This window comes from Mustela lutreola, chromosome X (genome assembly GCF_030435805.1).
Source record: "Mustela lutreola isolate mMusLut2 chromosome X, mMusLut2.pri, whole genome shotgun sequence".
NCBI classification, from domain to species: Eukaryota; Metazoa; Chordata; class Mammalia; order Carnivora; family Mustelidae; genus Mustela; species Mustela lutreola.
Window position 1 is genome coordinate 1,398,857 of NC_081308.1, and position 288,358 is coordinate 1,687,214.

A 288,358-nucleotide genomic window follows, 5' to 3' on the forward strand; every position below is an offset into this window, starting at 1 on the left:
TCTTTTTAAAAAATCCTTTAAAAAAAGGAAATTTCTGTAGGGCTAGCGGGAGACCAGAACCCAGTTAGAGGGTTTAAAGCTCGGTCCGAATGCGTTTAGCCAACCAGCGTGAGCTGGGTACGGGTTGTCGGCCTCAGGAAAACGTGGACATTGAACATTTGTGCAAACGTGTGTGCATTTATTTATTATTGTCTGAGGTCAGCTTTGTTAGGGTGTGTGTGTGTGTGTGTGTGTGTGTTTACCCTAAATGCACGAAGATTGGGCAGACATTACAGGCCTTGCCAACCTGTTGAAAACACGGCATCGAATCCCTGGTTTGACGTTACATTTCTATCAACACAGGCAGGGTTGGGGAATGTGTGGGAAAATCCATTTGCCGGCCATTTATGGGGGAGACACTTGAAGACACCGTTTGCCCATTTTTACACATGTTTCTCCCCACCACCCCCCCAGTGGATCGAAGCTTTTGTTCCCGAGAATGAATGTGGAAACCCACGTGGGTTCTCAGAGTTGAAGGTACACAGGACGCGATTGTGGAATCCTCCTGGTCTATGTGTCCTGTATGGGAGCTGTTTGGGCTGAGACCAGTGCAGGAGACCGGGGTCCTGTGGCTAGGGGACAGATGACGTGGCCGTCCTGCACCCGTGACACATGGGGGTCCAACGACCACGTGCATCCCAGGACCACACGACCCACATCCCAGAACCCCAATGCAGTCTGCCGTCTGAGTGGTTTTGATGACTCTGCATCATTTTATTATTTTTAACCTATTTTTTATAAAGACTTTATTTATTGAGAGAGAGAGCAGGAGGCAGAAAGTGAGAGAGAAGCAGACTCCGCACTGAGCATAGAGCCCGATGCAGGGCTCGATCCCAGGACCCCGGGATCCTGAACTGAGCCGAAAGCAGACGCTTCAACAGCTGAGCCACCCACAGGCGCCCAACTCTGTGTGGTTTTAAAATTCCGCAAGAAAAGGCATATTTGGGGATGTATGAATATTTTGTAGACTTTGAAACTTTGTGTCCACGCATCACGTTTCGTGGTCATCCAGATCTCTCGTTTTCAGAAAGCGTGTGGCTACCCCCGCCTGTATCGGCCAAATAGGGTGCTTTCCCCAGATCCCGCGTGCCTTGCAGAGAGACACCCAGTGACCCTCTGGTCCTTGACAGGGCACAGCTGGGGAGGCCTGTAAGGATTTCCGACCTCGGCCGTGGCCAGTTCCCGGGAGCGTCTCCGGCCAGGAATGCCTGACAAGGGAACAGCGTGTCTCATTCCGCTGCTCCGGGGATGGCCCCATATGGCCAGACGCGGCTTGTGCACCCAGCCCAGTTTCGCAGAAGCCGGCTTCCCTGGAGGCCGGCTTCTCCTTCGTGCACCTGCCTGTCCTGTACCTGGGAGCTGCCCGGACTCACCGGACTGGGATAGGGGTCGTTCTACCCCATCGTGGGGTGCAGACGGACAAAGACGTCAGCAAAAAGACTCCTATCCATCGTGCATGTAGCAGCTCGTACCACGGGTGGGAAGCCCTTAAACCATAGAAGCATGTTGTGTCCTTGTTCTGGAAACCCGAAGTCCAGGACTGTGCTGGGCTCCGCGCCGGTTCCCGGTAGAGCCTCCCAGGGACAGTCTGCTCCCTGTCTGTGTCCCCGCTCCCCAGGGCAGCTGGAGGGCCTGGGCCTCCCTTGGCTGACCCCACGCTGCCTCCGTATGCCCATCTGTGTGCAAACATTCCCACTGGTCTGGAAACACAGCACACCGGTCATGTCCCACCTGAGTCCGGCGTGACCCCGTCCTAACCAATTTCACGGACCCTTCCCCGATGTCCAGCAAAGCTCCCATTCTGCAGGATTTCCAGGAATGGCTCCAATATGGGATTTGGGGGGCAGGAACAGAGTGGGGGACGGACACAGTTCAACTGCGTCCTTGGGAAACCACTCATCTGCCTCTGGTTCCCATTGTGAATGCTTCGGGGATGCGGACTCACCCAGATGTGGCCTTCGGTGTCTGTTTCCTGGCACGGACTGTGCGGTTTTGCAAGTTTGCCCACAGGGCGGTGTCTCTGTTCCTATTCCTGCTCGGGGAAATGAGGAGAAAACATCTTTGCGAGCACGTCCCCTGCTGCACTCGACGGTCCCGTGGGGAGTTTGGGATCGGACATGCAGGTTTCCTGAAGGCATCACACACACACACACACACACACACACACACACACACACACACACACCCTGTGTGTGCCCCAGCATGCCCTGTGTCCCTCACCTCACTGTCGGATGGCCTCGGGTGGACAGAACCAGATCCGGATCTCCAGACGCTCTAGCCACACGTGCCTCTCCAGGTGCCGGGGGGAAAAAATGCAGAAAACCTCAGGGTTCGTTGCTCTTTTCACATCTGTTTAGGCTAAATCCAGCTCTTGTGTGTGTCGGGGAAGGTGGTTTAGAAAGCGCCTTCACAACCAGGATGTATTTGTGTGTGTGTGTCTTGGGCACGAATGCCGTGGCCCAGACGAGTTCCGAGCCTTTTGGAAATGGTGGGTTTGTACGTCTCCCCGACGCGTGGAGGGAGGCGGCCGGCAAGCGTCGGTCAGCCTGTGTCGGTGGGTCAGGACGCGTCCTCACAGGGTCCCATGGACACGCGGCCGTAAAGTCTGGGAAAACGGAGAAAACATCCCCGGATTGGCAGACGGATTCCACACTGAGGATGTAAAGCATCTGGATGTTCTGTAAAAGGCCTGCAGCGTCGATAGTGCGGGTTTCTCTGGTTTGGTTTTTGTTTTTGTTTAGTCTTTTGTGCGGAACGAGGGAAGGAAGGAACGAAGAAGACAGGACACAGGGTGCAGACTCAAGACGGATTCCGTCCCAGCTGGCACCGCGGGTCCCGGAGGGCACAGAGCACTGAATGACGGCACGTGACCCCTCGAACCCTCTTCCCCAGAACTGAGTGCTTCCCCGGCCGTGGCGACGGTGGCCGGTCACCGGGTGCCCTACGCAGCCTTTTTTCTGCCGCACATTCTCCACCTCGGGGCAGCCACGGGAAAGCCGGGCTCTGGGTCCCCGAAAGTGCTCTTACGTAAGGCGAGTGCCTGCGCTTTTCCACGTGGGCCCGCGTATCAGGGAGGACAAACGGGCATGTGGGAAGGGCATTCGGTTCGGCTCCCACCCGTGTTCGAGAGCAGTACTGTTGTGTTCGAGTCCTAGTGCTGATATGAGGGAAGGAAAAACCTATAACGTCATGAAGGACATGCATATGTGACAGGTGCATGTGCGACGGTGCTGATGAACACGACGGAGCTTTCCCAGCGTGACCGTGGTGGTGGTCCGCCGATACGTAGCACGGTGGTCTTGGGGGGTTATTTCTGCACGAAAAGAAAAAGGCTTATGCATAGTCAGTACCTTTCTGGTCTTTTGTTTCAAAGAAAGGAACATCTACGAATGTCTCGTTGTTGCTGTGACAAAGAATTACCAATCAGGCAGCTTAAAACCACAGGAATTCATCAAGTCTCCCAGGTCTGGAGACCAGATGTCTGAGATCCAGGCAGGGCAGGGATGCTGAGATCCAGGCGGGGCAGGACCACTGGGATCCAGGTGGGGCACAGTCGTGCTCCCTCCTGAACCTCTTGGAGAAGCTGCCTCTTCCAGCTACTGGAGCTCCAGACATTCCTGGGCTCGTGGCCATGTGCCTTCCATCTCTGCCTCCATCTTCACGTGGCGTCTCCTCTGTGTCCCTGTCTCTCCGCGTCTACGTCTTACAATGTCATTGGATTTAGGTCCCACCTGGATCACCATGCGAAGGTCCACTTCTCTGGGCCCACCCGGGTCCTCCTAACTAACTACATTGGCAAGAACCCTCTTTCCAAACAAGGCCCCATTTTGAGCTCCTGGTGGTGAGGACCATGACATGACTTTCTGAGGAGACACAGCACAGCCCAAAACACTGATCTGTCCATCTCTTGAGGGCACGGTGCCTGTTGAGTTAGCTCAATGTCACACGCCCCTCTGTGCTTGACACCAAGCAGGTAATTGCCAAGTAGTTGATGGGTGACAGACGTGAGACTTTGAGACGTAAAGAATACTCAGGAAACCAGAAAAAACAGACGCCCTCTTCACTCAACAAAAAGCCAACTGGTCCTCAGCCAGAGTTCTCTCTTCACTCCAAGCGCCGGACATCACTCTTGACTTGGCTCTCTCATTTTAGGGTCAACCCAGCGCACGCTGGGCCAAAGACAGATGGCTGGATGGTCACCTCCATTCCCTTCACCAGCCGCCTTCACCCAACTTCCTCTCAGTTTAACGTAACAGGTGGTGTTTGAACCCATGCTTCGGGCCAGCCTTCAACAGGACGCATGAGTCTGGGACTCAGGTTGTCTGGATTTAGATGGTTTTTAAAGATTTATTTATTTATTTGAGAGGGAGAGAGAGAGCGGGCGGAACTGTAGAAGGAGAGAAAGAATCTCCAGCAGACTCTGCATTGAGCAGGAAGCCCCACGCACGCAGAGCTTGACCTCACGACTCTGAGATCATGACCTGAGCCAAAATCAAGAGTCAGATACTTAACCGACTGAGCCCCCCAGGTGCCCCCTGGCTGCCTGGCTTTGAATCCTAGCTCTGCCATATGCTAGGGACTGCAATTTCTCCAGATTTGCAGAAGGGTCCTCTTGCGGTAGGATACGGGTGCCATATTTCCATTGGTTCTCTTTCCAAAGAATGCTTGAAAGCACCCCACCCCGTGACTGTTGGGTTTGCCCACCTCTGCCTGATGTCACCTTCCCCAGCATGACATCAAAGGCTTTTGTGACCTCCTTGCATCAAACTCAGCCCCCTCTGTAACTAACTCATCTCCTGGGCACTGGTGGGCTTCTCTTCCCAAGAGGACCCCATCTCCATCCTCCTCTGACTACGGGTGCGATGTGGTTCCCACCATCCTGCAGAACCGAGATCTTCATACAGCAACCAGGACTAGCAAAGTCAAGACCTGGCCTGTCGTTATTTTAATCCTCAAGGGACCCGGCTCAGACCTTATTATCAGAGATGGGACTCAAGAGGTCCACACCTCCTGTTTGTTCTCCCTTCCCTTTCTCTCCATCAAATTTGTACTTGTGCTTGAAGGCCCAACTCAGAGGCTTCATGACCCTGATTTTGGTGGGGTGGGTCAGGAGGAAGGAACAGGTGTAAGAGTACTTTCAGTAGGTCCTGCCCTTTCATTTCACATGGTCATTAGCTGCGTTTTCTACAGGACAAAAGGAGGCACAAAATACAATGGACCTTGGGCCTCTTTCAACGTTGGCTGTGATACATTTCAATTTGAAATATGGACTATCTGTAAACGTAGAGTCAGACAAAGTCCATAAATATCAGGGCAAAGTCTCTATTCTCTGTTCTGATGGCCCACAAAGCAATGAATGGGCCCCAGTATCAACGGTGCAACCCCACTGACCTCCACAGGCCTCACCCCCATCCCTACAAGGACAAGGAATGGTTTAGCAGACAAATTATCCCCCCCAGATGTACAGAATATCATGGGTGCTCTATCAGATGCTGTCACATGACATGAGCTAAGTCACACTCTACGTCGAAGAGGAACGAGGCAAATTATGGCTACTCTTCGCCTCGGGGGCACTTGTCCTACTTGGCACAGTTGTCCATTTGGACTGGTATGACAAGATCCCAAGAACTGGGCGGCTCAAACAATAGACACTTATTTCTCACTGTCCTGGAGGCTGAGAGTCTGAGATCCAGGCGGGGCTCAAGCTGGGAGTCTGAGATCCAGGCGGGGCCAAGGCTGGTTCCTCCTGAGGCTGCTCTCCGTGGGACATAGAACCCAAGTCTTCCCGTGTCCTCATGTGGTGAACTGAGAGGTCTCTGGTGCCTCTTCTTCTTCTCATCAGGACACAATCTCATCATGGTGCCCAGCTTCAGGACCTAATCTCAGTGTAGTCATTTCCAAGGGGGCTATGTCCAATGCCATCCCATTGCACGATGGGGCTGCGATATATGAATCTTGGGGGGACGCAGACCTCCAGTCGATAACCATTGGCGGTGGGCATGGCGCCCCCTAGAGTTGTCCCACATGGCGGCCCTGGGCTTCTTGTTTTGTACTGAGGGCTTCAGCCTACAACTTCTTGGCCCAAACGCTCTGTCCGTCCCATCTTGTGTCCTTCCTTCTCAGCTTTTACAGTCCTTTTGAGGCCACTGCCCTCCCCAGAAGAGTTTTCCGACACCCAGCAGAGTCCAGCACCTGCCAGTCCTCCCCACCCCGCCCCCAAGGCCTCGATGTGTGTCCCTGCCTGATGCAATGCCCCCCGGCCACCGTCGGGCTGAACCTTCGATGTCTCCTCCTCTTTGTCCACAACGATGCCTTCCTCACCGCCGCAAACCCGGTACCCAATGTGGGCCTGGCTCAGAAGATGTTTGTGTCCCCCGTGTTTGTGGGAGGAATGCATGAGCTCGTCCTGAAATCCCCCTGTGGGGAAGCGGGGAGCTTGGAATGCACAGATCTGTGGACAGGGAGCGTCCTCGCCAGGCTCGGGGATGGCAACGCTTTGATCTCAGGGGCGCCTCCCACGCAGGCAGGGAGCAGAGCTGCCGAGCAGGTGTGCCAGCTTCCCCAAGCGAGGAAGGCCACTTGCTGTCGGGTGGTGCCTGTTTCCCTGCCGTGCAGAGCATCGGCCAGCCAGCCCTGCTCTGGGGAGGCCCGGGGCGACCTCCGGCGTGCACACACGGGCCTCACCCGCCCAGGCTGTGGGGTTTTTCATCTGAGCACGGGCCCCATTAGCTTTTGGCAAAGGGATTGCAAGTGGGTTCAGACTTTCCGCTTGGAACTTGCCCTCCCTTCCTTCCAAGCTGGGAGACAGGAAGTCAACACACACACGGAGGGTGGGGTTCGGAGGCCGGATCTCACGCGCGCCGCTGGGCTGCGGCCGTCCAGGAGGCTCCTTCCTGCTGCCGCCAAGGATGGAGAGCCGCTGGGGCCTCCTCTGGGTCTCGGTGCTGGGCTTCCTGGCGCACGTGCAAGGTAAGAGCCGACTCGGCCCCGAGGGAGAGCGGCCGTGGGTGCTGTCTGGTTCCTTCTCAAAACTCCTTCCTGAGCTGCTTCTGCTGAAAAACCGGGAGAAGCTGCCAGACGCGATTAGAGGATACGGGACTGGTGGATTTTGAGAGAGCAGAGGGGACAGCGGGTCACTCTGGAGTCAGGAACCCGGACCCAGAACAGCAGAACACGGGCCCACAGTGCTGGGAAGCAAGCGGCGCTCTCGGCCGTTCCGCTCTGCCTTTCCAACACGGCCCTCCTCCTCCGTGATTTAAGCTCAATGCGGGGGGCAAAGGGTCTTTTCAAGTCCTGGGTCCCGATGGAAAAAATCAGTTCGGCCGATTTTCATCGGGTAAACCCAGAGCTGGCACGCGGGTTTGGATTCTGCGGCTTCTTGGAAAAAGGAGAGCTTTCTTGGTTGCAAAAGAAAAGCCGTGGGAGTTGTTTACGCCCGGAGCTGCCACTGGAGATCGCGGCTGCTGCGTCTCAGATGCAGGGAGGGGTGGGGAGGGGGTGTTTGTTTGTAGGAGGGTGTGGCAGGAGGCTCTTTGGGAACGGTTGGGAACCCAGGAGCTACGGGACTGAAACAGCCCCTCTGGTCATTTTCGTGGTGTCCTTGCAAGCAAGGGGACGGGGCACGAGGGTGGGTTGGCACATGCTGTAGGTTAGGAAGGCAGAATTATGTTCCCACGTCCCCGTCGTGGTGCGTCCTGTTTTTCCTGTTCGGGGTGTGTTCAGGGACGGGGGCGTAGGTTGTCTGGGGGCCGGTGGGAAGGTGAGGGTCAGCTGGCGATCTCCGCCGGGATGCGACACATTCCGGAGCTCCTGGGTGCAGGGACAGGCCCGTCCCCACATTCATCCTAGCAGGGGCTGGAGGGCAGATGCTGGTTTTAACACGGAGCTGCCCAGCGGCAGACCCAGCCTGACCTCCAGGAAAGCACGTCCCAGGGTTGATGTCGTCACCGTGCGGGGACAGCGGGAGGCTCAGCAAACCCCTTGGGACAGTGAGACCTGCACGGTGCCGTGCATCTGATGCTTCAGGGACGAGAGGCCAAATTCCTTCAGGAGCCACTCAGTTCCTCAGGCATTGGTGGGAACGTTCGCTGGGTTAGGCTGTGGCCCATGAGCACCAAATTCCTTCCGTGACGGCCTCGTGTCCTGTACCCCAGGCACGCATCAGCCTCCCAGCCCCATGATGGGGCCCTGCTTGCCGCCGCCTTAGAGACGGCTACACTGAGGCACGGGGTGGGGTTCGACCACGGGCCTGAGGTTCTGCCGTCGGGAAGCAGAAGCAGAAATGAAACTTGCCAAGGCCAGCTTGCGGTTTGTTTCTCTTCTGTCGAGAAAGAAGGAAGGTCCTATCTTTATGCATGTTTCCCCCCTGAACGTACCGTGTCTTGTACATATGTTACTATAACGTCTTATTATCTTACGGTGCTGCATCCAGCTCTGTGGGGCGTTGTGGTTGGCTGATACGTGGAGAGTGGGATCCGTGCCCGAGGCAACAGGCCAGGCCACGCTGGGCTACGGGACTGTAGCCCACGCTGACCGCACCCCAGAACCAACCAACCAAGAGTCTCCCTTAATTCTGTCTCGTTCCTCGTGGACCCTCAATGACGTTTGATCTAGCTGATCTCTGGGTGTGAAGGCCAAGCCCTAGATGAGGCGTTTAAGCCTGTCTCCTTTCAGCCAAACCTGCCCAGCTATGTAGGGCAGTGGTTCTCCGCCGTGTTGTGCAGAGTCATCTGGGAGGGAGCTGGATTAAAGATGCCATGTAAGGTGCTGCCCCCTTGATAGGCTTCTTTGGTATGTGGGTGGGGCTTGGGACCTGTAGGTTCAGAAGCACCCAGAGTCATGCTGTGCAGAGTCAGGGCTCCCTGGGACGGATGATGAGTAAGCACCAGGCTATCTGGTTTACCCTTGGGTGGAGACCCATGGATCCGTGGCACAAGGGGCCAGCTGCTCTGGGGTTCCCCGTTCAACCGTGCATCCACAGCCAGCACAGCCAGGCCGGAAGGGACATCCCTCAGGCAGACACGCTGCAGCCCGCCATTCTCAATGGGGGCTGCTTTGTCCCCAGGGGACACTGGATAATATCTAGAGTCGTGTTTGGTGGTCACACCTGTGAGTGGGTCAGGTGGTGTCCTCAAACGGGTGGAGGCCAAGGAGGCCACCCCATGTCTGCTGCATATGTCAGAAAGGGATCCAGCCCCAAATGTTGCTGGAGCCCAGGTTGGGAAATCTTATGTTAGCAGGAGAGTCTCCATCAGCCTGAGTCTGACCTATGGATCTAGGTATTATCCACCTGATGTCTGTCCACCAATACATATGTACATCTATCTGTCCATCCATCCATCCATCCATGATTTATGTATCCATCCATCCATTGACCTATCCATCCATCCATCATTTATGTTTCTATCCATCCGTCCATCCATCCATCCATCATCCATCCATCCATCCATCCAATCATCATCCATCCATCCATAGTCCATCCATTCATCCATCCATCCATCATCCATCCATCTATCCAACCATCCGTCTATCCATCCATCCACCCAACCATCCAACCATCCATCCATCCATCCATCCATCTACCCATTGCACCATTTATCTAACTATCCATCCATCCACCTATCTATCTACGATCATTGTCCTTATCATCATCATAAATCTATAGACTCCAATCTATTTTAAGGAATTGCCTCACAGGACTGTGGAGCTGGCAAGTCCAAAACCTTCAGGGCAGTCTAGCAACTCAGCTAGGATATAACACTGCCGTGTGGAGTCTGACTCCCTTCTTCTCCAGGAAACCTCAATCATTGCATTTAAGGCCTTCAACAGATGGAGGAGACCCACACATTACCGACGGTGATGGGCTTTCCCAGTATGCGACTGCAGATGTCAGTCCCATTGACAGCATACCAGCACAGTGACATCTACACTAGCGTTTGACCCAATATCCGGGCACTGAAGCCTGTCCACATTGACACAAAATATGAAACTTTAGGGATGTTTTCATGTTTCTACTTCCACTGCTTGAGACACCAAGTCTGCAGGTTTTCTGGAGGGTTCCAATGTGCCTGTCCTCAGCCCTCGGGGTCTCCTGCAGCTCTGTCGTCAGAAATAACTCCTGTGTTTGTTTTTGGTGCTAGAGTGGAGCGGAGCCAGGTCTGTTAAATCTTGTAGCATACCCACTTTCCCTATGACCTTGAGCTACACCCTTGAAGAAGGTGTCCCTCTGGTGAGGACAGCTGCTGTAGAAATTGCTACATTCTTGAGAACGGAGGTGGCAAAGCTCGCAAAGCATTGTGCCTTCTGCTGTGAGTGTTTGGACGGGTTTCCCAGGCGACCCTGGAGCAAACCATTCGCAAGAGTTCTCCCAAAACTTTTTCTACTGGTAGTTGGGTTTTATCCTTGTGGATCCCAATAAAATATGGTCTGGACAGATGGTGATCCCCAGGGGAGGTAGTTGGAGAACTTTGCTTGGTGGTGGTCATCAGAATTGGAGGGGGTAGGGTCAAGACGCAGTCTCCCACCGCACCATCCATTCCTGGAGCCCCACTCTGGATGCATTCCTGGATTTGTAGGTGGTCTTCCTGTGTCGGGAATTCAGTGAGCTCCTGCCGCTTACCCAGGTCACGAGGAAAGCATCTAGTGTCCCCACCCCGATGACGTCTCTTGTTTTCAAGGCTCCCAAAGCTAACTTCCCTCCTACTCATGGGAAGAAACAGCCTAGGGCTCTTCTTTGGCTCTTCTTTTCTTGAAGAGGGTGACAATCTCTCAGATCCTGGGAGGGTCCGTGACCTGGACAGAGCTGAGAGGAAGGATGTCTGCAGAGTAGGGTCCCCAGGGCCAACAACTCCAACACCCCCTGGGACCTAATGAGAAAGATAGTCTCAGCCTCACCCAGACCTGCTGAACCAGAATCTGTTCCTAAGAGGATTATGGGCTGATACGCATGCCCTTGAGGGGCTGAAAGGCGTGGAGACTGAAGTTCTGAGGCTGAGGAATGTACGTGGCCTGTCCTTGTGCAGCTCCGCTGAAAATCTCCTTTCTTTCCCTGCTAGGACTGGGGCCACGTGAGGGCCTCCCGTCCATCCTAGCAGAATGTCTGTGGTGATTCCATGGTTTAAGTCTGTTACAGGCTGAACTGTGTCCCCTCAAAATTCATAGGATGCAGCCTTAAGCCCAAGATCTCAGAATGGGGTTGTATTTGAAGGTGGGGGTTTTGAGAGATGGAATTACAGTAAAATGAGATCACTAGGGTGGCCCCCATCCCATAGGACTGGGGTCCCTCTAAGAAGAGGGGATGAAGACAGGCGCAGAGGGGTGGCCATGTGAGCACACAGGGTCTACACGCCCAGGAGGGAGGCCTCAGGAGGCATCAGCCTCCACCCGCCAGGACTGGGTGGGAAGCCCACAGCCCGCAGCCTCAGTCTCTCCGAGAAGCTGGAGAGAAATGCCTTTCTCAGGCACACCCAGAGCTGTGGTAGCACAGGCTGTGTGTTACCCACGTCCTCGGAGGTCTTTGTGCACATGTCCCTCTGGGAAGGTCTAGGACACAGCCTCCGATATTGCCTTGTCGGACAGTCTGCATTTCACGACGTATGTCTTGCCTTTCATCACCAATGACCATCCCTTAGTCTCTTGTGACCAAGTACTTTCCCTTCCTGGGACTGTGCATGTTGTTAGAGTGGTGGGGTTTCATCCAGAGGGCACCTGGGGATGTTAGGAACCAGGACAACTGGTTGACCTTGCACGAGATGTTCCACTGCCCTGAGCTGCAGGATCAGGAGGGTGGCATGGGGCTCCAGGGACCACCATCTCATCTCCATAGAGGGTCTGCACTGGTGTCCCTGGACAGAGAGTCCCTCCTGGTGTCCCTGCACGGGCACGCAGCTGTGCAGCCTGAGAACCTAGCACTCTTGCGTAACCCTTGCTGCTGCAGGAAAACAGAAACCTTGGAAGCACCCCAAAACTCTTACAGATTTAGGCACAGCTGTTCCAGAGGAAGCGGAGCCCGGAGCGGCGATGCACCCCCCACCCACCTGCGGACCGCACCCCGGGCTCCTTATCACTGTCCATGCAAACCTAATACACGCGCTGTTAATTTTCCCTATCCTGGAGAAGAGCTCCGAAAATAAGCATTCTGTACATTTATATATATATTTTTAAGAACAATGGAGCCGATTGAAAGGATTGGCCTGGGGAAAGTCAGGACGGGAGCCCTGGGGAGGCAAGCGTTGGGCCGCAACTGACCCCGAAGTTTGCTTTTAGTTAGCCCCGCAACTCGGGGAAATCAGTCAAACCCTACGTGAAGAAGCAACGCATACATTCCCAGACCGGATGTGGATACAGTAGAGAGTCAGGATTTCCGTGGTTGCAGGGGGAGCTCGGGCGTGGGCTTGGGCGTGGCTCCTGGCTCCCGGGGAGGTCCGTCGTGACCCGTGGGCAAGGGGGCATCGGGGTGCCATGATGATTCTTGCAAGTGCGGTCCTGCTGTTTGAGGATTCCGTGGGTTATATGGCCTCAAGGGTCCATGTCATAGCTGAGAAATTCAGGGCATGCAGACAGCACTAGGGAACAGCGGGAGTCTCAGGGTCGACGGGGGTTGGCGTTTCAACTTTGGTTCCTGGGTCCTGGAGACAACCATTCTTCTCCAATAGCTACTCAAAGACCCCAAATAGCTTTTTTTTTTTTTTTTTTTTTTGGTGGAGGGAGGGGGACCATCAGCCTCCCGACCAGCGTGAGCCACCGTAAGCCCACATCCCCGGGATCCCAGCGGGATCGCCAGCATCACAACCCCAGGACACATGATGCTGCTCCTCCCCAACCCCAGCTCCCGGATCCAGCACATGTGGGTTTGATTAAAAGTCCCCGAGCTCGCTCAGCAAAAGGAGAAAACAGATGAGAAACAGGTCTTGGGACATGAGCCGCGTCATGTGCTCCGAGTGGAAAATAATGCCGACGGCCTCGTGAGCACCGTCCCTCCCTCCCTGGGTGTCTCCCCAGGAGTGGCCTCGTCAGCCCGAGTGAGCTCCCAGCCCAGCTAGGATCTGAACTGCATGGGGACCCTTGCCACGCCTTGGCCACAGCCCCTCCGGAGAGCGCTGGGTGCCTGGCCAGTTCCCCCTGCCTCGCAGGAGTGGACGGTCCCTCCATGGGCGCCTGATGCTGACCAGAGTCCACAGCTGATGCAAGAGGTCCCGGGGACCCTCCCCTGCATGCATGCATGAGTTCTGTTTACACATCAGCCTTGGCAGGGCAATGCTCACATTTGCAGATGTGGCTGCCTCATGCCCCTTTCCACCTGCCAGAGCTCGGGATGCACGTGCATCTGGGCCAAGGTGCTGCTGAGAAGGGAGGAGGCACAGAGCTGGGGAGGTTTGCAAAGGCATCGACGGGGCTCCCTGGCCATCAATGCATGCAGAGGTGGCTGTCAGGGATCCTACATCCCACGCATGGGGTTCCCACCCTCTGGGCTCAGGCATTCAGAGAGGCGGGTCCGCGGTTGGGCTGGGCGATCCGGGCAGATAACATAGAGGCCTTTGCTTATCTGGGACAACAGGCGTGGTCGAGGCCTTGGGAGCAGCTTGCTGGGTGTGCGGTCATGGTGGGGGTTCCTGGAACTTTGGGAGGAGGCCCCGGTACAGCAGCGCCATGGTCGTTCCTGAACAGCAGTGCCTGCCCCAGGGATTTGCGCACGGGAGCCGCACGGAAGGGGGTGTACGTCCCCAGCCGCCCTGCAAAGGGGTTGATGCGCAGCCCTGTGCGTCCACCCTGGATGAAGGCGGCCAGAGAGAGCCCCGGAGGCAGCAGACAGGGCCAGCCTGTTCCTGCGCGAGCAACAGGCAGCGGCTGCTGCGAAGCGGACCCTGGTCAGGAGGACGCAAGCGTGGAGGCACCTGCACCTCCCACAGTGGGAAGCGGCTCCGTGCGATTGGCTCTGCCAGGGGGGCGGGGCACGTCCCCCCCCCCCCGGGCCTCCTGTGTGGACCCCGGGGGCCTGCTGCTGGGTGCACCCCGGCCTCCAGGCCCCTCAGAGGCATATGCTTGGCCAGCAAAGCTTGCTGCACAGGGAGGCCACCCAGCGTGCAGGGGTCACCCTGTCCCCGATGCCTGGTCTCCTTTGTGGAGCACGCGGCTGCGGCGGAGGCTGCCCGAGGGTCCAGCGTGATTCCGATCTACCCATTAGGCCCCTGGAAACCAGCTCCTGGTCTGTGGTCACCCGGGGTCTGGGAACGGGGCTGCAGAGCGGCTGCCGGTGGGTCTCCTGTGCAGACAGTGCAATGTTCTGGACCTGGAGGCAGGTGGTCACTCCTTCCCCGCACCCTGGAGGAACGCGCTCTGTGCCGCCCAAGTGTGCGCGTTTAATGGGCAAATTCTCTCCGTGTAGCTGTTTGCTTGCCAAAAAAAAAAAAAAAAAAAAATTGCCCAAAAAGGGGACTCAAATGGGCCCCAAGTGGGAACATCCTCTGATCACGTTCTTATAATTTTGGGAGCAGCAAAAGGGGCAAAGCCAAGCGAGAAGGAGAGTCTCCGTGAGCAGGAGAGGAGTTTGGGGCAGCCGGGGGCCACCCTCTGTGGATTTGAAAGATCTGGGGTTTTCTTTAGAGAAAATGCACATGGATAAGGGTCGCCGGGTGAAGGAACACACACGGTGAATTCCAGAGAGTTTTGCCTGACATGGTGCCCAGCACCAGTACTCCTCCCGCAGGGACCTAGTAAGTCCCCACACCTGGAGACCCCACACTCCCTGCCTGTCCTATGCACAATGATGCACCCAGAGCGTCTCCAAGGTGAACCAGCGAAAAAGCAGAAATAGGGTCTTAGTTCCTGCCCAGATCCCAGATTTCCTTCCCCGTTTCCCCCGCAAACCAGAAAGCCTCAGAACTGTCTGAGCTCCAGGAGGAGGAGGGCCCGGTTCAGAGAGCTTTGCAAAGGGAAGGTCCTGGAGAGCGAGGGGTTGCTTTGTGGCCGGGCCGGGCGTGCACACCCGTGTGTCAGAGCACAGAAAGGAAAAGACCCCAGAAATCTGCCCATGCGTGTCCCGGACAACCCAGAAATGGGGCTCGGGACCAGCTCCTGGGGTCGGTGTCTCGCCAAATGCCAGCAGCGCCTCCCGGCAGAGGTCAGGGAAGGCTTTGTTGTCAGGCCCAGTTTGCAAAGTGAAAGTAACACCGGAGCTGTCTCGCTCGGCAGGGGGAGGCTTGAGCTCGGGGTTAAATAGCAGAAACAGCTGGTTTTTGTGTCCCTTTCACAGTTGAGGCAGGGACGTGTCCCAAACGGTGGCTTCGGGAGCAGAGGGACGAGCACGGTGAAGCTGGCTAGTCCCGGTGGTGGCCGTTTTGGGCTGTTGTAAAGCTCTTTGTGCGGCTCTGACGGCCTTGTGTGCGAGCTGGGCTAACTGCTTTTGTTCTCTGCCTGGAGGGGAGGTTACTTAACTTTGCCTCATATGTGCTGCTGTCTGACTACGGGGGTGTTTCATTCTCCTACGGCTCCTACGTCAATAGCACCTTTGAAACAGCTCCCCCACCCCCTCCTCCGGGAAGACCTCCAGGTATGCTCACCTAAGAAGTGCATGGCCCGCTGCCTCTCTTTTTCTCCCTTTCAGGGTGCTCACGCACCTTGTCCTCCTGAAACAGCGGGGAGGCAGGGCTGATCAGGTTCACTGGCGCCTGCCCAGCGCCCAGCGGTGTTTGCAGAGTGCACGGGAGCTCGGCGTGTTGGAAACACTCCCGAGGTCCACTCGGGAGCTGGAAGGAGTTGAGATCCTGGGACGATGCCTTCCTCCTTGAAGACAGAGACAGCGTCAGGGTCTCCCAGAAGATGCATCTTGGGTGAAGGGCCTCAGCTGCTGGGAAAGACAAGATACTCCTTGGACAACCCCACGGGGAGGTGGAGACGCTCCGACCGTCCGCTGAGCTCTCGCCGTGGGCTGACCTCTGCACCGAGGCTCCTGTCTGATTAGCGTGGACGCACGGGGCAAGGGGACCCACCAGCAGCCAGGAGCCCGGGCCCCTGACGCCTCCCGTCTGTGCCACTTAACGCCCTCTGTGTCCCCCACAGGTCAGCGTGACTTCGATTTGGCCGATGCTCTCGACGACCCTGGTGAGTGACCCTACTTCTTGGGGGCTTTACTTCTGCAGCAGCTTGGCGGTTGCTTGGGGGGTCTGGGGACCCTTCCCCAGTGGATTTCGCATCTGCCTCCATTGACAGGGCTGCTTGCTTTCCCCGGAAAGGGGGCATGGGGTTGCAGAGACCCCCACGCCCTGTCTTCACCACCTTTGAGCCCACCTGCCCGTTCTTGCTGCCAGAAAGCTGACTATTTGGCTCCTGGACCATGTAGGAGGGTCTGGATTCGGGTGTAGCTGGGCAGCAGGGGTGTGCCAAGGTGGGGACTCTGTTTCCCCCGTGAGGCTGCACTGGGGTCCTCAGGCTTTAGTGCCTCCGGTCTGCACTGCTGGGAGGTCAGGGTAGCCCCCAGGGTGGATGGTTGCCGCCCCCGGTGAGGGCATCGGGTGGCATCTTCCAAAGGTCAGCCTGAGCGGCAGATACGAGGGGAAGGAAAACTCGGAGCAGGGGCACGTGGCTGTGGGAAGGGGCCAGGCTGCGGGTCACTGGAAGCAGTGCTGGCAGAGGACCCTGCCATTCTCGTCCTGGGGAGATGCTTATGACAGGGACACGCAGGGACTCAAATGTCCACACGTGCGTGCTCGTGGACAGCCGTGCACGGGGGCAGCAGAGCCATTCACAGTGGCTGGAAGGTGTGCGACCACGGTCCGTGCACGGAGGGAGTCTGGTGCAGCCCTGGCAAGGGAGGACCGCTGGCTCCTGCCTGCTGGTGGGTGGACCGTGAGGACATGGGATGCAAACTGCAGGGGGCAGTTCGAGCACGTGGCCTCGTCTGCTTGAAAGCAGCCCGGCCACTGTGCACCGCAGCGGTCCCTCCGTGCTTGCTCAGCTCTGTCCTCCCTCCTCTGAGCTCCTGTCCCCGCCGTCTGCACATGCAGACCTCACACCCTCACAGTCTGCTCACCCAGACTGTGCTTTGCACCGCTGAGCACGGCTCGCCCGATGTCCAGGTCCCCAAAGGCTGGCCTCGAGGTCATGCAATCGCCTGGGGAGCTGTACGCATCTCCGTTCCACTCTCCCGGACACGTGGGCACTCGGCGTTTGTTGAATGAATAAACACGCACGTGATAGGAAGAGACAGAAGCAGGGTTGTGGGAGCAGAAGGCGTCTCCGTCTGCCTGTCTTTGCATCCCCTGCCTCTGCCCACCATAGACATGGCCACGTTCCTGGTGGAAGGCGGCCACGGGCCCTGGAGGCTCTCGGCTCAGTCGGCCTTTGTGCAAAGCGTCTGTCCCTCACCTCCGGAAAGGCTTTGCTCTAAGTTGTGTGCTTAAGAGCCGAGCGGACCCCCTCAGATTTCCTCCCACGATGCCAGCCTGGCACAGCCCCTGGGGAAGACGGGGAGGTACGGACCCTGAGCGGCATTCTGTCTGCACCCCCTTCCCCAAATGCACGTGTTCCAACACGTCCTGTTCCCTGCCTTCCAGTTTTCACCTCTTGGGAGGGTGTGCACGGTTCCTTGTGGGGACTCGGGCCCATCCTCCGGGCTCACCGGTTTGCTTCCCCTCTGTGTCCGCAGAGCCCACCAAGAAGCCGAACTCAGGTGAGTCGGAACCCACGGCGTCCAGGTGTCTCCGACGAGGCGGGCCGGCCAGCAGGAGCAGCGCGGCGCATCGTGCCGACCCGCGTGTCCGATGGCTGCTGGGGCGCCGGTCTGGAACGTTCTCCCCATAAGAAAGAAAGAACGTCTGGTAGCCGGGACCTTGGGGGTTGGGGGCTAACTAGATTCCGACGTGGGCACAGGGACCCGGTCGGGTGTGTCGATTATGCCTCCGTAATACACACGGGATGTGTTTCAGACATTTTAATAATGTGATATATAATTAGATAGCACATAAGGAGGTCACATAGATTATTAAATTATATATGATGGGCTCCTGGGAGCCTGAGTCGGTTAACCTTCGACTCTTTGTTTCGGCTCAGGTCATGATCTCAAGGTCATGGGGTCGAGCCCCACATTGGGCTGGATGCTCAGGGTGGAGACTGCTTCAGATTCTTTTCTGTCCCCCGTCTTCACCCTCCCCTGCCCCCCCTCTAAAATAAATAAAATCCTTTAAAACACAAATAAATAAATTGTACATAAAATAACTAATATATTTATGTACCATATAATGAAATATAATAAATAATTATGCATATTATGTAGCACGTAATGTAGCATATATGACATACATGCAAATTAACGTATTTATATAATATATATGTAATTATACATAATATATGTTATATATCATATAGCATATATCCTATATGTAAAGCAAACAGTATATTTAAATTATATAGCATGTAATTGTATATTATATACTATATATACGACACACAATATATATGTATTATATACATTATTAAATCATGCATAGAGTAATATATTTAGTATATTTATATAACAAAAATTTAACATACATTTGTATATAATATAGCACATATCATAATTTCATATTTATTACCTATAAGTAATTACTATAGTTAAAATTAAAGAAAAATAGAGAGAGATAACCAACAACCAGGAGAAGACCATGTTTAATAAGAAGCATTGACATCAATTTAAAAATACCCCAGGAGAATTTCTCTGCCTTTTTTTGGCTTTTTTTTTTTTTGCCGCACACTGATCCTTACCATTAAGCCTGCACCTGTCGGCAACCTAGAACTCTGGTACCATCTTCACCATGGAAGCTAGCTTCTAGGAACAGCGTGTGTCCGTGCGCGTGCATGTGTGTGTGTGTGTGTGCACGTGTGTGTGTACACGCACCCTCGTGTGGTTTTCCCTTTAAGTTGCAGTTTTCAGATTTTACGTCTGTCGACTCAGTCATGTCCAGGGGTCCGTGGCCATCTGTGACACCGTGAGCCGCAAACGTGAATAAGACAGAAAATCGGGACTTGCACGACGTCCGTGTTGTATAGGCCGCTGGTGACAGGAGGCTGTTTCTCTGCACTGAAAATGCAATGTCGTTTCCCCGCAGATCTCTACCCAAAGCCGAAACCGCCGTATCACCCGCAGCCCGGGATGCCGGACGACAGTGGAAGTAAGTGTTCTCAGCCCTCAGGCTCCCTTGCAGCCTGCTTCCGTGACGCCTGCCTTGTCTTAACGGCGACGGGGGTCATCAGGCTGGTTTTGGAATAAGGAGCAGCTCAGTTTGCAGAAAACGGAGTTGAATTCCTAATCGGGAGGGGGCCGGAAGGTTAAATAATTTTATTTCCCCTTGCTCTGAGCTCTGGAAAATACCGCATGCTCAGATGGTCTTGTATGTTCTCGGGAAGCATTTTTTTGATGCTGAGGACAAGTTCCTTTCCCACGTGTTTGCGGGGCTGCAAATTATGTCCTGTTCAACCCCCCCCCCCCCGAGTGTGTCGTGCATTACAAGTCATTTTTACCCTCCCTGTCTCCTTGGCTTTCAAAACCTGACAGACCCAGTTCCTGCAGATTTCCTAAAAATAAATAAGTAGATAAAATTAAGGGAAACATTGTCAGTAAAGTCCTTAATAATTGCGTAATGCCAAAAACCTAAAACCTGCCCAGAGTTTGAAAGAATTGTGATCCTTCTTTTATGTCCCTTTGTCATCTTTGTCTGAGGAGAGCCTTGTTGTATTTTAAGTAATTTCATGATGAATTCAAGAGCTTGGACTTGGCAATAAGCTCTCTCTACCTGTGAGCTCCCTTCGTCTCTCCCCATCTCCCCATCAGAGCTAAACATAATACTGAATTTTATATAGAGTATTTCCTTCACTTTGCTTCATTTTGGTTTCTGCCGGATGTGTACACCTAAACGACCTATTTTGGGGGGATGATTTCCCTCTGATCACCTTCAGACATTCTGGCCTCCCTGACTTCCCATCTCTGCAACGACCAGTCTGTTTTCTGTGTCTACGACCTTCTCATTGCTTTGTTTTTCTTTGTGTTTAAATTCCACATATAGTGAGATGTATGGTCTTTGTCTTGCTCTGTCTGACTTAGGTCATTCAGCATAATGCGCTCAGGTTCTAGCCATATGGTCACAGGTGGCAGGCTTTCCTTCTTTTCATGGCCAAGTAATATTTCATTATATCCATATCTGTATCTGTTGTGATACATACATTACTTTGTGAAATATATATTACATATGGATACCATAGTTCTGTATCTGTATATGTTACTATATATTACATTGCAATGTACGTATTACATATAGATACAATATATCTCTATCTGTATATATGGTAATAGATACATTACATTGCAATATACATATTTCACATAGATACCATGTATCTCTACCTGTATGTGTGATAATAGATACATTGCAATATACATATTACACATAGATACAATATATCTCTATTTGTATATGTGGTAATAGTTACATTATATTGTAGTAGGCATATTACATATAGATACAATGTATCTCTATCTGTATATGTGATAATATATACATTACATTGTACTATTCATATTGCACATAGATATAATGTATCTTTATCTGTATATATAGTAATAGATACATTACATTGGAATATCCATATTACATATGGATACAATGTATCTCTATCTATATATGGTAATATACATATTACATTGCAATAGACACATTACATATAGATACAATGTATCTCTATATATGGTAATAGATATGTTACATTGCAATATACATAGTACAAATAGACACAATATATCTCTATCTGTATATGTGGTAATGGATACATTACATTGCAATATACATGTTACATATAGATACAATATATCTCTGTATATATGGTAACAGATACATTACATTGCAATATACATGTTACATATAGATACAATGTATCTCTATCTGTATATGTGGTAACAGGTACACTACATTGCAATATACATGTTACATATAGATACAATGTATCTCTGTCTGTATATGTGGTAACAGATACATTACATTGCAATATACATGTTACATATAGATACAATGTAATCTTTATGTTACATTGCAACATATAAAAATTCTCTTTCAAACATACTACATATAGATACAATATATCTCTCTGTATACATTACATTGTAACATACATTACATTCTCTTTATCTGCTCGTCTATCAGTGGACATTGGAGGGTGCTTCCTTCTGTTGCCTATTGTGAATAATGCTTCAGGGAACATGGGGGTGCAGATATCTTTTCAAGACAGTAATTGTTTCCTGTAGATAAACAATCAGTACTGGAATTACTGGATCTCAGGGTATTTCTACTTTTAATATTTTGGAGGAACCTCCGTGCCGTTTTCCAGAGTGGCTGTACCAGCTTGCATTCCCACCATCAGTGCAGGAGGGTTCCCCTTTCTCCACATCCTCGCCAACAGCTGTCGTTTCTTGTGTTTTGCATAGTAGCCAACAGGTGTTATATAATCTCCAGTTTTTATTACGTTTGCACAGTCTGGATCAGAAGTAGACACTTGCATAGCATGGGATGATTTAGGAAAAAGGGCCGTCTGTGACTTCTGCAGGGATGGGCACATTTTTGACCAGGGGTCTGGACAAGAAACCCCAGACACAGACCCCGGGGAGGGTGGGAAGCTGAGGTTTGACCAGGGTTAGGTTGGAGCTCAGGGACCAAATTATGTCTCAGTACCTGAGAGAGGTCAGAGCCAGAGAACAGAGGGAAGGGAGCACACCACACAAGCAGGCCCGGGCGACCGGCTGTTCTCCTGGATAATAGCTAGTTCACTCACAGCGTCCTGCAGTATTTATAAAAATAAGGTCCAAGTGTGCAAAGAAACACTTTACAAGTGTTGGGAAAATAGATGGATGTGGCTTATGAGCTCAGGGTGCAAAGGATCCTTAGTTGAGCTACAAAACAACACCTATGTGTCCATCAGTGACATGGTGTGGGAGGCGGACCACGGAGCCCAGCGTCTCAACGCACAGCGTCCACGTGCATCACCATGAAGATGGCTCGCCAACGTGAGCAGAGTGGTGAAAAATGCTGAAGTGCATGTTGGAAGGTTGCTCAGATTGTAGATCCGAGATGTTCTCCCCACAAGAAAAAAGGTTCTGTAGCTGGTGTCTGTGGTGATGGGTGTTAACCAGATTCTGAAATGCAGAGAAATACCCCGTCGTCATGTTGTTCCCCTGAAACTGGTATAGTCTTGTACGTCGATTAAACCTCAGTAATACAAGTATGATTTATAGGACATATGTGTTATAATATAATATAATATATAATTATAGAGCATATAGGTAGCTCACATGCAATATACATTCTTAAATTATATGAAATCAGTAACATATTTATATACCATATAACAAAAGACAATGTATATTATATACATTGGAGAGCATATATAATATGGCATATGTAATAAACATGTAAAGTAAATAATATATAATTTATATATTTATATATAAGATATATAATCTATATATAATATAAATATTTATATATATTTATATAATACAATTTATATAAGATATAGTATATATAATTTATATTCATAATTTTATATAATAATTTATATAAATAATGTATATAATGTTTATATAATGTATATGTTATAATGCATATGTATATATACATATATACATGAATATGTATATATAATGTATAACATATAATGTATATGTTTATATAATGTATATGTTATATATAAAAATTTATATATTATATAATAGGCAATTATATATAATATTAATATAATATAATTACTAACAAATATAATACACATAATTATAATATAATGGAAATATATAATAGCATATAATATATTATGTAGCATAGATGCTACCTATAAAATAAATGATACATGCTGTATATTTATATATCATAGTACATATATAACACATAATATATATTATATGTATCATATACATTACTAAATTATATATAAAATAAATGTTATATTACATAATAAAATTTAGTACATGTTATTCAATAACACATATGTATTGTATTATATGGTATTTTATATATTATTTGATATGTCATATATATGAGATGTATATGTGATATGATATATATGATGCACGATATGTGATATATAAATAAATATTATAGTTAAAATTAAAGAAAAAGAGAGAGAGATAACCAACAACCAGGAGAGGACTGTATTTAGTAAGAAAGCATTGAGGTCAATTTAAAAATAAACCAGGAGAATTTCTCTGCCTTTTTTGACTTTTTTTTTTTGGCTGCACACTGATCCTTACCATAAAGCCAGCCCCTCTCGGCAACCTGGAGCTCTGGCACCGTCTTTGCCATGGAAGCTAGCTTCTAGGAACAGCGTGTGTGTGTGTGTGTGTGCACGTGTGTGTGTGTGTGTGTGTGTGTGTGTGTGTGTGTGTACACGCACCCTTGTGTGGTTTTCCCTTTAAGTTGCAGTTTTCAGATTTTACGTCTGTCGACTCAGTCATGTCCAGCGGGTCCATGGCCATCTGTGACGCCGTGAGCCGCAAACATGAATAAGACAGAAAATCGGGACTTGCACGACATCCGTGTTGTATAGGCCGCTGGTGACAGGAGGCTGTTTCTCTGTGCTAAAATGCAATGTCGTTTCCCCGCAGATCTCTACCCAAGACCCAAACCTCCGTATCACCCGCAGCCCGGGATGCCGGACGACAGTGGAAGTAAGTGTTCTCAGCCCTCGGGCTCCCTTCCAGTCTGGTTTCGTGACACCTGCCTTGTCTTTACGGGGATGGGGGTCATCAGGCTGCTTTCGGAATAATGAGCAGCTCAGTCTGCAGGAAACAAGAGTCGCACTCCTTAGCGGGAGGGGGCCGAAAGGTCGAACCGACATCACTCATTTTATTTCCCCTTGCTCTGAGCTCTGGAAAATACCGTGTGCTCAGTCTTGTACGTTCTCCTGATGGTTTTTAATGATGCTGAGGACGGGTTCCTTTTCCGCTCGTTTGCAGGGCTCCAAATTATCTCCTGCTCATAAATGCCCCCTGTGTGCACCGTGCATTACAACTCATTGACTCTCTGTGTCTCCTTGGCCTCAAAAACCTGGTAGACCCAGTTCCCATAGATTTCCTAAAAATAAATAAGTAGATAAAATAGAAGGAAACATTGTCAGTAAAGTCCAGGGGTGATCCAATAGCACCCAAAACCTAAAACCCAACCACGTAGAATCACGTGAGCCTGGGCTACGTCAAGGGCTTCCAGAAGCGTTCCTCACGTCCCCGTGCTTCTTTCCGACAGATATCTACCCAAGGCCGAGGCCACACCCTCGCCCCCAGCCCGGCGGTTCTGATGGTGGCGGAGGTAAGTGTATTAATCCTGAATTCAGAAACGTTGGGAATGGATACACCATCCATACTGACCCACTTGAAATTCTGTCCACGATGAAGTGACAATGGTTTTCAAATGCCCAGCAGCTGCCTTACTAGCAGCCCGCTCCCATGTTGGGGACAGAAGACCCAGCCCCCTAAATCTCCCCATCAGAGTGCACATGCTCAACTCTGTTGGCTGGAATGGTCTACACAGTCCCCCATACCCTCCCCAAATCCCTGGCCATGGCATTCTGTCTCCTCCATGATGTTCATGAGGGGTCATGGTGGACACTGGTCTCAGCTCATGGATGTTTCTGGAGATGCCCACTGGAAGCAAAATTAATAGGAAATCATGAGCTCTCCAGAGCCTCATGACAGCCTCTTAAAGATGCCGCCATGTCTTTGGTGGCTGGCCCTTATTGGATGGCAGGACAGGTTTCTGGAAGCTTCTTTCCCGGCGGTCCCCACAGCTCTGGGCAGGTGTCCCTGATGGAGCAACTCTTGTTGAGAGAAATTGGACAATTTTATCCAACCCCAGGATGGACAGCTGGGCTTCTCTATGGGAGTTTCTAAGAGACAAGACAGAGACCAACTATGGTCTCATTAATACAGGGAAGGAGAAAGAGATACAGGGTGACTACAGATGGTTTCCCAAACCCTGAGTAGATCCCCTTGGAGGTCATCTGGGCTCCAAGTAGCTCAGTCCGGTATGCACGCCTTGGGAGGGCAGGGGGCATTGGAATTCTGTTGGGGAGAGAAGGTTGTTTGGAGAGATGGGGGGGTTCATGCAGACAGATTTTGCTAAAGGATGCTTAGGGCATCCCAAACCCCTTTACGTGCATCTCAGGGGCCATGTCTTGGCTCTTGGGGACAAAACATGCAGGATTCAGCCACTTGGGTGCAGTGAACAGGCGTACGCCTTCTGTGAGGGTTTCCAAGCAGGCGGACGCCTTCTGTGGGTTTTGCCAAGCAGGTAGACTCCTTCTGTAGGGTTCTCCAAGCAGGTAGATGCCTTCCGTGCTGTTTTCCAAGCAGGTGGATGCCTTCTGTAGAGTTTTTCAAGAAGGTGGATGCCTTCTTTTGGGCTTTCCAAGCAGGCAGATGCCTTCTGTGGGGTTTGCCAAGCAGGCAGACTCCTGTAGGGCTTTCCAAGCAGGTAGATGCCTTCTGTTGGGTTTTGCAAGCAGATAGATGCCTTCTGTTGGGTTCTCCAATCAGGTGGATTCCTTCTGTGGGGTTTTCCAAGCAGGTGGATGCCTTCTGTAGAGTTTTCCAAGTAGGTGGATTCCTTCTGTTGAGTTTTCCGAGCAGGTGGACACCTTCTGTGGGGTTTTCTGAGCAGATGAACTCCTTTTTTAGGGTTTTCCAAGCAGGTAGATGCCTTCTGTGTTGTTTTTCAAGAAGGTGGATGCCTTCTGTAGGGTTTTCCAAGCAGGCAGACACTTTCTGTAGGATTTTCTAGCATTGAACTGAGCAGTGCATGTTTTCATGGCATTAGCAACTGGCCAGCTCAGATGTGAGGTCTGGGGTCTCCACTGGGACCTGCGTCCCTGTGGGTGCACAGGAGGCAGCTGGAAGGTGGGCAGGCTGTGGCTTGTGGCCAGAGCCGTTAGACAAAATACACAGTTTCCTATCTGGATGGTGATCACTGGCCATGGGAACTGCTGCTGCCTCCTGACACCCCCTTAGCACCCTGCCACCCTAGGGCAACTCCCATCCTGCAGGTGGGCTCTGCAGATAGGTTGGCCCCCATCTCTCAGGGCCCTGAGGTTTCTTCTGATTGCAAACACAGACGTCCCCGCAATGGCCCCAGTGGACAGGTCAGGCCCCCTCACCAGCCTTTATGTATCAGCATCCCCAGAAAAGGGTCGGGACTTTTGGTGCCTGGAAAATGTTAACAAAGGGAATCACTGAACACAAGAGGGACCTTTGGAGACCCCAGTGCACATTAAATTTCTTTCTATTTTGACCAAAAAATTCCTTAAAAATGCTGGTTCTGGATATAAGCAAGTTTATTCAGAAGAGGGCAGGGAAATTCTGGGGACCACACATCACCATGCTCCTGTTTCCCAAAAATAGCACCAGATCCCACAGGGTAAGGACTCAGTCCAAGGACACTGTCCCCAGTTGAGACGATGCTTGGCAAATGCAGGTTGAGCTTCTGAACATCTGGCTGTAGATGGAGGTTCCTAGGACCCTCTCTCTGGGTTCCGTTAATTTGCTAGAGCGGTTTAGACAGGTGTTGGTTTACCTTATGGGATTTGATGAAAGATATGCACAAGCTTTTGGGTTAACAGGTTCATGGAGTGAGGTCTGGAGGGGTCCAGACAGGAGCTTGTGTCCCCATGGAGTGACGGTGCATTCCTCACTTCAGTACGACCTCGACTCCCACTGAACCCAGTCCTTTTGGGTGTTAGGCAGGCTTCAATCACGTGAGCACGATTGATGATGGATTAAATCATGGGTCATTGGGATTAACTCATCCTGTGGTGTCTTTCCCATCCCCAGGGGTCACACGTGGCTTGATGGCCACGTGTGACCCGCTCATCATGGGGGCACTTGGTTCCCCTGGCAACCAGCACCCATCTTTAGGGGATTTTCAGAAACACCTTCATTGACGTCAGCTCAGGTGTGTTTGGAAATTCCAAGTTTTTCAGTAGCTTCCGCTTGCAAGGAGGAGTTCCATAGTGTTTACGTGAGCACGTGCCGTGTGCGGAGGCTGGTTCTGCAGCAGTCACCCAGCGGCATGGTGGAGGGGCAGGAATGAATGGATGGGACCGTGTGGAAGCTCCGGGGTACCAGCCAGGGTCAAGGTGGTCTTAGCACGGGGGCTGAGACTGGAACGGAAACCTAAATTCAACACAGAGGGCATGTGCAAAGGCCCTGGGGTCACGGTCTTCCTCTGCATTCTGCACCTCCCTTCGGCTCTCAGATCATAAGGGGCCCATCCATGCACTTACCCTCCCCAGGCTGCTGGACCACCCATACGCTGTTCCCACAGGAAGGATGTCATCCCACCTGGATGGCACTGGGGACACCTGCACTTTGGTCCCAGTATCCTGGCTTCATGGAAGGGGATGGCCACGCTCTCCATAAGCTGCCGGTGGGCTGGGGTTGACTGAGCGCGCTGTCTGCACGGGGTCTGAGGGTTGGTCTGTGTTCCACTCCACAGGTTACTTCGGCAACACCGACCGGGATGATGGCCGCTACCCGCCCAGACCCAAGCCGCCCGCAGGTATGCCCATGACTTCTCTCACTAGACTGGGGCATGGCACAGAGGCCTGGGGGCAGAGCTGGCCCCGAGCGGAGGACAGGGTGCACAGGGCGTCCACATCCCGTGCCTTATTGGATGGCGTGCTCCGTGCACCTGTCCCTTCTGGAGGTTGGTGCTGTGGGCGACACTGGCCGCGGGGCCGATTGCACTTCCAAGTGGTGGTCGTATCTGTGTACACCTGTGTGCGTGCGTACGTCTGTGTGTACCCACGTGTGCATTCCTTTATAGTCTGCACACACCTGTGCACGTGCCTTTCTGCCGACACGTCTGTCCATATGGATACCCTGCAAGGCGTAGGGGTTTACAGACACGTAGCTTTGTAAGGATCTCCACATTCACGCACGATCTCTTTATAGACATTTACAAGTGCATCTGTCTGTATGCATGTCTCTGTGCAAATTTACTTATGTTGTATCTTTTATATACATTTATAGAAACATCTTTGCATGTGTATGGCTCTGTATATCTTCACTTAGGTATATATCCCTTATATGTGCGTGCACATATCTACGTCTCTCCATATTCGCGTACGATACCCTTATCAACATTTGCACATGCACTTGTCTATATACAGGTCTCTCTCTAGATTTACTTACCCACGTATCCATTATATACACGTACAGAAACATCTCTGCATACAATGTTTCTGTATATCTTATATACAGATGCCTCTATATACAATTATATAAAGACGTTTGTATACATACGTCTGTATATATCCGAATGCACATATCCGTTGTATATGCGAGTGCGTATTTATGTCTTTAGATTCATGTACAGATCCCTTTATAGACATTTCCAAATCGCCTGTCTGTACATGTCTCTGCACATCGTGGCTTATGCACGTATCCCTTAGTCACATGCATAGAAACATCTTTGTATGCACCTGTCTCTCTCTGTCTTGTCGTAGGAATATATCCCTTATATATGCATGTACATATTCATGTACAGATTGCTTTATAGACATTACACATGGTCCTTTATATACGCATATCTCTATATATCTTTTTAAAAAGATTTTATTTATTTATTTGATAGAGAGAGATCACAAGCAGGCAGAGAGGCAGGCAGAGAGAGAGGGGGAAGCAGGCTCCCTGCAGAGCAGAGAGCCCGATGCGGGGCTCGATCCCAGGACCCTGAGATCATGACCTGAGCCGAAGGCAGAGGTTTAACCCACTGAGCCAGCCAGGTGCGCCTGTTCTCCTTCTGCATATGTATGCGGGTATATACATCTTCATGTGTATTCATATACTTGGATAGGCACGTGTGTATATTTTTATGAGTGTTTCTATGATTATTGCTGTACTTTTATGTACTTAAATACACATTTATGGTGCACATGTGTGTATAGAGTCACGTTTCCAGCTTTATGCTGATGCACACGTTCACAGGTGTATGTAAAGGTTTAGTGGGGCGGATGTTCTCTCTATCACGGGACTGGGGATGCCTGCAGAGAATTTTTCATACGTAAACCAAAGCGCAGATAGTCAGGACGGAGCCCTCTGCAGGCCTAGGCTCCAGGCTGGACTGCGTGAGGCTCTGTGTCAGGTACACGGGGTTTCTCCTCTGTTCTGTCACGCGTGACGTGTTTCAGAAGAGGTGAGGACTTGGCCCCGATACTTGGCCAAGGGGCACCCATGTGGTCTGGACATGCGGGGTATGTGTTCCCCTTCTCTCTGCCATGCTCAGCACTGGGAATAAACAGCTTTGCCTTCGAGGTTGTGACCAGCCAACCGTAAGAATGTCTGGTTCCTAAGAAAGGACGTATGTAATAGGGTTTGCCTGCCCAGTGTGCCCGTGTCATACACGTACTTCTGTGTCAAGTTGACCGGTCCTGCTTGGATCTCTGTGCAGGAGAAGGACACACCTGCATTCCCATAAGGCTCTCAGCGTTCACGTGTGCCCTCACCGAGCTTGCCATACAGGTCTGTCTTGGCATGCATTGTCCTTCCAGAAAGCTGTGACTTGAGGGAGGCAGCCTTGGTGGCACCCACTCTTTGCCACCCTGTGGGGCTCTCTTTGGGCTGAGTCGTGAGCATGGCTTTGGGGCCATCACCAGGAACCCCATGGTTCCCAGCAGAGTGTCCCTGACGCGAACCTTCTCTCCTGCAGGAGGCGGTGGGAGCTACTACCCCAGCAACGACGGGTCCGGAAACACGCACGGTACGCCCGGCCCCCAGCCCCCCGGTGCATGGTGGGGTGGGGGTCGTCTCTGCAGGGCTCCCCCTTCCATACCCATCTCAGCCTCTTCCTGGGGTCTCAGGCATTGGCGCTCTGTCTGCTGGCGTCCACCTCTCCGAGCTGACCCTCTGACTTGGCCGCGTCCTGCTGTCCAGGGGCACCAGCGTCCGGGTAGTGGGAAACAGAGTGACAGGCAGCGGCAGTCGCTGGGGGAACAACATTCAACACATCAGGGACTTTTTGTGGCGGCCGACTTACCCACAACGGGAAACATTTCACGAGGGCTGACTGTGCCCAAAAGGAAAAGCCTACAGGAGTGATTCTTGGGTTTTTACTGCATTGAGTTCTTTGCCATCATAACGGCAAATCTTGAAGCCCTCGGACGCTCCCTGCTTCCGTCAGGGACGACTGAGAACCAAACGTCATCGCTGGGAAAATGAAAAGCCATGGATTGATTTATTTTTTAATTGAGATACAACAGACAGGAAACATTGTATCCAAGTCTAGGTGTACATAGTAGCGACTTGACATTAATTCTATGCCGCGGCTCTAAGTCTGGGGAACCTCTGTCCGCACACATAGTTACAAGTTTTATGTTTTGTGTCTATCGCTACACATGGTTACAAATTTTATTATTTGTGGGTCCGTGGGCACACACAGTTACAAATTTTATTGTTGTTTAATTTTTAACATATTTATTTATTTGAGAGAAAACAAGAGAGCACAAGCAGGGGAAGCAGCAGAGGAGGAAGCAGGCTCCCGGCTGAGCAAGGAGCCTGATGCGGGACTCGATCCCGGGACCCTGAGATCATGACCTGAGCTGAAGGCAGAGGCTTCACCCGCTGAGCCGGCCAGGTGCTCTGCACATTTTATTTTTTTACTGTAAAAGGAGAACCTTAAAGATTGACTCCCTTAGCAACTTCTAAATACAGGATACGGGATGGTTAACCCATAACCGAGGTCCCCAGGCTCTCCGTGATGTCCCAGACGTCATTCATCCTAAAACCACACATTCATCCTCTAACACTCCTCTTGGCCCAACAGTCAATTTATGGATTAATTTCAAAGCATGAGGTTTTTTTCTATTTGGCATCAGCTAAGGGTTTTGAGAATCGTATGTGAATGGAGTGATTTTATCTTTTCCATTGATACTAATATCTGTATGGGACACTGGCCTTTGGAGATGTGGTCCCATGAACCTTCCTAATTTCTGAAGGACACGTATCTATGTGACATCCTATGTTCCAGAGTGAAGGTGAAGCACGTTGCTCCAACAGTCTGCTTTAAGGGGCAGATCCCTGTCACCCTATGGATGGCCCCATCCCCATAAGGCTGTCCCTACAATGTGCACACGCTTCTATGGGACAGGGGATGTGTGAAGGGTCCTAGTTGCATGGGGTCAAGAGGTGTCTGTTTTAAACTCAGTGTGCCAACGTGATGCCCCCATCATCCTCTTTCTGTGCAAATGCTGGGACTAAAGCTTATCCAGTATTTTGATAAGCAGGCATGGGGAACACTGTAGGGTCAGAGGATGCCCCACATCCCTCCAGGGCAGGGAGGTGTCCTGATCCGGGAATGTGTTTACCCCATGCACGCATCTCTGGAGTTTCTCCCTCCTGGAGGGTCCTTTCTAGAGCCTGCTGTTTTGTTCTTTGCTGGATTCATAAGCAGGAAACCTAGGACTTGTCTAGCAGTGCTCCTGGGAGCCCTAAGGATACCTACATTTCCTCCCTAGGAAATGAATCAGGACTCTGATCCCATGTCAGTATTTCTTGGGGAACTATCTCTCCCCGAGTGCAGAAAAACCATGCAGCCCTGTCTGTGCCTGGACCCCTGTCCTGGGGGCGCTGAGATGCACCAGGCTGAGTCAGCTCTCAGATGAGTACCGAGGACTAGGTTCATGGAGCAGGTGACCACGTCCACCAGCGTCTCCCTGGAGGTGGCGGAATGCACTGGGCACACCCCTTCCTCTTGCACAAAGGGCACCAAGCCTAACAGACTCGTGACCTCATCCTAGTGACCTCGTTTTACCTTAAAGACCCCACCTCCAAGCACAGTCCCCCCCTGAGGTCCCGGGGAGCTAGGCGTTCAACATATGAATTTTGGGGAGGGAGACACGGCTTAACGTGTTACCCGTATCATCCATTCGGAAGAGGCAGTCCCTCGGCACCTGCAAAAACACTCCCACTTCCAAGTTAACAAAATTGGCATCATGCATTTCGTTTGTCCTCTGATACCTTGGTTGAGAAATGGGTCTCCAGACGTGAGAAGAAGGTGCTAGAAATCTTTCTGTTTCAGTGGCCGGATGTCTATGGTCTGTCCCCACGGCACGCCCCGGGCTGGCCTCTTGGAAAGCGTGTTTGCACGGGAGCTCAGGCCAGCCCCCGGTCTTGGGGCGCGAGCATGGTGTGTGCCCTTGGCCACAGGCTCCAGAGGGTGTCCGGGGAAGCCTTGGCGTCCCGCAGGTCTTGTAGGCTGACCTCAGCTCCTGCTCCCTGGGTGTCAGTGGCCACCTCGTGGTGACTGCGCTCCTTCCCTCTGCACGGGGAGGCTGGCCTGGAAGTTCCGCTTGTGCTGGTTTTCTGAACCTTGTCGCCCAATGTTCTGGAGGGTTCTCTTCTGTTTCACGTGCTCTTTCTGTCCTGCAGGAGGAGGGCGCTCTAGACCCAAATCTTACGGAAATAATTATGGTAAAGGAATTATTTCTTGTGAGCTGTGTGCGGAGAAACTGTCCTTGGGGAGAACTAACACCCCGTCTGGGCGCTGGCGGGAAGCTTCTGCTATTGTCTCCGGCGTGGAAACGAATGGCCCCGCAGGGTCTGATTCGCGTCCACACCTTTGCATGCCGTGACACCTTACTTTCTTGCCAGGAAGTAAGTAAGCCCTGCTTGCAACTGAAATATGTGTGTGTGTGCACGCGTGCATTCGTGCTCCCCTGTGCGCAAACGTGTGTGTCAGTGTGTGTGTGGGTGCAAATAGGTGCGTGCCAGGCAGGGCAGACGTTCATGGACGAATGTGTGCATACATCTGTCCATGCGTGTGTGTACCTTCCTGTGCATGTGGCTGCACACACGTGTCTACTTGCTAATGCACACGGGCATGTGTCCTCGTGTGCACATGTGTGTGTCTGTGTGCGTCTGTGCATAGGGATTTGCACGTAGATGTTTGTGTGTCTCTCTGTGTGCACCGTGTGTGTGCGTGCAGGTGGATGTGCGCATGTGTGTATATGTGGGGCTTGTGTGTGCCTGCAGGTGTGTTCGCATGTGATCTGCCTGCGTGGAGGTGTGCACGCCCCCGGGGGTGGAGGTGTCCGTGCGGGTAGTGCCGTGTGCATGAGTGATGGTGTGCGTACACGTTATGATTCCATGTGTGCACAAGCATGAATGCTCATGCGTGCTCGTGCGCGTGGGTGGAGGGGCGCGCATGGATGTACCCGTTCGCAGCGCGCACGAGCATGAGTGTGGCTGCGCGCACGTGCGCCCGCAAACGTGTGCGCATATCCAGTGCCCCCACCAGGAGTGAAAAATGCATTGCCTCGTCCCTCCCTTGCCCCCTGGCACTGCTCACCATGTATGTAGCCCCTCGGACAACCCTTCCTGTGGCTGTGTCCGCCCCCTCCTCCGGGAGAAGGTAAGCTCCCCGCAGGCACTCGGAGATCCGCGTCCGTCCGCGGCGCTTCCCGCTGCTTCTAGCTGCCTGCCCAGCGTCCCCGCGGCTCCTGGCGGTGGAAACTCTGCTGGGCAAACCCATGACCCTGTGCCTTCCCCTTTACAGGCGGAGACGGATACTCGACCTACGGGAACCCACAGGGTAATGGCTCCGTGCAGTCCCGTCTTTAATAAAAACATGCTTTGGGCGGGCCCGCGAGGGTTTTCATGGACCAGTGGCTCTTCGGTTGGGAAGTCCTGAGCAACGCGGTTTGCCTCTCTGGGTGGCTCAGTTCCCTGGGGGCTTGGAGCAGGAGGGAGGAGGGAGGGTTTCGGGCTGGAGGATGCCTCAAGGTTCTGAGCGCAGCGTGGAATTCGTGGACCTTGTCCAAGTGCTACCCAGGGCTTCTTGGACTTTGAGAAAACGCACAGGCAGGAAGCCAAGAAGGGGAATGGGCCGTTGGTGTGGACATTCCAACCTCAGGAAGCGCCCTAGAAATGCACCGCCCGCTCCAGAGCAGGTCAGACAAGGCACGGGTGGAGGCCAGAAGGCCTACGCTGGTCACCCCTTGCTTGCAGAATGTAGCCTCTGAGCCATCCAGGGTTCCCGTTGAAGCTGAATGCGCTTCCCCCTGCCCCACGCGGGGATTCTGTGCGTCACGGATCCTCGGGGAGAAGTACGCGTGCGCTTTCCAGCCCCCAAGCCTCGGTGCGCGTGCACGGCCTCGGGGTAGCTCCTTGCTGCCTGGCTGTGTTGGTGTTGGGAGGACATCCCGCCCTTCTGTTCTCCTCTGGCACCCAAGCTGGGGCTCTGGAGGGACAAATCCCAAGACAGAAATCAAGGCGGCGCACAGGCTGTTGCATGGAACGTGTAGGGTCCTGCGTCCAGACAGACGGACCGATGCCAGCCTGGGGTGGGGAGGGGGCAAGCTGTCCCTCCTGCAGGCGGCAGTGTCCAAGCCGAGGTCCGATGGCAGCCCCATATGCAGCCCAACAGCACACCCGCTGCTTGACCCACTCTGATACACAACACAGGTCACTCTCGCCAAGGGAAGCTGTGATTTCCTCTTTCTCAGAAGCGTGGGCTTTTGTCAGGCCAGGTCCCGGGGCAGAAACACCAAAGTGTAGGCTGTAAGCCTGTCTCAGGGGTGTCAGGTTTGGTGCGTGCCTCTGTGGAGAGCTTGGAAGGCCCCTCTATCAGGCCACGTGTGTGTTGAATATTTATTTTTTTATTTTTTATTTTTTATTGCAAAAATATAAGCATTGTACTTCCAAAAAGGTTCAACTGCACCCCATTCAACAAATCCACAAAAAAAGCAATCGCATGACTCTTAGTTCCAATGCTCTGGCTTGAACGTCCGGAAGGGGTAAAAGACACCGTCCATAATCTCCACATGGGGTAAAAGCAGATTCCTTTCCTCAGGACTCCTTGTTCCTTCTTTGTCTTTATTTTTATTTTTCATTATTTTTTTTAAGATTTTACTTTTCTATTTGACAGACAGAGATCACAAGTAGGCAGAGAGGCAGGCAGAGACAGAGCAGGAAGCAGGCTCCCCGCTGAGCAGAGAGCCCGATGCGGGACTCGATCCCAGGACCCTGAGATCATGACCTGAGCCAAAGGCGTAGGCTTTAACCCCCTGAGCCACCCAAGTACCCCTCTTTTTCTTTATTTTTATACTTATATTCTCCTCTCCCTACTCCCCCCCCACTCCGTGCATTTAAGGTTGGGAAGTCCCCGAGCGGAGATGATGGGATAATTTGCACCACTCGCCGCCCTCGCCGGCCGTGCTGTTTCCTGAGCCCCTCTTTGGTGTCTCCATCCCGCAGGTAACACGGTAGCGAAAATCGTGTCTCCGGTCGTGTCCGTGCTGGTGGTCACGCTGGTGGGTGCCGCGGCCGGTTACTGCCAACGCAACCGCATGAGGAACTGTTTGAGGACGAACGGCAAGTTTGGGGCTCTGTGCAGACACCTCCTGGAGCCTGTCGCTGGGCTGGGTTCTTTCTGGGTTCGCCCCATAGAGGAGCGTCGCCTCAGGATGTGGTGTTAAGTTGGGTCTTCAAGGGGGAATGCTTTTTCTTTTATTATTATTTCAGCAGCTTTGGGATTGGCAAGAGTAGGTGTTTCTGCCAGTCACGCATGTAGACTGAAATGCTATTGGGGTTGCCATCAGGTGGGCTGACACCGTTTCTGTAGATCCTAAGGGACTCGGGAACTGGTTCGGTGGAACCTGCCGTGTTTGTTTTTCTCTCCAAAAACAAAATTATGGACGGACAGACTTGGAAGGCTTTCTGTTGAATTCCTGCAAATTTTCCCCCCTGGGAAATGGGTGGCGGGCCACTGTGGCTTCCTAGTTCAGGATTTTTTTTTTTTAGGGGTGGGGAATCCAGGATCCTAGGTTTGGAGAATCACACCTCCTTAGGGGGCGAAGGTGGCAGGTGTTGGGCTGAGGACCTGTTTGCAGGGAGGGTCCAGGGACAGAGAGGGCTGTAGGGGACAGAGGTCAGCTGAGGGAGTGTTGACATGTGGTCCCGACAGCAGACAGCCTGGAAGGACTCCATCTGGGGTGTGTGGGGTGCACTCACCCCGTCTCCTTTGTGTCCCTACGGAAGGGTGTTTGAGGGAGGCTTGCAAAAATCCCAAAACCTGCCCGGGGCCTCCCTCTGCTGGCGGACGGGCAGTACTGACCAAATCCAGACCCTGGGGAGCTCGGGTCTACACCACACCCGCCCCTCCTACTCCTCACCCTACTCCCCACCCCCCAAAAAGCCTGGGGGGAAACTGAGCCTCTGGAAAACCCCTCAGATGTCTGGGCATTCGTGGATCATCACAGACACATGGCGTGACTTTGGGTTCCTCCTTCCACATGGATACGCGGGCGTTTCGGAACCCATCAGTGTAGACCTGAATTGGGTTTTTATGGTTTTTGTTTTTAGTTTTTTATTTTTTATTTTATTTTATTTTTTTTTACAGTTAAAGGGTTTTTTGTTTTGTTTTTGTTTTCATTTTTTTGTTTGTTTGTTTGGTTTGCTTTGCGTTGTTTTTCAGTACGGATCACGGTCTCCCTGTGTATCGGAGATGGTGGCCTTTTTTGTTTGATTTTTCTTGTTGTTTTGTTTCTTCCCATCTGGACGCTCTCTTTGCTTCTTTGGAGACTAGAGAAACATCCCGACTAGTTTTTCAGTGACTCTTTTATTTATTTATTTATTTATTTTAAGAGTTTACTTATTTATTTGAGAGAGGACAAGAGAGGGCCAGCAGGAGCCGGGGGACGTGCAGGGGGAGAGGGAGAAGCAGTTTCCCCGCCGAGCAAGGCGCCCTGTGCGATGTGGGACTCAGTCCCCGGACCTTAAGATGGTGGCCTGAGGGTTCACCGACTGAGCCCTCAGACGTCCCCTCCACTACCTCTTCTTCAGGGATGACGTCCCTGGGTCCCATGGACACCACGTTTGTCTTCCTGTCTGTAAAACTAGGGTCCTTAGACCCCAGTCAGGCACACCTCCTGTCACGGGAGTAGGGGACCCTCCGAAGATGAGCAGGACTCGTGCCGGAGCTACCTGGTCATGCCGGCTGCCAGACCTGCAAACCGTCTAGCACGTATGACCACGGTGGTTCCATCTAGGCTTTCATCCGAGACGTGGCTGTGGGGGAGGGTCTCAGCATTACAGAGAGCTTGGCTCTACCCCCTCACACCGACTTTGCCCAGCTGTAAGGTTGGGTCCGGGAGGTCTCCTATCAGCAGAAGGACTTGTGACATTCTGTCTTGGCAAATTGAAGGGGGATGTGTTGCAGTGCACAACCTGTGGAACTGGACGTGTGCAACAGCCCCCCCCCTTTGAAGTTGCCACACCTTCTGGGGACACACTTCTGGGGCCACATACAGAACAACAGGTGGACTGTTTGAGCATGGCGCTTTGGCTTTATTTGCTCGACTGCAAGTAATAAAAGCTCCCGTTTCTGAGGTTCTGAAGGTTAATGGAGCCACATCCATAAAGGGGGTTGTGCCAAAATTAGCTGTGACCCCAAAAGACATAGTGGGTCAGTTCACCCTCGGTGTGACATGCTGTTCCCTGTCTTCCCTTCCAGAACCAGCACACGTGTGAGGGTTGGGAGATCCAGCGGTCGCTTGGGGAGACGCTCGGTGTAGACAGGAATGCCGTTGGCGGCTCCTGGGACGCTTCCTTTCATCGTCGACGTCACCCGCCGCCCTGACGTGGCTTCAGTTTGGCCCAGAAAGCATCCCCAGTCCGCGGGACACGGTGCATTCCTGAGCTTGACCGGGTTCCTCCTCGGGTTGAACAACGATTCTTCCTTCCTCTGATGGTTCGATCGCGCACGTGGACAGATGCCGACTCTGGATTGGGTTCCCAGCGCTACCTCGGCCTGCAGGACGTGCATGTGGGTGACCCCTGCGTGTCTCCCCAAAGCACAGTGCAGGGTCCCAGGACATGGGTGCTGTCTTCTTCAGGGGTATCGGGAACACCACTGGGGGTGGGGGATGGTTTCCAGGAAGCTCTGGGCGGAAGTTTGGTGCAGGGTGAATCTCCATCCAAGGGCCAGTGCCCTCCAGTGCCCTCCAGTGCCCGCTAGTTTGGCTCTTGTGGGATGCGGGATTGTTACCCCTGGGGACGGCTTGGATCAGCCCTCTCTGCCCTGTCCGTGACCTGCACGTGCCGAGGCTGGCTTTCGGGATTGTGCATGCACAGTTGCTCGAGTGCAAGCCGTCTCGGGGGCGGGAGGTGGGGGGCAGGGGTGGGGGAAGCGGCCTTAGGATGCTTTTCCTTTTCCTGTGAAATCTTAAGGTTTCGGGATTGCTGGGAAAACAGGGGACAGCGATCGCGATGTGTGTCTCTTGACGGTCCTCTCGTATCAGTTTCCATGTGATGCCCTGTAGGTTTCTGTCCTTTGTGCGAGGCCATCATTTTTCTTAGTGTGGGGCTTATGGGTATAGGTTCCTTCGACTTAGGTACATGCTTAGAGCACTTTTGGGCTTTGCCCTAAATATCAGAATAAAAACAATTAATGCCCTCTGCATCTCGTGGAGAGGACCCAGAAAAATCCCAAATATGCAGGCTTACAGACCTAGTCCACAGGAGGGGTGCCGATTGCAGAAAGCCCTAAAGAAAGCGTTCCAGAAACCCAAAGGGATTTGCAGCCCAGAATCTCGATGTGGGGTCTCGCGTCCGGGATGCATGGGTGACTAGAGTCGTTTCAAGACGGCCGCCCGACATTCCTCCCAGGACGGGAATGTCCTCGCGCGCGAGGTTTCGTGGATGTGAGTTTCGGTGCTGGGTTTCTCGTGACGGGGGTTGAAGGCGTGTGTGAATGCGTGTGGGCGTGCACGGACACACGCGTTTGCACCTTTGCAATCAGACCGACATGCTATGGACGCATTTATAAGGACGTACATCCATCTAGTTTGTATTTTTTTCCTGTACCTGTCATACATAAATTTTCATCACTCTAAATAAACGTAAAAGAAAAAAAGAAAAAAAAAAAAAACAAACCCGGTTGGCTTGCCGTGTCCTTGCTCTCTGTAACCCCCAGCACAGGGGACAGCACAGGGCAGGTCCAGACTCACAAAGCTGTCTACGCAGCTTAGCAGGCATCGCATCAGTGGGATCCTGAGCGGGGTTGGGTGTCCGTTATGGGGTGTGTTTGCGTCCGCTGCGGTGTCTGCTCTGTTCCGAGGGTCACGGCAGGTGTTTGGGCCCCTGTGGCCTTCCCAAGGAGGACGCGCTGTCATCAGCGCCATTTGGAATAGGACGGATGGTAGACACGTGAATGTAGTTACGGGTTTGGGGGATGAAAATCACCCAGGTGTAGGGCATCTGGGTGGCTCCGTGGGTGAAGCGTCTGCCTTTGGCTCGGGTCATGTTCCCAGGGTCCCGGAATGGAGTCCGTGCTCAGTGGGAAGCCTGCTGCTTTGTCTCCCACAGCCTGCTTCTCCCCTTGCTTCTGCTCTCTCGGTCTCCAATAAACAAATGAAATCTTTAAAGAAAGAAAAGAAAATCACCCAAGTGAGAAGCGGAAATGGGTTAATGTTCAATCCAGTTAGAATAAGCATGTTGGAATCATCCGCCCTTGGAGGCCTGTCTTTTGCAGGGGGAAGGGTAGGTCTGATAGAGCAGAAGCATTTGATGGATGGATTGATTGATGACTGAGGTATGACTGACCCAGAGTGTCAGATTAGTTCCAAGCGGGGAGCATATGCCCTTAAGGAACCCCCCAGGCCACCAGGAAGGCATGCTTCCCTGCTAGAAAGAAGAGACAAATGACCCTACGGTCCAGTCTACGTGCCTGTGAAGCGTGGAACAGATAGTCCGGACCCTGTTTTAACAAGCAACACACCCCTGCTCCTCCTGGGCACTCGAGTGTGCCTCGGGGGGCCAGGCTGGAACGGAGCAAAGCCTGGAATCAGATTTCAGGCAGGGCAAGAGGACGGTGACCACTACGGGATGTGTGCTTTTATTTCCATGTTCCTGCAAGCACTTAGAAAGCACTTCTGCTCCCTCCTCCCCAGCCGAGTATCCGTGACCCCATGCACGGCTTTCCAGGGGCGGAGGGGGGGAGGCGTGGTCCCAGCCGCTGCTATGTGGCCTGTAAAGCGGGAAGACCAAATCACACACACACACATGTATGCACGTCCGAGTTAACATGTTGGAGTGGTAGCCTGCAGCGGCTCAGAATGCGACCTTATTTGGAAGGAGAGTCTGCAGAAATCACCAGCTGAGGTCGTCTCGGACGACGGTGGGCCCTCGCCCTGTGGGGCTGGTGTGTCTGAAGGGAGATTTGGACGCAGACATGCACGCGGGGAGAATATGCTGCAGAGCTCACAGCGGAGCTGCCACCAGCCGAGCTGCCACCAGCGGAGTGCCGGCCAGAAGCTGGGCAGGGGACTGGAGGAGACCATCCCCTACCATCTTCTGCCGGAGTGCATCCCTGCTCTGCCCGCACCCCGGGCTTCTTGTCTCCAGGACTGAGAGACAGAGAGACTCCGAGTCTGTGGTCACAGCCACTGCGTTTGCAGAACTTGTCACAGCCGCCCAAAGACATTCGTGAGCCCGTGACTTACATGCCGGGTACGTGGGTCCCCAGTTTACAGGAAAGGACGGGGGACTCGTGGAGCTTCCCGAGGGACGTAGCCTTGAGACGGGTCGGCATTGGTTTCCGGACGCTGAGGCTCCGTTCACCAGTTCACGGGCTGCCGCCTGCATTCCGAGCTGTGCAACCTGAAGCAGGTTCAACGACCTCTCTGGGCGTCCAGTTGCGCCACCTGGAGAACGGGCATCCTGGTGGGCTCCGCGTCCCCCAAGCGGTGCAGGTCCGTGAGCTGATGCGTGACAAGCATTCCCGGTCGGGCCTGGTGCATAGTGAGGGCTGCAGGGGCCATGAGAGGGAAAAGATACAAATAAGCCTTTTTGGTTAATATTAGTACAATCAGGCTTATTGCAACATTTAGGATCTCTCTTAGACTCAGGTGAAAAGTTGACATCAGGAAGTCAAAACTGCCGATACTAGCTCAAAACACAGAGTATTCGAGAATGCAGGTTCCCCCCCAAAAATACCCTGTTCTGTTTTCAGAATCCACAGGGCTGTAGCTACGCACAAGCCTTCCCAGATGAACTACATTTCCCAGCAACCTTTGCAAGTCCTCATGGTCATGTGTCAGCTCTGGGCCAATGGCGTCTCCCCTCGGTTTCTGGGGCAGCAGGACCGTCCTGTGCCCTCAAGCTCAGCACCGGTCAGCAGGACCAGCATCAGGAGGGGATGTGGGTTTGGGGAAGGAGCTGCTGCGTCACCACCGGGTTGTCCTGATGGAGGGACCCTTCTCTGGAGGGTCCTCATACCCTACCCATAAAAGGGCACCAGCTTCCAGGATGAAGGCCACAGGGTCCTTGAGAACCAGCATGGTGCGTTAGTTCCCTGGTCTGCACCATGCTGGCCAAGGTCCCCGAAACACGGCACCTTCACTGTCCTCGCCATCAGGAAAGAAAGAGTTAACTGTGTGCAGGGGAGGGAGGTGTTCGCTACCGTGATGGTGGACCTCTAGCTACAATGTCAGCCTGTCACATCGTCATAGTGCACACCTGACCCTCCCATCACGGTGCACACCTGGCCCTTAACAGAAGGCTCTACGTCGTCGAGGCTCTGAAACCCTCAAGCTGGAAAACAAAAACAAAGAAACCAAAAAATCCATTTTCTGATTTCCCTGCAAGCATTTTGCTTGGAGCGTGGGGGCATCTCGTGCACAGACGATGTTGGCGTTGTCTTTGCAAAGACGCTCCTGTTTCTTTCCGTGATACATTCACTAAAAGTGCAACATCCTGCGATAATTCATTACAAGTAAGAATTACATATTCGCGGTATACAATATATATACAATGTATCTCTATACAGACACATGAAATACTGTAGGAATAAAAAGACAGAAAACCCCTCTACAAACACAGGCACATTATCTATAATTGTATATACATATGGATGTGGTTTGCTGATGGCTTTACGTGCGCCCTGAGCTTTTGAGATGCATGATAGCGATATGGAATCCGACGTTCAAATCGCGTTTTTGCTTTTTGTTTTGTTTTTCCTGATTGCAGTGAAGCTGGTCCGTTTTGGAGACCTCTTAACAGGGGACGTCTGGGCAGCATGATTGTGTTTTCTATCTGATAATGCAGTGTAGATCGGGTGGCTTGTTGTTCCCGAGAATCCAAGCGTGTATGTGACCACATTCATCATTTTCTTGAATTTCTTCCTTGTGAGTCGTCACCGGGTCTCATGCATTTGTCCCCAGTTTCAAGGACACAGCGTCCGTAGCCGCGGGACGTCTATCTGGAGCAGGGATTTACAGACATTGTGTTTGCTTATTGAATTTACTCATTTCTTATTGGCATCTGTGGGGTTCTTAAAAAAGCAGCTTTAGGAACCATTGAAGATGGGAATTTTCACTCACACCATTAATTTTCTGGTACATGTGAATCTCCGCTCAGTTGGGCCTTGATTTTTTGTTGTTGTTGTTGTTTGTTTGTATAAATCCTAGTCAGGTCCTCAGAATCATAGCAAATAATAATAATAATAATAAACTTTTAAAAATACCCAGAAACATCATCAAACAAATCATTGGAAGGGATTAATAACCTGTGAAAATTGGGGGCTTTAGTATTATTTAAAAAAATTTAGTTCTTTTTGCTCAGGAGCTAGCAGTGGCACCCTAGTTTTGGAAAGGTTTAGGAAAAACATACATCTATATTCTGACCCCGGTTCCTCCTGTGACATTTTCAAGGACAGGAGTGCAGACCCAAGGCGAACTTTTCACAGGAGACCTGCTTTCTCTGTTAAACACAGTTTTTCTGGAGTGTCTGGGCTTCGGGGCACACTCTCTTATACACAACGCTTCCACACCCCATAGCCTTCCCCTTGGCACCAAATGTAGGTGGTTCTTTGAAAATACCTGAATCCCTTTGGTGGGTTTCGCGGCCGCGATCCCCAGCATCTTCCAATCCCAATGCATGATTTTCCATGTCCTTTCTGCTCTTTTATAGGGGGCCAAGGGCAGGTCACCCCAACATGCAGCACTTTGACATATAGATTATTTATCTTTCTAAATTTCTTTTTTCTTAATTCCAGCACAATTACCATACAGGCTTGCATTTGTTTCAGGTGTACAATATAGTGAGCTGACAATTCCATACATCATCCAATGTTCCGCACAACAGGTGTTCTCCTTAAGGCCTATCTCCGGTTTCATTCACCCCCCTCCCCACGGTAACCATAGCTGTGTTCTGAGTATTTAAGCGGGTTCCTGTGTTTGTATGTTTTTCTCGTTGTTCATAGATAAAGAAGATGTGAGGGGACACCTGGGTGGCTCAGTGGGTTTAAGCCTCTGCTTTTGGCTCAGGTCATGATCTCAGGGTCCTGGGATCGAGCCCCGCATCGGGCTCCCTGCTCAGCGGGGAGCCTGCTTCCTCCTCTCTCTCTGCCTGCCTCTCTGCCTACTTGTGATCTCTCTCTGTCAAATAAACATGAAATATATTTAAAAAAATAAAGAAGATGTGATGTATATATTTAAAACACATTATTTAAATAGAAGTTACTAAAGACACAGCCAAGACAAGGACACTCAGACCCTCCTCTGTGCCCCTGAGAACAGGAAATAGATCTCCCGTATACAGAATACCCTCCCTGTACTAAGACGTAAAAAGACATCCTGATCACCAGAAACTGAGGTTTTAAAGATGAGAAAGTTGTGCAAATAAATAATTTTTTTCTCCTCTGCCTCAGCCCAAATTCTGCTCAGAATTCCTGACTCATTCCAGCTCCCAAAAGCTTGTTTTGTTTTCATGCTGTCCACATATTGTCTCTTCATGGAAAATGCAGAAAAACTGCCTCCCTGGGTCTCAAATTTCAATGTTGGGCCTCTGTGCACACATAATAATGCTCTGTGGGATTTTTGGTTGTTGCTCTCTTGCGAATCTGTCTCATGTTGATTTAATTCCTAAGCCAGCTGGAGGACCCTGCGAGGTAGAGGAAGAATTTTCTCCTCCCGACCCCGTGAAGGACTTTTCTTTGGGGATTGTGACGGGGACCAGGGACCGTCCTTGAATGCAAGTGCGTTGATGCTGACGCTGAAGAACCATGTGTGGGTTCTGTCTCAGGGTGTGCCCGACATACACCGATCAAGAACACTGTGCAAACGTGATACCTGTCCCATGTCCTCGGCCTCACTGGTACAAAGCATAGTGTGGACAGCTTCTCTGCGGACGGCGAAGTGAGAGATTCGACAGCTGTGTGAGGCATTTGGGTGCAGGTGGTCATTGGTTTTCCGTCCCCAGCCTGCTCGGAGGGTGGTGTATTAATTACGCTGCTCCCTCAGACTCGTGAAAGAATGCGGAGCTCTGTCGTGGGTGGAAGGCGTATGGCGGGTTGCAGGGCCGCGCACTTCGTGTCTGGCTTGTACTTCCCTTGCACACGCGACCTTGGGGCTGAGGGCAGAAGTTGGGGTGCAGAATTTCAAATGGACATCGGGCAGGTTAGCTGACGACGGCTGCTGTGTTGTCTTGTGAGTGGAATGCATTAGGGTAAAGGGAAAAAGACATACATTGTGTATCAAGATGATTATAAACGTCTTATAAGTTACCTATTTTCATTTAATAATTAATATTAAATAAATATAATAATATTCATTAAATATCATTTAATAATATATGAAAATAAAATTAAAATAAATAATAAATTAAATATACAATTAATTATATATTTTATACATATTATATACTTTTTAATATGTTATATATAAATATATATAATACCTGTAAATATATAAATATATATATTTATAGAAATATATTTATAAATAAAAATATATAAATATACCTACATTTTACATATTTATCTATTTGTGTATATATCTTATTTACAAATTTTATTTACAAATTATATGTACAATTGTATATGTACATTTGTATAATTATATTAATTATAAATTATATTTGTAAATGTATATTATCTATATATTTATATATAAATACAATAAAATATATATCTGTATTACGATAGATACCTATATATTTATAGAGATATTTACATAGATAAATATATTGACTTATATTGATCTACATGTTGATTTATATAGAAATATATATAGATATTGATTTATATAGATATCTATATATTTATATATGTTAAAAGATTCATATAGATACATTTATAGGCTATAAACTGATATTTATATATGTTACATCTATGTATTTAGTTTTGTATCTATGTATCTATGTATCTAGTTTAGTATCTATGTATTTATAATAAGTTTGTATTATATATTTATATATACATATATTATTTATTTACTATATAATAATATAACTGTGATATGTATTTACATACATATAGTCTACATAAATTATACATTTATATGTAACTATATATTATAAATAAATAACATCTATTGTTTAAAAATCAATTAATATGATATACAGGATATGTAATATGTAGACAACAATATATTATGCAATATATTATTATATACTGTTATATTATGTAATATATTGTTATTATATTATATAGATAAATACAGAATGCATATAATACATGAACCCCAGTACTTACATGATAATAGCAGCAGTAACATGCATATATATGTTCTATCTCACTAGGATCTGTGTGAAAAATAAACTGTTAAATTAGATTTTGCACAAGTGCACACGATAGTGGGTGTCCTTGGTAGCAAATGGGCAGTAGCGATCTGATGAAGAGGGGCAGGGGACGGGGAAGGTGTGCGGTCTTACAGAACCCACCACACGCCCTGTGGGGTTCATGTGCCAAGCCCAGAATTCGGCAGGTGTGTTTAAAGGTGTATTAAAGTGCTTGGTTATCCGCTGAGCCTCGTGAGTTTGTGGGTGGCTTGAACGTTCGGGGTCCACATGTGCCAGCCTCCACAGCCCGTCGAAGAGCACAGCCCCCGTGCCCCACCCAACGTGCGAGGCATCCCCTGGGAATCTCGGAATTATTTGGATAAGCACCATTGCCTTTTTTAAACACAAAAGTTAGTTTTGGTGTCTCTTCTCCGTGATGTCCTTCCCTACGCCCTGCTCAGGCGTTGTGCACAAAACACACAGACAAGAGCCTGTGTTTGTTGATGGACCTGTTGTGAGATCTTGTGATGAAGACCCAGAAGATGCCTGGCGTTGAGGGGGGGATTGAGAGAGGGGAGCCCGTCCTCTTGCATGAACACTCATCTGAAGGTCAGACACAGAAGGATGGATTTGCTTGACCTGCTTGTCTCGTGTCACATGGGCTGCTATTCTGGTTCCTAAGGTTAACGCTCTTGGGGGAGGGGTCCGAGTTGACTTCCCCCATCCCTGTCCACACCATGGACCTTGACCCAAATCCATATGCATCAGAGTCCTGCTCTATGGATAGCTCAGGATGCAGAAAGAGTCCACCGAAGGACAGACGGTGTCTGGACATTCCTTCGACTGAAAGCACCCGACAAAGCACGAGACATTTACCCACAGAGGGCAGTGAAATGGGCTGGTCGGGGGCTGCAGGCAAAACCCAGCACTGTCACCTTTAACTGGAGACCAAAGAGGAAGCAGGGATGGGACCATTGCAATCCCAGCCACTTCCTCCAGTGTGGGCACACCGTCTCCCTCGCTCCGGCTCAAACCTTGGGTTGACAGCTCATATCCACATCCAGCATGCTGAGAAGATGCTTTTACCCTGTCTTGTCTGGCTTTCCCCCCATAGTGGAAGGTAAAGCCTGCAAAGATAAGGGGTGTGTCCCCAGTGCTTGCAACAGTGACACATACGAGGAAGTCAGTAGGTATTTCTTAGTTGCACACATGCTAAAATGAATGAATGAATGTGTTTGGTTCTGCCCAAACTGCCTGCCCACACCCTAGCAGGGGGCATGGGCTTAAACACATAAACAGTTGTAGGTTTTTAAAAATATCCATGATAGGGACGCTTAAGTAGCTCCGTCAGTTAGGCATCTGCCTTCAACTCTGGTCATGATCTCAGGGTTCTGGGATCGAGTCCCGCGTTGGGCTCCCTGCACAGTGGAGAGTCTGCTTCTCCCTCTCCATCTGCTGTTCCCCCGCCTGTGCTCTCTCTCACTCTGTCAAATAAATGCATAAAATCTTTTTTAAAAAATTAAGAATATACATGATATACTGAAATATTAGAAATTGTAATGTGCCCATATTTGGAAGACCTTGGTGCAACAACGTGTAAGCAAAAACGAGAAAGCCATCTTCTTAATTTAGGAAGCCAGGTATTGTAGAGTTATGCAAATGTGGAAAATAAGGCCATTCTTCCCCGCCCCCCAATTTTTGTTCAGGAACATATATTTATTTCCACTAAAAATGTGCGATTCGGGTAAAGCATAATGGGCTTTTTGTAATTATCTTCAACGTATTATTAAGTAAAGAAACATCTAAAAATTTTCAGTTACTATTTCTAAGATGGAAAATACAGACGTCGATAACCCACGTAAACAAATGTCTTGGGGTTCCTCGATCATTTTTAGGAGTCTTGAGGAGTCTTATGGCCAGAATGTTTGAGAACTTCTGCTAGGTTGTATGAGTCAGGATGTTGAAGTCACTGAAAGCCCATTTCAAAATGGGTCAGTCCATAAAGAAAGGATCACCTAACAAGACCGACTGAGGTTTGAGCCTCTGTGGTGTAGTGATTAGAGAGTTCCATAATTTCCTCCAAGTGTCCAGCTTTGCTGGTTTTGGACCTCACTGTTGCAAAGCATTAGCTAGTTTTACTCCTGGCCACAGACGGCTGCTGTAGCACCAGCCATCACAGCCTCGTCCATTAATATTCAGGGCCCTAATTAAGAGCATTTCCTTTCGCTTCCTTCTTTTAAGGATAGAGATTTCCTTGCAGAAGCCACCAGCCAACTTCTGAGTCCTGAGAGACCCACGATGTTCCACAGCATCCCTCACCCAAATCGATCAGATCAGCTTGCGTGAATTCTGGAGGAGAATCCTAGCTCTGTCTCTCCCAGTTATCACAATGCTACAAAGAAAAAAAAAAAAAATGCACGGCTTCATCTTAGGTATTTAGCTCATTCTAAGTAATCTCCGCACCTACCGTGAGACTCGAACTCCCCACCCTGAGATTAAGAGCCATGAGCTCCCCCAGCTGAGCCAGCCAGGTGTCCCTCCACGGGTTCATCTTCAACTTCAGCAGGTCTTTCTTCCATGTATGATGTTGAGTCGCGGCAAAGGAGGGACTGGAAGTAAACCAGTAGCCTAAGGGACAAACATTTTGTCTATGTCTTGTATCAAGTGGTTTGCAACTGTAGCTCTTCATACATCACGTTTACAAGTGGGTACAATGTGGATACATTGTTGCAATCAGGATATCCTGATTGCAAATACTCTCTCTCCATCTCCTGCTTGTCCTTTTCAGATGAATTCATCAGGCTTTGATCACACACACACACACAAAATTGTGTTGCGCAATCAAATCAGTTGGTGTCTTTTTTGTAGGTTCTGGGTTTGAAATCTATCCCAACAGATGGCTATTATCGTTTAAAAAAAAGAAAAGAAAAGAAAAGAAAAGAAAAGAAAGTTGTATCCTGGACCAAGGCTGTGGCCGGGGACTGGGAAGGCTTGCCTGCGGCTTACTGCCTTCTGCCCTGGTTTCGGAGCACAAATTCTGAGTAGTAAGGGTCCCACGGGGCAGGCGGGTGTGTGGGGCAGGGGTGGGGTCACGATGGAAGTGTGTGTTGGGACACAAGGCAGCCTGAAACTTCCTGTTTGAACATCTCTGCAGTTTCCCCGATTCCCTCCGGCTGCTATGCATCTTTCTCCACCTTCTCCTGCCACACCCCTACCTCGTCCGTCAATCAGAACAAAGTGTGTTGCTTGAGCGTGCATCACGGAGCCCCAGCCCTCGCCGCGCACCCCCCCCCCCCCCCGCCCGCCACACCGGTCTCCAGACTCCGTTTTCTGATCCCAGGGTGCCCATAGGGAAGCCAGAGGATGTGTGTCGTTCAGAGTTTCCCCAGAGGGCTGCTAATATTGCCTGCTCGGGGCTGACCCAGGGCTGGTGAGTGGGTGGGAGGCTCGGAGGCTGAGTCCTGGGCAATGTTTCCTTCTGTCAACTCCACCATGCACCTGCCATTGTTTCCTGTTCTGCCGAGAGCTGCTAGAACCTACACCTTCTGGAGACCATACGGGGGTAACAGGATACAGAGGGTTGTTGGAGGGACAGTAGAGCCATGGGGTTTCTTCCCCAAGCCAGCAGGGAAGAGCCATTCACCCCAACCTTCCTACGCTCTCATGGAAAGGGCATCCACTTCTGCTCTCAGGTCCTGTCTTTGTTTTTGGAGGCTGGGGAGGAAGTGCTCCCAGCAGCTGGGGGTGGAAACCAGGGAAGCAGTCTGGACCCTATGGTGAACAGGATGGCCCACCCCAGCTAGGCTGAGAGGCAGAGCCCTGCAGGGAGCTGGGGTAACCTGACTTTTGCTCCTGATAATTCGCCCAGATGCCCAGGATGTGAATGTGTCCAAGAGCCGAAGCCTTGTGCTCTACTTGGAGAGAGATGTGCCCACTCCGTGGAGAGGAGGGAGGCTGCCCTCTGCACAGTCCATCAGCTAGCAGGAACTCCCATCGGCATGCAGACCCCAGATGGTGCCCCCTGCCTTTTGTCTTGATTGTCCCACACAGACCCCCGAGACATATGTCAAGGAACCTGTGGGGGAGACCAGGGAAGGGAAAACACCCCCATTTCTTCCCTCAGGGCAGAGGGTTCTGCTTGGCTCAACTCCCAGCTGGCTTCCACCCAGAAGGTTCTCTTGCTAAAGGACAGAGTTTCTCAATGAGGCTCAATGTCAGGAAACATTTTCAGTTGTTACAAGTGGGGGTTTCGGTGTTCCCGGCACTTGAATGTGGAGACCAGGGGTGATGCTCAGAATCCTACAAGATGCACAAGACGTCCCACCTCAAAGAATGGTGCAACCTCAGATGTCAGTCCTGCTGATGCCAAGAAACAATGCTTTAAAACAAGGGACTCTATCCAGTCACCCAACCATCCATCCATCCATCTGTCCATCCAAGCACACATCTGTCCATCCATTCATCCATCTACGCATCCATCCATCCAACCATCCATCTGTCCATCCAACCACACATCTGTCCATCCATCCATCGGTCCATCCATCCAACCACACACCCGTCTATCTGTCTGTCCATCCATCCATCCATCCATCCATCCATCCATCCATCCGAGTGGTTAGCACCCCAGGGATGATTCTGCTTCTTAGGGGATCATTGACAATGTCTGGAGTTGTTTCTGGGTGTCACAACTGATGGGGGAAACAGCATGCTTCTGGCACCTGGTGGGTGGAAATCAGGGACACTGCTCCATACCCTACAGTGCATGGGATGCCCCACATCATAAAGTGACCTACACCACATGTCACTAGACCTACACCACTAGTCACTAGGTGGAAGTCCTGCTGCTGGGTAACTTCTAAGCCGTAAAAAGGGAACACTTTGGGAATCCACGTAGTAAAGGAGTCAGGAGCTGCCTGGGACATTTGGAAACAGGTCTCTGATTGTTGGAGGTCTGTCCAGGAGCCATTCCTCACCAGAGGGCCTTTGCACACAGTACTCCACAGTTTGCTCACTTGAGGCCAGAATGCCATGGATGTCGGGGGACACTTGGCAAATATTGGAGCCAACAGCGAGACCAGCACAGAGCCCAGGAAACCTCCACCTTCCCCTGGAAGCAAGAGGCCTGTTGGGGGCTGAGCAGGACTCATGTGGGACCTGACTCTTCCCCTGTATGTCCAGCTTCATGAGAATGTTTCTCCTCTTCCAGGCTGGTGGGCCAGGGATAGACAACAGGGGTACTGACACCAGCGGGGGCTTGCCCCAGATATTTCTCAGTTCCCGATCCTACCACCGACCATCCAGGGGCTGCAGGGAGTTCGAGGAACCTTCTAGAGGCTCCATAGCCCTGCAGATACCTGTCCAGACCCCAGAAGGAATGAAGCATGCGCACACAGCCCATGGTGGGGACAGAGAGCTCCATGCGTCTTCTCCGTTTGGACAGACCAGCAATACCTTAATGGTACAGCAGATGTGCATCCCGGAGTCCCCTAGGGTAGAAATGGTCAGCGTGATGAGGTGAGTCCTACACTCTTGGTTTCCAGGTGGCTCTACCCAGTGCTTGACCTGCTTTCAATTTCTTAACAGCTCTGGTCCTATCTGTGATGTGCGGTGAAACCCCCGACCCGTGCCTATCCCCTGAGGCTGGCGGTTATAGATCGAGATGCCGTCTTTATGGACGGTGGCTTCTAGAACTAGGGGACCTTCCTTTCTCTGTCTCTGCCCCTTCTTTTCCGAGGCCAGGGAACCTCCTTGACTTTGGAGCATGCCAAGTTCCTGGTCCCTGTGGGGTCGCGAGTGGGTGCGCACGGACGCATCCACCCGCTCGCGGCGACCTGCGGGCCCGCACAGCCGCCCTCCTGCACGCGCACGCGCGCCCTTGCTCACGCACACACTCACTGGAGCCTCCGCCCATGCGCGCACGGATTCAACTGCTGAGGCGCCAAGGCTTCATTTATCTTGCGATCCTCTCCCGCGTCCGGGCGTGCGCCGCCGGTGCCTGACTCTTTCCTTCGCCCACCCCGGGAGGCTGTACGATCCAGTGCGCCGCGGTCCCTGCGGGTAGGTTTCCCAGCGTGGCCTCTCCAGCGCAGCCGGCTGGCCTTGGGCCCAGACTACGGGGCCACTGCAAACATTTACTCTGGAACGGGCTGGGTAAAGGTTAAATGTCCCAACCTCGACACCTCGGGCTCTCGGATTCCGCGGGGAGGGGGCCGCGGGGGGCAGGGGCGGGGCGCGGGATCGGAAGGCGGCCGCCGGCCCAGTACGGCTCTCTCCCGGCCGCCGGACCCGCGGCAGGCGGCGCGCGGGGGAGGCGGGCTGGGGCTGCGGCTCCTCGGTGGGGGACCCGCGCCCGGGAGACTGAGCGGGGGTGGGGCCGGGCTTCCGGCGAGCGGCCAATCGCGGGGCGCGGGCCGCGGAGCCCTCCCAGCGCCGACCGGGCCAGAGGCCGCGGGAGCGCGCAGGAGATGTGGGGGGCGAGGGGTTGCGGGGGGCTCGGGAGCAATTTGGGGAGGGCGCCCCGGGAGGTGCGGGAGCGCTAGGGAGGCGCGGGACGGTGGGCGTGGCGAGGGCTGGGGCTGCGGGAGCGCGCAGGGGGTGCGGGGGCGTGGAGGCCTCTTGGTGGTGCTGGGGGCCCCGGGGGCGCAGGGCTGCCCGAGCGCCCACGGCCGAGGTGTGCAGAGTGGGGAGCGCACTGGGGTCCTCGCGAGAAAGGAGGTGACGGGGCCGCGGGGCCGGGGGAGCTCGGGACCCCAGGAGCGCGGAGGAGGGGCGGGTCGCAGCCGGGTCGCAGGTGACTCCGTAGCAGTCGGGAAGTCGAGGCTCGCGGAGCTGGAGCCCAGGACGAACCAGAGCCGGGAGAAAGTCGGGGGCGCAGCGGGGACGCTTCTGAAACCCGGGCAGGCAAGGGCCTGAGGGTGTCCCAGGGCAGGGAGGACAAGCGGGGCGCAGAGGGTTGCAGGGGACTCTGGGGCAAGGACCGGGCGTCGCGGGGAGCCTGGCTGTAAGGCAGAGGCTGCCCAGGAGCACGGAGGGCGAGGTGCAGGGCGTGGGGGTCGTGGCTGTGGCTTCCGTTCAGTGGCGCACAGCTGACCCGGGGCGGATAAGGGGGCTGTGGGTTGGGGTACAGCTATGGGTGTCTGGAATGCTGAGCTGTCGCCTGCAGGCCTGGAAATCTGCGAGGGTCCCCTGGAGACCACGCCTCCGCTGGGCCCTGCCTCAGGCGGCAGAGTTCACCCACCACGCCCAAGAGAGCCCAGGCGCACGGCGGCCCCACTGTGCCTAAACCATGCCGGGTGAGTCTGCAAACGCCTTCTGTCCAGCCTCCCTGTTCCGACTGGTCCCTGTGAGATACATCTGCCCTGGGGAGAACCCCCCCCCCCCGCCTTTGCCTGCACAATCACCCCCAAGCCCCTCGTCTCCCCAGGGCCTCCCCAGCGTGTCCCTGGGTTTGCAGAGACTGGCCCTGCCAGGCGCAGATGGAGAAGGGCTGAGTCTCACCCGCCTGGAGGGGTCCATTTATAGCCTGGTCGGGGGGGCCTCCAGATTCCTGAATTTCCCTTCTGTAAAACACAGCTCTAGGACTTTAAATGGGCTTGTTTCTGGAGCACAAAATTTCACTGAGTGCTTTTCTGACCTCCTGGTAGACAGATAGGAAGCTCATGTCCCTAAAAGTTTAGGAACACAGTGCCTTTGGGGTTTCCCAAGTTCAGACCACAGGCACACTTCGTTATTCCAGTAAAATGGAGATAACTCCCCTCACCCCACCCCGCCAGCAGGGCAGCGGGCTAGGGCTGGCCACACGGCTGGGGCTTACGGCAAGGGCAGGCCCCCACCAAGGATCAGATTTACTGCTAGGCACCTGCCTTTCCAGGGGGCTTGTGGACATCCGATGTGGACAGTTCAGAGGGTTAGAAATTACATAATGGGATTGTGGCCTTAACCCGTAAGAGAGAGACATCTTCTGTTTTTATCAAGAAGACCTCCACCTTGCCTCAGACCACACATGACCATCCATGAGCCCCCTCACACACACACACTTTTTTCTTAAACAACAGGTAACTTTGTCTCAGAGGAGCAATCTGGTAAAATCACGGAGCAGTTTCCAGACTGCCCTCTCCCTGTCTGGCCTCAGAGAGGAAAATGGTTGAGGCGGGCCCCGAGGCATGGTTTCCTGTGGTTCCCGCTGTAGGAATCTAGCCGGAGGAGAAGCAGAACGGGTTTCTCTGTTCCCGGGAGCCGTTTGCAGGTCCCCAGAACGAAAACCACTTCCCCCCCCCAAACCCGCAAGGGTCTGTATAATGGCAGCATTCAATGAGCAACCTTTGGACGCATCTCCATCAGCCTTGGAATGTGCTGGAAGACCTGACATGGGTATTTGGGGAACAAAAACCACCTTTGAGTAAAAGGGCAGGGACGGAGGGGGAAGCTGGCCGTGTTATTTTGGGGAGGGTGGAGGGTGGATAGAAAATGGAGTGAGTGGAAGATGCACAAGGACCAGAAATGGATAAAAATGAACCTTTCTCTCAGATTTGTTTGAAACTCTCAGTCACCACATTCTTTGGGTGGAACTTCATGTTGAGAGAATATTAATTTTTTTTTTTCTTAAATCATTGCTTGGAGTACAGCCACTCGTGTTTTGTGTTTCCCCGAGTCCCCACCCTGGCGCCATGTTGGGGGACAGCGGACTCTAATTACGTCTTGGGACAGTCACGGAGGTTCTTTGATGCCACCATGAGACTTGGTCATTGGTAACTTCTTAAAAGCAAGACCATGTGGCCCCTGGAGACCTGTTAATGAATTTCCATCCTGTTACCTTAAAATCCACTGGTCTGTCTTTGTGCCTCTAACGATGGCTCTTCTCCTTGAGGGATCTCACAACATCAGGCGTGGGGCCCTGATGGCCAGCCTTCAGATGGGCACGTCTTCCTTGCAGAGCGTGATTTTGCGTGTTGGGGTCGCTGAAGAGAGGGGGTCTGCTCTCCCAGGGTGCTCTGGTGTCACCCTGTTGACAGGACCATGAATCCTTCTATCCTAAGGACAGAGTTTATGCCTTCTGTAGACCCAGCACTATCTCTGTCTATCCTGCAAATCACGGGGCCCACAGGAGATATAGCTGAAGGATTCTCATTGAATCAGGAAGCTGCAGGACAAATACCAGTCCTCCGTGTGTCACTTGGGGTCCCCAAAGCCCTCCCAGATGATGTGCTCCCCTCCATGAACCATGGAGCAGCTCTGCTCCCAGGACCTCCCAGCTTCCCCCTGCCTCACACGTGACTCTGTCTCATGTGGAAGCAGCTGATGTGTTCAAACAAAGTAGGTCTGAAACTTGAGATGGTTGGAAATCTAATTGTTCTGGTGTCTGGTTTGATAACTCTCCCGGGAAGGAGGCCCATATTTATCAACCATGGTTGAGTCAAAACAGACCCCGACAATTGGATTGCGGTTTCCTTAGTGATCCTTGAGAGGATTAAGGAGGAGGAATAATCTAGTTGGGTACTTTTCATGTCTTCCTATTACCTTCCATTCAGAAGGACCTCGATGTTCTCTTTAGAAATATCCAACCAAGATGGGTTGTGAATTTTATTTTTCTTTGAGGAGGATCCAGTTTAAATTGTTGACATAAGAAATATGTAGCCAAGTTACAGTGATAGAAATGGAGCCTGAAAGGGTAACTAGGTGATTGCTCTGCTATTTTCTCTAGTGTGGGTGTGGCATTACCGGGTCTGCTTCCCGAGTTTAATGCCCCAATTTATTAGGGTCCTAGGGCTGCCGTAACAAATCCCCCAGATAGGATGCCTTAAAGAGTATATATTATTTTCCTCCCAGTCCTAGAAGCTGGGAATCTGAGATCCATGTGGGGCTGAGGTTGGGAGTCCTAGATCCAGGTGGGGCTGAGGCGGGTTCCCCCTGAGGTTTTTTTGCTTCGTGTGTAGACACCACGTTCTCCCCATGTCCTCACGTGGTCATCCCTTTGTGTGTATGTCTGTGTTCCCTCTTCCTGTAAGGACCCCAATCTTGGCAGATCAGGACTCACGCCAATGACCTCAGTTTACCTCTTTCAAGACCCCATCTCCAGATATACCCATATTTTGAGGTCCTGGGAGTGAGGACTTCCTACGAATTTGGCCAGGGGAGGGGGAACATATTTTAGCTCATAATATGCACTGATTACAGCAGTTACATTTATGTCCTTACCAAAATGCAGCAAAACCAGTGTATGCATTAACCAATTTTGGTGACTTTGCTCTTTGTGTTATATTCTGTCTAGTACTTTCCCTTGAGCTAGTGCAGCTGCACCTTCCTCTTGTCTGTTCAATCATCCCGACATAGGGTGGTCTGTTCTGGACATGGGACTCTGTTGTCACCCTGAGGTCTCTAGAGGACCCCAGTCTTTGTTCCCATGTCTCAGATATGTCCATAGGGGGTGTCTCCTGCCCCTCGAACATCTCATAGATACAGGTGGATAGATATATGATAGATAAGATGGATAGATGGATGGATGGATGGATAGATAGCTATGATAGATGGATAGATTGATGACAGATAGATATGATGAACGGATGGGTAGATAGATGGATGGATGTATTGATGGATAGATAGACATATGAATGGATAGATGGATAGATGAATGATGGATGGATAGATGGAAAGATGGATGGATGGATGGATGGATGGATGGTTGGATGGATGGATGGATGGATGGTTGGATGGATGGATGGATGGTTGGATGGATGGGTGGTTGGATAGATGGATGGATAGATGGATGGATGCATGGATGGTTGGATGGATGGTTGGATGGATGATAGATACATAGACAGACATAGGAATGGATGGATAGATGGATGGATACTTGGATAGATAGACATGATGGATGGATGGATGGTTGGATGGATGGATGGATAGATGGATAGATATATGGATGATGGATAGATAGACACAGGGATGGATGGATAGATGGAAAGATGGATGGATGGATGGATGATAGATACATAGAAGGACACAGGGATGGATGGATGGATGGATGATGGATGGATACGTGGATGGATAGATAGACATGATGGATGGATAGATGGATGATAAATTGTAGATAGATGAATGGATGGATGGACTGATGGATGGGTGAATGGCAAATAGGCAGACATAAGAATGGATAGATGGATGGATAAATGGTTGGATAGGTAATAGATATGATGGATGGATAGATGGGTAGACAGGCAGATACATATATACATACATACTCTGGGGAGCTGCAAAGTTGAGTTTGGAACTTTACTCTCTGAGAATAACCCACAACTCACGGTGGAGAGGCCAGGAGTTCACAGACCCTTCTTAATTTGGGAAAGCAGCAGCAGCAGGAGCAGCAAGAACAGGCAGACAGGAGCCTGTTGTAACAGGCGCATTTTGGAATTTACCCCCATGGAATGTAGAAGGTCAAGGAGGTGGCCCCCCATTCTGGAAAGGGGGCCCCAGAAGTTTGCGTTTGTCACGTTATATTTAGTGAGAACGCCAGTCCTCTGGGCCCTGCTTGGGGAGCTGCTGGCCCGGGGAGGGGAGGACGCTCCGCTCTTTGAGAAGCGAGGTCTGTGTGTTCTCGCCCCGCGGTGCGTGCTGCGAATTTTAATTTCTGCACACAGCACGGGAGCCTGCACCAGATTTCTTTAAACTGCTGTCTCTCTCCCGGCAACACGCTCCCAGAGGAGCAGGAATTAAGCCGGTTGGAAGTCCCCATGAAAGCTGCCACCACCGCAAGGATGCACTTAGACTGGAAATTGCGGTCAATTGGATCCTCTGTTTGCATTTTGTCCCCTCCGAGTGAGACCCTGTGAAACTGGGCATCGTTTTGTGTTGCTGTTTCGTTTTGTTCTGAGTTGGGCAGGCGTCTAGATCCTACTTCAGATACTTGGGCAGTTGCTTACAGGTTTTGATTTGTTTGTGTCTCAGATGCAGGTGTTTGGGGTGAGTTGTTTTTTTTTTTGTTGTTTTTTTTTTTTACACTCGAATGCAGAGAAAAATAAGGCATCACTCGCAGGCTCCTTACGCCGTCGGTGTGTTTCTGTGTGTGTTTGTGTGTTTTCAAAGTGAAAGATGTGGGGGGTGCCTGGGTGGCTCAGAGTCTTGATCTCAGAGTCATGAGTTCAAGCCCTATGTTGGGCAGAGAGATTACTAAAAATGGAAGGAAGAAAGGAAGGGAAGAAGGGAGGGAGAGGGACAGGGGGGTAGGGAGGGGGCAGGAAGGACATCAGTAAAGTGTTCCCAGAAACATTGGTAAACTATAGAGCAGTTACTTGATTCAGCTGGTGAAGCTTCAGAACCTGCCACCTCCCGATTTCCACCAGGCTCGTGACTGTGGTGTCTTTGTCCACATCCGCAGTGTCTGACCAGGCGTTCGTGACTCTGGCCACCAATGACGTCTACTGCCAGGGCGCGCTGGTCCTGGGACAGTCCCTGAGGAACCAGCGTGCGACCAGGAAACTGGTGGTGCTCATCACCCCACAGGTGTCCAGTCTGCTCAGGTAAGTCGGGGAGATGCTCCGGTGCCTGACTGGTTCCTGTGGCTCTCGGAGGTCCCCAGAAGCGTCGGTGGGTCTGGAATTCCCGCTGACTCAGTGGGCATTTGATGCTAAGTCCACTCAGTTCATCACCAAAGGAAGCAAGTGTTGTAGAGGAGGTGAGAGTTTTAAGGTTGAAAGTTGGAGCAGGTCACATGGGGTTCTGCAGAATCTTGCATGTGCAGAATGGGTTTCTGTGTCCTTGTGCATCTCCGTCCCCGTGTGCAGTGTTCCCTGGGAAGATGAGTGGACGTTCCTGCACGGGGCTGTGCCATGTGCAAAGCTGTTCTGTGGTGCTGAGCACATGCCCTGAGTTTCTCACAATGGCTGAATGCCATGTCTTGAGATGGCCATGCAGGGCTTGAGATGGGAGGTCACGGATGAGTCCACGGTTAGGTTGACGGGTGGATGCCTATAGGTCCTTGAGCACGTGCTTGCAAGTGTGGACACCTGATCCTGTTGGCACCCTAGTTCTGTAGAGTGGGTTGTGCATTCCAGCCCGAGTGTGGGTTTGTTCCCATCTGTAGACACATGGATGGTGGTGTCCCCACAGTATCCTAAGTGGCACTAGTTCACTAGGGAGACCATTTGTTCCTTCTGGATGCTCCTAGGTGACGGACGTCATCTGGATGGAGCATGTGCATGGAGACTTCTTTTGAAGGGAGCTGCTGTAGGAACAGAGTTTCATGAATTTGGGGCATGGTCCAGATGCCTGCAATATGGAAGAACTTGCTCTTGGCCAAGGGCAAACATAAAGAATGATGAAAGTGTTTAGTGATAGACGCGTGGGCATGAGGTTCTTCCAGTTTGTCTTGGCTGTGGGCGGTGTGCACAGGGCCGCGGTTTTCATGGGTGGGGTGAGTCTTGAAGGCAGGAGAGGAAGGTTAGAGGACACCTTCGTGAAGTTGGGTTGGCAGATGAGTCAGGCTCTGCATGAGCAGCATTTGAGGGCATGGGGAGGCCCAGAGTTTGCAGAAGCCTGGAAAAGTGTGCATGGGCTCATCTCTGGTATGAGCTCATCGCTGGCATGGCCCGCTCTGGGAAGGGGTTGTCCCACTTAGCAGGGGACACCAGGAAAGGGAGCTGGGGCCGGTGCTGGAATTCAGTCTGGTTGTAGTAGTCACAGAGGATTCATTCCTCAGTGCAAGGACATGGGCCGTGGAGGGGTTTCCTGCTCTGTCCCTCCCTACATCATTAAATAAGTGATGTCAGGTTTGCTTGTCCAGCACTCAGGGCTGAGATCTGAAAGGCCAGTTCTGATTCGGATTAGGTAGTCTGAAGCAATGAGAACCCACCCGCTCCTTGACGAAGCATCAGCCCACTTTTTGTCAAGGTGAAGGCGGAGAAGAATTTAAATCAAGGCCGAGCAGACAAAATGTTTCTCCAGGTGAAGGCGGGGACATCATACTCCAGTTAACAGCAAATAAAAATTGCTAAAAATCTAGACTTTTTAGAGACCCCATTCCATGCCACCTTCCCTGCAGACTGTGAGAGTCATTGATGTGGAAAATGTCAGAGGCTTCCCACTATTTGAGCAGAAGTGTGTAGAGTAGGAAGCTTTAAAACAGAGGGGAGTCTGCTCCCAAGCTGAGAGCAAATGAAACTGGCTTGGAAACAAGGACCTATATGAAAAAAATTCCCCATGGTGAAGAAACACCAGAAAAAAAATGGGTATCACCAGAGGGGAGCAAAGCAAATAAAGACCGTAAATGTAGATGTGTGTGTACTGACGACTTTCTAAGGTTGCGGTGATAAGGATTTCTGGATACATCCAATAAGCCATCTGGGCAAGTTTATCTGTTATTAGCAGTTGATCAGAAGTGATTCTCAAGCATGTAGGTGTTTACGGATTTTGCTACTAAAAGAAAAAAAAAATTGTCGTCTGCTGGGTGAACATTGTATCCAAAACCACAACTTAATGAGAAAGATCTTTCTGAAAGGACAGGAGGCGAGTAAGAAAACCTGGTATTGAGGGTGAATAATCATCCTAAATACATTTACTAAGCTATGCACATTTAACAAGGACCCATGTTATCTGATGTATGTATTTTCGATCAAGTTTTTTTTATATTTCTTTTAAATTTATTTATTTGACAGAGATCACAAGTAGGCAGAGAGGCAGGCAGAGAGAGCGGAGGAGGAAGCAGGCTCCCTGCTGAGCACAGAGCCTGATGCGGGACTCAATCCCAGGACCCTGAGATCATGACCTGAGCCGAAGGCAGAGGCTTAACCCACTGAGTCACCCAGGCACCCCTTAAGTTTTGATTTAAATTCCAGTTAGTTAACTTACAGTCCAATATTGGTTTCAAGCGCACAATATAGTGATTCAGGATTTCGAAACATCACCCGGTGTTCATCATGACAAGTGACCCACCCCCACCTTATCCCCATCACTTCCTTAACCCACCCCCCACCCATGGCCTCTATCTGGTATAGTTCTCCAATAAACGATGGACAGAGTTATCAGGTCACACATAGAAGAAAGGAAAAGCAGAAACAGTCATACAGTTTTCTAAGCGTAACAACCCAGACAAGGAACCCTACATAATAAAGAGTAGAATTCACATTTCGGATACACTGCTCAAGATCCTTGGTGCGCCGACAATCACCAAATAAAGCATATTTAAAAATGCTATTTGATAACAAGCAAACACAAAGAACGGAAGAGGGAGAGTATTTTTATAGTTTTCCTAGTGTTTAACTCACAAATGAGGCAGACACGTGAGTAAATTGATCTAATGAATAATGCATGAGGTATCTCTTAAATATTATGCATTATGTAAGTGGTAATCTTTGTTCTCACCAGCATGGACCACTTACAAAAATTGATTTTCTACTCTCAGTACGAGGAGGCATTTAATGTGTCACTTGGAGGAGGGATTGAATGTTATAGTCTTTGACTTTACTGTAAAAAAACTAGACATTAATGGCAAGCTGAATTTAAAACCAGCATTACCCTTGGACATTTTAAATCAGAAATTGCTAAACACTTCATAAGTGAACAAATCAAACCTTGACTTCTATGGTGCTTTAAAAAAAAAAAAAATATTCGCAATATGAATGCTACCTCTAGAAACCAAAGGGGAAAACTAGAAGCATTCCAGAGAGAAACTTTAAAATCAGTGAAGAAATAAATTATCGAGGTCAAAAAAATCTTACACTAAAACAAACAAAAAATACAGAAGGCAAACAATACAAAAATTAAAATCAGTAAAGAAATTATCCAGTCGGAAAAAAAGATTAAATTAAACAAAAAATACATAAGAGAGAAGAGATTCATAAAAACTGAAAACGGGGAACAGGAAACAAGTCCAAATATTGGATTATCTAAGAGTAAATTAAGATGACAGAAAACACAAGTATCCAGAATTAAAGTGAAAAAGTAGTAATTTGCAAGCAACTTCGATTTTAAAAGCAAATAGGACACAGAGCACTTTGCTGGTGAGATTGATGAAATACTCGATTCTTGTAGGGAAACTCAGATCACCCTGCATTGATACTAGAAGGCATAGAAAAGACTGCTCACCAGTACCCCAGGGTAGAAAGCAGAGAATGCTATCAAAGGCTTATCTAGTAGAAGGTTCTGAGCCGGGGCAAGTTATAAAGAACGTTCTGTTAGGTTGGGTCCAATGAATGGATTTCCATGAGATAGGAGCTATCTCAGAGCCAAGGGGGGGGGGGGAGAATGTGTTCATTTATTTTAAGAAACCATCCTAATCTTGATACCCAAACTTGATTTACAGGTTTGGTTGTGTTTTACATGTAGATGAGAAAAGCCTTGACATACATAAGAGTAGGAAGACCATGCGAAGTATATCATAGAAAAATAAATGGTGCCCTAAGGAAGACAGTTCATGACCTCTGTATAATTCAGCACATCCATGTGTACCAAGATGAATTCAGGTAGATGATGAGCGTAAAGGTAAAAATTTTTTAAGGATAGAAAAATCTTAGAAGTCAGTAAATCAGGGTGAATCAGCCTGGGCAGTATTGACATGTGGGTTTGGATGGCTCTCTGAGTTGGGACATCCTGGGCACTGGAGGGTATGGAGCAGTGTCCCTGGTCTCCACCCATCTTATATTGGTAGGATCACCATCCACAACCAGTGTCTCCAGACCTTGCCATAAATGGGTCATTCATCTCAATGATGGATTCATTCATCTGAATGTGGGGAAACTGTCTTAAATGAAAGCAGAAGAGGCCACCAGGACCTCTATAGGTCAGAAATACTATGTGTAAAAGTAAAAGATCAAACAAATCAACTAAGGGACACATTTACAAAATCTATCATGGGGAGGAGGCTTGTTGGTTTATGTAATAGCCAAAGAAGTCTTAAAACCGAGTGTCACAAATGGACGATGGATCTCACAATGGTGGAGGGTATGAACCTCTATGGGGGATATGTATGACCAGCTAGGTTGTCAGCTGTCTTTGTAAATGTTGGTGTTTTGGAGGACAGACCTTTGTCTTTGACATCGAATGACTTCATTAGACTAGAGGCAAATTGGCTAAAACCCATTCTCTCCAAAGTGTTTCAACTTAATCAATCTGTACGGTATATTTCCTCTTGCCAAAGATGAGCTCTTTGGTCCCTAGAGAGAAACGCATCCCTTTGTCCAGATGCCTGACCTTCAGAATCAGACCGGAGGCTCCAGCAGACGTAGAGCAGGGGATGCTGTCCTGAGGGACCAAGATGGGAAACACGGGGTCTTTCTTGGTTGCCTGCTGGCCCGTCAGTCCTCCTGGTGATTGGAGGAAGTCATACTTTTTTCATAGAACGGTCCTGATAAAACCAAAAGGACTCCAGAAGAACACACGACTTTCCTCCATTCCTGTCTCCTCAGGGTCCATAAAAGCTCTCCACACCGACTTTCTTCAGTCTCCTGGTCCACTCAAGATGAACTGTAAAATATTCAGAAACACCCAGGAATCTTGGGAAGGTTCAGGATTACAGAACGAGTTAGCATTTATAGGACCCATTACATACTTTGTAATCACTGGGAGAGCTGAGGAACAGTGCCCTGTGGTCCAGTGACAAATAGTGACTGGTGACCGAAAGTGACCAAGGGTGTGGGTATGAGGACCACCACTCTGTTCTTCCAGGCTGTGTGGCCCAAGGGCAGAGTGGGGTAATCTTTCTGCAAAAAGCTTCAAATTATAGTCTTGAGATTTCATTCCCTGCCCAGGCACTTATTTTGAGAAAATGGGCAGAGCTAAACAAAGGGATTTGGGGACATACATCATAGTCTATTTGTAGCAACATGGAGTGATATTTCTTTTGCCTTTCACCCTCCCCGCCCCCGCTCCAGGATCTTTATACAACCCTAAGGATGCCATAAATTCCATAAATAACTGGGTTAAAAGCAAGGGAACCTTGGCGATGAGATAGTGCTTTCTCAGAGATGTAGGTACTTTTAATAGCATTTGATGAAAAAGCATCAAAAAAAATATAAGATACAAGCTGGTACAGGATATAACAGATAGATCCCGGAAGCACCAACATCTGCTTCCTAATGGAAGTTTCAAAAGGAGTGAAAGAGAGAGAACAAATTGTAGGAATTAACTCCTCTCCTATTTCGGCTCTGAGAATGCTGTCCCTTGAGTGTCGAGCAGAATGAGCGGACACACATGTCGATACCCAGAGGTGGTGTTAACAGAGCACCAAGAGCAGAGGAAGGTGCTAAAAGCATTTCAGCGTTGGTCAGGTTGAGAGAGTGGATGTCTCGCATTTTCTGGGCAAAGGAATTTCATGTGTCTGTCTACAGAAGTATAGTTGATGTAGCGTAGTACATTAGTTTCCAGTGTGTGGCACAGTGATTTGATGTTCTGTGCATTATAGAATGCTCACCAAAATAAGTAGGGTCACTGTACAGAATTTTGACGGTATTATTTCTACATCCCCTGGGCTGTACTCTTCACCTCTGTGACTTACTCCCTTTACACTGGGAAGTTTGTACCTCTTAATCCCTCTCACCTGTTTTACACCCCCCCCCCACCCTCCCAGGCGGCAAAATAATTTTGCAATGAGTTTTCCATATCTAGCCAAATCTGTGCAATTCAAAAGCAAATTAAATATGTTCCACATACATAAAAGCTTGAAGATTTTACCCCTGGATGTTGTTTGGGAGCAGAATTACTTGAGGATATCCTCAAGCACACTGAATTGTAAATCGAAGGAAGAAAAACTTACAATAAAGACCTAACACTAAGCCAATGATATGAGTCAAACTCAAAGTTAATTCTAACTGTGTTGAGGCACAGTTATGAAAATAATCTGGAATTTGCTCTCCGTGCAGAGGTGAATGAGGGGGGCCGAGGGGCAGACGTGAACATAGGCTGATGTTCCTGTCTCATCTGGAATGAGGGTAGAGATGCTGTCTTGGCATTCAGTAGAGAATATAAGCTCTAAATAATGTGTGTCGAAATACGAGGGTGGTAACCATTAGAAGACTAGAAAGGATATGTACAACTTCCCAAGCATTCATGGAAAATGCATGGAATGTGGGAAAAAATGTTATCCCTGCAGTGGATGGTGGGAAAGGATTAGAAAGAAGAAGAGACTCTGATACACATTTAAAAAAAAAGGAGGGGACTCCGCTCGAATATATCAATGATCATACTAAAGGTAAACGGGTTTAAAACCCCATTTAAAGGAGAGAGAAGTAGACATAAAATCCAGCCGTATCCTAGACATGTACAGGAGGCAACTTCAATCACAACACAAAGTGTTGAAAATAAAGGATGCCTTTGAGAGTATATGATTCTGTTCCTAACCAGGACTTAGTTAGTATACCTGCCCTTGTGATTTTCCATCTATGACTTTTTCTCCTTCTTTCCTCATGTGTCACGACCTTGACATTTTCAAGGAGTACTAGTCATTTGTTTTACAGAATTTGGGGGGCTTGCATTTGTCCATTATTTTTTCAGTAGTATACTGAGGTTATGGGATGTTTTTGTGTTCTGTTACTGGCGATTTAAACCTTGATCATAGCATTAAGGTATTATCGGTGGGGTTATGATTTTTGTCTTCATAATGGATGGACACCTTGGAGGAGATACTTTCAACATATGAAAATATGCTGTTTCTTTCAAAACCTTTAGCCATTCATTTTAGCATCCATTGGTGAACCTTGTCAGCAATCATTATTACGGTGGTGTTAGCCTCATGGTGATTTTCTGTTTCCCTCATTTCTAATTCATTTTGTATTTGGAATTTTTCTTTAAAAAATTGCTGCTCCTTCTTTTCCATTTACTTATTTATTCAATTATGTTATTATTATGGACCCATGAATATCCATTTTATATTATGTTTGTTTGTTTTTTGTTTTGTTATTCAAATTCCCGATTGACTCCCTGTATCCTTTTGACATGCCCTCATCTTTTTTTGGCTCCTTCTTAATTTTTCGGCATCACAAGACATTCCAATCTATAATGAAGTAGAATTTAAGTCAAAAAAAAAAAAAAAGAGAGAGAGAGAAAGGAAAAAGGAATAGAGGAAAGTTTCATTTTGATAAAAAGTACAGTCTTTCAAAAAACTTGAGTCTTGAACTTGTATGCAACTAACAATGTAGGTTTTAAATACATAAAGTAAAAACTGGTGGAGATTGTAGTGGCCATCTGTCAGTTTCTGCCTGCTCAGCATTCATTCCCATGTCCCATGCCGTTTTCAAAGAGAATTACCTTCCTAAGGGATGACTGGAGTCAGTCTACCTAAGACAGTTGGGTACAGTTGTCAAGATGTTCAAGTGTGTGTAACGTTTAAGTATGAGTGAAAAGTATGAAAACTCCATTGGAAAAATAAAGCCTGAACATGAAGACTGCGGTGATTTTGATGGGGTTTGGGATCCATGCTTCAGATGTGTGTGAGTATCAAAGGGATGTCATCTTGAAGGGATAGGATGTCCTGTGTTGAATGCTCCCTTGCTCTCCTAGTACCTAGTGTGTGTCTTTCCAGGGTTATCCTCTCGAAGGTGTTTGATGAGGTAATTGAGGTGAACCTGATCGACAGTGCAGACTACATCCACCTGGCCTTTCTGAAGAGGCCTGAGCTTGGGGTCACCCTCACCAAGCTTCACTGTTGGACCCTCACCCATTATAGCAAGTGTGTCTTCCTGGATGCAGATACTCTGGTGAGTACATGGGTATGATGAGGACGAGATGCTCCACTTGATAAGAAACCCCTCAGAGATAATGCCTTTTCCTTTTTAAAGAGGCTGTTAGTGTTTATGTGTGGATTCCCAGCCAATAACATGCACTGGTGTCACCAGCCTTGACATTCAGTGCATCAAAATCAGCTATAACGCAATGCTAGCCCGGCTCTGACCCTGCCCAGGACACCAACGGATTTGAAGGCATGCTCCTTCCCTAGGAGGGCTTTATAATCCCATGGTCTTATCTACACAAAATAGAACAATTAGAAAAAATATTTGGCCTTGATTGCATCTTGACTTACATAGTTTGGATTGGACTGGGACACCGGGCTTCTGAGGCTGAGGTATCCTCCTCTAGTCGGTTGGGGTAGTGGCCTGCAGTGTAGGAGCTTGGGATGGCTGCTTTCCAAAACAGCCATTGGAACGTTGAAATGTAACATGGAGTCAGGGTGTTGGCATGCATTCTGGTTGGGTTTGGTTGTGCCAAAGGGGCTCTGTAGGAAGATGGACAGGTGCAGACTGTCCATCACAACACAATTGGAGTCATGTTTCCTTTTTTCCAGACAGCACAGTTTGGAAAGTCAGTGGGTGCTGGAGGGGTCTGTAATCAGTAGGCAAGTTCTAGAAGGCAGCCGATGTATTACATTGACTTGCGAACCTCTCCCTTCATGTGTTTTCCGAGCTTCGTTGGTCACATTTGGTAGACTAAAGAGCATACGCAGTCAGGCGAGTTCCGTGGAGAATCTTAAGAACCTTGAGAAAATAATTTACTTTCAGAAGTTGTGTTCCATCAATCACTTGAAATAAGCCAGAGAGCCGTCTTACACACCCTTCTCTTTCGAATATAAGCGGAAAAGGAGAGTCAGTCCAAAAACTGGGTCACCTGGGTAGCTCAGTCTGTTAAGCATCTGCTTTTGGCTCACGTCGTGATCTCAGGGTCCTGGGATCAAGGCCCACATTGGGCTCCTTGCTCAGCGGGGAGCCTGCTTCTCCCTCTCCCACTCCTCTCTGTCAAGTAAATACATAAAATTGAAAAACAGAAAGAAAGAAAGAGAGAGAGAGAGAAAGAAAGAAAGAAAAAAAGAAAGAAAGAAAGAAAAGTGGGCACAGGTTTCCAATCACTAGACGTTGACCATCCTCAAGTTTCTGCTGCATTTGTTACCTGCATCCTGGAGGTAAGAGAAGGGTGCTACAGGTTCCCCCATGCTCTGCTTTGCCAGGTGCTAGCCAATATCGATGAGCTGTTTGATAGGACAGAGTTCTCTGCAGCCCCCGATCCCGGATGGCCGGACTGCTTCAACAGTGGCGTTTTTGTCTTCCAACCGTCTCTGGAGACGCACGGCCTCTTGCTGCAACATGCCACAGACCACGGCAGCTTTGATGGTGAGTGATGGGAAGCTGGAAATGGGTGGAAGACGATGGGGCTGTTTCTGGTCCCATACCCCTTTCCTACCCTCACTTCCCCCAGATACAACAGCATAAGTCAGGCAAGGGTATGGTTGAAAAATGTGGCCAGACAGGGTAACAGGAATAAGTGAAGTTAGTGAGCAAATACACAGCAGAGAAAAACCACAGAAGAAAATATCTTCAGTGAGTAGGAAGCACGGTTCCCCAATCCTGATCAAACAGAAAAGGGTAGGCAAACCTCTCTCTGAAGACCAGATAATAGATTTTTTTTTTCCCCCAGCATCATGGATCCTCTGAAATCTGCTGCAAATATTTAACCGTGCAGGTGTAGAGTGAAAGTGGCCATTGACAATACGTACATGAGCATGGCTGTGTTCCAATAAAACTTTATTTACAAAAGTGGATGCAAGGCTCAGTTGGGCAGAGCCCTGGTAGAGAATAAAGGTAACAACTCTGGGAAGCAAAGATAGATGGGGACAATGCTAGGATTGTCGTCCCGTAGAAGAAAATAGAGGACTGATGAAGAATTATCTGTGGGCAAGGACCAGGATTTGCCCATACAGCACTGTGGCCCCTGGATAGAATTCATTGCGAGAGTTGAGAATTCGAGGGACACTACGAGGGTTCATTATCCATGGCTTGGGTTATGGGTGGAAAGTTTTGGAGAGAATATGCATGTTAAAATGAATGGTTTGGGTGATCCATCCTTTTTGAGACAAACGGTCATATTGTAGCAGACAGAGAGAAGAAATAAAATGGGACCCCGCGTGCAGGTGGGTTAAGCCCTTCAAACACATCTTGAATTCTTTGAAGTGCTCTACCATCCGTGATGGGCCTCCTTGGGTGTGTGTTCGCCATTTAGGGGCAGATCAAGGCTTACTGAACAGCTTCTTCAGTAGCTGGTCAACGGCAGACATCAACAAGCACTTGCCGTTTATCTATAACTTGAGCAGTAACACGGCGTACACCTACAGCCCTGCTTTCAAACGGTAAGTTCTCCACTTTCTATAACCGTCCAGGCCTGCTGCCTTCAAGCAGCCCTGTCTCTAGACTCTTTACAAGTGTTTGGAATTGGGGTTGGAAAATACTAGATCATCCCTCTGCTTGCTTATTGCTTTAAATTGTAGGTAGTCAAGACCGTAAGTCTTAATGGGAGTGGTTCCCAAAGGGTGGTCTCAGGAACCTCCATGGTTCTTTCGAATCTCTGCCATCAAAATGACTTAAAAAATAAGTCTTCTAAGATGTTATGTTTTCTTCTCTCTTTTTTAAAATAAGCGTACAGCAGGATTTTACAGAAACTCCATGATATGACTAAACAAGGCGCTAAAAAAAAATAAAATGAAACAATGCACTGAATGGAGACCCAGAGAGGAGAAAGCAGCTGTCTCCTCTCAAGATGGTCAAACTCATTCTTTTGACAACTGTATTTTAAAAATACAGTTATTTTTCATGAAAAAGTGTCACAAGAACATCTGCATCTCATGGGTCGATTGATTTCTAATGAATTGATTAAATCGGTTTTCAGATTTCTCAGTTTTGTTGTCCGTTGTGGTAAATACAGACAGGTAGGATGCATATGAACAAAGTGAAAGTCTTGGTCCTCTGTGTGTTTTAAGACCATCAAGGTGTCCCAGGACCAAAATGTTTGAGATTCGCTGCTGTAAGAATGATGTTGTTGTAAACAAAAGTGAAAAATCTGAGCACAATATAGGAAAAGATAATTGGAGAGCACACATTTTTAAGAGAGAACGTATTGCCTCTGAGAAGGAGAAGTGGGTCTTCGGGGAGTGAAAGCATCCTATTCTTTCTCATGTATAAAGCAGATTTGTACATACAGAACGTGGATATTTGGTGTGAATGTAGTGTTAAAATTTCATGGGAAGATGATTATACAGAAAAATATTTAGGAAGGTTGAGAGGAGAAAATTCAGAATCTTGTAAGAGAAGTCAGTTTTCTTGTTTGCAGCTTGGGTCATCTACTATAAAAGTGATTTTTTTTGGGGGGGTCCCTATTGTTTTAAGGAGATGAGGTTTTGGGCTATCTACCATATTGTCCATCTTTATAAGACTCTTGGTTTATTTTTCTAGTGTGAGGGAATTCCCCACTGGGTGATGATTATGTGTCTCTGTAGGTAGAAAACGAAATACTTGCAGTGTTGATTGTTTAAAAAAAAATTATCTCTAAGCAAAAAAGTGCAGATCTACATAGTAGGGTTGAGACAAGCATTCATGGGCTGCTGTCTTTGACATGCTTTGGGGTTTGGGGGCAATTTCCGTGTGTGTAGAATCACTTCCAAGTGGAAAGTAGAATGTTTTGTGTTTCTTCCTTAGATTTGGTTCAAGCGTGAAGGTAGTCCACTTTTTGGGGCCCACAAAGCCATGGAACTACAAGTATAACCCCCAGACGGGGTCGGTGTTGGAGGAGGGCTCCGGGTTGGCCAACCAGCACCAGACGTCCTTCCTTAACCTCTGGTGGAAAATCTACCAGCACAGCATCCTGCCTCTTTACGGAAGCTTCCGGGTTGAGGAAGAACATGCATCTCCAGGACACTCCGTAAGCGGGTGACACCCTCTAAAAGCCGCGGTTGAGAAAGGGCATACACTCTGCATGATCAAATCGATACCTGGTGTACTTTCTTGAAGTGCTCCCTCCTGTTTCTACGTGCTGTATTTCATAAAGGATGACAGATACCCTGGTTTGTTGTTTTTCTGGCTCAAAATCATGAATGTTTAATGAGCCAAAATGTGGCTGTGATTGAGAGGGTTGGTGCATAAATAGATTATTTCAGTTAGCCGCCTTCATCAGGGAAAAAGCCACTTGTAGCTAAGTGCCTGCAGATGATTGATTACTATGTTGTTCGAGGAGACACTTGCTAATGTTCATCATCAACTCAAGTAGCTGTTGGAGGGCATTGCTGAAGAGGATTTTGGAAACTCTTGATTGATACCAATTTGATTTTTTAAGAAATGAAATGGTAACCCTTCCTGCCCTACATAGGCGTGTTTGTGCAGCTAGTTTACTGTGGATAAACCTGTCGTGCAAAAGACCTCTTGAAGTTTGTTTCTAGGAAACTTTATTACCTAATCATTGCTATGATCAGGATGTGTATTAGTACCACACAGTTAACCACCCGCCATCGCACTGATGGGAAAAGGAAGAGAATCCATACTTCAGTCCTGTTTTTGTTGGGTGGAACTAGGTGCTGCTTCTCTTTGGAAGGACTCTGTTTCTTCCAACGTTTCATGCAAGGGAATAGGAGTTTATCTGTGTTTGTGTTGCCTCTTATTTTCTGCTGGGTGGTTTGCTCGACATCAGGTTGTATGGACAGGAAATTAAGACGTGGAGTCAGGCAGTTCTGGGAAATATGGCCAGTTGAGAACAGTTCTAGGAGCTGTGTGCTGTGTGGTTGTTCTCGCCAGGACAGTGGCAGCTTCCTGAAGGAGCACCTGTCACCTGTTTTATCACAGCCCACCTTGTGAGTTGTCACATGGCTGGGAGCCCCATGGGCTTGGGGGATCTCTGTGTCCACCCAGGGGTGTGCGAGCACTTGCTTTTGCTTCCAGAGAATTAGGCTCTGTGCATGGCCAGCTCAGAACATGGATAGGTTGTTTATATGCTCTCGGGGCCCAGCTTCCTAAGTCTGTGTCCATTCCTTGGGCAAGCTTATATTTACTGAGTGCAGATGATTAGGTAGGAGAGCACTGGCCACAAAGAGGATGGGACAGGTCTTAGGGTCCCCAGGGCAGCCAAAGAGTTAAAAGATGTAAGGAGAACTTACCAAGTGCATCCCTCTTTGTCTAGGCTGGCATCAGGGAGCTGTGTACAAAACCAGCAGCAGGGTCCAGCCAGCCTTGGCCTGCTGAGGGTCCTTCAGAACAGACTGTGGTCACGGATGACACCCCACCCTCACCCAAGGGATGCCATTCAGAAGACGTAAGTAAACCCAACCTCCACACAGGTGTGCCTGGAGAATCAGAGAATCAGATGCTGGCTCCCCAAGGAGACAGAGCTGAGAGCCTGCTCCTGGGGCTCCCAGGGAGGGAGGGAACATGGCCCCATCTGCAGACTGCTCTAGATTTGAGGGGCTCCTGTGTTCATGTAGATTATTGCACCGTGACCCGGGGGGTACATTGAATAATGCTCCCCCATGGACATGTGCGTGTCCTAATCTTGGGAACTTAAACATGCTACTTATCAGGAAGAGGGTCTTGGCAGGTGTGGTCAGGTTGAGGACCTCCAGAGAATGATTCTGTTTTCCAGGTGGGCCCTGTATCATCATGAGGGTCCTCATACAGGGAGGCAGAGGGAGATTCACAGATAGAACATGTTATAGAAGAAGCAGAGGCCATAGAGAAATGAGAAGACACTTTTCTGCTGGCATTAGGGGAATACAGCCCCCAGGGCTGCAGGGGCCTTGAGGAATGGGAAAAAGCCAGGAGATGGACAGTCTGCAGGAGCCACCAGAAGGATCTCACCTTGGCCCACACGTTGACATCAGCCCTGTGACACCCATGTTAAACTTCTGAGATCCAGAACTGCAAGGTGGTCAGTCTGCATTGTTTTATGCCTCCCAAATAGGCAACAAATGTGGACATTTGTTATAGCAGCCACAGGAAGCTAATATGCACCCTGACGATAGGTGTTGGGTCTCATCCCGATATTGTGGGGTCCCCAAGTTTTCAGGTTCGAAAGGCACTGCTTGTATCTCCCTTGAACCCAGCTGCCAGGCCACATGGTTCTACATCTGGAGAGCTTTTACCAAACCACCAATGCAAATATGGAGATTAATGTTGACCTATGTGCTCATTTCTACTGTGGCTGGGTTTGCTGAATGCCTGTCCTCGGATGGATCTGGGGCATGATGTCAAGGGACATCATATTTTTCTATGCGCTTCACATAGGTTTGGGAAAACTGTGTCTCATTGATTTGGAATAATCACTATTTAAATTTTAGCAAATGTGTCTGTAGATGTCACTCTATTCTTGATTATAAAATGGAACAAATCGCATTGTCAAGTTGTTGATAGCCTTTGAGTTTGGATTTTACATCAACCCAGACAAATTGAGAAGACCCTCAGCTTTGTACAGTAAAGAGAGAAATAGGAGAAAAGGAGTGTTTTCTGGTTTCTCATTCCTCCTGATGGTACAGGAAGCCCCCTCACAGTCCAGATGTGGCCCCAGGATGTGTCACATGTGAGTTCAAGACAAGGCGTCTGCTTGTTGTAGGAATGTGAAGAATCGATCTGTTAAGCTCTTATAGTATGTGTACAACTCCTTGTTCTGTAATGGGATCAATAAGAAAATTCAGCATTCCCACGAAATGTTTAGTGGACATGTGGACTCAATTAAGTATTGCTCAGAAAACCCTTTTGCACCTTGATGGTTGATTTTATCCATCAGCTTCACTGGGCTAAGGGACGCCTAGATGGATGGTAGCATGTCATTTCTGGGGGTTTCCTTGAGGGTGTTTCTGGAAGACATGAGCTATTGAATGCGTACGTGGAATAAAGAAGACCACCCCACACCAACTCTCAAGGTGGTTGGACCTCATCCCAACCCACGGAGGGCTTGAATCGAACAAAAAGCAGAGGAAGGGCAGACTTGCTATGTGGCAGCTGGGATTTGCATGTTCTCCTGCCCTCAAGCATTAGTGCTCCCGATTTTTGGGTCTTTGGACCCAACGGAGTATCACCACTGGCTTTCCTCAGCTTCCATCTTACAGAAGGCAGATTGGGACCCTGCCAGCCTCCATCACTGTATGAGCCAGTCTCTCAGAATACCTCCCTGTAAATCTGTAAGTCTTATCACTTCTGTTTCTCTGGAGACCACTGACTCATTCATCAACCCTCTTTCTAATTCCCAATGATCCCGTTTTCATCACGTTCTATCATTTGGTCTTATGTATTAGCTGTTTTCTAACTTTGTCTAGAAGCTTTGTCTGAATAAGAATCACTTGAAACAATGATCTCTACGTGATTGATAAAACCTGTTCTTGATCACATGGACGCCACCCCATTCCCAAGGACCGCCACCCTGTTTCAGAAGCAAGTGTGGGTTCTGGATCTTTTGGCCGCTTGTGGGACCCCATGGGTTGTCACCAGTCCTGAAAATCAAGGAAGCCCAGTGTAGACAGAGATTTTGCAGAAACTCTAGGAGACTTGAATCCCATGGCCCATGCTGTACCCATCTCAGAAGAACCAGAAACATATTCACAGTGCGAACAGACCTTTGGTTCCACTAAAACCGTCTTCTCCACATTTGGTTCTTTAAGTTTGATTTCCTTGATTGCTGTGGCTTTTCTTGGTGTTTGCTTCATGACCTTAGTTCTGGCTTCATAATTGTTGGTGAACCTTTGACGTCCACAACAGATGTCCTTGTGTCTGTGTGTTTACAAGCAGCATTTTGACCCAAGCTGGCTGAGCCAGGCCAAGGAGAGATTTTCCTGCAAAAGGGAACAGGGCTTCAGGGCAAAGCCAACAGAAAGAATCTCCATCTCAGCACGGGGTTCCCTCAATGCTTGCTGAGCTGGACCGTGGCAATCCAAGCACACAAGTCCACCACAGCTGCCCAGACATGGGGTCAGCTGATTCTATCCATAGCAGAAGATTGCGGTGCCCCTTGGACAAGTTTGCTGTGGTCCTGAACCCAACCCCATCCTTACGGAGGGTGATGAGAAAAGATCCTAAGAAGTGAAGAAAAGTGGGTTCAGAACAATCCTCATACAAGAGAACGAATGGCATTGAAAATGAAAACCCTTCTGTGTCTCTGCAGGAAGTGGGGTCTGTAGATGGGACCTGGGGCTGCCATCCTGCTCTGCTCAGGGCAGTCTGAGCCCAAGGCCAGCGGTGGGTACAGGAGAGATGACGCCCTGGGTGGGTTGAGTGTGCTCAGTTCAGGATAATCAACTAGTCTTCACAGGTAACTGTGGAACTCCAGTCTCTCGTCTTGGCAGCCCTAGTGGGCTGGCCCTGCTGCAGCTCAGGAGCTCCACTCCCACACCCCAGCCCTTGCAAACATTTCCAGACAGCAGGCCCCTGCAGTGAAGGACCTGTGTCTGCAGATTGCAGCGGAAGCAGCCGGAGGAAGGAGTATAGGATGACCCACCTGGATGCGTAACTTTGATTTGTATTAAAGAGCTCAGAGGAAGAAGCAATCCTCCAAGCATGAAGAGGCAGAAGAGGAAGGCATTCTTGTCTGTTGAAATGTGTAATTATGACCAGAGGGGTGCTGTCTTTGATGATCCAAGGGTAAAAAGGCAGTTGTGGGGGCAGGTACTCAGGTGTCTGAGACTCTGTCAAGTTCACTTCTCCATGTCCTGGACACTCAGAGGGGAAGAGGCTCTGGGCAGAGTACTCTGAGCACCCCTCATGTGAGTCCTATTTCCCAGGAAGGAGGACACAGATCCAGAAAAGAGCTCAGGAATGGGCAGCTGCTGGAGAAAGGGCTGGAGATGGAAACAAAACCACTTGGATATGTAAATACAGACTCAACCCTAAACAGCTGTGGGGGTTACGCTGGCCGTCCACAGCACATTGCACACTTTGCTGGAATAAAAGGAATATACACAGGAAGAGTGTTTCGGGGTATCTGGTTCATCCTTCGATCTCCTATTCCTGCGCCATCTGTTTCCGCCTTTCGTTCCTACCACCTGTGAATGATGCGTTGTGGTGATGGACTCTTGAAGACATCCCAGGGCTTGACTGATGAGAAGCATGTGTCTCTAAAAGCAATAAAGGGCTCACACTTTTAAAAGGAAGGGATGGGGCGCCTGGGTGGCTCAATGAGTTAAGCCTCTGCCTTCAGCTCAGGTCATGATGTCAGGGTCCTGGGATCGAGCCCCGCATCGGGCTCTCTGCTCAGCAAGGAGTCTGCTTCCCTCCCTTTCTCTGCCTGTCTCTCTGCCTCCTTGTGATCTCTCTCTGTCAAATAAATAAATAAAATCTTTAGAAAAAAATAAATAAGTCAAAGGAAGGGATGCGGCCCTAAATTCAACTCCAGAAACCGATATTACACTATATGTTAACTAACTAGAATTTAAATTAAAACTTCAAACAAAAAAGAAAAAAACAAATATAAATAAAAAGGAAGGAATGCTTTCACAGTCTCTGGGGTGAGTACCCCTGGGCAGAGGGCCTTATTTGGTATTAATTATGAAACGTCACTGCCACCTACCGGTCTTATTGATTATTGACTAATTGATTCTGGATCTTTAATTTGGAGACCTGGAACCCAGTCTAAAAAAAAAAAAAAAAAGATTATTTTCATAAATGCCTATCAATATACAGAGCTAGGTCCTGAATTGGGGATCCTTATTGAAGACCGCAGCCTTCGAATCATGGCAACAGCGTTGACAAGATAGTCTCGGTTTTTAAAATTAAAGCTGAATGTCTAATTTCCTTCCCATATATAAATGAATGTATCAGAGAAAAAAATATTTGCCATTTACTGTCTTCATAGCCAAGTGTTATGTGCTCCAGTCTCGTGAGTGAGGAAATGAAGTTAATGAAAACGCCCTTTAGTTTTTTGAAGTTTGAAAGGAATTTAAAAGTTGATTAAAAGTTTTTGAAGTTTTAAAGGAACTTTAAAACTTTTTTTGTTTTTTGAAGTTCTCGGTTGTTTTTACTGTGGATTCTTAGAACATCTTTGTGTTTTCATAAAACTTTTTGTTGAGGGATGACATACATGAAAAAAGGGGGTGCCTGTGATACGTGATAAGTATACATCTTGATGCATTTTAGGAGTGAAAAAAAAAATCCTAAATCCTAATCCAGATCCAGAAACTCACCCCCCAAAGACCTCTCATACCCGCCCAGTCACTAGGAAAGGCTATCCTGACCTTGACCCACACCACTCACTTGTGAGGGCTTTTGAGGTCCTTATGAACGGGATCCAACACTATGTACTTTTAGGTCTGGTGTCTTTGACTTGACATCTTTAGGAGATCCATTCATCTTATTGAGGGATTTGACAGTTCATTGATTCCATAGGCTGCATATTATCAAAGTGTAGGAAGGTATAATATATTGTTTAATTCTAGAGGACACATTGCCATATTGGGTAACACGGATAGCCCTGCTAGGAAGCCCTTATACATGCATCTTGTTGCGCTTGCTAAGCATTTTTGGAGAGGTTCTCCTTAATGGTGGGGTTGTTCGATCAGAGGGCACGCATGTGTATCCTTTTGCATTAATAGATTCAGCCAACGATTTTGCAAATGGTTGCTCCCCTAGTGGAGTCGGGGAGTCCTGATGGCTTGAGGTCTTCAGCTCTCTTCCAAAGTGCCAATGAGCACATGGGGCATCTCCTCATGGTTTTACTTGGCATGTATGAGATGGCGTTGAGTTGACTTAAGCCAATTCTTAGGTAGGTGCTTATCAAGATTTGACTCTTTGGGAAATGCTCGTTCAAATATTTTGAACGTTGTCTTTCTGCGGCGTTTCCTTTTTTTTTTTTTTTTTTTTTTTAAGTTTGTCTTCACAATTTATATATATTTCAGATACAAGCTCTTCTCAGTAGTACAGTATAAATACGTTCTCCTACTCTGTTCCCTTCGGAATCCTCACACGGCATCCTTCAATGAATAGAAGTTCATAGTTTAGCCAGGATTTCATATTTCCTTGATGAGGACTATGTATTGTTTCCTCTTTAGGAAATCTGTCCCTAAACGAAGGTCCTGGAGATAATCACTTTGGTTGTCTCACAGAATTTTTATTGTTTCTCTCTTTTATAGGTAAGTGTATAATCCGTGGGAATGGATGTTAGGGAGTGAATGAGTTCGGGGTCAACATTCACAACTGTTACGTGGGGGTCTGTCATTAACAGATTACCCCATTAACAGCATGGGGTAATCAGCAACACCATTATTCCTCCGACACCCCTGCTTTGTCATGTTTCCTTTTCCATATGTGGATGGATCCATTTCCAAATTTTCGATTCTTTCATTTTTGTTCCCTTTCTTGCACCAGTCACATACTGCCACAATTACCGAGGCTTTAAAGTCTCACTATATCATACAAGCCCTTCAACGTTTTTCTTTTTTCCCTACGTCTTCTACATTTCCTTTAAATTTCTGTACGAATATTAGGATCAGCTTTGCAGTGTCTTGGAAAACAAACAATCTTCTGGAATTTCGACTGGGATTGCGTTGAATCTATAGATGGGTTTTAGAAAGACTAATATCACTAAAGTTTTTAAGTTTTACACTCAGTGGACTTCATGTATTTCTACTTTTGGATAATTATTAATTTCTCCCAATATGTTAATTTTTTAAGTAAAGTCCTTTGGTGCATTTTGCTAGACTTATTCCTGGTTTTTGGTGGGCTGTGAGGCTATGATATGATATGTTATGATCTGTCATTGTGAACACTAAGCTTCCATCTGGATTCTTCTGGTGATTCTATACATACCATTAGATCAACTGCAAGTCAGACACTGCCCAGTAATTTCTTAAAATGTTCATCACGCATGTAGTGTGTGATCTGGCCATTCCACGCCTACGTATTTTCTCAAGAGAAGTGAATGCTGATGTTCATATGAAAATAGCAGATTGATTTGCTTTTGGTTTTGTTTTTAAAGATTTTATTTATTTGAGAGAAAGAAAGCACGCACAAGCAGGGTGAGTGGCAGGCAGAGGGAGAAGCAGGCTCCCGCACTGAGGAGGGAGCCTAACCCAGGGCTCGATCGTGGGACCCTGGGATCACAACCTGAGCCGAAGGCAGATGCTCAACTCACTGATCCCCCCAGGTGCCCTACAGATTGATTGATCTGTAATAGCTCAAAATGGGACATAACTCAACTGTCCATCCAGAGGTCAAAGTATGAACAAAGTGTGGTCCATCCATACACTGGAAAACTACTCAGTAATGAAGATGAAAGAGCTTTTTAAAAAAATTTTTAAATTACTTTTCAGTGTACTAGAATTCATTGTTTATGCAGCACACCCAGTGCTCCATGCAATATGTGCCTTCCATAATAGCCACCACCAGGCTCACCCAACCTCCCACCCCCCCACCCCTTCAAAACCCTCAGATTGTTTTTCAGAGTCCACAGTCTCTCATGGTTCATCTCCCCTTCCAATTTCCCCCAACTCCCTTCTCTCTATCTCCCCATGTCCTCCATGCTATTTGTTATGCTCCACAAGTAAGTGAAACCATGTGATAATGGACTCTCTCTGCTTGACTGATTTCACTCAGCATTATGTCTTCCAGTCCTGTCCATGTTGCTACAAAAGTTGGGTATTCATCCTTTGATGGAGGCATCATACTCCATAGTGTATATGGACCACATCTTCCTTATCCATTCATCCATTGAAGGGCATCTTGGTTCTTTCCACAGTTTGGCGATCGTGGCCATTGCTGCTATAAACACTGGAGTACAGACGGCCTTTCTTTTCACGACATCTGTATCCTTGGGGTAAATACCCAGGAGTGCAATGGCAGGGTCATAGGGAAGCTCTATTTTTAATTTCTTGAGGAATCGCCACACTGTTCTCCAAAGAGGCTGCACCAACTTGCATTCCCACCAACAGTGAAAGAGGATTCCCCTTTCTCCACATCCCCTCCAACACACGTTGTTTCCTGTCTTGCTAATTTTGGCCATTCTAACTGGTGTAAGGTGGTATCTCAGTGTGGTTTTAATTTGAATCTTCCTGACGGCTAGTGATGACGAACATTTTCTCATGTGTCTGATAGCCATTTGTATGTCTTCATTGGAGATGTGTCTGTTCATGTCTTCTGCCCATTTTTTGATATGATTATGTGTTTTGTGTGTGTTGAGTTTGAGGAGTTCTTTATAGATCCTGGATATCAGCCTTTGGTCTGTCCTGTCATTTGCAAATATCTTCTCCCATTTGGTGGGTTGACTCTTTGATAAAAGAACTTTTGATCCAGGCAGCAAAGTTGCAAAGGATAACTATACCGAGTTGAAGAAGCCAGACAAAAGATAAAACATACCATGTGGTTCCATTCTGTAAAATTCTAAAAAATGTAAAATAATGTACAGGGACCATTCTCTGGGGATGGTGGAGGAAGGAGAGAGAGATTATTGTGGAAACTTTTGGGGATGATAGGTGTTTACTCTCTTTGATTGTGTCAAAAATTTGCCAACAGGTACAGGTTAGTCCAATTGATAGTGTGGGAATGACACTGCAAAAAAGCTGTGAACAAAGCAAAACATTTAAAGTTACTATATATTCTTGGCCTCTCTTCCTGTTGTTATGAGATATTTCTACGTAAATTTATTGACTTAAAGCTTTGTTTTGGTTACTACTGACATGGTATGTCTTCTGCATGTTTCCCGCCCCCCTTTCTGTGTTCTTATGTTTAAAATGTAACTCTTCAAGATGTTCAGAATGAGGTTTTTGTCTTCTTTTTATCTGAATACTTTTTTGCCTTTTACCTGGGGGTAGTTTGTTGACATTTAATGTAATTACTAGTACATTTCTGTTTAAATCTGTTCCTTGGTTTGCTTTTCATGATCACCAATTTGAAAGATATTTCTCTCGCTTTTTAATCTTTCTTTGGATTGGTTAGTGTGTATTTACTTTTCCATTGTAACCTCTATTTCCATGTCAGTTTTGCATTATTTTGATTATTTTTTAAGTGATTACTTGGAGATTTCAAATTTCATTCCTAACTTGGACATAATGTAATATACTTAGGACTTTTCTGCTTTGGGGAATAGAAGAACCCCAGAAGGCTTTCAAACTGTCCATTTCCCTCCACATTTTGTTCTCTTGTTGTCTATTTTCATTGTATACCTGTTTTATAAAGTTCAAGTTCCCTTAGCTATATCATTTTATTTTCATTCCCTATTTCATTCTATCAGTAATCACTGTCTTCTCCCCAAAGAACTTCCTTTATCATTTATTTTAACTCAAGTTTCCTGCTGAAAATCTCCCTCCTCCATTTGTATATCCAACAATTCCTTTATTTAACCTTCATGTGGGGCCATATTTTCCTGGAGGTAGAATTCTCACTTGGTAGTACTTTTTAAGAGGGCACTCGGATGATGTTTCTTAATCTTCTGACTGCCATTATTGCTCTGCAAATTAATCTTCCAGGCTCATGTGAATGTGTTTGAGGGTCATTTGTCTCTTTGCTCTGGCTGCTCTTAAGATTTCTGTCTTGGGCTTTGGTCATCTGTTTTATAATTATGGCTCTGGGTTTTTGATTCTTTATATTCTTTCTACGGGGAGATTGTAGCTTGACCCTGTTTTCCTTCTGCCTGTTCTCTCTCTCTCTCTCTCTCTCTCTCTCTCTCTCTCTCTCTCTCCTCTCTCCCTCTTTCTCTCCTTCCCTCTCCGCACTCTCCTACCCTCTGTAATCCCAATTACATCTTCCGTATGACTTGTTACCACGTTTGCTCTATCCATGACTCCCTTCTCTATAGTCTCCTCCTACCTGTCTTTCCATGCTTCTTTCTACTGGCCTACTTTCCAGTTAACCGACCTTCTCTTTAATGGCGTTTAATCAGTTGTTAAACACACATCCTGAACACTTAATTTCATTTATTGAGTTTTTGACCCCAATAAACATCAAATACTTAATAGGGCAGTTTCCATACTTCATTGAAATTCTCCAACTTGTCCCTTTAAAGTGTTTCTTGTACTTGGTGATAGTCCATGTCTGATCAATCTTATATCTGGATTTCATGTGGATCTGTTCTTATGGTTTGATTTTGTTTTTCCTCTTGATCTTCATTCATTTGGTCTCATGTGGCTCTGTGCTAGTTGATTTTTGATACCACACAACACACTGCATATGGAAAAATTACAGAGATCACGGGGAGTTCTGTCATATTACCATCATCATCCAGAAAGCATTGCTTTTTCCCCCTGTTTTCTTTTTTCTTTTCTCCCCACTCCTCCCGGCAGGAAGTTTTCATAGAGGTGGTTTGCCCACACCCGGTCAGAAGTTGAGCTGGTGTGAAATTGGGCTTCTGTGTCTGTAAGAGCTGCACTATTTCCAGTCTTCCTTTTTAAGTGCATTCCGTCCTGAAAGCCTGTGGTGTTCCGAGGGTCCCTCCTGAATCCCTCATCATTTATAGGTTCCTCAGCTTCATTGTGTGGCTAAACTGTCTGCTCATAATCTTCCTACAGCTTCTTGGTTGCCTCAAAGAGGACTGGGCTGCCAGATGCATTTACTATTTTCCTATCACACGTGCAACCCACCCCGCCCACATGATTTTGCAGTGTGTTTGCAGGGACAGCTGGGAAGTGTCTCAGTATTTTCTAGCCTCTGTGACAGACAGTCTTGCAGAAGCCTTTGAACCATTTATGGCCCCCAGCTGTGGGCACAAACTTGCTTCCTGACCATGAATTGCTTAGGCTTGCTGTATAACAAATAGCCGCAAATAGGTAAAAGTCTATGTCTGGGTCCCAATCAGCTGTGGTGCCAAAGGCATGTTGGGCTCCAGGCAGTCACCAGGGGGTCCAGGATCCTCCTGGAGTTCTGGTCCAGCTTCTTCTAGGGAATTCCTTGTCCACTGTGGCTCCCTGAAAGAAAGTTAGGCCTTCCTGCTGAAGCCAGTCATTGCACACCATGCATTATATTGTCTCCTTTGCTCCTGGCATGATCTTAGCTGTGGACCATCCTTAGAGGCACTGGGAAAACAGTCAGTCGAGTTGCTTTCTGGAAGGGTTTGTTTTCTTGTGGAACCCCAGTTGAAAGAGGTTGGATGGAACTTGTTCTTCACCTGACCTGTGAGTAAAGAAGGTAATAAAAGTATCCTGCGTCAGTGGACGTGACTCACATGGCATCCCAGTGGTGTGGGTGAGAAGTCATCGTGTGGCTCCACTTTGGTACAAGGAAGATGGGGACAGAAGAGCAGACGCAGGAATTGGTGAACCTGGCATCACTGGTTCCTTGTCACGCTGCTTTGTATCGCGGAGGCAAACAAAATAGATTGGGTGTTTTCAGATATTTGCAAGACGTTTGTCCTAATTTCCTTTTCTTTCTTTCTTTATGACAGACGATAGGGTGGCCTGAACTTGAGACATCCGCTGGAGTGAGGTGTGACCCATTGTCGCCACCCTCCCCCCAATGTGCAGACTCCTCAGAGACCCAGACCTCCTCGGTACACCTCATTTACACTCCTTACACACATCTGTGTCTCCTCCTGTTGTTCTCTTGGTGTGTCTTTGTCCATCGAATACCAAAGAAGACACCCCATGTTTTTTCTTCTTCATCCTTGATCTTTCTGAATGGTTTTCTGAGCCTTGAACACATTTTGTGATTAATCAGTCTATATAGGACCTGGGTATCTGTTTCAATTTCTGTTGGTCATTTGGTTAGTCCATTTTCCTTTAGGAAGAGTTAGAAATGACAAAGGTGTAACATCACCAGGACATATATTCTTCCTTAAAAATAATTTTTTTTTTTGGTAGGATTTTGGACCCATGTTTAATAGTAGTGTTGAAGGATTATGAGTCCTACCCCTGTTTTTGCTAAATTTTCCCTCAGGATTCTGGACTTTTCTTACTGTGCCTCATAAGAAGTTTGAACTCAGACTCTGCTGTGCTCATTGAGACACGAGCTTAGTAAAATGCTTCCATGGACCTTTGGTATAAATGATATAGTTTATAACCCTTGAGCAACACAGGGTTGAACTGCATGGGTCCACTTATACACCCATTTTTTTCAATAAATACAGTACGGTCCTATAAATGTGTTTTCACATCTTATGATTGACTCGATCACATTTTCTTTTCTCTAGCTTACGTTATTGTAAGAATACAGGCTATAATATATAGATTATGCAAATATATAGAATATGCAAAATATCTGTTGACTGACTTTTTAATGTTATTGGTAAGGCTTTTGGTCAACACTAGGCTATTTATGGTTTAGTTTCGGGAGAGTCAACAATTATATGTGGATTTTCGACCGTGTGTGGGTCAATACACTTAACCCCACATTATTCAGGGGTGAATTGCCATTGAATCCTTGGCTGAAAAATTACCTTTGGTGCATCCCATAAAAACTTCCAGCCTCTCATCTTGTGTGAGAAATGGTGGGTGTGAGGGGAGAAGGTGGGAGGGGGGAACTCCCCTTTCTAGTCTTTGTGGAAAGGGCCATTCGACAAGACACGTTCCTTTGATCTCATTTCTCCCTGGTGGAATTCTCAGTCCTTGTGGTTAAAACTGTAGTCGCCTGAAGCCGTCTGCAGACTAACGATGGAATGGTTATGTTTCTAGCAGCCCGCGGATAAAGCAGAAGGTGGCCCATCTGTGGAAATCTTGGAACCAAGCCAGGAGCCCCCTGTGGATGTCACCGGGGACCCCATTCCTCAGGATTCTTTGGAGGTGGTACCCTAATTATCTTGCCAGGCCCTCCTGCTGGATGCTGCCCACCATCACTGGGGTCGGCAGTCCTCACGCACCAACTGTTACCTCAAGGCCCAGCCTGGCATTGTTGAACTAAGCCTGCCTGCTTCTCTCATTGCCTCTGATTCATCTGTTTCTCCTTTCCAGCATTTGCCTGGGGTGCTTGGTCACTTTCTTTGCCGTCCTGAATCATCACGGCCTTTGTCTCTTTAAACACTGTTCTGCAACAGTTAATTGACGGTCTGGGGCTTTGCTGTTCTTCCGTATGGTGGGCGAGCATTGGAATGATTGCTTAGTGAGCCAATGTCTCAAATGAAGAGGATAATGATGAAAAATCTGAGGGCGAACATTTGGACTCAAATGGTGCATGCCATGCTTTCCCACCTCTTACAGATGTCTCCGTCTTAAGTTTTCTTCTTTCCATGCATACATTGAATGAAAGCAATTGAAAAAAAAACAAATCCTTTTCGAACAGTGATTGAATGACACCTTTTGGTCTTTACGCAATACTTAATATGGCTCTAGAGCTGGGCATTGGGTTCTGATGAAAGCTAGTATTGAATATGGGTCTGTTTGAGTGGCTATTAGCTGACTACTATAGCCTGAGGTGTTTATGCTCATGGTACATTTATGTCTCACAGTTCTGGGGGCCTGAAGTCCAAGGTCAAGCTGAGACCTGCTTCGTGGTTCACAGACCTTCATCTTGTTGCTGTGTCCTCACACAGAGCAAGGGTCGAGGGAGCTCTCTGGGGTCCCTTTTATAAGGACACTAATCCCATTCATGGGGTCTCTACCCTCATGACCCAAAGGCCCCTCTCCTCATACCATCTTGTTGGGGATCGGTATGAATTTTGGGGGGATACAGATATTTAGTTTATAGCAATATTTGCAAGATGGCCCACTATATAATACATATTTTAGTTTGCACGACACCTTGAGTAGAAGGTACTGCCGGAGAAAAGCAGTACTTCTGGTATTGCTAGAAAGTGGAGAAAATACTTTGTCTCCCTTTTCTTTTGTCCATGTAGTAAAGGCCAAATGCAGTATTTTGAACTTATCTCAGAGGTGTCCATGATAGGGTTTCCTCTGAAATGCTGCTGGTGGCATGGTGAACATATCCAGCTCCTACGGTAGGACTTTGAGACTCTGTGGTTAGAGGGTAACATGGTATGGATGTGCTACTGGGCAGATGTCGTTTAACAGCTCAGCCATGTGGTGTGGTGGCTTTGGGATGGTTGGTGAGCTCATTACCTTCCCTAATCCATGAGGTGGAGATGGGGATGCCCACCTGGGAAGGCAGGAAGTGAGGGTAGGGTTAGACCCAGCACTGGTTTGGAAGAATCCATGATTGTGCCTGGCTTGTATAGGTTAGTGCCAGCCCTACTGTCAGGGCGGCTCCCAGCAAAATGGCACCGGTAACACTCCCACCTTCTGGGGTGATGAGTCTGCAGGGGATGCCTCCTGGTGAGGGAACCTTGTAAGCACCCAGGAGGCTGGCACTCCGTGACTTGTACATGTAACGGGGGCGAGTTGATGTTTCCTCTGTTGCGTGTCTCCACTCTACCGTGGATGACCCTCGCTATTTTGTATAATATCGTGTGTCAAAACATCAAAGGAGTTTATGGGTCCTGTTGATTCCAGAAAGTTTTAGTTCCTAGACGTACCCTGAGCCTGAATCCAAGGGCTCTTAGAGGAAAGAAGGACTAAGGTCTAATGGAAGACATTTTTTTTTAAACTCTTTTCTTTTAAACTCAATGTTTTTTAAACATTTTTTTTTAACTCTAAATTTTTTTTTTTTTTAAACTCTTGCTATTTCCTTGGCCAATGGGACGGCTGTGTTTGAACACAACGTAATGGGAACAAGGGTAGAAAATTACTCGTACAGACTCTTCAAACACACTGTTGCAAATAATCAGAGTAGAAAGTCCCATATTCCCAGTGGCATCGAAATTCCGATGTAACCATCAGGCACGTGGTATCATCCCACCAACACACACAGCATCTGGGGAACACCGAGAGTGTCACCTGTAGCATCTGTGTGTGTGAGTGTGTGTGTGTGTGTATTTGCACATGTGTGTGTTTATATATGCTCTCATATTTTGGCTTTAAGAAGATTAAAATCTCTGCCATTCATAACCAGAAAACCACGGGTTATTATTTAAATGGCTTGGGCAGGCTGTCCAAACTACTGTAGGTTTTATTCTTATATGGTGAACGTTTTCCTGATGTCATGTAATTTGATTGTATATGGTGATACAGAACATTGAGATTTCAGGCGTGTCAAAGCATTAAATGGGTACAGGTGTGTGTGTAAAATGGATACACTGGTATTTTATAAGATTTCACAAAACGTGGCTGGGGAAAGCATCTTCTAAGAGTATGAATCTCAGTATGTATTGTGTTCCAAAGAACTGGGATTCCTTTGTAGAACCGCTTGCTAAGCCGGATGTTCTGTTATCCTGTGATGGCCCCAGAAACCATCTTCTGTCTGCTTGTCCTCCCTAGGTTGACCTGGCCATGTCTGTTTTCGAGATTTCCATCGAAGAGAAGGTCAAGGAGCTGAGTCCCGAGGAAGAAAGGAGAAAATGGGAGGAGGGACGCATCGATTACATGGGGAAGGATGCGTTCGCCCGCATCCAGGAGAAGTTGGACCGGTTTCTGCAGTAACTCCAGGGGTCATGTTGTGCTGTGTGTGGTTAGGCAGTGTTCTGTTGCATGGTCCCGCGAGCACAGACACCTCCAGGCCCTTTGGAGGGAACAGGTGTTCAACCATGTGCCTCTATTTATGGCTGACCAACTTGAGTGCCTCACAAAATAATGTAGACCATAAAAATCCAAGCTTAAAGCCCCCCCTACCCTCCTGCTCTGCTGATCCAAGCTATCCATGCCTTCTTGGCTTCCCTGAGATGTCATTCCTTCTCTGCAAATGGGATAAACTTCTGGTAGACCCTTATTCATGCTCTCTGGTCTTGCTTCAAGGAGTTCCAAGATGGTGCCTTGGGCAGTGCTACCATCTCTATCCCACATAAGGTTGGACATCCCTGCAGATTCTCTTCTGCCCCTCAGCTAGTGACACCAGTATATGTATTCAGGACCTCAGGAAGCCTTGATGATGGAAAGTCCTTTCCCTGGGGACTAGGTAGACGTTCAGACATCTTGAGGGTGACTCTCGTGTAGACTTTGTGGAGCATGTCTGAGCAACACACAGCTGTTGTTTCTCTTCTGCAAAACCTGGTGTGACTGCCAAGTGCTGTTGGCGGATGCCCGACTTGAGAAATGCTGGTTGGAACATGGAAGGGAGTTTCTGGCCACCATGGCAGATGGGGTGCCTTCTTGGTTGGAGAGAACCAACGGCTTACTCTGGGTGGTTCCGATGACACCTCACTCACATGACCAGGATCTGGAGAGGGTATTTGTGTAGAGGCGGATCTGTTTGCCGTCCATCACAATTGACTGTGCTCTGCTGGATATCACTACCTCAGTCCTAAATAACGAGTCAAGTCACCGTGTTCCTCAGACCATTTCAACGCTGCTGTTTGGGAGAGAATTCTCAGTTTTATGAGACTGGATGCTTTATTCTATAGGAAATCCTCATCTTCAGAAGTATCCTAATTTTGTGAATTTATGCAGTGTGTTGGAACAGTTCTCAGTGTCACAGCTCGTGGCCACCTCCTAAAAGTGGGAACCACCATGCTGAAGAAAGGGAAATGTGATTTTTGTTTTTTCAAGTTAGAATGGTTTGTCTATCATGCACATACTGTGGAACATCAAAGGGTTTCCTACAGACAGGTTGGGACCACCTCGTGGTGGCTATGCTCTAACGTGGTGGGTGTGTTTGACTACTTTGACATCATGTCAAGCAGGTGAGCCCTTGGGTAGGGGAATCTGGAGGAGTGCATGATGGTAGTTGTGGTGTGAGCTTTTTTGTAAGACGGGAGTTACAGAGGGGTTGTTTCCTTTATGTCTGGGTGGCTAATGGTCTGCTGTCATGGTTGGGATCACACATATGATACTTCTGGGGCTAAGTGAAGATACAGCCTTTATAGGGATTGAGTTGGGATAGTAGTCAACCATTAGAGTAACACTATGAACTTGTTCTGGGGAAAGACCAGGGGTGCTGGGTGCTGTGGTGTTGGGTTACGAAAAGCGGGAGCCCGAGTCTGACATACTTGAGGAGGAGGAGTCCAGGTGATGAATATTTGAGTCTGGTTCAGCTTCTGTGGGGGAAGAGAACTCCTGTTTCTGGACAGTAGTTCAATGGCTTAAGGTGTCTGTTCAACACAGACTTCTGTTATGCATTCTGGTCTATATCTTCTGATTTCAATGGATGCTAATGCACTTCAATTAAAATTATAAAACAGCAGCATGGTGTCCCTTCTGGTGTGTGTTTGCATGCATTCTGAGCCATCAGAATAATATTTTATATGTAGCAGAGGAAAGGGACATGGGTGTTTGTCCTATGGTAAATTAAAATCACCAACCCTTTTTTCAGAATTGCTAGTAGCTGTAAAATATGTAGAACTGTTTACTTCTCACTGTGTGAAATTCTCTAAGGTCTCTCCAGGGAAGCTACCCATTTCCTAGTATTGTTTTACAATGTTTCATATTCATTCATTCCATCCATCCGTCCATCCATCAGCCCATCCTTTCATCCAAGCACTCACCCACCCATCCTTCATCCACTTCTTCACCTATCATACCACTTTTCATCCATCTATCCAGCTGTCCACTCTTACATCCATCCATCCGTCCATCATCCACACATCCATCCATCTGTCCATCTACACATCCATCCATCCATCCTCCATCCATCCATATATCCATCTATCTGTCCCTCCACACATCCATCCATCCATCCATCCATCCATCCATCTATCCCACAGTATTGAGTTCTCTGTAGGGCAGGCCCTGTGACATGTCCTTATGCAATGAGAGTTAAAACATTCTGCGAGTTTCTAAGTAACATCTGCCTAAGAGTAATAATAAGATGTTGTTCCCTAAACAGAGGCCAGTGCCAGAAACTGCTATGTAAGGTCAGGACTACACAGTTGTATAACTTGAGACCCCAAGAGATGTGATTTGAGGTGTACTATCACTAATATTTTGGTACATAAAAGGTGGTGTGTGTGTGTGTGTGTGTTTACATTTTATTGCTCTGGAAATATTTACCAATTATTTTGGGGCAGGAGGAAAGAAGCACCTGTAGAAGTAGTGACTGTTCTGAGTGGGTGACGTGTGTAGATGCAGAGGGACACAGTATAGTAGTATCACTTGATCCTATCTTGCTGAGGCCATTGTGCAGTATGGATGCACTTGAACAGCGGGGTGCTGATAAGCTTTCCGTGGGATTGCAAACAAGTTGAAGCAGAACCGGGCTCCTTCCCCGTGGGATTGCAAACAAGTTGAAGCAGAACCGGGCTCCTTCCCCGGGGCCACTCCTGAGTAAAGAAACGCAGACCAATTACCCTTATACGTGCTTATTAGTGGTTCATATCTGCTTTAGTAAAATGACTGTACATCTTTTGCGCACTTCTTAGATGGCTTCTCTCCTTATTATGGAGTGGTAGTCATTTGGAAATACTTTTCTCCAGATCTGTGGCTTCTCTTTTCCTTTTCTTTAAGGTCCTCTTTGAAGCACACAAGTTTTGCATTTTGATAAACTCTCACTTACCGAGTTTCATAAAGTAGGTCAGGCTTTGACTGTCTTATCTTTAAAAATGTCTTCCTAACCCAAGAGGACAAAGATTTTGCAGAGTTTTTTTTTTTTTTTTCACATTTTACTTTTCTTTCTCTTCTTTCCTTTTCTTTTTTTGCTTTTCTTTTCTTTCTTTTTTAACATTTACATCTCTGGTGGATTTGGCATTCCATTTAAGTCCTGGTCGATTTAGCATTCATTCTTTAGCATGGTGTGAGAGGTTAAGGGTCTCACTGTGTGCTTTTCCTGTGAACAGCCCACTGTGCCCGTGAATGCTCCGTCCGATGTTTAACTGGCTGATCTATGGGGCCAGCCAAAGCTGACCGTTTTCTTCAAAAATTTCCCTAGTTTGGATATTCAGGTGGACCCCTATGCCCCTCAAAGCCTGGTCATGCTCACGCAGAGCATGCAGTAGTAGGAGAGGACGGCAGCCAGACACGGGAGCTGGCAGGCAGCCCTGGGGGTTCCGCGGTTGCCCCAAGCTCCCCATTTGGTGTGTCTGCCGACCCAGCACCAACCTCTTGTGGGAGGAAACTCCTGTTTCCAGCTGGCTTGGAGCAGACACTGAAGGGGAGAGGTCTGTCTTGCCTCCGGGCACTTAGTTAAGCTACGGTGGGTCTAACTGGTTAGACCAGTTGTCAAGGTTTCACACAAGTAAAGACAAAGAGCCCTGGAGATTAAGTAAGACTTGTTCAGTCTGGTTGTAAATCAGCCGGGCCATGCCCCAACCCCTGGAATGCATTCCGTTTATCATCGTCCTGGGGCTCTGTGCAGCTGCCTCCCACAGTGTTATCTGCAGGCAGCACCCCTGCTGGCCCAGCGTCTCCCCCCTCCCTGCTGCAGGTCTGATTTTCTGACTCAGTTTTGCATTGAAATGTATATATGTAAAGTCGCATGTTTGCAGTGTCTTGTGAGCTGGGAAAAAAAAGTTTCACTCAAAAAGACTCTGACTCAGAGAAGCAGACAAGAGAGTCATAAAGGATGAAAGAACAAAGAGGAAGAAAGTTAAAAGAAAAAAGAAAAGAAAAAAAAGCGCCCAAGAGGTTTCTTGCAGAAATTCCAGAGCCTTATAAGCCAGCTGGAACCTTTCCGTTTGCTAAATAAGCAATTTAGTTTGGCAATGGTGTATCATTTAATTTGGCAACAATGTATCATTTAATTTGGCAATGATGTATCCTTTAATTTGGAAATTATGTATCATTTAATTTGGCAATGATGGTTCATTTAATTTGGAAATGATGTATCAAAAACCTTAGACAAGTCATTATAAAGGCCCGTCTCACCTTTAGGCTGATGAGACCAACCCTGCCCCCTGAGGTGTATGCTCACTTCAAAGAGTCCATTTCTCAATTCCCAGGTGTTTCTATGGATGGAAACAGGAGTCCTGAAGTAAGGACATCTGCAGAATCCCCTTAATAGGGGCTGACTCAGCTGGGAAGAAGGCCCTTCTTCCCACAGCCTGGAATGGAAAGCCCTTCTTCCCACAGCCTGGAGCTGCTACAGCCATCCTGAGGCCATGAGGCAAAGGACAGTAGAACTTGGAGTTGCAAGGAGGCTGCCAGCCTAGGGTCCCTCCGACAGAGAACACCCCCTTCCCCTGTTTATGGGATTAATTCCCAATGTCTGCTACTGGAAGCCCAAAGTAATTTCCAAGTAACAAGATGAGGACACAGGAACAGTGAATGTCATGTGTGGGGTTGAATTAGCCACTTGGGATCAGTGAATCCTCAAGACCAGCACAGAAATGTTTATCCCCATATGTCTGTCTGCCCTTTTGTAAGGCTGTTCACAGACCCAGTGAAACCCCAAGTAGGCTTCGAGATGAATGGGTACAAAAACTGGACCTTGGCACTGTGATAACCCCTAGCTTTAGAAGATCAGGACCGTGGGCATTATTGGGTGTCCATTGGGATGGTCTTATGTTATGGATGAGAAAGTTGAGACGCACTCCCCGCCCAGGACATGCTTCTGGAGAAAGGGAAACACAACCTTACCTTCTCCGTGTGCTCGCTCTCCTGGGTACCCCATCGTAGTCCCGACATTTGGGGGAGCTGTGCCTCTCCCCCTTAAAGATCCATTTCCCAGCTTTGTGGGGGTATAATAGACAAATACAATTGTATGTATTTATGGTTTACAGCATGATGATTTGATATAGATACACATCATGAAACGACCACCCCAGTGAAGTGAACTAACACGCCCATCACCTTCGGTAGCGATCGGTTTTGGTGTGCACCGTGAAAACACCTAACATCTACTCTCTCCGCAGATGTGAAGGGTATGAGACAGTATTAGGAACTAGAATACTAGAATCACCGAGCTGAGACGTGTCCACAACACAGTCCTCTCCTAACCGGAAGCTCATGCCCTCTGGGCACCCTCTCCCCAGCTCCCCCAACGCCACGGTACCCACTCTTCCAAACTCTGCTGGTACCAGTTTTAATTTTTTTATTGTTAAGATTCCCTGAATCAGTGAGATCGTGCGGTCTTTTTCAATCTATGTCTGGCTGATTGCTCTTGGCATAACGTCCTCCAGGTCCGTCTGCGTTGTCACAAGGGGAAGGATCTCCTTGCTCCTCTTGGCCAAGTCATGTTGCATTGTGTGGATGGGTCACCTGTTCTTTCTCCCTCCGTCCATTGATGGGCGCCTGGGCTGTTTGCATGTCTTGGCCGCTGAGACAACTGCTGCTATGAACATGGTGTGGAGGTTTCTTTGAGATCTTGTGTTCATTTGCTGTGGGGAAACACCCAGGAGGGGAATCCCTAGGTCCTAGGGTAGGTCTGTTTTTCATTTTTTTGAGGAGCCTGCCTACGGTTTTCCAGAGTGCTACGACAGTGCAAGAGGGTTCCCCTTTCTCCACATCCTTGTCAACGTGTTTCACCCCACCTGCCCCGTGTGAGGTCCCGTCTCACTGGGGATCTCTGTCCTGCCCGCACGTGCACAGGGGGAAGGTTCCACAGCACGGCTGCAGCCACGGCTTCCAGATGATGTTGCTCAGGGAAAACTGGGGAGGCACCGGACTCAGGGTTCTCCTGTGCTGCTCCACGGCCTCACCCACCCGTGCGACCACCGCGTGGTACCGGGGTTCGGAGCTGGGGGCCAGGGGCCATGCCTCGGAAGGGTCCCTGGAGAGGTCGAAGAGCAGAGGTGGGCTGTGCTGGGTCACGCCGTCCCCGGAGCAGGGGCACACACCTTGGCCGTAGCAGGCCCCCGTCCCCTTGGGGTGGAACTGTGGCGTCATGTAGTGGACCTTCCAGAGTCTTCCACCTGAAGACAAACAGAGTGGTGAACACCTGACCTAAAAGTACCAGCCCTGGGGAAAATCATCAACATCCCATCCAAATAAAGAGAGAGGAGAGGAGAAAACCAGGTGGTTCTTGCCAAGTGTGTCTATATGGTGTGCTCCAGGCACGCAGAGGCAAAGGGACTCATCCCAAAGTGCTCAGTGAGGCTGCCTGCAGGGATGACGGCCACAAGTGCCGTGCTTTCTTCATTCTTACCCTTCCTGCTATTTTGCAATTGTTCCACATCCCCGTCCTAGTTTGGGTAACAGAAGCAAATAGGACCCACCAACACGGTGATTGGCAAAAGAGCTTGCTGTGTACTCAGGGGGTGCATTTGGGTACAGGCCAGATAAAAAAGCCAGTCAGAGGGGGACATGGGGTGCAGCCCTCAGATTCCCTTCCCCTGGACATGTGCCCACCACCAGCTATCATTCTCCATGAGATATGGATTCTTCTCAACTTCTCAGAAAGAGATTTGCTCTGTGATGCTGCATTTCATTCATAATCACGGCCAGACTATGGTGCCAGATGCTCAGTTGAAGACTCATCTGCATGTCGCCATGGCAGGTTCCCCCCCCCCCCCAGTGAAATCAACATTTACATGAGTAGACTGCCCTCCATACCATGGGTGGGCCTTACCCAATCAGTTGAAGATGTAAGAGAGCACAGAATGAGGTCCTCTCAAGAGGAAGGAATTCTGCTTGCAGAGCACAACCCGTGTGTTCTGCCTGACTTTCTACCCTTCGGACTCCAGATGGCAGCATCCACTCCTGCATGACTGTGGGCCGGCCCTGAAGATTTCAGACGTGACCGTCCCCACAGCCACACACGACACAATTCTTGAAAATCGCTCTCTCTGTTTCTGTCCACCCGTTCGTCTACATCTGTCTTTACCTTCCATCTCTATCATCCATTATCTGCCAAGCGACCTCTCTGTCAACTCTGTCATCATCTCTTAATCAGCCTATTCTATGATCCATCCATCCATCCTTGATCTGTCATCTGTTTATCCATACGTCCGTCTATCCATCCTTCTGTCCATCCATCCATCAATGCATCCATCCATATCTCCACTCATCCATCCATCCATCATCTATCCATCCATCTGTCCATCCATCCATCCATCCATCCATCCATCATCTATCCATCCATCTGTCCATCCATCCATCAATGCATCCATCCATATCTCCACTCATCCATCCATCCATCCATCCATCCATCCATCCATCATCTATCCAGCCATTCCACTCGTGGTTCTGTTTCTTGGGGGTGACCCGTCCCCCCGAAACAGGAAAAGACATGTACTCACTGTCCTTCTCATGCCAGCGTGCTGCGTGGAGGTACTTCCCACAGTAATGAAAGAGGAACTCGTGTGCTGAGTGCTCAGCAGTCCCTTGAAGCAAGGGCACCAGGCTACGGCCATCGATCACCCTGATTCGGTGAAGAGACAGAAGGATGAGTCAGACCAAGGCCACTCAGCCTACTGGCACCTGAAAGTGAAACTCCAAGCTCATAAGGGTCTTGCTCATAAGGGCCTTGCTCGTAAGGGCCCTCATAAGGGCAAGAGGAACAGAGATGAGTTGTCTCCCCAACTCTGTCCAGACTGCAAGTTGCTAAGCAAGAGACATGTCGCTCTTTCTAAAGAAAAAGTCACTAAGTTGTGGGGTCATTTGTTACACAGAATGGCATACACAGTGTGCACACAGACATACACACACCATTCCAGCCTTGCCCGTCATGGCCACAGGACCATATTTTTAAAAAGTCCTCAATCTGAACTTAATGTACAAAAGTTACACTTTTCCTTACACTTGTAAAGCACTTCTATTTTAATTATACCCTAATTATGACGGTTCCATATCCTGTGTCTACTTGGCTGGGTCACGGGTGCTCAGGGATGTGGTGAAACGCCAGACTGAGGATTGCTATGAAGGCATTTTTTAGACACAGTTAACATCCACGGTCAGTGGACTCTGAGCAAAGCAGCGCACCCTTCACAAGGAAGGTGGGCCTCGCAGAATCAGTTGACGGCTGCCAAGAGCAAAGACTGAGGTTTCCCAGAGAAGACAGAATTCTGCCTCAAGAGCATAACAGGGAAATTCTGCCTGAGTTTGCAGCCTGCTGGCCTGGCATAAGGATTTCAACTTCTTAGCCTCCACAATGTCAGGAGCCAACGCCTTAAATGCCTTATTTTATAAACACACAGACACCCGAACATACACTGTTGGTTTTGTCTCTCTCATACAGGACTATTTATTTGTCCCCTTAAGTGGAGGAATATCAGACGATTATCAAAATACTTACTGCTTTGTTTTATCTTGGATTAGGAACAGTCTTTGGTCCTGCCCTAATATCGAAGTGATAAGTCATTTTTAATGCATGCTGTGATAGCCCCATCAACCCATGGGCAAGAGTGCACCTTAGGAAATCAGGGGAAGGTGTTTCAACGGAACGACTTCTAATGCTTTCATCTCGCCATTGTTGTGCTGAGTTATAAAATCTTACCAAAACGGCAAAATGGGTAGATGGACCCGATACTTCCTTTAATCACGTTTTACTGAGCATGATTAGTTTGCAGTAGGCTGTCCCTTCCCTTTGAGAATGTGAGAACTTTCTAAATGTCCCCATATCATGGTAGGATTTCTCCCCTACGTGTGAAATAGTCAAAGGACAACTTTCAGCAACTGGGGAGGGAGGGAGTCTCATGACACGTGTACCTGTCCTGGGGCACATGGCCGCCCCCCAGCTGGACCACGGTGGGGAAGACATCCATCAGGCTGGTGGGCTCGTGGATCACTCGGCCGGCCGGCAGCACCCCAGGCCACCGGAAGATCCCCGGCACGCGGATGCCGCCTTCCCAGCCCCCCATCCCTTTGCCTCCTGTAAGGAAGTGTCGTTAGAATTCTCCAGGAGATGGTCCCATCCACATGCACACCTGGGCACACCTGTCTGTCTCTGTACGTGCCTGGTTACCCCACACATAAACAGACATGATGGCAGCCTGCATTTCCCAAAAATGTTTGCAACAATAAATTCCAGAACCTCGTCACTGCCCTGTGGGCAGGTGGAGTCTACATGCTCTTCTTTTAAGATCTGGCAGGTCTCTGTGACCACGGGAACACACAGGGTGTGCAATGCATGGCTTCAGAATTATAATGGGGGCTTAAATTTTACACCATGTACGGCTGGTGGCTCCTGTCTTCCTCCATCCTTTTTCCTTCTGGAAGGACCAGGAATTGGTCTGGCAGCCCATGAAAAGGACCCATGTCTATGTCTGAGAGATGAAATGTAGGCACAGGGTTACCGCACCCAACCATGGTTGAGAACATGCATGGCGGGCGACTGATATTCTTATTGCTGTTCAAACGAGTGCAAAGGCATCGCAAGTATTGATTTTGGTGTTGCAGATAAATTTTAGCAAGTAGCTGACATCATAAATACGGAATCCATGAATCATGGAGAAAATGACTGTATCAGACTTTTAAAAATACGGCAATATAAAGGTGCCATGCCCTAAATCTCACAAGATAGAGTGGAATACAGAGACGCACGTAACTAAGGTTATAGTTACAGTGCGATGTTTGATTTACGATGGCATTTCTTTTAATTTTATCTTGATTATTTATTTGCAGATCTCCCTCTCCTACTAAAATATAAGCCCTTTAAGGGAAGGGCATGTGTCTTTTTTTTCTCTCTTGGTACGCGTATAGGATTTGGTGTAGAGCGGTTGTTCAAGAAATCCCCCTTTGAACGTGCACGCTCTTTCCCCCTTCTGCTTGCTCTCCAGGCTGTAACACTGAGAATCATTTGGTGGTTCCCACATCTGCCTCTTAACCGCCAATATCCAATGGTCTCACCTCGGAATATCCCATTCCATCCCCCCAGCTGGCTGTGTCCGTCTCTTGCCTCCAAATGTCCTCCGTGATCAGAGGTGAAATACGTGACTGTCGTGTTTTTCAAACCGTGGACTTCGAGTGCTTTAAGGATCTCACCTATAAGAGAAACCGAACAATTCAGGGCAGAGCGAATGAATCACCACCAGCAAATCCAACTCAAATTTGCCCTTTCTTGCTAGAAAGTCCCATAAGGGGACTGTGTAGTCACCGTCATTACGAATGTGGTCACACAGTGTGAACCCTTTCTGATGTTCCCAATTCCACAGGATTCAGAATCTTGTTTACAAAGGTATCACTAATACAGAAAACAAAATAAATGGCTTAAAGCCAATATGTTGTTGGCATATGTGTCCATAATGACTGCATGGGGTTGGAGTGTGGTAAGAAAGAGTCCTGATGGGAAAATCCCATCAAGATAGGAGGAAGCCAGAGCTGTGAGCCTCCATCTGCATGTGGAGGGGGGCAAGGCTCAGGAGAGCAGCACGGTCTACCAGCCATGCACTCGCTTTATCCATGGAGACCAAGTGCACACATCTACAGCCCTGAAGGAAAGATTTTACACCACATGGGGACTGTGCAGCACTGGAAATGCATGTTTCTAGAGCACGATGTAATCCACTCTCCCGTTTTGGGGTTGTCTGCCTCTCTACTTGATGCATCGTAGCACTACAGCTTTTCCAGGATAAGCCCTTGCACCCTGCAAGGATTTAGATGTCTGCATTCTCTTAACAATCTCTATACACTTGAAGGGAAGGTAACAGTGTATCAACTATACGTCAAAGTAAAAACAAACAGAATGTACCATCTCATCGGCTCTCTCTGGGCTTTCTCAAGGCCACGGGAGGAATGCATTGTTGGTCTGTTGCCCTGAATGATAGAGCATCCTTGCTTCACATTCTGTAATATGTCATGATGGCTTTATTATTTTTTTTAAGGTTTCATGTATTTATTTGAGAAAGAGAGAGCATAAAGATGGCGGAGAAGTAGACAGAGAGGGAGAAGCGGACTCCCCGCTGAGCAGGGAGTTCTGACATAGGGCTTGATCCCAGGACCTGGGGACCATGACCTCAACTGAAGGTAGACACTTAGCCAACTGAGGCACCCAGGTGCTCCTCATGATGGCTTTAAATAATGCGCTTTGTAAAAGGATGATTTTGTGCAGAAGTAGGTTGAAGGAGCACGTGAATGATATGGGGAACTTTCTCCCAATTCTTTGCCTTTTCTCTTCTTCTTTATTGCAACTTGGTTCATACTGAGGTGGCCCATCTGTTACCAGAGTGGAGCGGTGAGGCCAAGCCGAATGATGCATGGCCGTGCCTTGACTCACCTACAAGCCAGTCCATCTCCTCCACATTGTCGCCATATAAGCCGTGCTGGCTTTTCCCGAGAAAGCGTTTTGTGGTCACCAGGGGAATGTGAACATGTAGCAAAGACACGAAGAGGAGGAATGGCCGGTGCTTATTCCTGAAAGAAGAAAAACATGCTTCAGACACGATGGCACCTGTTTCAACACTATCTGAGCCACCTGGGTCCCTGAAACCCATCTCCCCATCGGGACTCAGGTACTATGAGAACTCATCTCCTCTTTAAAAACGGGATTACCGGGGCGCCTGGGTGGCTCAGTGGATTAAGCTGCTGCCTTCGGCTCAGGTCATGATCTCAGTGTCCTGGGATCGAGCCCCACATCAGGCTCTCTGCTCAGCAGGGAGCCTGTTTCCCACTCTGTCTCTGCCTGCCTCTCTGCCTACTTGTGATCTCTCTCTCTGTCAAATAAAATAAATAAAATCTTTAAAAAAAAAAAAATAAAAATAAAAATAAAAACGGGATTACCTTTCAATATAGGAAACGGCTTCGCGCAGCATGTGACCTGCCATACTTTCCAAAACCATGGGCTGCTCTATGACGTCATGGTCTCTCATCAGGATACAGTTCCAACGACGCACAAACCCAAAGCTGGCATACCAGGAGACGAAGAAGAGGAAGACGAGGCTGGCTGCCCCCAGGATTCCCTTCCAGGACACAGAGATGAACCCGCAAGTCTTGCCAACCGCAATGGTCAGGACCCCTAGAGCCGCCATCTGGGTGTACTGCCACAGTCTGGATCTAGTCATGGCGTCCACTTCTGGGGGCCTGCCTGGCTGACAGTCATTCACAAGCGTGAAAGGCATGCCGTAAAAATAGTCAAATCCGTGGTTCAGTGGATGGTGGCAGTGGTCATTGCGGGATTCACAATTGACACCCTGGTGCCATTTTCCTGAAGATAAGAGCAAGAAGTTAGACAAGAACACACATGGAGGTGCTCTGTTTGACCCCAGTCATCTTCTCAAAAATTTGGATTATATAGTTACCCTGCTGTTTGCAAATACCGAACAAACGTATGGCGGTCGTGAGATTAAAGGTTCAAGATATTCTGGGCTGTTAGGAATTAAAATTTGCAACCCTAGACTGCTATTAAATAACTATAAAAAATTTGCAATTTTTAATTAAAATTATTAAATTATTAATTATATAGTATATATAGTATATATACTATATGTATAGTATATATAAAATACTATATATAGTATTTTAAATATTAATAAGTTATTTTAAAATTATTTAAAATATTAAATTATTTTAAAATTTAATAAATTAAATAACTACTAAAAATTTGCAATTTAAATAACTATTAAAAATTTGCAACCCTAGACTGCTATTAAATAACTATTCTGCTATTAAATAACTCAGAAAATATCATTTATGGATATTTCTTACTTAAAAGACAGCCCCTTGATAAAAGGAGTTGGTTCTAGCATAATCTTACCACAGAGTAGAAGTAACCAAGTAAGCAAGAAATGCTTCTAAGAGATTTTTTTCCCAAAGGCTGTAATTTTATAATACCATTGAGATGGAACATGAGAAAGCCCATATATCAGATTCTAGAAGGATACACAAGAATTGGGTTCTCTCCAGATGCTTAGCCAGCTTACATTTAGCTACAAAATAGGACAGAAAAGGGTCCAATGTACCAGTCACCATAATTTCCAAGTACAGAGGTTAAACGCGGTCCCCACCCTGTTCTTCTCTCCCATGGTTCACACAGGGTCTTCAGAACCTGTAGGATCGGTTCTAGTTCCAAGCCTGGAGACCTCCCTTTCTATCCCTGCTTACATTTAAGGAGGTGAGAAGGTCGGGATGGGGTGGAACAGGTGGAGAAGGAAAGTATACAGGATGGTCTCCATCTTGTCCACTGTCTACCACTTGGAAGGTGGAGAACACCCTTGTCTAAGTCCAGATGGGGTGTGTGCACCAGAAGAATAAAGATTCACAGAAGGAACCGAAATGCAGGTCTGCAAGTCCAGTAAACACAAAATGAATCCACTTACCTAGTTTTAAACATAATTCCCCACCCCCAAAGAGTATGAGATACCTGGTGGCGGTGGGCTCAAGGACATTGGGTCGTTGACCCAACGGTGGTGAGTTGGTAATGGAAAGTTCCAGTCAATTTGAGTGAGTAAGAAACTTTACTCTACTTCTCAGGATTGAGAAGAGAAATACAGGTGACAGAGCAGATGCATACAAAGTCCTTGAAAATGCCCTTGAAAATGGGTTATGCGATATGCTGAGTATCTGTGTCTCCCTAAAATTCCTATGTTGAGACCTGACCATAAGGGTGATGGTATTTGGAGTTGGGACCTTGGATAGGAAATTAGGTCCTCAGGATGGAGCCCCCATGAATGGGATTAGTGCCCCCAAAGAGACCTTCATGCCTTCTTACATGTGAGGGCACGGAGAGAAGACGGTCATCTCTGAAGCAGGGTGAGGTCCTCACCAGACGTGGAGTCTGGATCTTGGATGTCTCAGCCTCCAGAACTCTGGGAAGTAAGTCTACATAATCTCTACTTCTAAAGTAGCAGGACATTTTAAAAGGGAGGGTGGAAGAGGTGACTACCCCATGTCCAACCCAATCACCACGTTGAACTCAACAGTGACTCTGAGTGTGGAAGAGCTGGTGAGGAATTGAATGGGACCCCCTGCATGCAGACTGGATTGAATCTTCCCTTGATCCCCCTGCACACAGAGCTGATCGAGTCTTCCCTTGACCAAGGGTTTGGGGAAGACGACCTCATCATCTGGCCTCGGAGATTCCTGTTAAGACACTACTTCTAGGAGCGCTTGGGTGGCTCATGGGTTAAGCCGCTGCCTTCGGCTCAGGTCATGATCTCAGGGTCCTGGGATCGAGTCCCGTGTCGGGCTCTCTGCTCAGCAGGGAGCCTGCTTCCTCCTTTCTCTCTCTGCCTGGCTCTCTGCCTACTTGTGATCTCTCTCTGTCAAATAAATAAATAAAATCTTTTTTTTTTTTTTTAAAAAAAGACACTACTTCTAAACACACAGGCTGAGCAAGGAATGAAAGTGTTCCCAAGCATCTGGTCCATGACAGGTGGGTGCCCATCTGTAAGGAAGCCACCTAGCAGGTGTCGGAGTGCCGTTCTCAGACAGGGGGTCTTACGAGGTTGGCCCTGCCTAACGATGTGCGAGCAATAGGCTCTCCAGAGGATTTCCATCATTCCCTAAATAATAAGTGTGGCTCTGTGTCTAAAATGTTTGCAAGACGTGGTTTTGCTGAACGTCTGCTTTCCTTCTGGAGGCTGGGGTTTTGGGGCGGGTGCCAGGCAGCAGGTGTCTAGGAGACCAGCCCCTAATACAAAGCCTGGGAATGGAAAGAAAGAGGCAAATCCCCCAAGAGGTTGAATTCAAACGGCTTGTCAATGACAGAAGTTCCAATGGTGTGACCGATCCAAGAGAGGTCATATAGGGCCAGCACCCAGTTTTGGTTCTGACATGTAACTTTTTCCCCTGGTAGGGAAACAGGCTGATCCTCCTGCTCCCTGAATGCTATGAGTACCTATAAGGCCGGTTGCATAACCTTGCTGCTGCAGGACTCTTGCAAACGTGGTTTCGTTCGTGGGGAGTCCGCCCGATCCCGCGTTCCACTGGAGGGCACGGTACCCATCATCGGCTTCCATGCCTGCGGAGCAGAGCAGAGAGCAAGGACTCACTCTCCCTTGACTACAGCAAGGGTTCTTGCCTGGGGAGGAAGCTGACCCTTCAACCTGTCTGGCATTGGTCTGGGTTTCACAATTGCAGGAGGGGCGCTGCTGGCCTCAGCTGGGGGAAACACCCTACAGTGCCCAGGTTGCCCCCACCATAGAGACTCATCCAGCCCAAATGTCAGCAGTGCTGAGGGTGAGAAACCCTGCCTTGGCATGAGAGAGTCTGTCTGTTTCTCTCTATCATCTAACTCTATCCATCCATCCATCATCTCTTCACCCATCTATTCATGTATCATCTATCAATCGTCAACTGCTTACCTACTTACCTATTCATCCATCCCTATCTCTCTCTCTCTATCATCTATCTGTCTATCGTCTAACTCTATCCATCCATCCATATATCCACCCACCCATCCACTCACCCGCCCATCTAGCCACCTATTCACCTACCCATCCATCAATCTACTAATTATCACCTATCAATCTATTATCTATCTATCATCTAACTCTATTCGTCCATCTATCAATCTACTCATCTATCATCTATCATCTATCATCTAATTCTATCCATCCATCCATATATCCACTCACCCATCCACTCATACAGCCATCTGGTCATCTATGCACCTAGCCATCCATCAATCTGTTATGTACTTATTATCTATAATCTATCTATCTAATCTATCATCTATCTATCATCTATCTATCATCTAACTCTATCCATCCATCCACATATCCACCCACCCAGTCATCTATGCACCTAGCTATCCATCAATCTGTTATGTACCTATTATCTATAATCTATCTATCTAATCTATCATCTATCTATCTATCATCTAACTCTATCCATCCATCCATATATCCACTCACCCATCCACTCATACACCCATCTAGTCATCTATGCACCTAGCCATCCATCAATCTGTTATGTACCTATTATCTATAATCTATCTATCTATCTAATCTAGCTATCATCTATTTATCTATCATCTATCTATCTCTATCTTCTATCTCTGTATCTTCTGTACATTATCTATCTATGGCAATGGTTCCCAACCAAAGGTAATTCTGCCCCCCAGGGAACACGTGGCAAATGCCCAGTGACACTTTTGGTTGTCACAACTTGGTGGGGAGAGTTGGCTCTCCCCAGTAGTAGTGGCTGCTACTAACATCTTGCACATAGAGACCTGACCCCCAGCATCTCAGAATGTGACCGTGTTTGAAGATAAGGTCTTTAAAAGAGATCAGGTCTTTTAAAGAGGTAAAAAAAAAAAAAAGAAGTCGTTGGAGTAGGCTCTGTTCCCATAGGAATGGGGTCTTTATAAGAAGAGGAGCTACAGACAGATGGCCACGTGAGGACAGGGAGAGAAGGCAGAGTCTATACGCCAAGGAGAGAGGCCTCAGGGGAACTAGCCCTACCCTGGATCTCAGACTCCCAGCCTCCAAGATGGTCAAAAAAGTAATCTGTGTTGTTTAGGCTGGTCCTTCTGTGGTATTCCGTACAGCAGCTCGGACAAACAAAACCTCAATATTCCAATATGTAAATGTACTCGCTTATTAACCCCCTCTTCCACTGATGAACTGTGTCTGTGTTTGCAACGTACAGATGTACAGACAACGTTCAGTGCTGCTGTGAAGTTCTCATTCCATCTTTTGTAGAACTTGCATGTGTGCACATGTTGGGCTCCTCCTTAGGAATTCCTGGGTCATGGGAGTGCCTGCTTTCAGCTTAAGCAGACAGACAACCTTGAGGATCTCACCAACCTTGTCCCTTTCTGACTCTGACCCTCCTACTTTTCCCTTAGAAGGATGTTGGTGATGACACTGGGCCACCTGCATAATCTAGGGTAATGTTCCCATCTGAAGATCCTTCACCTAACCCCAGCTTCAAAGTCCCTTTTGCCATATAAGGATTTAGGATGTGGGATCTTTGAGAACCATCCTTTAGTTTCCTATATGCTCACCCAAAGCCTATCTGAAATCATGACTACACACCCAGATGGACTAAAATATTTAAACAAATAAACACAATGTCAACCATAACCAGCTACCCTTGCAGAGTTTCCGTCTCTGAATTCCCAATCAACCCAATCATCGCATGACTACCTAAAACACACCAGTCTTCATGTCATTTGAGGGGATACCATTGCCCATTAAATGTGCACTGTTCTACGTGGATCTTGACCATCGCTGATCACATTGAGGACAAGTAATGAGTAGACGCAGGCTTGCCCCCTTCTCAGTCGTCCCGGCAACACTGACCTGATCTGAAGGAGTGCCTCCCCGTGAGGAAGGAAGATCTGCTGGGGGTGCAGAGGGGGGCGGCCGCCAGGTGCTGGGTGAGCCTCACGCCTTCCTCTGCAAGCTGGTCAATATTGGGCGTCCTGAGTAAACCACACACAAACATCCCTGTCAAGACAGCCCTTACAGGGATCCCTGCACCAAAGGGCATGGCATGGAGTACATCAGTGTTTCCTGAGGGTTTTATGATTAGTTGCATATGGTGTCTTGCAAAGGCAGATGGACCCATCCCCAAAACAACCAGCATGAGCACATGGATTGAGGACCTCTCGCTGCAAAAGGGGCTGAGCCCTTGTCCCGGGGTCTGGGGCTGCAGCCCAGCCCACTGCATGCATAGCCACCGTCTGAGCCCATCGCATCACCCGGAGGAGGTCTTGTGGGCCAGGAACAAGCTTCTCTGGATGCTGTTGCTGTGTGTAGGGATAAGAGTTGCACAACGTCTTGGTCTTACGGTCTACTCCTGTCTGCCAGGAGGTTGTGACCACACCAACCTACTGGCTTGCAAAGGTGGGTCCCTTACAGCTCGCTACCCTTTGCTCCTCTGTGAGCACGCTCTAGTTCACAAATGGGAAACGGTCTTCCCAATCCAATGGGGGGAAGGAACACCATGCCTTTCCTGTTTGTACCACCAAGTTTCCATGTGGATGGGTTAAATGGCAGAGGGCAAGTGGATTAAAGAGACACGGGAAGACATGAAGAGTGAAGCCACTGGCCAGAATAAAATCTGTGAGAGATGATACCTAAAATTTCCTTACTGGGCAAGTGTTCTAATGGCCCAAGTTCAAAGGCATCTTTGGAGACGAATTGAGGCATGGCTGGAGGCCTTTCTTGTTGAGTATGAGTGTTGGCGGAGGGTGCTGAGGGAGTTGACAATGGTCCACAACCATTATTTATGGGGAGGAGCCTCAGGGTCCCTGTTCTCCCAGTGCCCTGGGAGAAGCATGCAGACGTGACCATGGCTTTTCTGAAGGTCTGGGCAGGCTCAGGCTGAGTCCTATACTAGTAGATGCTGTTTTCTTGGACACAAGTCTCTTCCAAAGCCTTGTGACCCAGAGGATCCCCGTCCATAAGTTTTGTGGATAGAGGACAGAAATATGATGACTCCTGAAGGACTTTGGGATGCCTACCGGCTCCCAAAGGACTTCTGGGAGCCGGTGGGCCTCCCAAAGTCCTAATGTGGGTTTTTGGATTCAAGAACTTCAGACGCATCAAAACCATCACCAAGACCATCCTCCAAATGTTGAGGTAAATACCTTTCTTACTAACTCAGATGGGTGTTGCCAGTTTTGAAGAACACATTTTTCGTTTTAATTGTTGCTTTTGTTTGGGGGTGAACACAGTACTTGTGGTCTAAAAAATATGAAAAATTACAACTGTATCCTTCAAAATCCTCAAAGGTGGAGAAGCACAGAGGTGAGGGGCAGAAGGACAGTGTTCAAAGGATGTTTGGTGTAAATGCATAGGAGGCCAGTAAATAACTTCTAAGTTAGTGTAGTAATACAATAGTGTAACATCTTTGGAGATTATTAAAGTGAAAAGCTGCATTTCTGGAATCCCTGTGTTATCTTTAGACCCAACGACTTCTTAGTCAGCAGAGTGATCTCCACGTTTGCAAGGAGACAAGCAAAGTTGGGAGCCTGAGTCACTCGTCCCTGGTCACGGAGCTAGAGAGTGCCAAGGAGGGTTTAACACCTCCATTAAATTACACCTTATCTGCGTGACTTAAAAAATCCACCGAGGGTACCGTTCTGGAGGTTGTGGGACAAGTATGTCCATCCTCAGGCTCATATCTTCCATTAAGCATGGATTTTATGATAGTTCACAACCACCCGTCCACTTTGGGACCACTAAAGCTTTTTTCCTGATGGCTTTGTTTCTATTTAAAGACAGTCCCCCTTGCCCTCTTGTGTGCAAGCTGTTGTCTGTACTCATTCAGCTGTGGCTTCCAGGCTCGTCCTGCATGCCCAGAAACCACAGCTGAGGTCAGTATTTCAGACACCTGCTGCTCTGGGCAGCTGCTGGGGCCCTGCCATGCCTCTGTTTTCAGGGAACAGCTGTGTCAGTCAAGACCGTTCTGGCCACTTTGCTCATCTTGAACTTTTTAAAAAATTGCAACCAACCCAAATATAAATGCTGTTATTAAAAAAAAAATCACCCATTCTGTACTCATGCTGGTTGTTTTCAATAATCCAACTGTAAAAATTTATTTTTAACTAAACTATGAACACGAATTACAAGGGCTTATAGGATTCTACCAATTAAGTATAGTTATATTAGCTTTGACCTATTTTCTCAGGCTACAAAAGTTCTATCTCTAGCTTGATATCTAATCTATTATGTACCAGTAAATAACCATCTGTCTACCCATCCTTCCACCCCTTTCCATCCAACCATCCATCATCCATCTTTCCATCCATCCAACCATCCAACCATCCATCCATCCATCCAACCATCCATCCAACCATCCATCCATCCAACCATCCATCCATCCAACCATCCATCCATGCATCCATCCAACCATCCATCCATCCAACCATCCAACCATCCAACCATCCATCCATCCATCCATCCATCCAATCATCCAACCATCCATCCAACCATCCATCCATCCATCCATCCATCCATCCTTTCTTCCATCCATCCATCCAACCATGCAACCATCCATCCATCCATCCATCCATCCTTTCTTCCATCCATCCATCCAACCATGCAACCATCCATCCATCCAACCATCCATCCATCCAATCATCCAACCATCCATCCAACCAACCATCCATCCATCCATCCAACCATCCATCCATCCATCCAACCATCCATCCATCCATCCATCCAACCATCCAACCATCCATCCATCCATCCAACCATCCATCCATCATCCATCCATCCATCCATCCATCCAACCATCCATCCATCCATCCATCCAACCATCCATTCATCCATCCAATCATCCATCCATCCATCCATCCAACCATCCATCCATCCATCCATCCATCCAACTGTTGTCTGTCTAGCTATCTCTCTTCTATCAAGTATTTATGTCCAACACATGTCTTCATGATTATCTACACTGGGGAACAGAATGAAAAATACCACAGGTTTCAACCTCGCACAGAAATCTTCTGCAGAATCTCATTCCTCCACTTGTGAAAAGATACCCTAAGACAGGAAAAATGCTCCTGATTTTTAAATTCTGTGCTTCTCAATCAATTTATGTCATCTCCTTCTTTCCCTAACCAAGCTGACTGGCAAAGATAATCCTAAAATATTACTCTCAAGTGCCTTTCATTTTTTTATGCATTCTTTCTCTTTTAAATAACCCTCTGGCCTGTGGGATCGGATATTTTTATTCTAAAAACAGAGGGAAAGTATGGGAGTGTCTGAAAGTGATACCAATATGCTGAGAAACCACCCAGTGACTCTCAAAAAAGGAATGGATGGGCAGGGCATGTATGACATTTTCCTGAAAGAAGACATATCTTTTCTTCCTATTATGCTAATAAAACAAGCAGGTTACACATGTATTTGCAGATTGGTTTCTGTCATTAACACATGTCTGGGGCGGGGGTTCACTTCCACGTTTTGCATCATGGTCCCAGAAGGAAAGGTGGAGATTATCCAAAGGCCTATGTGAACAGGGGAAACTGAGGCTGGACGTATGACTGATGGCACAGATACAGAGAAGCAGGATTAGGGCCACAGAGCCAATCCTAGGGCTCCCTCTTCTGTCCTGACCTCCTGTTCCCCCAAACCTTGGTGACTACACATTCATTACACACCTCGTGGGTTCTCGACTTCCCTTTCTTACAAGGCAAGATATGAAACACAGACCCGGTGTGTCCCACATGAGCCAGTGGAGTGACTGTAAACAAGGGTGTCTGACATTTTCTAGGATATCTAGGCACAGCAGATCCCCTGATTCCTGGAGAGAATTCTATGGGACGTACTTACTAGTGAAGAACGGTTTATGTGCTGGAGGAGTCGGAATGATTTCACAGCACATCTCCAAAGGATGAAGGCACAGATGCGTTAGAGCATGTGCAGTCAATTCCCCCTCGAAAGCCAAGACAGGGTGTACCTTTCCCTAAACTGGGTGGTTTTTACATCTTCTACCTGTCAGCCTTGATGGCTTGCTTGGGCAAAACTGTTAAAAGGATGTGCCCTGCTCGTGTTGGGGTGGCTGGATGTGCTGTGGAGACAACAATATGAAGACCATGGAAGCGCAGTAGGTTTGGGCAGAAAGCCCACATTCCTCATAGGCTGACTGCAAGGGGCATGGGCTCGACATGGGTAAGGGTCGCTCTGCAACCCATGGGGCCAGCTGGCTCAATGTCTTCATCAGTGAGTCAATGCACTAAATTAAGAGAACATTTTCGCCGCCTTTAGGATGTCCCCAAACACCGTCCTTGCGCTCGGCCTATATTTTAGTTGGAAGGAGAAACACTAGACATGAACAACACCACCATCACCACCCCCCCACACATATATCATGGGTGCTGCCCCCTAGCGTTGGTATTGGGTATGCAATCCCAGTTTCTCCATTAATTTCTTGGCTTAAGTTTTCTTAACACACACCGGCAGGCTGCAGGAGGTCCTGAAGGGTTAGGAATTCGTCCTAGGAATCCTGGGGTACACGATCCAGTCCATTACATAGAGTGATGGCTGAGAGAGGGCAAGGCGTGCTCTTGGGCTGTGAAAATGTTCTAAAATGCATCGTGGTGACTTTTCGGAAGCTACCAGAAACCAATGGATTGTCCAGTTTTGTTGGGGGAATGGTCTGTCCCGGCAGGTATAACTGGGCAGGCTCAGCGTTGGGGGGAGGAAGGTCCCTGCATACACAGGGCAGTGTCTGCCGCTGTTGGAAAGGTCGCGACCAAAGGGGGTGGGCCTGGGTCTATCCTGGGCAGTCCCAACATGGGCTGCTAAGGCTAAGACAGATCGTGTGATGCTGCCCTGGTGGTCTTTCTAAAAGAAATGGAATGAGGGGCTTCTTGTCTCCTGTTGCACAGATTATGCAAACACCATCGTGCACATATTTGCCAGGAGGGAAGACGCAGGAGCCTGCGTATTGTGAATATGGAGGTCCACCGAGGTCCGCTGAGGTCCCCACAGCGAGTGAGTAGCAGCCTCAGGGGCACAGCTGTCCTGTCCTAATCCCCAGTATTTGTGAATGGGACCTGACTTGTAAACGGGTCTTTATAGGTGTCATTAGTTAAGGATCAAGGAATGAGCTCATCCTAGATCAGGGTGGCCCTAAAGTCAATGACAGGTGTCCTTGTAAGAGACAAAAGACAAGATACAGACACAGAGGAGAAGCCACGGGAAGACGGAAGGCAGAGATGGGAGGGATGTGGCCACCAGCGTAGGGACGCCTGGAGCTCCAGAAGCTGGAAGAGTCAGGAAGGACCCTGTCCTGGTGCCTCTGGAGGGGGCTCGGCCCTGCCCCGCCTGGATCTCAGGTTTCTGGTCTCCAGGACTGGGAAGAGAAGAAATTCCTGCGTCTCAAATTACTCCATTTGTTCTCTTTTGTTCCAGCAACACTAAGAAAGGAATACACCCAACCACCCGAGTGCCATGGTGTTTGAACATTTCAGTTTCAGACCCAGCTTCCCGGTCAAAAAATAATTTCTTGGGGGTTCACGTCGGATGACCTGAGGGCTTTCCCACTACGGGCAGCTTTCAAAGACATCATAACCCACATGCGTTCTCCCACACAGACACCCACGACCCCTAGAACCACCAGCATCACCAGCCCGTTATACCTGAGCGTACGGTTCCCATAGCAACCAAGATCCCCAATGCCAAGATCGTCTGCCATTATCAGTAGAATATTGGGTTGAAGGGCATTTGCGGCTTTTAACTCGGACGTCCTCAGGAGCAAACACAGAAGGAGCGGACCCCACAAAAAGTCCCTGGAGAGACAACCAACAAGGCCCAAATTAACGTCCAGGATTTGTCATGTTCAGTGGGCATTTCCCAAGCGGCTTGCCGGGAAGGCACGTGCGTTCGCCCTGCATCAGGATTTAACCTCCTCACCCCGTTGGTCCTTAATTCTGCTACTTCGGCGGGGGCGCTCCTTAAAGGGCTGAGCGCTTGTCTTCCAGGGGCGCCTTTCCTGGTGCAAAGGCGGCCAGAGCACACCTTCGGTCCCTGGAGCCACCCGACAGGAGGTAGGCGGACCCAGAGGGTCGGAGCAGCGGGACACAGGCATTTTAAAAGGAAGAATGTGGGATTCAGGGCACCCCGGCCACGACAGGGAGACAAGGCACTGCTGGTGCGACCCAGTAGAGACAACACGGTCTTGGAGCCGCGTGGCCACCAAGGCCCCCGCGGGGCGCGCTAGGGACCGCGCGGGAAAGGGATTTGGGGCGTCCCGGACGCGGATCTCCGACCCTGCCCGCCCCCTAACCCGGCTGAACGCAGGGCCTGGGGCGCCCAGGTCCTCCTGCCTGGCTGGCAGCTCGAGCGTGCCTCGGGGCCGGCCTGCAGAGCCCCCAGTGCTGTCCTGTGCCCTGATTGCGCCCCCGTGCGCCAGCCGTCCGGGGCAGGGAAGGTCCCGGAGGCACAGGGCGGAGGCGGAGCGTCCAGCGGATTGTGGAGAGGGGGAGGCGGGGGCACGGCCGCTCTCCGGCGACGGGGTCTTCGGGAACTGGGCAAGTCTTAGCGCTGGGGGCCAGGGCTCCGCTCCGGATGTGGGGGTGGGCAAGGCTCCGCTTGGGCTAGGGGAGGCCGGGCCGGGGGCCGGAGGCCGGAGCGGGGCGGGGCGGTGCCAGAAGGAGGAAGCCGCGCGCTTTGGGAGGCGGGGAAGCGGGTGCTGGACCGGACGTGTCTCAGAGTGGGGGAGGGTGCGGCCGTGCTGGGATGGGGGGGGGCGGAACAAAGCGGGGATGCCCCCACTTTGGAGCAAGGGTGGGGTTGAGGGGACGTCGCGGTGCTGTCAGGGTGCGGAACCAAGGGGGGGGACCGGGTGTGTCCTAGAGAGTGGGGATTGGGGACACGGCCGCACTCCGGGGGTTAGGCGCCAGGGAGCGGGAGGGGGCGTGTGCTGGACGAGGGGGCACGCGGCAGCGCTCGGGGGGGGGGGGGGGGGGGAAGAGGGTGTTTTGGGGGCCTGGTGCTGGCGCTGCTGGAGGAGAGGGTACTCGGGATCAAGGAAGCGCGTCCTACGTAGTGGGGGATGGGGACCAGGCCTCGCTCTGCCGGGGCGTGGCCTCTGCGCACCAGCCCGGCGGTTCCCCTTCCTGCCGAGGGCCCTCCCTCCCTCTCCTGGGTCCAGCCGCCCCTCTCCTCCCGTCCGGCTCCAGCTCCCCGGCTCCGCGTCCCTGCGACTGCGGGGCGGACGTCGAGCTGCGTTTTGGTGACTCCAAGGCGCACGCACCGCCCGCCCGTCCCGGGGGCCACTGTCGCCCAGTGTGCGCCTCCCCCAGCCCTCATGCCCGCCCCGAGTGGGGGCCGCGTCCTCGGGCCCCGCGCACCTGGCAGCGGGCGCGGCGCGTCCCCTCGGAGCCCTGAGAGCCATGGCGGCGCGCGGGCCGGGCGCGCAGGACCTTGCCCCCAGCGCGCGGACCCGGACCCGCCCACGCAGCGGAGTCCTCCGGGCGGTAGGGCCCCGTCCCGCCCAATCCGTTTAATCTCCTGTCGCCCAGGTCTTTCCGGGAATTGATCTTGGAAACCGGTTTTCCCGAATCTCGGTGGCCTCCGGGCGGACACTCCTGGGAGACAATGAGATACCCGGGCTGGATCTGGGCTCGGGGAACCCCAGCAGTTTCCAGAAAGTTCTGGGGACTGCCCCCGTGCGGTCAGGCAGCCTGGATGTGAATTCTGTTTCACTGGGGTCCGTGAGGCAATCCCCCTTCTCTATGGCCAAAGTGGGGGGCAGGGGTCAGGCGTGAGCTAGGCTAGTTAGACCCTCACCCACAGGACTTGACACCAGGGGGTCTACCTGGTGGTCACTTCCCCCTCCTGGTCCCCATTAGCTGCCCGGGAGTTCTCTTTGTCCCTTTCCAACTCCGTTCTGCGTTTTGCAGAGATAGTCATTGGGAATTAAGACTTGCCAAAAGCTTGAGGGTGGGGGCAGTTTGCTGAGGGATCTCTTCGGAGAAAAGATGATTTTGCCTTAGAACTGGCGGCCCTAGTTAGCTCATATTTCCTGAGAGGTCTCTGGAGAAGCCCACCCTGTCCACACCTTGACCTCAGGACTTCCCAGCTCTACAGCTTGGAGAGGATGAAGTTAGGGGGTTAAAGCTGTGGTCTTGCAAAGTGATGGTGGTGGGGCGCGGGGCCTGCGTGTGTGTGCAGGGAGAGGGGCTTGGGTGCAGGGTCCGGAACAAAGTCCCCATCCTGCTGGTGTCCGGTCCTGGGCATGTCCAGTGCAAAGGCTGCGGGCCCAGGGGGGCATCGTGGTAGTTCAGGGACCTCCCACAAGCCCCCCACCAAGTTCTGGGTTTCCCTAAATTTCTAGGGCATCTGTTTGTGGAGAATAATTGCTTGAAAAGTGTTAATAAACCCAGACTCTTTAAACTCTTTAAAGGTTAAATAAACCCAAACTTTAAACTCTTTAAAGTCACGCCTTTTCTGGGCTATGTTTGGTGCTCCGCTGGCCTTGGTCGGCAAACCCATCTAGTACGGAAGTATCTTCCACTGGGACTGTGAGTCTGGATGGGGTCAGAGCAGCCTCCTCTGGGTGGGGCTGGGGTTGGGGAATGGAAATCCCCATGGCAGGAGGGGCTTTGCTCCTCACTCTTTGGGGGTCCAAGGGGGCTTAACAAGCCCAATGTGGTTCGGTTGACTTAAGGGTGATGGTACACTGCTGTGTCTTCCTTATACCTTTTGGGTTTCGGGGTGCAGAACTGTTCCAGCCACATAAAAGGATGACATAATCACAGGGGAGTTGTATTTGGACCAAGAAGTACCGGGACGAGGGAGAGAGCTAGCTCTCTCCGACAGGGGACAGTGATTCAGGGTCACCTTCCCGATCACACCAGCAGAGGGGGAACCGGCCACAACAGGGCTGGAGCCAGGGTTTCCAGGTGTTGCCCTGCATGTCCAGCTGCAGAGGAACCAGGCTGAGGGTCCGGCGATGCTCCTCCACGGCCCGTGCGACAGTGTCCATCACCTGATGGAACAAGGGCTCCGTGTCCGGGGTGAGGGCGTGGGCTTCGGAGGGGTCTCTGGACAGGTCGAAGAGCAAAGGTGGGTCGTGATGGGCCACTCGGTCTCCAGAGCACGGGCAGACCCCTCTCCCGTAGCAGGCACCGGCGCCCTCTGGGTGGAACACTGGGGTTGTGTAGTGGACTTTCCATAGTCTTCCTCCTGAGGGAAAGACGAGAATCTCAGGGGGTTGACGTGGAGAAGCAGAACGATGGCTGGAGAGACGCTGAAGTGAATGGTTGAGCAGATGGGGACCATCCATGCCATGGGATGGAATCAGCCATAAAAATAAATGAAGCTCTGAGATCTGTTACCTTGTGCATAAACTCGAAAACACGCTGCTCCGTGAGAGAAGCCAGATACCCAGGGACACAGAGTGTGGGATCTCCTTGGTAGGAGACGTCCGAAACAGGGAAAGAACAGTAGATGCCCAAGGCTGGGGAGGAGAATGGAGAGTGAGTGCTAACAGGGACGGGGTGTCTTCAGGGGAATGGAATGTTCTGGTACGAGACACAGGTGCTGTTTGCACAACACGGTCAATGTATCAAATGCCCCTGAGTTGTACCGTTTAAAAGAGTGAATTTTTCAGCGTCATGGGCTGAAATCGTGTCCCTCCAAAATTCATATATTGCAGCCCAGACCCCCAAAAGGATGGAATCAGGAAGTGGAGGCTCTGGGGGATTAACAGATGACAAGGACAGAGCCCTCAAGAACGGGATGAGTGCCCTGACAAGGGCCAGGACAGAGCTTGTGTCCCTTGTCTCTCCACCACGTGAGGACACAGCGAGAAGGTGGCAGTCAACCGGCCAGCAGAAGCCTGTCTCGGTTGTCCAGCCCCTAGAACTGGGAGAAGTAAGTCTGTGGTTTGTAGGCCACCAGTCCGTGGCCTTCTGCTGAGACTGAACTACAGCTCGGTAAAGCTGTTTGCAAAGGAGTGAATAACTCGTGCGTGGTTCCAGGCAAGATGCTCAGAGGCTTAAAATGGCAACAGCTGTTCTCTTGAAGCTTGCTCCCAGGCTCTCCCCACCCCCACAGCTAGGCAGGCCCCGACAGGAAAAGGAAGGGAGTGAGGAGGAAAGGACAGAGATAGGGAGGACAAGCTACAGCAAACCACCTCCAGCCTCTGGGAGGGCACCAGACCGAACTCCGCCTCAGGAAGGGACTTTGAAAGAATGGAAGGGAGGTCCATCAGGGCTCCTGCACCAGCCTCCTGCCAGGAGGTGGGTCATACCAACATCACTGCCTGTCCTCCCCGGCTTCCTGCTTTTGGGAGGGAGGCCCCCACAACCATGCTTTGTATCCCCCACAGGGCAGTGAGTCTGGGGGAGTCACGTGGGTAACCAGAGTGTAGAGAGCAGGGTTTTGGTGGGTCTGCCTCCTCCAGGAGCAGCTCCAGGGGCAGAAAGACCAGGAAGCAGGGACAGATAAGGGTCAGGATCAGGGCTCCTCCTGGGCTCTGGGAAGGAAGTCACAGAGTTTGGCCCTATGGGCCCAGCAAGGTCACTCACGGCTGTGATAATTCAGCAAACGTGTTGAGCACAAGGAGAAGATGGGCAAGTCTTAGGGAGGCAAAAAAGGCCAGACAATGGTAAACTCACAAAAATAAAATTATAAAGGGTGGAAAATAATGGTGGATGTGTGAGTGTGGGGGGGGAGGGGGGAGGATGGGTGCACCATGGCAGCATTCTTTGGGTCAAGAAACCCTCGCTGAAAAGTTAATATGGCATTTAAACATCGAGAATGAGCCAGTCACGTGGAGATCCAGCCCTCTTTGAGGGGGATTCTCAGAGACGGGGAGGGGATAGGTCCTCGTACAAGGAGGAATTTGTTCTGATGTGTGTGCCGTGGGTGGTCTTGGGATGGCTTTCAGCAGGGGGGCTAAGTGCATTATTCATGCAGGATGAACGGTGGATCTGTGAAAGCCAGTTCGGGTGCCCTTGAAGAGGCTTGGGCACTGGGAATACACTCCCCATCTGCTGTCTTTGAAAAAATATAGAAGCATTTGCCCAATGACTGAGAGATGAGAGGTCCATAGTGGGGTAGCCAGAGTGTCCAAGAACAGATCGGATCACGGGACGCACTCATTTGTGGTCTCAGGCATGCATAGATGTAGACTGCGATGTAAAATGGAATGACGGTTTTTTAGGAAACCCTCAAAAATGGAAGGAGATGGGCAATACATCCTTTTTAAGAAATGAAATGTAGCACTAAAAGCCATGCTAGATTATAATAATATTGAAGAGAATGGGTGAAAAGGGAGGGACGTTTAAGGAAAAAAATTAAAAATCTATGGTAATTTCCTCAAATAAGGGAAATCCAAAGGGGTGTTCCTTGTCTCCGGATTCAGACAGTTAGAGACTTGTAGAGAATGGTTTTGAGGCATGGAAAGATGAGTTAAAGCACTAGGAGCATAGAGCCCTTCCCAAACACTGATGAGAAAAAAAAAAAAAAAAGAATCAGAAAACCTATGCAATCACAAAGTCACGAATCTGATCAATTCATAGGGCAAATCCAACCGAGGAGAAAATGTCAGGAAACGTTAGAGTAATAGGGAAATAAAAATGAAGAAAAGTCACTCAAATAGGTGAAACTCTGTTATTAGAAGACAAAGGTAGCAGCAGAAATTAACTGTGTCTAAAATTAACAAATAATAGTTCTCCAGTCAATGCAAGAACTGAGTTTTTGAAAGAAAGATGATCCCTAAAAACAGAAAACTTCTAGGAATGCCAGTTAGGTGAGGATGAACAGTAGATCCTTCTACACATGAAGGCAATTAAAATGCAATGACATCACATGGGACATGAATAGTAGGCTTGATGAAATGCATACTTTTTAAGTAAGAAGAGTAAGGGGAGGGACAGAACAGGTTTCAGTTGCGAAAATCTGATACTGGAAAGATAACCAAACGTCTCCCTGAGTTAATGGACGCATGGGATGCCAAGACAATTCAGATTCCCAAGGGATTAAAAAAAAAATAATCTTGCAAATGATCTTAGAGTTCTTTGAAAAGGCCAGTTGGGCCAAAATAGCCCAGGAAATTTCGAAATGCAAAAATTGTTCAGTATGGACACGGCGGCTTCTATCACAAAGTTATGGTTATTACAAGGGTGAAACCGTGATGTGGAGTTAAGGTGGTTGAGACAAGTGGAAACTGATGTAGACTAAGAGTAGGGGCTTCGAGGGCGAGAGGCAGACCGCAACACTTGTGGGCAGGAAAGCCATATGAAAACCCCGTAAACAATGATAATATGGTGATACGGTAAATGACTGCTTGCATCAGGAAGGATGTTGCTGTGTCTGGGGAAAATACTGCCCAGAAAGCAAGAAAAGGGCCAGTTGTGAAGCAAAGCCACGGGAACAGAAGCCAAGATGGGACTTGATCACCCAGAGTACTCACCGTGCCGTTGGTGCCAACGGACTGCGTGCAGGAAATTCTCACAGTAATGCATCAGGAACTCGTGGTCCGAGTGCTGTGCTGTCCCCAGCAGCAAGGGCAGCAGGTCCCGGCCATCGATCACCCTGCGGACAGGAGCACAGGGACTCAGGGGGGCACGGAAGGCATTCTTGAGCCTTCCCAAGCTTAGGGAAACATTGCAAGAGACACCTCCATTATTCGTCTACAAACATCACCTTTGGCTAAAAGATCACCCAGGATCCCACATGCTCAACTGAACTTACTATTTGCCCAACCTTATTGCGAATGCAAGAATAAGTGGAAAATTCAGGGAAATGCCTTTTTGGTTTTATACTTTATTGGGCTCTAAGCCATGGCAGCATATGCTGTCTTCTTAAACCAACATGGTGCCATTTCCTTGTCTGCAGAGTGCCCTGCCTCTCCTCCCCTCCGCCAGCCCTGCCTTCCTCATCTTCCTCCCCCTCCCCTTCCCTGTCTTCTTCAGTTTCCAAGATGGAGCTCCATTCCCATTCAGGATGGAGGTTCTTGGGATTCCACTTCCCTTTCCTCCACACTTCTTAGGAGAAAACCTATATCGAGCAATGTGATGTGCAAGGGTGCTGCCTCGGGCATTTTTATGTCCCAGGGACCTGGTCAATTTTCAGAAACCTTTGTGTCCAGATGAAAACCATCAATACCAAGGACAGATTTTTACAGATACCATGAACTTTGAAAAGCCATAAAAAAGGGGATCTTTTTCTCTAATTTGACGAGTGTTCTTCGTCAAGGTAGAGAATTCAAAACCCCAAGGAGATTTTACTTAGAGTTACTAATTACCATGAAAAATGAAACAAAAGAATCTATCTACAACATATATATGTGTGAATGTGTAAATATAATTACACCTCCAAAAATATATTCATTTACACATAGACACATGTATACGATTCTGTGTCTGTGTGTATACCTAAATCAGACACTACATGGCTATATTTATTTTACCTTCTCATGCAGCAACACATTCGCAATATACGTGTCAGACAAATTTAGTTTTTCAAGCAAGTGATATAAATTAATTTAAAAATTAGCGCCCAATTAGGAAAAATAATCAACTAGAGATATGATATTCACTGTAAGAAAAGAGACAACAAGGTGTGAAATATTCAGCCTGTAAGGATAAAACAGTGAAAATTATAACACACACATTGATGTATACTTGTATAGACACATATGCGTAATTTATATATATAAACGACATGTACAGAATTGACATCGATTTTAGTTCTGTTATGTTTTAAAATGGCTATGTCACTGACTGCTAGTGATTCCTGATGAAAAGTTTGACAAAATATATCAAGAGATTTACCTATAAACAGTCCTACTCTTTGACTCAGGAATTCACTTTCTAAAGGATTCTTATTTAGGAGGCAATTATGACTGGCAATAATGTGACCGGACAGTATTTTTTTTTTTTTTTAAAGCAAGGCTAACGTCCACATATAAGGCGATGGTTGAAAGAAAATAACATGAAGTCATTAAATTTTGTTGTCTATGAACAAAAATTTCTAGAAATGTATATATTTCTATAAATTATATATATACATATATATAAAACATGGAAAATATATCTAAATGATATCTTAATCTACATATCTAGACAGATCTAGATAGATCTAGATAGATGATATACATCATACAATTATAACTATGAGAATCCTTTATTATCCTATGATTGGACAATTATGATTATATGATTGTATACATAATTCACTATCCGATTCTGAAATAATTTTATTTTCTATTTCCCCCCCAAGTTTTCTGTAATTTTTGAGATGAAGGAAAATTGAAATCTATGCAAAATCTCTACCACGGAAAGGAATTTCCTGTGACAAACTGTGAGATTGTTCAGTAACCACCATGATAAAATGCCTCCACTCGAGCATCAGGAGAAGGAAAATGGGCGTTCTCTGTATATATGGAAAACTGACTAGCTTGGGTTTCCTGGAGCTGTTCTGTACCTGTCCTGGGGCACCTCACCGCCCCCCAGCTGGACCACGGTGGGGAAAACATCCATCAGGCTGGTGGGCTCGTGGATCACTCGGCCGGCCGGCAGCACCCCAGGCCACCGGAAGATCCCTGGGACGCGGATCCCACCTTCCCAGCCCCCCATACCTTTGCCACCTGTGTGTAAACATGAACAGAAAAGAATGTGATTGTTCCATGTTTTTTTGGCAGTGTGTTTTGTCGTCTTTGGGAGGATGGCATCTTTGGGGGGTACACCCAATAAGGATGTGTCTGTAGTTGGTAAAATTCCAGTTTGAATATGATGTGGCCACCACGGTCCTTGGATGCATTGTGTAAATCCTGAGTCCATCACTTGAATGGATGACCAAAGTGTGGTCCCTCCCAACAATGGAAGATGACTCAGCCATGAAAAGGAGTGAAACACTAACACATGGCATAATGTGAATGAGTCTAGAAAACTTCATGCTCGGTGAATGCAAGCCAGTGGCCAAAGACCACATAACTGCATGATTCCATGGAACGGTTACACTAGGGAAATACACAGAGATTGAACTCAACTGGTGGTTGTCAGGGGCTGGGCACAGAGAGAATCAGGGAATGATTGCAAATACATGCTGAGGTTCTTTCTGAGGGGATGACCATGTTCTGCCATTAAGTGATGGTGATGGTTGCACAATTCTGTGAATAGACCAAAAACCATGGCATTGGGCAAAAGAAAAAAAAAAAAATCACAGATTATAATTTCCACCTCAAACAGAAAAACAGTATTCCGTGGTGACTCTCTTGAGGTGGGTGGCCCCATTCCATGGGAAGAGTTGGGAACTGTAGGGTAGGGATAGAGACCATGAACAAGAAGCCCATCATCTCTCTACCTTTGTAGATTCCATTCCAGCCGCCATATTGGTTGTTTCTGAGTTGAGCCTCTAAAGATCCCCCGTGATCCGACGTAAAATAAACAAGAGTGCTATTGGTCAAACCTTCCATATCCAAAGTATCAAGGATCTGCCCTGTGAAGAATATGTGCATTTGAGCAGGTCAAAATGGAGCCTATCTTAAACCAAGATGTTCAGTTGTATGGCTCAGCATTTTGGACATCTCCATGAGGAGGAGCCTTGAGTATTCACATATAATGGGAGTGGGTAGCAATAAAATCATGAATCCCGAATATCACTGACTCAAGATGCATATACACCCTTAGATATACCCCATTCTGTTTCTAAAAAGTTTTAGGCAAGCTACAGAGTATAGATTACATAGGAAAAAATAGCAAACGCTTAGAAAGGAGGCAAAAAAGAAAAAAGAGTATAGAGTCAATTATATTTCAACTAAACAAAGGGAAAGAGGGGGAAAAAGGAGAGATCAACAGGGTCTAGGAACAAGGCTGACAATGGCATTGGCGATATATGTCCATCTGTGAAGAATGATTTACAACGGTGGCTCCAAGTCTCTTATAATCACCTCAAAGGGAAATCTTATGGTTGACGCAATTCACCGTGTCTATGAGATTTTATTTTTTTTTTATTTGGATGGGAAGAACCATATTATTTTATTTCCCACAGGAGACAGAACTTACAATCTAATTTTTCATGAGGACCTGCTGTTGTGAAAGTTGACTATGGTCTCAAGTAGATCCTGTTACTGGGTAGGTTTTACTTCTACCTTATCTGTGTCTTTATATTTAAACAGTATATCTTTTGAGCTGGGTCTTGCTTTTTTCTCCAGTCTGGTGACACTGCATTTTCATGGGTTTAACTGAGCACACTGAAGACCATTTTCCATCCCTTTAGCTTGAAATTAGCCATGTCCCTATTATTTTTCTCTTTCTTTGTTCCATCTGTAGTTAAGACATTTCTTTGTCTTCAATTGCTGAAGACTTAAAATCTATGGTTCTAGGAAATCCCCCTCCTTCAATTAATAGATTTTATTTTTTTAAAACAGCTTTCGGTTTTAGAGATAAGCTGAGTCATAATGTCATCTATGAGCCAATACCAATAAACTATTATTAACTAAAGTCTGTAGTTTCTATGGTGGTTCACTCTTGGTGGTGTACATTCTAAGGGTTTTGATAAATGCATAATACCATGTACCTAGTGTTCTAGTACCAGACAAAATAGTTTCTCTTTCCTAAAAATCCCCTGTCCTCCACCTATTTACACTTGGACCATGATTTTCATTAAAAAAGTTGTCAGTATTGTGGCTGGACTGAGTTTGAAACTCAATCAAGAGCCATCAATCTGGGATGCCTGGGTGGCTCAGTTGGTTGAACGACTGCCTTCGGCTCAGGTCATGATCCCGGAGTCCTGGGATCGAGTCCCGCATCAGGCTCCCAGCTCCGTGGGGAGTCTGCTTCTCCCTCTGACCTTCTCCTCGCTCATGCTCTCTCTCACTGTCTCTCTCTCAAATAAATAAATAAAATCTTTTTAAAAAAAAAAAGAGCCATCAATCTCAATCAAGGAGCACAGAGACACTGAAGCCATAGAGAAGATTCTTGACCTAAGTCTTAAGAATTCCTTATCTTGATGGACTTAGGAGTTCTTAACTACGCACTGGAGAATTTCATAGTTTATCATTCGATATGTATTGGATTACATATATCTGTACGTCTTTCATTTAAAGGATTATCCCTCAAGTTGTAGCATGGTGAATTCTATTTTAAACACGCAGTATTTGGCATCATATAAAAATAGCGTGTATTTTCCACTGATCCTTAATCTTTTCCACACAAGGACCATAGTGGCAGTGATGAGTCAGTCTGTCCTGAAGCTGCACTGGGGACGTGATGTGACATCGATCTTTGCCTACCTATCTCCCAACCACCAGCATTTTTGCCAACAATTTCCTCCAAGGTAATGTTTTCAATGGATTATATAAATCATGTTTTCTCCTAAAATCTCTAATTCCCATTATGTTGCAGCTCCTAGCCCTCTATGTCCACCAGCATGTCAACCCTAGGTCATCCAAGTCCTTGCTTGAGCCTCAAGGGAGTCACTGTGTTTATATCCGATGTACCCACTGAAGAAATGGGCACTCTGTGTCATACCAGGCATTATTCCAAACCCAGGGGATACACAGGGAGAACAAAGCAAGACAATCCTACCCACGGGGATTTTAATCTCTGTTCTCCTGGGGAAAAATAATAAATCAATCCACCTAAAACAGTGTGATGAGCAGAAAGAAAGCAAACACAGTTAATCTCATCTCATTCTGTATGTCCTTTCCTCCTGCTGTTTTGGGAGGGACACGTGTCCTATTTTCACCAGGAAAAGGCACTTACCCACCATCCAGTCCATCTCTTCTGTGTTATCCCCATACAGCCCATGCACGCTCTTCCCACGGAACATCTCTGTAGTGATCAGAGGGGTGTGCACATGTAGAAAGGAGACAAAGAGGAGGAAAGGTCTGTGCTTGTTCCTGAAAATAAATAATGGCAACTGGAGTTATTTCTACTTAAGGATAGATTGAGGTCCTAGAGACACAAGATAGAGATCTAGTTTGTCACTTCCTTCAACAAGTATATCTGCTACTCTTTAATGGGATGACTTTACTCTTCTAAAGTCTGTTGAAAAATTCACACTGATACCATACACGTTTTTCCCCCTGAATTTTATCAATTTATAACTCTACATACTTCTGGCAAATGAACGTAAGATGGAACCCCAGGCAACTGTCTGATCTGATGTTTATTTCGATTAGTTCAGTATATGTTCCCATTTAGAACCTTAGCATACAGAATAAAGTGATTATTTTACCTTTGGTTTTCTTTTTAATTGCTCTCAAGCAATAAAGTTTAGGATATATGACATAGTTATTTTAAAATACACTTGAAAAATGGCAAGTATTAGGTTATTAATTTCAATTTAATTGTCCCCCATCTTGGTGGTGCCTCATCTGTTCCTCTCTCTGTCTTTGACAGTAATTATCAGTATCATTTCTCACCCATGTTAGGCAAGCCCACAAAAAGAATGTTCTGGAACATGATCACAACCTCATCTCCACCAGGTGAATTGGGGTTCTTTGCTGTCCCCCTCTTTACAGAAACACTTGGGGAGCATGGAACTGGCTCTGTGTGATGTAGCTTTATATCTTGCCCCTCTTAACTGTGACATAGTAAGTGCCTTTGTTATTCAAATTTACATTTAAGATAGAGTTAACAACAGGACAACTTAGTTCCAATGATAGAGCTTTAAAAATATTTATATTTATTGTAAATCTTCAGGTAATTCAGTTTGTTGTGTGAGTTAAATATGGCCCGTGGTGATCAGTGGGTGCTTACACAATGGTACTAGCTCCAAGGATTGGGGGACAACAGCAAATTTCATGTGCCCTGTCACCTGTTTCAATTGTCACCATCAACTTGGGCTCAACAGAGCATTTCTGACACATTTTATCAAAAATATCTTCCCGGGCCAGAATGAGTTCACCATTCCTATCTCCATTACAGAAAGAAAGTGGAAGACTTTTCAAGATTCATTTTCATCATGGACCAGAGACTAGGATAAAGGTAACTCTTTGATGCTCACCTTTGGACAAAGGATGAGACCTCTTTGAGAACAAGAGGTGTCGTCCTTTGAAAGTGCATGGGCTGCTCCGTGATGGTGTGGTTTCTCATCAGAAAGCAGTCTGCATGAACAATCAAGACCCCTATGAAACAGGAGGTCACAGAGAGCAAGATGGCGGCAATGGTCAACCAGATGACTGGCGTCCATGAGCCCGATGTCAGATGGGTGAGTTTCCCAGCGGTGAGTGTGAGGGCAGCAAAGACCATGATTTGGAAGCAGACGTGGAGTTTGTACTCCATGCCTGCACGCTTCTCCGACAGTTCCCAGTGGATGCAATCTCCCATCATGGAAAATGGCATTCCGTAGAAATGGTCAAATCCGTGGCTGATGGGATGGTGGCAGTGATCATCGGAAGAGTCACAGTTGAGGCCCAGATGCCATTTTCCTGAAAGGCAAAGAGGATTCCCATGTCACCACCGGCTGATCATTGGTTAGTAAGTATTGCAGGCTGGCCCTCTTCTAGCTGTTCTGCCGCATGCACGAACGGGGTGGGGAGGTACAAAGATGTGGGTGGTGTTCACGGCTATTTCAACCACAACCTGGCTTAGCACTGTTACAGAGCAATGAGACACCTGTGTGGCAGCATTATGTGGCACGTTGTTTCCCGTGCTACTGAAACAAATTACTATTAACTTGTGATTGCTTGAAACAATAGGAATTTATGCTCCAACAGTTCTGAAGCTCGAACCCCAGGATCAAGGTTTGACAGAACCGTGCTCCCTCTGCAGGCTTCGGGGGAGGATCTTTCCTGCCTCTTCTACTTCTGGGGGCTCCAAGAGTTCCTTGACTCATGGTCATATCCCTCCCACTCTGCTTCTGTGGCCACACTGCCTTCTTCCCTTCCGTGTCATATATCCCTCTGTCTTTGTTTTTTTAATTTAATTTAATTTTCAGTGTTCCAAAATTTATTGTTTATGCACCACACCCAGTGGTCCATGCAATACGTGCCATCCATAAAACCCACCACCAGGCTCACCTAAACCCTTACCCCCCGCTCCAAAATCCTCAATTTGTTTCTCAGAGTCCACAGTCTCTCATGGTTCATCTCCGCCTTTTATTCCCCCATCTCTCTTCTCCTCTCCATCTCCCCATGTCCTCCATGCTATTTGTTATGCTCCACAAATAAGTGAAACCATATGATAATTGACTCTCTCTGCTTGACTTATTTCACTCAGCAGAATCTCTTCCAGTCCCATCCATGTTGCTACAAAAGTTGGGTATTCGTCCTTTCTGATGGAGGTATAATACTCCATAGTGTATATGGACCACATCTTCCTTATCCATTCGTCCGTTGAAGGGCATCTTGGTTCTTTCCACAGTTTGGCGAACTTGGCCATTGCTGCTATAAACATTGGGGTACAGATGGACCTTCTTTTCACTCCATCTGTATCTTTGGAGTAAATACCCAGTCATGCAATTGCAAGGTCATAGGGAAGTTCTATTTTTAATTTCTTGAGGAATCTCCACACTGTTCTCCAAAGAGGCTGCACCAACTTGCATTCCCACCAACAGTGTAAGAGGGTTCCCCTTTCTCCACATCCTCTCCAACACATGTTGTTTACTGTCTCATTGATTTTGGCCATTCTAACTGGTGTAAGGTGATATCTCAATGTGGTTTTGATATGAATCTCCCTGATGGCTAGTGATGGTGAACATTTTGTCATGTGTCTGTTGGCCATTTGTATGTCTTCTTTGGAGACGTGTCTGTTCATGTCTTCTGCCCAATTTTTGACGTCTATGTCTGTCATAAAAGGAGTCTTGACCTTGCATATAAAGTTCCCCTGGGTAATCCAGGAAAATCTCCTCATCTCAAGGTCCTTCATTTAACCACATCTATAAAGACCATTTCCCCATATAAGGTAATTTTTTTTTTTAGCTTCTGGCATGTAGGGTGTGATATCTTTGGTGATTGTTATTCAGTCTACTGTAGCTAAATTTGCAAAGGTCTGTGTCAGAGCAATAAGGAAGGCACAGAGGGCTCACATTGTTCTAGAAAACGATCTGCTGTTCTCAGTGTTGGTAAACAATTTCCTGACTTTGGAACTGTCCCTTTCCTTGTTAAACCACTGTAATGGTAGTCAGGGTCATGGTAGGTTAGAGGTTCTACAGAGCACAGCTTTCAAGTTCAATCAATCGCAGATGCAGATGCTTATCTTCTCCCCGTCACTATTAAAGCGTTGATAGAAACCTTCGTGTCTTCCCACGACCCCAAATGGCCATCTCTCATCCAGAAAACCTCATGAGATTTTCCAAGGAGTATTCCGTGAGAATAGACTTCTATCTCAAAAAAATTATAATAAGTCTATTGGATTGAATATTCAGTGTATCAGCTAGTCTTGCTGTTTATGATGAGTAAGTGGCACAGTTTAATAAAAATTACACTATAGCATGATGGCAACAATGACAGCGTGGTCCCCTCTCAAGAAACTACTATGCTTCATTGTGTTTCAGTTTGTACATGACACGGTTTATTGACATCTAGAAAGATAAGCACGCTATTTATGGAAGCAGAGAAGTACTAAGCCCTACAGTCCCATTTCTGTGCAGAATTTAAGGAATTTCTGGAAATTTAAGGAAAACATTATGGAAATTGTTAATAGCTCGTTGATATTAGGAAAAAATGTCCCCCCCACTTTTTTTTTTTTTTTTTATCATGGTGCATCAGCAAATACTATGAAATGCCAGGTATTTCATTAAACTTATATATCTTCAGCATCTACTTCACACAACGCAGTCTGGGTACTCAGGTCATTCCTGCACTCGTGGAGCTTTCTGCCTGGTGGACAATCCCACTACATCAAAACCATTTCATTCCCCAGGTTTTTGGTTGACTACACTCTCCATATAAAGGAAATGTACTTAATGCTTTCAAAATATACATACCTATTAGCCCAGTGGCATATCCTCTGTCTTTTAATATTTTTGCAAAAGTTGTCTCATTGGTTGGGAGCCCTCCAGATGCTCCGGTCCACTGAACAACACGATAACCGTTGCTGGAAACCATACCTTTGGGAACCATTTTCAAAGAAACGTTACCATCCGACAACGACACGTTAATAATAATGATACTGACAATAATAATGTTGATTTTTTTTCATTTAAAATATGCTGTGAAACATTAATTGGAAACTTAGCAAGAAGAACTGTTGTCCTGTTATGTGAAGGTTATAAACACATAGAGGATTAAGTGAAAAAGGAAAGAGAATTTAAAAAGGTTTTATAATTGCACCAGACTGTTGATATGATCCAGAGGTTTTCAAACTTGTCTGGACTTTGGAATCATTTGGGGAGCTTGAAAATATTCTGAAACCTGGTTGACAATCCATAGCTTGTGATTTTATTTTAAGGTTTTAATTAATCAATCAATTAATTAATTACTTTAGGGAGAGAGAGTGCAAGCTGGGAGAGAGGCAGAGGGTTGATGGAGAAAGAGAGACTGTCATGCAGACTCCAGACAGAAAGTGGGGCCCAAGGCGGAGCTCAATCACACGACCCTGAGATTGTGACCTGAGCTGAAACCAAGAGTCAGATGCTTGGCCAACTGAGCCAATCAGAGATTGTGCCTCCCCAGAGATTGTGATTCTAATTGGTTGGGGGTGGAATTTGGGATTTGGAATGGTTACAAGATGCCCCAGATGATCCATGTATGCTAACAAAGTAGGGAGGCATGGATATAATTCACACTGACTCTGATAACTTATTCAACTCAATTCACTCAATTATTCAAGTGTTTAAAAAACATAGGTTAAATATTTTTCTAAAGCTCTGCAGTATACAGTCAAGAACCACTAACTTGAAAGACGTTCTGTACCTCCTAGACTGATTTTATGAATGTAGCTCAGTCTTCACTAGGAAGATCTGAGAAGATCTACTTGGCTCCAAGACTGATCATATCTCAACCATCATCATTTGGGAACTTGGAGAATTCATTCTTAGATTTTCCAAAGCTTTGAGCATACATCTGGTTGAGCGAAGAGTAGTGGAACATAAATTTACATTAGCCAGAATTCTGTCTTCCCTGGAGGCGTGAGAAGAAGCCAGGGACCCATATATGGGAGAGTCTGTGAGAGTCACATGGCCAGGCCAGTCCTCAGTTATTCAAACACTAGTCCCGGGTTATTCAGCTGCTAGTCCACTAGTTTAGGTGTTTCTGTGCAGGTTTTTAAAGAAATGGTTAACATCTACAATCAGTTGGCTTTACTAAAGGAGATAACCCTTGATAGGCAGGTTCCTTATCTTTAGGGTCAAAGGGCAGAAGGATGCCAAAGACATCACACAGACTTCAAACTTTTGGTCCACTCCCTACTCAAATCCCTCTGCCTGGGTCACCTCATTACCTACAGGGCTCTATGGCTCTTACCGGGTCTAATCTGGTAAAAATATGAAGGGGTTACATTATTTTCTCCCCATGCTTTAGTATCTCTAGCAGTGGACCCAGGCTTTAGTATCTCTAATATAGGGATCATGTTCTTTTCCAGAGCCACGGTTAGACGTGAAAGAGGACAAACCTGATCTGAGAGGGTATCTGCCCGTTAGGAAAGCAGCCCTGCTTGGGGTGCACACTGATGCAGCTGCCACATGCTGGGTAAGCATCACACCGTCCTCTGCAAGGCGGTCAATATTTGGAGTCCTACAGAGGGAAACATCAAGAGTGTTATTTCTTAACAAACAAACACATACGGTTTCCTACAAGCATATCAACCTATTTAACAGAAATTCATCTCATCAATGTCCACAATAGCCAAGCTATGGAAAGAGCCCAGATGTTCACTAACAGACGAATGGATAAAGAAGATATGGTCTATACACAGTGGAATATTACTCAGCCATCAAAAAGAATGAAATCTTGCCATTTGCAATGACGTGGATGGAACTAGAGTGTATTATGCTAAGCCAGATAAGCCAATGAGAGAAAGACAACTATTATATGATCTCTCTCATATATGCAACTTAAGAAATAAAACAAAGGATCAGAGGAAAAGGAAGGAAAAAATAAAACAAGATGAAATAAGAACAGGAGACAAACCATTAGAGACACTTAAGTATACGAAACAGACTGAGGGTTGCTGGGGAGGTGGTGGGAAGATGGGGTAACTGGGTGGTGGGCGTTAAGGAGGGAACGTGATGTGATGAGCACTGGGTATTAGATAAGACTGATGAATCACTGAGCTCTGCCTCAGAAACCAATAAGCCATTATATGTTAATTAACTGAATTTAAATTTCTAAAAAGAAAGAAAATCAGCCCATCATCCTTTCACCCATCCAGGTGTTCTTGGGAATGACCAAAAGGCAGTGGCAAGAACTTCAAATGTCATCTGTACCACTGAAGTAACATAAACTCAGTTCAGTATTGTTTACTAAGTTTCTGCAACATACTAATGGTACAGAGAGGCACGTAATGGGAAATCCAGAACTGAGAATCTGGGGTGCCTTCTTTAATGGGACTCATGAAAATTGTACTTCTCAGCACCAACATATTGTAGTGAGGGTGCAATTCAGGGGCAGGTTCATGGTGTTGCCTAAGCTGGGTCTCCAAGGTCAATTAGTGATTGAGGCGATGGGATGAGCTCCTTCTTAGAGAGATGGGCCAGCAATGACAGATAAGCATGTCATATCTGGTGATGATAGGGGACATGGATTTGTCAGAAGCAGAGCTTTTCAGCAGGGAGCACTGAAGTCATGCATGAATAGATGGAGTTGGGCTGATGGGTGGAAGAGGAGCATGAGGAGACTTGGGTCATTGACTCTGATGCAACACCAACGATTTTTAAACACTGTCCGTCTTGGACTCTGCTGGTGAAAACACATCTAAAAGTCACAGATAGGAAGAATCTGAGCTGGGGTTAGCACTGGGGTGGGAAGAAGGAAGGGTTAGGGGCCATGAAAGGAAGTGTGTGCAGAATCCCATCGAAGTTCGGATAGCACATATGGAGAGTTAGATCCATTGTCAGTGGGGTCTTCACTGGGGTCCCAGATGAACGACTCTCAGAATCCTTGCCTGATGGTCTTGTTCCCATAGCAGCCAATGTCGCCAATGCCAAAATCATCTGCCATCAGAAGAAGGATGTTTGGACGCCCACCAGATAAATCCCTGCAAGCTGAGGGCCTCACACCTAGAAGCATGCCGACCGTCACAGCCAGCCAGCTCCTGAAAGACAAGGTGCCGATGGACGCTTAACTCTGCTATCCCATGTCTTGTACGTGACTTCCATAGGTGGGACTTTTTTAGGCAAGTTCACATTTTAGGGGACTTTGATATTAGCATCACATTGTAGAATAGTTAAGTACATTCTTGGGCATTTGACTTTTTCTTAGTTGAACACAACTCAAGCTCTTGATGGTTTTATTTCAACCGTCAACATTTTTTGCCATTTTAAGCCCTAGAGACTGTTGTTAGGTCATCACACCCATGATTAAGAAAAAACCTTATTTGGTTTCTTATTAGGCATGGATCAGGTCCCTAGAATGCCTACAGCTCCTTCCCCTTTGCCTTTTAATTTTTCCTTAAATAAGTCAACCATGTTGAACTTGGGTATCTGTGGTGCTTGGTAGGCAGTTGGACCACTGACCAGAGCAAGACAGAGAAGAAAAGTCAGGGCAAGGGCTTACCAATACCAGCTGTTGATTCTGAGTCTACTAAAAGTCTCCATATATTCTAGCACAAATGTGACTGACTTTTTTCATGATGGGAAGTGGGTCTTTTTGAGGTTCCAGCCCAGAGCAGAGACACTTGGTGGTGGCACATCAGGAGAAGAATTGCCATGGAGCTTGGGGGCTTTCCCACCATCATCACTATCATAACCCCATAACCATGGCGTCCATGGAGCCCCTCCTCTCTCTTTATATGGAAGCCACCTTGGGCTCATGCATACACAGCAGGACAAGAGTGCTGTCGTCCCCAGTGCCATGGACTAATGGCGAGATCTGAGTCGCCAAAGATCTGCAATATGGACTCCCTGGAAAACCAGACAACTGGGTTTGGGAATAGGGAAGCAGACTTCCTTCAGAAGATCCCAGATGGGGGGTGTGGATCATTGATAGGAATCCCGAGTCCCACGATCACTGCCGCAGATGCACCATCAGTGACTAGATGAACAAGACCACTTTGTCCATGCACCCTGACAAAGGGACAAAAAGAAATGTAGAAGCAGAAACAGAATATTAAGCATCGCATGTAATCCTGTCTTACCAAGAGTGGTCCCGAGGTAACATGTTCTCTCCTGACTTTTATTGCCTGGAAGAAATAAAGGAGGTCTATCATAACAAAGGCAGCAGACATGCACTAATTCCATCCATAAAATACTAAGTATTTAGCAAAAGGGAGACTTTGATTCTCTCGGATGATATCAACAAAACCTTAAAACAATGACCAAAAACTCATAAAAAGAATGGCCTTCCCCCATTAAAAAGGCTTTTAAGATGCTGAACACCATGTTAAGAATGTAGAATGTATGACTTCCGAGGGCCGGATGATATGGATTTGGTTTTTTTTGTTTTGTTTTGTTTTGTTTTTTGCCCAGGTGATCTGATCTGTCCCAACTGAAACTCTGTCCCCTTTAAATATGAACTCCCCATCCCACTCCCCAACCCCTGGCTCAGACATTAGGGGAAAGCCAACTTTGGATTTCTGTGGATGAATGACCTTGATCAGCTCAGCCCTTGCAGTGACCTTGAAGACCTACTCACGAGTTGTTTGAAGTGATGTTGGCTTCCACGGTGGGGGATGCTTCTGAGCCTGGGAGGCATCCAGCCCTCCCATGAGCACCACCTTACCCCATGTAAGCTGTTCCCAAGAGAGGCCAGTGGGCTCTGTGTCCTTCAAGTGCAGCCTGAACTTTATGCCTCCTTCACATTCTGTGGACCTCAGTCTTTGGCCACAGGTGGTACGGGCATCTTTCCAAACTTCCTAGCCATCTCAGGTGACTTCTCACACTTTTGCGCACAGTATTTGCTTCACCTCAAGGACAAGGCAATGAGCCTCTGGTCAACCAGATGGCTGTTATGTGCAGCAGGAATAGGGCAAAGCTTGTGCAGAAATAGACCTCATAGGATAGGTTCCTTTGTGGGCTGTGTGTAAACAGCACATCCAGCATAGGGAAGTTTCCACGTGTGATAAAACCTGATGGGTTCCACCACTGGGCCATGTCTAGCACCAAGCCATCGCTGTTTATTTGCTTCACTTCCTGTCGGGGGCAGGCCCCTGGCCAGGGCGGCCTCCGCCATTAAAAGATGGCGCCTGGCTAGTTGCCAGGTGAGGATTGCCTCGTGAGACTAAGCGGAATGCCCAAAGAGGAAGTAAACAGCATTGGTTGCTAGCGAAGTTGTTCGTTTAGGTGCACAGCCTGATTCGCTCCCTCCTGTACCCTGCTTGCTGATTGGTCATGTAAGCGTATATAAGTGTGTAGACTTGCAGAAAGAGAGAGAAGATGCATCCGAACCAGGCTTCTTGTCGTCCTTGCGGGGCGAGGGCGATAACTTCCAGGAAGGATTTTCCTAAGGTGTGAGCCACCAACTTCCCACCATCTTGGTTTGCTTCTGGAGGGTGAATGATGTCACTCTTTGGGATGGTAGCTATGTGCTTTCTCTAGCATCCAAAGTATTTAGCTCACATTAGGGTTTCCTCTTGGTGGTGCCCATTCTATGGGTTTGGGCAAATGTATAATGATATGGACGCACCATTATAGTGTCCTACAGAGTGGTTTCATAGCCCTAAAACCCCCAGTGCTGCCCCTGTTCATCCCTCCTTGGCCCCAGACCCCAGCAACGACTGATCTTTCAGTGTCTCCATAACTTTGCTTTTCCAGAAGGTCCTAGAGCTTGAAGCTCCTAGAGTGTGCATTGTTGGTAAAACCACTCCCCTCTTCTGACGCAGAACTAGGATGTTGGGGATTCTGTCTACCTGACTTGCTTTTACAGATAGATGGTTTTGAGCAACGTGTCTCAGAACGAGCAGAGGATGGGAGCTGGAAATGTTTTCTTTTCACTGTCCTCGTGCAGCCCACTCTTAGTTTGGTCCAGCTTATGGCTTTGGGCTACAGATCTTAAATCATGACGTCTTAGGGGGTCTGTATAAATATTTTTATTTATGTATACTTATAAACTAGATAACACATTATACATCATATGGTGATACACACATACAGAAAATATACATTATTCCATGGTAATATATAACGTGTCTGTAGCATTTAAAAATATAAAATATACACTAGAGTATAAAGTAGACATGGTCGTTATGGGCAGCTGGGACAGGCATTTTATCTATTTATATGTAAAATTTTGGGGTTTTGCCAGAAAAAGCCTATGAGGGGATACTTCTGACTTTTCTGGGGGAAGGAGGCTGGTTGTAGCCGTCATATGTGGTTATCGTTGACAGTCCATTTCTGAGAGCCAACGGTAACTGAAAACCCATATGAGGTTTCCTTAATGCCAAATATGGGTCTAGCTTCTAAATGATATGTTCTGTATATTTAGCTACATAAGGAAGTGTGTATCTATATATATTTGGAAATGAACTCCGCGGTTTATGGAATGCTGCCTACTTTTTCTTCAGATTGGCATCCTGTTAGCAGAGAAAACTTTAAGAAAACACAGTGGAGTGAAAGCAGAGAGTAGCGCAGTGGCTTCCAGGGGTCTGAGTTGGAGGGGCTTGGAGAGGTGAGGTTTAAGGGACTACCCTGCAACCAGAAGAGGGGTACGTTCTGGCAATCCAATGCACAACATAGCGCTCGTAGCCGACGGCGCTCAACATGGCCCCTAGACCAGATCTTAATCTTTCTCAAAGCAAAAAAAAAAAAAAAAAGGAATGGTAAATATGTGACATCCTGGAGAAATTCGCTAGGACCTGTGTCATAATTGCAAAGCAATTTCGGCATGTCTCAAACGCACAAGCTGTATCTGTCAAATTAATACAAGGTTTTCGGTCTGTGAGATGCCAGTTTTTTTTAAAAAAAAAAAAAAAGGGAAAACAGGATGCAAGGCATAATGTAGGCTTTGACCGACTTTCAGGCGGGGACCAGACAGCACTCCTGCTTCCTGGCTGTCCTCGAGCCTCAGGGCAACACGCCTGCCGTTGCCACTCGGCGTGAGCCTCCTTCCGGGATCTAGCTCAGTTTCACATCTCCAGGATTCCTCCCACATCCTGTCCCCACGTCTGAGACCTGTAGGAATCTAGGATTGTTCCATTTCCCCTGGCTCTGGATTCTGTGTCTAGTTCATTCTGATCTGCATTGGTTTTTGAAATCACCCCAGGGAAGAGGGGGTTGGAAATATGTCCTGATGTTTTTTCTTTTCTTTTCTTTCTTTCTTTTTTCGTTCCTTTTTTGCAAAATCGCTTCTGCAAGATTGCCAGAGACTGCCTCCGAGGACATGGTGTGCCCTGCAACACGGCGTGCTTCTGGGACAGCTGCCCAGCATCCCTGGATAGGCATGGACCACCCTGCCAAGAGCCCCAGGAGAGCCGCTTACCTGAATGGCTGGAGGTTGGAGGTTGGAGTTTGGAGGTGAACGGCTGGTTGTGCACATCAGAGAGCGGCCTCTCCTTACCGGCCGGCGGCACTCACAGTCTGTGAGTCCCCAGGCCTGCTGGATCACTGCATGCACGTATGTCCGGAACTGATTCACTCTTCAAAGCCACAGCCCGGAGGTGGCAGAAGCAAGTTCGGTTGTCCAGAGAGAACAGACGGGTCAGTCGCTGGCGTCCCGGGGCGACGGTCGTCCCCGGTTTCTACAGAATAACTTCTGTTCTTCATTATACAATGGAACCGTGCCAGAAGGAGCCTGGAGGACTCACGCTGTGAACACTGACTCATTCATGCCCGGGGAGGTGGAAACCTTTCCGACCTTTGTTCGACTCAGAGGGGTATTGGCTGGCTGTGCTCCAAAATACGAGAGCCGTTGCCTTCAAAAATGCCTCTTGGACAGTCCTTAAATTTTGTGGCTTTCCTACCTCCCCATCATTGGCCTCTGCCTCTGACATTTAAAAAAAAGGGGGAACAGAGCACACCTCTGCTTGTATCAGCAAGCACTGTCCTATGTAAATAGCTTGGCTCCTCCCTAGCCCTATATCTCTATTTGGGAACTTCTGGATTTTAGGCCATATTTGTTTATTTGTTTGTTTTCTATTCACAAGGGAGCACCTTCCTTCCTCAGGGGGCAAGACCCACGTTTCAGGCAGCATAAGATGCAAACCTGATCCTTTCCAAAGACTTTCTTGAATTAGAGTTTTCTGAACACTCCCCAGGGGCAAAATCCTATCTAAGGATCCATCTTCGAAGCCCCTATTGCATTTGGTTTTTTGTTTGTTTGTTTGTTTTTCTCTCTCCGTGGTCCGTGCATGTCCGAATTGGGATTTGAGGCTCGTGCTTGGCAGATAACCATCTTACGAGTTCACGGCTTCAAAAATTCTTTGCAAATTCAGAAATTAAAGGAAGGTGGGGATTCCCTGTTGCTTCAAGGCAGGTCTGTGGAAGGACGCTGGTGATGAAGGAAGGCAGCTGGCCTCCTGTTGTTTTTTCCCCAGTGTCAGCTAAGAGAAGCCACGTCCTGAAGGCTCGGTGGCACATGGAGGTTCTGGACCCAGACATACAGCTTCTCACTCCTTCTCGTGGGAGCTGGTGGTTCTTTTTGTAGCTGAAGGAACAAATCCGTCAAGTGATTTGTACACCGCCTGGGTTTAGCGCCTCTCAAGAAACCTACTTTTCAGCTGCCCTGAAACCAGGTCACTGTGTTTTTGGGTTTTGAGTTATTTGGGCACTCTGATGGAACATGGAACTGTGTGTCTATGGGGCGTTTGTGAATTCCTGGAGTCGTATTTTACGGTCTTCAACAGCAGCCCAGATATCACATGGAGACTGCAGAATTGCCTTAAAGGCAAAATACGATCCCCACAGAGAAGGGTCTGTTTGCAGAGATTGCTCTGCAGGGGGAGGGCTTGGAAGATCCCAGGATTAGAATGTCCTTGAAGGATGACCTCCTTTGCAAGGCTGAGCTCCTTGCTTGTAGCTCCAGAAATTATGGAGCCTTGGGTGAAGCTGTATTGTTGGGTGATGACACGCCTGTCTTTTTCACAGTAATTCTCATGTGAATGTTCCTCCTTGTCCTTGCACACCTGCCCCCATTTTCATACACAAAATAGGACTATAATAAAGGGTACAAGTACACGAGAAAGAGTCCTATGATAGAGGCAATGCTTATATCCATCCATCTATCTATCATGTATCCATCCATACATTCATCCATCAACCATCCATCCATCCACCTATCATGTCTACCATTTATATCCATCGATCTATCTCTCCATCCATTCATCCATGTATCATCTATCTATCCATCCATCCATCTACCCACCCATCCATCTATCTATCATCTCTCCATCCACCCATCCACCATCTATCTATCCCTCTATCATATATCTATCCAACCATCCATCCATCCATCCATCCATCATCTGTCCATCCATCCAACCATCCATCCATCCAACCATCCATCCATCCATCCATCTATCCAACCATCAATCCAACCATCCATCCATCCATCCATCCATCCAACCATCCATCCATCCAACCATCCATCCATCCATCCATCTATCCAACCATCAATCCAACCATCCATCCATCCATCCATCCAACCATCCATCCATCCATCCATCCTACCATCCATCCATCCATCCATCCATCCATCCATCCATCCATCCACCTATCATATCTACCATCTATATCTATAAATCTATCTCTCCATCCATTCACCCATGTATCATTTATCCATCCATCCATCCATCCATCCACCCATCATCTATCTGTCCATCCATCCATCCATCCAACCATCCAACTATCCAACCATCCAAATATCCATCCATCCATCCATCCGTCCACCTGTCCACCTATCCATTTATCTATTATCTATCTATCCAACCATCCATCATCTCTCTATCCACCATCTATTGATGTATACATCTATCATCTATCAATCTTTTCATCCATCTACCTATCCTATCTACCCATCTGTCATCTATCAATCCATCCATCCATCTGTTGTATCTACCATCTATGTCTATCTATCCAACCATCCATCCATCTGTCCACCCATCTACTATCTATCTGTCTCCTCATCTACCTTCTAAGCACTTCTTCTATCATGTACTGTTCTAGGAGTGTGACACTGAATCTTGCATACAGGCTGTCTCCGTGCCATGATATCTCCACCTACAAATGCAGCTAGTGATGGTCACCCTCCTCAGAGCTGTGCATTGAGGCCTAAAGGTGCAGTATTTATAAGACACGTTTAGACCAGAATACAGAAGCTACTTTTGAAAGTTTGTGATAGGGGACACCTTGGTGGCTCAGTGGGTTAAATAAAGCCTCTGCCTCTGGCTCAGGTCATGATCCCAGGGTCCTGGGACTGAGCCCTGCATCGGGCTCTCTGCTCAGTGGGGAGCCTGCTTCCTCCTCTTTGCTCTCTGCTCAGTGGGGAGCCTGCTTCCTCCTCTCTCTCTCTCTGCCTGCCTCTCTGCCTACTAGTGATCTGTCTGTCAAATAAATAAATAAATAAATAATTTTTAAAAAGGAATAAAAAAAAAAAGAAAGTTTGTGATAGAATCTAAGATGCGAAAACGCACCATGATGTATCCCTACTCTCCCTTTGCTGTTTTGAAAACCTAACTGGAGTCAGTGGAGAATTTTTTTAACCTTTTAATTTTTAAATTATCCAGGTAGAAAAAATATTTGACTTAATTAAGTCCCCTTAATTATATATGTATGTTTGGTGGCAGTTGAGCTCTGGTGAAATATCCTTTTGCTAAATAAGTATGTGCCAGCTGCCCTGTTAGGTTATGCTTACCTATAAAGATAATTGACAGACTTGAGCAGTGCCCCCACCATGGTACTTAATAAATGTTTAATTATAATAATGAGTGCAGTCACTAGGAACTGTGACAGGAGCCTGGACGCACAGGACGACTGTCCCTAAATGCTGGAGCTCGAGAGACAACTTGTTTCCAGTAAGTAAAATACGTTAAGTTCATGTAATTCAATAGAAAATATGGGGAGTTAATGTAATTCCAGTTCGGTGTGCTTGAATTTTTAATGCTTAGCAAGGTGGAGAATGAAGGGTTGAGGGTAGATTACTTGTAATCTATCTCCCTTGTACTTTCTAGGGAGTAGATTTTTATATAAATGGGATCAGGAGGTATCCTATACTGTTTTGTGTGGCTTTTCTCACTCATCATACTCAATTTGGAGATGCCTCAAGGTTGTTGACTGTATTATCCATAGTGAAATCCTTATGATTGCTGGGTGGTATTCTCTTGGATTTGGGACGTCCAGACTTGATTTATCCCTTCACTTGTGAGCAGGCACTTGCAAAATGTGGATTTTATGTGTTTAAGGGTATTTATGTTATTCCTAGGAAGACAAGTAAGTGGGCTCATCAAAGGTCATGGAGGTGGGTGACCTTTGCTTGGTAGTAAAATGACATAAAGTCTATACAAGTAAGTTTACTCTAAAATCTATCTTCCTTCCTTTCTTCCTTCTTTCTTTCCTTCCTTCCTTCCTTTCTCTCTCCCTTTCTCTCTTCCTTCCTCCCTTCCTTTCTCTCTTCTGCTCCTTCCTTCCTTCCTTCCTTCCTCTGTTTCTTTCATTCTGCTATCTGTTATAATCGCTGAATGGGAGAATGCAGCGCGCACCATTACAGTGACTCAGTGAATACCAAAATATTGAAAATCACAAGCTGACACAGGGCATAACAGTTGCGGATTTAGAAACCAGGTTTCTGGGGGCGCCTGGGTGGCTCAGTGGGTTAAAGCCTCTCTGGGTCCTGGGATCGAGCCCCGCATCAGGCTCTCTGCTCAGCGGGGAGCCTGCTTCCTCCTCTCTCTCTGCCTGCCTCTCTGCCTACTTGTGATCTCTCTCTGTCAAATAAATAAATAAAATCTTAAAAAAAAAGAAACCAGGTTTCTGGTCTCTGAATTTACTTCATAATGGTTGCCATTTAATGTTTTACTAGTGGGCTTTTCTTTAGTGGAAAGCATATAATGGAGAGATGGGTTTATCTCATCCAACAGAAAATGTGGGTTTATATGAACTGTTAGGAGGAAAAAAGAGTATGTTTCTAATAACAGATATTTAAATTTTTTTCATGCTGTTGAGTATTCTCTTTTATATTTTATAATAATGATGTTGCAAGAGTCATTGAATAGGGGCGCCTGGGTGGCTCAGTCAGTTAAGCATCTGCCTTCAACTCAGGACACAATCTCAGGGTCTGGGATTGAGCCCTATGTCCAGCTTCCTGCTCAACAGGGAGTCTCCTTCTCCCTCTGCCTCTACCCCTCATCTTTGCTCATGCTCTCTCTTGAGGTCTCTAATAAATAAATAAATATTAAAATAATAATACATAAGTAATATTTAATAAATATTGAATATTTAATAGTCAATTTAAGTGATTTAATTTAATATTACTTAAATTTAATATTAAATTTAAGTAATTTAATTTAATATTAAATTTAAGTAATATTTAATAAATATTAAATATTGAATCTCAGTCAATTTGGAGGAAGTTTGGTGAAATATGTGGATCTTTTAAGAAGTCTCTTAAGTGAAGAACCACAAGTCAACATATTAAATTCTTTCCAGCAGAAATTATTAAAATAAAGCAAGGAGAAAATTGTTACATTCAATTTTTATTCATATATTTAAATTAGGGGGAGGGAAGAAAATCACAGAGATTCTATTCTAAATTAACAACCTGGATGAGAAAATCAGAATCTTGCATGATGAGTAAACAACATTTGAAATCATCCAAGAATGAGTTCCTACTGGTTCGGCGGAGCTGAGTGGAGCTCCACTCCACTCGGCGGAGCTCACCATGGAGACAGGATGATTTCATGCCCCAGGGGACACTTGGCGATGTGTAGAAATAATTGGGGTTGTTGTATCTGGGGAGGGGGTGCTCCTGGCACATGGTCCGTGGAGACCAGAGATGCTGCTCCTCACCTGACAGTGTCCAAGATGTCCCACCCCAGAGAACCATTCAGCTCCAGACACCCACAGGGCCGCAACTGAGAGAACCCGACCTGGATTTGACCGATTTCCCAACTCTGCCTCTTCTCTGCTCTTGTTAAAGACACACATGGGAATTTCTGTCTTTAGGCATCTCCCCTGCTTTAGCTGTGTTGACTGGCCCAGCTGCAGATGTTGGTTCTGAACACACAGCAAAGAAAGGAAGGAGATGCTCAGTTGAAAATTATGATGAACTAATTGCTCCATTTCAAGTATGGTAGGCTGAATTTTGTCCAGTTCTTCCTGGGTTGCAATCATGTCTTTGAGTTGCTCACCTACCTATGGATTACCCCCACAAAGATAACATGCCGGTGCTTCGCAGGGCATCAAGCCACCATCATGGGTCCACTCTGTAAGTCGACTGTGGCTTTGGTTCTATAATTTCGTGATTTTCCAGGTGTGTAAGGGAAAGAAGGAACTTTTTGGAAGAACAGATGGGCACTTCTGAGAATGGTCTCTGTGGCTAGAAGATTTTTGTTAGTGAATATTAATAGGGAGAATGTTTTAATTAGTGGAGAGGCTGCATTTGGCTTTATTAGTTGGCCCTAAGCTATACCTTAACCCCTAGAACCCCCTGGATCCACAGAAGAGTGGGAGTAATCATAGTATTACTGTCCTTCCTCCAAAGTTTGAGGAGATAACTTCCAGGTAGCATCACGGTGTCCTTGGATGAAAGGTCTCATAAAAGTAATTACTGTTTTGATTTCAGCTGTGGTTGAGGAATGCCTCCCAGAATTATACAGCTTTACCATCAAAGAACCCCAAAAGATCAGTGAGTGCATCTTCCTTACTTTACAGGAGATAGCATAGATTTCTGCACCGTGAGTATATTTATCCCTTCCTCTTCAGCCTGATTTCAGATGGCTTCCTCCTGATTCTGTGGAAAAGCAAGGTTGCAATCAACAACCTTACCCCTGCCTTTTGCCTGCTGCCTCTGGAGTGAGAAGAATGGCACACCATGGTGTTCCATTGCTTATGACTTCTCAAAAATTTAATATTGAGTGGCAGCATCCCCTCACAAAACTTCCACTGGCTAAGCATGCAGGTAATTTTCTTGGAATCTTTCTTAAAAGTGTATTTGTTTCCTGGGGCTGCTGTAACAAATGACCACAGACTGAGGGCTTACAGCAACATAAGTGTAACCTCCCCCAGTTCTGGAGACCAGAGTCTGAGATCTAGGTGGGGACGGGCTGCTGAGATCCAGGTGGGGAGGGCTGTGCACTCTCCTGAACCTCCATGGGAGGGTCCTTCCTGCCTCCTCCAGCTTCTGGGGCTCCAGGCGTCCCTGGGTTTATGGCCACATGCTTCCATCTCTGACTTTGTCCTCACATGGCTTCTTCTCTGTTTGTTTCTCCTCTTCTGTCTCTTACAAGGACACCTTACTTGGATTTAGGGCCACCTTCATCCTCAATGTTGTCATCTCCAGATCCTTTACTTCATCACATCTGGAAATACCCTATTTGCACATAATACCCTTATATTTGCATATAAGGCACCATCTCCAGTTTCTTCCGTATAACTACCTGATAAACTCTCTCTCACTAAAGTGTCCATGAGTGATATGTTTTGCTATTTCTGAGTCATTGGGAGGTAACCTCTAAAGGTGAAAACATGAAAATCAGGAATTTTAAAGGCTTTTTTTTTTTTCAGGTTTGTTGAGATGGAATTGACACAGAACATGGTAAATTTAAGACCTACAATGTGATGATTTGCTGTCAGTATGTATTACAAAGTGATTACCAAAAATCGGCTAACTAACACATCAGTCACTCACATAGCTGCATTTCCCCCCCATCATTTTGGAAGGTCCATACCAACAACCAAGAGCACTGGTTTTGGGGTTTTGCTTCATTTGGGTTTGGTTTTGGACTCTCATTCTCCCTATGAAAGAATATAGACCACACACATCTGCATTTGCATTTTTATCCATTTGAGGATGTAATTCTTTTGTTGGCCTATGTATTTCCTGCCTTTTCAGTTAATAACATGACCTTATAGAATAGGATTTTGAGCAGTGCTTCTTGATTAGGTCCATAACTTCGAACATCTCTTCAAAGATAGCTGGGAAATAAAACCAATTTGGAAAACCACATTGATCTATGATACCAGTCTCTTGTATTTGTCCATCTCCAGAAGCCCAAATATGCATCACTGGTTTGCCCACCTTGAAAAAACTCCTCTGTTAAAATCTGGGTGTGGGGGAGGAAGGGGAGAAATGGGTTGTGCAGAACGGTGTAGAGGAGCTTCCTGGGTAGACACGTTCTCCTTGATTTGATATGTAAAATTCTTTGAGACAGTAGGAGCTCTGTTGTAACTCTGATTTCCATCTACTTTATAAATAGCTTTTATTTCTTGCTGGTTAGAAAGATCTTTGCACGTGACTAGGACCATCCATGGTGAGTTTACCAATCTTGGGTTGGAGAGATACATTCTTATAAAAATGAGATTGATATGGCTACAGTTGGTAAATTAAAAACAACAACAGCAACAACAACAACAACAACAACATTCTTGCTTCTTTCATGTAACCCTTGGGAAATACTCGATGTCTTTGGTGAGCATGAACTAGAAATGCATTCTGGAAACTTCTGGAAATTTACAGGAATGCCATGTAATGTGTGAGGCAATGGGGCTGGAGAGAGGAAACAGAGTATGGCTTCTTGGGAGGTAACCATGGAAATCAGTTGGGTACACAAGTATTGATGGAGGTTTCTGTGGGGCAGAGGCAAAGGGAGGGTCAGCGTCACCAAGTGGCCCAGGAAAATCATCCCACCCAAGAGACTTCCTGGAGGTCTAAGATGACAAGGGAGCCCTGGGAATTGGACACACACACACACATGATTATAAGGAAGAGACCTTCTGAATGCCACACCTGCAATTTACCAGCCTCTGTGAAAGTGTTCTAGGCTGTATGACCCCAGCTCCCTCTCCCATAAAACAAAAGAAGTGTCATAAAGCCTTCCAGGCAAGCAGGGTGAGGTATTTTAAGGATCCAAAAGGAACATTGGAGATGCCTTGGGGATGAAGAAGCCCTATAAACTCTAGGGTGGTGTCATTAATCGTTAGTACATACCATTTGCCTTGTGGGGAGGTTCCTCAGCCTACCAAGTATCACCAACTTGGAACCATTTGGGGATCTTCTGTGGGGAGAAGACAGGACTCTATCACTCTTTGGACTCTTATAAAAGGATCATAATTATAGCTGCTAACATGCCTTCTTACACTCAAAGAGTTGGGGCAACATCGCCATATGTCCATATTGTTCATCACTGTGTTTTTTTTAAGGTAGACATTGCTTATCAACCTTGGGGAGGAAAATGTTCCTTGTAGCTGTGTACCATACATACCGTATGCCTGGTACACATAGTTATGGAATGCCTGCCCACTCGTTGACGACTTATGTATTTCAGTGACTCTGCCATGAAGGGTTTTTGTTGTCAGATCCACATCATGTGTTGGAAATCTGCCATGACATCTACCCAGAAATGACTGGGTCGTGTTCTTTGTTATATTCTCCCTGGGCAAACATGACTGGTTTGCAAATGAGCTGTGAAGGATTGAGACAGTGACCATATGAACAGTTTCCTTTGGATCGACCACCTGGCAATGAGACAAAGGTCGGCTCTACAGTTCTTGTTTTTTTTTTTTTCTTTTTCTTCCCTAGGGGAGCAGCACACACAGTCATGAAGCAGCCATTCTCTAACTGGTGAGTAGGTGCCCTTGTAAACCATCCTTTTTCTCTGTATCCCGGACAGAAGGGTTCTCTGTCCTGTGTTCCTTACCCTGGCTGATGTTTGGTCTACTGCATCAGCCCTAAACCTGCTACAGATAATGAGGGGTGTGCCAGGGGCTGTGGGTTGCTGACGTCCCACAGGATGCTTTTCTGAGGAAGCGACGCTTACCTTACGAGTGACGGCATGTATGCAAATTCATCAGGTTGCCCAAGGTCCAAAGTCATAGGTCGTTGTAGGGATTTTAAGGATGCCCATGGATGAGCCAAGGCTGGGGGGTGGGTAGTGAGAGGAAAGCATGACGGAACAGCGTAGAACACCACTTGGTGCAGCTTGCCAATCATGGTGCAATGGGAAGCCATTGGACTTGGTTGGGGAACGTTGCAACCAGATTGATAGGATAAGGTTGCTCAGGTTAGCTGCATTTTGGAGGGCACTCAAGTGGCCAAAATGGGATGGGCCAGGCCATTTGGGAAAGTTTTGAGGAATCCAACTGAGACACGCTTTGAGTTAGTTGGCTTGCCATGATGGTCCTGTAGGTGGATGCATGCAAATGGTTTTAAGATGCATTTTTTTGATGTAGAGTGAGCAGGGCTTGGAGGGGAATGGATCAGTTGGAATTTGGGGTTTTGGAACCACTTTTCTGCATGAGAAAATGGTCCTCAACTGGGAACGATTTTGTTCAAAATCTTTTTGGAGCATATGATAGCATTTAATAGTTACAAATGCATGAGTCTACAGCCTAACACTTAGGAGCATATGCAAGTATGCCAATTTTCCTTTTTCAGATGTTAAAAGAATTCTCAATGTTATTTTAAATGCATATTTTAATGTATTAAGAAGTACAACTGAGCATCAAAAGAAAAAAAAAGCCAGGCTCGCTAACAATTTGCTCCTGATTTTCTACTTTATTTACATTTTTATTCAAATAAATACAATTACTAGGCCTCCCACTCAGGTTTAAACAGTATTTAAGGGTCTCATATCATGAAACAGTTGGGAAAGTTATAAGAATTTAAATATCACCAGGCATAGAAAATTAATGTGTATGTTATACCATGTTAACATGGAATAGGACTTTAAATAAACATTCTGGGGGCGCCTGGGTGGCTCAGTCAGTTTAGCGTCTGCTTTCGGCTCAGGTCATGATCTTGGGGTCCTGGGATCGAATCCTGCATGGAGCTCCCTGCTCCCCAGGGAATCTGCTTCTCCCTCTCCCTCTGCTTCTCTTCCTTGCTGTGTTCCCTCTCTCTTTCTCTGACTCAAATAAATAAATAAAGTCTTTAAAAATAAGTAAAGAATAAACACGTAAAATAAAATAACTTCTGGTTTCCGAGGAAGGTAGGCCAGGGGTCCTGTGTGGCGGGCGTTGGTAAGAAATAGCACGACGGCGCCTTCTCAGCTGTCCGCAAGGCAGGCCCAGATTGACCGTGTGTGTTGCTTTTTTTCACATCCCCAAATGCTTCCAGGACCAGCCGGCTGTCGGTGTGCCTGTGCTGCTGGCTGGGGGGCCTGAGTGCGGCCTTTACCACGAGGAACTCCAGGCCCAACATCGTGCTGCTAATGGCTGACGACCTTGGGGTGGGGGACATTTGCTGCTACGGTAATAACACGGTGAGGTAAGGAAGCTGTCCCTGTCCCACTGTGGAGGGAGGGGTGTGCCACGGGCCTTCAGGAGCAGCTGGACCCTAGCACGGGGCTGGCCAGCATTGACCATTCGCAGGCCCTCAGAAAAGCAGAGCTCAGCTTTTGCATCCTGCTTTCCCAGGTCTGGTGGCTGCTGTCCTGCTTTTGAGGGGAGATTCCCCTAACACGGCAGCTCCTCTGTAACCCACGGAAAGGTCACCGTTCCGGGGGCAGAGCCCATGCATAGGGTGGTACAGCCGTGCCTTCCATCCTCTTCCAGAACTTCTGTGTGCCCCCAAAAGGCAACCCCATACCTAGTACCAGTTGCCTCTGCTCCTCAGCCCTCAGCCCTCAGCCCTCAGCTCCTAGCAATCACCAATGTGCTCTGTCGCTTGGGATTGGCTCATTCCAGAAATGCTACATCCTGAGCTGCTTCAGCAACACACATGGATTCCCTCCTGGTCCTGGAGCTGGGAGTGTGAGATCCAGGGAGGGCCGAGGCTGGGAGTGTGAGATCCAGGGAGGGCCGAGGCTGGGAGTGTGAGATCCAGGCAGAGCTGAGGCTGGGGGTCTGATATCTAGGCAGGGCTGAAGCCAATTCCTCCTGAACCCCTCTCCCTGGTGTGTAGACCCCATCTTCCCCTGTGCCCTTATGTGGCCATCACTCTGTGTGTCCTCATCTCCTGTTATAAGGACCCACCTCTGACTTCAGTTTTAACTCCTTTTCCCATTAGCGACCCCCAGCTCCAGAAACGGTCCCATTCTGAGGTCCCGAGGGATAGGACTCCTACTTATGAATTTTGGGGACCACCACTCAGCCCATAATACACATGATGTGCCCTTTGGTGTGTGGTTTCTTTCATCGAACATCGTGTTTTCAATGACATGGTAGCGGGTGTCATTCCTTCCTTTCTGTCTGTATTGGATAATGTCCCATGGCAGAGATGAATGGCATGAAATTTTTTCAGGGTCTTCCCTGAATTATTTCCGAAGCCTTCAGTGACCATGATCCATCTGCTGAATGCCCCTTGGTCCCCAGCCCCAGACAAATCTTATTCATGTGCAAATACACTGTGCCTCTTAGTCTGAGTTTAAATACTGCCCTTCCTGCTTGGAATGTGGTTCACGGAATATTCCTGTATTTTAAGTATATTTTTGGACTTGGAAAGGAGCCAGTCTTCTTGGAGGCACTGAAGGTCTGCATGAGCCCACGTGTTTCCTTGTTTAATTTCCGCGAGCAAGTGATGGGTAAGGCGGGAGACATCGCTTGAGACTCTGGTACTGTCACTCTCAACCACACACTGAGTGTACCTGCACCCGACATCAGGCTGCACAGGTCTCCTTGACACAGATAGTGAGAATGTTGTGGGCGGATGTACAAATCTGTCCCCTATCGCACTGCTGGGGGCTTATGAGACTAGGATGTCATTCACATGCTGTTAAGATCACGATACCTTAGCCAACGAACAACGTGGGCAGTAAACGAAACCCCCAAAATGTCCCCATTTGGTTATTAAAAAGAAAGACACATTTTTACTACCAGAAATACAGTAAAATTTTATGTAACCCAAGTCACCCGTTCACTTCAGGAATATATTATGAGCAAACGGACTAACGTTAGCATTGAAACGCCTATGAGCTCAGACTGACTAGGGTTTAATTATACCTGCGGACCTCGATTAGTCTGCAATTGTTTTGCCTGAAGATACATCGTTTTAAAGTCTACTTTCCATCTCCTTGGGGCCGTCGGGCAGGCATGCGAACAGGTCAACAGACTGACGTTTAAGAGGCATGTATTTCAGGTCTACTGGAAAGACAGTCCACTGGACTCGAAGCAGGATGGCTTTCAATGTTCTTTCTCTCGTTGAGCAGTAGAGACCCATGTGCTGAATCCTCTCTCTGTCCGCAGCACACCCAATATTGACCGCCTGGCAAGCGAGGGCGTGAGGCTCACCCAGCACCTGGCAGCTGCCTCCGTATGCACCCCGAGTCGGGCTGCCTTCCTGACCGGCCGGTACCCCATCCGAACAGGTGGGGCAGGGCTATGTGAGGATGATGTTGTCTTTATGCCATGCTTTCTTCTTCTAGGTCTTGGGAGGAACAAGGAAAAGAAGGAGCCTCATACATATTCTCTGTCTCACACACACGCACAACATGACGTTGTAGCATCAACACTACAAATATCGATTTTTATACTCAGCTGCAGCATTTTGAACTTTTTATGATGTAGAAGTTACCAATATTCCCAATCTGTAAGTGTCTAAGTTTCTACCCAAGCATAGTGATGCCTACATCAAGTATAGAGATATATAGAGAGTATACATCAAGTATAGAGATGCAACATTTTCAACATTTTATGATGTAGAAGTTATCAATATTCCCAATCCCTAAGTTTCTACCCAAGTATAGAGATGCCTACAGAGGACCTCAAACTCAGAGAAGGGTCTGGAGGAGACATAGGTTTCTCCTCATGCAAGAAGATGAGATCAAAGTTCTGCTCCATCAAATTTGTATACACACACTAACATCTATACATATATTTATAATTAATTAAAAGATGTAACCACTTTTCTTGAAAATGATAAAAAGGCTTTTGTCTTTTAGGATTTGGCAAAAGGCATCTTTTTAATGTACTTATTTATGTTGAGAACAGAAAAACGAGAAGCAGATAGGATCACAATGCTATTTTAACATATTTTGATTTTTTTATTGATTGTGCATGTTTGTGTGATTCCTTTCATGTATAGGTTTATTCTTTTTTTTTTTTTAAACACTTTATTTATTTATTTGGCAGACATCACAAGTAGGCAGAGAAATAGGCAGAGAGAGAGGAGGAAGCAGGCTCCCTGCTGAGCAGATAGCCCGATACAGGGCTCGATCCCACAATGCAAGGACTAGTTCAGTGAGCACAGGAAGCTCACAGGGGCCTCTCCAGAATTCCAGGAAAGTCCTCCAGAATGATGTTGCTTGAAATGTGAAGAGTTAGGAGGGAGGGTGTGCTCAGCAGAGGACGGGGCATGCACAGACAATGCAGTCAGGCATGAATGCAAAAGGTCAATGAGGCAGCCACAGCAATAATCAGTTGTCTCAGATTAGCAAACATAGTGTAAGCTCTACCCCAGATTTAGATTTAAATAGAAGGTGAGGGACGGGCAGTAATGAGGTTTGACTATGGGACAGAAATAGGTTGGAAGGGTTCTTCAGAAGGTCGTGGGATGGTGGACAGCATTTGGCTGGTGGACATCCAAGCACAGACCAGCTGAATCTCTGCTCAAAAGCTATGGCATGGGAGATAACTATTCAAAGTCTTTACTGGGGTAGAGTTATCAGGACTTGACATGGGACTGGACAGAAGAAGCTGAGTGAGAGGGAGGATCCCAAAGGAATTCATGCATTGGATGGCCAGGGGTATCATGACCTCCTTTGTTGAAGCACATTTAAAGTACGAAGACCACAGACTCTCTGTTGGTCATGTTGTGATTTGGGTTCCTAAGTATAGCAACGTCTAGATAGGACCTCAGCTTCAAAGGAGGGTCTGGAGGAGATGTGGGTTTCTCACCAGGTAGAGACATGGTATCAAAGTTCATAACTGAGGTTCAAAGATATCATCCAGAGTTACATACACAGTTACATTTGAATTTTAAATCATCAATAACTAGATTTTTAGTATAAGTATGCCCCACGCAACATGTGGTGCTTATACTAAGACACCATTCATTGTTCATATGAAATGCCAGCGTGACCTGGTTATCGTGTGTGAGCTGGTGACCCTGATCCGCAGATCATGTGCCTTTGACAGATGTGAGAACAAGCTAAGTAGAAACAAAAAAGTGAGGGAACATTCTCAAAAGAACAGAATGGTGGAGGCTCAGTAGAAGACATTTCAAGGAGAGCAGGATGAATCCTGGCGTTTATCGTGAGGGTCACAAAAGAGGGACGGTGAGACTCACAGGGTGCCCCCTTCTCTGACTTCAGGAATGGCATCTTCCTTCAACCTGAACCGAGGGCTCACCTGGCTTGGAGGCTCGGGTGGTCTGCCCACCAATGAGACGACGTTTGCCAAGTTGCTGCAGCATCGCGGCTACCGCACGGGACTCATAGGTATGGCCCGCAGGACTCTGAACTCGGAAGCATGTTCATGCACGTCCCTTTTTTGTGTGATTTAATCTTCCTGGGATGTCAGCTGGACCCATGCCAGCTTCCCTCTTGTTGAAAGGAGACACGTGGGGTAGGGATTCAATGCATGATTTTCTGGGACCTTTGGTATATTGAGCAGAGTATGGGAAGAATCATGGGAACCAAAAGCAAATGGGCTTGTCCATCGCTATCACCAAAATGGAATATTCTGTAGGGGGGCAGGCCAGGGGGTTTACTGTTTTCGTAACATCATTACCAGCAGAGAAGTGAGTGCATTTTTATTTATTTTTATATTTCTAAAGATTTATTTATTTTAGAGTGAGAGAGAGCAACGAGCAAAGGGGTTTCTACTGCCCTCTTTGAGTTGGAAAGATGCAGGGTGTAGAGAAAGCAGTGTTGGTGAGTTATGATAACCTTCTGAGCATCCTCAGGGCCGTGACTGGGGTACCAAGAAGATGCCCCCACAGCAAGACAGTTCAAGTCATACTTAGCTTTTGCTAAGCAAAGCCCACGTTCTAGAAACAGGTGGACGTATAGGCTGCCATTTTGTTTTTCCCACAGGCAAGTGGCACCTGGGTTTGAGCTGCGCCTCTCGGGACGATCACTGCTACCACCCTCTCAACCATGGGTTCGACTACTTCTATGGGTTGCCCTTTGGCCTCCTCAACGACTGTCAGACGTCCAAGACTGCAGAGCTTCACCGCTGGCTACGGATCAAACTCTGGATCTCCACGGCGGTGCTCGGTCTGGTGCCCCTCCTGCTGCTCATCCCCAAGTTCGCCCACTGGTTCTCCGTTCCGTGGAAGGTCATCATCGCCTTTGCTCTTCTTGCCTTTGTGTTTTTCATTGTCTGGTACTCCAGTTATGGGTTTACTCGACGTTGGAACTGCATTCTTATGAGAAACCATGAAATCATCCAGCAGCCAATGAGGGAAGACAGAGTGGGTTCACTCATGCTCAAGGAGGCTCTTGCCTTTATCGACAGGTATGGAGCCCTTTGTGGTCCGATTCCATGCATGGGAATCTTGCTTGTATTTCAGAGAAGTTGGTTCATCTTGGGGTTACAGACCTTCATGTGTCTGTGTGTAATATTTTCATATACTAGAATCTCTCCTGCGGATAAAACTGAGCATTGCATTTCCTGCAAATTATAAACACTGAAAGGGTAAAGAAATATATCTTGCTCACTCTTTTTTATCAACACTGGAATCCCTATACTTTGGTCCATATCACTTCAATATGGATTGGGATCTAAATGGATTCAACCTTTGGGATTGATGTTGATTTAGTGTGCTTTAGCAGCAGCTGGAAAATCCTTTTGTGTGCATGAATGATGAGGGAGTCATTTTATGTATAGATACTTAATTTAAAGTTTTATATGTTCAACACAAACCATGTGGACATGAAGGTAATTGTCTCCCAATTTGCATGCTGGCTCCCTTCTAGGTTCCTAGCCAGAAGCAGATTGAGTTGTGGGTGTGGATGCTCTTTGAGATGGTGTGTATGGGTTTCAGGGGAGTGGATGGAAGAGGAAAATGTATAATGCTGTGGGGTTAATGTGTCCAACAGTGGGATCCCATCTACTCATACACTTTCAGTCTTTGTTCTAACACAGTGGTCACAACGTAGTCACTCAGCTGTGGTTGTCACTCCCGTGGCTGTCTGTGACAGAACACATCCAATCTCTATGCCCTTCCCCCTTTATAATGCCCAGTTCTAAAAGTGTGTGTGGAGGAGTCTTAAGTGACCCCATTGGATACTGATGTGCAGAACACAACAGACAAGATGTATGAGCACCTTAGACCCTTCTATCTGGCTACCTGTGATTCTGCGTAAGCAGCCTCATAGCCCAAAGTTAATGCCAAAGCTCCAGCCATCACATTTATGTCCCAGACAGCATAGAAGAAGAGGAGGAGAAAGGAATGAAGAAGTCTTTCTTCAGAAGACAGATTGCACTCACTATTTTGTTGCTAATGCAAACGTCCCAATATTCTTTATTCCTACTCATGGCCTCTCCGCGGACATTCTGCTGTGCTATTTGTTAATCTTGTCAGGGGTATCGGTCACGTAGGGACATAGACAACCTCTGTCAACTGTTGTGAGATCTTTCAGCTGATGTGGAACCCTAGTCCTGGAGAAAACGCCTTTGTGGGTGACGATAACTCAGTTCCCGTTCCATCCCTTAGGTACAAACGCAGTCCCTTCCTCCTGTTTGTGTCCTTCCTCCATGTCCACACTCCACTGATCACCAAGGAGAAGTTTGTGGGGCACAGTAAATACGGACTCTATGGGGATAATGTCGAAGAAATGGATTGGATGGTGGGTAAGTGTCCAGAAACACGATCTTAGGCATCTGATGCCTGGGCTAGAGAAATTGAATGCATACCGATTGCCTCAAACAACGGACAGCCCCTTGTGGATCTTGGGCACTCGGTGAATATCTGTTCCCAGGAACGGAATCAAAGTCTGGCTGTCGGTGCAGCAAAATCAGTGAGTATTCCCTGCCTGAAAACAGTTGCTACTATAAATATGGGATTTTCCCATCTTTAAAATAAAGACTGTTCAACACGGTAATAAAAGACTGCCTTTCCCCATCATTCTGATAGATAGGGAAGGAAATGTGTTTTTCTCCTTAGCTCATTTTTACGGGAAAGGCTTAGAAATGTGGAGGGGATTTACCTTAACTGAAGTCATTGGTTTCAAAGTCATAAGGGTCAATGTGGAAACAAACACAACGGGTCATAAATGAGGAGGAAACACCATATGCGTATCAGTAAAACAACGAATCGTGCTTTCCAAATAGCCTTTCCCATCAATTGCGCAGGATGGAGTATTTCTTCATCTCAAAAAGTGTAAGGAAGTATTTTTTTTTTGCTACTTTCTGGAAAGTGTTCTCTGCAGAACCACCTAGACTAATAGTCACAGAATTGAAAATTTTTAAAGTTTTTCAAATATAAAAATGTCACTTTTATATATCCTAGGTGTATATAAACATGTGTTTCATATCTATTAATATTAAATCAATTAAGTATATGATTGATTTAAATTAATATTTAAAATGTATCCATGCACGTTAAATATTAATGCTCATATACATATACATATACATATACTGTTCATATGTGTGTATGTGCATGCTACTATATATATATATATTTTTTAAATTCCCTGGCAGATACAAACATTGAAACCTGCTACAGTAAAAACATTTCTAACATTGTAACTTCAGTGAAGTTGTAAGATTTTGATTTCTTTTCCTGGATGTTTGTTACGGTCCAGGATAATCTGCTTTGGAAACAAGGCATTCTGGTCCATTCGTATCTAGAGTCACAGAGCTGTTTGATGCAAATAGACTTTCTGTCCCTTTTTATATGCAGAATTTGCCACAAACAGCTAATTACATTTATTCTGTACTCTGTGTAAATACACAGGTGCTCTGTAAGTACTATTAATTGCATTTAGTAATATTTTTAATTGCATTCCCGGGCTAATCCTGTTTATATGGAAGAAATGAAAAATAGATATTTCTTTGCATGACGTCTTCTCAAAACACTGCATTTTTCCCCTTGCATGGCTTATGAAAATTCTATTAAAATCAGATGCAGATCAAAAATCAGAGAGACGTCTTGTGTGTGTGTGTGTGTGTGTGTGTGTTTCTAGTTGGTAATATGATGATTACACTTAAATCATTTCCTAAATTAATAACTTTCTCAAGAAGAAGCCGTAACTGTGGTGTCCTCAGAATGACACACAAAGCAGATCTTCTGAAAGCTCCAAGTGTCCAGGAATATTTTAAATCCTCTATTGGAGAGAACCTGTACTTTAAAAACATATTTTAGCAGGTTTTTATTCTTGCTTTCTTTTCTTGTATTTTTGTCTTGTAAAAGATTTTATGGCTATTCTGTTGCCGTATGCACATAGTGTACACGCACACATTTATATGTTTTACACATTGCATACACAGAAGTTTACATGTATGTATTTACAAGAAATGAAAGGATTCACGTGTATTTTATTTACTTGGTATAAGTTACAGATAACCTTTATGCTAAAGATGATAGCCAGCTCGAATGAATGAGAACTGATACTTTACATGTAAATTATTCTCTTACCAAAAAGCCATTATAATCTTTTTCTTAGGAAATCTGGGCTTTAAAGTAGGTTAATTTCTGGCTGCAACGTTTCTAAAAAATGGCCAGTGTGGCTTCCAAAACAAGTCACTTTTAAACAAGGAAATAGAAAATATGAGGAGTTGATGCTTAAACCCGTTTTCTTTGCAGCCGGCCGCGTTGTCTTTCCATGTTTGAATGGGGCAAGATTGTGGGTGGGGGGGAGTCACACTGGATAGTAGGACTGTGGTGTGACCATACAGAGCCCAGGGTGGATGTCCAGCGGGAACTGGAAATTAAGTCAGCATAGTTTGGGATGTGGCTAGATCAGCTTTCTACTTGTTTTGTTCAAAGGCCGTTTGTTCCCAGGATGCCTGAGTGGCTCCATATGTTAAGCATCTGCCTTAGGCTCAGGTAGTGTTTCCAGGGTCCCGGGATTGGAGCCCCGTGTCCTGCTCAGGGGGGAGCCTGCTTCTCCCTTCCCTGTGGCTCCCCCTGCTTCTGCTGTCTCTCTCTCTCTCTCTCTCTCTCTGACAAATAAATAAGTGTAATATTTAGAAGGAAAAATAAATACATAAATATTTAAAGGGAAAAACAAAAAGCCCTTTGTCCCCTTCAGAGATTATTCACACATCACCATGACGCTGGCGGAGTGTAGTGAAGGACTCATTATGGTCCCATGCGTAAGGAGGAGCAACCCTCAGAGAGGGTGTGGGGTTACTGCCGCCTCCTTTAGGAGGCGGGGCTCATGCTCTCCAGGGCAAGGGTATGAACCTGGGGCTTTATTCCTGGACATGTCAGTTTTTAAAGTGTCTTCTCTGTTTTATTAGTGTTTGTGAGTTTCTTTGAACCAACAGGCCTAAGACATGATGGTTACTTGGATTTTGAGTGATGATCTTGTTGTATACTTCATACTAGTTCATAGTTTCTCATATATTGTATGTGTATACATAGGGATGCATATAATATATAATATGTATATGTTTTCCTATGTAATTCAAAAAATAAATATATTTTCTTATATATTATATAATATATATTTCTTATGTGTAGTATATATTTTATTTTATATTCATATATTTATATATATTTTATATATATTATATTTCTTAAGTATTATGTAAGAAAATATTAAAACTAAAACTAAAATGGTGTATTAAATGTTATATAATAAAATTACATATTACATAATAAAATATTATTGGTGTTATATAATAAGTAACCATTATATAATACTATTAGATAACATATAATCATCAAATATTATACAATATTTTAGTAGATTATTTATATTATGTAATAGATTATATTTATTTATGTATGTATATCTCTATATATTTATATATAATATATTTATACATTGAATATACTATTTTAAGGTATTATTAATTATAACTTTTATGGTTATAAATATTTCATTATATCTACATATCATATATTACATATTTGCACATCATATATTACATATTACCATATAATATTCATAATATAGGAAGTATATAGGATTATAATACATAAATTATATGTTTACATACAAATAATATACTTATCATATATTATAGTATAGATTATGCATTATAATTTATTATTTAAAATATAATATCTAAACATCTTATATATTTTTATATTTTAAATATAATTGTGTTTATTATTATATTATTAGACATAATTTATATCACGTATTTTCTATTTATTATGTATTTATACTGAATATATGCTTTAACCTACATATATAAATTATATAATGTAAAATATATAACAAATAATTTTACCCATCTAAAGCTCAATTGTATATTGTACACTCTGTAGTATATGCATTCTATGGCATATAGTATATATATATTTATGTCTCTACTATATAGTATACTTAAATATATTACATATATATTAGACTACAGCATCAAAATTTATTGTCTATTATGAGAGCCTATACCATAAAATAACCCTTAATTATACTGTTAATACTAACCCATGCCTAATAATGACATCATGCACTGACAGTGGCCCATGGTGAAAGGTGAGAGTTTCTTGTTTCCCTCCCCGCACCAGGTAGGATCCTGGAGACCCTGGACCAGGAGCTCCTGACCAACCACACGCTGGTGTACTTCACCTCTGATAACGGGGGTCGTCTGGAGGTACAGGAAGGCAAGGCCCAACTGGGGGGCTACAACGGCGTCTACAAAGGTGATGTGCAGAGACCCCATGTGTCTGAGTTTCATCCCTCCAGTGGCGTGTACTTTTCTGTGCCTGCACGTGCATTCATTTGCAGACTCGGTTTGGAGAATTTCGTGGGAGTTGTCCCCTCTTATGAAACCAGACGGAAAAAAGGTGCAAGTTTGGGGTGCTTCCTGAGAATTTAAGACCAAAGTGCCTGAAGTAATGAGAGCCTCCTGAGTGAAAATGCAGAGGGTCTCAATAACCATCTAAAGCAGGTCTCTGAGGCTTGGCACCCTGAGTGTTTGGGGCTGGATGACTCTTTGATGTGGGGTGTTCTGAGCTCTGTAAGTGTGTTGAGTTTGTTCCTGGTCATCACCCTAGAGTTGCCAGGAGCACCTACCTCTTCCCTTAAAATATGACAACCAAAACTGTTTCCAGACATTGCCGAGTGTCTCCCAGGCCCAAAGTCCTTTCTAGCTGAGAACCACTTCCACTAGAATAATACTGACCAGAGAACCCAAATCCAGGCTTTTAATGGAATGAAATCAATTATATTATCACTGCTTCAAACATGGTGAAATGATCAGGAAAGGAGGTGTTCATTTTGAGAGGGTGCCTTCCTCCTCACTGCGAGTGGATTCTTCTGACTTACTTGATGTACACCTGCTGGGTTATTCAGTAGCCCCACTGAGTTTGCCCTTGTGGATCAGCAAAGTAGATTAAACAGATGAGTTTAAAAATGAATTTGGTGTTTGCTCCCTCCCTCTGACCGCCCCAACCCCAATCAAAAAAAGTAAAATGGTGTCAAACTTGTCATCATTACAAAAGTCAGAACTTTAGGGGTTCCTTGTACTTTATGAAACAATTTAGGATAGATAAGTAGATGAGGGATGGATGGATGGATGGGTGGATAGAATAAAGAGATGATGGAATAGATAGATGCACAGATAGACTAAGGGATGGATGGATGGATGGATGGTTGGATGGATGATGGATGGTTGGATGGATGGATGGATGGATGGTTGGATGGTTGGATGGATGGTTGGATGGATGGATGGACGTGTGGATGGATGGTTGGATGGATGATGGATGGTTGGATGGATATATGGCTGTATGGTTGCAAAGATGTGATAGGTAAAATTAATAGGTAACTAGATGATAGGTACATTGGTTGATCCATGGATAGATAGATAGATAGATAATTGATAGATAGATAGATTGTAGGTAGATAGATACAATAGAAACATTGTATATTTTGATTGACAGCAACTGACTTCCTACATGTATTCATTCACCTTTTCTGGTGGGTCACGCCAGCTTGCTATAGACCTACTGTCAATTAGCGTAGACTAAATTGTTGACCAGCCTAGCAGCAAAGGTGTGTAATAAAATTAATATATGCCGTTATATTTGTATTGATTTTAGTAGTGACATTGACTCTGTGTGTGTGTGTGTGTGTGTGTGTGTGTGTGTGTGTGTGGTGGGAGGTTGTGTGTGCATAAAACCATCACTCTAAAAAGTGCCTTTGCAGACCTCTCAAAGAGGTACAGCAAAATTGTTGTGAGCCATTTTTATCTTTGGAACTGACCCCCAGTTCACCAGAAGGAGCTGAGTCCATTTAAAACGCAAATTTTGGTGTCTGCATAGACGATTAGATTTGTTGTAGGTCCTAACACAGTTGCTGGCTATTAAATATGACTATGAAAATGTCAAGGTGGGTTTATGTTTGTTTTTTTTGTTTGTTGGTTTTTGGTATACAAACATAAATTCAGTGCAGGGACCTTGTTAAGTTTTCCAGGTAGAAGGGTGCTGCTGCTGAGCTAGGACAGCTTTGGACGCTGGCTAGCCTGCAGTCTTTGTCCTTAAATGTTTTCCCCCTTCATGTCTCCGCATTTCTGCATGCAGATACCCCATCTTGTCTTTCCGTTGTAATTCATACTGCCGGAGTAACCACCATGTAAAAGTTGTTCCATGAACATTTCATGTTTGTCCTACTTTGCAAGAGTTTCTTCCCACCCCACCCAGAGAATCTCATTGTCTGTATGTCTGTATGAACTTGACTATGTCATTTGGCTAAAGACTGTATATCTATTTTGCAAAGAACATCTTGGCCTCAGCATAGGGCCTAAAGCAAGGGTTCACCTATTTTGTGCTCTGAAACACCAGAAACATCCTTTGTCTGAGATAGGATCTCAACACTTTCTCCACCTCTGGACCATTCACGTTTCTATGATGTCTCCATCTTCGTCACTGAATAAAGTTCAAATTCCTTATTTTCTCTCAAGGATCAGCATGATCCGGGTAGAACCTGTTTCCCCGGTCTTGCTTGGAGCCTCATTTACTTATCCATCTTTTAGAGCCCAATGTGATTCCAATGAAGACTGAAGATTTGCTAACTTATGGAAAGTTCTCTTTTCTCACAATAGGGAAACTGTGTGGTCCTCATTGGCACCAAATAATGCACCATATTAGGACATCACTTGTTTTTATTTATGACAGCTGGGTTTGTCACCTGATGGCCACTTTCCCGAGTCGAGGTTCAGCTTCTGGAATGCAAGAAATATACCTGAGGTACTCTGTATTTCTCTCCGTGTGTGAATACAGCACATTAGCATGAATTTGGCAAACGGCAGAAAACGTTCCCTCTAGATGTAATTCCCAACTGACTGGAGAAATACGGTTGACTTGGCTCCATCATTGACGTTCATCTTTGGTTTCAGGTGGCCAGGGGATGGGCGGCTGGGAAGGGGGCATTCGTGTCCCAGGAATATTCCGGTGGCCAACAGTCCTGGAGGCTGGGAAAGTGATTGATGAGCCAACGAGCCTAATGGACATTTACCCGACCCTGTCTTATATAGGTGGAGGGATCTTGCCCCAGGACAGGTATGGAAGCAGCTCCAGCCACTCACCTCTCCAACTGTCTTAGAGGTTGTGTAAGATTCACCTCTTTTTTGTTTGTTTTTTGTTATAAAATGAGGGAAGATATGTAATAAGCTTTTTTAGAGTCCTTTCTTCTTCTCCCCTTCCTTCCCCTCCTCCTCCTATTTTTCTTCTTCCTCTCCCCCTTCCTGTCATAACATGTATGACCAAATCATGCTTCTCTCACCACTTTATCTCTCCCTCTCTCCTAAGAATCATTGACGGCCGCAACCTAATGCCCCTTCTGGAAGGCAGGGTGTCTCACTCGGAGCACGAGTTCCTCTTCCACTACTGTGGGGTCTACCTGCACACAGCCAGGTGGCATCAGAAGGACTGTGAGTATGAAGATGGCAGACATGTGGGAACACGATAAAGACATACCCCGTTTCCTTTTCCTCTTGGGGGAAGTTGGGCCATGCACCCTGCACCCAGCCATGATGATTCTTTTTCCTTAAAGAAGTTAGTTAAGTAGCCATTGCCACGTGGTAGATTTTAGAGGTGTGTGTAAGCTCGTGTGCATGAATACATCAGAGTGAGAAAGAGACAGAAAGAGAGAATATAAATATCCAGAACCAAGAACATGGAAATAATTAGCAACAAGGAATAAAGTCTGCAGTGTAACTCCCACAGCAGTGGCTGTCCCCTTCCAGTTAATCATCTCCTCCTTACCTTCAAATAACAATTAACAAGGAATATTCATTTCCTTACATCTGTAGACACTAGAATTCTTACTTCATGGGAGTTAGCTTAATTTGCAGAAAATATATGGATTTTTCTTCCATATGACCCATCACTTGTGGTGTAATCCATTCTTTAGGTTAGTGTGGGTCAATCTCCCCATAAAACTAGAAGAAACCCACAAACCCACAAACCCACTGTGGTGTGATCCATTCCTTAGGTTAGTGTGGGTCAATCTCCCCATAAAACTAGAAGAAACCCACAAACCCATTGTGGTATGATCCATTCTTTAGGTTACTGTGGATCAATCTCCCACATAAAACTAGAACAAACCCACAAAACCTCTTCCTTCTAGATTCTGTCACAGTTAGGGGCATGATCAATGGTAAGTAACAAAACAAAACAGCTCCCCTCAACAACAAAAATTTCCCAAATTTAACTATAAAACATCAAGCAAATAGAATTTTACTTATATTTTCATAATAAGGATTTCAGAAGTTGGAAGTGCTCAACACCGTGACCAGGATCTGGGTTCTTTCTCTATTTCTAGTTGGCCCTCTCTGGCATGCCCGTTTTCATTCTTATGCTCCTTCTAATGGTCTAATGGCAAAGTGGTTGCTGTTTCTCCAGCCATCACCTCTGCTCTCCATAGAGGAGAAAGACAGAAGAGCAAAGCGGGTAAAGGACTCAGTTAGGGGATTTAGCCTAATTTTATCAGAAAATCATAGCCTTTCTGCAAAACCCCTCTCACAGAATTCTGTGTAAGCCTCATGGATCAGAGGCTGGGAAACACTTATGATGTTTTCCATCTAAAACTGATTTCTGGAAATAGAACTATTAACCATTTATTCAGGAAGAAAGAACAGAAACAAGAAAGGAAGAGAGAAAGAGGGGCAGAGGGAGGAAGAAAAGAACAAAAAATGATGCATCCTGACAAATCACCTTGGTCAGTATCAGACCTGAAATTGGTATTTAGCCTTAGAAAATTTTCCACTTTGCCTATGCCAGCAGTTGGAGTTAGAATCTCCAGGATCAGGGCCACCAGGATGGTTCAGTTGGTTAAGCATCTGCCTTTGGCTTGGGTCATGATTTCAGGGTCCTTGGATCGAGCCCCACATTGGGCTCCCTGCTGAGCAGGGAGTCTGCTTCTCCTTCAGCCTCTCCCCCCTGCTCAGGCTTCCTCTCTCTCTCTCTCTCTCAAATAAATAAATTAAATCTTAGAAAAATCAACTCAAAAAAGCTTATCAATTGTTGGCAAAAGTATTTGAGAAATATATTAATGGAAAGACTCCTAAAATGATTAATATAGCATTCCAACGGACTTCTGTTTTCCAGGTGCAACGGTGTGGAAGGTCCATTATGTGACTCCCAACTTCTCCCCAGATGGGGCTGGTGCCTGTTATGGAAGTGGCATCTGTTCATGCTCTGGAGATGTCACCTACCATGACCCTCCACTGCTCTTTGACATCTCCAGAGACCCTTCTGAGGCCCGGCCTCTTAACCCTGATAATGAAGTGTTATTTGACTCGGTGGTCAAGAAAGTTGAGGCAGCCATCAAAGAGCATCGCAGGACACTCACACCTGTCCCACAGCAGTTCTCAGTGTTCAACACCCTTTGGAAACCATGGTTGCAGCCCTGTTGTGGGACTTTCCCCTTTTGTGGATGTGACAAAGAATATGACATCCTCTCCACTGCTTGGTGAGCAGAAAGGGGACACTTGTTCCCCACCACCCACACACTGTTACAGAGGTCATGGGAACAACTCTCAGCTGACTCATTCATTCCATGTGGGACAAATAATTATGCTTTCCACCATTTTTTTAAACCCTGAGATTTCAGTTCTTTCTTCAAGTCCTGTCCAGGATATCAATGTAGTGAAAGTGGACCTGGACACCAGTGTACCTGGAGTAAAGCATTTGTGGTGTCATGTTTTTATACAATTGTGTCATTGTTCAAGCAAGAAGATAGACCAAGGTGACCTTCTGGAGATTCTTATGGGTCTCTGGTTCTTAGAAGATGATTAGAAGTGGTAGGTCTGATAGTATTGTATTTATGTAGTTACGGTAGAAACTTCTACTTGCAGATCCTCAACCCAGACATCTTATTTTTATCATCAGTGATGATAAATATTTTGTTTCAACCTGAAGCAGATGATGTACAGAACACTGGAAGTGATGTCCTACTCATTTCCACTCCTTGATTTCCTGCCTTTTCTTCTTTTCCTTCTCTTTCTGTCTTACAAAATTCCTACCTACAGGCCTTGGTTCTTCTTCTTGGTAACCTTTGATTGGGGAGGACTTGCTGTGTCTTGGTGTTTTCATGTGTAAAATGGGGGAAGCCAGAGTACTGGGTGGAGTAGCTGTGAACACTACATGCATTAATTCGCCTGAAATCACTATCTGTACAGTGAATACTCAATCAATGTTACTATAATGGATGTTGTAATTGTCTTCAATTGTAATTCATCGTATTCCATGAAGTACAGAGTAGGAAGCATAGAGATGAGGCCGTATTTAAAATAGAGAAATATGGATGAAAATGTTTTTGATTGATGAAAGGCATTCAGGAAGCACACTTAGAAAACAATTCTAAACAGCATAAAAAAGAATAAATCCATTCCTTGGACAATCATGGGAAAACTGCAGATTACAAAAGACCAACAAAAGAACTTTAAATCAATCAGAGGGAAACATCAGATTTCCCATGAAGTAAAAAGAATTAAAACAAGAGGGCCCCAAGGAAGCCACAAGACAACAGAGTATTATCTCCTCCAACTGAGAAAAAAATTGTCAACCCAGAACTACCTACTCAAGTTCTTTGATAATGATGGTGAAAGTTTAAAAACATACATAGCTATTATTTTAGAGTTCTTTTTTTTAAAGATTTTATTTATTTATTTGACAGACAGAGATCACAAGTGCGCAGAGAGGCAGGCAGAGAGAGAGGGGGAAGCAGGCCTCCTGCTGAGCAGAGAGCCTGATGCGGGGCTCGATCCCAGGACCCTGAGATCATGAACTGAGCCGAAGGCAGAGGCTTTCTTTAACCCACTGAGCCACCCAGGTGCCCCTATTATTTTAGAGTTCTTATCCTTCCAAGTGTGCTTTCACGTATTTTGAAGTTCTCTGGTATTACAAGTTTTTAAACAATTGTTTCCCTGACGAATTAAACCTTTGATCCTTACATAATTTATTTCTTTGCATGTGTTAATGTTCTTTATCTTTGAGTCCAGTTAAGCTAAGATAAACATAGCCTTAGAGTTAAAACTTAATTAAATTAAAATTTCCTTAAAAATTTAAATTTTGTGTAGTATTTAAATGGTGTATATTTTCTCATCACTTTAACCAATGTGTGGCTTTATATTTAAACTGTTTCTCATTGTGTGTCCACTATTATCAAATAAAAAAAAGGCTAATTTAAAAAAACAGAGTGCCTCTTTTCTAGACATCATATAATTGGGTGTTGCTTTTTTTTTTTTAATCCCTTCTGATCACCTCTGGTATTAATTGGAATGTTTTGTCCATTAACATTTAATGTAATTATTATGATTGACCTTGGGTCTTCCAATCCTGTTTGCCACAACAATAGCTATGTTTCTGTCTTCTTTGTGTTACCTGTTTTTTTTTTTTTTTTTCTTTCAGTATTGTCTTTTATCTTTGGTCTTTTTTGCTATTCCTCTACATTTTTTAGTTATGGATCTAGAAATTATATATGTGTAGCTTATTGTGGTCTAATTACAGTTAATATCCTATCACTTTCCATAAAATGGAAAACTTTGCTAGTCTCTACATTTATTTGTCAGCACTCCATCATTATGCTGTAGGAGTTGTATGTATTAAAACTTCATGTGGTATATAGCCCCAGATAGTGTGATTATTTTGCTTTAAACCGGGTGTATATATATATTTTTAATTTTTATTTATTTTTTAAATTTCTTTTCAGTGTTCCCGAATTCATTGTTTGCACCACACCCAGTGCTCCAAGCAATCTGTGCCCTCCATAATACCCACCACCAGGCTCACCCAACCTCCCGCCCTGCCCCTCCAAAACCCTCAGATTGTTTTTCAGGATCCATAGTCTCTCATGGTTCATCTCCCCTTCCAATTTCCCCCAACTCCCTTCTCCTCTCCATCTCCCTATGTCCTCCGTCTTATTCCTTATGCTCCACAAGTAAGTGAAACCATATGATAATTGACTCTCTCTGCTTGACTTATTTCACTCAGCATAATCTTTTCCAGTCCTGTCCATGTTGATGCAAAAGTTGGGTATTCATCCTTTCTGATGGAGGCATCATACTCCATAGTGTATATGGACCACATCTTCTTTATCCATTTGTCCATTGAAGGGCATCTTGGTTCTTTCCACAGTTTGGCGACCGTGGCCATTGCTGCTATGGGGTACAGATGGCCCTTCTTTTCACTCCATCTGTATCTTTGGGGTAAATACCCAGTAGTGCAATTGCAGGGTCATAGGGAAGCTCTATTTTTAATTTCTTCAGGAATCTCCACACTTAAACCAGGCATACATCTTAAAGAAGTCAAGAGGAAAAAGTTGTCTTTTATGTTTAGCTCACTGTTGCCTATTTCTTCCGTTCTTTGTGTCTGGGGACTTGTGTCTTCATTGGTCATCATTACCTTTCAGACTAAGGATATTACATTAGTATTTTTCTTTTTTAACAATGCAGGTCTTTAGATGATGACTTCTCTTACCTTTTATATATTCCTTAACATCGATCTGAAAACATTATTCCATCTTCATTCCTGACGGGTACTTTTACAGGTTGCAGATTCACATGTTGTTTTCTCTTTGATTTTATCACTTTAAATATGTCAGTCCCTCAGTCTCCCTATTCTTCACAAGTATTTGTCAGTCATTGGAACTGATGTTCCCTTGGATCTCTTGTATTATTTTTCTTGGACTGCTTTCAAAATTTTCCTTCTGCATTTGGTTTTTAGCATTTTGTTTACGATGTGCATGAGATATTTTTTTTTTTTCATACTTCTCCTACTTGGCTTTTGCTGAGCTTCCTGAATCTGTAAATTTATGGATTTCAGAAAATTTTGGAAATTTTCTATTTATTCAATACTGTTTCTCTTGTATTCTTGCTACCTTCTCCTATGTGAGTCTAATTTAGACTTTTAAAGATTTTATTTATTTATTTGACAGAGAGAGATCACAAGTAAGCAGAGAGGAAGGCAAGTTGGCAAGGAAAAGCAGGGTCCCTGCTGAGCAGAGAGCCCGATGCGGAGCTTGATCCCAGGATTCTGAGATCATGACCTGAGCTGAAGGCAGAGGCTTTAACCCGCTGAGCCACCCAGGCACCCCTAATTTAGACTTTCTGATATTGTTTTGTAAGACAAAAAATTTTTTTTCTCCCTGATCTGAAAATTGGATAATTTCTGCTCATCTGTTTTCAAGTCATTGAGTCTCTTCCCTTTGTGCCCTATTTAGTTCTTAAGCATTTACAGTGAATTTTTGTTTAACTTCTACATTTTGATTGTAGAATTTACATTTCACTCATATTTCATTGTTACTATGTCTTTGCTGAGATTTATTATTTGTTAGGAGCATATTTTCCTTTATCTCATTGAACATAAAGATTTCAGTTGCTTTCAAGTCCTTATCTAGGCCATCTTGGGGTTAGTTTCTGTTAATATTTTTATTGTTGGTTTTATTTTTGAGAGTGGGTCACATGCTCCTGAGTCTCTACATGGAGTGATTTTGGACTCTGTCTTGAACATTTTGAATGTGATGCATGGGGATTCTGGTTTCTTTTATATTTACAAAAAGTGCTGATGTTTTTTTATTTATCAGGGAATTAACTTGGTTGGACTCAAATTGAAAGCCTTGGCTAGTAGGTAGCAGCTCAGAATCCCTGTTCTACCTGAATTTTCATGTCCAAGAGACCACCAAGGAGCCAACACTGATACAATCACATGAGGGTTTATTTAACAAGCTTAAGCTTGGGCCCAATTACACCTGGTACATTGGAGTAGGGACTTGGACCCCGAACTAGATTATGTCAGAGTTCTTACAGGCAGAGTAGGGGTGGACTCGGCAGTGGGTGAGGACAAAGGGGATTAAAGATGATGTAAGTCTCTAAGGATTTTTGGAAGCAAGGTCTCCAGGACCTTGAGGGGCTAGCTATTGTTGGGAGAAAGGTTATTTATTACCAGTAGTAAAAATCTTCTCCTGAGACCCTTTAGATGTGTATCAGTGGGCCATATGCTTGGAAATGATTCTCCACGCTATCTTGGAGGTTGAGAGATAAAGTTTCCTAAAGGAATTGTTAAACTAGACTTACAGGATCCTGGTCGGACCTGTTGGGGTAGGGGGTCAGTCAGGCTAGGATTGTCCTTAGCAAAACCTCAAGGTGAGGGCAGTTGAGTCCTCAGGGGAGAGCCACTCTGTCTGTTTCAAGGACTTGTCAGTAGGTAAGGAATTTTAATGATTTTCTTCTGCCTCTGTTTCCCACATCACTCCCCCCTGAACAATTTTTACCCTTAAATCTTTAAGGTTGTTGAAGGTGGAAGGTCTCATCTTCTGTAACTTCTTCCTGCTGAATAGGGGTGTAGAGTTGTCCCTACCTACTCGGGTCAACATTGATCAGTTGAGCAATGTGTAGGGGAGTTACAAAAGGCAGAGGCAGCTGAATCCAGAGCTGACAGTGAAGAAGTGGCTCTGCAAGTGGTAAGATCATCTGTCGTCGTGAACTCATTGCAGTAATGGAGTATTGGCACCAAGTAGAGAAACACTGAACAAGGCAACACATTAAGATTAATAAGTATATAAGAATGAGAAGTCCAAAAGGGAGATTTTTGGCAATCACTGAGAGAGAGAGAGAGAAGGATCCTGTAGAGCCTCAATCTGGGTATTCATATCTGTAAATGTAGCCCAGTATTTAATCAGTTGGTCTCCATCATCCATTGGTAGCCTTTGTTTTCTAAGACAAATCTGGATCTGACATGAAGTCATTACAGTCAGGGAATGTCCCATAGTGAGCTTTGAGGCTCTTTTTACGAGGAGGGCTCTTCTCTGCTTCGCTAAAGCATTTGTTTGCAATTGTACCTCAACAGAGGTGGCTTCTAGGATAAATATGACTAAGGGATGAAGCCATTAAGAAGCCCTTTGAGTGGTCCAGCCTTAACAATATCCTGATTACAGAGGATTACTGGCAAATGGGAGAAAACTTGTCAAGAGAGAAGGGAAGTCCCACATGCATCATCCAATTCAATCATAAAGAAAGTGGGGTCATCCATTATCTCCACAAGTCCATAGTTAATCCTATGGAGTGGGTTATGCTGGCTTTTAGGCAGTTTCATGATCCCTGCCACACACAAGGTGATAGTTAAGTTATACAATTGTTGGGAAATCTATCCCATTTTTACCAGTTGTTTAAATATTTAAGTTATGTGCACAATGGGTTCTATTATTATCCCTTCAGAATTTTAGACAAGATCCTCTAAACGAGGTATTGTGCAACTTCTCTGAAGTTTACCTCAAGTTGTCTAGCTTAGGCAAACAAACATTTAAATACAATCAAATTTAGAATTTAACACCCATAAAGGTGTGATATTAAAACATAATTTTTCTCTCTAAAAATACTCTCATTTCCAGAGATAGCGAAATCAGGACTAATTCATTTGAAAAACAAGTTTTAACAAACTTGGCCTAATTATTTACATTAGCTCAGCAAGAACAGTGTGTGAACATATAGATCTTTTAGAATCTGCTTTGCTGGAACTTTTAATAAGGAATTTCTAGGTTGAACTTTTAGTAGCCTTTGCGGGCCAGAAGCCAAGCCACATACTTGCCATCAGACATGCCTGCAGATTTGCGTGAATTCCTCTTCCTGTGGTTCCTGCACTTACCAGGGAGTGATATTCTTTACTCATCTGGTGAGGCTGCTGGGAACACTGTAAGCACGGTATCAGGCCAACAGTTCCAAAGGGCTTTACAGCTCCAGGTTTTATTATAAAGTCAACCTTAGTTCCTTTAAGCTGTCTGGTCATATCTGAGTCTATGCATGTCTTTCTCAAATATGACATTCCAGTCAAAGCCTTGGTAAAATAACCAGAGTTTTCCTTGGTTATTTTCCTTGGTTATTTCCTTGGTTATTTTACCAAGGAAAACTTGATAAAATAACCAGAGTTTTAGCGAAGCATAGAATAGCCCTCCTCGTAAAAAGAGCCTCAAAGCTCACTTTGGGACATTCCCTGACTGTAATGACTTCGCATCAGGTCTAGATTTGTCTTAGAAACCAAACCAACCATGGTGTCCTGTTGCAAGGAGAACAGATTCTTATTGAACTTATGCAAATGACTGATTGCCATAGAAGAAAGAATACCTCTGAGACCTTTTGAGCTTCAGAGGGTTCAAATAGAGAGAAAAGTTGAATGCTTTGATTTGTTTGCAAATAAATATTTTTTGCATTTCTGTAAGTCACAGACATCTTAAGAAAAAAGTATCCCCAGTCTGGAAAAGCAAACATTAGAGAAAGAGCATTGTCTAAAACAAGAGACATAACACTATAATCTTTTAGTTCATTTAGTCCCATGTTACTAATTCTGGTTTAGTTTGAATGCAGCTTTAGTTAGTTCTGGAAATTCTTATCCATTTTAGTTTAATATATTGAATACCTGTATTTGTCCTAAAAGTCCTTTATATGAATCTCCTTGAAGATAAAACATGTTTTACAAGAGAATCAAGACTTAGTTCGAGATTTAAATCTTGGGGAAGTTTGTTAAAACCTTTTAAAGCACCTGCTTAGATAGGATTAGTGATGTTAAAGATCTGATAAAACAAAACACTGAAACTGGTTTTTCTGGGCAGGCAAAGGGAAAGCCATTTACATTATCTTAACAGCATATCAATTAATCTAACTTTGTCCTTTTGAACAGAGAGAATTTCAGTCTTACACCAATGTACCATTAAAACCCATTCATTTCAATCTTTGTCCGTCCTGACCATCCTAAATTCCATTCCAAAGATTTCCCTTCATAAACCTTCTACAACTTTCCTTTGCATTTAGGTTTTGTCCCAAGTAATTTCCTTCCAAACAACCATCTCCTTTAGGACAAAATTACCTTCTTTTGCCTTCAACAAAATGTACTCCCATTCCTTAAATCTTTCTTACATATCTTCTACTTTCCTACATACAGAGTTGCTTTCTTTATTTCCATCAGTCTTACAGTTAGCAGAATTTTGTACTCTTAGAAACACCTTTAGTTATTAACAATTATCAGCTATTAACCAATTGTGAATGGTTATAATAAAATTCTTTAAATGGCAAATTATGAATCAGTTAAGCACAAAACATGCTTACCAACAGATCTAAATACTCTTATTTTCTTTGCTGTAAGAAGTCAAAAGCACAAATCTACATCCAGTACTCAATGATTTAGCACTTTATCCTATTTGGAAAAAGGCCTAGATGTCCAAAAAAATTAATTTTATTTGTTATCCAAGCAAAACTGTAAACTTTCAGGTTACCAAAGACTTTGAAAGCTATCTCAGCAATTACCCATTAAAAATTTTGACAGACAATTAACCATTAGTTTAGTCGTCTCTTTGCTAACAAATTTTAATGAATAACACGAGCTTATTTGACCTTCAGTAAATTTTGATTGAAGTTTTACATTTATCGCTAATAGCTTAAAAAACATGTCTATCTTAATGAAACCAACAAACTTAACTTAGTTCAAATACTGATTTATGTTCCACCTGGGCCCACCCCACTTTGAATGTTTACCTGAGACACGGGTGGGAAGATCCAGAGTGGGGGATATTAGGTCCAGGGGGCGCTCTTCTTGCTCCTTGTCAGTAAAGAGGGCAGGAGCCTTGGTGCATGGTCTAGAGGCCAGTCATGTAGGCTGCACGCACGTTGGTGCAGAAATAGAAGGGGGGGAGACAGAAGAACAAAGTGCTGCCAGAAGGCAGAGAAAGGATCCCCGGTATTAGAGCTCATCAATTCCAGCAGAGGAGCAGACGCCATGCTTTCCCGCCAGCAAGGGGGAAGGAGTTAGGCAGTCTATGTCCGGCCAGAAAAAGCAGGGAACTTTCCTGAAACAAAGCAGTTTCAGCAGCTGCTTGGGAATATTCCTTAAAATCTCTGTCTCAAGTTAGACCAACCCCAGTTGGCTCCAGTTATAGCCATTAACACGGGAAATGAGTGAGGGAGAAGCCCTACATCTATTAGGAGGAACATAGAGAGAGAAAGTCAGAGTCTCCTTTACTAGGGATGGCCCAGCAACCTGGGTTTACTAGAAGGCTTATTCTGCAAAAGGCCCTTAGATCGGGGTCCTGGTGTAGAGCAATGAAGGTATAGCTTTAAGGAGTTAGTAGAAGACACTGACAAGAAACAGTAAAGACTGAAACCCATCATGGTCTATGCAACATTCCAACACATGTGGTCCTTATAGCCAACTTCCCTAGGAAAAGGTCCACGGTTGCATTTTAATTCAATCGGGTACTGGTTTTGGCTGGCTCCCAGTGGAGGTCTCTTGGCCAGAAGTGGCTAGACCAGGGATGTGGAGGGGATCACATTAGATCAATCAAGAGGAAACCTCACATGGGAGTCTTAAGATTGGCAGCCATCCTAGTGACTTAGGTGGCCATCCCGTGCCCAGAGACAACTTTATATAAGAATAGGAACAGAGAGAGGGCATCAAGTTTCTGGGTTTTATTACCATTCTCGGCCCCCTAAAGACACTCGCCAGTGGGGATTTCCTCAGTCCCCAAGAGACGAGTGACACAACAAGCAGCAAAAAGACAAGACAAAGACAACCAATGACAATTAACAAGAACACACTCACACAGACAAATGATCCATTGTGGCCGCGAAGACAGAACTGAAAGGAAGTTAAGGGAGAATCTGACTGCAATGGCAGCTGGCTCTCCTCACAGATGAGGACCTCGTCCTCCAGGCAGGGGCAAGGGATTTCTCTTCCAAAAATCCCCATAAACTTAACAAAAAGCACAATAGACGAAATTCCCATACATTTAACAAACAGCACATCTGACAACAAAAACAAGATGTCTGGCTGCCTTGGGGGACCATGAACCCCCTGGTGACTGCTTAGGGGGACTCCAACCCCCTGAAACGTGGGGACCTCAAATCCCCTGGTGACTGCTTATGGGGACTCTAATTCCCTGAAATGGCAGGGGACTCGAACCCACAGGTGACCGCTTAGGGGGACTCTAACCTCCTGAAACAGCGAGGGACTTGAACCCCCTGCGGGGACAAGGGACATCTCCTGATGAGGAGCAGAAGGCTGGTTGAGGACAAAGCAAAAGATGGCGCCTTGCACCCCCTCTTCACCCGCTCCCCTCCATATGTGTAGCATTCCTCAGGCACCCCTGACTGTCATAAAATGATAAATAGTTAACTTGCAGGGATCGCAATCCTGCAGAACAGGCATCTCCCTTGCTCTACAAGATGTCCTAGAGACCTAAACAGGGAGGTTACCTTATCAATAGCACAAATTTCCAGAGGCAAATAACTCTTGGTTCCTGAAGCCCTAATGTCCCCCTCCCACCATAAACTGGAGGAGACTGGGGTAGAAAGGAATGTAAATGATAGCCAGATCATAATGCCCCACCAAGAATCTCCCAATTATCTTGATGTTAATGCCTGACCTAAAGACGACATTGATCAGGCCATAAGGGCAAAGACTCCCCCCCAGCACCTTGTAGACCCTCCCTAGCATGTGAGAACTCTGTCAAAATCTCCCATTCCTTCACCACCTCCCCCAACCGTGGGGTATATAACATGCCCACCTTCACAACCCGGGGCAGCAGCTCTTCCTGCCCACGGGTCCTGTCCCTGTGCTTTAATAAACCACCATTTTGCACCAATGACGTCTTAAGAATTCTTTCTTTAGTCGTCGGCTCCGAACATCCTCACCCCACCGAACCTGACTTAGGTTCTGGGACTTCATCACTCCCAAGACCCCTGGTCGATGGCCCGCCATGCGTCCAGTTGAGCCAATGTCGACTCAGATACAAGTTGGAATTCCTACGGGTAAAAATGCAGATTGCAGCTCCCAAAGTACGCACGCAAATAGATAAAAAGGAGTGCACTCACCAGCCAGTCAAGATTCTCTGGGTTGGGCTCCTGGAAGTCTTCCACATCTCAGTGGGACCTCCAAATGTTGTACCCAAGTTTTCGCATCTGAGAGACACCAAGCAGCCAACACTGATGCAATCACATGAGGGTTTATTTAACTTGGGCCCAAGTATAACCAGCACAGTGGAGTAGGGACTTGGACCCCAAATTAGATTATAGTCAGAGTAGGGGTGGACTCGGCAGTGGGTGAGGACAAAGGGGATTAGGAATGGTGTAAGTCTCCAAGTATTTTTGGAAGCAAGGTATTCAGGGCATTGAGGGCCTTGGGAGAAAGGTTATTTATTACCAGTAGTAAAAATCTTCTTGAGAGATCCCTTAGATGTATATCAGAGGGCCATATGCTTGGGAATGATTCTTGACACTCTCTTGGAGGTTGAGAGATAAAGTTTCCTAAAGGAATTGTTGAAGTAGACTTACAGGATCCTGGTTGGACCTGTTGGGGTAGGGGGTCAGTCAGGCTAGGATTGTTCTTAGCAAAACCTCAAGGTGAGGGCAGTTGAGTCCCCAGAGGAGAGCCACTCTGTCTGTTTCAAGGGCTGGTCAGTAGGTGAGGAATTTTAATGATTTTCTTCTGCCTCTGTTTCCCACATCAATCCCCTTCCAATCTTTTCTCTTTAACTGGTTGTTTTCTATTTGTCTGGCCTGTGCATGGTTCTGGCATCAGATACAGATCTGGGTGAAGATTTTGTGCAGTGTTACAACAATCTCACTCGGGCTCTTTCTTTTCTTTCTGTGATGTTCACCTTCCTTTACATCCATTTTGGATGTTTTGACGTCTATGCTTGAACCCTTTCTGAGGTTTAACTGCCCCTTGTGGTATCATCTGTAGAACACTTGTGGATTCAGAGCCTTAAAAAGTAGAATAAATTCAGCTCTGGATATCTCCTTCTTCCCAATGTCTACTTTTTTCCCCAGAATCTTCCCTTTTCCCCCTCCCCATCCACTCTACAGAGCTTTCACTACTTTATTTTTGTATTTTGTGTAGAGGTCATAGCTATGATCTCTGGGGAAATGGGTCTGTCAGGATCTTGCCTATTCATTCTTAAAGCAGAAATCAGGACAACCGTTTTGAGCCAATGGTTCTGGGGACAAGACTTTGAAATAATTCACTTCAACCATCCTCAATGACACTCCTGGGAAGCAATCCTACATTTTCAGCCCTCTTAGAGAAAGTAGGATATAGGACTGGAAGGATCACTGAGAAGGGGTAAGTAGAATCTATTCATGGTCATAAGGCTTTTAAAAAGGTAAGAAGAGAGGAAGAAACTTTTGGCTGAATGAGTGATTTGACAAAACAAAACTATATCACCTCATCAAAGAATTTCAAAGTCACACCCTATTGTTTTGTCTTATAAAACCTACCACTTATAAATCATGGCACTGGTCATATGACACAGCTGAGTATGTTTATAGTTTCCTCATTGATATATGAAGAAGTTTGTGACCAGATATCACATACTATTTTGGGGGATTTTTTTTTTTTTTCAGATGGGAGGGTGTTTGATTTTAAGATTCACTTGTATAAAACAGATACTGAATTTAGGCTCACAAGCTTGCTTCTAGTAGCAAAGGAGACTGTTGGGGTGCCTGGGTGGCTCAGTGGGTTAAAGCCTCTGCCTTCACCTCAGGTCATGATCACAAGGTGTTGGGATTGAGCCCTGCATTGGGCTTTTTGGTCAGCAGGGAGACAGCTTCCTCCTCTTTCTCTGCCTGCCTCTCTGCCTACTTGTGATCTCTGTCTGTCAAATAAATAAAATCTTAAAAAAAAAAAAAAAAGAGGAAGAAGAAGAAGAACACTGTTTTCTCCTGCAGGAAGCTTGTCCATGGTTTACAAGACTCATTCATAGGGTTCACACTACCTCCACATGGCCATGTCTTGCCTTACTTTCTGCTCCTTTGAGGCTAATGTTAGCTGTCTTCTGGCTTCTAGCCCCTTCTCTCTTCAGTTCAATGCTTCCCTAAAAGATCAGGAGTATCAGGATGAAATACAGAGTCAGTTTGTAGTGTATCACTGCATAAAGGAATTAATCCACCATGACTTCCCTGTGTGAATAAACTGAGTCAATGACATGGCATAAAAACACTACTGAAAACATGCTTATGAAGTCATGCATTCCAAGGGTATTCACCCGAGAGGAGTGAGACACGGGGTCATGAAAAGCACCACTCAGGGATGTTTATAGAACACAGTGGTTTCCAAACAAACTAGTTAAGAATTGGTTTGTTTGAAGGGCCATCTGTACCCCAATGGCCACAGTCGCCAAACTCTGGAAAGAACCAAGATGCCCTTCAACGGACGAATGGATAAGGAAGATGTGGTCCATATACACTATGGAGTATTATGCCTCCATCAGAAAGGATGAATACCCAACTTTTGTAGCAACATGGACGGGACTGGAAGAGATGATGCTGAGTGAAATAAGTCAAGCAGAGAGAGTCAACTATCACACGGTTTCACTTACTTGTGGAGCATAACAAATAGCACGGAGGACATGGGGAGTTAGAGAGGAGAAGGGAGTTGGGAGATATTGGAAGGGGAGGTGAACCATGAGAGACTAAGGACTCTGAAAAACAATCTGACGGGTTTGAAGTGGCAGGGTTGGGAGGTTGGGGTACCAGCTGGTGGGTATTAGAGAGGGCACGGATTGCATGGAGCACTGAGTGTGGTGCAAAAATAATGAATACTGTTATGCTGAAAATAAATAAAAAATAAATTAGAAAAAAAGAATTGGTTTGTTTGTCTTTTTATGGAACTGAGTTTTTTGCCATATCTTTATCAGATTTTTTTCTCCTTTCTACTAAACTTCAGTTTTTGGGCTTTTCTATGAACATTGTATTCATAATAGCCATTAATTCCTTCCAGTCCATTGATAGAGTAACTGGAGTTCTGTTTTTCATTGATAGAATAACAGATAAACAAATTGCATAGCATGGAGTATTATGCAACAGTGAACAAGAAGACACCACAGATGTACATGACACCCATGGAAGAACTTCAAAGCCACGATCCTGAAATTAAGAAATAAGGCACCAAAAAGAGTACATATGGTGTTATAGTACTATTCTATTTATATGAAATTCTTGAAAAGGACAATAGAATCAAGAGTAGGAGAAAGCAAATCCGTGATTGCCCAGGGCTTGGATTTGAGGCGGACAGAGATTTTCAGGTGGATACATTAGTATAACATTCATTTTTTTTTTCTTTGTCAAATGTCATTGGTCTTGACACCTAACAGATACTATTTTGTTGTATGTAAATTATTAGTCGGTAAAATGGACAATTTAAAAACTGTACCTTCTCACATATTTACGCACTGACCTATAAATTTTTCATTGCGGGCACACAGGCTGGGGGGACATTGCTTTTGTACACATTGCTATCTAAAAATAAAACTGATCTATCTGGAAAATACACTTAATTCAGATGAAATTCAGTTAGGTTTTGACACTGATCCTTGACCATGTAACAAATACCTGAACGAGCTCCTTTTTAAGACACTAAGATGTATTGTTCTTTGTTTCCTTCAAATCTGTTTTTTTGTCCTCATTTGAAACATAGAATTTTGTTCTGTTGAGAAATGCATTTCTTCTTGTAACTGCTATGGAGATTTCCTACGGAGGGAGAGAGGGAGAGACACAGGGAGAGAGAGAGAAAGCAAAATGAGAATTTCAGAAGAAACAAAACTCAAAATCCTACAAATTCTAAAAGAAAAAGGGAAAAGCTAATATGAAATACTTGATAAATGAGATGCTCTGGAGGCTGGTGACCCTTGGGTTCACTTGGTGGAAATGTCCCAAGCCACACACTTGCAATTGTACTTCTTCTGTGTATATTTCAGTGACAAAATTACATAAAAACAGCCTTTTGACGTGTTGTTCTTATATGCTCATACATGCATTTTCCATTAAAAAAAAAAAAACTTGCAAAGCATGTTAACATCAAGATAATTCTCAAGGACTCAAAAGAAGTTTAGGGCTGCAAAGGAGAGATGTGTGAGATTAGGCTGGTTTTCTGGTTGTTCGGTTGCTTGGGAACAAAACAGACAAAGGAGAAGGGGTGTTCCCCGAACGAGGAGGGAAGCCGCCAGACCACGAGGGCTCAGCTCCTGCAGCTCAGATAAATGTGTTTTTTAAACACACCATGCAACTCCTGTGAGGCAAGTATTATGACGTCCATTTTCCCAAGGGGAAAATGAATTTCAGAGGGTTTAAGTAATTACCCCAGCTGACACAGATGTGTTAAAGCACACTGCTACCTCTGGGGGGTGGGGTAAGGTGGCAAGGGGGTGGTTGTGTTTTCCAGACCTTTGCTTGGCTTTGTCCCTGTTCCTGTGGGAGTGTTGGTGGCCTTCCCAGAGCCTTGGAAATACCAGCGTTTAAAAATAGCACTGCAACCCTGTGTTGTAGTTACTTTCAAGTGCCACTGATCACTGGCCTTTGAAGATCTAATCCTGCAGGTGTTGAAAAAAAGAAAAAAAAAAGATACAAATGTGAAAATGGTTCTCTTTACCAGTCAGAAAGCTTAAATATCCCTCTCTGTGAAATTTTGTTCACTTTTCCCATTCTCATACTCCTCTGCTGTACAAAACAGTAACAAATGATTTCTACTTTTTAAGATTTCTTGTATTATTTTTTATTATGTTAGTCACCGTACAGTACAGCATTCGTTTTTGATGAAGAATTCCATGATTCAACTCCTAGTGCTCCATGCAATCCGTGCCCCCCTTAATACCCACCGCCAGGCTCACCCAATCCCCCACTCCCCGCCCCTCCAAAACCCTCGTTTTGTTTCACAGAGTCCACAGTCTCTCATGGTTCATCTCCTCCTCCAATTTCCCCCAACTCCCTTCTCCTCTCCATCTCCCCATGTCCTCCATGCTATTTGTTATGCTCCACAAATAAGTGAAACCATATGATAATTGACGCTCTCTACTTGACTTATTTCACTCAGTATAATCTCTTCCAGTCCCCGCCATATTGATACAAAAGTTGGGTATTCATCCTTTCTGATGGAGGCATCATACTCCATAGTGTATACAGACCACATCTTCCTTATCCATTCATACGTTGAAGGGCATCTTGGTTCTTTCCACAGTTTGGCGACTGTGACCATTGCTGCTGTGATCATTGGGGTACAGATGGCCCTTCTTTTCACTACATCTGTATCTTTGGGGTAAATACCCAGGTGTGCAATAGCAGGGTCATAGGGAAGCTCTATTTTTAATTTCTTGAGGAATCTCCACACAGTTTTCCACAGTGGCTGCACCAACTTGCATTCCTATCAACAGTGTAAGATGATTCCCCGTTCTCCACAACCTCTCCAACACACGTTGTTTACTGTCTCGTTGATTTTGGCCATTCTAACTGGTGTAAGGTGGTATCTCAATGTGGTTTTAATTTGAATCTCCCTGGTGGCTAGTGATGATGAACACTTTTTCATGTGTCTGATAGCCATTTGTATGTCTTCTTTGGAGAAGTGTCTGTTCATGTCTTCTGCCCATTTTTTGATGTCTATGTCTGTCTTAAAAGGAGTCTTGACCTTGCATATAAAGTTCCCCTGGATAATCCAGGAAAATCTCATCTTAAGGTCCTTCATTTAACCACATCTATAAAGACCATTTCTCCATATAAGGTAATTTTTTTTTTTTTTTTAGCTTTTGGCATGTAGGATGTGATATCTTTGGTGATTGTTATTCTGTCTACTGTAGCTAAATTTACAAAGGTCTGTGTCACAACAATAAGGAAGGCACAGAGGGCTCACATTGTTCTAGAAAACGATCTGCTGTTCTCAGTGTTGGTAAACAATTTCCTGACTTTGGAACTGTCCCTTTCCTTGTTAAACCACTGTAATGGTAGTCAGGGTCATGGTAGGTTAGAGGTTCTACAGAGCACAGCTTTCAAGTTCAATCAATCGCAGATGCAGATGGTTATCTTCTCCCATCACTCTTAAAGCATTGATAGAAACCTTTGTGTCTTCCCGCCACCCCAAATGACCGTCTCTCATCCAGAAAACCTCATGAGATTTTCCAAGGAGTGTTCCGTGAGAATAGACTTCTATCTCAAAAAAATTATAATAAGTCTATTGGATTGAATACTCAGTGTATCAGCTAGTCTTGCTGTTTATGATGAGTAAGTGGCACAGTTTAATAAAAATAACACTATAATATGATGGCAACAATGACAGCGTGGTCCCCTCTCAAGAAACTACTATGCTTCATTGTGTTTCAGTTTGTACATGACACGGTTTATTGACATCTAGAAAGATAAGCACGCTATTTATGGAAGCAGGGAAGTACTAAGCCCTACAGTCCCATTTCTGTGCAGAATATAAGGAATTTCTGGAAATTTAAGGAAAACATTATGGAAATTGTTAATAGCTCGTTGATATTAGGAAAAAATGTCCCCCCCACTTTTTTTTTTTTTTTTTTTTTATCATGGTGCATCAGCAAATACTATGAAATGCCAGGTATTTCATTAAACTTATATATCTTCAGCATCTACTTCACACAACGCAGTCTGGGTACTCAGGTCATTCCTGCACTCGTGGAGCTTTCTGCCTGGTGGACAATCCCACTACATCAAAACCATTTCATTCCCCAGGTTTTTGGTTGACTACACTCTCCATATAAAGGAAATGTACTTAATGCTTTCAAAATATACATACCTATTAGCCCAGTGGCATATCCTCTGTCTTTTAATATTTTTGCAAAAGTTGTCTCATTGGTTGGGAGCCCTCCAGATGCTCCGGTCCACTGAACAACACGATAACCGTTGCTGGAAACCATACCTTTGGGGAACCATTTTCAAAGAAACGTTACCATCCGACAACAACACGTTAATAATAATGATACTGACAATAATAATGTTGATTTTTTTTTTCATTTAAAATATGCTGTGAAACATTAATTGGAAACTTAGCAAGAAGAACTGTTGTCCTGTTATGTGAAGGTTATAAACACATAGAGAATTAAGTGAAAAAGGAAAGAGAATTTAAAAAGGTTTTATAATTGCACCAGACTATTGATATAATCCAAAGATTTTCAAACTCGTCTGGACTTTGGAATCATTTGGGGAGCTTGAAAATATTCTGAAACCTGGTTGTCGATCCATAGCTTGTGATTTTATTTTAAGATTTTAATTAATCAATCAATTAATTAATTACTTTAGGGAGAGAGAGTGCAAGCTGGGAGAGAGGCAGAGGGTTGACGGAGAAAGAGAGACTGTCATGCAGACTCCAGACAGAAAGTGGGGCCCAAGGCGGAGCTCAATCACACGACCCTGAGATTGTGACCTGAGCTGAAACCAAGAGTCAGATGCTTAGCCAACTGAGCCAATCAGAGATTGTGCCTCCCCAGAGATTGTGATTCTAATTGGTTGGGGGTGGAATTTGGGATTTGGAATGGTTACAAGATGCCCCAGATGATCCATGTATGCTAACAAAGTAGGGAGGCATGGATATAATTCACACTGACCCTGATAACTTATTCAACTCAATTCACTCAATTATTCAAGTGTTTAAAAAACATAGGTTAAATATTTTCACAAAGCTCTGCGGTATACAGTCAAGAACCACTAACTTGAAAGACGTTCTGTACCTCCTAGACTGATTTTATGAATGTAGCTCAGTCTTCACTAGGAAGATCTGAGAAGATCTACTTGGCTCCAAGACTGATCGTATCTCAACCATCATCATTTGGGAACTTGGAGAATTCATTCTTAGATTTTCCAAAGCTTTGAGCATACATCTGGTTGAGTGGAAGAATAGTGGAACATAAATTTACATTAGCCAGAATTCTGTCTTCCCTGGAGGCGTGAGAAGAAACCAGGGACCCATATATGGGAGAGTCTGTGAGAGTCACATGGCCAGGCCAGTCCTCAGTTATTCAAACACTAGTCCCCGGTTATTCAGCTGCTAGTCCACTAGTTTAGGTGTTTCTGTGCAGGTTTTTAAAGAAATGGTTAACATCTACAATCAGTTGGCTTTACTAAAGGAGATAACCCTTGATATGCAGGTTCCTTATCTTTAGGGTCATGGGCAGAAGGATGCCAAAGACATCACACAGACTTCAAACTTTTGGTCCACTCCCTACTCAAATCCCTCTGCCTGGGTCACCTCATTACCTACAGGGCTCTATGGCTCTTACCGGGTCTAATCTGGTAAAAATATGGAGGGGTTACATTATTTTCTCCCCATGCTTTAGTATCTCTAGCAGTGGACCCAGGCTTTAGTATCTCTAATATAGGGATCATGTTCTTTTCCAGAGCCACGGTTAGACGTGAAAGAGGACAAACCTGATCTGAGAGGGTATCTGCCCGTTAGGAAAGCAGCCCTGCTTGGGGTGCACACTGATGCAGCTGCCACATGCTGGGTAAGCATCACACCGTCCTCTGCAAGGCGGTCAATATTTGGAGTCCTACAGAGGGAAACATGAACAGTCTTATTTCTTAACAAACAAACACATACGGTTTCCTACAAGCAGATCGACCTATTTAACAGAAATTCATCTCATTAATGCCATAATTTTTAAATTATCCTGTCAGAAAACATATTTGAGTTAATTAAGTCCCCTTAATTATATATGTATATTAGGTAGCAGTTGAGCTCCGATGAAATATCCTTTTGCTAAATAAGTATGTGTCAGCTGCCCTGGTAGGTTATGCTTACCTATAACGATAATTGACAGACTTGAGCAGTGCCCCCACCATGGTACTTAATAAACGTTTAATTATAATAATGAGTGCAGTCACTAGGAACTGTGACAGGAGCCTGGACGCACAGAACGACTGTCCCTAAATGCTGGAGCTCGAGAGACAACTTGTTTCCAGTAAGTAAAATACGTTAAGTTCATGTAATTCAATAGAAAATATGGGGAGTTAATGTAATTCCAGTTCGGTGTGCTTGAATTTTTAATGCTTAGGAAGGTGGAGAATGAAGCGTCAAGGTTAGTTTACTTGTAATCTATCTCCCTTGCACTTTCTAGGATTTTTTATTAATGGGATCAGGAGGTATCCTGTACTGTTTTGTGTGGCTTTTCTCACTCATCATACTCAATTTGGAGATGCCTCAAGGTTGTTGACTGTATTATCCATAGTGAAATCCTTATGATTGCTGGGTGGTATTCTCTTGGATTTGGGATGTCCAGATTTGATTTATCCCTTCACCTGTGAGCAGACACTTGCAAAATGTGGATTTTATGTGTTTAAGGGTATTTCTGTTATTCCTAGGAAGACAAGTAAGTGGGCTCATCAAAGGTCATGGAGGTGGGTGACCTTTGCTTGGTAGTAAAATGACATAAAGTCTATACAAGTAAGTTTACTCTAAAATCTATCTTCCTTCCTTCCTTCCTTCCTCTGTTTCTTTCATTCTGCTATCTGTTATAATCCTTGAATGGCAGAATGCATCGCGCACTACTACAGTGACTCAGTGAATACCAAAATATTGAAAATCACAAGCTGACACATGGCATAACAGATTTGCTGATTTAGAAACCAGGTTTCTGGGGGCACCTGGGTGGCTCAGTGGGTTAAAACCTCTACCTTTGGCTCAGGTCATGGTCTCAAGGTCCCGGGATCGAGTCCCACATCAGGCTCTCTGCTCAACAGGGATCCTGCTTCTATCTCTCTCTCTCTCTGCCTGCCTCTCTGCCTACTTGTGATCTCTCTCTGTCAAATAAATAAAATCTTAAAAAAAAAAAAAAAAGAGAAACCAGGTTTCTGGTCTCTGAATTTACTTCATAATGGTTGCCATTTAATGTTTTACTAGTGGACTTTTCCTTAGTGGAAAGCATATAATGGAGAGATGGGTTTATCTCATCCAGCAGAAAATGTGGGTTTATATGAACTGTTAGGAGGAAAAAAGAGTATGTTTTTAATAACAGATATTTAAATTTTTTTCATGCTGTTGAGTATTCTCTTTTATATTTTATAATAATGATGTTGCAAGAGTCATTGAACAGGGGCACCTGGGTGGCTCAGTCAGTTAAGCATCTGCCTTCAACTCAGGACACAATCTCAGGGTCTGGGATTGAGCCCTATGTCCAGCTTCCTGCTCAACAGGGAGTCTCCTTCTCCCTCTGCCTCAACCACTGCTTCGTGCTCATGCTCTCTCTGAAGCTCATAAATAAATATTAAATAAATCTTTAAAAAAAAAGAGTCATTAAATATTAGTCAATTTGGAGGAAGTTGGAGATATATGTGTATCTTTTTAGAAGTCTCTTAAGTGAAGACCACAAGTCAACATATTAAATTCTTTCCAGCAGAAATTATTAAAATAAAGCAAGGAGAAAATTGCTACATTCAATTTTTATTCATATACTTAAATGGGGGGGGGGAGAATATCACAGAGAGTCTATTCTAAATCAACAACCTGGATGAGAAAATCAGAATCTTGCGTGATGAGTAAACAACATTTGAAATAATCTAAGAATGAGCTCCTACTGGTTCAGCAGAGCTGAGTGGAGCTCCACTCCACTCAGCGGAGCTCACAATGGAGACGGGATGATTTCATGCCCCAGGGGACACTTGACAATGAGTAGAAATAATTGGGGTTGTTGTATCTGGGGAGGGGGTGCTCCTGGCACATGGTCCATGGAGACCAGAGATGCTGCTCCTCATCTGACCGTGTCCAAGATGTTCAGCTCCAGACGCCCACAGTGCTGCAACTGAGAGAACCCAACCTGGATTTGACCGATTTCCCAACTCTGCCTCTTCTCTGCTCTTGTTAAAGACACACATGGGAATTTCTGTCTTTAGGCATCTCCCCTGCTTTAGCTGTGTTGACTGGCCCAGCTGCAGATGTTGGTTCTGAACACACAGCAAAGAAAGGAAGGAGATGCTCAGTTGAAAATTATGATGAACTATTTGCTCCATTTCAAGTATGGTAGGCTGAATTTTGTCCAGTTCTTCCTGGGTTGCAATCATGTCTTTGAGTTGCACACCTACCTATGGATTACCGCCACGAAGATAACAAGTGGGTGCTCCACAGGGCATCAAGCCACCATCATGGGTCCACTCTGTAAGTCGACTGTGGCTTTGGTTCTATAATTTCGTGATTTTCCAGGTGTGTAAGGGAAAGAAGGAACTTTTTGGAAGAACATACGGGCACTTCCAAGACTGGTCTCTGTGGCTAGAAGATTTTTGTTAGTGAATATTAATAGGGAGAATGTTTTAATTAGTGGAGAGGTTGCATTTGGCTTTATTAGTTGGCCCTAAGCTATACCCTATCCCCTAGAGCCCCCTGGATCCACAGAAGAGTGGGAGTAATCATAGTATTACTGTCCTTCCTCCAAAGTTTGAGGAGATAACATCCAGGTAGCATCGCGGTGTCCTTGGATGAAAGGTACCATAAAAGTAATTACTGTTTTGATTTCAGCTGTGGTTGAGGAATGCCTCCCCAAATTATGCAGCTTTACCATCAAAGAACCCCAAAAGATCAGTGAGTGCATCTTCCTTACTTTACAGGAGATAGCATAGATTTCTGCACCGTGAGTATATTTATCCCTTCCTCTTCAGCCTGATTTCAGATGGCTTCCTCCTGATTCTGTGGAAAAGCAAGGTTGCAGTCAACAACCTTACCCCTGCCTTTTGCCTGCTGCCTCTGGAGTGAGAAGCCATGGTGTGCCATTGCTTATGATTTCTCAAAAATTTAATATTGAGTGGCAGCATCCCCTCACAAAACTTCCACTGGCTAAGCATGCAGGTAATTTTCTTGGAATCTTTCTTAAAAGTGTATTTGTTTCCTGGGGCTGCTGTAACAAATGACCACAGACTGAGGGCTTACAGCAACATAAGTGTAACCTCCCCCAGTTCTGGAGACCAGAGTCTGAGATCTAGGTGGGGAAGGGCTGCTGAGATCCAGGCGGGGCAGGGCTGTGCGCTCTCCTGAACCTCCATGGGAGGGTCCTTCCTGCCTCCTCCAGCTTCTGGGGCTCCAGGCGTCCCTGGGTTTATGGCCACACCCTTCCATCTCTGGCTTTGTCCTCACATGGCTTCTTCTCTGTTTGTTTCTCCTCTTCTGTCTCTTACAAGGACACCTTACTTGGATTTAGGGCCACCTTCATCCTCAATGGTGTCATCTCCAGATCCTTTACTTCATCACATCTGGAAATACCCTATTTGCACATAATACCCTTATATTTGCATATAAGGCACCATCTCCAGTTTCTTCCGTGTAACTACCTGATAAACTCTCTCTCACTAAAGTGTCCATGACTGATATGTTTTGCTATTTCTGGGTCATTGGGAGGTAACCTCTAAAGGTGAAAACATGAATATCAGGAATTTTAAAGGCTTTTTTTTTTCAGGTTTGTTGAGATGGAATTGACACAGAACATGGTAAATTTAAGACCTACAATGTGATGATTTGCTGTCAGTATGTATTACAAAGTGATTACCAAAAATCCGCTAACTAACACATCAGTCACTCACATAGTTGCATTTTCCCCCCCATCATTTTGGAAGGTCCATACCACCAACCAAGAGCACTGGTTTTGGGGTTTTGCTTCATTTGGGTTTGGTTTTTGACTCTCATTCTCCCTATGAAAGAATATAGACCACACACATCTGCATTTGCATTTTTATCCATTTGAGGATGTAATTCTTTTGTTGGCCTATGTATTTCCTGCCTTTTCAGTTAATAACATGACCTTATAGAATAGGATTTTGAGCAGTGCTTCTTGATTAGGTCCATAACTTCGAACATCTCTTCAAAGATAGCTGGGAAATAAAACCAATTTGGAAAACCACATTGATCTATGATACCAGTCTCTTGTATTTGTCCATCTCCAGAAGCCCAAATATGCATCACTGGTTTGCCCACCTTGAAAAACCTTCTCTGTTAAAATCTGGGTGTGGGGAGGAAGGGGAGAAATGGGTTGTGCAGAACGATGTAGAGGAGCTTCCTGGGTAGACACGTGCTCCTTGATTTGATATGTATAATTCTTTGAGACAGTAGGAGCTCTGTTGTAACTCTGATTTCCATCTACTTTATAAATAGCTTTTATTTCTTGCTGGTTAGACAGATCTTTGCACGTGACTAGGACCATCCATGGTGAGTTTACCAATCTTGGGTTGGAGAGATACATTCTTAGAAAATTGAGATGGATATGGCTACAGGTGGTAAATTAAAGACAACAACAGCAACAACAACAACAACAACACCATTCTTGCATCTTTCATGCAACCCTTGGGAAATACTCGATATCTTTTGTGAGCAATCTGTGCCCTCCTTAATACCCACCACCGGGCTCACCCAACCTCCTGCTCTTGTCCCCTCCAAAACCTTCAGACTGTTTCTCAGAGTCCACAGTCTCTCATGGCTCACCTCCCCTTCCGATTTCCCCCAACTCCCTTCTCCTCTCTATCTCCCCATATCCTCCATGCTATTTGTTATACTCCACAAATAAGTGAAACCATATGATACTTGACTCTCTCTGCTTGACTTATTTCACTCAGCATAATCTCCTCCAGTCCCGTCCATGTTGCTACAAAAGTTGGGTATTCGTCCTTTCTGATGGAAGCATAATACTCCATAGTGTATATGGACCACATCTTCCTTATCCATTCGTCCGTTGAAGGACATCTTGGTTCTTTCCATAGTTTGACGACCGTGGCCATTGCTGTTATGAACATTGGGGCACAGATGGGCCTTCTTTTCACGACATCTGTATCTTTGGGGTAAATACCCAGGAGTGCAATGGCACGGTCATAGCGAAGCTCTATTTTTAATTTTCCATTTGTTTTACTTTATTTAATTTTTTAAAAATTTAAGAACATTATTAGGGTTTTTGAGGGCTTTTTGTTTGTTTGTTTGTTTTTTGTTTTTGTTTTTGCTTCATGTGATTATAGATGTTAAAAATCATTTCTGCTTAACTCGGTTATCAATACAATTGTTAGTGGTCTAGAACGCATCAAAATGCATATCCACATATTGTCTGTTCTGACAATTTGTACAAGCGAAAGCTGATATTTTATACAGGCATATTCACTAACGAGAACGAGTTGGATTTTTATTCAGTGAATTCCTCTATCTGTGCGTGAATATTACTGATTCCAGAGTGAGATGGTGTACAGAATCACTTTTCTTCGTGGTTTCTTTCTTTCTTTCTTTCTTTCTTTCTTTCTTTCTTTCTTTCTTTCTTTCTTTCTTTCTTTCTTTTTCTTTCTTTCTCTTTCTTTTTTTTTTTAGCGTTTTAAGAAAATCTTTTAACAAAAGAAACGGATGGAGTTGAAGGAGGAGATTTGTCATTCTACAGAGGGTCATGGAATGGCTATTCAGAGCAGCAGGTTAGCTATATTGGGATCTGATGGGTCTAAAGGAACGAGATTAAGGGGTTGCAGATGGGAACAGGGAGGGGGGAGATGACAGTAGGAGAAGCAGGCAGCAGATTTCCAAAGAGGCAGACAGAGTAGTCTGTTTGGCGGATGGGAGGGAGGCCGTGTCCCACTGGAGGTCAGTGTGCAAGAGCCTTTGTTTCCCTACTAGCAGGCTGCAGCCCCCAAGCATGACGTGGGTTTCTCTCCAGTTCTGTCAGCAGTCAAGTCAAAGGAGATCCGGAGGGACCTCTGGATCCTTGGGACCCAGATGTTTCCAGATGGTACCCATTGCAAACCAGGAGCTGCCATCTATGGCTCGGGCACAAACTGACCCAAAATGGTGGGCACTGAGCTGTCTCCAAAAAGATTTTTAATTCAACTCTCATGGCAGTCAGGCATTGCCTGCTTCTGTTTCAGTGAAATCAAACAATCCCAAACTCACCTCCATTGGCATAGGACACGATCTCAGAGCTGACCGGTTTTTTTTTTTTTTTTTTTTTTTTTAGGACATTTTCTTCAGGATTACTAGGATGCTTTATTGAGGATTGTGGAATGATTATGGTTTGGAGGGAACAACAACATAAAGCTAGGTGTCAGCTAAGGTCTTTACTGGTACAGCACCCGGGACATTCTTCCAACACTTTGAGCATCAGAGAAATGGGCCCATGAGCCTTTCTAGCTATCAGACTACTAGATGACATACATGGAGTCTTTTCCTTAAAGCACCCCCATGGTTTTTGGACTACCTAGCACACAAGCACAACATCTGAGACACAACAGAGCTCTGCATCTTCTCCTTGAGGAGGGTTTTTGTTGGGTTGGTTTTTATGTTGATAAAGGATGGTCTTATCATGCCTTTCACCACCTGTACTTAATTAGGAAAGAGGACTCCACCAAAAATCCAGTGGGAAGTTTGGCCCTGGACATGGGAGCTGTCAGTTATCAGATCTAAGCCTCTGGATCGACCTTCTGTTCTGGCTCCAGAAAGATTAAGTGGACTGAAAAAACAAGTGCAGGTCTGAATAATTATCTCTGAAGTAAGACACACCAAGGGTTGAGTATTTGAGACACAGAAAAACAGTGAGAACATTTAGGAGTCCAAAGACAAGGAGTGGCAATAATATTTAAAAGAATTTTGGGGGTGCCCAGGAGGCTCAGTCAGTGAAGTGTCTGCCTTCAGCTCAGGTCATGATCCCGGGGTCCTGGGATTGAGTCCCACATGGGGCTCCTTGCTCAATGGGGACTTGGCTTCTCCCTCTCTCTCTGCTTCCCCCCCTGCTCATGCTCTCCCTCAAATAAATAAATAAAATCTTAAAATACAAAACAAAGAAACAAACAGAAAAAAAAACAAAAACAATGGAACAAGCCTATATCTATCATTTCTGCTTATTGGCAAAATTAATATATATAATACATAAACATTAATGCCATCTATTTTTTAAAGATTTATTTATTTATTTATTTATTTGACAGACAGAGATCACAAGTAGGCAGAGAGGCAGACAGAGAGAGAAGGAGGAAGCAGGCTCCCCGCTGAGCAGACAGCTCGATGTGGGGCTCGATCCCAGGATCCTGATATCATGACCTGAGCTGAGGGCAGAAGCTTAATCCACTAAGCCACCCAGGTCCCCCTAATTTCATGTATTTTTATATAAATATATGTAAATTTATCTATGAAATAGAAATATTTATTTTATATATTTTGTATCGAAAAATATCAGTGTATATTATCTACGGAAAATGATAGCATCCCCTAGGTTTACAGGGGTCACTTATACATTTCACCCTTTTTGTCCTTTTAAGCAACATTTCGGGTCTTGGGTGGAGCCCCGTGTTGGCTTCCTCCTCATGGAGAGTCTGCTTCTCCCACTCTGCCTCTGCATCTTCCTGCCGCTCCCTCTACTTGTTCTCAATCTCTCTCTCTCTCTGCCAAATACATACTTAAAATCTGCAAAAAAAACCAAATTAATCACAATATTGGGACAGCGATATTGGCAACAAAGTGTGGCCTCCTCCTCACCCCAAGAACAAAAGTCAGGGGCTCTTCCAGACAAAGTGGAACGCCTGTGAATGCTATTTTAGAAGGCATCTAGATAGGTGTTGGTGGCGGAACACGGATCTTGGCCGAGACCGACTGCTTAGTCAGATTTTCCCTAAGCCAAGTGACCTAATGTAGCAGGTGGCAGGTATGTGGGCTTGGAGGATGTGTGGTTTGGCTCTGATCTTGAGTTCATGGTTTTGCCAGCCAGGACACACCAGACATCCACCTCCTGAATGGCCTCCTGGGTCCATCCTTCCTTTCACAGAAGGGACCCGGATCACCCGCTGGCTCCAGTCTACAGAGTTTATCTATTGTGTGTCTATAGGTACATGGGGTGTATATGTTGTATCTACATGTGGAGTGTGCACATGCACGGAGTATATCTACTGTGTGTTTATAGGTATATGGGGTGTACATGTTGTATCTACATGTGGAGAGTATACATGGACAGAGTGTATCTACCATGTGTCTATAGGTCCATGGGGTGTACATGTTGTATCTACATGTGGAATGTACACATGCATGGAGTATATCTACTGTGTGTCTATAGGTATATGGGGTGTACATGTTGTATCTACACATGGAGTGTACACATGCATGGAGTATATCTACTGTGTGTCTATAGGTATATGGGGTGTACATGTTGTATCTACACATGGAGTGTACACATGTACACAGTATATCTATTGTGTGTCTATATGTACATAGAGTATCTATATCATATCTGTATGTGGTATAAAAATAGAGAGTATATATATATATGTGATGTGTATATATAATATACATGATATGTACATATATGTGGTATCTATACATGGTATGTAAATGTTATATATGTATATGGCTTATGTAAGTATAAATATGTATATGTACATATATTTTATAGATATATATCATATATAAAGACGAGTCGCTTGTTCTGAGGGCTTTGTAAGTAAATTTATTTCATTCTTTACAGGAACCCTGTGGGGTAGGAGTGGTTATTATCCTCATGTTATAGTTAGCTGAATTTCCCGGATCACTCAGGTATAAGTGGTGAAACTAAGAAATATCCCAGACTCCAAGGTCTTCATACAACATGCTTGTAAACTCTATAAACACCATGATCAAAATGTAGCAATCAAGGGATTTGTCTGCAAGGAAGATGGAATTCTTGAGAAAATACATAAAGATATTTAAAATATCATGCTGTGTGTTAATCATCTTTCAATAAAATTAAATGAATTAAGTAACAAATTAAACACTTTATTAATTTATTTGACAGAGGGAAGATAAGCAGAGAGGAAGGGCAGAGGGAGAGGGAGAAGCAAGACACCCCACTGAGAGGGAGCTCCACTGGGGTCTGAACTTGAGACTTGATAGAAGAGCATCACCTGAGCTGAACCAGATGCTTAACTGACTGAGCCACTCATGTGTCCCAAGTAAAGAAATTGAAGAAATTAAATAAATTACTAAAGTAACATAAAGTAAATAAAAAAAATAAGATGACATAAATGAAATAAATTAAATTTAATGATGATTAAATTTAAGATGACATTAATGAAATAAATTAAATTTAAAAATAGGAAACATAAAGTAAATTAATTAAATGAAACAAACTAAATTGAATAAAAGAAACAAAATAAAAGACAAAATGAATACAATAAATAAAAGATAAAATGAAATAAAACGACAATTAACTAAGTAAAATCAAATAAGGGAATTAAAGTAAAATTAATCCATTAAATAAAATGAATTAATTAGATAAAACAAGTAACATCTATAAAATAAAATAAATCACAATGAATTAAAATGAATAAATAACAAAATAGATAATAAATTAAATACACAACTTAATTGAATAGATAAAATAAATGGCCTAGCATAAATCAGTAAAATAAGGTCAATAAAATAAATTAGATTCATAAATTCAATAAAACAAGCGCAGCCGAGCCCCCGCTGTGCCCCATGCCCCGTTCCATCTCTCACGCACACACCAGTGACATGGCTACAACATTTCCTGGGTTATGCAACTAAGGACACAGGTGCTGGTAGACAAGGAGGAGCCTGTCTAGGGACAGAGACTTATCTGCCCGCAGAGAGAGACTGGATGGCCTGCCTGCCTTGGTTTCTGGTGGCCATCCCCCAAAATGGCCCCTGATCCATGGGACTCTTCCTGGGCAGGACGCAGGCACTGCCCACCTCACGGATCCCACCTTCCCAGATCCTGCGGGGCCACCATTTCTATTTCTGCTAGCCACGAAAGCCTGGCCGACAAAAGTGTTCCTTTCCTGCTCCATTCAAGATTCCAAGATGCCCTGTGTTCTGTCATCACCTGGAACATTCCGTGTGGACTCCTTATGTCCTAACCCTTTACTACCTTAACCTGAGGGACCCTCATGAGAATTCTCACTCCTGGTGTGTTTGGAGAACCAAGCCTTCCCTTCCACCGGGCTTGCTGCTCCCCACCAAAATGCCCCCATGGAAGACAAAGGTTCAACTTTCAAAATCTCCCACATTCTCCAGCAGGTTCTATGTCTAGATGTACATAGGAGATCACTCTCCTCTTAGCAACTTAGCAAATGTCTTCACCAACATGTCAGAGAGGGCTTCCTTTGGATTCTTTCCTTCCTGTTCCTGTTTCAGGAGTTCACTTTGCCTACTGATCATTAAAAATATATTTTTAAATATATGTATATATTTATTTGTTATATATTAGTAGAATATATGCTTATATATCACTAGAATATATAGTATACATATTACTAGAATATATACTTATTATAAGTTACTAGAATATATACTTATTATGTTATTAGAATATATATTTATTATACATATTACTAGATTATTATTTATTATATTTTACTACAATATAGATTTATTGTATATTACTGTAATATATCTTTGTAGAGTATACTATAGTATATATATTCATTATATATATATTACTCCATTATACATTTATTATATATTACTATAATATATATTCTTGTTTTTTTTTTTTATTTTCTAAAAGATTTTTATTTATTTGACAGAGAGAGAGATCACAAGTAGGCAGAGAGGCAGGTGGACAGAGAGGGGGAAGCAGGCTCCCCGTTGAGCAGAGAGCCCAACGCAGGGCTCTCGTGTGTATTAGGTTATTTAACCAATATGGATGGACACGATAGACACCTGTTGTAAGAAACGTCCCTGCATTCCCAAAACAGAAACTGCACATATAAGCTCCCCCCACACCCCATGGTTTGCAGACAGAGGCTTCCTACAGAAAATTCTGGAGATCCCTCTGGACTCAGCGCCTCTATCCCCAGTGCCTTGGAGCCATAGTTTCGAGCTACGGGAAGGGGTATTGGCCTTGGTTGCATAGGAATCTGGACATGCCAGAGTGTCTTTGGGGCCTTGGACAAGCCCCTGGTTCAGGCTCTGAAGAAGCAGTGACATGTTGCAGTAAAAATATGAACACGTTTTAAGAGAAAAGAAGAGGTTCTTGAATATGCGCTCCTTCATGTCTAATGGTGTGTGGTCATATTCATCCCCAAAGGAGATGGTATTGGGTGTGAGATGTTATCATCTGCCTTGCTCACAGAGGGTTTTGTCAAGCAATGATGCATGACAGTCATGGGGTCTCCCTTGCGTGACTGTGACCATGAACGATCCTTACTTTTCAGAGAACACACACCTTGTATTTCAGGTCACGTTCCGCCTGGGGGACACAGGTCTGGGCAGTGACAAAGCTGCTGGGCACCCACTGAGAGGTGGACGCTGGTCTTCATCATGACGTCAAATGTGGCCATGGAGGCGGTGTCAAGACGCCACAAGGTACAATTGTACATGAAGTGTATGAGTTACAAGGTACAATTGTAGAAGTGTAGGTACAAGGTCCATATGCAGGAGTATATGAGTTACAAGTAACTAATTGAACAACAAGTGCCCTGGAATGAGATGACTGATACCGTGACAGCAAACAGAGCAAACCAAAACCAGCAAATGGACTCGAACCGGAGGAAACCAAATTTGGAGAAGAACCAAGCACAAACAGCAGTCCAGCTTGGCTTTCCCAAAAGCCATAGAGTTGACCCAAAGACAGCCATGCTGCACCTTTCCTGTGAAAGCCTTTCCCAAGCTCCTGTCCATACAGAGCTCTGGACCACATTAGGTTTGCTGACGCTCACTGCAGACAGATCCTTGTTTGCTCAAATGAGCTGCAACCCTTGAATGGGTCTTTGCTGGTCTTCTTTTAAGTACAAAAGGGGACTTGGTGGACTCATGGTGAGAGGTCATAGACTAGGACCCAGCTTCGTGGTTCTGTCTTGAAGTGACAAGCTGGGAACCTGGGTTTGTATATGGAGGATTTTAGGGGTACTGGGAATGCAGCTGGCGGGGGAGTGCAGCAAAATCTGTCCTTATTCTCATGCACCTGACGTCTGAATGCAACACAATGGTTCATGAGAAGAGCCTCCATGATATTGAGTTCACCAGGCAGGGAACCGTGTATTGAGCCAATGAGGGAGGGGTGGTTAGGGACGGACCTTCTGGTGGTAACATGATGGTAGAGAAGAGCCCAGGGATCCAGAAGGGGGCCGGCCCCTGGACAGCCTTGGAGAGGAGCTAGGTGAATTTTGTGTGTGTGCCTGTGTTGGGGGGAGGTAACAGGCCAGGGTTGAGGGCATGTTGTGGGTCGAATGGGATCCCCCACCCCTAAACCACATGCTGAAACCCTAATTCCCCAGAATGTCATTGTATTTGGACATAGTGTAATCAGCTGTGTTAAGGTCAGGTCATCCTGGAGTCATGTTGGGACATGACCTCGTGTCCCTATAAAAAGGGGGGGCGGAGATTTGGACACACACATGTGGAGAGAAAGCCATGTAGACATGAAGGCAAAGATAGGACCAGTCAAGGGACACCCAAGACTGCCGGCAGCCTCTGGAAGCTGGGGTGAAGACATAGAACAACCTGTCCCATGAAGCCTCCAGGAGGAACCAGTCCTGCCCCACCTGGATCTCAGTGGCCCTGACCCACTGGGATCTGGAACTCTGTTCTCCAGAGCTGGGCCAGGGCTGTTGTTTTAAGCCACCAAGATTGTGGGCATTTGTAGCAGAAGCTCCAGGAAACTTGTGCACGGTCCATCCCTACATCTGTAAGCTTCCAAAATTCTGTGTCTACTTCTCCCAAATAGAGACAAACTCTATTTTATTTTTGTAGACAGACTATATTTTAATTAAATATACACTTGCTTTGTTTTTCTTTCCCGATCTCTATAACCCTGGGTTTATTCTTTGCACTTGAAGCTGAAAACAAGAAAACCAACAAATTACCAGGATGTGCCCATTCTTACCGTTCTGTTGGATTCTGAAGCAATCGGAGTTTTACTCTGTTGTTTGGACTCATGAAGAGAGTCTTGTAGATTTTTCTGGATTGTCTTGTGTGTATCTTCTTGTCTTTCTGGAATTGTTTTCATCATAGAACTTGTGCATCTTTAAACGTTTATCTTCCACACGCTTCTCTCTTTCTCGTTGACTTGTCATAGATTTCCATCCCACGTTTTGTGGGTTTTCTCTATGGTATTAAGACTGTTGCTGGTTTTAATTCAGTGATGATTTCTCATTATGAAGTATCATTCCTGCTTCTTTGTGGTGCTTCCCTTTGCAGGTGACAAAGTTCCACTGATGACATACATCAGTGGTTTTAGCATGGCTTCTCTGTTTTATGGAGAAATTCCGTCTTGTGGTGTATTCTGAATTTTTAGAAGAACGTCTTTGGTCTGTGTGTTGGATTATAGAGTCTTTCCCAGGGTCGAGGTATTTTCCTTGTATCTGAACTTTGGGCACTGCTTTTCCTGTGCGATCATGTAGCACAAGGCAAGGGGAAAGGTTTCCTTGACTTTGGGGTATGGTGGAGCAGATGGGGTCCATCTTGAAGGAGGTGCTGACCAGGGTTGGGTTCTTGGAAAGTGGGGACTCTGGGCTGTGGCTCAGATATTGTCTGAGCATGTGGTCCCTCCCCTGCCCCAACGTAGACGCGTCCTGTGGGTGAGTGGCACACGAGCTAATGGGAACTCGACATCCCAACCCGTGACTATGGCACCCATGTTCTTTGGTACCAATGATGCTTTAGTTTCCTCTTTGCCATGATGATCCAACATCCCAGGAAGCCCTGTACCCTTGCTTTGTCCATCTTTGTCCCCTGGCCCTGGGGACCATCACGACCTGTGCTTCATGCCATGTAGTTGGTTATGACACCGCAACCCATCCCTTTGTTGTACATTCCTAAGGCTTTTGGTTAGTTAGTTTTATCAGACTTTCTGTTGACTGTTGGTTTTCCGAGCTGAACATTTCTTTTTTAAATGATAGCAAGAACCCGTTCTTTCTTTCTTGTGCTTATTTTGTTCATTGGGCAGAGCCTCCAATATTGAATTTTAATATTAGTGGAGATTTGGGTCAAAGCCACATTCCTGCCTAGATTTTCATGCATTTGTCTTGGCTATTGGGCTCATTAGCTGGCTCATGTTGGCCATTCACAGGAGTGCACACACACATGTATACACAGAGAGAGGATCACAGAAACATGGCATGCATGTGAACACACGGAGAGACTAACACATGTGTACACAGACACACAACACACAGGCACAAATACATACCCATATAAAGACACACGCAGAAGCATACACAGAGATAGCACATGTGTGCACACAGAGAGACACAGAGGCACACATCTACACACATCCATGCAAAGACGCATACGCACACACATGGACACACACATACATACACCCTTACAAACACACATAAATTATCCCTCTGTAAAGAAGAATGAAACATTCTATCATCAGTTTGGTGAGGTTCTTTTTTTTTTTTTTTAATGGTTGATATTTATGAATTGTACCGAGTGGTCTAGGCCATCCCTGGCAATGTGACTTTGTCTACTTCCACCTGGCGAAGTCATGTGTCATGTTAATCAGTGTCGTAAATGCTGCCAACTACTCTGTTATCTCTGCCGTAGCTCACAGGCTGTGGGCTGGGCCTGGCATGACACTAAAGGCCCCCGTTGGATTTGGATTCTGGATAAGCAACAAATGCTTTTCCCCGGCATCAGATCCCCATGCAGTATTTGGGACATATTTGTGCTAAAATGAATACGGGACGTGTTGCTGAAAGTCAAAGTGAGCTGGGGGCATTTATCTGCTACATCTTGAAACCCCACAACAGTGGAATTCAGCCTGTGTGCTAGAGAACCATCTCTACAGTGGCCCTGGTAAGCCTGCATGGACGGGGCTGATGTGCTGGGCAGTGGCTGCAGGAGACATGCTTTGTGTGGTCTCCAAAGACAGGCATGGCGTTCTCCACCCGATCTGGTTCTGAAAGCCAGGATGGTGGCTGCGGCGACATCATGTGGGGCAATATTTTGAGGTACTAGACTTCTTGCCCAGGCAGTTGTGTGTGGGAGCCAGGACGCAGACTTGTGGGGTTCAGCCTGCTCACCTCTTGTGCCTTTGGGGAGGAATCAAATGCACTTGTCCAGAACCATGATACAGGCAATGCCATCCTACAGGATAGCCTTGAAGGAACTATGCGATCTAAATCATCACATTGTCTTTGCAGTCAATATTTTCCTTTTTTATAATGTAATTGTTGCAAACTCACCAGTCAGCTATAAATCATGGAGCAGCTCTCCTTCCCTGTCAGCTAGAATCCAAGCTTCAGGTGACAAAGTCATGTCCCCCGCATTTCATGATTTACTTCTTCCTATGTTGCAAGAACTTCACCTGGAAAACCTGCATTTTCCGACCTACCTTAGATGCACCTTGTCAGGACTTCAGTCCAAGAGTTACCTTTTCCAAGACGCCCCTTGGAGGATATGAACAGACTTTTCTGCAAAGAAGACATCCAGATGGCCAACAGACACATGAAAACGTGCTCCACATCACTCGGCATCAGGGAAATACAAATCAAATCCACAGTGAGATACCACCTCACACCAGTCAGAATGGCTAAAATTAACAAGTCAGGAAATGACAGATGCTGGCGAGGATGTGGAGAAAGGGGAACCCTTCTACACTGTTGGTGAGAATGCAAGCTGGTGCAACCACTCTGGAAAACAGCATGGATGTTCCTCAAAATGTTGAAAATAGAGCTACCCCATGACCCAGCAATTGCACTACTGGGTATTTACCCTAAAGATACAAACGTAGTGATCTGAAGGGGCACGTGCACCTGAATGTTTATAGCAGCAATGTCCACAATAGCCAAACTATGGAAAGAACCTAGATGTCCATCAACAGATGAATGGATCAAGAAGATGTGGTATATATACACAATGGAATACTATGCAGCCATCAAAAGAAATGAAATCTTGCCATTTGCGACGACATGGATGGAACTAGAGAGTATCATGCTTAGCGAAATAAGTTAAGTGGAGAAAGATAACTATCATATGATCTCCCTAATATGAGGAAGTGGAGATGCAACATGGGGGGTTTGGGAGTTAGGCAAAGAATAAATGAAACAAGATGGGATCGGAGGGAGACAAACCATAAGTGACTCTTAATCTCACAAAACAAACTGAGGGTTGCTGGCGGGAGGGGGGTAAGGAGAGGGTGGTGGGGTTATGGACATTGGGGAGGGTATGTGCTATGGTGAGTGCTGTGAAGTGTGTAAACCTGACGATTCACGGACCTGTACCCCTGGAACTAATAATACACTGTATGTTTATAAAAGATTTTTAAAAAATATTTTTAAAAAAGATGCCCCCCTGAGTATCCCAGGTAGAATTCTTTCCATGTTCTCATTGGCATCCTTGTTTCAACTGAGGATGTGTTCAGGGGTTCCTCAGTGATCTTTTATTCTACTTGGTTATTTTCACATTTCTCTCCTATCCAGGAATTGAAAGCTCTCTCTTGATGAACAAGGCATTCTGACTTAGCCTTGTAATCTGATGTCTACAGCAGATATCAAATTCTTCCCTGGCATTGGTAAAACATCATTGAACATCTCCCATTCTGTGGGTTGTCTCATTTGTTGACTGTTTCTGTTGCTGTGCAGAAGCTCTTTATCTTGGTGAAGTCCCAAAAGTTCATTTTTTGCTTGCCTTTGGAGATGAGTTTTGAAAGAAGTTGCTGTGGCCAATGGTGAAGAGGTTGCTGCCTATGTTCTCCTCTAGGATTTTGATGGATTCCTGCCTCACACTGAGGTCTTTCATCCATTTTAAGTTTACCTTTGTGTGTGGTGTAAGACAGTGGTCGAGTTTCATTCTTCTACTCATAGCTGATCAGTTTTCTCAGAACTATTTATTGAAGACACTGTCTTTTCTTCATTGTATATTTTTTCCTGTTTTGTAAAGATTAGTTGACCATAGAGTTGAGGGTCCATTTCTGGGTTCTCATTCTGTTGCATTGATCTATGGGTCAGTTTTTGTGGCAGTACCGTACTGTCTTGGTGATCATAGCTTTGTAATATAGCTTTAAATCAGGCAGCAGAATGGAAAAGATATTTGCAAATAATGCTACAGAGGAAGGGCTGGCATTCAAGATCTATAAGGAACTCCTCAAACTCCACATTAAAAAAAAAAAAAATCAAGTCAAAAAATGGGCAGAAGACATGAACAGGCACTTCTCCAAAGAAGACATACAAATGGCTATCAGACACATGAAAAAATGTTCATTATCACTAGCCCTCAGGGAGATTCAAATCAAAACCACATTGAAGGGACGCCTGGATGGCTCAGTTGGTTAAGCAGCTGACTTTGGCTCAGGTCACAATCCCAGCATCCTGGCATCGAGTCCCACATTGGGCTCTTTGCTTGGCAGGGAGCCTGCTTCTCCCTCTGTCTCTGCCTGCCACTCTGTCTTCCTGTGCTCACTCTCTCTGACAAATAAATAAATAAAATATTAAACACACACACACACACACACCCACACACACACACACACACACATTGAGATACAACCTTACACCAGTTAGAATGGCCAAAATTAATAAGACAGGAAACAACGTGTGTTGGAGAGAATGTGGAGAAAGGGGAACCCTCTTCCACTGTTGGTGGGAATGCAAGTTGGTGCAGTCACTTTGGAAAACAGTGTGGAGATTCCTTAAGAAATTAAAAATAGAGCTTCCCTATAACCCTGCAATTGCACTACTGGGTATTTACTCCAAAGACACGGAGGTAGTGAAAAGATGGGGCACATGCACCCCAGTGTTCATAGGAGAAGGAGACAAGATGCCCCTCAAAAGGTGAATGAATAAAGAAGATGTGGTCTATAGATACAATGGAATATTACTCAGCCATCAGAAAGGACAAATACCCAACATTTGCATCAACATGAATGGGACTGGAGGAGATTATGCTGAGTGAAACAAGTCAAGCAGAGAAAGACAATTATCATATGGTTTCACTTATTTGTGGAGCATAAGGAATAGCATGGAGGACATTAGGAGAAGGAAGGGGAAAATGAAAGGGGGCAGAAACCAGAGTGGGAGACAAACCATGGAAGACCATGGACTTTGGGAATCAAACTGAGGATTTTGGGAGGGGGAATGGGTGAACCTGGTGGTGGGTATTAAGGAGGGCATGTATTGCATGGAGCACTAGGTGTTATATGCAAACAATGAATCATGGAACACTTAACATCCAAAACTAATGATGTACTGTATGGGGGCTAATATAACAGAATTCTTAAAAATATAAAGTTTAAAATTATAAAAAAGTAAATTATAAAGTTAAAAAAATTATAAAGTTAAAAAACACTTCATTGAACAAACACAATTTTGCTTGTAGGCGGAAGAGTTAGCAGCATCTGGTGGGAGTCTGGCCATTTCCTTCCTCTCTCTCTCCCTTCCTTCCTTCCTTCCTTCCTTTCAAGGCTCCATCCTAGGACCCTGAGATGATGACCCAAGCTGAAGGCAGATGCTTAACCGCCTGAGCCACCCAAGTGCCCCTGGCCATTTTTGCACAAGGGATATTCTCAACATGTTCCTCGTTGCAAAAACGATGCATCTGTTACATCTTCCCTGAAACTGGGTTATTAGAAAGCAATGCTTTTTTTTTTTTTTTTTTAAGATTCTATCTATTTATTTGACAGAGAAAGATCACAAGTAGGCAGAGAGAGAGAGAGAGAGGGAAGCAGGCTCCCCGCTGAGCAGAGAGCCTGATGCGGGACTCAATCCCAGGACCCCAAGATCATGACCTGAGCCGAAGGCAGAGGCCTAACCCACTGAGCCACCCAGGCGCCCCTAGAAAGCAATGTTTTTATGTCAGAAGGGCAGGATGGAATTTGTTCTTATCTGGCTAACCCAGCTTTCACCTCTAGGGAGGGCAGGAGAACCTGATTCCATGTCACTTGGTAGGGTCTGTGCAGTCCTCAGCATCTGGTCATTTTGAAAGATGAAGATGATGACCCCCTTTTTGGGGGGCACCTGAAATTATCCATGGACATGGTCAGGGAGAGTCATTGAGATGGTTACCTTGTAACAGTGCGTATGTACATGTGAAAGCATGACCGTGACTTCACCCATTAAGAAAGCAAACTTGGGAGTCTAAGGAGTTTAGCAAAGGTCTCCACCATCTGTGGTAAGCAGAAGACTGTTTATCATCTAACTCTACCTCCTATTGGAGGCAACACGCTGTTCCATAAGCACAATCTACCCTCTCAAAAAAAAAATGCCAATGATGACAACGGAGACATCCTATCAGTTTCTCTTGGAAGATGTGCATCTTCACCAGGACACCAAACCCAACATGACTATGCATGTTTACATGTACTCAAAGTCCTGTTCAAGTGTCCATTAGGGTTTATATCTTAAGATACATGCATGTCTTTCAAGGAGAGTAGCCAAGCGCCAAATCATACTTATTTAAGTAAAATCAAGGTTTTCCAAGTTATTCCCACAAGCCCTCAATCTGAGGACAGGCTTGATTTCCAGTCATTGTCACTAACGGGATCATTTCTGATGAATACAACTCAGAAAACATGCCCCCAGTCTGGCCAACATCTTGAATCTCATCTTCCAATGGTTTTGTTTTTGGACTTAAAGATGGCTGCTTAAGATAGCGGTGTTGCATTACTAACGATGACTGAGTAAATAGCATTAATCACGACCTGAAACCTCACAGACAATTGCACTTAGTTGCACTTATTAACATAAAGTGCAGTCAGCAAGTACCAAACATATCAACGTGTGCAGATCATAGGGAAACAAATTACTAGCAGGAAGGCAAGTGTACGTGAGTGAAAAACCTTTTATGGTATGATAACTAAGGGCCCTGAGCAACTCCCAAGAAATTCACCCCATAACACAAAGAAAGATGGGGTGCATAATGAGGGCCCCAGAATCTGGAAGGAGAAGAACCATTGAATGGACACACCAATGAGATATGGAACCAGTTAATGATGGAGCTGACATAGGAATCTGGATTTGGAAACACTTTTATGCCTTATATTTTATTATTCAGGATGAAAACTTGGTACACCCTTCGTGGTGCTCATTTGGGAGAATGGGCTCAGAACTTTTCTTTTCTTTTTCTTTTTTTTTTTTTTTTTTTGGTTATTTTTATACAATTCCCATGGAAACAAAAATGACCTGGGGATCCTCTGTATGTTGGGTCTGATGGTCCAGGATCTGGTATCTAGAGTTGATGGAACCTGGAATAAGACATTCCATTAAAAAAAAAAAAAAACACAAAAACTATGTTTTGGAGGAAGAGGGCTTTATTATGAGAATCTATGCGGCTAATCTCTAAGCAAACTTCTCTGGTTCGTGTAACTGAGCATTCAGGAGCTTTTCTTTGTCTGTAGGATGACAATTCCTTGGTTCTTCTACACCCAGATTCTTTCATCATGTGGGAGAGTGGCTGTCTCTCTCTCTCTGTGCTTCACAGTGGCAACCCGTTTGGGGCATGGTGTTGACAAATACCATGTCCATGAGCCCCTACATTATTTCCCATAGTTGGTCTTATTGAGCAGAATGGAGAAATCATCCTGGGGGTTGGGGAGAGGTTGTATGTTCCCTCCTTTAGTTGGGTGTACAGATCACCCTGGGGCAATGCTAGAGTTCCTTAAGTCATCAGAACCCGGCGTTCCTTCATAGAACAGCTTGATGAATCATTTTGGTGGCAGTCACAGATAGGAATACTCCGTAACTACAGGGAAGGTGCCAAGGGCTTTGCTGACTATGACATTTCCCCATGGGTTTGTGTAAGGAGATGCAAATCAGGGAGGCGAATCAGGTTGCCACATTTTTGTCTCGCAAACCTGAACCATCTGGGTGGGCAGAGTGTTGACCAGCCTCCACATCACAGAGAGAGGTGGTACCAGCAGGGTGATATTTAGCTGATGAGTCCAGGTGGCTGTTGAGCAGAAGCAAGAGGTCTTCAAGACAGCCTTCTGGTTTTGTCTTGGACAGAAAGGTAGACCAAAGCACAGCAGACAGGTGAGTTGAGGAAGCCTTATGAGGATGGATGTTCTTGACTCTTGCTTCTTGTTTAGTTTCTGTTGTCATGGGCAGACTTGGGATTTTGGAAGCCCCTTTGGCTGCCTATTTTCTAGAACCCAGTGGGTCAGCGTAGGCATTGAGAGGTTGATTCCAAACCAGTGTTTGTCTGAATAAGCTTCTCTTCTTTCTCCTTCCTTAGCCAATAGCTCTTCCTCTGCGGTCTCTATCATCTTGCTTTTGACAAACAGATTGATGAAGGAGGGGGTCTGTGTTATGGTCCTAATATTATCTTAAGTACAAACATGAGGGATGGTTTGTAGGCAAAAGATGAGTGCGTGTATGTTTTCTTTCATTGCAATGGATTTTGCTATAGTATCATGAGCTCATCATAGCTCCACCCTGATGTATGATAACGAACTATCCTAAGATCACTGTATGGTGTTGTAGTATTTGTGCTAATCCAAAACCAAAGTACTGGTCCATTCAAGTAACAACCTTTTTTTTTTTTTTTTTTTGGATGACCCAGATTTATCCCATGTAGACCTTCTGAGTGTAAGCCTTCAGGTTTAGCAGCTCCTCGAGACTGTGTAGTCATCCAGATGTGTTTTAAGGTAGGTTTAGGGACAGAGCCAGTTAACTCAAGAGGCAGAGAGAGGTAGGGGGACCCAGGACTGGGCAAAGTAAGAGCTCCTTAAAAACAAAGTAAGAGCAGCAGAGACTTTGATGACGGGAGGTTCGTGTCTTGGCAGATTCTGAAAAAACCAGTTTTAAATGTCAGAAATGGAAATTTGGCTTTGTCATCTCTTGTTACCATGGGGACTAGTGGCGTGAACAAGAAGATAATACCTGTCTGTGTGTTTTTTTTTTTTTTTTTTTTCCCAGCACATTTTATCTCTGGCCAAGGGAAAAAGGAAGGCTCCCAGCGGTGTGCGATGAAACTCGGGTGAGAGAAACAGTGAGCTATTTTGCAAATGCAGTGGACACTCTAGGGACACCTGGGAATTCAGCTTTATACATAACAGGGATTCAACGTCATGTTTTCTAGCCATGGTTGGTTGTAGATCCACACTGACATTCTGGATTTGGTTAAGTCGATGATAAAAATAGGAGATACATTGGCAACTGATACAAATATGAACTGCAGATTTCCAACATAGTCGTGTTATTTTCAGATGCTGCAGGTTATTTAGTAGCATTGCATGGTGATGCGTGGTAGGTCCATTTGTGGCGGTCACAGCATAACACAGAGTCTCAGCCCATCCCTGTGCTGTGCCCAGTGTGTAACACTGCATGCCCGCTACACTTTAATGACAGAAATAAAAATAAGTGAAATATGGTCAAAATAGGATGTGAGAAAGGCAGTTCAACCCATGTTGGGTAGATGAAAACACACGTGTAATAATCATGATTTGACAACGGGGAAATGTCCTGGGCATATGGGTCTTGCCTTTGAGAAGTTCATAGTCTTGGGGGGGGATATGTTTGGGTACAAGCAAAGAGTTGCTACTCATGTGGCCAACGTTGTTTTCTGAGCATTCACAACGGGTTCTGAGAGCAGACGAAGGTCAGGGACCATTTCTCTTCTTTCCGGAGGACATATTTGAGGTGGGTTTTGAAATACGGATAAAAACAACATGGAAATGTTAGCAGCTAATAGTTCAAGTGTCCAATATTCATTACCCGGCAATGGAGTAGGGATCCAGTAGGAAGGGAATTACCTATTTCTTTGAGAGAATGGGACTCGAGTTGGGACTGACCAGCATCCTGAAGGGGGTCTCTGGATTCCAGAGACCAGAATTCAGTTCTTCACCAAAGTTCTCCCTTCTCCTTTACCCCGGGGTTGCTTTTTCTTTGTTTTGTTTACCATTTGCTGCTGTTGGTGTTTGCTGCTCCAACCAAATGTCCCCTTAGCAAACCTCTACAGCTGCCCACGTGTGAGCTTCATCGGGTGTGAAGGAAAGTCAGCAGGCTCCTTCTTCCAAGGATATGAACTCAGGAGTCTCATTGCTTCTGGCCTAAGAAATGCTTTGTCTCTGAGTAAACGATTTCAGACTTCACCTCCTAGAAAAGAATTTAGTGTATGTGAGTGGGGAACCCAGGAGAAGATCACTTTGAGCCTCATGGACCCCATGCGATAGCAGCAGCCAGTGCTTGGGGAGAGAAATTTGAGAGGCTCTCCTGTTTCTCAGGGAGATGTGCCTGGTTGTTTTCATGAGAAGGGCACATTGCAAAGGGACGTAGCTCCCAACATCATTGAACAAAATCCATGCTTGTTTTTCAGGAGGCTCTTCATTGCTCTGTCTTGGATATGTGTACTCTTAAATCCATGCTGGTCCCAAGAGGTGCCTGACGATAAGCCTAATGTAGTCCTGATTATGGTAGATGACCTTGGGATTGGGGACCTGGGCTGCTTTGGCAATGACACCATGAGGTAAGGTTTCAGACTGAGTTGTGTGATTTCATCTGTTGTCTGGGCTTGGGGGGTTGATGAACGTTTATGACGATATCGTGTGGAAAACCAAACTCATGGGTGGGAAATTGTCTTTACAAGGAGAAAATCATGCTAAAATCAGGCCTGATTGGAGTTGAATCTTGGATCTGCATTTATCGCTGGTGAAATCTCGAGGGAGTTACTTAACCTCTGTGTCTTGGTTTTCTTTCCTGTCGGTTGAGCGCACAGGTGGGTAGTATACAGGTGGGAGTTCATACGTGCAGAGCATTTGGAGTCAATACGTGACACATAGTGAGCCCTCTGTGATATGCAGTATTATGACACAAGTGACGGTTTTAAAAAAAGATTTATTTATTTTAGAAAGGGGGGGGTGCGGGGACAAAGAGAGAATCTCAAGCAGACTTTCCACTGAGCATGGAGTCCAACGAGAGCTTGATCCCATGCCCATGAGATCATGACCTGAGCCAAAACCAAGAGTCTCCTGCTCAACCAAGCCCCCCAGGTGACCCCAATAAGTGATGATTTTTATGCATACTTTTACTTGGTGGAACTGGTCATTTTGTGCTTCCTAATTTTTGAAGCCTTTTAAGGTGATATCCTTCCATTTTAAGAGTGGGTCCTCTGAAAGAATCAAAAACCATAGGGCCAACAGAGTCAGAGCTCTGTGGTAGGTGGCAGAGGCCATTGACGTGTGTCACCGTCACACTTGACGCGTGAACCCTGTACTTGAACAATTCCATTTTGTTCGATCACTTCTGTCACGACGAAAGCTAGGTCTTTATTTGCATCCAGGCAAGGGATTGTGCTGTAGAAATCTATCTGATGGTCTCCAACCTCCAGGCGTCTTTACAGGGAATGACAAGGCAGGGGTTGCGAACTTGGTCTAGGACATCTCTCTATGGAACACGTGCATCGAACTTTTCCTTGTGTCTGTAAGTAGGTAGGCATAACTAAAGTCCGTAAGTCATTCGCCTTAATGAATCAGTCCACAGGCACTAAGTTTTTTAAATATATATTTTAGAAGCCAGGGCCATATATTCATTAGACACCATATCGCAGCAGCAAATTATATCAACCTTCCAAGAGACAGCCACAGTCTAAAACCTCAGCTGTATTTTTTTCCATGACGTGAGGAGAAAAAGGAAATAGGGCTCTGCGTGCGGTGACTTATTCGGCTGTTCCGAGCTCTGGGAATCATCATCAACAGCCATGTTGGTTTCTGCCTTTGTCTGTCTCTTTCTTCCTCCTCCTCCTCTCTGCAATCCCCTTTCTGTCTCTTTCCAGGACACCAAACATTGACCGCCTAGCCCGGGAAGGTGTGAAGCTGAATCAACACATCTCTGCAGCCCCCATGTGCACCCCAAGCCGGGCTGCCTTCCTCACGGGAAGATACCCCATCCGATCAGGTGCGTAGATGGACATGCTTGTTTTATGGTCTGTGGGCACATCAGGATTCAAGGAAATGAAAATGTGGCTAGTCGATTTTTTAAAAAAATTGCCCCCCAAACGTGCACACGCGCGCACACACACACACACACACACTGGTCCTTGTATTCACAACTGCAGATGTCTGCATGGAAACCACTGTTCCCCTCGTTGGCCCAAGCCATCCCTGGAGATGCCTCTGTCCATTCACCTCACCCTGATGGTTTATCCTGACTGTTCCATGATCGGGAGTAGGCAGGACTTTCCCTCCCAGGGCAAGAATGGCAAGCTGTTTTGGAAGGAATTAATTAATAGGATGCATCTGCACTAATTGGGGGTATCAAGATGAGGACCTGCCAAAAGGTCTCCAATGGTTATCACACACCTAAGGATTATATGGTTGTAATATGTTTTGTTTATTCATCTCTTGATTGACCAACTGTTGGGTTGTTTCCGGCTTTAGGCTCTTATGAATAGTTCTGCTGTGTCGCTGCCAGTACACGTTTTTGACTCAACACTTTTCGGTTCTTTTGGATTCAATACAATACAATACAATACTGGAATGGGTGGGCCATGCAGTTATATATTCAAAGGTGGTCAGGCCGGCCGTGATTTATGGACACATAGTCTATAGTTTAAGAGGAAGCAGAGCATATAATTCCTAGGTGAATGATGTCCAGTGCTTACGTCCAATTCTTAGTCAAGCTTGAGAAGCCCGTTGTTGAGCTTGTTTTACGTTGTCACATAATGTTTTACATCCCATGAGGTTGACAATATCTTGCTTAGCTTGTGTTAAGATGAATCAGGTCCAGCTGTTTTTTTTTTTTTTTTTCTTATGATAAACTTATAGGTGATTTGACTCTTCTTTTTTTCTTCTGTGCTACTCACTTTATGTAAAACTAGCTTCCCTAACATTATGAAGGAGATGGTTTCATGCAGAGGACATGGTTGCCAAATCCAACTTGGAAGACTTTTTCTCTTGCCTTCTTGTATATGGTATTTAAACAATGGGAGCTCCCTCTCTGAAAGTCTCCTACTGAATTGCCTTTCTTAGTTTCATATGGAATTTCTCATTCTTTTCACCCACTCTGTCCTGTCTTATTCAATTTCCTCTACACTCCTGGGTATTGCTTCAAGGTTGGGCCGCCATTTTGGAAGGACGCCAGGATAGGTCGGTTTACAGAGTTCTTCAGGCTGGATTGCTCCAACATTTTCCATACACCCAGAAATCTTCGGTTACTCTCAGTGAGACTGGGAAAAGTGCCTCTGTTTTTGCTTTTCTCCAGAGAACAGCCCGAGGCTATTCTGGGCTTCTTCAGTTAATGGATCCTTCAGAAACTGGTTTGCATTCTTCTGCTTCTTCTCTGTAAAATGTAGATCTTGGACTTGTTTGACATGTCCTCATCTACCTGCCACCTAGATTTGTCACTAGTGATGTTCATGAGTGAGCGGTTTTCTTATTGCTCTATTTTTGGTAAGGAATGGAGAGGTTCAAAAACTAGGTGCCTGGTCTTGCCAAAGGCCCCAGTGTCAGGTTTTTGACAGACATTTGGCTTATCTACCTTTTGTACAAATACAACTAAAATCTATTGTCAGAAAAAAGAATCCATTGTAGAAACAATAGGCTTTGAAGTTTTCACAAGGTTTCATTTTTTGGCTCCTTTTCTAATACGGTGATTTCCCGACCAAGGGCAGCTTGTGTTTGTTGTTCAATCACCAGTATCTATTGAACAGATATCTTGTGTCATCGTAAACATGCTGGAGTCTATGTGTAGACTGTTATTTGAATGATGTGTTTGTGCATGTCTGATAATGTTGTGTGCATGCAAATGTGTAAAGAGGTCTGTAGTGGAGACCAGTGTGCGTTCTGTTTGGGAAACACAATTTTCCTCCCCTGTGTGATGATTTTCTGTTCCTCACATGTTACATCTGTACCTTCCAGCTCCTGAACCCTCTATAACTCACTTCCCCTTCATGGTGGATGGATCTTAAAAATGTATCTTAAAAAAAAAAAAAGTCTTTTGAAAAATGTCTATACCCTGCATCTGTCACCCAACTCAAGATAAGGAACATTTCGGTTGCCTCAGAAAGTTTCCTTTGACCCCTTCCAGGATGTCCCCCTGGGTTAGCTCCTTCTTTCACCACTCCCACAGCTCAAAGAAGAGTCAATTCAGATTTTAAAAACTGTGCTGCTCCCTTTGGTAATGATTAAGTCCACATTTAGTCTCCCGATGGCGTTGCAGTGGAATGGTAACGAATGGTTTCCAATTGCATTGCACATTGATGGAATCATTGATGATTTACAGGCAGAAGGGATGTCTGAGAGGAACCCATCTCCCTAATTTGTCCCTAAGAGAAGAACAGTTCCTCCCTAAGTAGATGATGATGGGCATTTATTCACTGTATATGTGTGTTCTGTTGTTTTTTGTTTGTTTGTTTGTTTGTTTGTTTTGTTTTTCCATCCCACTTAGGAATGGTCTCTAACACAAAGAGCCGTGTCATCATCACACTTGGAGCCCCTGCCGGACTCCCTCGTAACGAGACGACGTTTGCAGCCTTACTGAAGAAGCAAGGGTATAGCACTGCAATAATAGGTAAGAAGTGGCCTAAGGCGTGACTTATTTATTATAAAAAAAAAAAATATGTGTTGTTCTATCCTTTTTTTCAAGATTTATTTATTTATTTGAGAGAGCACGAGTGGGAGGGGCAGAGAGAAAGGGAGAAGTAATCCAAAGTGGGCTGCACTGAGCGCAGAACCGATGTGGGCTCCTTCTCACGACCCTGAGATTGTAACCTGAGCAGAAATGAAGACTCTGATGTTTAGCCAACTGCACCATCCCCACACCGTGTGTTCTCTACTTGGCATGGTTTCCTTGGAATCCCTTTATTTCAAAATAAGCATGCATCTTGGCTATGGCAGAGAAGACCTTCTGAGTGAGGTAGGCTCTACAGCTGCCATTTCATTAACTACCTCTGACCTTTCTCTTTCCAACACTAATCTGTTTAATATATTATATGGTCTTTTTCAAGTAAACATGTCCCCCGTGTCCTACAGAACCCTCTTTCATTGTTGTGTTTTGTTCACCTGGGACCCTCTATCATAATGACCCTCTCCACTGAAAACACACACACACACACACACACACACACACACACACACACACACATGCTCACTCCTTCCTAAATGGTGCATGTTTATCCTTTTCATACATACTTCAGGCACCACAGAAGATCCTTTCCCACCTCAACACCAGGCCTTGCCCGATGGCCACCCCATGTTTTTCTATACAGACCTCTACTATTCAATGATGGTCTTGCTCTATTATCCTCTGCAAACTCTGAAATCCTTCACCTCATTGACCATGTATGATTTTAAGAAATGTGATGAGCTCTCTTAAGAGCACACAAATAGCTTGATGCATCATTAACTTCTTATGGGATCAACTTTGGACTCCATCTAAATGTCTACACCCCATAGCCATCATCCAAATAGAATAAAATGCATCTGAAAAAAAAAAATGTCTTTTGAAAAATGTCTACACCCTGTATCTGTCACCTAAATCAAGATAAGGAGCACTTTGGTTGCCTCAGAAAGTTCCTATTGACCCCTTCCAGGATGTCCCCATGGGTTAGCTCCTTTTTTCACCACTTCCACAGCTCAAGAGAGTCAATGAAGAGGAAAAAACCGGGCTGCTCCCTTGGGCAATGATTAAGTCCGCATTTAGTCTCCCGGTAATGGTATGGTAATGATCAGGATTCTTAGTTAATTGCATTGCACATTGATGGAATCATTGGAAACTTGCAGGCAGAAGGGGCGTCTGAGAATAACCCAGTTCCCTAATTTCAAAGATGAGGAAATTGCTTCTTCCCAACACTGAGAGACACATGAGACATTTGAATGCAAATGTTGCACAATAAGATCAAATTTGTCAGCCTCTCTGTGCTTGTGTATTTTCTCAAGATAAGTTGTCTGGTCCACCTAATTATTTCATTAAAATGGAACCATGGATATGGTACAGATGTCTTTTTTTTTTCTCACTGCCAAAGATGACAGATGTCAACCAATGATGACCCATTGGAACCTAAACCTACTGTCCCCATTTGAGAGCCTGGGTTTCAACTGGCATGAAATAAGATGCTGTTTGAAATCAAGCTTTATAACCAATTTGACATTGACAAGAGAAGACAATCTTAGTGGAGGTGCAGGATGGAAAAACCTGGGTCATAGCCTTGCCTCTCTTCTGTTTACCCCCTCAGTTACTCAGAGATGTGAGTACTTGTAGTCCTAACTCCACACAGGGAACTATTAATGTTTCAGTGGATACATGTGATCATTGTCTCTTAGAGTCCACATGCCAACAGGATGCCCATGCCCATGGGTGTTTTTGTTACTGTTCAAGGTGTGGCAAGTTGTAATAAATAAAGTTTAGTGAACTTTAGTGGGAGACCTAAGATTTCCATCCAGTGAGCTATCCAACTATCCTTCATCCATGCTTGGTCCATCTATTATTCACCCATCTCTAACTTCTATCTATCTATCATCTATCTATCTATTTATCTATCTGCTATCATCTGTCTTTATTATCTATATAGGCATCTATCCATCCATGCACACATCCTCTCATTCATCTATGTATCTGTCTATCCACCTGTGTATACATATATACATGCCCCATCTATATTCCATTGCTTATTTGTATCAGTCTATCTATCTAGTTATCATCTGTCTATCTACCTACCTACGTACCTCTCTACCTACCTATCTATCCACCATCCCTGTTGTCCATCCATCTTATCCATACATATCTCATTATCTAATATCATGTACCGACCTACCTACTCACCTATCTATCCACACCTGTAATCTGCCCTGATCTGTCATGCATTTATCTTAGTTGCTATGATGTATTTCCTTCTGTGAATGAGAAGCGGCCCAGTTCACATCCTGGCTACAAACTCACAGCTGTATTTTTCCTTCCTTTATCTTCCATTCTTTCTGGTCACTCACAACCCGATCTCAACACATATTTCTGTGAGCTAACGAAGAGCAAAAGAGGGGTCGGGTGCTGACCTCGGATGCTTAGGCAGAAGGAAACTATTTGCTGTTCTATTTTTGTGCACAAGTCGCTTGTTCTGAATGAAGAGTGCTCACGGGATCTTCATGCTGTGCCGGTGTACTATGCTTAATTTGTCTCTTTGTCATTTCAGGCAAATGGCATCAAGGCTTAAACTGTCAGTCCCGACATGACCAGTGCCATCATCCAAACCATTATGGCTTTGATTACTTCTATGGCATGCCTTTCACTCTCATTGACCCCTGCTGGCCAGATCCCTCCCGTGACACAGAATTAGCCATCGAAAGCAAAATCTGGTTTTGTGTGCAGCTGGTCGCCATTGCTGCCCTCACTCTTATCTTGGCGAAACTGTGTCACTTGATCGCTCTTCCCTGGTTCTTCATCCTCTCTTTGATTCTTTTTATTTTTCTGCTGGGCTACTTTTGGTTCTCCAGTTACACGTCTCCTCTGTACTGGGATTGCCTCCTCATACGACAGCACGACATCACTGAGCAGCCCATGAAGGCAGAGCGAACTGGTTCCATCATGGTGAAGGAGGCAATTTCGTTTATGGAAAGGTAAAAGTGATTTACAATTGACAAAATAAAAAAAAATCCATGAATCTTAATGGATTTAAGATAATATTTTCAAGAGAGGAGTGTTTTAAAAACATAACACAGTGAATACTTTTTCAAAAATGAGAGAGGAGGATTGGAAAAATGCTGAATTAAGAAATGGACTACTAGTATCTAGGTCTAGACAGTACAATACAGGATATTTTGGAGGCAAGCTGGACTCTTCAAGCAGTAGCTAAGGAAGGCTACCTCGTTCGAGTTCTTATTATTAAAATCACAATTTCTCCATTGGCCTTGAAATTCATATTTGGTCAGACCGAGCAGGTAGACTCACACAAAGCTCAAGATTACAAATCTGGCTTGTTAATTTATAATACATGTACATGTATACGTATTGATATACATACTGTCTGCATAAAAATGTGCAATGGGAAATGTATTTGCCAGGAAACCAGATAGTAGAATAAGTTGGTCACGGCACTGTTTTCCTATTTGGAAACAAAGTTCCTTGAGAAATTAAAACCAGGGGGCTTATCATTGATCATGAGCTATGTAAGGGATGTTATTCAGCTGAGATCAGTGGTGATCATTATAAAGCCCAATGCATCCAAAACATAATCCCTGGAAACTTTCTGAAGGAGTCACATTTATGGGTCTCTAGCTGTTGCATTTTTTTTTAAAGACTGTGAACACATTTTTTATTCACCATTTTAACATTGCCCAAGGCTTTACTGTGACTCATCCCCATCCTGGGGATTCCTCCTAGACTTCAAGGAGACGTTCGCATTTAGGGATGACAACAGATGTACAAGCACATGATAAGAAATAAGCTAATAGTCCTAAATCCAGGTGCTATCAATCCGAATTGTAGGGACTTTCCAATATGTCAGAGAAGCCGTACTTGAGAACGTACATTAACTGAGTCTTCAAACGTGACCTAGAAGAAGATGAGAAGAGGTGCCAGGCTTACTGGCTCAAGCTCAAGCACAAGGAAAATAGGTCCTCAGCTAAGGACTGCATGCGATGCAAATGCCACTCTGAAAAATTTCTGCTCTGGTGAGATATCAAAATGAAAAGGACGGGGGAAAAACAAATTTAAAAAATGGTTGTACCGTGGTGAGCTGGGTTGAGCAGTGTCCCTCCAATGTTGATGTCTACCTAGAGTCTCAGAATGTGATCTTATTTGGGAATAGGGTCTTTGGAGGTGTTGTTTGTGATAATGAGATCATCTTGGGGTAGGGGATCTGTAAGCCAGTGTGTGTTTGGGCGGCAGGTGGAGCAGTTTGGTGGTGTAAAGAATCTTGGGCAACCTGTAAGTAGCTTTGTCTTCACCTTGTACCACGGTAAGCACAATACAAATTTAGACTTAGAGAGATTAAACCGTCTTTGCATTGTGGTTTCTCTTAGGGCAAACTCCTCATCCCCTGGAAACGTCCTTTATGTGCAGAGCTGCAGATGCTTTGCAGGGGACACATTAAGATGTTATGAGGTGACATCATTATGCTAAAAGATCTAGATGAGCGATCCTGTTACATTCTGTGAGCCAGTTCAAGTCTGAAGACGCCTGCACATGTTGCTTACTGTTTACATTAGTACATCAGGAACAAATACGGGGGTGTGACAAAGTGCTTCCATTGCCAAGAGCTATGTTGAGTTTCAGAAGGTCTCTATGGTCCACCATGGCACCATGTGGAAAGGGAATGGGGACTCTGAATATTCGGAAGCTACTCTGTGGATTATTGAAGTTGCCACGAGCAACATTCGCCTGCAGGTTCGTGGATGGTGGAAGTTGCTTTTATCGGGCTTCTCAGTGTGTGAGTTTCCTGTGGCTCCTGGGAGAGACTTCCGCAAGCAGGAGTGGCTTAGGGCAACACAGACTTACTATTTTATGGTGCTAGAGGTCAGGAATCTGAATCTCATCCTACATGACTACAACAGAGGCATTGAAAGGACTGGCTCATTATGAAGGTTTTAGGGAAGAGTCTGTTTCTTGTCCCAGGCTGGAGGGGCTGCAGGGTTTCCTTGACCTCCTGCCCACCCTGTTTTTTGCTCATATTGGGGACCCTATTACAAAGACACTTGTGATTGCATTGAATCCACAGCCAGATAATTCAGGATTATCTTTCCATCTCTGGGTCTTGAACTTAATCCCATCTCCAGATTCCCTTTTGTGATGTAAAGCAACATCTGTATCATCTCAATCTTCAGTATCCTATGCAAACCATCCTTTTCATTGAAGGACACCATTTCTTAGATCCTGCCCCCCCCCCCGGCCCCTCCACCCCAAGATGACCTCTCCACTAATTACATCTCTAAAGACCCTATTCTCAAACGAGATCCCATTCTGAGCCTCTGGGTAGGCACCAGTTTTGGTGGGATGCCATTCCCACCAGTTGGGATGACCCAACTTTTTTTTTTTTTTTCATGTTTTCCCCATTCTTTATGCAGTCATATGTCATCAGAGCAGACATTTTCCAAGGAGTGTCATCTGTGGCGTGTCCTACCCTGGTTAGCTGATAACCTATATTCCCTATGGGTTGTCAGGGCTCGAAGTGGGTTATACGCATTTCCTTTGTCTTCCCAGGAGACCTGAAGGTGTGCAGGCAGCTTGCCAAGACATGTCTGTCCATGCTTGCTTGGGGGTTGTGAAAGACTCAGAGTTTTTAAGAAACCACTCCCAAGCCACCATCCCTTCGGTCTTTTGGGTGTGACTCTGGACTGAGACTTTATCAGTCGTGGGAATAGTGTTCTGGGCAAGGCTGGATGGGCTTGTGAGCTCCCTTGGGACAGGTGAGGTCACTCAGGAATTAAACCCTCCCACATAAGTCCTGGGGAGCAGTCCAGATGCTGGTATCTACCCCAGCCAGATGCTTTCTCCAAGAGGCAGCCTTGTGCATGCATCCCCTCTCTTGGGGTGTGTATAGCATGGATGGACACTGGGTCTGTGTGACCCAAATGATGTGGTTCCCCTTCGCAGCCTTTGCAGACTCATAGTAGACTGATTGTTGTCTCCCCAGAAACCGTGAAGGACCTTTCCTCCTTGTTTTCTCCTTTCTGCATGCGCACGTGCCTCTCCCCACCACGACCGAGTTCATCGGCACCAGCCAGCACGGCTTATATGGGGACAATGTACAGGAGATGGACTCCATGGTGGGTAAGTAGCAGGACCTATGGACCGTGGAACTCTGTGCTTTGATAGTTCAGGACACACCAGGCACGGTCCCCCCCCAGGCAGCCCCAACGGTGTAGAAGGTGGAAGCCCACAACGAAGTCAGCACAAAACCACACTCAGTGCTTGTCCTGTGCATGGGAGTCTCCGAGTTTCCAGGATATGTGTATGAGTGAGCAAATCAGACTCAAGTTTTCTGAGCAGGAAGACAGAAAAGCACATGCAGCTGGCCTCGTGCGTGGGCGGGACGGAAGCTTTGGGTTATAATCATCTTCCGATGGAGGATGTTGGCATGGAATAGACTTTAGCAAGCAGAAAGAGGCGTTAGGAATCAAACCTGAAAGGGGCACCTGGCTGGCTCAGTAGGCTCCAACACCTGATTCTTGGTTTTAGCTCAGGTCATGATCTGGACATCCTGAGATCGAGCCCTGCCTTGGGCTGTGTGCCCAGCGTGAAATCTGTTTCTCCTTCTCCCTCTGCTCCTCCCCATGCTTTTTCAATCTCACTCTTTCCCTCCCTCTCTCTCTTGAATAAATAAATAAAATCTTCATAAAAAAAAAAAAAAAGAATTCAAGCCCGACCAGAGGGAAGCCAATGAAATATCATGAATTCTCAGTCTTAGAGAAAACATTTAAAAAATATATATATATTTTTATTTTTTTAAGATTTTAATTATTTATTCAAGAAAGGGGAGAGACAGAGAGAAAGGGAGACAGAGAGAGAGACCAGGGGAAAGAAGAAACAGAACAGAGAGCTGAGCAGAGAGCCTGATCATAGGACCCCAAGATCATGACCAGCGCCGAAGGCCAACACTCAGCTGACTGAGCTACCCAGGTGCCTCTAAGAATTATTTTACATGTAAATAGTATTTAATGAAATATAGCACATAGGAAGGCATGTCCTTGGCTTAAGTGGGTGTAGGTGTGGGTTCCCTGGGTGTGGGGTGCGTGGGTGTGAGCACGAAAAACACGCAGACAAAGAACAAAACCAGAAGCTAAGACCTAGCCCCAAGTCTTGGGAATTGCTGTTGTCCTTGTTAGGAAGTTTTGTTAGAAAGTTGATTTGGTTCCTGGTTGGGGTATCAGATGGATGAATTGGTTCAAAGTGTCCTTTTAACAGTTAAGCAGTGGGATCTGTTGATTGCATGAACCTTTTGATGCGTGGGGCATGCCCTCTTCCAAGTGTGTTCTGGAGGGATCCCCATGAGTGTTCTAGGAGTGGGAACCCTACTCAGCATTGTCATTCCCCTTGGCAGTTGAGGAAATAAAGGCACAAGATACTAGGGTCTTGGTCAAGGTTCCAGGACAGCTCTGGGGGAGCCAAGATCAGAACCTACTCACTCCTATTTGCTAACTCAACAGCTGCTGGTGTAGGGTCGGGCTTTACAGACAGAGATGAGGAAACCTGGCTGAGTCCTTCTGAACCAACCCATAACCCCTCAGACTCCTACAGTCTGACAATTCCCAGGTGTTGGGAAAGCTAGGGCAACTCCTTCCCCCCCACCCTCCACCTGGCTTCCTGCTTCTGCAAACCCAGGTAGAAGCTTCCAATGCAAATGGCATCCCTGACCCAACCCAGGGGAAATTCTCTGGTGCCTAACTAGGCATGCATCCAAAATGAGTCTCTGAGAATTCCCTTAGCTCAGAGCAGGTTCCTCCAGAACGGGACGAGAGAGTGAGCGCCCAGTGTGAGGCAGACGGATGAACCATGAGACCAGGAGGACAGGCTTGGCTGGACCCGTTCGTAGGAAAGTGATGATGGCTAAGATTAAATTTGGGATCAGGTGTGTAAGGGAAACAGGTGCCCTTGGCTGCTCCCCTTAGCAGGGCAGCAGAGACCCAGGAGAGGGCCAAAGTGTCTGAGAACTTTTGTGCACTCGCAAATACCAAGACACATGCATCTTGAAAATGTAAGTAGATGAGATGAATATGAGACATTGATTTCCAGGGTCACCGAAATCTCTAGGGTTTGCAACACAGACAATTACATTGTTTACTGGTGGCGAGTCACTTTGAGAGAGATTTAAAAATTAATTAGGTAGTGGCCATGGCAATGGTCAGCACCTGTCTAGCATCAACTGAAGCATGTGTATGTGTATGTCTGTATTTATAGTATACAGTATCTAGAATATATCACATTTGTGTAGATGTTTGCATTATACAGTACCTAGAATATAATATATAACATTTGTGTAGATGTTTGCATTATACAGTAGCTAGAATATATAACAAATATATAACATATTTGTGTACATGTTTGTATTATACAGTAGCTAGAATATATAACAAATATATAATATATTTGTGTAGATGTTTGTACTATACAGTATCTACAATATATAACAAATACATAATATATTTGTGTAGATGTTTATATTATACAGTACCTAGAATATAATACATTTGTGTAGATGTTTGTATTATACAGTATCTAGAATATATAATATTTGTATACATATTTGTATTATATAGCATCTATGAGATATTGTATATATATATTATTATATGACATATATTATTATATGACATATATGACAAATATTATTATATAATAAACACAATATATGTAATACAGAATAAATATAAAATCCTATATATAACACCTAATAAATGTATAATATATAAAATATATAATAATATAATAAACAATATAAATTTATGTAATATATTATATATAATAGAAATTCAATGACTATAAATATATAACATTGATAAATGTTTATATAATCTATTTTAGTTGATGCTAGAAATATACATATTTGTAATAAAAATTTATTTTTATATAAAGGTATTAAACATTTCCATGCTCACCACATAATTTTTTTTAAATCTCTTGAAATACTAGGGATAGAAACATCTCAAACTAACTTGGTAACTGTAAAGGATGTGATTATCTAAACTGTACAGAGTCTAATAAAATAAATATGTATAGTTTTTGCATGTTATAATTACAATTATGATATATCATGCATAGTATATAATATAGTTACATTATTAGTTTATATTATTAATATATTATCAGTATATTACTATTAGTATATTCTCATGTATTATGTTATATAATTATGTGTTATATACAATAGAATTAATTGTTCATATTACATATTACAGACATATAATAATAGTTTTATTATACTTTCTAGAGTTCTCAAGATAAACAACTATGTCCATTAACAGTATCAAATTAGGGTCTTCATCTAACTACATGTATATTTAGGTTTTCTGTTAATTTCTTTGATCAGGGAATCCTAAAAAATGAGTTATAATAATAATGAGAGAAAACCCCTTCTTTTGTAGCCAATGTTAGTGCAACAGTTCAATATTTTACCCTTGAGCATAAGGTTGGTCAATGCTTTTAACTCGCTCTATTCTCAATGTTTTGAGAGATTTTTAAAACATTATTAATTGGGGGGCACCTGGGTGGCTCAGTGGGTTAAGGTCTGGCTCTTGGTTTCAGCTCAGGTCATGATCTCAGGGGTTGAGCCCTGCATTGGGTCCTGAGCTCAGTGTGGAGTCTAGTTGAGAGTCTCTCTCTCTTTCCCTCTGCCCCATATATAATATATAATATAAAATATACTCATATACATATATCATTAGTAATAGTATATCATGTTCTATATCATATAATGTACATATATCATTAGCATATGATATTATTAATAGCATGCCATATTAATATATACTATAGCAATAATATACATAATAATATAGGACCTGAGATAATACATCTGTTGACATAATTATGTAGTATAGTCCTAGGACAGAATTAGAGTAATATTATAATTAGTTTATTATGCATACACATACATATATATCCTACAAATTTCTCTGCTAGAAATATGCACCAAAAGTAATACATTTTCTTTATGTTAAAAATAACCCATTTCAACATACAGTAGGTGATAAGGTATCATTTATAGCAGCTCCAATATCAAAAATCAATATATAGGGGCAGCTGGGTGGCTCAGTGGGTTAAGCCTCTGCCTTTGGCTCAGGACATGATCTCAGGGCCCTGGGATGGAGCCCCACATTGGGCTCCCTGCTCAGTGGGGAGCCTGCTTCTCTCTCTCCCTCTGCTTCCTACTCCTCTTGTTCCCTCTGTGTCAAATAAATCAATAAAATATTTTTTAAAAATCAAACTTAAAACACTAAACTACATGCAGAAGATTTGACTTCCAGATCAGAGAAGCAGAAGCAGGTGGCCCTGGAGACAGTCCACGGAGGAGGAGAACGTAGAGGGGAGGAAATTAACTCAGAGTGACAGGGGTTGAATATCACAGGCCAGGTCGGTGTTGGGGGGTTGCATCATGCTCCCCCCAAAGAAAGGCCCACATCTTAACTCCTGGAATCTGTGGAAGTGACAGTATGTGGAAATAGGGCCTCTGTTGATGGGATCAAGTTACAGTGAAGTCTTTAGGGTCGGTCCTAATGCTGTGGGGCACGTGCGTTTGCAAGAAGTCAAGAAGCAGGAGCATAGACGTACGCAGACGACCTGCCTACATGGGAACACGGATGACCAGAGCACGGGAACGCAGAGCCACTAAGATGCATGGAAGTCATGACAGAGGCAGAGACCTCAACCCTTCCAGAAATACCAGAAGCGTGTTTCTTAAACACTCATCTGATGCTCCTTGAAAACAGAAGAACTGTTAGCAACAATATAACAAGCTTTCACCTTTTGATAAAGGAGTCTAAATCAAGAACAGAAACAATGAAACCCCCACATGAAAAATCAGCAAACGCCCGATATAACTAATAAGTTAAAAGTATCAATGCTCGTGTCCATATAACACAGTAAAAGATAAATACGATTACCAGGCAGTAATAATGTAACAATGGAAATTAGTAAAATAGTAAAGAACGAATCCATTTTTCACTCCCCGTTTAGCATAATTACCTGTCCAACGCGAGACGCTGATGAGGAGTTCAGAAAACATGAGTCTTCTTGAGCTCACACACTACCCACGAGAAGCAGGGGACATCATGGATGAAAGGCAGTTTTGCAGTGAAATGGGTCACAAGTCGGACTGGCGTTATAGCCCGAAGCTCATGAAGACATTCATAACACGAGTCCCTTCTCCCCCTTTTTATGGTTTCAGGCAAGATTCTCGACGCCATCGACTTTTTTAGTCTGAGGAATCACACCCTTGTCTACTTTACATCAGACCACGGGGGACACTTGGAGGCTCGGGTGGGCCATTCCCAACGTGGAGGGTGGAACGGAATATACAAAGGTAAGGAGTGGGAATTGGGAGTGGGGTCCAGTTGTGAATAAGCTCTCCTGGGCTCACGATCTTGGGCATCCATGAAGGGAATGGATAAATGTGTGACAAAGCGGGCAAGTGTCTTTTATTTGACTCTGGGTAAAATGGAGTGTGTAACCGATGATACGTTTTGGGGGAGGCTGGCCCCCCAGGGCTGGCGTTTGGCTGAGGGCATATCTAGAAAGCTACCTCCCTGGTGACCCCATGAGATGTTAAAGCATTAACGTACTCACGTGACTTTGAATCGAGTATCGACCTACTCAGCGATTCCCTGTACAAGACTGTTGATAGAAGATTGAGTGTGGTAGATAGAGTACAGAGGACAAGGAAGCTGGGGGGCTCATTTGCGAAGATATGGCTGGGCACGCAAAGCAGCAAGCCTGTGTCTGGTTTTATAATTAAATGCCCAGATATCAGCCCCATGTCCTGGTGTGACTCTTAGTGCATGAATAAATGTTCCATTGGCCACCATGTTGGACTGGTCTGTGGTATGCATCCTGACGTGGAATTATTATCTGGAAAGTGTTCGGTGTGCATAATTCTATCTATTGGAAGAGATATCATCATTTTTTTTTCCAGAGAAAAATAAAATATTCATGCTTTCCCACTGAACGCAAAACAACTGAGCTTATTTTTACATGAATAATGAGAATACAGACTGAGTAGGAAATAATGATTTTTGCATGAATGGGTACTGTCTCCCTGAGTCTGACCACAGGGCATGAGGCATGAATGTCTGCTGTTGGGGGGCTTTTACAAGTAAAGTACATTCTTAAGAAAACAAATAAATCCCATAAGGTAAAGTGTTCTTATTGAAACTCTATTTTTACCTAGTCGGACATCTTTTTAAAAAAATCTTCATTTCTCCATGCGCTTGATTGAAATTCCACTTTAATTTAATGAGCCAATAAAACTCCATTAAGACCATAGGATGGCCATTCCTCCTGGTTCCCTCAAGGCAACACTGCTTTAGACCTGTCGTGTTGGGGTCACTGTTGCCTTCTGGGTCCATGCTCTATAATGCTTTGGTTTGGGATAATAAATGAGCATATACCCATACTATTGTATTCAGTTTGTTTTCAGGGTGCAGGATTCAGTAGTGAGCAAAATCGAAGAATCAGTGCTTTCAATACAGTTTAGTGGAGGGAAAAAGAGAATAAGTAAATTTAAGTAAATAAATAAATTAATAATAATAAGTAAATTTAAGAAAATTCAAATTTTCCACACCAGGATAAAAGAGAATAAGTAAATTCTATGATATTTTGAGGATAGTAAAAATCTAAAACAAAACAAAACTCAAAAGCTTCTGGGAGGGGGGCATTGTCATTCTAAAGGACATCTATAAGCAGGACTGAGGAAATAGTGTGCAAACGTGTGAAGGTGGCGGGGGACATGGCAGGTGTATTTGTGAGGTTACAGCGTTGCAGGCAGACCAAAAAAAGCCTGTAGAAATGTCCCAAATAGAATACGATTAGCTACTTGATCAAAATTCTACCAGCAGCCCAGGACAAAGTAAATCCACGGACATGTACTGCTGACCCCCATCAGGACTCTTTAAGGGGTGGGCTCTGAGCACATGGTCTGTGTTGATACTCATTTACCTGTCTAAGCAGTCTTGCTACCGTGACCATTTTAACTGGTCCTCTGTTGCCTTGCCTCGTAGGTGGGAAAGGTATGGGCGGCTGGGAAGGTGGAATCCGTGTTCCGGGACTTATCCGCTGGCCAGGAAGACTGCCAGCTGGGAAAGTGATCGAGGAACCTACAAGTTTAATGGACATGTTCCCCACACTAGCGGCCGTCTCCGGAGGCATGGTCCCTCAGGACAGGTGATGTCACACCCCCTGTTCTCATCATCTTTGTTCTCAGAGCATTCAGGACCAAGGTAGCGAAGTCCGTCTTAATGGGTTGGACGTTGTCCCCAATACCTAGGGAAGTTTAGCTTTGTCTATGTCTACTATAGAAGATCGGGAAGGTGGACGTGAAGGTAAGGCATTCCATGGGCCCTTGGAACACTGATGTGACTTTTTTGAATTCGAGCAAGAGGACACTCTTCAGATGGGGTGGCACCATTCCCTGGGAGTGACTGACCAAGGCAGGCTTCCAGGTGACTTCTTCACAGTTCATTCTAATGGCTTCTACCCCCTGACACGTGTCCCTTGTAAGCCCAAAGACTGATTCCCGTGTGTCCTTCTTATACGAGGGACCTTGTCTCTTTCAGAAGCAAACGAAATGGATCCCAAAGCAAATTAGAAACAGCAGCAAAGAAAGATCTCAGTGTTTTTTTCTAACCTCCTTTTTAGCGAATCTTGGAATTTATTGAGAATTTACATAAAATAATAACAGAATGCAAGTCCCTTCTACTAAGAAGCGTATTTATCAATTTCGGCTTAATGGCCCATTTTACAAAATAGTAATATTAGTGGAAATGTAGTTTTCTTTTAACTGAGCCGATCGTAGCCATAAAAATAACTTTCTACTCTATCACTGGGGTTCACTAACTCTGGGACATGGCCATCGTCTAAATATTAAACTCACAAAGGTTATGCAGAATTACAATCTAAAGAAATATTGTCTGCTAAGCTCTGATTAAGATTTTCCTTCATAGAACTGATCTGGTTTTCAGTTTTCTTTTCTTTTCTTTTCTTCTTTTTTTTCTTTCTTTCCAGAATTAGCTTTAAAAATGTCCTATTTTTATTCTGTGTGCTTTTCTATTTTTCAATGGAAAACTGATGTGAGGGAATCCAGAAGATTCTAAACACACACTTGGTTCTATGATTGAAGCCACATTGGCCATTTGTGTAGAGGTCTTTGCGTAGACATCAATGGTTTATTTCTTTGTGATAAATGCCCAACAGTGGGAAATCCGGGTCATATTATTCATATGTGCCAATATATTGCTAATATCTATTTATGAGAAACTTGTTGGATTGACTTTCAAAATGGCTGCCCCATCTGGCGTTCCCACCACCGACACGTAAGATTTCCAGTTGCTCTACATCTTTGGTCACACTTGGTATGGTCACTCTTTTCCATCTTAACCATTATAATAATTGTGTAGTTGAACGTCATGCTGGTGTTCATTTGTGCTTCCCTAATGACTAAGGATATTGGACATTCTCCTTTTACTGGCCACCCTTGTCATTTTTCATGAACTATCTATTCAAACTGTCTTCAAACCGTCTGCCCATTTTTATTTTTAAATTGGGGATTTCATTGTCTTATTGTTGAATGGTCAGAGCTCTTTATATATTGCGAACACAAGTTCAGTTCCTTATCAGATCTGTGTTTTGTCAATCATATTTTCCATTCTGCATCTCACCTTCATTCTCTTACATTATAATTTGAAAAGCAGAGGTTTTCAATTTTGATAAGGGTCAATTTGCCTGTTTTCTTTTATAGATTATGATTTTTGTAACCCATCTAAAAACTATTTTTCTATTCAAAGGTCACACGGATTTCCTATTTCTTCTGGTGGTTTCTTTACTTTCAGGTTTTACATTTAGACGTATGGTCCATATTGAGTTAACTTTTTATATGGTGTGAGATAACGGTTCAGAATTATTATTATTATTATTTTTTTGCTATTTAGGTATTCAGTTATTCTAGTGCCTTTTAAGGAAAGACTGTCCTTCCTCAGCTGGATTACCTTGGACATTTGTTGAAAATCAACTGATTGATATATCCACTGGTCTGTTTCTTGGACTCTCTCATTTCACTGATTCATATGCCCACCCTTATGACCATACTATGCTGGCTTGAATACTCTTGCTTGATTTTGGAATTATTTAGTTGAACCTTGAAACTTCTTTCTTCTTTTTCAAAATTATTTAACCTATTCCAGATTGCTCTCACATGTCAATTTTAGAATACATTTCTCACTTTCTATGAAAAAACCTTCTGGGGTTTTGGTTGAGATTACATTAAATCTATGAACTGCTTGTTGAAAATCAAGATCTTAACCATGTTGAGTCTTCCAATCTATGAACATTGTTTATCTTCCTTATTAGTTCTGTTCTCAGATGTTTTATGGCTTCAGGACACAAAATGTTAATATTAGAAAAAAGTATATCCCTTGATATTTCATGTTTTGTGATGTAGTAAATGGTATTTTAAAAAATGTATGTCCTGGTTGTTCATTGCTAAGATTCAGAAATAAAATTCTATACTGGTGAACTTACCAAACTTAATTAGTTCCACTAGCTTTTTAAGGGGTTGTCAACACAGGTAGTCATTGTGTCTGAGAATAAAGACAATGTTATTTCTTTTACCATCATTTTTAGGATGGTATGACATCTATCATTGTATTTTTTATTATGAACCAGGTCTTAATTTTTCTAATGAGGGAGAAGATATGTTTTCTAATATAACTTAAAAAGCATCAGATTTGTTTCCCATCTTTCCCATGAGAATGTAATGTACCTGACAGTGTGCACAGATTTCCAGAACAGTCAGCACGCTATTCTCTGGGCCCAGGAAATGTCATGGAATGCACAGACCATCCCTCCAACAGCCCCCTGGCCAACCTCCCTCACCTGACATCCTTTGTGTGTGTCCACAGGGTGATCGATGGCCGGAACCTCATGCCTTTGCTTCAGGGTGAAGTGCAACGCTCAGCACACGAGTTCCTGTTCCACTACTGTGGAGCGTTCCTCCACGCTGTACGCTGGCACCCCAAGGATAGTGAGTACACCAGCCCCTATTTCCTGCAGATACCAAGGTCATGGTCACTCATGACCACTGAAAATACCTTCTTGAAAAACTTTCCAAGAACCATCATCTTTAGAAAGGCAGGGGGAGGTCTTGAAGAAATAGGCATTTTTGAGAAGCAGAACGAATGGGTTCTTCCAAGAGTACTTAAAATTCTACTAGCAGATTCTGATTTCTTAGTATTGTTCTAAGGATTGCATGATATTTAGCATTAACGTATGGGCAAAGAGAATGATCAGGTAGAAGAACACAAGATCTTCTTCTGAACTTCTTTTGAACAGAAGGTCAGTTGGCACAGGAGTTGTATTTCTCTGACGTGTCTTTTCTGGTCTAGGTGAGGCAGTGTGGAAGGTACATTACGTGACACCCGTGTTTCAGCCGCCAGGAGCTCAGGCCTGCTATGAGACTCTCTATTGCCAATGCTCAGGCAACCTGGTCACCTACCACGACCCTCCTCTGGTCTTCGACATCACCAGGGACCCCTCCGAGTCCACACCTCTGACACGGGACACAGAGCCCTTGTTTGACGTCGTGATCCGAACAGTGGCCAATGCCGTGAAGGAACACAAAAGAAGCATCATTCCCGTCCAGCAGCAGTTGTCCGAATTGAATTATAACAACCCGTGGCTGAAGCCTTGCTGTGGTGTGTTCCCCTTCTGTCTGTGTGACAAGGAGCGGAACATCTCAGTTGTGGAACCGTAAGGAGAAGCAAGGATTGAGATCAGGCAATCCACCTGAGCAGATGTCGACATCTGCGAAATTTCAAGGAAGGAGTTGAAGAGCCAATGGGTTTCTTTACAGCTCCAGATCACTATGTGCCCATTGGTTGTGACACTGTTAACTTCTTTTTCTTTTCTGCTCTTGGTGAGATGTGTGTGTCTAAACCTGTCTTCTGGGGTTAGGAGACAAGCATTCACATGGGCTCTGTTGCTCTCCAAAGCAAACTCTCCATGTCAGGTCCTCTGTGCATCTAACTCATTGGTTGGGAAAGGGAAAAGGCCTACCATTAAAGCATAATCATTGAAATTACAATGGTTTTGAATTGAATAACTGAAATCCTTTCCATCTGGAAAATCGAATAATGGACAAATAATAATGGATGAAATCATAGTGCATTGAAAGGAAGTAGTCAAAAGTGGCCCTCAAGCCCACCAAAAGGATTTCTTTTCATTCACAGAAACTCAGTTGAGAATGGGATCTCAAAAACTTGGGTGGGATCCCCATGTGGATTTTCCCATGAGGATGAGCTAGAGCTTTGATGGAGTCTCTTCCATCCTCCGTCCTTCACAGCCATGATGTGGGTACAATTCCTTGTGTGAGTTTGCTAGGGCTGCTTTCGCAGATCGCCACGAGCGTGGTGGCTCCAAACACAGAGATTCATTCTCTCTCAGTGCTGGAATCTGGAAGTCCAAAATCAAAGCATCATCAAGACCATGCTCCCTCTGAAGCTTTGGGTAGAATCCTTCACTGCTTGGATCTGTCCCAACTTCTGGTGGTAGCTAGGAACCCATGGTGTCCCTTGGCTTGTAGATACACCACCCTAGTCCCTATGTCCATCTTCTTGGGACCTTCTTCCTTTCCTGTGTGCTCACCCCCATATTTCCCTCTCTTTATAAGGACACCTGTCATTGGATTAGTAGGACGTCATCCTAACATCTGCAAAGACCCTATTTCCAAATAAGGAAACATTCACAGGTAACAGGGTTTAGGACGTCAGCATATGCTTTTGGGGGTAGACCATTCAGTCCACAACACTCCTACACAAGCAATAACTATCTGTAAATTGTTCTGTAACTTGTTCAGCAGAACAGGGCTTGTGTTGTTGGGTTAATATCAGACCCCTGACCATCCTACTGCCAAGTATCCATGCTTAACTCTAGGACACAAATAGCCATTAATATTGGATACTGAGCAAGGATTTTGTTGTTCTCCTAAGTGATTCCAGGGAAACCATCTTGGACCTTATTCATCTATAAGAGGATTATTTATAAAAAGGCTGATTCATGTCTCCAACACTCATTTTCCTAGAGTTTCGAACCCATTCTTATTTTATGATACAGCTAATGAGAAGTTTCATTTTACGTTTAGGATGTCACGGAAGATCATTAGAGAATTTTAGCCCGAGAAAGGTCTTCTGAGACTTTCTCACCAAGCCCCTTAGTTTATGGGTGAAGGGGACAGAGTGTGCAATGAAGAAGGGGATTGACCAAGAAAGGCCACATCGGTGAGTGAGAAGGATGACCCACTCTAGACTGCAAGTTGATGACCCCTGGATTCAAGAGTCCTCTTATATCCCAGCTCTATCCCTTCGATGTTCCCAAGTCACATGTTGCCCTGAAGGCTCTAGGAAAAAGCAAGCCACGTCCAGCTGAAGATACACTTTCCATTCTGCGCCTTGGTGTCCTGGGAACAGCTGTGGTTCTCACCACCCCGGTGTCTTTGGGCCACTTCCTGCTTTAGGGGGTTCATCTGCAAAATGCCAAAACAACTGGACCTCCATCACAGCACTTTTGTGAAGACTCATGGAGATGACTCCTACAAAAGGCTTAGCACATGGCCCCCTACTGAGCACTAGATAGTATTTGCTTTTCCATGAGCTGTTTTGAAGATACTTTTATCATTTTTGGGTTAAAGTATGAGGTATGTCTGGGATGTCTGGGTGGCTCAGTGGGTTAAGCCTCTGCCTTCGTGTCAGGTCATGATCTCAGGGTCCTGGTACGGAGTCCCATGTTGGGCTCCCTGCTCAGCGGGGAGTCTTCTTCTCCCTCTCCCTCTGCTCCTCTCCCTGCTCGAGTACACACACTCTCTCTATCTCTGTCTGAAATAAGTAAATAAAATATTTTAAATGTGGGGTGCCTGGGTGGCTTAGTGGGTTAAGCCTCTGCTTTCGGCTCGGGTCATGATCTCAGGGTCCTGGGATAGAGTCCCACATCGGGTTCTCTGCTCAATGGGAGCCTGCTTCCTCCTCTCTCTCTGCCTGCCTCTCTGCCTCCTTGTGATCTCTCTCTCTCTCTGTCAAATAAATAAATAAAATCTAAAATATATATATATATATATATTTTAAATGTAAGGTATGACAGATCAAAATGGCGCACGCCTTGACCATTGGTCAAAATGGCGATGGATTAACCATTGACCCAAAATGGAGTTATAAATCATAAGATTCTCTCTACAGGGGTGCCTGACTGGCTCAGTCAGTTGAGTGTCTGACTCCTCCTTTCGACTTAGGTCATGATCTCTGGGTCCTGGGATTGAGCCCCAGGTTGGGCTCCATGCTCAGCAGGGAGTCTGCTAGAGAGTCTCTCTCTCTCTCTACCTCTTCCCCCTCCCCAGCGTGTTTTCTCTTTTTCTCTCTCTAAAATAAATAAATAAATCTTTTAAAAAAGATAAAATTCTCTCCAGATAATATGACTTTAAAGTGTGTGTGTTTTTTTTTAAAGTTGGTTTTATGCAGGCGATGCTTCCTTTTCAATATTGCTGTAAAATGCTCTAAAAAATATTTTACATATAAAAAATTTCCTTCCTTCCCACCGCCCTTAATACCTAATAATCTAAGCTTTATTGAGCGTTTGATGGTTTTACTCATTAGATTAATTTAACCACTAGGGGGCACACGAATATAGCTTTGTGCATCCCAAGAAACAACTTTATAAATGTAAATGTAAAAAATAATAATAATAAATAAATAAATAAAGGTAGCATATGTTTAAACTCCATTCCTGAAAAGGGAATTTTCAAAGGACACACTTTTCAATGTATCAGCTCCGACGGGATCAAGAAATTCACCCCCACTGTTCTGTGCATCTTAAGGGGTAATTATGTTACATACTCCCCTCAAATTGATGCGATTATAAGGCCATCACCTAAATTTTCTGGTAGGAATCACAGAAAGCATAAGTTAAAGCAAAACACACAATCACAGAGAAAGAAAATACTCCACGTGCATAAATTATCTGGGTTTTTCTAAGCGCAATAATATGTTGATTCCAAGTAGAGTCTGTGATGTGTTTTGCTGGTTCCTCCTGACTATGGTGATGCATTAATCAGACGCCTAGAAGAATCCAGAGAAACGTGGAGCCCAGATGCATCATTTCTCCCGTCTGGAGACTCTCTTACTCAAGAGATGGGGGAAAGCATGATAACTCAAGGGGGGATACGCACACGTATAGTCCCAATATGTTTTGCTGCACTCAGCGTCTACACTCCCGATCTGGGTAAAATGTGTCTAAACGTTTAAAACACTGTGTTTTACGATCCAGATCGCTCGTGAAATGTGACTCTGGATGCTGGTGGGTTTCAGACCCTTGGAGGTAGCGTTATGTAACCTCTGGTACTCAACGCCAGTGTCCTGCCAGAGCGAGTGTCCAGGACAGAGCGAGCTGCCCAGAAACAGCCTAAATATTCAAGAAGGACAATCAAGTGGGGCGTCTGGGTTCCTCAGGGAGGGGCTTCTGGGGTGAGGGACAGTTGATCAACCACCTCTGGATGGTGTCAAGGTGACAATGGATATTTTCCAGGGGCGTTTTGTGGGATGGGCGTCAGGATAGAAAATATGGATTTCTGACTTGGAGAGCTTGCTGCCGCCTCCCTAGGCATGTTCTGTGCAATTTTCTACGGCATTTAAATAAGAGTCAAGTAAAACTTCCACTAGGGAAATGCAAATATCCCCCATACCTCCCTCCCCGGGATCCTTTCTTAACTGTAAGGAAATCCCTGCTTCCTTTTAGTAGAATCTTAATAAGTGATCCAGACGCTCTATTACCCTGGAAAGCCAAATTGAAGTCTCTGCCTAAGGGACCCTTTCAGACAGCTAATTGTAAAAAAAAAAAAAATGCACAATTTGCATGTTTGCAAAGACAGGCTTTGTGCATCTGAACCTACTGTTGTGGGTTCTCAGTCTGAGCTGTAACTACGTGCGCAAGTTCAGTCTAGGGCGTCCTGTTTTGGGATCAAGACGGGCTGTGTCATTTGAGGGGCACCATGTGGAATGAAAACCCTGGGTTCTGTCTTTCAAAATCCTTATGGGTGTGGGAATGACGACGGCAGAGTGTTAGGACATGTGTGGTCATCGCTGGGGAGAGGGGCTTCCCTGTGGGAGCATAGGTGACCATCAGGAAGCCCGCCCTGATTGCAGGTGATTTCCCCTGCAAGTCTTCTCCAGGACCTGCCCTGGCACTCTGGAATGAGCTTCGGTCCTTATCAAAAGCATCTCTGACATTTGAGGTGGGACCAGGTGTGTGCAACGCCGCCGTACCCAATGCTCTTGATGTTTAAGATAAGAACTATATTTAGGCTGACGCTCAAGGATGGGAAGGAGCTGACATTGCAAAGACCCAGGGTGGAGGAAAGGCATGCAGCTAGGGTTTATGACCCCAGATGGGTGGCTTCCAGCCGCTGCCTTCAGGCCTGCGTGAAATGGAGAAAACATGGTTGAGGTCCCTCACAGTAGTTTAAAGGAGCAGGGAAGGCCTGGTTGGATTTAAGGAGGGCAGGGCTTTATCTGGCCACCAGCCTGGCTGCTGTGGGGGCTGAGCCATGAGAGGTAGGAGATAAGACACAGGACACAGGCACAGGAGGGGAGATGGTGGAGACAGCAGGATGTGTGGTCGATGACAGTGGTCTCACCCACCGGACTGGTATTAGAGATGGCAAAGGAGCCGGGGTTTCCAATGTAAACCACCAGTAGAAGGAACCCAACTTGCTGTTGGTTGGTTTGGGGGGAGGAATGCAAAGGAAAGAAAGATGCTTATTGCAGATGACTTCCTGCTGTCGCTGGAGGGATACTGGCGCCATTTGCAAAGATGGCGGCTAGAGGGACAGATGTACAAGGGGAAAGCCCCGAGTCTGAGGTGGGGCCACCAAATGTCCAGCACCAAGGAGACGGGACATGGTGAGGACTGGATGAGAGGCACCATTGGTCTGGGGATGAGAAGGGGAACTCCCTGGTTTTGTTCCCTCTCACAGTCAAAAGCCAAGGAAGAGAGAGACACGTTCCCATTCTACATGGCATAGACTTGCCTGCTTTGTAGGTGAGCCCAGGAGAGACCACGTGGGGATCCCTCCCGAAGGGGGATTTGTAGAACACCGATGTTGTCCAGCAGGGACAGGAATAAAAGAACAAGCCTGCTGGTGTGAATGAAATCATTTCAAAGTCCCACTTGCCCCCAGATGAAGGGCCACTCTTTCCATGATCGTGATGACAGTGGTTTGAATCTGTAAATTCACAAATTCTACGCTCGCTTGGGAAAAGCTCTCACGTTGAAGAAGTCATATTGACCGCCTCTGAATTCCCTTTTCCCTATGGGTCTCTTTTTCCTTCTTTCTGGTAAAGGGAGGAGATTCTACCCTGACTGTTTAACTTTGCCCATGAAGCACCTCTGGTGGGTAGAAAGTGGGGTGTCCCATCCGTTCCCGTCTCTGTGCAATGCTATGGCTTTCCCTGGAGCCAGAGATGGCAAGACAGGCAGGATGTGGCAGAGACGGCAACAGCTCTGGGGAACAATTTTCTTAGGCCAGGAAACCAAGACTCAGCTGGACACCCACACACCTTTGAGAGGCCAGGCACTCACAGTCCCATTTCCAAACAGGTGCCCAGTCTTCCTTCACCCAGGAGGGATGCCTGCAAAAAAGAGAACAAGGAAATGGGTGTTGCTAAAAACTTAGAGACCAAGAGATCCAGGATATGTCCGTAGGAGTGTCCTGGGGCAGCTGTAGCAAATGACCCGAGACGAGGTGTCTTAAAACCACAGGAATGCATCCTCCTCCAGCTCTGGAGACCAGAAGTCTGAGATCCAGGCGGGGCAGGGCTCCTGAGATCCAGGCTGGCGCAGGGTAATGCTCCCTCCAGAGCCTCCAAGGACGGTCCTTCCTGTGTCTTCCAGCTTCTGGGGCTCCAGACATCCCTGGGCTGGTGGCCGCATCCGTCCCCTCTCTGCCTCCGTCCTCACGTGGCTTCTCCTCCCCGAATCTCCTCTTCTGTCTCTTATAAAGATAGTGTCATTGGATTTAGGGTCCACTGTAAACCAAAATGACCTCATTTCGAGATCCTTAACTTCATTCCATTTATAAAAGTCTTTTTTCTTTTTTCTTTTTTTTCCAAATAAGGTCTGTTTGAAAAGTTCTGGGGTGACGACTTAAACATATATTTTAGGAGTCATCATTTAAACGATGAAAGTTTCCGTATTAGGTATCTGCCCAGTGGCCAGTTGGATTATACTGGGTTTCCAGGTGTTTCTGAGGGTCGAAAGGGCACAGATCACAAACTGCTATTCCTGAACCCACCATTTGGGTGTTTTAACAATATTTAAAAGTCTCTACCCTTCTTTAATGATTCTTTATCCTAAATAGCTGGGAATCGACGGTTACTGGTTTGACTTGAGTCTTGGATGAATTTGAGGAAAAGTCAGAAGTTGTGAAAACCTCACGACCTCCTGCCAACTCACCAGACACCTTTTATGCTTCAGAACCAGCAAGAGAAATATAATTTCCGAGGGAGCAGAATTCCATGTCCGTGTCGACGTCAATGGAAAAAGGAGCCGGTTGGAAACGGGTAGAAACAGGAAGGCAGAGAAAGTTTCAGGATTTTATTTCATTAAACACAAAGCTTGCTGATGCTGACCTAAAGGAAAGCACATTTCTTTGTCTTCTTTCTCCTTCTTCTTCTCCTCCTCCTCCTCTTCCTCTTCTTCTTCTTTTGTAAAGGAAATAATTTTACAACTTGGAGGAAATGGATTGATACTGACAATAGAAGAGTAGCTGAATGTATACAATGGCTATTTCTAGGGAAACTCTGAAATGGTTCTTTGGAATACCTCATCTTAGATGTTATGTTAACCTGAGTTGTACAGATGTGTAAGCCGAGAAGATACGTGAGGGTCCATGTTTCATGCAGATGCACAAAAGTTTGGGTACAAAGAAGCAGGCCTAGGGAACCCAGGGTAGTTCAGTTGGTTAAGCATCTGCCTTCAAGTCAGGTCCCCATCCCAGGGATCGAGTGCCACGTCAGGATCCTTGCTCAGCGGAGAGTCTGCTTCTCGCTCTGCCTCTGCCATTGCCCCTGCTTGTGCTCTCTCTCTGTTAAGTAAATAAATAAATAAAATCTTTAAAAACAAAAAAGAAAACAATCAAACAAAAAACCACAATGAATCTAACCTATGTCTACCATTTCTTCTTATTGGCAAAATTAAATAAACACCCTTGGTTCTTGTGTCCGTCCAGGTTTGCCAATGCTTTGTATACAGCCAACTGCAATTCTAGGGGAAGCATTTTATCTTGCCCTTCATGGGTCATAGGTGCTTTTTAAGATCCATGTGGAAATTCCACTCCCATGGAAAAAAAAAATGTCTTCCACTATAAGCCCCACTAGTGCTTTTGAAATGGTGGGATCAGCCCAGAGTCTAAACTCTTTTTAGCTTTCTAAACATGACTCGTGGAGTTGAAATATTAACGGAAATTGTTAAAATGTTGGAAAAATTCTGAACAGATGGATATACCATAAACCATAAGGCATCACTGACCCTTAACAAAAGCAGAGAGCGTAATTTTTTAAATTGATGTTGAAACTATAATTGGGTCACACACGCACACACAAACCTATGGCAAATCTTATTTATACCCGACAAATGTTAAGTTCATCATTGCCTCTCTCTTGCTGATGCATATCCCAGATCTTGTCACCGTGCATGAAATCTAGACTCACTTGTTGTTTTTTTTTGCAGAGTTACATGGAATCATTTATTAAATCCAAATGGAATCAGAGCTTAGCAGGCTTCATTGCCAAAGGGCTCTGATCACTTCCTGCCAAGAAAGGCATGTGGACTCCTTGCAAGTGCCTCCTACACAGCACATGCTGCTGAAAACCTGGTGGCTGCTTGCTTTCACATTATGACATCCATACAATGCTGGGGACAGGGATGAAACCGTGGAGATGCATAGGTAGGTGATAGATGAAGGTAGGTAGATAGATAGATAATAGAAAGATGGATGGATAGATAGATACATAGAGAGATAGGATGGATGGATGGATGATGGATGAATGGCTAGGGATACCAGATGCATGGATGGATAGGTAGATGAGAGATAGAGAGATAGATTTGATGGATAGGTGGATGGACAGATAGATAGATAATAGGTCGATATGGATGGACAGATGGATGTATGGCAGATAGACAGATATGACAGATAGATATGACACATGATGGATAGATAGATATGGTAGATGATAGATAGATGGATGGATAGGTGAACGGATGGATAGAGAGATGGGTAGACAGATGGAAGGAAGCATGGATGGATGGATGGACGGACAGATGGAGAGATGGATGGATGGATATGTAGATAGGATAGGACAGATGGATGGATGGATAGATAGATAGATATGAAGGATAGATAGATGATAGATAGATGATACATAGATAGATACATGGAATGGATGGATAGATAGATGATAGATAGAGGAATGGATAGTTGGATGGATGGATGGATGGATTGGTGGATGATGGATGCACAGATTGAAGGTTGATAGAAGAGAGATAGAGGTCATGGCTACATAATAGATAGTAAATTATACATACATTCATGTGCAGGTATTTTATTGCTTCATCATTCAGTTTTCTCACTTACTTGAATCCAAACTTACATAGACACGTCAGGTAGTATAAAAATGTCAGAGAACCATTTTTTTCTGGAGTGAGATCTCGTTCTATGGCGTATAAAAGACTGTTATCCAAGGGTGGTTTCTTAACTTGATTAATAATTCTGAAAACAGGTCTCATTGATTTGTGGAGCCTTTCACCAAGAATTTTTGGATGTTGAGTCAGACTGTCAGTTGCTAAAATGGCCCGAATGAACTTTCTGAAAGTTGGCGACAATGTTCCATCCGTGTGAGGCAGGGTAATGTGGGGGGACAGAAATATTTTATTGCCATTAAACAGTTTGGAGAGGTTCAAATATCAGCAAACCTTTCCATGTATCATCAGTCATTTTTAAGGTGACATTGTCCTGCTTGGGACCCATGCATGTGAACCTTGTATATGTTCCCAGCAAATCTTCCTCTATTTGTTTGCAGACTTGCTTCCTGGGTGAAACCGAGGACAGTTGGAAACTCAGATGATCTTTCAAGGTTCTTCTGCCTGGGCATGAGGGGAGCAGTGCTCCTTCTCCTGGATAGGGTTGCGTGATTGCTTGTTATGCAAAGTCCCAGGACACCCCATGCAAATGACGGGCAGGCTCCAATCATTTTGAAAACAACAAGAAGCAACCCCCCATTTCCAAATCCTCCTCAGAGGGGTGGTCCTTGACAGTGGAGCCTGGGGGGAGGAGAAGGAATTTCACAGAGAGCTTTTCTGATTCAGAATGTGCAAAAAACATCTCAAGAAAGATAAAAGGGCATAAAACAGAGCATCCAGCAGGCAGCTGGAACCTGAGAGTGAATGCCTGCTTCAGGAAGGGGCCCTCCCCTTACCACCAGTCCACTGGCACCCCCTGATGCCTCCCGCCAGCGTCCTGGTCCACCGCTCCCAGAAAATCATGGAGAAACACCCAAAGTTCCCTCGGGCCCTAAATTAGGACAGGCACGCCCATGATTGCCACAAAGTGAGAGGAATTTCCCTGATGAGTCAGGACGGAAAAAAAATAATTTGGGGCTTTCCATCTGCTCTCCTGAGGAACAGGGAGAATCTAGTTATCGGACTATGGGGATTTATTTTCTGTCTAGTGGGAGGCCTGGAGTGTGTTGGCTTTTTAAATGTAGCTGCCCATGGAGATGGACCTTCCTGCCTCCCCCTCTCTTTGTCTTGTTTCTTTGTCTCTTTGTGTATCTCATTGTCTATCAAATGTAGACATTTGGTCTCTGCAGCTCAGCAGGGTGGCTCACACCTGGCTTTGGGGAGGGAGCTCCCCATGCATTTTGCAGATCTGAGCTCCCCTCCATGGGAACTCCATCTCCACCTCAGGAGGTGGAGGAATTGCATTTATTTATGCAAAGACCCTGGGGGTCTCCCAGGAGGGATGGAAACCAGCCAGCTGCAGAGCAGGGAACACAAAGATCCCTGACCCAATCCCATTCCTCTTCAAGACCCCTTCCACAGGACCTTTCCTCCCAAGCATCCAGGAATCCAGTCTTGCTCCGGGTGGTGAGGGGGGCAGGCTGGTTTCTGTGCCGCCTGCATCCACCAAGATGGCGCGATCAGGTGTGAGTTCTGCTGCGATTTTCCAAGAGTCGAGAATGGGTTGATCCGAGGGTTTTTGTTTTGCTGAGCATCAGGCTGAAGGGGACGCATGTCTTTTCTCGCTGTGATGTTTGTAATAGTCTCACCGTTGCAAGGAGGGGCGTTCAGAGACTGTAGGACTGTCCAGCACCCACCATTGAAGTGTGCCAACAGTCTTTAGAATTATTTGCATAATTTTAGGGGACCCGGGACACCTGCCTTCTCCATCCCTTAGTATCCTACGTGGGGGTTCATGGTGTTCAGGCATTTTAAGCTCCGGTATTGCATCTTCACTCTGGGTGAGGCTTGGCTGCCTTGTTTTTCTCACTACAGTGAAAATGGCGGATAGGTCTACCTTGTTGGCAAAGACGTTCAGCTTTTTATTTTCCTCAATCCAGGTCAGGAGGGAGGCTGCTGGGGTTCGGGGCTGGTCATCCCCAAATGTGCCAGCTCTGAATTAAAATTGGTTAGGTCACTGCCAGTGCACACGGGGATCCCATCTGTGGCCTGGATGCAGGAGAGAAGTGTGCGCTGGGGAAGGTGGCCGCCCAGTGCCTAGATGTGGGGAGGTGTCCTGATGTCTGGACGCGAAAGAAAGCAGGGCCGACCGACCAGGCTACACACACAATGCTTGTGTTTTTTCTCCGGATTTGGTGTCCCAGCCCAATCTTGATTGCCCTGTGGATTCCTGACCAATGTGTTACTTCTTTGTATGAAGGGGACAGAAGTGGCTGCCTTCAGTCACCTCTGTCTGTGGGGCTCCTGTGTCTATAATCTCCATTCGTATAGGATTAACCTGAAGTCTCTCTTCCTCTCTTCCTCCTGTCTGTGTGTCTGCCGTGTGTCTGCCGTACAAGACCCCTCAAGGCTCCTGGCTTTCCACTTTATTTCTCTTAGATCTTCCAAACTGGGAACGCATAAGCCTTATCTGGAAGAACACAAAGTTTTTCTCAAAACCTGTGGTTTTAGGGAGTGACCTCTACTTTTCATTCTATGTTTTCATTTTGGAGAAGGGATGGAATCAGCCAGTGTTCTGTGCAGCAGGAGAGCTGGTGTTCCCCGGGGTGTGTTGCAGGGTCAGCGATGAGGGGAATTAGGAAGGTCGCTGGCATTCAGGGCAGCCTATAGACACCATTGAGTGGACCCAGCTTTCGAGCTCGGTTGAGGCTGTTTGGCCTGAAACTGTTTCACTAGGTCAGTGAAAGCCAAGTAGGGGGAACATAGATGATATGAAACACTTGTCTGCTGGGTGAGAAAATCCAATAGGGACTCTTGTTACCAGCAGACAGACTCTGCTCAGATTTATGTTTATTTAAACTTATCCTCGTACACAGTGCTTGCTGTGAAAAATAAAATGGTCTAACACATGCAGAATGAGAAAAGTAAATTTTCAAATTCAAAGGCACACAGAAGAATTAAGTATCATGTATATCATGATCTAAAGGTGACTGCAAACCTGCAGAGGCAGGGAAAGCTTTCCTTAAGTACCTAAAAACAGAGCATACAAGTTTTCCCTTTTGTAAAAAGAAATCTGCATTTGCAGAGATGTCTTTTACCAGAAAGACAGTTAATTCTGGAGACATTTCTTATTTCGAAAGGGAGTCCTACATGTATATCAAGACAATGTTATTTATCACACACTTTTTCCCCACCCTTCTCATAACTTGCCTCTTCCTACAGGAAGCCCAAACTCCTTTTCCTTTTTTTAGTCTAAGTTGCTACACAAACCCTAATCACCCGACCTCCTCCTTCAGCTCTATCTTTCTTTGTGAAGTCCCACAGGCATATAAGTATAGAATTAAAGCTAGTTGTTCTCTTATGAGTCTATTATCAGTTTAATTTGCGGGCCTCAGGTACAGAACTTAACAGGGTGAAGGAAAAATACTTTCCTTCCCGTATGACTGGTTTGTAGAAGCATCACCCCATTCTCTGCCTCTGTCTTCATAAGCACCTCTCAAGATCTGTGTCTTCTCCTCTTCTTCGAAGGACACCAGCCATTGGATTCAGGGTATATGTTACTCCAGGATGGCCTCAATGTTAACCAGCAATGACCCTCTTTCCAGGGAAAGTCATGTTTGAAGAGGGGACACCGTTCAGCCCATAACAGCGCGCAAGGGCCCGTCTCGTATCATGTTCTGCGAGAAGATGGGAAGGAGGTATGAGGAGGTCAGTGGGTCCAGAAGCAAGAACTGGGATGAATTCCCTGCTGATGGGTGTGGCCTTTCCTGGAAGTATGTGACCAAGGTTACCTATTACATGTGTTGGGAGAAGGTCGATGGTCAAAGAGTCTTGATGTTTTCGGAGAACAGAAGGTTGAAACCACAGTGGGAAGGTGGGGTAGTTTGAGGCTCTGGTTTGGGGTTAGGGCCCCCACTATGCTAATTGTGGTAGGGAAACGCTTCCCAGGCCCAGGGGAGTCTCTGGCACTTGGAATCCCCAAAGATGCCCATTTTCCTGTTAGGCATTTGGATAGACAATGGCTCATGGACTTAAAATTGGGGAGAATCCTTCAAATGCTGGGCCACGAGATTGACTCTGGAGGGGTAGGTCACAAGAAGAGAGTTCCTAATAAAGACAGATCCAGCAAGGGAGGCTAGGCTTTGGAGAGTGATCTATTCAAATAGGAGCATGTTTCACTCCCTTTGGGCAGGGGCTGGTCACCTCACCGACTCGTAGGAGGAATGTCACTTCCTAGCACAAGGCGATAAGCAACGCGGCATGACCATGGCGTCCGCAAGTCAAATCATCCTACAAGGACAGATTTTGTGGCTCAGGCTGTTTCGTGTGCACGTTCCGACCAACCCATGGCGTCTCACGTGTCTTCTCCGTGATACCCATCCTAATAGGTTTGGGGAGATCCTTCACTGGGGTTTCATGCACCTGTTGGACACGCGTGCACCTTGCTCACGTGAGCTGCACACGGGTGAGCGGTGTGGGGCAAGATCACCACACTGTCAGCTGACATGGGTTATAGGATCTGCTCCCAGACTGGCTTGCTTTTCCGGCCACCTGGAAGGGAGGCTCTCGATGGACGAGATGTGTGGAAAACGAGCTACCTAGACTTTTCTTAACATTCAAGCATGTGTTCTGTTTCAAGAGTAATTTCCTCTTTACACTTTACAAAAATAAACATACATATCTATATTTTTCTACTTAAGGATCCATGTATACAAGCTTCAACATCTTTGTGGGAACAGGCTGTGTCTATGCAATGGCCGTGGTCCTTGTGGGTCCTCATGGGCCCTCATGTGGACAGCAAAGACTTTGTCAGAAATCAGAGGCAGGGGCGCATGCTTGGCCCTGTCCATGGAACGTGAGACCCTCGACCTCAGGGTTGTGAGTTCGAGTCTCATGCTGTGGGTAGAGATGACTTTAAAAAATCTATAAACACACACACACACACACAAAGAAATCAGTGGGAAACTGGGATATGTGTGTCTTCTGCGAAAACCACAATCACGTCCAATGACTGTGTCCTTTGTCATGCTTTTGGAAGTGACTGATACCGGCACTCATGAAATATCAGCCGTCTGGGCCCGTGAAGAAATATTCATAGGTGTTCAAGCCTACTTGAGCTACGTGGCTCCCCATCCATCTCAAAGCCTCAGAAGCTTTGTTGGAGGCTCAGAGGTCCGGGAGGGAGACGTCTGGCTCATTGGCTTCTTGGACTCCCAGACGTGAATCTGTCTTGAAGCTGATGCCGTCCGTGGTGGCTCGCGTGAGGCTGGGAATCATCCCCCGGTAGAACCTGGCAGGTGTTCCTCTCAGCCTGTTCTCCCAATGTCTGTAAAAAACAAGGCCGTCTCAGGCGTCCCTAGCAGCATGATCTGGTTGATTCTACGGCAAAAAGCAACTTACGGAATGCACAGACCGTGGGGTGAAGCCAGTTCCTTGGGGACGTCAGGAAATACGTTGAAATTGCAGATACGATCGTGTTTGCCATGACGAGGTGTGTTGCGTGGAACTCCAGGGGAGCGGTACGGAGGCCTGTGAAGGGGAGATTGGACAAATCAGAACAGAGATATTCAACACGCAAGCCCAGAGGGTTTGCTCGTGTGTGAATATGGAGGCTGACCGGGTCCTTCCAGCACATGCGTCGGGAGACGGGATTCGGATAGAAGTCTGCAGAGCTACTGCAGAGGACTTGGGCGACGGGAACGGAGGCCAGAACACTGGGCGGGATCTGCCAGGTGTGTGACAGGTGACAGCTCTCCAGGAGGGAGAAAAAGGGAGTGGGTTCAGGCTGCTAGTAAGGGATGGCAAGTAACACAGCTTGGAAAGGCAAACATAGGCCACTGAGAATAGGGACTAGGGGACACTTTGCGAAAGATGCATAGATACGCTGAGGGACTCTTGAAGATGAGCTTGTGGAGGAGTCGGCCGCCGTCATCTGTGCTGTGCAGAGACTCCGAGGTGAAAGGGAGGAGGCAGGTGCGTCCTGGCTAGGGGCTGCTGGCTCAGGAGGAAACTCCTATCAGCTCATGCAAAGCAGGACATCCTTTGAGGTCAGTCAGGAGAGCATATTGTACAGGCTGGGGTTGATCCTAAGGAGGAAAAACCGGAGACACTTAAGGGACCTTGGTAGTCACTGATTCAAATCCTGGATATTTGGGGTTGATGGCTTCAGGGGCTGGGGGAGCTGTGTGGGGAGCTTGCTTGCCGGTCATGGGTCCGAGCTCTGTCTGTCCTTCTGATGTGGCCATGGCCCATTTGGATATTTGGGTCTCTCCACGGAAAGGATCTGGGAGCATTTGTCGGGAGTGTTGGTCATGGACGTGTCCAAGCTCAAGGAATTTTCTTTCTCTTCTGTTATCTGTCGAGTTCTTCCGTGTCCAGCATCCACTGGGATTTCTGTGCTGGGAAGAATCAGCTGTGTCTGTGCACAGTGGTCTGGCTGGCTCCGTGAGCAAACCTCCAAGCAAGCAGGTTCCTGGGGATTTGTGCGAGTCTGTCTTGGGGTGCACGCTCTCTCTTGCTGGCATCGGGCTGGGGTATCCCCCAGGAGGGTGCACGAGACAAACCTTGTCTCCCAGTTCAGTGACTATGTCTGGGCTCCCAAACACTGGAGTGGTATCTCACGAAACTCCAGCTGGAGACATCTCCCCGGAGGCTGAAAAATTCCCTTAGCCAGTATCATTTTTAATGCAAACCATCTGCTTGAACAGAAAAAAAAAAAAAAAAAACCAGAAGGGGGAAAAAGAAAGGGAATCATGACCTCAGTTTGGTGCACAACAGACGATTCTCTGGTTTTTCAGCAAGAGGCAGAGCACTAATTAATTTTAAAAATGCTGACCTCTTTCGAATTATTTTAGTCCTTGAGATGAAAACCATCTGTCATGATCGTGTGTGTTTTTACCCTTCTATAGGCTTGAAACTCTGGGTGTTTTTGGAAGGCTTCTGTACCTCTCGAAGCCTCAAATACCTCATGGTGAGCGAGCGTTTTAGGTTACTTTGCCCAGGACCGACAGAACAAAGACACGCATTGTGAGTGGGAGAGAGGCAGGGGCGGGTTTTAGGGAGAAGAGGCCACAGACCCAACGAGCAGGGCTGGGAGAAGTGAAGAAAAGTGTATCCAGCATGTAATTTCGTCCAGAGCCGGCCAACATAGGCAAATTATACGACCCGAGTCAGCCCGAGCTCAGACCCAGGAAATGGGGGAGGAGACCAGATGAACAGGAAGGTGTGCAAATATAGGGACTTCAGGGGTGTGTTTGTGTGCATGTGTGTGTCTGGGTCCATGAGCAACCATTCGCTGGTCCTCAAAGGCAATATTGACAAAAAGACAATATTGATTTGGAACACTTGGGTAGATCAGTTCTTTGAGCGTCTGACTTGATCTCAGCTCAGGTCTGACTGCACGGGGCTCCACGCTGAAGGGGACAACCTACTGAAAAATAAAATAAAAACGGGAAGCCCAGGTGACTCAGTTCAGTTGAGCGTTGACTCTTGGGTTTGGCTCAGGTCATGATCTCAGGGTGGTGAGATCGAACCCCGTGTGGGGCTCTGTGCTCAGCGGGGAATCTCCTCGTCCGTTTCGCTCCCCCTCTGTCCTATCCCCCTGCTTTCTCTTCCTCTCTCTAATGATAAATTAAAGATAAAAAAATACATAAAATAAAAAATAAATTAAAACAAGGATATTGATTCAAAATACAATTAGGTTGGAATCAAGGTTGACTCCACCTTAGGTTTGCCCATCAAATGTGTTCTGGGGGGGAAAAAAAAAGGTGGAGAAATTTCAGTATCAGATGAAAAGATTAAAAACAGAGCTCCAACCGTGGGTCCATGCCCTTTGCTGGCCAGGCTCCTTTGGGTCAATGCCATCCCGTAGTCGCCGTGTCTTTCTTACAAGTGGCTCAGAGACAAGAACGTCACAGAGTCCTTTGTGCCTATGCGTTATTCACGTCCCGTTTCTGCACCTTTTGTGGATTTTCTCAACAGCATCCGCAGACTTGGTGAGCGAGAAACATGCATGACCATGAAAGGTATAAGGAGGGAAAACGGGTCTTGATAACACGCGATAAGTTATGACTCAGTGTCTTGGACGCCGTCATAGTCAGGGGCTGAGCTCCGCAGGTCACATCACCAGGTCTGAAGAATTAGAAAGTCACCCACGTCTTGTCAGCAGCAGATAAAGCCCAGACACCGTGAGCTCAAGCGCGCTGTGACTAGTCAGCGTCTTTGCAGAACAAGGCACTCGGACACATAATGAGGTCATGGGTGGTTTTCCCAGAATCGGTTTTGGGATACATGGTGGGGGGAGGAAATGTGGCCGCAGGAATCCGTGAAAGATTTGAAAATGTCAACATCAAAGCCAAAAGCAGTCGGAGCTGTAAACATCCACTTCCATTACATCCCGCCGGGAAATGTGGGTCCTTCCAGAGTGGACGAGGAAGATAAATCACTTACAGCGAAGTTTAACCGAGATTTGGGGAAAAAGCCACGCTCGGCCAAGATTGCAAAACGCGCTTTTATTCTATCGTAAAGAAATGCTGTCACAACTTAATGGTCGGAAAATCTCTAGGGTGATATCACATGCAGAAAGGACAAGAAATACGGATGTGAGGGATGATGAATCACTTCGGCGACTTTAACTGAGTTTACCAGAGAATTTAAAAGAAAAAAAAAAAAAAAAAAGCACCACCTCACTTTGAGGATATAGATGCGGCCCATGCCCCTTCGGTGACATTGTTGCAACATGGAGAACACAGTCAAGGCGCATGGTATCATATATACGGTAGAGTCCACCTGACCAGACCGAGGGCGACTGCACATATACTACCGTATGTACGGCAGAGTCCCACTCAACGGAGAGCTGGAGCTGGGCATATGCTACCGTATATACGGTAGAGTCCACACCACCTGGAGATCTGGACCTGGGCATATGCTACCATATATACGGTAGAGTCCACACCACCTGGAGATCTGGAGCTGGGCATATGCTACCGTATATACGGTAGAGCCCACAGCACCTGGAGACCTGGAGCTGGGCATATACTACCGTATATTCGGTAGAGTCCACACCTCCTGCAGTTCTGGAGCTGGGCATATGCTACCGTATATACGGTAGAGTCCATATTACCTGGAGTTCTGGGGCTGGGCATATACTACCGTATATACGGTAGAATCCACACCGTCTGGAGTTCTGGGGCTGGGCATATGCTACCGTATATACGGTAGAGCCCACAGCACCTGGAGACCTGGAGCTGGGCATATACTACCGTATATTCGGTAGAGTCCACACCTCCTGCAGTTCTGGAGCTGGGCATATGCTACCGTATATACGGTAGAGTCCATATTACCTGGAGTTCTGGGGCTGGGCATATGCTACCGTATATACGGTAGAGTCCATATTCCCTGGAGGCTTGAGCTGGGCATATATTACCATATATACGGCACAGCCCCTTCCCCTGGAAGACTGGGACTGGACAGGTACTGTCATATACAGGGTAGAAATAGACCCTTGTGGGTAATGACACTGTGGACGCCATGCTTGCACCCGTCCACCAGAGATGTTACTGCCTTGTCCACACGGTCCCCCACCCCCACCCCCATGCAGTCGCATGGCAGACCCCATTTACTCACGGTGAAAACACGGCCCCAGAACAGTCCAGGCATCCAGTCTTGATCCCATAATTCTGAATGCACGGGGACTCCTATCCCCGCAACTTCCTTGGGCATGGCATTGAGTTGCATTTCTGCCCAGGGTACCTCTTCCTCACCTGGGGGAATGCCCTGGGACTAGGGGTGAGGGCTGGTTGCCTCTGCTTACCTTTGCCTTGGTCACGGTTCTGCAGAGAAACCGAGCCAATAGGATACATAGGCATGTGCAGGCGTATCTTAAGGAATTGCCTCATGCAATCATTTGTGGGGCCAGCCACTGTGCAATCTGTAGGGTACGCCTGCCAGCCAGAGTAGGGGTTGGTGTTGCCATCTGGGGTCAGGATCTGCGAAGCAGCAGGCTGGGAGCTGTGGTACAATCTCCTTTTCTTAAGAAGAGCCCATTTTTTTTTTTTTTTTCTTTTTCCTTTCCTTCCTCCTCTTTATTTTTTGCCTAAAGTCTTCAACTGATTGGACCAGGCCCACCCACCTTGTGGAGAATTATCTAGTTTATTAAAAGTCAGTTGATTGTAGCTGTTCATCCCTTTGGCAAGACACCAGCCCAACAACACTGCGACTAGCATTTGACCCAACAGCTGGGCTCCACAGCTTTCCCAAGTTGGGGTAATGCTAACCAGCACACCTTGCAGCGGTCAATTCCGTGCACTGAGATGGAGGACTGGAGCAGAGCAGGGGATGGGAAGGTGTGTAGACTGCACACACGTTTGGGGAGACATGGTTCTGTGTGTGTCTGCGTGAGACTGTTTCAGGAAGAGACGAGGAGTAGAGCAGATGGCCTTCCCTGACGTGGGTGAGCCATATCCAATCAGTTGAAGGAGGTCCAACTATGTCAAAAAGGCAGACCTCGACCAAATAGGACTTGCTCCTGCCAGGCTGCTTTTGAACCAGTTTTCCTGCCTCCGGAGTGTACGTGTGTTGAGCCTGCTGGGTTTGGGATGAGAACGGCACCCACGGGTAGGAATCTTGGGGCACCATCTTGCCAAAGTACCCTACAAATCTTGGGTCTTGTGAGCTTCCCGAACTGCATCAGCCAATTTCTTATAATCAGTCTCTCAGTCTGTAGATATGTGTGTGCTTATATATATGTGCATATATGGAACATTACACGTATAATTACATATTGTCCATGTATATATTCATTATAAACATTAAGTATAATTAATAGGATGCACATGCATGTGTATTTATGTATAAAATTTACATGTTTCTATATAGTATGTATATATATAGTTATAAACATTAAATATAGCTAATAGGGTGTATGTGTATTTAGAATATGTACATATATAATGTAATGTTTATTATAGTATGTATGCATCTTAGTTATAAACGTTAAATTTAACTGATAGCATATGTGTATCTGTACATAAATATGTAGAATCTAAAAATAAATATAAATACATAAGTATATTGATATCTATTTATATATGTGTATATACGTTTATATATATTTTATATATGTATATATGCTTATGAATATTTATACATGTGGATTTAAAACCCATAGAGTGTGTGCATGTGCATAATAGGAAGGTGTGTGTATATATCTCATCTATTTCTCTGTATCTAAAAATAATGAATCATTACTTCCAGGGAAACCTTAGCATGCAAGAATCCTTCTGCTGACCCGTTTACCAAAAAACAAAACAAAACAAAACAAAAAAACCTCTCTGTCTAAAAATAATGAATTATTCCTTCTACTGATCCCTCCACAAAGAATCCTACTGGGAAGATTAGCCAACGTTCCTTGTGCTAGGGTCTGTAAAAAGAAACCCTATTCCGCCTTGCAGCTCCCATAGGTCCCACGGGGGTGGCCTGGGAAGCCGGATTTCCTTACTATTGTCCTCGTTTTGCAAGAGAAAAGGCTGAGGCCCTATTATCCAGCGAGGGGCTGGAGCCCGACAGAGCCTGCGCTCTGCCCCCGAAGGCAGGGGATCAGTCAACATTCACGTGCTCCCTGCAAGGTCTGTCTAGACTTGGTTCCCGTTTCCCACAAATCCTGCCCTTTTTGTTTTGCAAGCAAAGAGTTCAGGGGCGCTCGGCTTCGATGCTGGGGAACGGGAAGCAAAATAAGGGGCACGGCTTTTCTGGAGGCCTAAAATCATGCTCTGGGAGGATCTCTGTGCATCCCCAAAAGTCAGCCAACCTGCAGGAAGGCACTCTTCCCCAGTGACATAGGGGATCACCCAGGAATGCATGTGCGAGAGAACCCCATTGGACTGGGTTCCTGCAGCACATGGGGACTGGTTTCTTGGAGCTGACCTCATGGGGACCTCCCAGGCAGCCCCCTCGAGGGGCAGGAAGAGAAGCATCCTGTCCTTGACCCCCTAGGAAATCCTATAGCCTGTCGCCTGCTGGGCCTGGGGGAAAGACATTTGTTATTTGCACATTGTGAGCAAAATAAGGTGTGTTTTAAAAGTCTATCCAAGCATTAGGCTGCACACTGGGCATGAAGCCTACTTAAAAAAAAAATATATATATATATATATATATATATTTTATATATATTTTATATTTATATATATATATATAATTTTTTTTAATAAATTAAAGTATATCTAAGCAAAGAACACACATTTCCTAGCCACAGCGCATAAGGGAACTCAGCACCTCCACTTCCAAGGTGAGCTACATCTTTTGCAAAAATTTGAGCATGGCACACACACCCAGAAACCCAAATGCAAATATCCAAAGAAAAGAAAAAGCACTTTTTTAAAAAAATGATTTTCAGCTTACAGGAAAAAAAAAATAAAATAAAATAAGCAGGAAGTCCAGAGGGTGTTCTATACCCCACCGCCTCCAGGGTTTGCACGATTGTAAACAGCTTGAATTAATGGGACACATTTGTTACCGCAAATGAGGCCGGGGTGATACGTTATTGTTACGGGGCATCCGCCCTTAGCAGGGTTGGTGGGATATGCTACGGAAGCTGTGGGTGGTGTGGATTTTGTTACTGTAACCACTTTGGCAAATGGAATGTTCTGGGTCCATTGTTACTGTAACCACTTTGGCAAAGTGTTCTAAGGTTCCTTGTTACTGTAACCACCGCAGATAGTCATTGATCTACAGGGAGGCAACCAGAATGGACTGATGATTCTGGACGGCATCACATCGCATGATCGATCGACCCCGTCTCATGCCCCACAGGGTCGGGTTTAGGAGACAAAACATCATGTAGCTCCTCATTCCTTCCCGCTCTGGCACTCACCCTGAAACAGAGCCACCTGATCTTTGTGAAATTAATTATTTTTGCAAAAATTATTATTATTATTTTTTTGCAATAGAATTTATCTGGACATAGTTTGAGATGCGCTGGAAAGTGCCGAGATGCGTTTGCACCCATGTCCGCGAACTTGGGTGGGGTGCGTTTGTCAAAGCTACAAACCCGGCGTGGGTTTTACAACATTACTCGTAATTCAATCGCGGACTTCAGTCGGACGTTACCGGTTTTTCCACGGGTGTCCTCTCTCTGCTCCAGGATCCAGCTCAGGGTCCTGCAGCGGAGTGGGGCGGGGGGCGGGGGACAGGCTTTTTTCTGGACCCTCCAAAGTTCTGCAGCTGGGGCTCTCCGAAATGACAGATGACCTGGAGGGAATCAGACAGGGAGGGATCAGGGTGCCTCCCCCCCACACACAGAGGGGCAGAGCTTGGAGTGAGCTTAGAGCATCTCTAAGCTGAGGTGGGCACTTGGGTATGAGGCGTGGTAATAAAAGAGTTTGCAGAGACGCCCAAGACGGAGGCCGAGTTGCCAACTTCCAGGGCTGGTCAGGGGTAGAGCGGGAAACACGTGCAGTAAGGTGTGTGCTCGGGCAGCTCTATCTGGGGCACCCGCTTTCTGCCCTCTTTGGGGCCATAAAACCTTCTCCCCGAGAGGGATTCGCAGTCGAGCTCATTTTGCAAAAATGTCTGCTGTACCTTGGCCTAAGGGACCCTACCTTCCCAGGGGCGTCTTTCTGCCTCTGTCTCTGCTCAGTGGACTCCAGCTCACAGCCACGCAGACGGCCAAGGCACCATTTGCAGTGAACTCTGGTCTCCTAATTCCCCACATCCTTTATTTGCCTGTTGACCTCTCCTAGGATCTGCAGTGCATGCGTGCAAATGCCTGGTATGATTTCTACGACCTGTGGCCTCCAAAGCCCTCCAGCCTTGGGTACGGTCGCCCTGCCACACGTTCCCTTTTCCTTTCCTTTCCTATGATTTCTCACAAGGTAGGGACGCCTGGGTGGCTCAGTCAGTTGAGCATCTGCCTTTACTTCAGGTCAGGATCTCAGGGTCCTGGGATCGAGTCCCGCATCAGGCTCCCCGGTCGACGGGGCGTCTGCCTCTCCCTCTCACTTCTGCTCTGCACTCGCTCTCTCGACCAAATAAACAGACAAAATCTTAACAAGAAAAAGTAAATGAAATTAAACTAAAAGGTATTTAGCAGGATGGTTATTTCCGTGGAAAGCTAAACCAAAAGAAAAGTCAATCAGTGTGTACAATAATGCCTGGTTTGTGTGCAACAGTGACCAGGACATGTGTCTACGCATACTTATCTGTGAGGTCGTAGGTGGATGTGAGGGTGTGTACACGGACATGAGGGTGTGATCCCGCGTGACCTCGGTGGGTTTATGATGGAAACGCCCTCGGGAAAGTAGGTGCGGAACGTCTTCCTCGGACATTTTCTCGGCTTTATCGAGTTCAGCGACAATTGTGCAGAAGGAAAACGCACCTGTGTAATACGGGAGCTCTGGAAAGTTCCATACCTGGAGCCGAAGTTCATAAGTGTTTCTAAGTCGGCATGGACTTGGTTCCTGTCATCATTTTCCAAATGTGACGTTTCCTTTAAAAACCCGTAGCGCCCGTCCCTGTTTGACTTTCAAACACAAGCACACGTCCAAATAAACGAAGACATAGTAAAAACGTGGTTCTCTGCGAACACCGTTTATCCTTGTCGGACAGACATGGCAGATGATTTTCCAGGTTGCGTTTCTAGGAATCACTTTTGCGTTTGGTGCACGGAACTTGGGAATCCAGAGCGATCAACCGTACCCACTGCCAATTCATCTTGTAATTGTATTATCATGGCTCCCACCTCTTAGGATTTCCTTCCTTCCTTCCTTGAATGGCTTCACTGAAAACATCTAATTTGTAGACCCTTATGGCAAGTGCAACCTTCTGCTCTAAGTCAACTGGAGAATGAGGATGCTGAAGAAGAGATCCAAAGACCCAATGAATTAATGGGGAGGGAGTTTTGTGAGTTATTCAGAAGGTCCCTGATCTATGATGGTTCCACTTAAGATGGTTCGAATGTATGATGGTGCGAAAGCAATCCGCATTTGGTAGAAAGTGCGCTTGGGACATTGAATTGAGACATTTTCTGGGGTTAGGGACGTGGGGTACCATCTTCTCTCGTGATGCTGGACAGCGAGCCGCAGCTCCCAGCAGCCACACAATTGTAAGGCTCAACAACCCACACACTGGCAACCATTCTGCACCCACACAACCCCTCCGTGTTCCTTTCAGTACAGGATTCAGTGAGTTGCATGAGATCATCCACAAGTTAGTATCAAAGAGTCTTTGTGTCAGATGACTTTGCCCAATGGTAACTACCATGAATGTTGAGAACAGGGGTCAGGCAGGTTATGATGTCTGGGAGGTTCTGAGTTTTAAGTGCATTTTGACTTAGGATATTTTCAGTTCACAATGGGTTTATCAGGATGTCATCCCAATGGTCTGGTAAGTGGAGGAAGGTGTGTACTTCTGTAAAGAATATGTTTTCGTGGATGAAGCTCTATCCCATCCATGTCTTCCCAAGATCAATTATGTAGGGGTGCACCTGCAATCCTATGTCACCTATATCATCCCAGGAAGACGGGTATGGCCGTCCCCTGAGGACTGGCTGCTAGGACACAGAGCAATAAACAGAAACCATGTGCCCATCCTTTGTCATGTGACACTGCACAGATCAACTCATCTCTTGCGATTTTAGCTTTTTGAGCTGCGAAACAAGATTGAACTGGTTCGTCTTGGCTTCCCTTGTGAAATTCTCTGAGTTTTACATAAGAAAGAGCAAGATAATCCATTTGTTTTTAGTAATGCAGACAGATTTTCCTCCGTTGTATTCCTCGTGTCCAGCAAAAATTTGGGAATGCGATGTGGGACTTTCAAAGGTTATTCAAGGTGAATTTTGACTCCAGTGCCAGAAAGGATGATTCACTTTTCAGAAATGTTGGATGACTCAGTCGTCACTAGCTTTTAAGGAAGGAGTAAGAGTCTGTTTTTATACAGCAGAATGCCTGCTAAATGCCATTTTTGAATGAGAAATGGCAGGTCATGGCAGATCTAAATTTCATGAAATAATACCCAGGTAGAAACAGGTGTAAATTTGAAAGGAGACAAGAAGAAGTAACCTTGAGGAATGCTATATCCAGTGAAACAGATCTGCTAATGAGAGAACGAAATCCAGCCTGAGAACTCAAGTGACCCTTTGGAACCATTGACTCAAATGCAAGACATCAACTCGTTAATGATCAGTAATGACTCACATGTGAAGGGCTACGAATTTTAAACATCTGTCATGTAACATGTTCTCATCCCCTGAATCGAGGCTTCTGGCCATGAATAAGCAAGTCGCAGTTATGGCTCAGACACCGGCTTGACGTGATGCGTGTTAATGAATGAAAGGAATGAGAAATATTCTAGCGTATTCCATATTTTATGATTTATTATTTTTTACTCTCATGACTTTATCTTGGCCCCAATTACCCTGTAACCTGACCTCATTCTTGCCTTGAAATATGACAGTATGCTTTATCTTCTATAGCCGCTAATTGCTCCATTCCAAAGGCATTATTGAGGAAAGACAAGGAAAATATAAACAGGAATATTTCAGATGCCTGCCAAGTATCTATCATTTTTCTTCCTCTTTTTCTTTTTTTTTTTTTTTAACCAATCTGCCCTTGCCTGATGGAATCACTCTTCATGTCCCTAATCACAATGCCATTTCACCCAGAACATCAGTACAAGGACGCCCAAAGGCTCTTGGAGGAGGGACACTTTTAAGAGGTCCATTTTGGTAGTTGGGTTGTCTGAACATGCTCAGAAACTGAGTCACGGCATGAAATTGTCCCCTTGCCAGGGACCCTGCAGGTAATTCCAGCAACTGTCCCATCTTTGGCTTAACCAATGAACACAGGAGCAAGAGATAGTAGGAGTAGAGCTTGACTCTGTTTAAAAACAAAAAAATATGGTGCATGGCCTTGGAGACATAGACTTGACCTCAGCTGGGCAGGGTGTGCCCTCCTCTGGGCAGGGTTATGCATGAACTCCCAACCTGGTCTTGACAGTGTTCTTCTTCTTTGTTCCATTTCACTAGACTCTTTGGATGACACATTCTCTCTTTCTGGATGTGTTCATACCTGCCTTCAGGTTTGGCTGTGCTTTTTGTGTCACACTGTCTCCTTGAGGTGAAGATCTCTATCCCCTTCTGTTCTGATTTATCACAGTTTACATGTTCTATCTTCCAACAGTTCCTTTCCAGGTACCACGTGTCCCTGGAGATTGCCCACATGATAATCTCCAAAAGAACAAATAAATACATGAATGCTCAGTTTGATTCTAAGTGACAACCATAGGGGCCATGATTATCTGTTTAGGGAAGACCATCTTTGAGTTGGTGGTGGTTGCGATTGTCTGTCCAGGAAGAAGAGGTTGTGATTGATTAAGGGTGGTCATGATCATCTGTGTTCAGTGAGGACAGTCTAGGAATGTTTGGTGGTGGTCATGACCATCTATGTCTAGGGAGTATAGTCTATGACAGATTGGTGGTAGTTATGGTCATCTGTGTGCAGGAAGAATGGTCTATGACTAATGGGTGGTGGTTGAGATTGTCCTTCCAGAGAGAAGAATCTATGACTGATCACCTCTGACCAGGGAAAACAATTTATGATCACGATGGTGAGCCCTGATTGTCTCTGTCCAGGGGTCCCCTTCAATGACCAAGATAGTGGGTGGTGATCATTTTATTCCTAGTTTTATTAGAACAGGAGTTTGAAATGTAACATTTTGTACATCAGTCTCTGGTCCAAAAATGTCTTGCTGTCTAAGAGACCCATTATTTCCTGGCAGAGTGGACTCCTGGGAAAAGCTAAACAGAGAGTAGGTCAAACTTCTTCTGGGAGTCCTGTACTCCCACCTCCTGCAAACTTGCTGCCACCAAAAGTCATCCTTCTGGCATCCCCTGCCCACGTGAGATGCTTACTGTGTCTATACTGCCAAGAAGATCTTCCATGTTCTAGAAATGCTTCCCTTCCTTCCCCGGGTCAAACAGTACATGTCCCACTGACTCTTTTCTTGAGAACCTTGACTCTTGAGCAATGACCGCATTGATGGCACAAATGGTCTTACTAATGGTCTTGGGGGCTTCTAAGTCATTATCTAAAGTTTACATGTATACTTGCCTTTAATATCGGAAATTTGATTGCCTTGGCCAGTTGACATACAAGGCTTAACAAAGGACCAGGGACCCATTTGAAGTTCTCCTGGAATGCCTCCATGCTGATCCTGATAATCCCACCCCCGACACCCATGGTCCAGTCTGATTAGCTGGATTGAGGGGGGAGCTTCTTCTATGCATGTTTGGAAAGGTCTAAATTTTGTTGAAGACATTAGATTCATTCCTCTCTCTCTCTCTCTCTTTCCATCCCTTTATTGTTTTTAAAGTTTTATTTATCTATTTTTAGAGAAAGAGGTGGACACTCAGGAAATAGTCAAGAAGCCCAGGTGGGATAGTGGAGGAAATCTGGGTGACCAAGCAAGGCTCTTGGGCAGTAGGATCACTGGATGTGGTCATAAAGTTCTATCCATGAGTACTTGTAACACTGGTTTTGATGCTTAACATTCAGGTAGTAGAGGAAGATATGGTGGCCACCATGTATCGGGGAGCCAAGTTGGGCACAATGGGACCAGAGGAAGTCCTTTGGGGAACACCACAGGTGGTGGGTAAGGTTTTCCAAGAACCCCAGAGGTCCCATCTATGAGGGAAAGCAAACAATCATTCCATGTTGCTACTTTGACTAAATATTTGGACACGCAACCTGGAGGGAACTTGACATTTGAGCACATACCCGTACCTATAATTCTGTTTCACATTTAAGTCAGTTTATGGGACGTGCTCTTAGCAGAGCAGATATTGTGAAGGTTTTCATGCCCATCTTTTGTTGCCGACAGAGAATGGAACCGAAAGAGAAAAGTAGTGAAAGACGTCAGACTAGTGTTTTTTAGAAAATTCATCTTAGAACCATTATTATTGTTCCACTTGAAATTAAGTATTATAGCAAAAAAGTAGAAAAAAGTAGAAAAAAGTCCATCTGTGGAAAGGCCCAGTCTTTGTTTTTTGAACGAGGAAACTTCTACATGAACTGTCTGGTGCTTTCTTTCATGAGTGCTCTTTGGACACATGGAGGATTGCGCATACACCATCTCATGGCGGGCTTTGGGCGGCCTTGTCCACACTGCCAGCTCGGATATGCCACTATGTGTTGCACTGTACAGCCACAGGGCTGGTGGTGAAGGTGATTCACGCAGGAGGAGAAAGATCATGCCCATTCCTGGAGGTCCTGCAGAAGGAATGCTTCCTTGATCTGACCCCACCTTCACCAACAGAAGAAGCCACTTCCTAACCCTTAGGGATTAGCCAAAGGAGAGGAGGCCAGGTGGAGGGGCTCCCCCTGGAGAAGTAAATCCATCACCCCCTCCCCACGTGGAAGCAAAGCTTCCCCTAGTACAGCCCCTGGGATCTGTTGGGAATGTCTTAACTTTTGAAGTTGGGCAACGGAGAGATCACCAGCCCCAAAGTGCTGATACGGTTGCCCTGGAATTCACTTGCGTTCCATTTGTTTACAATGGGAGTTTGCTGCTCAGGGCCTTCAAAGCCCACATGTGGGCCCAGCCCCCTAAGAGCCAGCAAGCCCGGATCTCTGAGGGCTGAGCAAATGGCCCTGTGGGGCACGCAGGGTGATGACAGCTGCTTTGTGTACTTGGCCAGAAACAAAAGGGGATACCAAGAGGATCACAAATGGTCAGAAGGAGGAGGAGGGGCAGGGGGATTTACACAGTGCTGCAGGGGCTTTGATGTGGGGACAGGCTCCTTTGGGTTCTGTCTGCCAGACACATTTATGGAGGAATTAGGAAGAAAGCAGAAAGTCCCCATGGGGTTTCCATGGTACCTGGTCTATGGTGACACTTTGGTTGTAAGCTCTCTCCCTCTGTCCCAAGCCAGCACCAACGGGGCAGGCGGCAGAGAGATAGTCCGTGGTAAAAAGGCCACAGGGCTAAACGTGGTTCCTGACGTGCAGAGAGAGTTTGACAGAGAATGAAATTGCCATTTGGGGCTTGTCCTGAGACTGCTGCCGATGTCAGGGTACGGACCCTTTGCAGCAAACACGATGGGCTTATTTGGTGTGGTGTGGTGTGAAGGTACAGGGCAACATGTACGCAGCAAGCACCAGAAATGCATTGGATGCAGATGTGATGCCCTTCAGCAGGTCAATGTATAACAAAACTGGGGTACCCCCAGACGATAGACTATGACTCGGGGTTAAGAAAAACTGAATGATCCAACCACAAAAACACATGGAAGAAACCTACATGCACATCACTAAGGGCAGGAAGCTAATCTACAAAGGTTTTAGACCCCATGGTTTCAGCTCTAGGACCTTCTGGACGAGACAAAACTGTAGAGAGAGTAAAAAGATGAGGGGGTCATCTGCGACCAGGGGAACGGAGGGATGAACAGGTGGGGCACAGAGGGTTTTCAGAGCAGTGAAACTACTCTGTATGACACCATAATGGTGCATACTTGTCATTGTACCTTTGCCCAAACCCATAGAATGGACACCCCCAAGGATAAACTTGAATTTACGCTAAGGTGTGCATCTGTGTGGTGATGACTTTGGATGTGGTCTCATCAGGGGTACCACGTGCACCCTCTGCTGTGGGTACAGGGGGACAGGGAGGGGTCCATGAAGAATCTGCATGTGCTTCTCAATTCTGTTGTGAACCTAAACCTACTCTAACAACATCTTACTTTTGACCTTGCTTCCCTTGCCTTTGGAGACATGTCTAGCAAGAAGTGGCTGTGGCTGAGGTCAAAGAGGTTGCTGACTGTGGTCTCCTCAAGGATTTTGATGGATTCCTTTCTCACATTGAGATCTTTCATCCATTTTGATTCTATTTTTCTGGGTGGTGTAAGGAGATGGTCCGGTTTCATTCTTCTGCATGTGGCTGTCCAGTGTTCCCAACACCATTTGTTGAAGAGACTGTCTTTTTTCCATTGGACATTCTTTCCTGCTTTGTGGAAGATTAGTTGACCATATAGTTGAGGGTTCATTTCTGAGGTCTCTATTCTGTTCCATTGATCTATGTGTCTGTTTTAAAGCCAGTATCATACTGTCTTGATGATGACAGCTTGAAGTCAGGCAATGCGATGCCCCCAGCTTTGGTTTTCTTTTTCAACTTTCCTCTGACTCTTCGGGGTCTTTTATGATTCCATACAAATTTTAGGATCATTTGTTCCAGTTCTGTGAAAAATGCTGGTGTAATCTTGAAAAGGATTGCACTGAATGTGTAGACTGCTTGGGGTAGCATAGACATTTTAACAATAGTTATCCTTTCAACCCAATGGAATATTACTCACCCATCAGAAAGGATGAATACTTACCATTTACATTGATGTGGATGGAACTGGAGGGGATTATGTTGAATAAAATAAGTCAGTCAGAGCAAGACAATGATCATATGATTTCACTCATATGTAGAATACAGGAAACAGGACAGAGGATCATAAGGGAAGGGAGGGAAAACAGAATGGGAATTCATCAGAGAAGGAGAACCATGGCAGACTCAACTCTGGGAAACAGATTGAGGGTTGTGGAAGGTAACTGGGTGATGGGCATTAAGGAGGGCATGCTTGGGACCAGAGAAGGTGGAAAGGGGTTAACTGTAAATGAACTCTTAGGGATTTATTATCGTGATGGAAATGTCATAAAATTGGCTAGTGATGACATCATAGAGCTTCGTAAAACTTACAAAAAAATCATTAACTCATACACTTAAGTGAATTTTGTGGTGGTTAAATGATACCTGCATCATGAAAGCCAGTGTTCTGCTGGGATTGCTTAAATGTCGTGTGGGAATAATATTGTCCCAGTGTGGAATGCTAAGCCTGATTACAGAGCCTGGGTTCTTGGATTTGGGGACTCAGCTCCGGACCTGGCTTTTTGTTGGCAGCTCCATTAAAGAGCTCCTCTGTAGTGTAGCCTGAGCCATGGTAAGAATCCATGAAGTCATTCGTTCAGAGCTGTCAAGTCCAGGGCTGCATTTGGCTGACTGTTGGAAAGAGTTTCGTTGTGTGGGAATGTGTGGAATAATACTCATATCTCAGGGCCAAGGAAAAGCATGGATAGATAAATGGGATGTGTGGATGGATGGATGGATGGATGGATGGATGGATGGATGTGTGGATGGGTGGATGGATGTGTGGATGGATGGATGGATGGATGGATGGATGGATGGATGGATGGATGTGTGGATGTGTGGATGAATGGATGGATGGATGGATGGATGGATGGATGGATGGATGGATGGATAGATGGATGTGTGGATGGATGGATGGTTGGATGGATGGATGGATAATGGATGGGAAAATGGGGAGATAGATCAATACATCAGTTGATCGATAGAGAGATTGATAGATAGATAATACATAGGTAATAATAGATAGTAGATAGATAGATAGATAGATAGATAGATAATCTGTGGAATGATTTCCAAAATTAAAATTTTTAAGTGGCTCCTTGTTGGGACATATGAAATTTCCGGCATCCTCCTGGCCATTGTTGAGACATGTCTTCAGTTCTTGTACATCCAGTCAATTAAGGAAAAGCATCTGGACTATGGGATTAACTGCATGGAACCAGAGGAGAGAGGTCTTTGGCTCATGCCATACTGTGTGTATTTATAGTCCTTGCTCACCCTGAAGTGCCTCCCACACAGAATTGCAGTCTGGAATGAATGGCCTACCCATCTCACACAATACTTTCCCCCCAAGACATGCGTGACCGGCTTTGTCTGAAGCAGAACAAACATGGTTTGCACTCAAAGTCTTTGTTTTTTCCTACCAAACCTTGCTCAAGAGTAAGTTCTACCAGCACAGATCGATATGGTGGTTTGCTTCCGAGTTGTTTCTCTCCACACTGTGCTCTCTCTGTCCCACTACTGCCCATGTCTCCATGAGCTCTTGTCCCTACCCATACCATGGGGTGCCCTCTGCACCTCCCTGTGGGAGACTGCTTTCCACCAAGGATTGGGTGACCCTCATAGCATCATGGCTTTCATTGGACCTTGAGCCAGTGTGTTTCTAGCCCCAGGGTGATTTGCATCTGTTTTCTTTCTTTCTTTTTTTTTTTTTTTTTAAATTTTTATTTATTTTTTACAATTTCTTTTCAGTGTTCCAGAATTCATTGTTTAGAACCACATCTAGTGCTCCATGCAGTACGTGCCTTCCATAAAATCCACCACCGAGCTTACCCATCCTCCTACCCTCTCCCCTCCAAAACCCTCAGTTTGTTTCTCAGAGTCCAAAGTCTCTCATGGTTTGTCTCCCCCTCTGATTTCCCCCAAATCACTTCTCTCCATTTCCCCATGTTCTCCATGTTATTCCTTATCCTCCACAAAAAAAGTAAAACCATATGATAATTGACTCTCGCTGCTTGACTCATTTCTTCAGCATAATCTCCCTCAGTCCCATCCATGTTGCTACAAAAGTTGGGTATTCATCCTTTCTGATGGAGGCATCATACTCCATAGTGTATATGGACCACATCTTCCTTATCCATTCGTCCGTTGAAGGGCGTCTTGGTTCTTTCCACAGTTTGGCGACCGTGGCCATTGCTGCTATAAACATTGGGGTACAGGTGGCCCTTCTTTTCACTACATCTGTATCTTTGGGGTAAATCCCCAGTAGTGCAATGGCAGGGTTATAGGGAAGCTCTATTTTTAATTTCTTAAGGAATCTCCACACTGTTCTCCAAAGTGGCTGCACCAACTTACATTCCCACCAACAGTGGAAGAGGGTTCCTCTTTTGAATCTATTTTCAATTGTTGCTTACTCCATGCAAGAGGAAAGTTACAGTTTCCAGCTGAGCGGGACCGGCGGGTGGTAAAGTGCCAGGAAAACCCATCCTCTGGTCCCACACAGCCCTAGTCACAGCTCCTTGAGTAAAACTATGCAAAAACTATGTAATCATATAAAGATTGAATCAGAAAATAACCAAGGTTGATTTCCGTTTTTACCAACACTGAGGTCATAACCTACGATAAGTCATTTTGGCTCTTTGAGCTTCAATGTCTTCTCTAGTCAAGACGGAAATACCTGTCTCATGACCAGTCATGTCCACCCAGAGGAGTTAGGTGACAAACATCCCCCAAATATTATCCTGTAAGCCAGCAAAGGTTCATTTCCCTCGGGTCATCCTGTGCCCACGGAGCATCTCCACAAGGTTTTTATTCATGGAAGGTACTTCCCCTCTCACCTATGGGTTTCATCCTCCTGGATCAAGTGGACAGGTCAGAATTCCCAGTAGGGTCGCCACTCAGCTCAGGAGGGACTCACACTATATGTCCAGAAGCACAGAGCAGGAAATATTTGGTGCTCGGCACCTGAAATGTCAGGCATTGCTGTTTTATCCCTCTGTGTTTAGATAATTATTGGTGGTTCTTTGAGTCAAGTCCCTTCCTTGAGGACTGGAGCATACAGATCCATCCCTTCAGACCTCATGCTTATCTCTGGGGTTCATATGGATTCTTGATTCAAATTTTAAAACATATAAATGGGGGAAGGCTCCATAAACACTTGCCCATGGCTATTTTTACAGGGGTCCTGGTCTTGCCATGGACCAAAAGAAAAAAAAAAAAAAGAGATCAACATAAAAATTTACATATAGGCTCATTGAAATCAGATACCAATGTGGATCATTACCACCCTATGGAGTTCCATTTTGTTCTGTTTTCAAATATAAGGATACATGATTCAAAGTTCCACCCCTTCGTGTCCTAACAAAGGGAGCTGGGGCTACAAGGTAGGTATGGGCACTTACTGCTTCATTTTGGATCTCCCTGACTCAGTGGATACAAAGAGACTTCCGTGTCCCACGGATGTGGTTTTGGAGATGTGGGATGGTCCGTTGGCCGTGAACAGATGCCTAGAAAATCCTACTGCAGAAACCGTACGGATGACGAAGGATGTGTCTCTGATTTCCTCCCCTGGGTACCATCTTGTCCTCCTGGGAGGTGGAGACCTTGGTTGTCCTGAAGAACAGCTCTTTCTAGAACTGCCTTGTCATGAACCAGGAGACTCACCCTTGTGGGCATAATCTGAGTTTTCTGAATCTAGGTGAACAAGGCAGTCAGTGACTCCGCCTTAAGAACAAAATCACTTAAGATCCAGAGACGAGCCATTATACGTGTTTAAAAATTACCTAAGAATCACTCCTGGGGATCATTAGGAGCTAAAGTTATGGAACAAACTCAAAGTGATGTATTGGATTTCTGTAAATATTGGCTTTTGGTTGATTTCTTTTCAAAAGACAAGGGGTTAACGGGATATCTTTACAAATGGCCTCTGTAATTACACATGACTGTTTAGAGTGTGTTAGGTTGTGGTTAGGGGAAAAATTGGCTTTGTCATAGTTTATTAAATTAAAGAAACCACAAATAAGTAAATACATATTCTCAAAGAGAGTTCCCTTTGGCAGAGAGATTTCCATGTGGTTCTATTTGCCAACTGAAAAGCCCAGTAGGCTGAAAGAATTTACTGGAAAGGGTACTAGAGGACAGATACTCTGCTATGTTCTTTTTTTAGGATTCTTTTGGGGAATTAATACTTCAAACTCAGAGTTATTGCCAGGTACTTCACAGGAACCGAGAAATTGTTGTTTCTGTAAAGGAAGCAGAGCCTACAGTCATGGCATTGGCCATGTTGTGGAGTTAGACTTTTTGCACAGGTGTCCTTCTATTGCCCCATGAGCAAGGATGCTACCATTGGGCTGCAGAAAATATGGGGTCAGCCCTCTCCATATAGGCCACCTGATAGCAGGACCCTACGTGAATTGCCTGGAGTGCCTTCCTTCTTCCTTTCCTCTTTCCCTGGTTTCCATGAAAATAGTCAATGGAGGGAGAGAAGGTACTGTGTGAATATGGGGTCTTCTCATGGTGCTCTTTTGGGGAGATTGCAAACATCTCATTATGGTCCGTGTCCTGCTGCATGTGAAAGGTCTCTGTGGTGGGTTCCTATCACAGGCCACGCTCAAGCATGTCATACACTCCTAAGTAAATCTCGTGTACAAATGACGCATTTGCACACACACTGTGGACAGAGGGCATTGGTCTGTCTGAAATTTGTGATTGGCCAATCCCAGTTGGCCAAATTCTAACACAACATTTGACGAAACCGGCCAATGTTCTCCATGTTCTCAAGTTGCAAGGATTCCCAAGTGGCCATCTGCTTACTTCTGCTCTTCCCCCTCGCTTTAAAGTTACATGGTGCTTGTAGAAGCTTTCTGGGGAACGTGGCTGCCATTGGTCTTTCCTCTGGATTCCTTCATGAAGCTCCTGGAGAGAGACTATTTATGTCCAAGGCTCCTGATGGAAGATGCATGTTTCCCACTTTCTGATCCCATCTCTGCAAACTTGGCTCCCAAAGCACCATCCCTTCCTTGGTTGGTGTGACTCAACCAACTCTCATGAATTGCATGCTAGAAACATTCTGCAAAATGTCAACCCCAGAGAGTGGTCTTGGTGGTATGGGTCCAGTCCATGAACAGCCATGGAAACTGGCCATTAGTGCGGTCCATATCAATACCACCTTGTCCTGCTTTCTGTGCAGGTGGGCCCAATGGAAGCGCGATTAAGTTCTCAGTGTGTTAATCCAAATCAGGTTTCCTTGTGCCCAACCCCAATGAGGACCTTGATGCAGTACAAGGGAAAGTATGCAGTTTCCCAGTATCGTGGGTGTTGATCCAGAATTGCCAATAGACATGAAAAGAGTCTCTTTCACAGTAATGGAACATCTCTTTATGAAAAATTATCATTGTTCATCATGGATTTGGGGGGACATTTGTTTTATTATAATATTGCTTTCAATTGAAGGGTTATGTGTCCCTTGAAATTTCATGGCTGGAGTGTTGATCCCACTTGTGCTAAGGTCACCCTGCCTTGGGTGTCATGGTTCATTCGAAAGACTATGAACATATAGACTTTTGTGTATGTATTATTTGATGGAATTATATATGCATATATGTGTGAATACATACAAACGTGTATATGTGAGTGTGTAGGTATGCACACTTGTTTATGCATATATATCATTCTGGACATACAGAATTTTGTATGCTTAAAATATAATATATATGATATAAACCACGGCTTTCTCATTAGATCAAAATGCATTACATATGCATATAGATTCATATTTGTAATAATTTTTAAAAGCTATATCATATGCAGATGTGTATTTGCACACATATGTACAATTTTATATGCATAAAATTCTATACATATACAATATAGTATCTATGTATGTCCATGGATATAATTTTAACTACCTATATATACACACATATGCAAAGGTATACATAACTTTTAAATGTATAAAGATTGTATTCATGTAAGAAGATATTTTTAAAATTTATTTATTTTTAAAATTTATTTTCAGTGTTCCAGAATTCATTGTTTATGCACCACACCCAGTGCTCCATGCAATACATGCCCTCCACAATACCCACCACCAAGCTCACCCAACCTCCCACCCCCTGACCCTCCAAAACCCTCAGGTAGTTTTTCAGAGTCCACAGTCTCTCATGGTTCACCTCCCCTTCCAATTTCCCCCAACTCCCTTCTCCTCTCCATCTCCCCATGTCCTCCATGCTATTTGTTATGCTCCACAAATAAGTGAAACCATATGATAATTGACTCTCTCTGCTTGACTTATTTCACTCAGCATCATCTCTTCCAGTCCCGTCCATGTCACTACAAAAGTTGGGGATTCATCCTTTCTGACGGAGGCATCATACTCCATAGTGTATATGGACCACATCGTCCTGATCCGTTCGTCCGTTGAAGGTCATCTTGGCTCTATCCACAGTTTGGCAACTGTGGCCATTGCTGCTATTGAACATTGGGGTACAGATGGCCCTTTAAGAAGATATTTTTAAATGAGTTCAATCCATATATCTACATACATGTGTGTATATATTAATGTTATTTGCATAAAATATACTATATGTACCTATACAGATGTCCTTGCAATACATGAAAATATATGTATATATATATTTTTTAACCAGATACAGGGACCAGGGCTCAGCTAGGATAAGATGGGAGAAGTACAAAATTTCAGTAATAAATAAATCCAGTACCAAATTATGTAACAGCTTAATTACAAACATACACACACGGTGCTCATGGACCATAAGCTTTTCCCCATAAAGCGCAGGAATGGAGTGTTCAGTGAGTCCTGTTTTGCAAGTTAAGACTCTGACTTGTTTTCTAAGATGCCTAACCTCTCCCCTCAGCTCTTAGGGGGTGACGCCTAAGCCTATGCCATGTCGTGCCTCATAGGTGTCTCTTTTTTTTGGCTTGGGACATTGGAGCCCTGGATCTTCTAATGTGATTTTGGGTGGTATGTTGGCTGAGTGGTCATAACAGACAGTTTTAGGGGGGCTATCCACATTAGAGTTAGTGGTGTGACGGACGGGTCATGAAGTGTGAGCTCAGACCTCAGGAAGGGCTTGGAGGCGGAGGTCCACCACGTGGGCCGTTGGCCATGGAGCCCCCAGTAGAGACAGGTTGACCTGAGCTCCCCTGGTTGACATTGCTTTATGCACATGACCATGCACTGGTTCTGGGGAGCTCATACTCTCCTCAGCAACACGGGGACGGGTCCACAGAAGCTCCGTCTTTGGGACTTTCCAAGACCTGGTCCATGGTCCTCTTCCTGGGGTGGATTCGACGTGCCTCCTTTGTCCTGGGCACACAGTATACACCCCAAACTGTGAGTGTGACCACTCTCAGGGAATTCTGGGGTCCTTCTTGTGAATGACCAAAACCGAGGGTGACGTCTACTGAAACCGTTTCCCCTAATGAGTAGCTGGTGACCTTTTACTACTATGCTGTCTTAAAACCAATAAACTGTAGCTCTTGGAGGTTCCTTTCAATCTTGGGCTGTATCACAACAAAGTCTGTTCTATTCTTTTTCACGTGTATGTGTGTGTGTGAGAGAGAGAAAGAGAAACACAGGGTTTGGGTCTATCTAATGCAGTTCTGATAATAACGCTTCAGAATTACTGCCGTTCAAGCCTACAAGCAGAAAACCTCAAAGTGCCTGGGCCGTGCTTAACTGGCCTTTGCTTTCCATATTTTTCTGGTGATTTATCTTTTTTGCTTACTTGTATCCGCACATCTGTTTGCATTTAAATCCAGCGGAAGGAACCTGGGGAGGCTCCAATTTATTTTTCGGGGAGGGATTGGGAAAGGCTAGCCACCCCCCCCTCGCCTCCCCACACACTGATCCCAGTTCATGATAAGGAGCATCTGCTTTTCCCCACACTGGCGACAGCCAGCAGGGACCAGATTTCCTTCCAGATACAGCTCCACGCCGGCCTGCCTGTGACTTTTAGGAAGACAAGTGACAGACTGCCGTAACCCAGAGTCTGCCACCAATGGCTTGCAACAGTGAGACCACTTGGAAACAAAGAAAGCTTTTTTTACTGAAAGAGGACAGACATCAGAATGGGCAAGATGAGACTTGCCTTCTCTCTGTGGTGTTGTTGGGTTTGCGTTGGATGGGATTGGAAGCTGGTTATCCAGGGAGGGGTGGAGGTCCAACTTTCCAAGATGAACAGCAAATGGATATGTTGTGTCTGGGGCACAACGGTCATGTTTCCGAAGAGCCCACGTTGACTTGGTATGACCTCCATGCAGTGCAAACACAATTTGTTTTCCCTAAGACTGGGGACCCAAGAGGCAAACGCCGGCTTGCTCCGCAGGAACCATACAAACCCGCAGTCCATGCCTGGAGATGATCTTGGGGGAATCGCAAAACTACGATGATGTGAGTGTTTCCGTGAGCTCAAAACCGTTTTACAAGACAAAAAATAACAGTCTCTTCTTTGGGTTCAGGGGGGTGGTGGACACGTTTCCGAGAAAGCATGCATGCATCTTGTCTTTTATTTTGTTCGTTTATTGGCTTCTGAGTTTCCTCTGCAAGAAAGACGTCTTTGGAGATTCTCAACCTATAAAAATATATTGTGTCCGTAAAGGCGCCCGTGGGAATGTTTGCAGCTGTATTACTAGATGATGAATTTATTACAGTTTCTGTGATTCTTCCAATCTCAACTAAAGCAGCCAAACACAGAGATTCCTCAAGAATAAACCAGTACATAGACATTGAGCTAACATGTGTGTAAGATGACTTTCTCTTCCACTTCGAGAGGACAGGAGGTAGGTGTTGACCTTGTAGGTCACCGATGCTGCGTTTTGTCATGCAAAAGGGACCATGCATTTCTCCACAAACAGATGTGAAAGAGGAGGTTTTTATGTTCCACTGAGCCCATCGAAAGCTAACGTTGGTTTAGAATAGGATCGATCGGCCACAAATACAATTGTGTTTTATTGCAAGTGGAGGGAATGAGAAGAGTGATGTAGGTCATCTCCCATAACAAGAGCACGGTTTGAAGGAAAACCCAAGCGCAACTGATTTTGTGAGTCTTCCGCGTTTTGACACGACTTCCTCAATGTTTCAATCCTTATCAGGTTTTTCGAGGGGCTGGCAAATGATGACCTTCCAATCACATCACACTTCCCGCCTGTACTTGTCTGACTACGAGCCAAGCATGGTTTCTACCCTCTCACATACTTTGGAAAGTTCCAGGGATGGATGTTTTATGGGGACAGGGTCATGCTAATTCACTTACAGATCACCTTCGGCGACTTTCTCTCAGGCATGGCGGAGCTGAGGTGTTGCAGAAACCCATATGGTCTACAAGGCTGAAAATATTTATTATCTGGCCGTTTGGAACGTTTGCCAGTGCCCAGTTTGGAGAGTTCGTTAGGCAAGCCCTGGTTTTGGAATTCTGCAGGCTGAGGGACAGACATGTAGATAGGATGTCATCTATGCACTCAGGGTTCTTGCAAACAATATGAGGAGACAGGACAGGAAAACAGCTAGTTGCACATTAGAAATCAGAGATCCTGAAAACAAAAGGGTCCCATGGATGCTGGAAAACTGAAGGAAGACACTCAACAGGGAGCAGGGTCTTTGGGAATTAGTAGGAACAAGACAAGGCTTTGGGAAGAAGGTGCGTCAATATTGGAAGGGAATCCGTCTCCAAGTTGGTGGAGATACAAATGGCCATCTTTCAAGCTGGGTGTGTTGCCCAGGAATGTCAAAAGCAATGTCTTTGCGATGGGACTCAACATTCCAATCTACTCTTCAGTTCCCCCTCACCACACTATATCCATAGCCTCAGAGCATCCCTCTTGTTGAAAACCATGACCCCTTTCCAGCCCTGTATCTGTAGACGGTGAGTCCTTAATTCCTGACTCAATGGATGGTGATGGGAAGAGAGACAGAGTACAGGAGTGTGTTACTCTGGATGGAAACTATTCTGTACGTTCTGATTTCCCACCTTTGGAAGAAATCCCATGAGATGTGTGAGAAGTCAGCTTCTCGAAAAGTTATTTCATGCTGTCACATGTTGGGCACTAGATCATAAATGAGTTAACTTCTGTGCAAAGTGCAATAGGGAATCCAGTAAGATTGCAGGGGAAAAAATTGTGAAATATCACATTTATGAAACCACAGTTCTCCTAGTTTTTTTTTTTAATTTTTTAATTTTTTATAAACATATATTTTTATCCCCAGGGGTACAGGTCTGTGAATCGCCAGGTTTACACACTTCACAACACTCACCAAAGCACATACCCTCCCCAATGTCCATAATCCCACCCCCTTCTCCCAAACCCCCTCCCCCCAGCAACCCTCAGTTTGTTTTGTGAGATTAAGAGTCACTTATGGTTTGTCTCCCTCCCAATCCCATCTTGTTTCATTTATTCTTCTCCTACCCTCTTAAGCCCCCATATTGCATCACCACTTCCTCATATCATATGATAGTTGTCTTTCTCCGCCTGACTTATTTCGCTCAGCATGATACGCTCTAGTTCCATCCATGTTGTCGCAAATGGCAAGATTTCATTTCTTTTGATGGCTGCATAGTATTCCATTGTGTATATATACCACATCTTCTTGATCCATTCATCTGTTGATGGACATCTAGGTTCTTTCCATAGTTTGGCTATTGTCGATATTGCTGCTAAAAACATTGATGTCTTTTGAATATACTTTGACTTCCCCTACAGCTTAAAAGTACCTTCTTTGCTTGAAAACCAATATTTGTTCTCTAAGGTAAAAAGTGATGCCATAAAAGAGGTTCCACAGTTAGGGTATTTGTTATGGAAATACGTCCCCTGGTCACCAAGCTCCAGTCTGGAATAGTTTTAAGTGCTCTAAAACTCTTGTATTTGCTGTCATTTAACCTGTATGATCTTGTGGGAGGGGAATATGCTGAAATTATCATTTGACAAAGGGCTTTGTCTGTAGGAAAGAAGGAAGAAGGGAGTAAGGAAGGTGGGAAGGATAAAAAATGGGAAGAAATAAGGAGAGAAGGAAGGAATGATGGAAAGAAGGAAAAGTCGTGATATGGAAGAGGAAAGGAATTATATCTTAAATATTACAAGGACCATGAACACAATTATTTTCCTTATTGTGGGAGGTGGCCACGGTGCCCACAGAGTCATCAGCAGTACCGCGAGGCCAATGGAACCACCATGTTGTCCGTTGACTTCAATTACTGGCAGAAGAGCTTTATGTGCTGTGTGAGACCATCCGACAAGCACAGGCCCTGGCAAGTTCCATCCATGTCCCAGCCTCTGCTTTGCTGGGCACAGAGCACTGCTCAAAAGATCACCAGGAAAATGGGTCAGAGGTGGGTAAGTGCAGAGAGGGGAAACAGACATCAGAATGGGGTCATATCATTGACAAAATGCTTATGCTACACACACACATGGTCATTGCAGCCTTATTCTTATCCACAATGGCCAAAAGGTAGAAGCAACCCAAAGGTAGAAGCACCGACCATGGATGGTGGATAGATAAATGGTATGTGGTCCATTGCATACAATGGAATATGACGCAGCCTTGAAAAGGAAGGGCGTTCTGCACCTGCTAGGAGGGGGATAGACCTTGAGGATATGGAACTGAGTAACATGAGTCAGACCCAGAAGGACAAATCTTGCCCGATTTCACGTACATGGGGTCCCTGGAGGAATCACACCCATAGAGACAGAGAGTAGATGGAGGATCCAAGGGCTAGGGCCGGGGCTGGGGAGATAGTGTTTCACGCACAGGGACAGAGCTTCAGTTTGGGTAGATGGAACGTTCTTGAGATGATGATGGAGATGATCACACAACACCGTGAATGTGCTCTGTGCCACTGAGCTGTGAACTCAAGGTTCGAATGGTACATTCTGTGTCCCTGGCATTCTACCGTAATCTTAACAATTGAAAAAATAATCTTCAGGCTTCGTTATGGAGTCAACATTCATTCTTGGAAGAATCTTCAGGATCAGAATAAAAACCACCAGCATGGGTTCTGGAGGAAAAAAGCAATAGGTTAATTTTGTTTGTTTCTCAACAGCTGGGCCACTTGGCCTGTCCCTCGTGTTTGCAGAACGTTTGGCTGCTTACTGGGCTTCTGGCAAAACCCCCAAGAGCAGTTTGTAAACAGACCGCAAGCAGTGTGGGGAAGGGCTGTGTCACGGGAGCGAGACAGTGGGACAACAAGGGTCCACATGAATCTGGGTCAGCCCAGGGGGTGTGCCAGGTGAAGAAGGCCTGTGAGCTCCAGCCCATGCCACAGACTGTGCCTCAGGAGGAATGCATCCCTATTTGGGCAGTTTTGGGTGTGGAACTGGCCAGCACCTCCCTAGGAGGGGATAAAATTTATCCCATTCCAAGTCTGATAAGCTCTGACCTGCTTGGAAACTGCTTTGATTCATCCTCTCCTCCACAGAGGGGTAGAACCTCATAGAATCACGGAAGGAGCTGAGATCTCTTGGGGGCTTCTAATCCACCTGGAAAAAATGCATTCCCAAATGCCAACAGACCTGCAGATATTTGGGGAATAAACAGCATAAGCAAGTGAGAAGATGAACACAGATGGACGAATCCTGTGAGGCACGTGGATCCTGAATGAGCCTTTTATTCATACCCTGGAGGGGGCCGGGAGAGGGAACCATTCCCCAAAACAGAAGCCTGCTGCAATGAGAAGGGCCGATGCAGATGGCGGTTGGATGTTCCCTGACGTCAGTGCTGTTCTGGAGATGGAAGAGAGTCGGCACAGGGGCTGAATGGTCGTGCAGAGATGGCATACACCGTAATGAATGACGCAGCAGAGAGACAAATTTGTGTGATGCGGAACAAGGTACAGATGTAGACAGAAGAAGACAGCAGCTTTCAAAAGCCAGAGTGGTGGTGTCTCCCTCGGGTGGCCATGCACGAGGTCGTCACCTCTGGAGCAGGTGCTGCTGGCATAGGGCTGGTGGAGACCAGAGATGTTGGTCAATGCCCCACGGCTCACAGGACATCCCATGTGGTCCAGCCCCAGATGCCAAGAGTACCAAGGCTGAGAGACTCTGGGTGAGATCCAACAGATCCAATCCACCTTAAAAAAATGTTTCAAAAAACAGAGGAAAGAAAGACTCAATGACTGGAGAAAACACAGAGAAATTATGTCTGCACGCATCTGTGTGCATAATATTGTACCAATATTTCATATATAAATATAAACTAAGTATATAAAATAAATACAATAAATATACAATAAATAGTAAAGTGTATCAAGTATATATTTATAAATACATACATAATTTCTTTTATTACATATATAATGTATACTCTATGTGTATGTTTGCATATATAGTAAAATACATAAATGTTATATATAATGTAAATAAAATATGTATATATAAAATGTATGAACATTGTATATAATATAAACAAAATATGTGTATATAAAATGTATGAATATGGTATGTAAGTACAATGTTATAAAAATGTATTAATATTATATATATGTAAACTATGTATATATATATATAAATGTATGAATGTTATATATAAGTAAACTATGTATATATAAAAATGTATGAATGTTATATATAAGTAAATTATGTATATATAAAATGTATGAATGTTATATTTAAGCTAAGTAAAATGTTTATATATCATAAAATACATGTTATATAATAGAAATAAGAGATATACATATAATACCATGTATAAATATAGTGTATAAATATACATATATATTTATTGGCTGAGTAAAAAAAAATCCACTTATGTTTTCAAGTTGAAAAATGTGATTAATAAAATATAAATAAATACAGCATGGATGGCTATGACAGGTTGCCAAAAAGTCCCTGGTTCTTGTGTGTCAACCCACCAAGAGGTGGATGGGGGTTGCCTTGTGACTCACTGTGATAACTAAATTATGGAAATTTCAGCTCTTGTTGCAAGGGGCTTGTGGTTTTCTTTCTTACAGCCCATAAAGAAGTGCAAGGCAGCTACCATGTCATGGGACATAAAGAGCCTTTTGTCCCCATGATGTCCCCCCGATAGTCTCCATGAGCGAGAGTCACTAGGAGCTGAGCACAGATGCATGAGTGACCCTGGCTGGCCACATCATCAACCTACAGAATGATGAGCTCAACAGCGATTGTTGCCTGATGACACTAAAATTTAGGGTGATTTGTTACACAGCCAGAACTAGCTGATGCATTGGCACCAATGCAGACCCATGTCCTCAAAAGAGAAAGAGAAAGTGACATCGCCCAGGGGGAAGCAATTGTCAGACACCATTAAATATCTCATCAGCAATACTGGACATGAAGAGACCATGGACCAAAGCTCTCCACTTCTGTGAGGACGATTTTTCCTTTCCCCTCATTGAATTCCAAACCTGGTCAAACTTGTGAGTCACCGGGAGGCGAGGAGAGAAAGAGGTGGACGTGGAAAGCATCAACAAGTTGACATAGTAGACCTTCCTTCTGCAAACCAAACCAAACAAAGCAAAGCAAAACAAAACAGAATAAAATTCAATGTATTCCAGACCAAGAAGGAAGAAACAGTAGGACCCAAGGAGTAGTAGGATTAATCCACAAGGATCACAGGAGACAGGACATCAACAGCTTCCAGAACAATGCTTTTGGGAAGACAGCCTATAATGGGATTGTAAGAGTTGGATCCAGAAGATCTTACTGAGGGGATGAAGGATGTTGCTTCTTCAACAGAAGGAAAACAATTAGAAAAAAACTACTTGCTGTTCAAATTAGGTCTCAATGTGGAGCAAACAAAATGTGGAAGAACTTGTTTTGTTAATAGCTAATGAAATGTAAGAAATACTACTTTCAGGAAAAACAAAACAAAGACATTTCTCCATTGTTTGAGGCAATTCCAAAGGGACAGGACAATAACAAGAACCCACTGTGAACTCATCAAAATCCTTTGAGTTAACAATGTTTCAATTAAAATAATTTCCTCATATTGGGTGTAATTCTACTTGAGAATGATTTTTCTTGGGGGGATAATGTCAGGACTGGTTTAAGCTTTAAATTGTTTTTTATTCATTTTAATTTTTTTAAAAGGAATTTATTTATTTGAGAGAGAGAGAGTTAGAGCATGATCAGAGGGGAGGAGCAGGGAACCAGATGTGGAGCTACATCCTAGGACCCCAAGATCACAACCTGAGCCATAAAAAGACACATAACCTACTGAACCATCCAGGGACCCCTTTCATTTTAATTTTAAAGCAGTGCTTTTCTGAATGTTTATCAAATTAGCCTTATAATTGGTTTATCCAAGAAATAAACTACATTTTCCTCTTTGAGAAGCTGAACTAAGACCCATTATATGGTTTTTAAAAATTCAGTATCTTCAGACCCTCTCACTTTTTACTTAGCAGCATTGTTTACAAAATAATAGCTTCTGGGGTTTCTGGGTGTCTCAGTCAGTTAAGTGTCTGCCTTCAGCTCAGATTGTGAATCTCAGGGTGTTGAGATTGAGCCCCTCTTGGGCTCCCTGCTCAGTGGGGACCCTGTTTCTCCCTCTCCCTGCTGCTCCCCCTGCATGTGCTCTCTCTCTTTCTGTGTCAAATAAGTAGATAGAATCTTTAAAAAATAATATATATTTTTTTGTGTGTGACAGATGATATTCAGTTCAGGTGCCTTTTTTCCCAAAAATGAAATGAAGTTTCTTTTAAAGTGAAAACATGAGCTGTCTCTATCGCTGACAGATGCAATCAGAGACCATTTTAATTTTTTTTTTCCTGATACATTTCAATTTCCTGAATTTTGTCTCTTATCCCATTATGTCCTAATGAGAAAGCAAGAATGATTAATCCCACCAAGGTTTACATGGTCTTAGAAGGAGTTACTTGTGTTGGCCTTCAAGTCAGACTCTACTTTCCATTTTGCAGAAAGGATTGAATGGGTCTCTATCCCTTTTCCAAACATTCTAACCTGGTAAATAAAATTTTGTAAGAGAAGGGGAGGGGGTCGGTCTTCTCATTCTGCATCACTTTTCAAGTAGAAGGGAACTTCTAGAAGCTCCCTGGATGATCTAAACTCATATCTCTGTAAAAGTTGTGTTGTACTTCTATGCTTAACCCACACAGGATGGGGAAAATGGGACCAGCCATGGTTAGTTGGGTACAACCATCATTTCTCCAATAACCTTTCTCAGAATATGTAACCTCTTGAATGAGAAATGTGATCCCACCAAAATGTGGGCTTTGCCAGCAACAATTAAGCAGAGAGAGGATGAAGATTGGTGTCATGTTTTCGATAAGAGTCGGCTGAATTAATATAGTACCTGTGTCCCCAAAAGTATTCCCTTCTGCAATCACCATATCTAAGAGCTGTGAGTACCAGGATATTTTTTCTAGGAGTCATCTAGCTGACCATGGGGGAAAAAAAAATAGCAGTTGTTTCTTCTTTTTTTCTATTTTTTTTTGTTTTGTTTCTTAGAAAAATCTTTTGAAATATTTTAATTTCCTTTCTTACATAACTTGTTAAAATTAGCTGGAACATCTGTAAGAACACTTGCATTGGCTAATTTCAAACTAGCGTGCCTTCAATATCATGGAAATTGTGGTTCACGTTAGCTAGCATAACTGTGGTCCACATGTAGAAAGAAAGTGCTATCATTTTTCCCAAGTTATATTGCCAAAGTGCTTGGATGTGGAAATCCATTTGGTTTCATTGGTAGTGCCTATCCCTTGTGAGAACTGAAGTTTGGAGAGCCAGGGCAGGTCTGAGGTCAGGAAGGCAGAACTTCCTTATTTCCTATTTATGAAGCATTGTCTTCTTACAATGCCATTGGGCTTTCTATGTTGGCTTCTTAGTGGTTCCATACTTACACAGAGCATGGAGAATCTCTACATTTTTCTTTAATCAGTGTTATCTTTGGGTAAGAATGAAGAAGAGCTCACCTTGTCCAGGTTTGAAAGAAAACAATTTTCTATATGGAAATAAAAATCCCTGTTGAGAGAGAGAAAAGGCAAAATCATGCACAATAAGCCGTCGGCAAAATTCCACAGGATTAGAAACCCTCCACCTTTGGGGGTGGAACTCCATCTTTGAGTGTCCACGTTTGAGATTAAATCTCATAGTTATTTGAATATTTCAGGTATGAAAATTACAGAAAAATTGGATTCTGTTGTTACCAGTAGAGTTGGTCCATCTATGTTGCATAATATTATCAGCTACATGTAGAAATTTGCGTTTCACTTTTCGTCACTGGCCACATCGATATGCGTGAGACATCAGCCATAAAAACACAATCTGAGTGCTTTCGAAAGTTTCCTTGTAGCATCTTAATACTTTGAGGCTGTGAATTGTGGTTTATAAATCACCCAAATTAATTAGACTTCACATCACATTGGTACTTCTGGGTTAATTGATTACCTAGTATCTCCCTCTCAGATTAAACTTGAGATAAATACTGGATGTTATTTATAAATGTAGTAAAATAAGTAATGCCTGTGTCCTTGCGTCTTCTGAATGTTCTATTTTAAGTGCTCCTTGTCACTGTTAAACTTTGTTTTTCTTCTGTCTCATTGTTATTGTATAGAAATGCAACTGATTTCTGTGCATTGATTTTATATCCTGCCACATTGCTGAATTCCTGTATGAGATCTAGCAATTTTGGGAGGGGGGTCTTTTGGGCTTTCCACATAAAGTGTCACATCATCTGCTGGAATCAAGACAGTATCGTACTAGCACAAGATCAATGGATCAGAATGAGACCCCAGAACACAGAACCCTCAACTCTATGGCCAACTGATCTTCTACAAAGCAGGGAAGAATATTTAATGAAAGAAAGACAGTCTCTTCAACAAATGGTGTTGATAAAATCGGACAGCAACATGCAGAAGAATGAAACTGGACCATTTCCTTACACCACACACAAAGATAAACTCAAAATGGTTGAAAGACCTCAATGTGAGATGGGAATCCATCGAAATCCTAGAGGAGAACACAGGCAGCAACCTCTTTAACCTCAGTCACAGCAACTTTTTGTTAGACACGTCTCCAAAGGTGAGGGAAACAAAAGCAAAAATGAATTATTGGGACTTCATCAAGATAAAAACAACAACAACAACAAACTTTTGCAAAGTAAAGGAAACAGTCAACAAAACCAAAAGACAACTGACAGAATGGGAGAAGATATTTGCAAATGTCTTATCAGATAAAGGGCTAGTGTCCAACATCTATAAAGAACTTTGCAAACTCAACACCCAAAAACAAATAATCTAACCAAGAAATGGGGAGAAGACACAAGCAGACATTTCTCCAAAGAAGACAGCCAAATGGCCAACAGACACATGAAAATATGCTCCACATCACTCATCGTCAGGGACATACAAACCAAAACCACAATGAGATCCCACCTCACACCAGTCAGAATGGCCAAAATTAACAAGTCAGGAAAGGACAGATGTTGGCGAGGATGCGGAGAAAGGGGAATCCTTTGACACTGCTGGTGGGAATGCAAGCTGGTGCAGCCACTCTGGAAAGCAGCATGGAGGTTCCTCAGAAAGTTAAAAATGAAACTACCCTAAGACCCAACAATTACACTACTAGGTATTTATCTAAAGGATACAAAAATAGTGATTTAAAGGGGCACATGCACCCCAAAGTTTATAGCAGCAATGTCCACAATAACCAAACTATGGAAAGAGCCCACATGTCCATCGAGAGTTGATGGACAAAGAAGAAGTGATATATATATATATATTCAATGGAATATTACTCAGCTGTACAAAGTGAAATCTTACCATTTGCAACAACGTGCATGGAACTAGAGGGTATTATACCAAATAAAATAAGTCAATCAGAGAAACACAACTATCTTATGATCTCATTCATATGTGGGATTTGAGGAACAAAATAGAGGAGCATCGGGGAAGGGAGGGAAAAATAAAACAAGACAAAATCAGAGAGACAAATCATAAGAGACCATTAACTCTAGGAAACAAACCAAGGGTTGCTGGAGGGGAGGGAATGGAGGTCTAGGGTAACTGGGAAATGGGCATTCAGGAGGGCACGTGATGTAATGAGCATGGGGTATTGTATGCAACTGATGAATCACTGACCTCTACCTCTGAAATTAATGATATACTATATGTTAACTAATTGAATTTAAATAAAATACCTTTTAAAAAAACTTTGTTATTTTTCCATCTAAATTGGCAATATCTTAAAGTAGTTCTTTGTTCATTCCTAAAGTTTGAATTCTCCTTTTTCTTTATCATCTTTGAATAAAGTTCAGTATGTATATGTCAACATTAGCAACCTGTTTTCTTGCCAGTAACCCTCTGATCGTGGTGGTGGGGAGGGGAGTGATTTGATTACTGTATTTAAATCAATAGTCCAAGGTTTTCAATTTATTCCTAGCTTATTTGCAGCAAAAATAATTAAATATGGAATTAAAATTAAATGCATGAAAATGAGAGATTGTGAAATACTGGCATTCCTAGTGCTGTTACCATGAGTGAACTTTGATTTTTTTTTTTTTTAAGATTTTATTTTTAAGTCATCTCTACACCTAACTTAGGGCTTGAACTTACAACTCTGAGACCAAGAGTTGTACACTCTACCAACAAAGCTATTCAGGTGCCCTTGACTTTTTTTTTTCTTAATGTCTTCTCTTATTTTGGGCAATTAATATTGCTGTGAATATGTTGGAATCAATGGTCCAAATTTTCTCTCCATCATCCACTCAGGCTGTCCCCTGAGACACATGTGGTATGACCAAGACCCAGCACCATCATGGAGATAGCACTGGTTGGTTGGTTATTTGTTGGCTTATTTCTCTGTGTCTTCTAAAGGAAATAATTACCTCAATTAGGGTAATTGAGGCTTTCCCCTTCTCTACTAAATATTCACTTAATGGTGCTTCTTTTTGAATTACAAAAATATTGGGTTTATAGAGCCAAGACAGCTAAATTATAGGTTTCTCCTCTCCCTGAAAAAAAAAAAAATTTTTTTTGATCTGAAATGAAAGCATTGGGCATTTAAACTCAAGAGAAAGAAAAAATATATGTGGAATGATTCATGCTCCTTTGGTGTTGGTACAATTCATCCTTGATTTCTTTGCCAGCAATATGGTGGCCATATTTCCCAACCAAATGCAACCCACATGTTTGGGAGGGTGGAGGGCAGAGGAACAAAGACAGACATTGAAGCTAGGAACTAGAATGCATATTGGAGCTCTTGGCCCAGAATGGACCTTTTCTATGCCCTTGATTCTCTACTGATCCCATGAACGTGTCTCCTCTTCTACAGACTGAGGACCACTGATGCATTCTCGTTTTTGAGTAAGGCTGGCGTGAATTAGGTTTCAATCAACATGAGTTTCCATCCTTTCTTTTTCCTTCCTAAATGGGAAAGAGAATTTTGAATCGGGGCTGATCTCAGAAGTCCTGGCCACAAGGTCCCCAGATTTGTGACTGTTCTGCCATTTTCAGAGGAGTGACTCTGGAAGAAACCTAGAGGTTCATTGACCATGACCACCACCGCTACCTCTCTCCCTGGGGCTAGGAGATCTCTCATAATCTGGCTGCTGATAAACCTGGGTAGCTTGCCTCTCACGTTTGAGGGCAAAGCCATAATTCTAACTGGACCCAGAGAGTTCTGCAGTAACCAAATGCGCTTCAATGTGGAGAAAGCTCTAACTTGGGCAAAACATGCTCTCCATGTTCGGTCGCTAATAGTGATAAGAAATGGTCTCTCTGCCAGTTTGAAAGAGTGAAAGGGTTTGATAAAGATGAACAGCGATCATCATCACATAATCTGCTCTCAGTGGAGATAGAGACATTCGTGTATTAACTGTAAGAAATTTCTGTTTTAAATTTTCCTTATGAACTTCACTGTGGTCTGATAATACCTAGAAAACATTGAGATCCATAATATCTTTCCAAATTTTGAGGTGCTTATACTTCACACACGTGCATGTATACACCTAGGAAATCATTAATGGGGGGTCATGCTAGATCCAGTGTTTTAAAGGACTCATTTTACTCATTTTTTTCCTGCTAGACCATATTATTTTTCCTTCTGGAACCATCACTGGTCGCCACACTTATGATGCCATTAAGAACAATGCATCTAATTCATGAAAAATAAATTCAGAGAGCCATTGGTGAAACTTTGGTTGCTTTCATTTTTACTCTCTCCAGAGGCAGAAGAGAAGGCTGGGGTGTTGCCGCAGAGGTCTGCCCACTAATGGCCCCATTCTGTTCAGTACCACCCACCTGGTTCCCAGCCACTAGCCCACAATATTGTGGCCACACAGCCTCCTACCAAACCACAGTCTTTCCATCTGCTGCTGTTCTGACTTCCCTGGTGCCTCTTTGACTCCAGGGAACCCACCCTCTTTGTGAGCACATCCACCCCAGGGCTCCGTGCTGGTGACCAGGTCTCCCCAGTGGCCTCAGTGATACTTCCCCATGAACAGGGAAGATGACCTGCCAATGTGGAGAGCAGTGACACTTGACTTTGCTGCCATTTCCTCAGCCCTCTCTGGGGAACTTGGTATGTAATCCAGAGCCTAGCTTCTTGGCCATCAGAAACCAACCTTCTCCCACGCGCAAAGTTTCTGATGAAGACATGAACATAACTAATAAGGGTGCATTTCTTAGAAAGGAATTGGCACACAGACTAACAATTTCAAATGTCAGTAATGAGAGGGGGAGGGTCTTTGCAGGGAATTAATGGTGAAATTAGAGGTGCCTCTAGTTATACAATTTGGACTCAGGCTAGATTGTCTCCTGAACTCACAGCGATGTTTTTTCCCTTCTCCTGTGACTTTCCTTCTCCTGTGGAAGAAACCACAAGAGCATGCCTGACTCTACTGGGAATCAGGAGTTGCCCAACCTCTTGGCTAAGTATATGTATAAGATATATGTATATCTCTATCTATTTGTCTATCTATTATCTGTCTATCATCTATCATCTATGTATCTATCTATCCATCATCTATTCAACTATCCATCTGTATGCCCATCCATCCATCCATCCATCCATCCATCCATCCATCTTTCTATCTATGTATGTCTATCATCTATCTATCATCTATCTATCTATCTATCTATCTATCTATCTATCTATCTTCTATCTATTATCTATCATCATCTGTGTACAATCAACATGCCACTCCTGGAACTTTACAAAGAGGTTATTTGGAAAGTTGAAAGTCTTCTGTCCACTCACCAGATAATTTAGAATGGGATGGAAACTGCCTTTGTAACTACTAACAGGGAAGCCTGAGTTCTTGGAAGAAAAAGAAAGGATAAAATTTACTTTCTCCTGGATATAATGTGTGGGCCATCATTACTCGAGAAAGAGAAATCTCCCTTTGCATTCATGCCTTCATGTCAGATGCTAGCCTGCTTTTCAGTTGAGCCTGCCTGTGACTAAGAAACACCATGTGGGCCAAACGCCATCTGAGAATCCACTTGCGAGGGAACTGTGGCCCTCCCTGACCTCCAGCTGTGCACCTGTCCCACGCAATCCTGCTGGCACACCATGGTTTTCTCCTGCCATGCACATGGTTGGAATCCTCCCTTGTTAGGTGTGTAGATCCTGATGTGTCCTAGGGAACATCAGAGTCTGGGTGACAAGTGTCTGCAGGAGTGCTATGTCCTTCCTAAGACCATTCTCAGCTTAAATCGGCCCTCCTCCCTCAGCGCCCTCTTACAACACCTTGTCTACACACAACTCTGAATCCAAGGTTGTGAACTCATTTGAAATGTAGGCACATCCTCCCTTTTGGCCTTCTGGAGGGTCTTCTTCTCTTTCCCTTCCAGAGCCCCAGACCTAGTTGAAACCTACCTCCTCTGATACACACCCAAGTGATCCATTCCATACACCTTCCCTATCTGAAACCATTTCCTGTGTGCTCACAGTGAACCGATACTTAAATCCTTCTTGTTCACTCTCTGAAAATCTTTATATTTTATCTTGGTTTCGAATAACCTTCATAACTGGTTAAATAAAGACAATTTAACAACAAATCATTCTTTTGGTAAATAAAATTGAATTTCTAAGCAATTACTAGCATTTAATTTGAAGTAATACAAACATAAAATTTTGTCATGAAATAAATGAAATGGACCTACTGTTTAGTTGAATAGAACAGAAATATAGAATACTGTCCCAAACAGATGAGGCTTGGGGAATTCTTAGAAGGGAGATACTGTGGGGTTACCATGAGGTGGAAACGTAGACCTTTGCCGGCTGTCCTGAATTCTCCCCCATGCCCCCCTTGTCTGATCCAATCAAGAATATAAGCTAGTTGTTTGTAGGATCATGGTAAGTGTTCTGCTCCAGACACACCAGGAAGATCCCTGGTGTTGTGCGATGCTAACAGACTGAAGATATTTTATCAGGTGTTCCTAAAAGGGATTTGATGTGATGCTTCATGACACATGAAAAAGCTTCCTGATGTCTTCTAGGGAGTCAAGACATCTCAACGGGTAGTGTTCCTCATTTTCTAGGTTTCGTGTTGTCTAGCTAGAGGAAGAAACGCCAAGGACCTTAATCTGTCTGCACATTATTTTAAAAGTATTTTAGGCAGAGAATTATTAATAAGAAAATGCGCTACTTTGCAAAAATATTCCATTAAGGTTCACACTGAGGAAGATCTGTATTCCCCCAAATACAGGGAATAGCAATAGAAGAACCATTCAGAGATACCATCTAATTGGGGCAGAATAGGCTTTCACATCTCTGAATTTCATTAGATATGTCAATGCAACACAGTAAGTCCTCTCGGGGATCATAAGAGCTACCCGTCCTTGGAAAAATAATAACTTAAATGCAGCATTTGTCATGTAGAAAATGTCAACTATGTAAGGTATAAGAATATAATAAAGAACAGAATACTCACGTCTTAACGTGAAAACTGGATTATTGGTGATACCTGGCAATGATCTATGTTCTGTGCATTCCATCTCTTGCTTTCACCTGGAATTAACTACTTTCTAAAATTTCTTTCTTTCTAAAATTTACATTATTTAATTTCCTTGATTTTATTTTCCTTGAATATGTTATATAAATCGTATATATGTGTGCATAGGTATAGGTTATTAAACTAGACCCAGCCTACACATACATATGCATCACTAATGTATCATATATAGTTTGATTGACTTGGTCCTTGAATTTAGTACTTTATTTTTTTATCACGTTATGTTGGTCACCATACAGCACATCATTAGTTTTTGGGTAGCGTTCCATGATTCCTTGTTCGTGTGTAACACCCAGGACTTTATATTAACTTTAGTGTTTAGTACTATTTTTAGTGTTCTGTACTCTAGTAGTGCTTAGTACTTTAGTACTAACTTTAGTGTTTAGTACTTAGACTTCTTTCTTCACCCAATATTCTGTAACTTCTATTTTCATGTTGTTGTCTATGTCTGTATTTCACTTTTTATGTTTTTCTTTCTTTTCCTTCCTTCCTTCCTTATCTCCCTGCCTCCCCCTCTCTTTCTTTCCTTCCTTCCATTTCCAGCTCCACACTACCCTGTTGATGGAGTGGACCACAAGGTATGGCTACACTCTCTTGTTGATGGATACTTGGATTCCTTCCAGGGTTGGTTATCAGCCACAGGGTTGGTATAGCACTCAGGTATGTGTGTTTGGGTGCACACGTCAATGATTCTCCCCAGAACACACACCCAGGGAAGAGTTCTTGTGTCATGGTGGTGTGATTGGAAACGCTGGGTTCTGCAATGTCGTTTTCCAAGGACGTTGTAGTATCTGCTTACCCAAGGTCATCGTCTACATGTCCTCCATCATTCCACATCCTCTCCCGTGCTCGACATTTTCAGAATGTGTCTATTTTGCTAACCAAATGGAAATAGTTTATCACGTTGTGGTCTTGATTTACGTTTTCCTGAAGGGATGGAGTGGATCATCATTTCAATGTGTTGGGGCCACATGTATATCCCTCTTGACTTCACCAAGTTTTCTAATGGCTTGTGCCTTCCCTATAAATGCAGGCTTTATATGTGTCCTAGATACGCATCATTTGAATCCCTTGTTTAAAACGCTTCTATTTTCACTGTGTTTATGACACTTTTTGAAACACAGGAGTTCTTCATTGCAAGCTAGTTCACATCACACTTTCTTCAATGGTTAAGGTGTTTGTGTCTTAAAAGAATCCATCTGGGCTCCAAGGAGAGAAAGATATTTTTTCTCTGTGTGTGTTTTCTTGAAGAAATTTAATGTTAATCCATCTGGAAGTGTGTGTGTGTGTGTGTGTGTGTGTGTTCATATGTTTTTCATTTTTTTCCACATGGAAAGCCAATCATTGCAACACTAGTTATTGGATAACTGCTCGTTTATGGACTGATCAGTCCTCTCTCCTGTGTTGTGTTTTATTGCACACACTGGCCTATTTCCAATCCCAGATCCTGTGGCTATTTGTCTGGGGCTTTTATCTGACCACTGGAGCTCGGTGGACCATGGATGTATCAGACGCAGGCCAGAGAGCTGGGAATTTAAGGCATCTGAGAAACAGCCCTCACATAAACAATGACAGGCATTGGTAGGTAGCAAAAGTTGCCTTAGCCCACGATGGGATAGCTCTGGGACACATTCAACGCTTTCTCTTGACCTTTCAGTGGGTTTGAGTCCCAACTTTCCCTGGTGGTGACATGCCTGAGACATACCCTATTCATTGTCTTCCTCCCTTCCTTGTCTCCCATCTCCTCTTCCTGTCTATCTATCCACCCATCAGTCATCCATCCATCCACCCATTCATCCGTCCAACTACCATCTACCCATCCATCATATCTATCTACCAACCATCTATCAATCATCTATCTATCATCGTCTATCTTTCTATCATCTAATCTATCTATCCATCCATCCATCCTATCTGTCTTTCTACCACCCATCGATCTATCATCTATCTTTCTATCATCTAATGTATCTATCCATCCATCCATGTATCCATCCTATCTATCTGTATTTCCATCCATCATATCTATCATCCATCTATTTATCATCTGTCTACCTATCATCTATCTATCTATCATCATCTATCTTTCTATCATCTAATGTATCTATCCATCCATCCATCCATCCATCTATTCATCCTATCTATCTTTCTATCATAACTATCTATCTATCATCTATCTATCTATCTATCTATCTATCTATGATCATCTATCTTTCTACAATTAGATTCACTTGGGATTCCTTTATCTACACCCAGAACTTCCTTTAACGACTGCAAGGTGTGATTAAAAAAATAATAATAATGTAAAATTTTTAGTTCTTTTCAGTGGGGCAGGTTATTCAGATTGCCTCCTCCTCCATCACCCAGCTCATAGGAATTTTGGAGCCATAGGTTCTATGAAGAACTTTATTTGTGATTTGTATTGAAATGCATTTAATCTATTGATTCAACATGGGGGAATTAACATCTTTATCTTCATGAGTATTCTTTTTAAAAAATTTTATTTATTTTCTAAATTTCCTTTCAGTGTTCCATGATTCATTATATATATGCACCACACCCAGTGGTCCATGCAATCCGTGCCCTCCTTAATACCCACCACCAGGCTCACTCAACCTCCCACCCCCTTCCCCTCCAAAACCCTCAGATTGTTTTTCAGCGTCCACAGTCTCTCATGGTTTGTCTCCCCCTCCAATTTCCCCCAACTCCCTCATGAGTATTCTTATCATGAACATGGCATATCCATGCATTTACTCAGATCTCATAAAACAGATTTCAATACATGTGTAATAGTTTTTGCATACAGGTTTTACACATTATTCAATGAATTTGTTCTCAAGTATCTTGAGGTTTTTTTTTTCTGTTCTTGTAAGAAGACTTACTATTTCACATTCTAATTTTTTTTTGCTAATGCAGACATGAAATTGATTCTATATATTATATTCACAGCTAATCTATTATATTTATATATTTTAAAATCCTGTAGACCTGTTAGGGTTTTTATATAAATTGTTCACAAATGTATTTTTGTCTTTTTTCACTCCATGCCATGAATTTCTCCTTCCTTCTCTTTCTCCCCCTCTCTCCCTCCATCTCTATCTGGCTCTCCCTCCTCCCTAGAAATTCCAACACTGTGGAATTCCACAGCGGAATTTCTATGAACAGAAATAGTGATAACAGAAATTTTTGTCTTGTTACTGACTTAAAGGAGATAATTCAAACAGATTTCCGTTAAGAAGGACTTTTGCTTTCAGTATCTCCAGTAGCCTGGAGTTTTATTTCCTTAGTCTCATCTGGTCTAGTGTTTGGGCCACAGCTTACTTCGGCATCAAAGGATGAATAAGTGCGTAGTTATTTTTCTGTCTCTTGGATTTCTATGTATTTTAGAATAATTGGTATCTTGAACATTTGGTAGAACTTGTCTGTAAATAATCTGGATCTGATCTTATAGATGAAGACATTTTTAAGTGGCGATATACTTTTTTTTTATTAACTATAAACAGATCAAACTTCCGACTTCTTGAGATGAGTTTGGGTGTGTGTATTTTCATGATCAAAGCCAATTCAACCCTTTTCATTTTTCTTGGCACAAAAATTTTCTTTTCTGTGATTATGTTCTTGTGTGCATTCCTACTGCATTTCTGTCTCTGTTTTCATAAATGACAGCCATCTTCTTCCTCATATGTCCCTTTCACACCACAATGGTAGACATGAGGAACAACTCAAAGTTTTCTGATCTTCCTCATGTTCCTCATGTCTTTTATTGGTTTCTGGTCTTTTTTGGCATGTTCCTTTACTTGGTTTACATTTACTGTCTCGTTTTTATCTAATTCCTTATGAAGGATAGTCAATGCATTAATTTCCAATGTATACTACTATGAGCCCCCACTTCATACAGGAAGGATGCATTTCATTCCCCATACCATTTTGCTACTCCCTTCAGTTTTGTCGGGTAGCATTTTTATTGCAAATTAATTCCTACTGACATGCAGTTTCCATGATCATTTCATCTTTGGCCCAAGAGTGTCTCCCAAATTTAAGTTTAAAATTGGAGAATGTGCTTTCCTCCAGGAAAATGGACTCTGTTCCATGGACATCCTGAGGTTACCTGGGATCACATAATCCATCTCCTAAAACCTGGGCTCTGGGAGAGTCTGGGTGTCACTGCCTCAACCCCAAACACAGCTTCTATCCCATGGGTTTAGTAACCAGACAGAAGGGGTGCCATAGACAGCCACCCTCAAAGCAACCGACCTGCCTGGTCACCTCCTTGTAAAAATCCCAGTTCACATGCTTCTACTCTTAGTTGGAGAGAGAGCTTCTACTCTTAGTTGGAAATAGTTGGAGACACCTGCCACCCTTGTCATACCACGAATGGTGTGCAGAATGCCATTTTGAGGACCCAGTTTTGCAACAAGAGGGCTCTTCAAAGTACATAACCCACCATAAAACTGAAATAGAGGTGTGAATCTTTTTTTTTTTTTTTTTTTTTTTGTAGGGCCATGAATTGCATTTAGTGGGTCATTGGATATTGGACCTCTGGTTTTTTTGTGGTTGTGGCCCTGTTGACATTCCCCTTCCTCTGGATTTTTTCCCCCACCTTCATCTCTGGTGAATGTCTAGCTTAACATTCAGGACTTGTAATCTGGGATAAAACCTAAGGAAATCCATACCTCAGCAGGAAGTTTCTGTTCAATCGCCATAATTAAGAGAAGGTCACATGTGGAGTTTCCATGAAGTCACAGCTTGGATGTTAACAGACTCTGAGGGCTCTGTGTCCTCCAGCAGTTCATCAAGGTTTGGGTCAGATCTCCCAGCTGCCCAGATGCAGGCAACTTAGGTCTCTACCTGCCTAACCACTCCTGCTCTTGGTTTTATATCACACACTCTGTCCTTTCATTGCATTCTTTGGGAATGCTGTCTCACGTCCTTCTGTAACTGATGCATCTGTAAATCTGGTTTCCCTTCAAAGTTCAACCCAGTCTTGACAAAGGACAAATCCATGTGACCCTCACAGATCAATCTCACCTTGGCAACGAATCTACCAAAGATGGGTGCCATGATCTCAAATAATGGCATGTTTAAAAAATGCTCCCTAAAGTGTTGTATTTACACACTATTCACCTTATAACTTACACTGTAGGCATTTCAATTCGTGTTTATGTTCCAGATGAGTAAAAACATTAAAAAAATGTCTTGAGCACAGATAAAAGGTTGACTGCATTTCCCATTGTTTCTACTATGTGAGATCAACATTTCCTAAAATAAAGACAGTTTAATATTCAAAGGATAAGAAAGAAATAGTCTTAGTCTCTAAACAAAACAATAGTCTTTCTCCAAAGATCTATTAGCAATATGACCCTTGGAAATATGAGCAGATAGATTGATGACTAGTTGGGTAGACATATTTATTGTTCTTATTTTGCCTGAGATCAATGAAATATTTATCTCAGCCCACCACAATGCAAGGAGGAGTCCTTGTTTGATGTTCACCAGCCACAGTTGGAGAAGTTTGGGGCACGCAGGATATTTTCAGTCAATACTTTGATGTAATTAGGTAAAACTGGGTTGAGCTCAGTGATAGGGGCATATTGTATGTTTCCAGAGCTCTTATAACAAAGTAACACAGAAGGGCTTAAAACTGCAGAAACTGCTTGTCTTATGGCCGGAAGTCTAAAATTAGGGTGTCAGCAGGGTCACATGTCCTCTGAAATCTGATGGGAGGATGTTTTCTTGCCTCCTGCAGCTACCACTGATTGTCTAAAAAACATGGTATTCCATGGCTTGTGGCCACATGGCTTCCAACTCTTCCTTCATCAATACAGTGACTTTTCTCACCATGTATCTGTGTTTTCCTGTGGCATTCTCAGTTTCTTATAAGGCCACCAGTCACATTGGATTAGGACCCACCTTAATGACCTCATGTTGGCTTATTTATATCTGCAAAGACCGTATTTCCCAATAAGGTCCCATTCACAAACACTGGGGCTATGGGCTTGAGCATAGCTTTTTTTGGGAACACAATTCTCGCCACAAAGGGTATAAGAGACAAGGCAGCAGCAATAGTCACAAAGTCAATTTATAGACTCTGATGCTGGAGTCCATTGGGTTGACCTCCATGCCCAGAATGTGTTACCTAAGGTCAGTTATTAAATATTTAGAATATGGCCGAGCCCCAGATATAAAGGGAATGAGTTGATAGAGCTTCATAAAACTTTCCAGATCACAGTATTCCTATTATTGGAAGTAGTTGACTCATATAAGAAAACCAAGCCACGTACACACCTGAGTCCCATTGCAGGAGCTTTTCTGGATCTCTTGGTATCTCCAAGGTCCTCAGATCTTCATTCCAAGAGGGGCTGGCTTTCAGAGTCATAGCCGACAGCAAGCCAGAGCACATTGACCTGGAGAAGTTGGATGGGGTTCCAAGGACAAATGAAAAATGATGAAAGTCTTGGCAAACGGCTGGTAAAACATGTCTAAAGGAGAAGAAGAAAAAAAAAAAAAAAAACACTTGGAAGGAAAAAGAAAGGTTAAAGGGTTATATATAACTTGCCATATGGTTGCAAACTTAACAAATTCTCAGGCACTCAGGCAATGTCTCTTGGCAGCTGCCACACAGAAAACTGGGCAGGTTACTTATTAACTGAGTATTGACCAGTTATGCAGCCATCGCTGATGGTCTGGATAGCGATGGTGCAAACCAGGGGAAGGATGGTTAATGGAGGCTTCCACAGCAGTGTAGGAGTCCACTCGGGCTGCCATCACAAAGCACAGTTTGGGCAGCTTGACCAAAACATGCAGAGGCTGGATGTTCAAGGTCAAACTGTGGTTAGAGTTGTTTTTTTTTTTTGTGAGAGTTCTCATCCTGGTTCATAGAAGGGCACCTTCTCACTGTGTCCTTGAACAGCTTTTTCTTTAAACATGGACAGAGAGACAACCAACATACAGAGAAGAGAGATCAGATCTCCAGTCCTAATGTCTACAAAGACATTAGATGGAATAGACAGGGCCATCAAGATGGGGACACATCTTATCATCCTTATGTGGGAGGGGGAGGGAAGCACATGGACATGGCGGCCGGGTGGCTACAAATACTCAAGAACACGTGTGAAGTTGGAGCTGAACGTGGAGGTCAGGGACACTGCAGACAGAAATTTCAGGGACGTTTGTGCAAATGAGCATTTTCCACAAACTCTTCTGCAAAATCTGGCTCTTTGAGATATTGGTGGGGGCTCTGAGAAATGAAGAAACAGAGACACACACAGACTCAGAGACATAGTGATATCAAGAGAGAGACACACAGACACACACAAACACACACACACACAAACACAGAGAGACACAGATATTTTATGGTCAAATAAGATCAGGAAACATGCAGTGGGTCTTGTGACCACCTTTAAACAGTTGGTGTGCTTTGTGGCAAGACATAGGGCATGTGCAGCTGGGGGGGCTCATTTTCCTTCTCTTAGTCGCCACGTCTTCCCCTGCAGGAACACATTCTGAAGCCCCAAGAGAAAGCAGGAGGGCAGGATGGACTGGAGAAACCACGCCTGTAGAGCAGGGTCCAGACCTTCTTGGAGCCATCGGTCACACAGATGTCCCCCGGACTTTGAAGTCCAGCTCTGGCAGTGACACGAGGCCTTCTTCCCAAATTGCTCTATTTTGCTGACCTCGCTGCAGCCTGGGAGGTCAGTAAGCTGTCCCATCTGTCTTGGATGATGGAGCTCTCTGGGTTCATCATGTGGGTTGTAGGCCTCTCTGTCCCCCATGCCACATCCTAGGTCATCCAGGGTCACCTGCCCTCTGACAACTGTGCAAAGATGTAACCCCGGCATGGCAACCAGCCAGAGGGCTTCCACCCACATGTCATTCACTCCAACTGCCCAGAGAGGCGCCGTGTTCACCCAGAGTTGAGGAGAACCCTCTGGAAAGAGAAGACATTCCTTACACCACACTGCAGTGCCTCCCATGTCCCTCACTGCACCCAGAATCCTGAACTTGCACTAATGCACAAAGGGAAACTTGCCACAGAATAGCAGTGTCGATTGTTGGCATCGTGTTAAGAATAAAGAGAGATTTGCTAGATCTCCTAAATGTACAACCTATATTACTGTGTGCATTTGCTTCTGAATGACCACAGACCAGGACTTGAAAGAATAGGAATCCATTCTTCCCCAGCTCTGGGGACCAGCAGTCTTGAGATCCAGGCGGGGCAGGGCTGCTGAGATCCAGGCGGGGCAGGGACAGGTTCCCTCCCAGAGGGTCCAGGGGAGGGTCCTTCCTGTCTCTTCTAGCTTCTGGGCTGGAGGCCTCGTCCCTCCCATCTCTGCTTCCATCCCCACGTGGCTTCTCCTCTGTGTCTGTGTCTCTTCTTCTGTCTCTTACAAGGACCCCTGTCCTTGCATTCAGGACCACCCTGACCCAGGATGAGCTCATCTCACAACCTTCCCCTCACCACCTCTGCAAAGACTCTATTTCCACATAAGGTAACGTTCTCAGGTTCCAGGAATTTGACCCAGATGTATCTTTTGCAACCTGATCCACTACAAAAAAGCAGAAAGAGCCAATCCTAAAAAAAAAAAAAAAAAAAAAAAAAAAAAAAAAACTACAAATAAAGGTATGGTTTGCAGAAAGTGTCTTCTCCATGGAGAGCCTCTTCTGAAAAACTAAAGTCTTGCACACACAACGTGCAATCAGAGATACAAACTGGTAGAGATGGTAGATGGCTTCTCTGTAGGGCAGAAGGAGTTAGTTTTCACCAATGTGACTATCTATCTAGGGAAGAGGGCTTTTCTTGTTATCAGGTCAACAAACTCAGCGGTACAGAGGAACCACATAGATGGTAGCGGTACATTCTTTTATGTGTGAATTTGTCTTTCATTGATAATCTCGACTGCTTGAGGTTGTTACTGAACCCAGCAAGGAAGGGGACCCAGGAAGGCGTATTTCCCTGAACTCTTGATCCTATAGGACACTCTGAAAACCGAACCTATACCCTTAGCCAGGGAGTTAGTGGTATCTGTATGAATAAAGTGACCATGTCACCAGGAACGTGACGTTATTTTTGGAAGGATGAATTGTAAAATCTTGTCTTGGCAGAAAAAGCTGCCTATGGAATCCACCTTTGATGCACAGAAAAATAATATTGGGATCATTGTTAAGCCTCATGAGACAGTTTTTATAAAAAACGAAAACAGAAATCTGGGAAAGTTTTTCTTAATTTAAAACAGGAAACAGAGAGCCAGGGGGAAAGTCAAAACAGTCTTGGAGGGTCAGCCTTTAGCGGGAAAGGCAGAGGGAGATCTTGGTTATCTGAGGTCGTCCATGAGTGGAGTTCGGGAAAAACAAGTCATTGAACTCCTACCAGGAAACTTGGTTTAACGAGGATTTTATTGCACATCTGGAAGGTGTTTTCAGGTGTCCAGAGCCTTTAGTGAGTCTGTGAGCCCAGAACGAGGGCGTGTGTTTGGGAAGCCAGGAACTTCGTCTCCGTAAGCCGCAGACATCAGGATGCTTGAGCTATTACGTGTGTAGTTAACGACGCTGGACGGGTTTTAGCGATTTGCTAAATCCGTGTAAATAGAAGGAGGTTCTCGGAACTGGGTTTAATCTGTCGACTTGGTTAGGAAAGGGCGGGCCGTGTTCTGAAACGTCTCCATGAGATCCTTGAAAATTCCTGTGATACAATCGTCGGAGGCTGGACGTTATTCCCATGTCATATTCTGTGGACACATACCCTTGAGATGATGGTAGACCCACCTTGCGGCCCCAGAGCCAAGCATGCATGCCCGCCATATTTCTGATTCATGTAGTCCAGTGGGTTTTATTTCCACCACGGTATCCTTGGGGCATTTGGACGTGCCCGGGATATACAATCATTAGTAGAACAGAACATACAGACACCCCTTTGAAATGACTATGTGCCTCATCCCCATAAAAATTGGATTAAATATTTGTATTACCTTTAAATGTTGGACATCAAAGAACCGTAAACCAGTGTTATTCCAAAGCCTTCAACGCGACTCAAAGAAGAAAACTTG

General features: G+C 45.2%; 6 protein-coding genes across 14 annotated transcripts; 4 read left to right on the forward strand and 2 right to left on the reverse strand.

Annotated features, from left to right (window-relative positions):
- The first annotated feature begins 6,852 nt into the window (after positions 1–6,852).
- On the forward strand, positions 6,853–198,288 carry XG (Xg glycoprotein (Xg blood group)). 3 transcript variants are annotated; one of them, XR_009350094.1, is made up of 13 exons: positions 6,853–7,008; positions 16,096–16,137; positions 17,681–17,704; positions 19,122–19,184; positions 23,657–23,719; positions 24,294–24,356; positions 27,537–27,599; positions 29,751–29,801; positions 32,468–32,509; positions 33,594–33,629; positions 35,294–35,410; positions 37,551–38,396; positions 198,261–198,288. XR_009350094.1 is itself a non-coding variant. In XM_059158534.1 (12 exons), exons 1-12 carry the CDS (start codon positions 6,948–6,950, stop codon positions 37,565–37,567), a joined length of 642 nt encoding a protein of 213 aa, XP_059014517.1. In that variant the 5' UTR covers positions 6,853–6,947; the 3' UTR covers positions 37,568–38,401. The 3 variants fall into 3 exon arrangements, 2 of the variants coding, with proteins under 2 accessions (XP_059014517.1, XP_059014518.1); XM_059158534.1 differs by lacking the exon at positions 198,261–198,288 and having other exon boundaries at positions 37,551–38,401; XM_059158535.1 differs by lacking the exons at positions 23,657–23,719; positions 198,261–198,288 and having other exon boundaries at positions 37,551–38,401.
- On the forward strand, positions 51,541–88,389 carry GYG2 (glycogenin 2). 4 transcript variants are annotated; one of them, XM_059158530.1, is made up of 11 exons: positions 51,541–51,652; positions 52,758–52,887; positions 57,966–58,107; positions 66,099–66,273; positions 67,515–67,677; positions 68,564–68,690; positions 70,033–70,255; positions 71,504–71,635; positions 82,673–82,777; positions 83,898–84,005; positions 86,532–88,389. In XM_059158530.1, the coding sequence occupies exons 2-11, from the start codon at positions 52,881–52,883 to the stop codon at positions 86,691–86,693; spliced, it is 1,344 nt and encodes a 447-aa protein (XP_059014513.1). In that variant the 5' UTR covers positions 51,541–51,652; positions 52,758–52,880; the 3' UTR covers positions 86,694–88,389. The 4 variants fall into 4 exon arrangements, with proteins under 4 accessions (XP_059014513.1, XP_059014515.1, XP_059014516.1 ...); XM_059158532.1 differs by having other exon boundaries at positions 83,901–84,005; XM_059158531.1 differs by lacking the exon at positions 51,541–51,652 and adding an exon at positions 51,843–51,929.
- Positions 92,153–111,946, reverse strand: ARSD (arylsulfatase D). Of its 3 annotated transcripts, none has more exons than XM_059158526.1 (10): positions 111,709–111,946; positions 109,996–110,145; positions 104,198–104,319; positions 101,788–101,910; positions 98,733–99,156; positions 98,230–98,366; positions 96,864–96,998; positions 95,724–95,886; positions 94,316–94,437; positions 92,153–92,989 (listed from the first exon to the last, which is right to left on the reverse strand). In XM_059158526.1, exons 1-10 carry the CDS (start codon positions 111,750–111,752, stop codon positions 92,631–92,633), a joined length of 1,779 nt encoding a protein of 592 aa, XP_059014509.1. In that variant the 5' UTR covers positions 111,753–111,946; the 3' UTR covers positions 92,153–92,630. The 3 variants fall into 3 exon arrangements, with proteins under 3 accessions (XP_059014509.1, XP_059014510.1, XP_059014511.1); XM_059158527.1 differs by lacking the exon at positions 111,709–111,946 and adding an exon at positions 110,270–110,703; XM_059158528.1 differs by lacking the exons at positions 104,198–104,319; positions 111,709–111,946.
- On the reverse strand, positions 113,099–134,074 carry ARSL (arylsulfatase L). 2 transcript variants are annotated; one of them, XM_059158524.1, is made up of 11 exons: positions 133,830–134,074; positions 130,552–130,596; positions 129,361–129,510; positions 127,870–127,991; positions 126,245–126,367; positions 123,323–123,746; positions 122,077–122,213; positions 119,675–119,809; positions 118,796–118,958; positions 116,781–116,902; positions 113,099–113,545 (listed from the first exon to the last, which is right to left on the reverse strand). In XM_059158524.1, the coding sequence occupies exons 2-11, from the start codon at positions 130,572–130,574 to the stop codon at positions 113,163–113,165; spliced, it is 1,782 nt and encodes a 593-aa protein (XP_059014507.1). In that variant the 5' UTR covers positions 130,575–130,596; positions 133,830–134,074; the 3' UTR covers positions 113,099–113,162. The 2 variants fall into 2 exon arrangements, with proteins under 2 accessions (XP_059014507.1, XP_059014508.1); XM_059158525.1 differs by lacking the exon at positions 129,361–129,510.
- ARSH (arylsulfatase family member H) lies at positions 143,673–160,474 on the forward strand. Its single transcript, XM_059158482.1, has 10 exons — positions 143,673–143,680; positions 144,615–144,764; positions 146,681–146,802; positions 148,747–148,872; positions 149,470–149,893; positions 151,095–151,231; positions 155,067–155,201; positions 157,895–158,057; positions 158,307–158,428; positions 160,107–160,474. Exons 1-10 carry the CDS (start codon positions 143,673–143,675, stop codon positions 160,472–160,474), a joined length of 1,755 nt encoding a protein of 584 aa, XP_059014465.1.
- ARSF (arylsulfatase F) lies at positions 194,565–224,006 on the forward strand. Its single transcript, XM_059158484.1, has 10 exons — positions 194,565–194,641; positions 202,941–203,090; positions 204,396–204,517; positions 207,008–207,130; positions 209,745–210,168; positions 213,183–213,319; positions 218,433–218,567; positions 220,261–220,423; positions 223,156–223,277; positions 223,639–224,006. The coding sequence occupies exons 1-10, from the start codon at positions 194,565–194,567 to the stop codon at positions 224,004–224,006; spliced, it is 1,821 nt and encodes a 606-aa protein (XP_059014467.1).
- The last annotated feature ends 64,352 nt before the right edge of the window (positions 224,007–288,358 follow it).

Bases quoted from the DNA above. Each gene is read 5' to 3' on its own strand.
- XG (XM_059158534.1), top strand. From the start codon at position 6,948: ATGGAGAGCCGCTGGGGCCTCCTCTGGGTCTCGGTGCTGGGCTTCCTG. The intron at 27,600-29,750 runs GTATGCCCATGA...TCTCTCCTGCAG, and splicing joins CAGACCCAAGCCGCCCGCAG to GAGGCGGTGGGAGCTACTAC. The intron at 33,630-35,293 runs GTAATGGCTCCG...TCCATCCCGCAG, and splicing joins GACCTACGGGAACCCACAGG to GTAACACGGTAGCGAAAATC.
- GYG2 (XM_059158530.1), top strand. The intron at 66,274-67,514 runs GTGAGTACATGG...CTGCTTTGCCAG, and splicing joins TCCTGGATGCAGATACTCTG to GTGCTAGCCAATATCGATGA. The intron at 71,636-82,672 runs GTAAGTAAACCC...TCTTTATGACAG, and splicing joins AGGGATGCCATTCAGAAGAC to ACGATAGGGTGGCCTGAACT.
- ARSD (XM_059158526.1), bottom strand. From the start codon at position 111,752: ATGGCTCTCAGGGCTCCGAGGGGACGCGCCGCGCCCGCTGCCAG. The intron at 99,157-101,787 runs GTACTCATAGCA...TCTTATCTTCAG, and splicing joins TTATGCAACCGGCCTTATAG to GAAAATGGCACCAGGGTGTC. The intron at 98,367-98,732 runs GTAATCCCGTTT...TTCTTCTTTCAG, and splicing joins GCCGTTTCCTATATTGAAAG to GAATAAGCACCGGCCATTCC.
- ARSL (XM_059158524.1), bottom strand. From the start codon at position 130,574: ATGTTACCTCGGGACCACTCTTG. The intron at 127,992-129,360 runs GCAAGGATTCTG...TTCCCTCTGTAG, and splicing joins TATGGGAACAAGACCATCAG to GACTCCAAATATTGACCGCC. The intron at 123,747-126,244 runs GTATGTATATTT...TTTGCCTTTCAG, and splicing joins ATATGCCACTGGGCTAATAG to GAAAATGGCATCTGGGCCTC.
- ARSH (XM_059158482.1), top strand. The intron at 144,765-146,680 runs GTAAGGAAGCTG...CTCTGTCCGCAG, and splicing joins TACGGTAATAACACGGTGAG to CACACCCAATATTGACCGCC. The intron at 146,803-148,746 runs GTGGGGCAGGGC...CTCTGACTTCAG, and splicing joins CCGGTACCCCATCCGAACAG to GAATGGCATCTTCCTTCAAC.
- ARSF (XM_059158484.1), top strand. From the start codon at position 194,565: ATGGCGTTCTCCACCCGATCTGGTTCTGAAAGCCAGGATGGTGGCTGC. The intron at 213,320-218,432 runs GTAAGTAGCAGG...TTATGGTTTCAG, and splicing joins GGAGATGGACTCCATGGTGG to GCAAGATTCTCGACGCCATC. The intron at 223,278-223,638 runs GTGAGTACACCA...TTTCTGGTCTAG, and splicing joins ACGCTGGCACCCCAAGGATA to GTGAGGCAGTGTGGAAGGTA.